General features: G+C 37.6%; 13 protein-coding genes and 2 long non-coding RNA genes across 20 annotated transcripts; 9 read left to right on the top strand and 6 right to left on the bottom strand.

The window, feature by feature from the left end:
- Positions 1-6979: 6979 nt before the first annotated feature.
- Positions 6980-11632, top strand: LOC139147400 (uncharacterized). Of its 2 annotated transcripts, none has more exons than XM_070718502.1 (6): positions 6980-7083; positions 9113-9748; positions 10010-10030; positions 10499-10528; positions 10793-10822; positions 11531-11632. In XM_070718502.1, exons 1-6 carry the CDS (start codon positions 7023-7025, stop codon positions 11596-11598), a joined length of 846 nt encoding a protein of 281 aa, XP_070574603.1. In that variant the 5' UTR covers positions 6980-7022; the 3' UTR covers positions 11599-11632. The 2 variants fall into 2 exon arrangements, with proteins under 2 accessions (XP_070574603.1, XP_070574596.1); XM_070718495.1 differs by having other exon boundaries at positions 10007-10030.
- A 2467-nt stretch (positions 11633-14099) lies between these two features.
- On the top strand, positions 14100-21283 carry LOC139116487 (uncharacterized). Its single transcript, XM_070679110.1, has 9 exons — positions 14100-14132; positions 15521-15594; positions 16518-16602; positions 16998-17317; positions 17581-17686; positions 19078-19202; positions 19968-20190; positions 20419-20516; positions 21016-21283. Exons 3-9 carry the CDS (start codon positions 16545-16547, stop codon positions 21067-21069), a joined length of 984 nt encoding a protein of 327 aa, XP_070535211.1. The 5' UTR covers positions 14100-14132; positions 15521-15594; positions 16518-16544; the 3' UTR covers positions 21070-21283.
- Positions 21266-44131, bottom strand: LOC139116474 (uncharacterized). Its single transcript, XM_070679101.1, has 10 exons — positions 43984-44131; positions 36352-36493; positions 35402-35555; positions 32114-32152; positions 28303-28350; positions 27634-27681; positions 27235-27408; positions 26481-26612; positions 24147-24317; positions 21266-23664 (listed from the first exon to the last, which is right to left on the bottom strand). Exons 2-10 carry the CDS (start codon positions 36487-36489, stop codon positions 23333-23335), a joined length of 1236 nt encoding a protein of 411 aa, XP_070535202.1. The 5' UTR covers positions 36490-36493; positions 43984-44131; the 3' UTR covers positions 21266-23332.
- A 17557-nt stretch (positions 44132-61688) lies between these two features.
- Positions 61689-62843, bottom strand: LOC139147394 (uncharacterized). Its single transcript, XR_011555715.1, has 3 exons — positions 62690-62843; positions 62388-62547; positions 61689-61742 (listed from the first exon to the last, which is right to left on the bottom strand). It is a non-coding gene; the product is annotated as an uncharacterized lncRNA (long non-coding RNA).
- Positions 62844-68638: 5795 nt separating this feature from the next.
- Positions 68639-79251, bottom strand: LOC139147389 (structural maintenance of chromosomes protein 2-like). The gene is made up of 11 exons (XM_070718475.1): positions 78188-79251; positions 75687-75848; positions 74706-74859; positions 74416-74463; positions 73860-73898; positions 73434-73469; positions 72552-72599; positions 72104-72343; positions 71253-71384; positions 70755-70925; positions 68639-70265 (listed from the first exon to the last, which is right to left on the bottom strand). Exons 2-11 carry the CDS (start codon positions 75822-75824, stop codon positions 69931-69933), a joined length of 1341 nt encoding a protein of 446 aa, XP_070574576.1. The 5' UTR covers positions 75825-75848; positions 78188-79251; the 3' UTR covers positions 68639-69930.
- Positions 79252-85905: 6654 nt separating this feature from the next.
- On the top strand, positions 85906-102050 carry LOC139116464 (uncharacterized). The gene is made up of 12 exons (XM_070679090.1): positions 85906-86122; positions 86894-87240; positions 90447-90614; positions 91895-92006; positions 92949-93484; positions 93962-94088; positions 95003-95541; positions 96976-97087; positions 97418-98324; positions 98925-99167; positions 100182-100475; positions 101253-102050. Exons 1-9 carry the CDS (start codon positions 86041-86043, stop codon positions 98149-98151), a joined length of 2757 nt encoding a protein of 918 aa, XP_070535191.1. The 5' UTR covers positions 85906-86040; the 3' UTR covers positions 98152-98324; positions 98925-99167; positions 100182-100475; positions 101253-102050.
- Positions 102051-105089: 3039 nt separating this feature from the next.
- On the top strand, positions 105090-111296 carry LOC139149300 (perlucin-like protein). Its single transcript, XM_070720984.1, has 5 exons — positions 105090-105152; positions 108332-108344; positions 109350-109725; positions 110202-110284; positions 111280-111296. Exons 1-5 carry the CDS (start codon positions 105099-105101, stop codon positions 111294-111296), a joined length of 543 nt encoding a protein of 180 aa, XP_070577085.1. The 5' UTR covers positions 105090-105098.
- A 3234-nt stretch (positions 111297-114530) lies between these two features.
- Positions 114531-116843, top strand: LOC139116425 (uncharacterized). Its single transcript, XM_070679067.1, has 2 exons — positions 114531-114625; positions 115222-116843. The coding sequence occupies exon 2, from the start codon at positions 115269-115271 to the stop codon at positions 116775-116777; it is 1509 nt and encodes a 502-aa protein (XP_070535168.1). The 5' UTR covers positions 114531-114625; positions 115222-115268; the 3' UTR covers positions 116778-116843.
- Positions 116844-118032: 1189 nt separating this feature from the next.
- Positions 118033-174654, bottom strand: LOC139116436 (proline-rich protein 5-like). Of its 3 annotated transcripts, none has more exons than XM_070679076.1 (8): positions 174424-174654; positions 173516-173572; positions 129029-129158; positions 127725-127779; positions 125341-125438; positions 121929-122004; positions 119445-119690; positions 118033-119149 (listed from the first exon to the last, which is right to left on the bottom strand). In XM_070679076.1, exons 1-8 carry the CDS (start codon positions 174444-174446, stop codon positions 118608-118610), a joined length of 1227 nt encoding a protein of 408 aa, XP_070535177.1. In that variant the 5' UTR covers positions 174447-174654; the 3' UTR covers positions 118033-118607. The 3 variants fall into 3 exon arrangements, with proteins under 3 accessions (XP_070535177.1, XP_070535183.1, XP_070535173.1); XM_070679082.1 differs by having other exon boundaries at positions 173516-173569; positions 174424-174548; XM_070679072.1 differs by lacking the exons at positions 173516-173572; positions 174424-174654 and adding an exon at positions 147224-147670.
- Positions 174655-176054: 1400 nt separating this feature from the next.
- Positions 176055-180103, top strand: LOC139149299 (PAX-interacting protein 1-like). The gene is made up of 3 exons (XM_070720968.1): positions 176055-176462; positions 177143-178572; positions 179518-180103. Exons 1-3 carry the CDS (start codon positions 176055-176057, stop codon positions 180101-180103), a joined length of 2424 nt encoding a protein of 807 aa, XP_070577069.1.
- A 2303-nt stretch (positions 180104-182406) lies between these two features.
- Positions 182407-206191, top strand: LOC139116403 (flavin reductase (NADPH)-like). 3 transcript variants are annotated; one of them, XM_070679049.1, is made up of 4 exons: positions 182407-182598; positions 203908-204133; positions 205067-205237; positions 205678-205960. In XM_070679049.1, exons 1-4 carry the CDS (start codon positions 182464-182466, stop codon positions 205821-205823), a joined length of 678 nt encoding a protein of 225 aa, XP_070535150.1. In that variant the 5' UTR covers positions 182407-182463; the 3' UTR covers positions 205824-205960. The 3 variants fall into 3 exon arrangements, with proteins under 3 accessions (XP_070535150.1, XP_070535158.1, XP_070535143.1); XM_070679057.1 differs by lacking the exons at positions 203908-204133; positions 205067-205237; positions 205678-205960 and adding exons at positions 185463-185688; positions 186102-186272; positions 186722-187342 and having other exon boundaries at positions 182417-182598; XM_070679042.1 differs by lacking the exon at positions 182407-182598 and adding an exon at positions 189587-189832 and having other exon boundaries at positions 205678-206191.
- Positions 206192-207072: 881 nt separating this feature from the next.
- On the top strand, positions 207073-211005 carry LOC139116393 (flavin reductase (NADPH)-like). The gene is made up of 4 exons (XM_070679032.1): positions 207073-207377; positions 208238-208463; positions 209512-209682; positions 210116-211005. The coding sequence occupies exons 1-4, from the start codon at positions 207243-207245 to the stop codon at positions 210259-210261; spliced, it is 678 nt and encodes a 225-aa protein (XP_070535133.1). The 5' UTR covers positions 207073-207242; the 3' UTR covers positions 210262-211005.
- A 25546-nt stretch (positions 211006-236551) lies between these two features.
- LOC139147383 (uncharacterized) lies at positions 236552-255311 on the top strand. Its single transcript, XR_011555714.1, has 2 exons — positions 236552-236738; positions 254186-255311. It is a non-coding gene; the product is annotated as an uncharacterized lncRNA (long non-coding RNA).
- Positions 255312-269832: 14521 nt separating this feature from the next.
- Positions 269833-277208, bottom strand: LOC139116382 (dicarboxylate carrier UCP2-like). Its single transcript, XM_070679022.1, has 7 exons — positions 277047-277208; positions 275471-275677; positions 275073-275230; positions 273045-273288; positions 272291-272494; positions 271462-271744; positions 269833-271136 (listed from the first exon to the last, which is right to left on the bottom strand). Exons 3-7 carry the CDS (start codon positions 275193-275195, stop codon positions 270998-271000), a joined length of 993 nt encoding a protein of 330 aa, XP_070535123.1. The 5' UTR covers positions 275196-275230; positions 275471-275677; positions 277047-277208; the 3' UTR covers positions 269833-270997.
- Positions 277209-281090: 3882 nt separating this feature from the next.
- On the bottom strand, positions 281091-288075 carry LOC139116291 (dicarboxylate carrier SLC25A8-like). Its single transcript, XM_070678912.1, has 7 exons — positions 287804-288075; positions 285662-285888; positions 284698-284834; positions 284026-284248; positions 283695-283898; positions 282817-283099; positions 281091-282569 (listed from the first exon to the last, which is right to left on the bottom strand). Exons 3-7 carry the CDS (start codon positions 284818-284820, stop codon positions 282443-282445), a joined length of 960 nt encoding a protein of 319 aa, XP_070535013.1. The 5' UTR covers positions 284821-284834; positions 285662-285888; positions 287804-288075; the 3' UTR covers positions 281091-282442.
- Between the last annotated feature and the right edge of the window lie 283 nt (positions 288076-288358).

Below are 288358 nucleotides of genomic sequence, written 5' to 3'. Positions count from 1 at the left end.
TCAAATTTTTAAACTAAATATATTTACATTCATTATTACGTTTTAAATATATCTTTTCCACCTTGTATTAAAGATGCCTCAGCTTTCAGTACTTGATATAAATTGATAAACTTGTAACTGACGGTGAATAAGGTACAGGGAGCATTTCTGACACAAAGTGTAACGGGTAATTTATGCTACCGGGGGTAAGATACATGTATCTGCATCATGCGATACCAACTGATTTGCCTGTACACAGTTAGAGTTCAGTAAACATCCGGAGGAATTCCACTGTAACTTTCATGATTTACAGGGCAATAAAGAATACTGAGAATTTAAGCATACTTTCTCGCACTTTTGACTAATCACACTTCAGCCCAGGATAATAAAGTGTTCTTGACATTCTTGAGTAAATTATCGTATCAAGTTGAATCTCCATGTTTGCGCTCTGATAAAGAGCAATAATTCCAGTTGTCTACGCACTGGCTATGAATAATGCTGTAATTGCAGTGGAGTTGAATGAATGCATAGCGTCAGCATCGTCAACTAGCGCCCTCTTAAAATGAAATAGCCATTTAATCCATAGCTACGAATACTACATATCAGTTAAAGGGGAAGTTCACCAAGGATGATTTTTATATATATTGTAGCTCTGTGGTCATTTATCCAGGAAAACTATTTTCACCATTTATAACTCGCAAGATTTTTTACAAAAACCGATAGAAATAGTACAGGAAGTTGCCCATGTAATTTGAATCATGGGAAAAAAGCTCCAAACTTGGAGCTTGCATAATGTGATATGGAAGGGACCATCTTTGGACGGGTATGGCCTCCACATTGTCCTCTCACAGTAACACAGTAGTAAACAGCAACACAAAATCTGACAGTGGACAGTTTATTATGAGTGAATCATCGTTTATGCAAGGATACTCAGTATAAACAAAAGTTACCTAAATACGCACAGCCTGGTTTAAGCATGGGTGAGTGGACAATGCCATACCCATGAGAAAATGGTCCCTTCCATATCACATTATGCAAGCTCCAAGCTTGGCGCTTTTTTCCCATGATTCAAATTACATGGACAACTTCCTGTACTATTTCTATCGGTTTTTGTAAAAATCTTGCGAGTTATAAATGGTGAAAATAGCTTTTCCGGGGTAAGTGACCACAAAGCTAGCACATATATAAAAATCATCCTTGGTGAACTTCCCCTTTAATTACACAAAAATAATTGATTTTAAATTGCTCTTCAGAAATTAAATCACCTTCGACAGAAAAATCAATCGGCGTTTCGTTCGAAATATTTTCAGGATCTATTAGGTGAACGCGATGAAAACTGATTAAACTCGGGCGAACTGACCTGCTTACGTATTTGTTGTCTTTGCACAGAAGTCGAGGAAGCACAAATTTTACGACCTTTCCTTTTCAACAAGTCATTGTTTATTAATAAAAAACATGTATGTCTTCAGATTTTGGTTAATATGCGCTAGCAAAAGATTTTTGCTATCTTTTTATGCGATACTTGTTGTCATAAAACCCTTCACTGAATATATATATATATATATATATATATATATATATATATATATATATATATATATATACGGCTACGGCTACTACGCCTTGGTTTTTGTAATTCACTTTCCATGGCTTGACTTAGGTGAATATCACAAGTCCGATGGAAATATCCGTTAACGAGAAATGTAGCGCGAAAACAAATCCTTTAAGACTCAAAATATTTTTTCTTCGACTACTGCGCAATTGTCATCTATGAATGATATTCCGTAATGCGTTCCTCCATAAATAAGACAAAGCAAATATCCGATCTAATCATCACGTGGTTTATTCGAATATAAGCAAGTCTTCCAGATAACATATAAGAACGTAATGGAACGATTAACTGAAATAAATCAGAAAATACAGAAAAAATAAGAACTAAGCTAAAATTCATACTCTGTAATGACCCAGGGGTCAAAGGTCAAATCAGTGGGTCAAGTCATAGGACCTGTCTCATTCAGCGCCCTCTAACGGTGACTGAACGCTTACCTTTGTTTTGCAAGATCTCATTTGCATAAGCAGCCTTGACTTACAGAGCATGAACAATTTAACGGCTTTGCAACAGTTATAACTAAATCAAAGTTGCATGAAAATACAATCACTAAAGCAACTAAACTAATAAGTCTTAGATCAAACATGAATCAACTCAATCAATGTCCGCATGAGTGTTCTTTGTCCTTGGTCATTGTCCGTATAGTTTTGCCTTGCAGGGGCGACGCCCTTGTATGCACAAGGCCAACAGAGTTCCTTGGAAAACTCATTCAGCTGTTAACTCAATATTCAATAAGATAGAAGCTTACCGGATATTTTGTGGGTTCATAGACAACAGTAGCACTGAACAGGCTGAAATCTGTTCCGCAAAAACGTCTTTACAAGCAATTCTGGCGAGGAAAAATGTGCTCTGATCTCCTTGACTTATAATTTTCAAGGAGGCGCTTCCCACACTAGTGGCTATTAGGCCACATAGTGTCTTTCTATGCATCGCGTTATGTAATAGAAAGGTAAACACTGATCGTATCAATGAACTCAGTCTTGAAAACGTGCTACGGGTCAACACACTCTATGCTAATATCAATTGGAATCTGTAATCTCTAACTCAAAATAGTGAACAGAGAATTTTGGCCGTAACATATATATTATATATAATCTGTATAAATGCTTTCTGGCCACTATGCACAAACGGTGACAGTAATGCTGAATACAGATCGCTAGTCAAATGCAAAAAGTACATGTAGAAAATATAATTTTTTTTTTGCAAATTTTTAATTTATAAAATACTGTTTATCAACTTACCATATATACGTATGAAAAAGAAAGAAATTACTTGAGCATCTACAAAACTTTAATAACGTATGTCGTCACTCGCACATATTTTTAATTTCTAGTCGGAGTTACTCACGCTTGTCCTAATAACCATACAAAACCATAATTAACAGGCAGCACTCGTTTACTTCTTTAGGTCTCTGTTATTGTCAGCCTTGGATTCAGCGTTGTAGCCCTTCTAACTGTTAATTAGAATGTCTGTCTTGCAACAGCAGTCTACGACATGCCCCGAAAAGTGACATGAAACGTGATCTTTTCCTTTAGCGGGAGTTCACCCCATTAACTTAGTTTCTCCTGAAATAAACCTCTATATTTAAGGTAGAACATACAGAAAAGTGATTTAACTCATTTGCTTTTTCAGCTCTAGACAGAAAACCCCTCGTGTGGCATTCTACCGACAATCTAATTTTTAAATGTGAAGTGTTGCTATAACCGTAGATGTAATCAAGGGGTTGCCTTAGACTCCCATCTTGCACATACTGTGGTGACGACCTGTTTTCTCACAGTGTAATCCCTCCGATAAAGGTTTAGAAACGCCTACTGTTTACGATCTGAAATACCCCTGCCGCAAAGGTTTGGTCATAAAGTTGTCACTTGTTTTTCATCATTGAGAAGTAGACAACTTGCTTCACTCGGAATTTAAGTAATTGCGTATTATGAAATTGCCAAGTTAAAAGTTCAGTCTTCAAAACGGGAAATAAACTTTGAACGCGGGGCTTTCATTATTTTATAGAGTAATTGCAATGTACAAGTTTAGTAACACCCATACAAGTTACATTTAAAGGAAATGTATGCAAAATTTGAAATGCTATACGTTAAAATCTGTTCAATATAACAAAGCCCCCAGTTTTGCCGTATTTTATACCTACAGCATACAATATGTGAAATGTCGGTAAAACTGACAGTAATATGTTAAATTCTTCAATGCATTTAAGGCCTTGCCACGTGAAAACAATTCGTTTTTCAAGGCTGGCGATAAAGACACTGCTCTATGCTGTAAAATTTACTTAAATGTCATTGACATTTACTTAAATGTCATTGACATAAATACAAGGGTTCGTTGATTGTTGTAATTGAAACATTATCAATAATGCACTGCTCTAACTAATTAAGGTTAAGAACATGTCATGACAAATTAAACTCATTCATTAAATTTTGACAAAGTGGTCGGGTAATTGAGAGAAGTGCGTCACTCTACTATTGAAAAGCTGCACGATAATTAGTATCTTCACAGTGAGCAACCTCTACGAGTATAAACAAAACACGACAAATACTAAAACTTACAATTAAAATTGGATGCATCTGCTCATCATGATAATTCAGCTTCCTCCTTGTGGTCAAATAAGTGCTGAAACTAGTTTTAATTTTCTGTTGCAAAAAGAAGCGCTCCTCCTGCTGTAGCAACCTTGCAATGCTAGCAATAGCGTAAGAGTACCCAGGGGTATGGGCAAAGACTGGGGAGTAAAGAGTCAGGTGCGCCGACCAGAAAATATGCGATCATTCATGCTAAATGTTATACTGTAGTATTATAATGTCGTTGTTCAACAACTATACAGACACGGAGACAGATCTACCTACCTCCGGAAGATTTTGGAGAGCAATGAATACAAGGCCGTTTGTGCCACATCATCACATTATAACAAGTTAAAAAATGGAAAATGAAGAACCTACATGATATAGAAGAGTTCACAAATATATTAAGTGAACCAGTAAATGCAGGAACTGAGTCTTAAATCACAGAATATACTATCTTCTGCACGTAGTTAACATAGCAAATGTAATGGATAAGAAAGATCTATAAATAATGAAGTGTTGAAAGTGAAAGGCAATTTGAAGAGTATAATATCGATATGTGATGAGCGATTAGATCCAAATATGACATGAAAATTAACATAGTAAATTCGACACAAAGTTTTGCGATTTCATATCTAGTGTTTGACTGCGGAAATGTAAATATAAAGTTTGCGTATGGGAAACGCATTGTGAACAGAAGAATTTTGTTTAATGTACGCTTTTGAAACTTGCTTGAATTCTAACAATTGTTTGCACATATAAGGTCAATAGAGATAGACTTTTGTTGATAGACTCAGCAACAGAAATGATATATATACATATGTGTAGAGAGAAAGAGAGAGAGAAAGAGAGAGAGAGATAGATAGATAGATAGATAGATAGATAGATAGATAGATAGATAGATAGATAGATAGATAGATACACAGACATAGACAAGGACAGATAGATAGACGAACAGAAAGACAGACAGACAGACAAAGACAGACACATACATACATACATACATATAAGTGTATATTTATATATATATATATATAATATATATATATATAATATATATATATATATATATATATAATATACACAGACACAGACAAGGACAGACAGATAGACAGACAGAAAGAGACAGGCAGACAGACAAAGACACAGATACATATATACATATACATATATATATATATATATATATATATGTATATATATATATATGTGTGTGTGTGTGTGTGTGTGTGTGTGTGTGTGAGTATATATATATTTGCTCGATACTGAGCAGATCTACATAAACTATTGGGGATAAACTAGTTTACATTTCGAGAACAAATGTATTTTGTGTAGTTAGCAAGGCTTGCTACACTTGTAGAGTGGTTGTGTTAGACTGATGAAATTCAAGGTGCGAGTTTGCATATGTTATCTCGGAAAATGAATCCATGACAATAGCCTTTAGTTTAACGCTTTTGATACTTGTTCGAATCGTGAAGGATGTTTGCGTATGTTATTCGGATAGTAATAATATACTATCAGTGTTTGTGCATAGCAATTTCCTTCTATGTCTCCTGGTGGAATATATTTTTTATTCAATTTATTGTCATCAACAGCGCAAGTTGGAAGCCACTTAAAATTTATGAAAATATGAAATATAGAATACAAATCTGATAAATGACAAAACTGAAAAATTAAGAAACTACACACAAGAAGGTTACAACAGATTAAACTCACTTAGACAAGTCCATAAAGGTATTTATCTTGTAAAATTACAGTGAATCATATGATATTCAATATTACTATTAAGTGAATTCAACGGAAATGCGACGAATGAAGCTGTCCTGTCTTTGTTACATCCACTCTATTATGAGGACAATACATTTGGCCCCCTCTCCACGCAATTATACGAGGGACGTTGAAACAAGAGAAAGTGACACAATCTGTACAACTAAAATGTGACAAAAGACATTCATGCAGGAACATACAGTCAAAAACTATCCCCTCGACGATGTAAATGTGAGATATAAATCATAGTCACATCTTATTCCTCTGTGCCGCTATGATGGAGAATTGAAAATAACAGTGTTATATTCAACGACTGGACGAAAAATTGTTACAAACAAACGACGAAGACCAGGAACATTAAAAATGAGATTACAATTGCAGTTAATAAACAAACAATGCAATTTGCTCACTAACAATGTGTTAAACATGATTGGTGAAGATCTTGGGCAAGGATGATACCAAGGGCTTTATGATGATTAAGCCTGGCAAGGGTTATGTTGCCGATGTCATAGCCGTACACATATTCGTTCTCGCAGTTAGGAGAACCTTTTTCTAGGAAGTGGATAGTAATGATCATAAGTTAGAACAGGTTTCCTCTGTGTGTTGTTGATTTCTATTTATTTTTCATTATAAGAGAAAAATGAGAGACATATACAAACTGTATCCTACTACATCTTTTCCTGAAGGAATCATGCAAAATTATTTATGATAATCTTACTAAAATGAAAATGTATATTTTATTCTGATACGAGGTATCATTTACAATATACAAATTATTGTTGACATCATGTACTTACAGGCCTTCTTGTCAACTTCAACTGGGTGTTTCCGAGGGAACAAGGGAGCAGCTGGAGTAACTGTTTATCATTAAATGATATCATGGAAACTATATCAAAAGGGTCAAGGTAACGCAAGAATGAACCCTTTACTCCACGTTCATCAATAGTCGATAACGTCTTGTTTATAATTTTCAGGCAACATTCATTTCAATTAAGATAAGGAGTCGGGCATTCTCTGGTCAGTCAACTGAAACATATTATAAATTTGAGGTTCACTGTTGAGTTAGAATTTCTACTTGGAGCGATTGGCATGTGAATTTCACCATGGCAGTGCTGGTTCTAAAGGTTTTTGTTATCTTACAGATGGTATACCCTTGTCTGACAGGTAGGGTTGCCGTACTATATATATTTATGTCTATAATCGTTGTCTAATATTATCGTTTATAATCGTACTCGTTACATTTTATAACGTTTGTTGTATCATTTCGTAACAACAGTACAGAGCTACCTTGGTGCTTTCATAATATAACTGTTCTGTGGTAACTTAAGCTCTTAAGGGGCTAAATAGTATATAATTTTGCTAAAACTATAAACCAAAACGTAGTATTTATTAATCAATCGACGTTTTTTCCCTGGAAGTTCGAAAATGTGCCTTTGACGGAATAAGTTATTTACTATCTACTCTTTGCTTTGGTAATCACGTCGTTGATTCAATTTCGCATCTTCAGTTTCAATCGCAACAACACAGGTAGTTGCCAAGCGACGTCTTCACTGTAGTCGAAATTTAAGGATACTGCTCATGTCTATGCGAAAACGGGAAATATAAACTGACGCAGAAAATGTTGAAGCCTGTACGGAGCCATCGGCCAGGGGAAGTACTGTGAAGATTGTTCCTAAAGATGTCGCTACAACCTATTCAAAATATTTAGTTTGCTGGCTTTACCTTCATTATTGATAATTCTGAAAAAAATCATGATGCAATGTTAGAGAGAATCCTCTCTTCACAGTTTTTCTTCGGGATTGGTTGATTTGTACGTGCAGAAATACTACAGTCATAATTATTAATGACCATGACTTTTAGACGTACAAGCTGCATTGATCCTGATCTTGAAGGATATCCAAAAGATTATCAAGGAAGATAAGACTTCGACTTTGTAATAGATGCTGGAAAAGTATATATAGCAGTTGCCAGCAATATTTGTTTCGAAAATAATGTTTCAGCCGTACTTTTCAGTGCAGAGAACAGCTGTTTGACCTCTGTCGTTTTCTTCTAGCTTCTAGCCATACTTGTTCCTCAAAACACACATCAAAGCTGGTATCCTTTTCAAAACTCCTAATGTATAACTTACGTGATCCGGAGCTGTCTCCTCGTGTCATTCAGACCGAGCAGTTTTCTCATGTACCCCCAGCCAGGGTAAGCCCAAGGTCCATAATGCCTTAATGAGTTGGGTAGAGTTGACAATATAGCAATTTTACACTTTGGCCTTCGAATAGGTGATTTATTAGACCAATAAACAATTTAAAAAATAGATACTTTCTGTACCTTGTCTCCAATGACTCAAATGTCCGGAAAAATTGACACACACAAGGTAGTTCTTTTCTCGGCTATAAAGTGTAACGTCTATCTCAAGAAATAAACGTCTGTCTTTTTATTTTTTTGAGGCTGCATGATGAGAGGAAAGTTTGCAGTATTGGTAGTTTCATTTCCATCGACAAAACACAATTTCACTCTGGGATGTTAATCAAAGGAAACTCATTTTGTTTTTATTCCGTTTTGCTTTTCTTTTTTGACGATAAAATGCCAATGAAAACGGCAAGATTAATTGAGCATCTTTCACCGGCATTCATATTTAAGATATTGCTTTCAACATGGCGCTATGTACAATGGATATCGTTTCCAGTGTGCGTCGGCCGTCTCAACCAACCTGAGCCGTGGCAACAACGTTGGTTGAGACGAACTGCATTCACATGTATGTATGACGCAAACGATAGCTGGCTCGAATAAACGTTCGGTGGAAAACACAATGAGTTACTTGCGTCGATCTGTTTACTATTTAGTTTACTCGTTGTTTTGTTACATTCAATATTAAGACGAAGGCACGCGATCCCCTCTTTTCAACTGTCCTTGATTATGGCGGCCATACATTTTGTGAGAATATCCGACCGAGAAACAGCATTTGAAAAACCCCAAAAATTCTCTGACGGGGAGCGTGCGTCCGTGACCTGAATCAGCTGGAACAGTACATTTTCATTCGCCACGCTTAGGCAATGAAGGTCTAAATTATATCGGGAATATAAATGAATAGTTCTTTTTGCGTTGTAAATGTATATTTTAGGACTCACGGAACTGAGATAGTCTTTTACGTTTCATCAAACACGATAGTGGGTCTCTTAATCTTATTATTTACCTACAGTTCTACCGGACCCAGTGGCTTTCTGGCCTCTTGACACCGAAGATCTTTTGATGGACACATCTGGAAACGAAAACCATGGCGTCGCCGGCGACGGCATGGTTTTTGAAGCAGTCGCGGAGGGCACATTATATGGAGCCATGCGATTCACAGGAGACACTGACTCTTTCATCGAATTCCCGAACAACGGTGCATACGACACTATTTACTCAATCACAATGTTGGCGTACATCTATCCACTTGGACGTGATGGCCCAATTTTTCATTACAACCTTGACAATTGGGGAGTCTACCTGAATGGCGGTTCTCAAGAATTATCGTTAATGATAACTAAGCGAGATAGTCTGGAGTTCACTGAAACTCTGTCGCAGGGTGATATCGAGCGGGACAAATGGCACTTCGTTGGCGCCACTTATAATCAAAACACAGGGACCGCTAAATTATGGGCTATGGATCAAGTCCTCCGGTCTTCATATATTGGCTCCGTGCAGCTAGCTACCAACTATGCAGCCAGGATGGGAGCAAGAACAGTCGATAGCAGCGAAACAAGAGCCCGTGTGTCGTGTATGCAGATATATGACAGAGAATTGTTGCCATCAGAGATACTAGAAGCTGAGAGTAAATGCAAAATTGTGAAAGGTAGGTCAAACGATTTTCAGTGCAATATGCGAATATACACGTTACACAGTGTGGTTTGTGGTAATGGTGTCACTCGCTCTTTATCGACACATAAAATGATTATGGTAGCTAAAAGAGAACAATACTATTGTCACTTTAGACAAGGTGATAGCTATTTTGTCCTTGATGTGAAAACATGATGCTTTGGAGCAAAGGCCATTAATAAACAGGATCAAGTAGCTTTTTAATTATTTTTGTTTTGTTTTTATTTTCATGAAGAAGCCACGACACACATAGTACCAGGTACTCATTTTACAAAACTATATGTTTTATTGTCTTGCATGTCATTGCTTCAGTCACTGTCTATTTCAATGTTATTAAGTAACCCACTGAAAGGTTCGTGTTTACAGATGGGCTAGTTATGTTCTCTACCATCGAAATATTCATTTACGTATAGGTATGAGGTTATTGAAAGTAAGTGTTATCTCCACTTTTGACGAACTTTCAATGTTTACATTGTGGTGTTGTATGTTTAGCTCTATATCCCTTTCATTGCCGATTACGGTTGTACAGACTTGTGACATGTTTACTATGTGCCACTGATTTTTTTTCTGTGTATATTTCAAGATAATTCTGCACCATCTTACTACTCCTTCCGCCTGCTTTAGATCTTGTTTTCACTTACCCTTGTGACCTACATTCGTGTCTAAGCCTATGTAGGTCTACGTTGTACAGTAATATCAAAATTTTTTACATTATCCAATCTTACAGACACTACACATCCGACAACTGTTGGACCAGGTGAGTTTGTGTTTCGTTTATTGAACTTCACAGCCTTACAGCAATTTCGTCGAGTGTGCCTGTCATTATGAAAATTCAGAAGAAAATGATGATACTTTAAACAATCACTTGTTTTGAGTTGTTGAGCTCACACTGTCAAGTATAAAAAGACGAAACAATCAATCTACAAAGGTATAATAGTTCTACGTTGTAAAGTAATTGCTCTTTGTTCTAAAGTAATATCAAAACCATGCATTGATACATGTACATGATACAATCCTACAGACACTACAAATCCGACAACTGCTGGACTAGGTGAGTTTATCTTTCATTTATCGACGTCACATTCTTATAGCAATGTGCTTTTCTTGTTTGCGTGTCATTTTGAACATTTCAAAGTTGCAAGGATACTTTGAAATTTTAATTTTTCATGTGTTGAGTACAATGCGTACACAGGGTCAGGTACGCAAGGATGTATAAATCCATCCACGAAGGTATAATCTTTTCAAATTTGCAAAAGTTGCAATTCTTCATGTGTAGTAGTTGTGCAAAAGTATGTTTTAGAATTTTCGAACAAAAGAGGTACTGAAGATATATATATTTTTAAAATATCAAACTCGTAACCCAATAGGGGCCGTCCCAGATTGTCGAATAAGTTCAAGAAACGAAATTCCTTCGCTGAGATCAAAACCCCTTCACAAAACGAAAGTTCAAACGTGCGGAATGTTGATGTCTGGCTGAGAGAACAATGTACTGAGAATTATGCGTCTTGAGAAGACTGCAGTATTCAGTGCTGATTCAAGAACACACTGAGAGTGAAATGACCAGCTGTGGTTAAAGCAGGTTGATATTTATGCCACAATTAAAAATTGATATTTACTCTTAATAGTTTGATCAATAAAAGATTTAGGATACATTTAGGAGCGTTTTCACTTAACCTTTTTGACCTGTATTCCTACGTGTGCCTATGTAGGTCTACGTTCTACAGTAATATCAACATTTTTACATGATCCCTTCTTTCAGACACTACGAATCCGACAACTGGACAAGGTGAGTTTGTATTTCGTTTATTGAACTTCACACGCTTCTAACGTGCCTTTAATTGCAAACGTTCCTAAGTAATAATGACACGTTAATTGATCACTTTTTGAGTTGTTGAGTACACAATGTCAGGTACAAAGACAAAACAATCAATCTACAAGGGTATAATAGTTCTACTTTGTAAAGTAAAATTGTTCTTTGTTCTAAAGTGATATCAAAACCCATACATTGATACATGTACATGATAAAATCTTACAGACACTACAAATCTGACAACTGCTGGACTAGATGAGGTTATGTTTCCTTTATCCAAGGTCATATTCTTAGAGCAATTTTCTTTTCTTGTGTACATGTCATTTTGAACATTTCAAAGTTATGAAAATACTTTAAAATATCTATTTTTGATTTGTTGAGTACAATTTAGAGACAGGTTCAGGTACACAAAGATGTATTAATCAAACCACGAAGGTATAATCTTTTCAAATTTGCAAAAAGTTGCAAATCCTCATATATAGTAGTAGTGCAAAAATATGTTTTAGAATTTTCGTACTTAAGAGCTAATGAATATTTAAAAGATCAAACCCGTAATCTAAAAGTAAATTAATGTATTCTCATAGTTCTCTTTTTGTGACGTTAACGTCCAGTTACGTCATCCCTCTGTCGAAATTATCTGAATGTGATTTATATATTATTAGGTTACGTTTTATAATCGTCGTTTCGTGTTTTTACAATCAACTAACTGAAAATATCGTGGTATTTCCAATAGTCAGGTTTCAAAAACTATTTCGTTCTGAAATTCAAATTAATTTATATGATCATGACAGGCTAAAGCTAAGAGCTGTGTAGAATTTCAAAAAATTCTATTCTGTAGATTTACTCCAATATATATAAGAAGTACTCAGGCAAATTTTATTCTTGGAGATATTTCTCGATTTAATAAGTAATGCGAATCTTGGTTTAAAAGGTCTTGGGCCCACACTTATAATGACAATAGTCATGCGTTTTCAATATGTATTACGTGACAAAGAATGGTTGTAGGATCTTTGTATACAATGTTGACCACATCAATGTAACACAACACTTATGTTTGAGTGTAGTTTAATTTGTCCTGCGTAAGTATTGTATTTTTTCATATTTTCTTTGTTTTGGATGAGAAGCCACTACGCATACAATGCAATGTAAGAATGGATCCCTTTCTCCAGTTATACAATGATGTGAATCCCTTCAGTGAAGTTTTCAAATTTTCAGTCTATTGCAACAATGCCAATTTCTAATTAAGGCGGAAACAAGTAAAGAAATCAATAAAAGGACTGTTTGCATTTGTTACATAATGTTTACCACATATACACCCGTGACAGAATATATTGAATTGCCAGGGTTTTATCTCAACTTGAAAAACCCTGACGATCTCTATTGGTGCACTTCTCTGTATAGATGACCTGTTATTGAATTTGTTTTTATGTTTCTCTGTCGATGTGGTTTAGGTTTTATCGCCGAAACACTTCGTTTTCTTTGCAATCTTGTTGAGATGGTAACCACAATTCAGACCTTTATTCAGACAAATACTGGTGAATACTGATGTTTCTTATTTTTTAGAATGGTCAAGCTCTAAGAAACCTCTGTTCAACGTTTTGTCGATTTTGCCTTTCAAGATTTAAAGTACTTCGATACGTTTATGTCAATGTTCATATTATTGTGCATATATGACACAAGCAACTAAGTACACCTATGCAACGAGAGGGACAATGTAAAAGATAATAACAACAGCACGTCATGCTTTACGAATGACGTAAAACTCGAAAAGTAAGGGGTTCTTTGGTGGTTTACCAGAATAAACAATTTGGGGATTTAAAATAAGTATAGTCAGATTCCCTTCCTTGCTCCCAGCGAATTGAAATAACGGAGCGTGGTGCATAGGATGACACGGGGTATGGTAAACTATGTATTCCAATATTTGGTTAAATGATAGTTAGTATGCACCTAGAAAGTGAAAAATTTTGTTTTTACCTAAATTAAACTTTCAACCTTTCTCATACTAAATTTAGAATAAATAAACAGAGATAAGAGTGCCCAGGTTGGTAGCAGAAAAACAAATTACTTAATATTACCGATATTGGCAAGTCAAACTGGCCGCCATAGCTGTGTTTACTCCGTAACAAAAATAAATAAATTTGGGATTTGATTTGTGTGCATGGTAGTTTATAAATATATTCATACATTGATGCATTCAAACAACGCACACAGAAAATTATGTAGAACATTTCGGCTGGACGTATAGAGCATTAAGGAATTCTCCTGTTTGTATTTCGACGAACATCACGCTAACGGCACGTCTAGTAAAACAATTTTAAAAGAGACTACAGCAAATATTCAACTTAACCGAACTACCTTTCTCGTGCGCTGTATATGCATTCATCTGTACATCTGTTGTCTCCGTCATTAAAACTCCCTGTAGCTTATTTCCTGTTCCCTGTCCCGCCTATATGCCTTATACTGTCCATGTGTTTTGGATGATGTCAAAAAGAATTTCCCTTTCTTACACTTACAGACGCGAGGACAATAACCACCATTCGGACGAATCATTGTAAGAGTGTTATGGCTTATTTATATCGGAATTTCCTTGCTCTAGGACACCTGTCATACACATTCTTTGTAGTCTTTTCCATGTTTCTACAACTATGCATCTGTGTGTATGTCACCGTGAATACTTGATTTATACTAACTAATCATAATAGAATTGTGTAAAATTTCGTTGACATGAAATCGTCTGTATTTAATCAATAAAATACGAAAAATTTCGACTGAGTCTTACAGACAATCATAAACACACAAGTTCATATATATATATATATATATATATATATATATATATATATATATATATATATATATATATATATATATATATATATATATATATATATGTATGTATGTATGTATGTATGTATGTATGTATGTATGTATGTATGTATGTATGTATGTATGTGTGTATGTATGTATGTATGTATGTATGTATGTATGTATGTATGTATGTATGTATGTATGTATGTATGTATGTATGTATGTATGTATGTATGTATGTGTGTGTGTGTGTGTGTGTATGTGTGTATGATAGTTGAGACTCTCACCTATGAAGATAAGAGTGTAGAGCAAGGAACTTGTTAGTTCTGTCTGAAGATTACAGGATGCATGAAAATTAAGTAACCGATCTTATTATACACCTACGTCTGTGACCTATGGAGTTTCGTCGTACAGTAAGTTTCGGCATCAGTGGACGCGAAGTCCAATAACTTTGACGCGGAGTACAATAACTTTAGGTTTTATTGGACGCTATTTGACCTTTGACCTCAAAACACCTTTACGTCAACGCGAGGAAAAAGAAGAGAATATTTAACATTTTTACTACAATATATACTTCTTAACATTCAGTACTTCACAAAGCAAATCATGATCAGTCCAAAACCGGTGTATTTGAGTGAAATTATGCTGCTGACGTAAAATTTCTACCAGGCGCACTGCGCAGCGCGGGTTGAAATTTCGTTCTGTGCACTTAGCGGACGCGTTAAAAGCGTTCCAAGTCTGCTCGCGATCGCTCAGTAGCAGTGCGCGAGAAGCATCCCAAAAACGCCTAAATTTCTACCTTTTTTCAAGTAAAGCTAGATTAAAAAGGTGTATAATAATAAGGTTATTCACAAAATACCGGGATTTATGCCCTCGTACATTGTACGCTACGGTATTGTCCGAGACGCGACAATACCTCCGCTGCACGATGTACTCGGACAAAAATCCCGGTATTTTGTGAATAACCTGATATTATTACTTTGTACTAGAAGTGTGTTAGAACGCTCTGCTTTTAGTATCGATCCCTGTGGAAAAAAATCTATGCACCCACTTCTAGGATGAGCCCTTTTTACATGACCAGTTATTTTCAGATTCATATTTTCATTATTTATTTAACTTTTGGAATTTCAGCATCCCTTGAAGAATTAGTTCAAGGTGTAGCTGACTTATCGAATGAGAATGCCAGCAGCATTACTACGACAATAGTAAGTGATTTATCAACAGATATGTATTTGATGACCTTATATGGATGCTGTTTGGTGAGGTTCAGTCGTGTTTGTAGCAAATAGGCTAAACGAAAATGGGATATTGTGCTTCAAATGTATTGGCGTAAGTTGATGTGAAATAACCTCCTTGTGCTGTTTCGCGTTTAATTTAAAGGTTTACCTCTTTTTGCAACCAGTTTGTTATTTTGTGAAATTAGATACAAACAATATCAAACATTTCACAGAGCTCTTTCTGTTCATCATTACTAATGTAAAATATTATAGATTAATATGCGTAGTTATATACGGGCACACGCTTTTAAAATTAACATCTAATGATAATGTTCCAATTAAGTAAGTGAACATTTTACTTCGAGCAGGATTGGAACTAATTTGGGATAATTGGATTTTTATATTTTTCGAATTTCTCAAACATGTTAGGTGCCCTATAGCTGAATGTTGCGATATTACAAATTACTCATAAATCAAGTGTGTAACTTAGAAAGAAAAGCAGATGAGCTTACATTTGCAGATCAAATAGGCATTACTTCACCATCCAATTATCAAATAGTAGTTCCAATCGTGTTTTCGGCAGTATAAATGTACACGATGATAGAAGCCTGACAAAAGCTGAAACTAACTTTCCGTTTTACTCGTCTTCATGGACAATAAAGTTAATTTTAACCTGCTTTGCTAAATTACTATGTGACTATGACACAACTTGCGTTATCATAATAAATTACAATGCTAACATTTGTCATAGATAGCTAGACAGTTTGTCATTTTTAGTGCCCAAAAGATGGTAATTGCATTAGAAAGACTTTGGGTTCCGTACCCTCTCAAAGCGTTCCTTCATATGAATACGTAGTTGTTGTGTCTCTCGTGGTATTAGATTTAAAATGACACTTCACTACTGTTTCCAGGTTATTGGAATAATTGATGACCTAGCAATGTATACATCAAATCTTGCAAATAACACACACAAGGAAAGCATCGAAAAGGGTACAGGTAAGATGTGCGGACAATGGATATTACTATTCGTATTTACGCGTTAACCTCCGTTATTCAGGTACTTTGCACAAAGGATAGTGCAGAGAAAATTGTATGGTTCGTCTGAATCGAACGATAGTCAAAAGTAACTGTCTGTCTGTCTGTCTGTCTGTCTGTCTGTCTGTCTGTCTGTCTGTCTGTCTGTCTGTCTCTCTGTCTCTCTCTCTCTCTCTCTCTCTCTCTTTACTCTCCCCTCTCTCTCTCCCTCTCTCTCCCCCCCCCCTCTCTCTCTCTCTCTCTCTCTCTCTCTCTCTCTCTCTCTCTCTCTCTCTCTCTCTCTCTCTCTCTCTCTGTGAAGCGGCATAGGGTTTAATACGACACTAAAGTGCGAATATTTGAATATTTTCCTGCAGTAATACTGAATGCGATGGATGACGTCATGAAAAATACCCAACGTGCAGAGGATATGAACCTTACTCTTGATGAGTTCATAACAATAACCAATGCCATCGTGGACATCGCTGACGATATTGGAATGGCCATATTAGAGTCAACAGAAGAAGGCACTGGTTCAATTACTCTGAACTCGACGTCGCTTGTGTTACATGTCGAGAAAGACATTGCAAGTGAGATTTGCAATTCATCAATCCAATTGAGTCCTCGCAGTGGTTTCGAAATCCCGGCAATCGACTCCTTTCTTAATATAGTACCAGAAACGACCCTGTACCTCACAGTAAGTGACATAGACTTGTGTAAGTTTTTTCCCCTATTGAAGGTTTCATAGACTGCATCTTTACGTAAATGTTCAACAATTATAAAACTTAAACATTTTAACGACAGCAAAACCTTAGCCTAACAACTAAATATCATACGAAAACCTTCCATATCTTAATCAGAGTTACTATCGACATCAACGTTTCGGAAACAATAAAATCTGTTTACCCTTACAATCATTGGAACAAAGAATAGAGACTCAGCTTTGGGTTCTGATTTCAGTCTTTCAGGTTCGGTAGTAATTTGTTCAGCAAAACTCAAGAGACCGGCTTTTTCCATGATATTTTAAGCTTATCCTTAAAGTTTCAGAATGGCAGCGATGTCGAAGGTAATTTTGTGTGAATCTTTATTGCTTTGAAAAAAGACAAGTAGTCATACATACATATTTTTACATGTGCACAAAGATATCTTATACTAATATATTGATATGAAGCTATTGACGATGTGATTCTAAGGTTTGCGGTTATTTGTTGACGATGTACTCTCTGTCAGAAACAGTTATCCTGACTTTCCGAAATGCAACTTTGAAAGTTTGCACAAGGAATATGACGCAACGCATGTCACTTTGTTTTAAATAGGGTCTTATAATATTGTGACTCTCAGACGACAAATTTCGACAAACCTTTTTTTCATGATCTTTAGTATCATATGATGTAACATAATTTCACTGCCTGTACAATAAATACTCCAAGGCGTAATTGTATTGTCGTTTACAGTTCATTGCATCTGCGCTACAGCATCAATAAAATGTGTTTAATCAAAATACACATCCTGCACTCTGCTCATATATCAATTCTATTAGCACCGTATCGACCATTTGCCGTTAATCGTTTGGCTTTATAGTAACTTTGATGTTGTTAGCACTGGGCGATTTAAAATTCCCGAGTCACTTTAAAGGTTTATATCAGAAGAATATTCATTAGTATAGAGTACATTAGCCACTAATTTCAATCCCATATATCTGAAATTCGCCCTCCGAATTGTTCTTACAAAAGCTTGAGAGAAATTGTGTACGTACTTCATTGATTGTTGCAGGGTAACCTTCAGCGAAATGTACATCGACATATGCCAATATATCTGCTCTGTCGTATACATACATGTTTGAGTCTTTGTGCATTTGAGTTCCAGAACTAATGTCAACGAAATTTCATTATGAATATCGTATCCGGGCATGTAATGGTTTCTAAATACAATTCCAACTTTCGAAACAAATTCACGTAATTCAATGCATTGACTTACGAACAAATTAAAAATATCTACAATTTATTTGTTACATATGCCTAAATTACTATACAAACACTCATGTTTATCGCGATACAAACTTGGATATTGTTGTTCCATATTTCAAACCTTTTCTATATAAAAATTTAGTTTTTCTGTTGTCGGTTCCCCTTTGTAAAGTGGATTAAGCAAACCTTTTGATTGGCAAAGCAAATTTTGAGAAGTATCACTTCTGATGGACATAAAGATAAATTCAAATAGGATAGCGACCATATTGAATATTATCTTATCATTCAGAGTGGTGTACGTAAAGTTGGTGGGCCGCTTGTCCAAAACATTTGACAATTTACCTCCATTAACATAGCGTGAGAAATGGCCCTTGCCATTTCATGTAAATTTATATATTTTGATATGTTTATATTTGCATATTCTTGAGAAAGAAATGACAAACAGCTATGAGTGATGGTGTTTCTCGTTTGTTTTGTCACGCCAAAGCAGCAAACTTAAAGGATGACCTGAGAGTTTGGTTGGGCAAACAATATACTCATCCCGAAAAGCAGGTCACCGTTGTGGGCTACTATGACCCAGACGAAGACATGACCTTCTACACTTGGCAAATTGAAGTAAGAGCGTTATGTTTTGTGATCTATGCAAATCGTTACTCTCTGTATCGTCTTTCCGGGCGATGGAAACCTCAGTGAATAGCTGTCTTGATTTTTTTTATTAATGGAACGGAAGCTGAATATATACTCCATAGTGCTGACATCTATGTCACTGTAGAAATTATTGCAGAGGAGAATTTTAAAACTACTTGTTATTACTGAAAGATTACTTCAAAGAGGGGAAAATATCAACGTTTTCCGACAGTTGACACATAAACAATACTTCTATAAAGCACGCCTTGTAGGTATTGCAAATCTATTACTCAATCTCTCATATCATAATGACGGTATCAGTACGCACAGTAACACAAAAGTCGCAAGTTTTATATTGCTCATGTAAGCTACACTGCGAAGTGTCTTTTCAAGGCAGCTGCCAATCTCGGTCAAACTAGACATCATTTACGATTGGAGAAAGAATGACTCGGCTACGATAATGCTCGCAGACGTGTGGGAAAAAGTAACAAAGATGATTGTCGAGAAGTCCTTAGTAATTAATAGTGTAACAATTTCAAGGCAAAGACAAATAAACAAACTGCTATATCAATGTATAAAAGGGAGGCGTAAATATTTTTAGTGCTATATCTTAGTTGTCAACATATTGTCATATGTAGCTACATTATTTTATTCCAATCAACTTGAAATCCATAGTGGGAAAGCGACTTCGTCTCCAGACACGGTTTTGCCAAGTGATGCTAATGCATTCTCTATTAATCTTTTTCCTTCCAGAGTCTGAGAGTGCAACACGCCGTTCAGATAAAATTAATTTCAAATTTACACCTCATAGAAAATTTGACGTTGTGTATGACCACTTCTAATGTGTCGGCCACCCAGAGGTACTGCGAATTCTCTGCTCTCTTTGAATTCGATGAACGTACTACTCATATCTTTATTCCTGAAAGCGAAATTACGCAGGAGGGGGACCACATCTTCAGCTTTAGCCTTGCGAACGGTAAGTCGATGCTCATGCATGTCCTGGAATTCTAGAGTGCATGAGATAAAACTGTACAGTATAACAAAACTTCTGAAATAACCGTAAGCAGACGTTTATTTCGTCAACAGGAGAATGCATTTTACGTGTGTACTACGACGGCTTTATAATCGTACTTCTTACGATCTTTGTAACGACACAAACAAATAATGGTTCGTATCATCACAATTATAATACGATTATTTTCAGATCTTTCGAGGACTTTGAATTTCACCATGGACGCTGAACAGCGTGGATGTCGTTCTATGAAGGACAGTGCGAGTGAATGGCATCAAGACGGATGCAAGGTAAAATAAAGAAACAGAATTGCCGTAATTCATTAGCCTGGTTCTCAATTTAGCACGCGACCTGAAGTTTGTTCTCCTCTCAGCACACTCATCCACAAAAAAGATACAGTGGGTTAAAATTCGGTGCCTAAACTGTGTGTGGGAGACAGGCACATTGTATGCACTATATTAACTACAAGCCTTGGTATCACCACACATTTCAAAGTCACTGACTTATTAATTATTTATAGTGAACCAGCAAGGGGCAACTCAGTCTCGACCGATAGCTCAACAGCTGATTACACTTTATCTACAATGTAGCTGTTTTAGTAACAATATACAGCTGAAAGGTGGAAATATTTACTGTAGAGTTGTGATACCGAATCGAAATCCGTTGTAGGATCATGATGATATTTAGTTTGTTTATAGCCTACATCTTAATTTTGCAACATTGAACATGATCCCTTAATTTCTATAAAAGGATGTATCAATGATGAATGTTACTTTTCCTGGTTTGCAGGTTTCACCGATGTCAAATATCAACTATACGCTCTGTCTTTGTAACCATTTGTAACTTGGTATGTATGTATGTATCTGAAGGCTAGGCATCAATCTAGAAGAACCAGGTTTGCACACGTTATATTCGAAGACTTTAAATTATAACTCTCTAGCACATTGGCCCAGACGTTTATTGACCGTATTGGCCTGGAGTATCATCAAACCATAGGAAAGAATGACAGTCACTGAAGTTATGAGAAATGCTCAGTCTTGGTGCTTGGTACCTAGCGGTTATTTATTTCGAAGGATAAGCGGATCACTGAACATCTTTCATTATAGATAAGAAACATTACAGAGTCCCATGACAATTGGTTCTATTCAGTTGAAGTACAAAACTGATTACACTGTAAATTCGTAGATTAATCTACGCAAATACAAGGCTGAATTCATCACACTCAGTTCCAATGATGACACATTTATAAATGAGTTGATAAATTGAATGAGTAGGAATATCATCCCAATAATTTAAGACTAACTAGAAAATTTTGGATCATCATTCATGGTGTTTATGCATAGTTGAAAAGTATATCCAACACTTCCATGCGTTAGAACTAAAGTGAATCAAGCGCATATTCTATTGTAGTCATGATTTCTACAGTATACTACGCCTACGATTGTCAAAAAAATGTTAAAAATATATAAAAGTATACAGCTATAGCTGGAAATTAAAAAGAAAAAAATATCATATGGTATGATTTACGACTTGATATGAATCACCAAATATATGGGGTTTTTTTGCATTAGTCCTAGCTTTCTTGCATGTACATCTTCAACTTGAGATTGGTTTCTGTTTTTTATATATTTACATGTATGTACACTATTTGCTTTAGTATTCTGATACCCAAGTTTCTAAATATTCAATAAATTGGCTGGTACTTGCAATGGCATATTTGAATTGAGCGTTTCATGGAAATGTAACATAAATTGCATGACACGTCGAGATTTTATGTACCACTTGTCAACAGTTTGTAGTCACGTCTTTGTTAATGTTTGGATTTCAATAGTATTTCAATATCATTTCTTTTAAATGAGATGAATTACTTCATTTTGTATATTAATCACTGTATAGCAATTCCGTTGCCACGTGGATGTGATTCAAGCGTTCATAATATTATTATTTTCTTATTTTCTTACTGTGCTCAAATCATCTTTTGTGAGAGCCGTTTATACTCCATTATTGCATAAAATTAATAAATGTAAACTCTCTGTTCCTGTTCATTTCTGATTTACTTTGAACTTATATTACTCCTAAAGTGTTTGTGTGTATATTGGAAGTTGCATTATACCTTTTGGACATCACTGCTTGAGTGAATTCTAAAACGACTGAGGGCGCTATGTTGTTATCTGTCAACATAACCATTAACACTATCATTCCTGATGCTACAATCAATCCCTTTCTCTGCAATATGTCACCATTTCCTCTCAAAGAAGTGTCTATGCAGCGTATATTTAGTATTATATATGGTATTCTCAACCAAATCTAGCAATTTTAGGTTCTTTTGGGAACAAGCACAACTGAAAGAGAAAATATTACATCGTGTTTTTCACGGCTCCAATGACTTTAGTCACAATTTTCAGAGCCCAGCCCTCTGGTCATAAGAACAATTGGGGTGCCACGCCCCTTCCACCATAGAAATGCGGCACTAACTTATCCAGTATATATATATATATATATGTGTGTGTGTGTGTGTGTGTGTGTGTGTGTGTGTGTGTGACACAAATTACTTCAAGTACAAAGTAATATTATCTGGTACTCAAATTTCATGCATTTGTGCTCAATTACTACTTTATATACTTGAAGTAACACATATTATTACATTGTACTTGAAGTAATTTGCGTTATTATTCTTAACGTTCTGCTTTCCGTGCTATTTCCAAGGAGGAGATCTGTATATTGTTTATTAGAAGAATTCAAACATTATGTTTGTCACTATCATCGGAAAGACTAAGGAAATGCATAATGATTATGGCATTCGCAAATATTGTAAACAGCCTAGTAAAGAGGAATTCATAAACAAAAGAATTAGGATGTTATTGTCAATTTACAATTTTAAGAAAAATTCTTCAAAGACCTATGATTATATTACTGATTCGTATCTAAACATATCGACGAAAAGGGCACCTGTTGTTGACCAAATGTCACACTGGCACTCTTTTCAATATATGTTTGGTGCTTAAGTATAATTTAGGAAGATAGTATGCCACAATATGTATGAAACAATCATTCTGATAGAATGACTTGTCTTTTGGATGGACATTTTTTTGCGGAATTATCTCCATCAGTGATTATCTTTATGAAGATAAACGATATCATCAGCGAGATCTTTGTCAATTTTCGATATCAGTGAATGTAGTTCTCCCCATGTACGATAACCACGACCAGTATCCTTGCTGTTATCTAGCCACTTCATCAGAACAGCCTCAGCTTTGCCTTCGTCATCCATCACACCCTCTCCACTCTTTGTCTTCGTGATGTCTACCCTCATATGCTTGGAGAGTGGTGACCAGATCAGTTTGACTTTCTTTGCAAGAGGGCGTATATCTCTTTCCTTGACCGTGTCATTGCGAGAACGCGGGGTAGATAGATATGTTGCCGTAGCACTCGGCGTGTCTATAAAGCAGGGTATCATAGATACAAATAAATGTTAAAATGAGACATATTAATTTTAAACATGAAGTACAGATGATTGCTAGTAATTAGCGCACTCCCGATAGGAAAGATTGACAATTCCAACATCGCTATGTCATATTATTTTGTTCTGTTCTCCACACTTTCAAATAAAGAAAGGGTATCCGTTGAATAAACCTTGAGTTCTTCATCAATCGGTGCTTTTCATAAATTTTTAAAAGCCGTTGCCCCATATTGCTGAATAACATGATAACACTATCATGAAAATATAAGGGTATGATATGTAATAGGGCTATCTGCTGTATGAAAATATTTAAGCTTCGTTTTATTTTAATTTATGTGAATCGATTTCTGAATCATATAACTCTGAAATTCAATATTTTTACATATCGGATGACAAAGACTGAATAAAGTTGATGCCGTTAATATGAACAAACAGAAAACAGATATCGATTGCACCTCACCTGATACACGAGGTGACCGAATTGAAACAGAAAGAGTTTCGTGAGACTCCTTTAATATCTCTACGTCTTGTCGTAGTTTCTCTATCTCTTGCCACATTTTGTCTTTGTCAGTAGGATCAAGACTGGACAGTTTCTCTAAGATTTTGTTCACGATTTCATAATGGCGACTTCCTAAAGTGATTGAAGCAAAACATTCATGTTTTAGCTCTGTGTAATTTTGGTTGGTATATTACCCACGAACAAGATTAATTAAACAGATAGTTAAGCAATAAACAACCCTTGGTGACAGCTATACTATGATATTTTGTCAAATTCAAGACACGTGCACTAGCGAAAGCGAGTGGACATATGTCTTAAACTGGTCTAACTCGAGTTGTATACCTGCTTCTGGGTTGGTTTACTGCTCTTACATCATATCGATGGCCATTCTAGTGTGAAATATATTAGTTTGAAGTTACAACCAATCACATCGCAGCGTTTTAGCCATAAACACACTAATATAATCTTTACTACTTTACAGCTGAAATTTTAGCAGTTGTAAAATTCACAGAAACGAATTCTAGATAACTAATGTAGGATATATTTCCGGAACCTAACGGTCAAGTATACCTTTTGTATCTCCTTAGTTATTGTAGACATACATAACTGCAAAAATAAGATGCAATACTACGCTCCTCATAAGAATAATTAATTTATTCATGCTTTACTACAAAAAACTTTAAACCATGATAATGCTATCATTAAAGGTAAGGGGTCGTCGTTGTAGTTTGTGGCATTGAATAAACAAATACGGTATTATTAGAGTAGATTCCAAATTTCACCCAAACAACGTGAATAAATAAACAATATACAATTGAGTATAATCATTTAAGAAGTAAAGCGGTAAAGAATTCTTGTCATTTATTTTCATTTTAACGAGTACGCTTACAAAATACCTTAGAAATCATGTCGTTTGAAACAGATGGACAGTTAGTATTATATGAAAGAGTAGCCTACGATTAAAACTATGCTCACTGATAAGCACATTTCCCTGAAACAAATATAGACATACTGATAGGGGACATGAGGAAATGAAAAGATCTATAAATTTGAAAAACATAACAACACCAGTTTGCACGCTGCACAAAATAAAAAAGGGAATGCGAAAACAAAATTAAAACTGGAAAACAATACAATTAAAAATGGTACTACCCAACCTCTAAAAATGTATTGATCTATAACTTAACAAATAATTAACAGATATCTTAAACTTGTCTTTAATTAAAATGGAGTTATAAGTTTCATTTCGGTATACAACAGCTCACTGTCTCTTAAAATGTATTCTATTACCATGCCCTGCCCGTCGCTTTTTGATTGGTCGAGGTGAACCACGTGACTGACCACAAATACACAGTAATGGTTTGTTAGTATGCCCGTGAATATGAATAATAAGATTAGCAACTCAAAGTACAAAGTAAGTAACTTTACACCTCAAACGTAAATTATAATCAATCACAAAATAAAATGGAGCACTTGTAGATCAAAATGAGATACTTTTTCTCAAAACATCTCCGGATTTGCCAATTTTTTACAGCGCGCGTGACAGTGCGTCGCGCATTGCTCAGTTTCTGGGGCCCAGTTGTCGTTCGCTCCTGAAATTTTCGGAAATTTTAACGGTTTTCTTGAGTTCGCTGATAATATAATGGAAATAAGAGACTCCACTCTGACCATTAAAGTTTATTTGTGGACGCGGGCTCGAGGAAAGCCAAATTAACGGGCTCGGCAAGCCTTGCCCGTTATTTTTTGGCTTTCCTCTCGCCCTTGCCCACTAATAAACGTTAATAGTCAGCGCGGCGCCCGTTATTTCTATAGTAGTTTGGCCAACAAACTAGATACCTAACTATCAAGTTGAAGGCACACATGAACAAGACGCAAACCCAATACCCCTGTAACTGTTTAAACGCCCTCAGGCGATACCAATTCGATTATTCCGTTGATCATGACATATTAATTTTCCACAACAAGTAAACACTTTACTCTACATAGTCGCTATGCAAAGTGATACTAAAATGTTAACGCCTGCAAAGAATTCAGGGGGGAATCGCACTAAGTCGAAAAAGACACAAGCTGTTCATGGCTGTTTATTACTACGACACGCGTCATGCAAAACATTCAATAACCGCCTGGATTAAAACTGTAATCGGGCACTTATCATTTGAGGGCATTTCCGAAAAACGGGATTCGATAACTAATCGCGTCTTCAATGTGTTCCTCGAAAGCAAAAGAATCACTTCCTGATGTCTACGCATAGCGACAAAATCAACGTCGAATAATGCGTCCTTATTCAATCCTTACCTCTTTCTTTTTCTTCCTTGGTCATCTTATCTTGGAAGGTCTCGAATTCCTTTTTGAATTTCACAACATCATCAATCAATATTTTAAGATCTTTCTTCAAATTGTCTTGTGTTTTCGCATTAGATAGAATTGCTAGAAGGGAAGTCGTTATAAAATCAAATGTGGCGTATGATTTGTAACACATTGAAGTCTAATTAATTTTGTAGTAACTTCACGTTAAGAGTGGCCAGTAGATTTTGATCAACCTGATAGAAAACAATTTTGAAGTGAAGTCAATGGCATATCATTCTGCAGACCTATTAACACCTTGATTTGGATTTTCTGTAACCAATTCCACGCACAATGAATACCTGGTATTGTGATGTCAACATCTTTTTAACTCCAGCGTAGACCGATGAAATATCCCGACAATGTTTTTTGATGTCACACCTCACCTCATGATCAATGGCCGTTTTGTTGAGTCAGTCATACAATCCTATTAGGTTGGCAACTTAACAGAAGGCAAGGAGTCGACACTACCCTTTGTGATAAAATAGCCATATTTTTTCAATCGAAGTTCCCTCTTTTCCTTACATCCTGTATTGAATGTCATTGTGATATTGTTACTCGAAAACGAACGTAAAAACTACAAACTTTTAGGCAGATTCTATTAGCGAATAGAGAATGGCAAGATTATATGCCACTGTTGAGGCTTAAAGACATTATAGCACCTTAACTTTGTAAGTAATAATGACTTTTACAGTACAAAACCTACCTTCCTCCAGTGATTGCAACTTTTTCTGTAAATCGCAGATTTCTCTTCTATGTTCTTCTGTAAAAGATCGAAACTGAGACTTCACTGCGCCCAATTCTGTCAGGATTTCATCTCGATTGTCGTCCATCTTAGACGACAAGCCTTGCAGATGACGCAACACAAGACCCATTTGTTCTGATGGGATAATCATAATAAGTTGTACAAATTACAATAATTTCAGGAGAATCGCAATTTCTCTCGTCAGTTTACCCAAACATTCAAATGCAACGATTATATAAATGTTAAAATACAAATCGATCTATATATTGAACAAATGACAGCGTTTCTTGATCAGTAGAATATTCATTCATCTGTGTATCATGACATAAAAACTGGGGTTTGAATAACTTAATAACTCACCACCTTGCTGATCAACGTTTTCGACATCTGCACTGCCACTTGCAGCATCTGTAAAAGTTAAAGGTTTCAGAGATTATTAATATCTACAAACATTTTATATTAGATCAGTCTATCCGTCGCTATGATTTGTCCGGTCCTTGCTATATTCTCCCAGAAACATGTTTGCGCTTAGAGTTTTACAAAATGCTGATATTTTAGCTACATCCACTTCTACGCCGATACTATAAATGGCTGTGTATTACGTTTCGTACAATTTTTTTGGTGTCTGTCCCCCGAACAGTGTTTAAATAGAAACCTCCCGCTACCGCTATCGAGACGCGGAAAGAGCCGTGGTATATTGCGATATACCATGGCTGCCCTTACGCGCGAGCTCTCAGCTTGAGCAAAAATCCGTTTATGACATTCTACGCCAAAATTTGAATATACTGTTATGACATAGCTCGATATAACTCAATTTTGACCAATTCACTTCATATATGCACTCGCTATCGCTCGTGCATATATGTCGTGAACTGGTCAAAATCTCGTGGTATACCATCGCTGCGTGTGCTTTATTGCTTAAATATACCAACGTACAAGCGAATTCATAGCGTTCAATGAGTAGTAGAATTTTTATTCATCTGTGTATCATGACATAAAAACTGGGATTCGAACTATTTAATAACTCACCACCTTGCTGATCAACGTTTTCGACATCTGCACTGCCACTTGCAGCATCTGTAAAGGGAAGCGTTTCAGAGATTATATATATCTACAAACATTTTATATTAGATCAGCCTACCCGTAGCTATGATTTGCCCGGTCCTTGCTATATTCTGTATGCTGATATTTTAGCTACATCCGTTTCTAAGTGTTCATTATGGAAAGCCATGAATGACTTAAGTAAACTAACATCAAGATGCCTTGAGTATTAACATTGTGTCTTGTGCACTCAGCATCTTGTCTTGGCATTGGACATACAGTGTATTGTCTTTCATATTTAAAATTTGTTCCTAGGCAAAGGTTTGTGCAATATTGTTCTAGGCATTCAATATGATGTCCTGAGTATTGACAACATTGTCTTAGGCATTCGGGAGCAGGCGCATATACTTATTTTGTCTCACAGATTCAATATATTGCCGCATTTACATTGTTATCCTACACATCCACAATGTTGTCTTAGTCATTCATCGTATCGTCTTGGGCATTTAACATGTTGTCCTTCACATTTACAATATTGCCTTACGCATTCAAGATGTTGTCCTAGGCATTAATTTGACATACTGTTCTACGCATTCATTATTTTGTCATGCGCATTTAATATGTTGTTCTACTAGGCATTAAACATGTTGTCCTTGGCATTCAGTATTTTGTCCCGGGTACTTACTTTTTATCATAGGGATATTAATGTTGTCTTTGCCATTGAAAAAAGGTTAAAACTTGAAGATAATATTCATATAAACACTAATGTCAACAGCAATCTGAGATTCACACAAAAGCGTATCAGCGCAAAAACTCACAAACACTGAAATCAGTGTGAATCTTTAACAATTCGCGGCCAATCTGTTTCTTACCTGAGATTTCAATAAAGATTTTTCTGGTAGCCTAAATTCGATGGCGTATTGAATTATACCAATATTGATATTTGAAAATATATTCTCATTCCTTTTTCCCATTTTCAATATAAGTGTATGATAGTAAAATAAGCATATGGTAGTAGTCTGTGACATTATTGGGCTAATAATTTTTTTCACACCGCAATCAAACAATGACAGTCGAAATATGGGAAAATGTAATTATTTCATCAGTTTGCATGACCATTTACATTAAAATTGGACCAAATTCGAATCCTTGTTGGGCTTTCTTAGCGCTGTATGTCTGAATTACGAATAATCCTTTCTGACCGACAAATTTATCGGCCAACCTTACTTCGTAAAATGGTAACACCAATTTGAAATAAGAAATCAGAAATTGGCTCCACGTGACTTCGATTCAGAGAGACTTCATTCAAGGGGCTCGAAATAGGGGAATGGGTCAAGTTTTATTACACGGTTTTAAAGGAGCTTGAATTTTGCACAAGACTATTTGAGGGGGCATATTTTACATGGTATTAATACATATTGAAGGAAAGATATATGAAACCAAAGAAATAGAACATAGTTTTATTTTACGTACAAGTCTACATACAGTTCACACAGAATTCTGTGTTTTATACATTTCTAGTTATGACGGTGTGCGTAAAATTAATTTTCTGATTCTGAGGGGTCACCTTTAGAGTCAAATTGGCATACCGTTAAGTTGACAAGTAACATATCCAGACATGTATATACCCTTTCCTGGTAATTATTGTGTCAATGTAGTTCTATTAAATGAAAATTTATTGAAATTTGTTTTTATTGCGATAGTTCCACAATGAGCTTATGTAAAATACGTCCGCAAAATCGTCTTTTGTATTGTCTGACCACCCCGCCGTGTTGTAAAACTAAACCCTCTGATTTCCACCGACACCGCTGTAAAAATAAAGGATTCACTTGTTGGTCACGTGATGCCAACTTCTAATCTCTAATTTGAATCTGCTGCTAACATTGCACAACTAAAGATTCCATCATTCACGTCGCTATTTGTATTTAGGAAAACTAACACCAACATAATATTTTACCCCATTCGTAATTCCTGTTTGTATTTATTGATTACAAATAAGGTTGGCTGATAAAGACACTTGGTGAACGTGTAATAGCGTTAAGAAAGAACAGACAAGATCAAATCTTGGACCAATTTTAATGTAAATGGTCAAGTGAACTGCTGAAATAATTATGTGACATAAAGAAAACGACCATGATGAGTTGCTTCTACAAAACGGACCATTGCGATACAAAAAGTCCTAAAACACCAACAACACTTAATAATGCCAGGATTTACAAAAACCTCTCCTTCTATGTCAAAAAAGACTTCACAAAAACCTCAAATACAATCGTACCTAAACATATACATTCTAGTAACCTTGCTTGAAGATCGACCTTCCGACAGCATTTGAACGCAAATAAAGATCAATCTTTGCATTTTATTAAGATGAACGAGGAATTGCTGGGGGCTGGTTTTGAACATAGCGCCAACGAGAAGTGTTGTCATACACATATTTGACGATGGGTGTGTACTTTATATGCCAAAACAGCTGAAAAGAATACACTATTGTAGTACACAGAAAGTGCGAGCAACGACAGTATGATTGGTGAGCAAATGATGTGTGTTAAAGTGCAGCTTCTATTGCGAACTCTGTAAATTGGTACATGATTGAATCAATTATGCTTACTTTGGACTTTGCTTAAAGGGACAAAGTCGGCCATTTTTCATGAATTTTGTTTGATACAAGATACTACTTATACAATTGTTTGACAATTTGAAAGATACTGAATGAATGGGTGACCACACATGCATATATTCGTCGCAAGTTTAGACAATCAATGAAACCATCGCGAAAATGAATTTATTGTCATGACCATTAATCCATTTTCGCGATGGTTTCGTTTAAAATGTCTAAAACAGGGATCGAATATATGTATGGTCACCCATTCATTTAGTATTTTTCAACATGTCAAACAATATAAGTAGTATCTCGCATCAAACAAAATTCATGGAAAATGGCCGACTTTGTCCCTTTAAATACATTGTAGAAATTAAAGTTATATTATAACTACACGATTAAGTTCGACCTATATTCTTTTAAGTAATTTACATTATGAAAACCTAGGATAACATTGTCAAATCTTACGTAATACCTTAAACGTCCGGGAAAAGATGTGAAATGCCTGGAACAACAAGTTAAATGTCAGTTATAATATTTTGAATGCCAAAACAACGCCATGACTGTGTAGGGCGACATTCAGAATGCCGATAACAATGTGTCAAATTCCTATAACAGTATTGTTAATGTCTAGGCCAAAGACAAAATACAGCCTGCATATAATTCATACTGGACAATATTGTGAATGTCTGGGGCAAAATTCTGAATGCACGACGAAATACTCAACGCCTGGAATGACATTCTAAATGCCTAGGGCATGATTCTGAGTACCTATGGCAACATATTGATTGTCGAGGACGATATACTGATTACTTAGGACAACATTGTAAGTGCCTAGCACGATGCCATGGTCAACATTTTAAGCACCTAAGACAATATGCTATATGTACAATCAAAATGATATCGATCTGTCTACATGCATGTATACAGATACATTGACTAGTTTATACATCAGTCCACACATACATTAAAATGCGTGCCTTCATACATACATACATACATACATACATACATACATACATACATACATACATACATACATAACATAAGTTGCACTCTTTTCACCTTACCTTCTGCAACTATCTATCAATGTTTGCACCTTTTAGCATGACACGTTATCAGATTCGCAACTACGTTTACCTACATAATGTTATTCCAGCCTTTTTCGCAGTAGTTAGCCCAATCCGAAGTATCACATACCTTTCTTGCTACATTCATCCATACTGCCTTGAGGGGTTCCTAATTTATAAAAAATCATATACATTCTGTAATGTTAACGACGAGCTCTGATAGAGACAGTATACTCATTTCGATATTCGAGTGTGTCTTTAGTAACCCTGCGTTTGTTTATCTACGCTATTTCTATATCTATCTACTAGTATATATCTATCTATCTATCTATCTATCTATCTATCTATCTATCTATCTCTTCCTTCCTATTTCCCGTTTCCTTTTATCGTTCTTTCTCATTGTTTTGTTCTTGTTAGCTCACGTGTTCACACACGTTAGCTAATGTCATGGCGATGCCTGTCTGCCTGTCTGCCCGTGTGTATGTGAGTGTGTGTGTGAGTGTTGGTACGTACAGATACAAGTCAGATTTAGAAGACAGGTACCATATGCCAATTGCAAGAACTAATTAGATTTTGGTTAAGTGTGGCTTGCATATTAATGAAGTTATGCAATATCATTTTTTACATAAAATGGAGACAGTAATGACAGTGTCGACATATATCAATAAATACTGCCCAAAATTTCATGAAACTTTTCACAGATGACAGTCTCAGAACGTTTTGATGATACTGTGGGTGTCACGTCAATTATCAGCTAATTTGCATATTTAATGAACTTTTATAATTAGTGACATAACTCTGAAATTCCTGTACCACATTTGATGATACATTCAACAAACATTCATCTCATTTACAACTTATTTTACTGATCCGACAGATATCTGACTGTATTGTAAAGCAGTTAGTAGTGTGAAGTTATAAAGGGTTCATTTAAATATTAGTGAGCTTTGTAATTAGGTATATAACTCTTAAATAACGGCACCAAATTCGATTGAAACCTGCTACAGATATCGATGTGATAAATATCTATTGTAATATAAAACATTGAGCAGTGTCAAGTTAATAAAGGGTTCATGTCAATATTTAATGAACTTTATTATTAGTGCTATAACTCCAAAATTACAGAATTAACTTGATGAAACGTGCTACATATGTTGATTTGATAGATATCTAATTATCCCCTGAAGGATTGAGCAGTGTCAAATTAATAAACAGCCAATTTGCATATTAAATAAGGTTTCGTAATTAGTGATTTAACTCCGGGAGTACTGTGCTAAAGTTGATGAAACCTGCTACTTACAATGATCTGACAGATATCTCATTGTTTTGTAAAGCGTAATACTATTACTGAACCTGTTGTAAAACACGGGAGCATATTTATTTCACATATTGTTTCATTCTTTCGCTACCGTATCTCTTTTCATCATTATGCATTGCCCGCGTACCTGTGCGCCTTGCAGTTATTCTTTCTGTATTGTTTTATTGTATTGTGTCTGCTTACAGCTAGTTATCATGTAGCAAATGCTTACTGTTTAAATTTAATGTTTACCTACAGTCGCTGTTTTTTTGGATATTTACGTAGTCTTCCCCGCTTCCTTATACGTTTATCAGTTTCATTTTATAAAAAGCAAATAATCACCAAGTGACGGGAATTGTTTCATCAAGTAAGGTACTACTTGTCAGTAAAGGGAATACCTCTAGGGCCTGATACAAGTTTTGGTTGGTATTATGTAAAAAAATAACATTCCATCTTACTTCGTGAGAAAATGCGGTGGTAGACTTTGTCAAATCAAGTAAGTGCTGGAGGTAAATTAACACAAGGAATTTGGATATTTGTGGTGTAAGAATTTTCTCATGGGGAAAGATAGCTGTTAATAGGTACGAATATTTGCATAATGGAATACAGATGATCCTGTCACTCTGCAGATTTTGTTTGTGAGGTAGGGCAGATTCTACTGGCCAAGTTTGCTATGGTTATGTTAATACCTTAAATTCGCAGGTACTTAGTCGCGTACAGTTTTGTCATCCATCCTTCGTTTTGTTCGATTATAACGGCTAAAGCCTCGATTTTATGAAAAGGTGAAGAATGCAGTAAAAATCCAAATTGATATCATCACTTCATTGATGTAACTTAAAAAGATATTTTAATGATTTTTTAATACATACGCGTAAAAATTGATACGAAAATGTGATCCAATTACAATTTTACATAATTTCACATCATCTGAAGGATTATATTGACTAAGCATACTAACGAAATCACACATTACATTAAAGTTCAAAGTGAGATTCGCTTGGCCAACATTGCGAGGGTTTTCACATAATATACTCATCACCTGAGAAATTCTGTGTGTGAAAAAAGATACAAATATATAATATAAATTATAAATATAATAAAAAATACATTAATAGTGAGTAACTATGTTTTCCAATGATATGGCTTTGGTGTGGCAAAAATTAAATAGGGCTATTGAATCTTTAGATATGGTCGACATTTAGTGCAGGCTATCAAATAGGATATGGTTCTGAATATCTCTGAGTTTTAATCACTCACGACGTTGCTAAGTTAAAGATATGGGTGGTAAAATTGAGTGAAATAAAAGCATTAACCTTAAGGAAGATATTAGAGAGATGCGATATTGGTTTTTCAATTCGCCATTCTTGTGTAATTTTACAATGTGTGATTGCAGCTGTTTATCTTGTTCACTTGGTAGACATACTAGATGTTCTGCCGTATTTGAGCCTGAAGTCAATGGTATGAATTTTGATGTTAGTGTAGCTCTGATTTTGTCTTTTTTTTTGTTCTAACGAGCCGTAATGACACTTTTTTTAGAAAACAACCAATTTTCACAACACAAATGAAATCAAACAGATACCAGAAAACGACGCAGTTGTAATGTCAACATATGTAAGGTGACTCCTGGCTATCATCCGATGCGATCTGTCGAACATATAAATTTGCAATAGCCAAAACATCTTTACAATGACTTTTTAATAGTTTCCAACTGTTACTCCATTCTGTTTTAAATAAACTTTAAATTTTGGAATGTTGTGAGGCTCAAATGTGCTAAAAGTTAGTAGGGCACGCATTCTGTATATTCTCCAAGTGTCGAGAAAATTAGCCTCATTGGCAATTGACGTAATAGCGTAAAATATATTGCTGTGGCGCCAATGTATGATCGTTTAACCTCAGAAGTCCAGCAAAACCAAGTGTATTCGGTTTTTATATAAACAATTAAAGTTATTAGATAACATTCTAAAGGAAAAGAGTACTTCTGATGGTATATGCAAGTTTGTACACTACCCTTTTCTTAAAATTGAAAGGCGTTCAATGTCTTCATTTAGTTACGTGCGTCCATTACTCCAACCCAACTAAAATAACTATGATAGAGATTCTAATCCAATTAACAGTACTCACGAACTGATTTCAGGCCGAGTCCAGGTCTTAATGTATTCAATATTTTGTCGTTATGATTTGTGTTCTGCAATGCGAGAAACAAAAGTCTGTATCCATCACTGCGCAGCTTAAGCTTTTCAAACACAACGTCTAGGCCTGCCTGCCTGGATTTGCTCTGTAAAACAATGATATTGAAAAAGTAAGTTTATGTCCAACTTTGTAGAATGTGCTTTCTGTAATTTTACGCATTTTCAAAGTGTTTTGTTTTCACTGTTGATTTGTTTTCAATTTCTTATTTCATTGAACGTTATAGCCAGATCTGTGAAAATGAAGGGCATTGTGGTCTGTTAAAATAATTGGCAGTGCTTTCGTTGACCACCAAATACATTGAAACTCGGTGAAGTATCGTAAAACGGGTAAAGGCATTGCTGCACAAGTAAGTATTAAAAGAGGAAACCAACCTGCTTTTTACGATTAACAGTCTTGTGGTAAAGCGGGATTAAACTGGAATTTGAGCAATAAAACCACAGACGTGTCGGGTACAAACCTTTGTCAAGAGAGACTCTCTGAAGAAGGGTCCTATCCGAAACACCTGTGTTCTATTACTTCTCCCTACAGAATTGTTAATTCTGTGGTTATGCCGATTGTCCGGTTTAAGACGTGAAAATTAAGTTCTTTTATCATTTATTTGTTCCCTTGTGAAATGAATAAATACTTTAGGCCTGCTTTACTATTTTTCTAGGTAACACTTTTAACGATTTGAAACTTCCAGAGTGTACCTGACTATTCAAAATTATTTTGCAAATATATCGATATGAACAAATGCTAATAGTTAGCTAAACGTTTGACGATAATACAGAGAACATGTTTGTGTGTGTGCTTTAATAGCACAGTGTAAAGTATGGATGAGCATGCTTAAAGTATTGTTAACAATTATAATAATTTCTACCCATTAAAAACATTATATTTACATTTATGTTTCTAATTTCTCCTTCCTGAAAGACATCGGGGTGCATTCTCTTGATATAACCCAAAACATCTTTTAGCTGTATACTGGTCGACAGCAGGCGGAAGTTTTTGTTCAAAATTTCTCGCTGTTTAGGGTTCATTTTCCTGAAACGAAAAAGGTACAATGTTTGAAAAGCTGATATTGAAATCACAATATCACATACATCTCAAAAATGAAACCTAAAGCATTTTCATCCTTTATTTCAGCAACATGACTTAATTATTGATAAACTAATGCGGAATAAATCTTAATTCAGTATGGATCAATATGTCAACCGAATATAAACATAGATACAAGATTGTAATGCTCAATCTTCTCAAACAGACGTGTACTGTAAGCTCGCAATTGTCAAAGTTACACTCATACACTCATTCTAACAACAACTTTTTTTGCATTGTGCTCAAGTACATAAACTTGTACTTAGAAACGGTTTCCTAGTTTTACAAGCTACCTTATTATTTCATCTTTCCCTAATGACAACCTTAGGTTTAGACAAATACATGTGCCTATTATAGTGCCTCTGTGTGTTTGTCATTGTTACAACTTCAAGGACATCATGGTTTTTGTTGACTAGAAAAATGTTTTTGTAGTTTTACCTTCGAATATGTATGTTAGAAATAGTACCTTACAATGTTGCTGACTATGTCATCTTGGAAAAATTGATGCAATATAATAAAGCAGCAGACCTCAGTTAAGAGTGTCGTGCTTACCGCCTTCTGTTCGCAATTGATCTCATAATTAGGATAAAGAATGCAAGTCTTCTTGACAGTTTATATGAATTCCATTTTGAACATCATCATCAACAACAAAAACAACAACAACAACAACAACAACAACAACACAAGCAAATAAGTGCCGAGTGTTAATTGGTGCCCAAACACATGTTTAGATCCTACAGTAACTCTTGTCAATATTTTGTGAATTTATACAAATTAATATTCAAAAAAGCCTCAGGACAAATCATTCAAATTTCTTCTGTGTAACACTCGCACCTTGACCAATAAAATGTGACGATTAATTGCAAGTGGTCCTGTGCCTTTGGCCGCTTAACAGTGTTTTCGGGAAAAAATGCCATTTAATCCTAAGCATCTTTTTCTCCGAACCTATAGATCATTTGACTTGAAATTTTGTTCAATTATTTAGAAGTTAAAGGGGCACTCACACTTGGTAACATTTTTAAAGCATATTTTTTTAATGCCAACGGTCGATATTTGACGAGGCGACTGCGTGCGGATCGCGAGATATCGATAAAACATGTCTTCAAAAAGTAAAAAGTTTGAATTCCGGTGGCCCATCTAAATTCAGCTTCCGAGCTTCGAACGTTCGGCACTGGGGCCATTGTCAACTAAGCTATGGAGTACTCAGTCTACGCTGCCACTGCTGTAAGCCACAGTCCCACTCGCGTGGATGATCGGTCATTCCCTGTGGGAGAAAGCCGAGTCTTACTGACTAGGCCTATAAACGAAAAACAATTTTTGCTGATTCCACCAGAATTGGCAAAGGTGACTAGCACAGTTACTTGCGGTTGATACAGGGCGGCCGCCGCGTGATATGCATAGCGCATGCCTCGCGCGCATACCACGCGCGCGGCGTAGTGTGTGGCAGACGACCAAAATGAAGTCATCGGAGGCGGCTAATATTTGACATGTAAAACTGATGTTTATGTGGTATTGGTTAAAAATATAATACATCCGATTTAGAATAATGAAAACGACAAAAACTAAGGAGAAGTTTTTAAAAGCTTACCTGAGGTAAAGGCATAATGCTGTATATAAAGTCTTTGCAGTGGGAAGTAAATTATGATTAATTGCGTCGTTCGAACTTATTGTAGACTCCCTAGAATATCGTCAATCAGCACAAAACAAATCTTCGGGGGATTTCGAATCAAATTAGAACGATCGTGAAACTTCGGGATGTGAAAAATACGCTCGGAAAATGACATGTTTTTATCGATATCTCGCGATCCGCGCGCAGTCGCCAAGTCAAATATCGACCGTTGGCATTAAAAAATGTGTTTTAAAAATGTTACAAAGTGGGAGTGCCTCTTTAATATTGGCAGGTTTGAAAATTGCTTTACATTGCTCATCCCTTGATTGGTTTGAGTACGAGCAATTACAAGTATGAAACGTTTTTTGATCAGACATACGGTATTTCTGTCAATTGCTATTGTAAAAGAAACCTAATAACCATAAAATAGTATTCAAACCACTATTCTGCAGAACCTACGCACCATTTGAGCTCCCATTTGCATATACAATCGTTAGTGTGAGTACTTGCAAGTTTGTGAATGAATTTCGATTGCGTCCATAATTGGTGATTGCACTGTCATTTGCGTAAAAAAATAAGCTACAATAAAGATGATCATCTCCTTAACTAAACCGCTAATGTTTTGTGGCATGGTCTGATTGTGTAATTGTTTAGTGAGTAGTATATTAATGCTGTACACTGTATTATGTGTCTTTTTTTGTGTGTTAGAATTTAAACATGGCGAAACGAAGCCGGGTCGGTTATATCTGAGAAACTGTCGTTTTGGAACCCTGAGTAGCTCCTTTAGGGACTGGTCAGTTTCTTCGGCCTGGGACGCCGGTGGATTATTTTTGCCGACGTCAAAAAGTGGCGACCGCCCCATTCCAATTTTCGAAAACAGGGTGACCCCCCGCCATTCCAACTTTTGAAAACAGAGTGACCCCTCTGCGCGAAACAAAGGTAAAACAAAAGGTGGAATATAAATTGAATAATTCAGTACGTACAAATATATATATATATATATATATATATATATATATATATATATATTATATATATATATATATATATATATATATATTTATTTATTTATATATAGGGTATATTTTAAACATTCAGTCATTCTGTGTTTTAATGAAATTTACTAAGATAGGAACGTTAAAGTGTCAATTCTGCAGTTTGAATACAGTATTTTGAATGAGCTATTTGTTTTCCAACTCTCTTTATGCATAACCAGATGTCCAGAACTGTGGCTGTCACAATACATTTTATGCAAGTATGAGCCCGTGTCGAAATTGAAAAACACACTGACCCCCCTATTCGGCATTTCAAAAATATGGTGATTCCCCATCACCAAAGTCAAAAACAGGCCTAGGGCTACTCTATAGCGTCAATCCACCGCACCCCCCCCCTTGCAGACCGATGAAACTGGCCAGTCCCTTATCAGTCGCTTGAATCGATGGATTTTGTTTTGTTCTTGTTTGATTGCTTTGCTCTACTAACAGTGTTGTTAGAATACATATGTTTTGAAAACGCTGTTACCACGTCCCTGCTGTTCGTTTGTTTATTTAATCATGCCTTCACCAATGTGTCTTTTATTTTTGTTTCCTATGTATGCGATTATGACTTGTTTCGGAAAGATAAGTTTTAGTATTTCATGGGATATCTTGGGCCCGATATCTTGACATGAGCTCCTCGCCAACGTGGTTTTATTAGGTGAGTGAGTGAGCTAGTGAGTTTGTAGCTGAGAATATGTTGTTTGAAGGAGATTATCGCACCTTGATCTTCAGAAAATAAAAACGTTTCCGTAAGAAAGTTCAGTTGGGCTACCCTTGATCTTTTCCAATAACCATGAGCTAATTGACCATAGGTACGATGCTGTGTGGACCTCTATGTACATGTTCCGTTCACTACGTTACCCTCCACCATGGAAGGAAACATAGGTCAATAAAACAAGGGCCTCGGTGGCTACTCTATAGCGTCTGTACGCACGCCTGTCCGCTCTGTGCGGCAGGGCTATCATATGGCTACGATGTAGTCATTACCGAGCACACTTGACTCATACCGGCCGTACGACTAGTAACTTACCATCATGCATCGGTTGATACCGTTACAGAAAATCGCTTTTTAGGTAAATACAAATAGTAACCTCTGTGGTTTTATTTTACTGCCACGCGTACGTTAGTCCGTGGAGTTCTCTTCTACCTCATCGTTGGTCGCTTGCTACGATCATGGAGTCAAGAGTGGAGCTAGTACATCCATGCAATACGGCTAGCATTGTGGAATACCTCAGTCATTACATGCTCACTGTGTTTCGAATGCTGTGAAAAACGGCTATGCTACGTCTGCATAGTTTTCCTTGGTTGATGAATATTAGTGTTGTACTGGTACTTGAAAGGAAATTTGAGAAAGCAACACATTTGTCTTGTTTTATTCGGAATCGTAACTGTCTTACAAAGAGTAATCTTAATTCACTGCCCACACTTTGGGTTGTCAACCTGATGTAATAGCAATTACCCGGATTTCCAATAGATATGAGTGTGTGCGTAAACAAGAAAGGTAAACTCATTGAATTTTAATAGTCGTGGTGGGTATGGCCGATTTTCCCCAAATAGGCCGTACCCACTACGGCTAAATTTGTGTGGCGAAAAGCTGTCATGGCTGTCCGGCAAACGTACACTGATTTTGATGTAACTAATTTCTCACTCAGTAAAACATATCTCCGGTCTAACATTGGTGAAATCATGTTTCTTTTTCTAAAAAAGGAAGTATACAAAATAATTTTTCATGTTTGATTGAAATTTTGAAAATTTGAAAAGTAAATCAGAAAACAACCATGAACGTTTTAATTTTAACATCGGTGTGCAAGAGGCGTTCTACTCCGAAACACTTGGTGTTTAAGTTTGGTTTCTTTTCTTATCCCATGATGCATCAAAACGAAATTAGAGACATTTTTCTTGTAAACGCACGCTGAAGTCGTGATCGTGCGGAAGCAGGGCCATGGTAGAAAGGGTAAGTTTTCTCTCAAATATAGTAAAAGGTATTATATTTTGAAGCATCTGTATTATTATCCTTTGAAATTAATTGTATAGTACTTTGGAATAGCTAAAATACGTGAAGCAACTTTTTTTCTTTTAGTGGCTGGTATACCAAACGCAAGATGTGAATACGCGCGCAGCTGTGCTTCGGGCCATGGCATATCGATCTCTCTCGGGTCAAGGGTCATCGCCACAGAAGTGAGATCGATACGCCACAGTATCGCTACGTAATCATAGCTAACACGTGTCTTTTAGTAGGCACAATCGCATGTTAAATATCAGTTAAACATCGCAGAGTATACACTGTATTGTTTCAGTATGTGAGACTTTGCTTCTTTTTTTACTTTTCATCAGTTGATGACAAGGAGAAGCCAATATTTTGTAACAGTATTAAGGTTCCAAGACAAAAAATTGGCCTTTTATAATCTAATAATTCTCTGGCGGTAAATAAGCTCAGAACCCCTGAAAATCATACATTCTCTGAAAGCCTAGATACAGGGGAACATTTTGGTAACAACAGTGTAACCATATTTACATAACTATCACGTGAAAGGTAATTTGCATTAAGCTTTAAAACTCAGTTTTCCCAATGTTATGTCTCAATACTTCAAAATATCTGACTCAAACTTGCTGGAATGCAAGCTGTCATAACGTTCTTCCAAAGTGTGTCTCCGATTTTTTTCATCTTGCTTAGTTTTTTTTTGAGCACAATTTTAAAGAAATTAAGTAGGGTTAAATTCACCGCTCTGGAAGTTTTTCTGGCATAAAAAATGTTTAAGAAGGTTTAAAAAAATTCTGAGACACACTTTTGAAGATCATTGGGACAGCTTGCATTCAGACAAATTTCAGCCACATATCTCAAAGCATTGAAACAAAACATAGGGAAAACCGATTTTTGAAAGCTTATGCAAATTACCTCTCACGTGATAGTTATGTAAACAATGGTGACACTGTGGTTACTAAAATGTTCCCCTATATCTCGGCTTTCCGAAAATATATAATTTACAGGGCTTATTAACCACTAGAGAATCGTTAGCTTAAAAATGTCAATTTCTCGTCCTGGAACCTTAAAAAGAGGCACTGATCAAAGTCTCCCCTTTTCCTTAACCTAATCAGGCCGCCTTGCCTCTCATTTAAAGTCTTATGTCGCCTTATCATCTATTGTCGTTTATTTTCAGGATGTGAAAAGTTGGATTTATCTGGAAATCGAAAAAAAAAGGTTTCTTCACGTATTTTAGCCTTTCTAAAGTACTATACTAAATTAAATTCAAAGGAAATGATACAGATGCCACAAAATTTAACACCTTTACTATTTTAGAAAGAAAACTTACCCTTTCTGGTCTTGCTTCCTTACGATCACGACTTCAGCGCGCGTTTACAAGAAGAATGTCGCAACTTCCGTTTTGATGCATCATGGGATAGGAAAAGGCACCAAAATTGAACACCAAGTGTATTCGGAGTAGAACACCTCTCGCACGCCGATGTTAACATTAAAACGTCTATGGTGGTTTTCTGATTTTTTTTTCAAAATTTCAAATTTTCTGATCATGCCGTTATAAAAGTGTAAAATTATTTTGTATACTTTCTTTTTTCAAAATCATGCTTCAGCAATTGTAAACGGGAGATATTTTTCACTCGGTGTGAAATTCGTTTCATCAAAATCTTTGTATGTTTGCCGGACAGCGAGGTAGTAGTAACTTTAATAAAGCCATAGTAAAGTATAAAACAATAAAAACTGTTAATTCTTTTAGAGTGTGTAAAATTTCTGTAATGCTGTGTTTTTGAACATTTAAAGGACACGGTTGTTAACAGTCCGTGTTCAGGTTTAGAACATCATTGTTAACAATATGAACACTAGCCGTTCAAATCTGAACACCGACAACTACATTTTGAACGCATAAAGCCGCGTCTAGCGTCTGCTATTTTTACAGTGTTGATCGTGTGTACTCTGCTTTATACTATACATATGTTACCCAGCCCTTTACGGAACAACATTGCAATATAATGTAAGGGCTTTATTTGCTTTTATTTCCAGTGACAAAGAGATTGGCATGAAACCAGGTATATCTGTAGTCTCCATTCTTCAAGGTATAGATCAAACGTCAGGAGGTCACAGAGGTCTTAGCGTCATAAAGAGAATCCTTGATCAATGGCTCTTAGAATCTACTGTGTGCGTGCATTCTGAAAACTGTGCAAACCTGAGCTCACCTCGTCATTGTGTGACCCATATAAAACCTAAACACCCCCTCTTGCAAAGCTGTAAGGTTTAGATGCTAACAGTTGTTTGTGAAGGATTTTCGGGTTTATACTTGCACAAGAGAAAACATTACAACCAGTGACAAGATTTGTCATTGTCTGACAAATGATAATTTGTAGTTCTGACTCTGCTACCGAAAGAACATTGAAATAAGATAGTTTCAGATCTTACATGACAGGTATGGCTGTGAAAATCTTTTATCTTGAATTTTAGTTAGGACTAAAGTTCTAACGCAAGAAAATCAATGTTATTATTGCTTAGTCTTACGTCTATTAAAAATATAAAAAACATATTTGAATTACGCAACGTTAGCTCTTTTTGAAAGTGGTATGCCATAACTCAATGTCAGCTTTCTTGTTTGACATGTTTATCAGACGTTTAACTGCTGGCAGATTAGCAAGTATATCACTCGTGAATTTCTAAAACTTGACGAGAAGCGTTTGACGAGCGCTAAATATGTTAGAGGTAACAATACACTTTAAGGCATCACACCATTTCTTCACAAAACAGATAGAGTGGCGATTAAGATATAAGAAATCAGTTCCGTACTTACCCTGTGTAGAGTTAGTCTTCTCTGATTGTAATCAACGCCAGGTAAAGAAAAGATAGTTTTCGGCTACCGGTTGATTAGAAGTCAAACAGTAACGTACTGACCATTCCCTTCCCACACTGTTGTCTGAAGTATTTACTGCGCAGTGTTTGAGTTCCTACGCACATAGCTATGTCAAGGGTCTCCTTGCCCGGGTCAATTGGCATTGCGTGCTTTACATAGCAAGTATACACACAAAGTGACAGAGTGACCCAGCATTTGCAATACGGCCAACAATGTGTGAAAAACTGACTACGTTGACCATATAACAGAAAAATACTAAAATTTTACAAAATAGTTGGTGACGTGACAGTTTCAATTATAATACACCATATGCTCATTCCGTATGTGTATTGCGATTCGCCAGAATACGTCACGTGACAGGAAAATAGATGCGTCTAAGTCTAGTTGATTACTCCGAGTACCAGTAAATTAGTATGAAACAACTAGCATGTTAATGACTATTCTCACAAGGGGTTAGGATAATTCACATTTCAACTATACCGCTTTATTTAATGTCATCATTTCGACAAACGTTTTTGTAGGTATCTTGTTTGCTACACAATCTACACAATAACATCATAGCGATAAGCCTTCTGCCAAGAAATAAACAGGGTTTTGGTTCTTATCTTTACTTGTTGAATTAGACCAGCTGCGTTGATATATTTTTCACGGTAGATTGCACTCCTCAAAGACCGACATCGGAATGTTGTGCGATACAGGTGCGGAACATGGCGCTATCCATGTTTACAACCACTGATTGCTCCGATCTTGGCATGCCGTTTGTTGTGCGATTGTTGCAACTGGCGGGTGATATAGAGCTCAATCCCGGGCCAGAAAAGGATATCATCCAAGCAATGGAGTCACTGAAAGAAGATATACTCAGAGAAATGAAGAAAACAGGAAGAGAACTAAGGCAAGAAATGCAGGACTTGAAAAATAACCAATCCGAACTGAAAACTTCGTGTTCTACTTTGAAAAACGAATTCAATGATGTAAAGATATCTATTCAATCAATCCAGTCAGAAATCAACGAACTAAAAGAAGATAACCGTGTTACTGGCTATGACCTTGCTGCAGTATCGCAAAAACTTGACGACATTTGCGAACGGTTAGATAGTCTCGAAGATGATCGATACTGACAGATTAGAGTCTTTTTCGAGAAGAGACAACGCCCGGTTATATGGTGTCAGCGAAGAAGAAGGAGAGACTTTTGAACAGTGCAAGAAGAAAGTTGTTACGATCTTGAATGAAAGGCAAACGATAAGATATGGGATGACAGGGATGTAGTTCGAGCGCATCGTGTATCGGTGAACTGGAAAGATCAACCTCGTCCAATCGTCGTAAAGTTCCATCATTTTGACGATAAATTAACCGCACTGAGAGCAAGGCAGAACACTGAGAGCAGGCAGAAATTGAGAGATATCGGAGTAGGCATTGGCAACGACTTAACGAAGCGACAACGAAAAACTTTGGCAGACCTTAGAAAGCAAGGCAAGTATGGATACTACAAGAACGGCAAATTGAAAATTTCTGACAAGAGGACAAGTGACAATGAAAGTTCGGTACAGAATGAAACGACTGTGAACAGTAATTTGCAACGTCCACAGACAAGACTACGGAGCCGAATGCAAGCTAGAACGGACTAGGGACTCGGCCGCGGCCCAAACTTAGACAAGGTAACATTCTTAACATGGAATGTACAAGGTCTCAAAAATAAATTGTGCTTTGATTTTGCCAACTATGTTCTGAACTTTGATGTTGTATCTTTCATTGAAACATGGTCAGAAAGTGTGTATCAGTTTGACACAAATTTTCCAGGTTTCATGTTTTTAACAAGATACGTAAGAGAACTACAAATATTGGTCGTTATCCGGGTGGTGTATGTACAATAATTAGAAACAATCTAGTTCCATACGTTAAACATATTGAATCAAAGCTTCATGACTGTGTTTTCTTATTGTTTAATGGCAATATTTTTGCCCTTGAAAAAGATGTATTGTTTTGTTGTGTGTATATCTCACCACGCTATTCAAAAGTTTATGACAACTTGTCTTCTACAGATGGCATCGAATTACTTGAAAATGAATTGTCTGATATTCTTACAAATCTTCCAGAAGTGTACATTATGTTACTGGTGATTTCAATGCCAGAACTGGTGAAGAACCTGATTATATTATGAATGACAATCCAGAGTATGTAATAGATTCCACATATGGTTATGACAATGACCCTTTCAATATGGTACGAGTGTCAAAAGACAAAGATGTAAATTTGTATGGACGTTCACTGTTGTCATTATGTTGTACCTACAATTTGCATATTTTGAATGGTAGAGTTGGTTTCGATGCAAACAAAGGAGAATTCACATGTGTTGCCAATGCTGGAACAAGTGTGGTTGATTACACATTGGCGTCTTCAGATCTTTTCACAAATGTCAAAAACTTTTCCATTGAACTACGTAGCGAATCAGACCATTTTCCTATGTCATTTTCTTTAGCAGCAACCTTTATGCCATTGAAACCAAATACAAGGAGTGTAGTACATATGGGTGACCATGTTTTACAAAAATGCACCTGGCGTCCTGAGAAAAGTTGGGAATTTTCAAGCCAATTACAAATATATATGAAAAATCATCATTTCGAAGATAAATTTTTAGATCTTTCTGTTGATGTAAACAATTTAATTGAAAATGTACATGATGCTCTTATGAGTGTAGCAGAACAATGCAATATGGTTAAGGAGGCTTCGTTGCCCATGTCAAATCAGAGGCAGCAACCTCCTTGGTTTGATAAAGAGTGTGCTTTTTTGAAGAAAAAGAAGTATGGTTTACTGAGAAAATTTAGAAACAAGAGTGATACAACGGAGTTGAATCTTTACAAAGACGCTAGGGATGAGTTCAGAAATACCTGCCGAAACAAAAGACGTAATTTCTTTAGTGAGCAGAAGGCAAAACTGGGTGTTCTTGCCTTCACAGATTCAAAACAATTCTGGATGACTGTGAGACGTGCTACGTCTATTCGTATTTTTCAAAAGACTTGTAATATTACACCAGAAGTATTTTATGATTATTTTAGAAACCTTTTTGTAGAAAATGTATCTGTTGAAGATGATTTTCCTCTGTCTGACGAATTTAGAAGTACCTTGAGTTCAGCAGATGAGCCTGTAAATGATATAGATTGGGATATTCTCAATGGACCGATTACTAATGATGAAATAGAAAAGGCAATCAGAAAACTGAAAAATGGTAAAGCAGCGGGTCCTGATTTGCTCTTAGGGGAGTTTTTTAAATCAACTAGTTCTTTTTTGATACCTTACTTAAATGTCCTGTTTAATAAATTTTTTGACGCAAGTATTTTTCCAAAAGATTGGTCGAAAGCAATTATTGTCCCTCTATATAAAAGCGGTTCAGCCGACTCTCCCGAAAACTACAGAGGTATATCCCTGTTAAGTGTTTTTAGTAAAATTTTCACTTCTATTTTGAATAGTCGTCTCACATTTTGGGCTGAAGCATTGGGAAAGATTGATGAAACTCAGGCAGGTTTTCGACACGGTTATTCTACGATAGATAACATCTTTATCTTACAGTCTGTTATTCAGAAATATCTATCAAGAAAACGTGGAAAATTTTATTGTGCCTTCGTTGATTTTTCTAAAGCCTTTGATACTGTTGAACGTCAAAGACTGTGGTTTATACTCTTACAGGGTGGTGTAAAGGGAAAAATGTTCAAAATGTTGAATGCGTCTATAAAGAAGTCAAATCTTGTGTACGTACAAATATGCAATATTCAGAGTACTTTAGTTGCCCTGTAGGTGTCAGACAAGGATGTTTGCTCAGTCCATTTTTGTTTTCCTTTTTCATTAACGAGTTGACACATGAGATACAAAACATGGACAACGTGGTATTCAACTCTCTCCTGATTTGACTGAAATATTGTGTTTACTTTTCGCTGATGATGTAGTTCTCTTTTCAGACACAATTATTGGTTTACAACGTCTTCTTAACTGTTTGAGTAGTTATTGTAGTAAATGGAAAATGACAGTCAATCTGAAAAAGACGAAAATTGTTGTTTTTAAAGCTGGAGGATATCTTTCAAAACACGAAAAGTGGTTTTTCAATGGTGATAGTGTTAATGTTGTATCCTATTACAAGTACCTGGGTGTTATGTTTTCTTGTAGACTTTCTTGGTCTGTGGCTACGAAAACACTAGCACAACAAGCTAAAAAAGTGCTTATGAGTATACATAGAGCGAGTAAAAAGACAGGCTCTTTCTCATGTGATGTATATTTTAAGATTTTTGATGCCATGGTCTTACCAATCCTTACATACGGTTCAGAAGTATGGGGATACACACAATACGATTACCTAGAAAGAATCCAGTATCTAGCATGTAAGCTATTCTTAGGAGTCTCATGTAACACACCAAATGTTGCCATTTTAGGTGAGTGTGGCAGATATCCTATTTATCTGCATATAGCGAAAAAATGTGTGAAATATTGGTGCAGGCTTTTAAGAATGCCAAACGATCGCTATCCAAAGAAATGTTACCAGATGCTTTATTATATTGACAAGTCTGGTACGAGGTTAAAACCCACATGGGTACATCATGTGAAAAATCTACTTTATCTGTGTAATCTACATGATGTATGGGATAACCAGGAAGTTCTTGATGAGAGCATTTTTATGAGTACTTTTATAGAGAATTTTAAAAGTTATTTGTATAATACCTGGTACAGTGAAATATGTACTCTCGACAAACTTTCATGTTATCGGGAATTTAAGAGCTCTCTTGTACCGGAAAAGTATCTTTCCACTGTGAAAATTAAGATACATATGGTTATGCTAGCCCGTTTAAGATGCTCTTCTCATCACTTACGAATTGAAACAGATAGAAACTAAAAATGATGTACATGAACGAATATGTTTGTTATGCGATAGGAACGAGGTTGAAAACGAGTACCACTTTGTTTTACTGTGTAACTTTTTCGATAGTTTAAGGGTGAAATATATTCCCCGTTATTATTTCAATCCTCCGACAGAGAGAAAATTCATATCTCTGATGCAATCACTTGATCCTAATATAATTCAGCGTCTAGCAGCATTTACATTCCATGCTATGAAATTAAGAAAAGAGACTACTGAACAGTACTAAGATTGTTGAGTACGTTTTTGTACTATGTACCTGTCAATTTATGTACTTTCCTTCATGTAATGTTAGAGTGTATTGGGCCGATGGCCTTAAATCACTGAATAAAAGACCTTCTTCGATAATGAGTATTTATACTGTGACGTGGCCGATTGGAGTGGTCATAACCTGCACGTAAATTGTTAGTGATGGTCGTTGCTAGGGTATCCTGGTCACTGGTGCAATGGTCACGTAATAACGCACATTCGCCCATGTCCATAAACATGTTGCATTCTATAAATATCTCATCCAGCTCTGTCATCAGGTTAAACAGATCCTCCGGTAATAGCTAATGCAGGCCGGTTACCAGTAATTCGTCAGGATCGCTACCTCTTTTCTCGTCCCGGCACATCTGCCTAGCACCAGCATATACTGGGTGATCCTGGTCACCCGCGTCATCAATATCATCATGTTTATTAAACACTTTAGCTACACATACAATAACATCACTGTCGTCGTCGAACAAATCAGTATCAAACCCGTGTCCTCTGCATTACAAATTAAATTCGAGGCAACGCCTCTTGTGGGCCAGCAGCAAGCAATTAGCCTCTGCCACTATTTATATTTGCCTGATCACCTGGATTTATGTGCCGGAGAGCAGTTGACACTTTCCCCGACGTCAGGAGGGCAAAATGTCTCCTGCTGGGAGGGCACATAAACCCATGTATTCAGGCAATAATATTTTTATTACATGCCTCTTCACAGTTAATGCTATATGACGTTTAGTAACATGCAGGGCATATTTAATCAATTTTCCCATTATCGACTGGCATCAAACAGATTTTAACGAAAGTCAAAGTAGAAGCGCGCGCATGAGTATTTTACATCTAGCGTTAAGCATCTACTTTGACGTTGACAACGTCGAAGGGTTCACTGAACCGGGTAACCAAGGAAACCGGTCAGTACATCGTTCATCGGCCCGCTAACTTCCAAGATGTTCCTATTCAAATCATGCCCTGATTCGCACTCACATTGAGGCATGTAATAAAACCTCGATCTTCATCTGCTAACATCTGGAAATAGTTTGTCGATGATTATCTCTGCGCACTGGAGTCATCAACAGGTTACTGCTGCTTTCGTCGTCTGCTGTTACACCAGCCACATTCCTCTTCGTCGTTGACAATGTAAATTGCACCAAAAAATCTCGTTAATGAAAAGTTGGTTTACAAGTTTATATCCCGCCTGGGGTTTATATTCACATGCTTCTTCGCAATATGACCAAATTTAAACTCTCTGATCGTATGTCTGCTGCCATGGAATCATAACAGTTGTAAATTCAATGTTCTCAATGGTCTTCATCAAAAGACTCAGTTCAAAATAAAAGTTCTACCTAATCTCTGTCTTAAGGATTGCACATCAGAAAAGGTATGGCAGCGAACGATATACATGCCAATGAAAAAGAATAAAGGCGAATTCAATTGGCTTGAGTCGATCCCATCACCAAGAATGTCACGTGGCCAAGTGGAGTGGTAATAATTGTCAAGTACGTATATTGTTCTTGTTAGTCGTTGCTATCTTGGTTACTCGTATAAGGGTCCGATAATAACGCACTTACACGCGACTCTGAGTGGTACGCCATGATTTAATCACGATGTTTCTACATGGTTACAATATCTAGAAAGGTCGGTTGTCTACATAGACAAGGTCCACCACAATCAAACACACTATGCTTATCATTAAAGTCAGCAGATTAAAGTCTAGGGCATCTACATCTCTGTGACTATGCGAAGCAGTGGAAGTGTCAAGTGTAAAATAAAAAAGTGCGAAGTGTTTACAGAGTGTATAACTTTATTCATTTCCACATCTGCACATTTTAATGACTTCAATATACATCGATGATGTAACCAAAGATGAGTCGGCAAAAACAAAGAGCACGAAGGTCGTTCACATCTAGTGTATTGTCAAACAACTTGAAGATGGAATATTCAGTCGACATTGAACGTAGTACAAGGCTATATTCAAAAGACTAAAATACACTGAACAATCGTTGGACAGTACTACAATAATATATATGGTCAAAAGCATACTGCACAGTAGCTGGGCCGTTGTAACTACAGCAGTTTACTTACTTGCCTTTTTAAAGTTTTGGATCATTTGTGCTGACATACAATTAGTCAACCACTTTTCATGTTATTACAGTATATATTGAAGAACCGAAAAACCCTAAAAAGTCTGGTGAATTGTATCAATCAACGAAATTTTGTGTTTTTTCGCCAAAAGGCAGCAAACTGTTTTAAAATATGTATGATTGTCTAAGTACATTAAATGTTTTTTGGTATTCTTGGTAGACTCCCTAACAAATTTTTCAAGCTTTTGCTGTTCTTGCTCTTCTGACAGCCACTCATAACTAATGTATAAGCTTATTTATGTTGAACTTCTTCGTGGTCCTACAAACATACAACACTGATATTAGTCTGTTACACTTCAAGCTACGGCCCAGCAACATCGCTAGCATATTAAACGCAAATAGAGTTGGTTGCACAATAAGGAAAACATAAATGCTTTTGTCCGAAAGTCCGCTTAGAATGGGGATAGATATTCTCACTCTAAAATGTTAACATTACTTACTTTTACGATCTACCGCTTGTTGGCGCTCGTTTTAAAGTTCTTAGATTAAGAAACGTTTTCACAGAGACCTCTTTGTTTTCAAAAAATTGCAACTTCTATTTTTCCTGATAGAGTTAACACAGGGATGGCAGCAATCAAAATATCAGTGAATGTAGGAAATGTGTGTCTGTAGTAAAAAATTTTGCACGATGACCTCCTACTTTTATTCTTGATTTTTAGAGGACGGTGAAAAGTTTCTCAGAGAAAATTGTCGGTAAAAGTTTACAGTGAATTACAAAATAGCGCGGAATTACAACGTACTGGGCTGATAAGAAAAACGCTTCTGGCGATAAAAAATGACGCCACCTGCGTTCATTAAAAACGTTCTACTTCGCTTAATGTTGCAACAATTTAACACAATACGACGTTCACCGTGTCACGGTCAATATAGTCAGTGTTGCCGTGCTCTAATGTAAAACTCACCTGTACACTGTTTGAGCATTCTTATATCACATTTCCTGTAGATGAAAGTGCACAAAACAGTAACGATCTAGGTTTTTTCTCGGTACAGTGTGTACGAGTCCGTACAACGATTGGTGTTTCCTACACTCAACGTGTTCAGTACGTGAGAACAGTTGACGTCGTATTGAGTTAATTTGTTGCAAAATCTACCAAAGGAGAACGTTTGCAATGGATGCAGTTGGCGTTATTTTCTATCGCCAGAAAGGTTTTTTCTAATCACCAAAGCACGTTGTGACTCCAGACTATTTTGAAATTCACTGCAAGTTCGAACGACGCAATTAATTTACCTCCAACTGTGAAGACTTTATATACAGCATTATGCATTTACCTCAGGTAAGTTTTTTTAAAAACTTCTCCTTAGTTTTTTTCGTTTTCATTATTCTAAATCAGTTGTATTATATTTTTAACCAATACCACATAGATATCAGTTTTTATGTGTAAAATTAGCCGCCTCTGATGACTACATTTTGTCGTCTGCCAGTGCTGAGACAGCCTGTCGGCCGAAACTAAGTTCTGTTTCGTAAAAATTGTTTTCAATTTGAATATGCAAGAAAATGTACAGTTCAGATTTATATCACTGATATCATCTCCTACCGCGTCAATGTAGTTTTTGCAATATTCAGTTTCAAAATGTTGAAATTCTGTCAATGTCCATTGCCACTTTATTGTATTGCATTGCCGACTTGAGTCGGCTATAGGTGCAGTGCGCTCTTAGCAAGGCAAATATGTGTTATACTTTGGTACGTTTCAAAAATAAATTTGAATACCATACTTACCACACGTTTCAATGCCTTTCCATATGAATATTCCGCGTTAAGCAGGAAATACTAGCTTTAATTGCCCGCATACGAAGTCCCGTACGTTAATAATAGTTTGCGTATATCTTTTTCCAATTGCTTTTTTTGACAAATAGGTTAATCACAGACAGGGGATTACTTATTTCATATCTTGATATCCATGCCTTTTGTTCCAAATAAAGAAAGAGACAGACCCCGGGAAAGCTTGTCGACAATTGCACTTACTATGTGCATATCCTCAGTAAACATTCAACAGCATCTTTTTATACCTACCTTATCTTCCAAACACAGGCCTACCTCATTTACGACCGAGAGCGTTCGCGTTCATAGGAGACACATTTGTCTAATGTTTGAAGGGAAAAAGCTGCCGTTCTCAATCCCAGGTTCGCGCATTAGTGGGTACTCCACCCTGTCAACATAGTATCGTTTTCATTGTTTTGCGTCAAACGCCGCTATATTGGTAGATTTACAAACATAAATTCACGTTGAACGTCGATGAGCATGTCGGAGTGCGTAGGCCTACATTTTGGCATGAGGTATTTTCACCATACTTGTGCGTTCGAGTTACAGATTTCACCGATTCCAGCAGTGTGTCGCTTGGCGCCGGATGCGGACAGTGTCATCGACCATCTTCCCCCTCTACTGTCTATGCCTCGATCCACAAAATTACAAGTCAATATACTGGTACGCAAAAAAGCACGATCTGCATCGTTCGAATCTCTCAAATTCTTAGAACTAATGTTTTATTAAATTTGGAAACATCGGTGTAGAAATAATATTAAATGAGTATTTTCTGAAGATTGAACCGTGATCCCGACATACTCAACCAGCCAACGTAAAACTTTTATGAGGCCAAGATGGCGGTCGGAAGTCAGAAAACAAGTCCAGATCATCGTGTATTACATTATTTGCCAATTTGTGTTGCGAGACTTCGTTTGCATTGGAACAAAAAAGTACAAAAATCAGATGCATTTCGAAAACTCGGACAGGAAATCTCGTAAATTTCTCAGACTGAATGAACTTTGATCGATATGCAGCGGAACTGCATCGCGTCGGTTATCGATAAGATGGCACTTGCTCACGTGGATACGTACGCTCGAAGTGACAGCGGAACGAAACAGAGGAAGTCAAATCATACTTTTTAGCTCCATAGTCAAATAAACATTTGGTTTATTAGTAGACTCATGGAGGTACAAACGACACTCCATGGGAAACTATACACGGATACCGTACCGCTTCACACCTCTGTGCCAGGGTATTGAACATTTCAGACATTTCTTGATTTGTCATTCTGAGTTTAGCATCATTAGTTTGGCAACGACAACGCGTCTATCTGACTCCGACTCTGTCGGAAGTATTGGGATATCCTTGACCGGACACATGCTTGGCGTGATGAGCGATTTTTGGCCCGAAAACAGCATCTGATGCAGGCCAATGACGTAACAATCAAAAGAAGAAAATTGATATGCCATTTTGCGTGACTTTTGTTGTCCGATCGTTGAATCCAAATTTGCCCGGCGTACCATACACATTTGCCATCCTTGGGTGTAAGGTAGAAGCCACAAAACCAAAAACCAAATGGCCCTTTTCAGGGCCATCAAACTTTCCAGTAAGATAGAACCCGATAATACATTTTCTTCTTCACGGAACGTTTTGTGGAGGGACCTTGTTCACGGTTACTAAGATGTAATCGACTTGAATGTAGTATGATCACGTTTTTTTATCGCCAGAAATGCGGCGGGTAGGTACAAAAGTTGGAGAACTGTGAAGAAACTATTACGCACATCTTTCGACACTGGAAATCTTGACACATATTTTATTTATTTTAGTCACCATTAGCAGATAAGACGAATGCTCTCATAAATCACATTTAAGGTTCCAAGACAAGAAATTGACCTTTTTAAATCTAACAATTTTCTGGTGGTTAATAAGCTCTGAACCCACCTAAATTATACATTTTCTGAAAGCCTAGATATAGGGAAACAATTTTGTAACCACAGTGTTTATATAACTATCACATAACAGGTAATTTGCATAACCTTTCAAAAATCGGTTTTCCCTATGTTTTGTCTCAATACTTCAAAATATCTGACTCAAACTTTCTGGAATACAAGCTGTCACAACGCTCTTCTAAAGTGTGTCTCAGATTTTTTATATCTTGCTTAGTTTTTTTTAGCACAATTTGAAAGAAATTAACTAGGGTTGCATTTGCTGCTCTTGAAGTTTTTCTGGCATAAAAATTGTTTAAGAAGGTTTTAAAAAATTCTGAGACACGCGTTTAAAGATCCCTGAGACAGCTTGCACTCACACAAATTTCAGCCATATATCTCAAAGCATTGGAACAAAACATATGGAAAACCGATTTTTGAAAGGTTATGCAAATTACCTATCACGTGATAGTTATGTAAACAATGGTGACACAATGGTAACAAAAATGTTCCCCTATATCTAGGCTTTAGGAAAATATACAATTTACTGGGGTTCTGAGCTTATTAACCGATAGAGAATCGTCAGTTTTGAAAGGTCGATTTCTTGTCTTGACACCTTAAACACCAACATTTAAAATCGATTTGACGTTCTGCTTTATTATTGATAACAAACATACATACATACAAATATATATATATTTAAATAATAAATATAAAGGCAAAGATGTGTTATACTAAGGTGTGCCGTCCGCGATTATGCAGGGTGTTTCCGTGATGAAATGTTTTTTTTTCAAGTTAATTCCTCTAGAAAGTGTTAATCTATGTGCGACTAGAATTGAGTCACAGACCATCGATGCATCGATTATCAGTGGGTACGAATGCTAAGGCGCTCCGGATAGTTTTCCCAGCGGCTACACTTATGCGAATTCTGGTGGAATCATGATCAGCAAACTTTCCTTTTTGTTTTTTTTTGCCGAGTCAGTAAGACTCGGCTTTCTCCCATATGGCATGACCGATCACCGACGCGAGTGGTACTATGGCGTACAGCAGCGCTAGCGTAGACTCGTCCTCCATAGCTTAGTTGACAATGGTCCCAGTGCCGTACTCGATGTTCGGAAGCTGAATTTAGGAGGGCCACCGGAATTCAAGCTTTTACTTCTTTGAGGACATGTTTTTATCGATATCTCGCGATCCGAGCTCAGTCGCCACGTCAAAGTATCGACCGTTGGCATTAAGAAAACGTGTTTTAAAAATGTTACCAAGTGGGAGTGCCACTTTAAATCATGCAATTTGTTACAATAATTTTGATCCATCCATGTCAAAGAAAAATAAGAAGACTGTTCGTGTGATAAATATGTAATCCCGTGGAATATTTCTCTGTTTGACGTTATCGTATACTCGTGTTTTTTTATTAAGTTGTGTTCAAACGACGCAAAACTTGATGCTGGAATTCGATAGTCAACAAACGAAGTAAATAGCATTTTGAAACTTTGAGGGCAGTATTCACACGCGTCTTCAAACAAATGACGTAAATAAGTCTGCACAATACGCTGCAAGTAGGAAATACATTACAAAAATACAACAGTTGTCACTATTATTGGAAAGACTAAGAAAATGCATGTTTATTGAATTCGCAAATATCAGCTTATGAAAGAGAAATTCACAAACAAAAGAATTAGAATGTACATAAAATCTACATGTGTTAATTAACAATGTTAACATAAGTTCTTCAAAGACTTGTGATTGTATTACTGATTCGTGTCTTCGAATTCTTAACATGTCAACGAACCGAAAAGGGCACCGGCTGTTGATCAAACGTCACACTGGCACTCAAAATGAAAGTTTTCAATATATGCTTGGTGCTAAGTATAATTTAGGACGGTAGTATTACATAGCAAACATGTGTAAAAATGATATTTGAAACAATAATGCTTATAGAATATACTTGTCTTTTGGAAGGACATTTTGTGGAATTATCCCATCAGTGATTATCTTGATGATGATAAACGATATCATCAGCGAGATCTTTGTCAATTTTCGATATCAATGCATGTAGCTCTCCCCATGTAGGACCACCATGACCAGTATCTTTGCTGTTCTCCAACCACTTCATTAGAACGGCCTCAGCTTTGCCTTCGTCATCCATCACGCCCTTGCCACTCGTTGTCTTCGTGATGTCTACTCCCATATGCTTAGAGAGTGGTGACCAGATGTCTTTGACTTTCTTTGCAAGGGGGCGTAAGTCTGTGTCAGTGATCGTGCCAATGCGAGAACATGGGGTAGATAAGTATGTGGCCGTTGCACCTTGCGTGTCTATACAGCAGGATATCATAGATATACATAAATAATTATAGAAACAAAACATATAATACTTTTGAACGTGAAGTATGGCATGATTGCTGGTATTTGGCGCCCTTCTTTTTTGGAAAGGTTGACAATGTTAATTTGTCCTACACTCTACACGAAGAAAGGGTAATGCTTTGAATGAACCTACACCTCTTCATCAACCAGTGCTTTTTATAACAAAACTTGGCCTATATAACTGAGTTATGATGACATATAAAGGTAAAGTATGTACTTGGGCTACATCTTGCATAAAGTATTTAAGTTAATTTCATTTGAATCGATGTTGAACGGTAAAACTCGGAAATTCATTTTTAATCCCTGTAATAGAAAGAATGAAAAACTATATGCCATTAATATGATTAAACAGAGAGATATTGATATAGATACAAATGAGCCTTACCCGGTACACAAGGTGGTTGAATTGGAGAACGAGTCTCGCGTGACTCCTTCAATACATCTACGTCTTCTCGTAGTTTCTTTATTTCTTGCCACATTTTGTCTTTGTCCGTAGGATCAAGACTCGATAGTTTCTCCAAGATTTTCTTCAAGATTTCATATTCACGAGTTCCTAACATTGTGAAAACAAAACATTTGTGTTTTAACTACATGTGTTTTTGTTTGATATCTTATCGACAAAAAAATTAATTAATGCATATGTTCCTTCCTTTTGACAGATACTTAATCCGTAAAAAATCCAGTGACAGATACAAAAAAAGTTTTCGTGTACCTGTTACTGGGTTGGCGTACCGATCTGAAACAGTACACGATCAGATGCCAGCGTTTTTGCCATCAATATATATAGAAATAAAATTAAAACTTTATAGCTTAAAACGTAACAGTGAATGACGAAACAACCCATTTAACAATATTATTTGTATAAACCATATGAAAATGAGTATATAAATTCAAGAAGTAAACGGGCATAAAATTTCTTGTGGGTTATTTTTTAGTTCTAACAAGTACAGATGGAAAATATCCGTCCATGGTGTCGTTTGAAACGGATGAACAATTAGTATAGGAAAGAGAAGTTTAATATTAAAATGACCTCACAGATGAGCACATTTTGCGAAAAAGATAAAGCCATGTTGATTAACGCTGCTCAAAATAGATAACTCGCTAAAATCATAACGTAAGAATTGTTACTAGTACCCAACTTCAAAAACTAAAATGGCCATTACCTGACTCAAAAATGCATGTGTCAGGTGTCTTAAGCCTGTCTGTGCTTGTGTAATATAATTTCATTTCTATGTACAGCTGCTTACTTGCGTATCACTGTCTTGTTTGGCCAAAAGACTTGATGTATGACTGGTATGATGACACATGAACGCGACGCAAATCCCATACCCATGTAGCTTTTCAGACGCACACTGCCGATATCAATTCGATCATTCCGCTGACAGGTTAATTTTCACAGCAAATATACACTACACCCTACACAATCACTATACCAAGAGATAACGTCCGCGTAGACACGTGATACTGTACTTCAGTTTCCCGTATAACCTAAATGATATGACTGTTCATGACAACGACGCCCACCATGTGAAAAATCCGATAAGTGCCTGGGTTAAAACAGAACTCGAGCAGTTATCACTTAACGGCATTTCAAACCAAATGGGATTCGCTAACTCGTCCCGTCGTCAATGTGTTCCACGATACCAGGAAAGAGTACACTTCCATAGGCTACAGAATCTACGTTGAATACTCTGTCCTTCTTTAATCCTTACCTCTTTCTTTCTCTTCCTTGGTCATCCTATCTCATAAGATCTCGAATTCCTTTTTGAATTTTGCAACATCATCAATCAATATTGCGATGTCTTTCTTCAAGTTATCTTGTGTTTTCGTATTAGAACGAATAGCTACAATAGAAATCGTTATAAAATAACATATGGTCTATGATTCATAACAAATTGACGACTTTTGTAACAACGTCATGTAAATCAATGCCAACAGGTGTTGATCTGCCCGATATTAAACATTTTTGAAGTGAAAGTTATTAGTGCAGACCCATTACTACCTCGATGTGGATATTGTCACAATACCTGCACAACCTATACATGGCATTGTGATATTAATTTCTTTTTCAATTCCGGCAAATGACTCCAATGGCCACTTTGTTTGAGATTTAATGCGGTAAGTGACGGCGTACGAAGTATCAAAATAGAATATGTAAGAAGGAAAAAATTACCTTCAATGATTGAACAAAATGACCGCCTAACACTTATGAATGTTCATGTGGTATCGATATTAATGAATTAACCTAATCACAACTAATTTCTTCGGAGAAGATGAACAACGTCCAATAGCGCTTAAATACACGCTTATGTCCACTGAATTACCACAGAGGGCTTAAAGAATATGGCTTTCTCATTTTTTTAGTCAATATCGACTCCTTGCCATCTAAGACACGGAGTCAACACTGTTTTGTGATAAAATTGCCAGTCTGTCTTTAACATACTTCCATACCACTGCATTGAGTGCTATTGTGTTTTTTAAACTACAGGTTTAGTACAGATTCTATTGGTAAATAGGCAATGGCCGGTTTATATGCCGCTGTGGAGGCATCAAGACACTAAGAACCTTTACTTTGTAAGTAATAATAACTTTTATTGTTCAAAACCTACCGTCCTCCAGTGATTGCAACTTTTTCTGTAAATCTTCGATTTCTTTTCTATGTTCGTCTTTAAAAGATTGTAACTGGGAATTCATTGCGCCCAATTCAGTCATGATTTCATCTCGATGGCTATCTATTTTAGAGGACAGATTGTTCGCTTTGACGTCCATGGTGTACATCTGAGATGACAAGCCTTGCAGATGGCGCAACACAAGGGTCATTTGATCTGATGGAACATTTAGAATGAGACGTACAAATTATAACATTTTCTGGAGAATACAAGTTTACCTAGTCTTTTTACCTAAACATGCAAATACAAACTTGATAAAATAAAAATGTTAACGCGTACAATATAGATTAGCGTTCAATAATCAGATCAGTAGTAATATAGTAGTAATATTTGTGCATGATGACATAAAAGGTGGCATTCGAAGAACTTAAAAACTCACCACCTTGCTGATCAATGTTCTCGCCATCTGCATTTGTGGATTGGCTGTGATTGCCACTTGTAGCATCTGTAAAAAGGAAAGGTGTTAGAGATTGTTCATCTACAAACATCGTTTTCATATTACATCAACATGTCACTCATTGTAATGGGTTTTGCTAATTTCGCTACAGTATGCTGGCATTTAGCTATGTCCACTTCTTAACAACGGATAAAAGTAATGGGGTGTCTTCGTCGCTGTCGATCTGTTTGCATGCATATAGACAGATCGACAGATCGACAGATCCATACGTCAATTCATTCACCCATCCATCCATCCATCCATCCACCCATGCACACGTACGCGCACACATACATACATACATACATACATACATACATACATACATACATACATACATACATACATACATACATACGGTGATCGTTAGTGCGTGAAATGTCAAACATATGCACTTACTTTCAGTATTTACGGCAATCTTTTCCCCACCATCTGCAAGAAATCTAACGTCATGTGATTGCTGATCTTATGACTTAACTGTTTAGTTAAAAATATTTATTGCGCAAAGATGTTTGTGCCCATGAGTGCAGCATATGAATACAGACAACTTTGTCCCGATAATATTTAATACTAGGTTATTGGTAATTTCTGTTGTTGTCTTGATCCCTCCAGGTTTAAATTAGTTCGCCCGCATTCATTCGATGCAAAGGGTACTATTGATTTTTTGACAAATACGCAGGCGTATATTTAGATAACACGCAACGTGCTCTTCGTTAGAAGTAATTTGCCATGACGGAGTCCAATCTGAGGTTGTTTAAACAATCATTACTCTAGTAGTTATCTGAATCTTAATTAGCACATACCTTTCGTCTTCTGACAACCCGTGGCCCCTCGAGGCGTTCCTATTTTATAAATTCGTATTGAAAATTCGATTAGGTATGAACATGATTTATGGAATCTACATTTCATTCTTATTATAGCCATGTGTCTCCTTATGTCTCCATCGATCTATACATCAATCGATTATATATATATATATATATATATATATATATATATATATATATATATATATATATATATAGATATTCAACTATACAGTTATACCTATATCTACACATTTATCCATCCATCCATCCGTCCGTCCATCCATCCATCCATCCATCCATCTATCTATCTATCTATCTATCTATCTATCTTTCTATCTATCTGTCTGTCTGTCTGTCTGTCTATCTATCTATCTATCTATTAGATATCTATTGTCTATCTATCTAAGAGGAATCACTTACTTGTCAGTGTTCTGTCCACTGTTTCTTGTCGGGGAGTAGCTGGAAAAGCTGAAACATTTATTTATTTATTTATTTATTTATTTATTTATTTATTTATTTATTTATTTATTTATTTATTTACTAATTATCGTATTATCAAAAGCTACACCTAATTTCCTTTTCTCCCTACGCTGTTAGAGCAGCTTTTCAGTACATGATAATGATTATTGCCAATGTCGTTTGTTTATTCGTTTGTGTGTTTGAAACATGTGTTTGAAAGATGAGGGGGAATGACTCTTTCTCACACATATAAATATGCTCGCCGAATTAACAAATTGTTCTTTTCCTACTGCATAGCTTGTGTTGCGTATAATCTGCCATTGGATCATACATAAACGTGATCTGCTCCTGACTACATGATGTTGGTCATCAAAGTAAGAGTTCACATGCACCATCAACATGTTGAGTAAAGAGGATTCATTTTCTTTTTCATTGCAAAGGCTACATAGACATTAGACATGCCTTTCTAGTTGGAAATTTGATCATTTCAAAGGCGTTGAAAGCCGTTGTAATTCGGACAATAGAAGAAGAAAGTGCATTTTGAAAACATATACAAACAAAATGAATATTTTTCAAACGTTACTTATAACGGACTATTTGTTATTGTATTTGTCTGCTGACAAAAAGTGTTGATGAGATGATCTGTGTACTCACAGACTGATTTCTGTCCAAGTTTCAGTCCAGGCTTTAATGCATCCAATACTGTGTCGTTATGATTTGTGTTCTGCAATGCCAGAAACAGAAGTCTGTATCCATCAGCACGTTGCTTAAACTTTTCCAACATACACTGCAGACGAGCCTGTCCATACGCCCTCTGTAAATACCAATAGTAGAGTCGTTTAAAATTAAGATTAATGTCCCAATGAATGCAGATTTTGATAGACATCCTGTAATATGTGATATTTTTGAAAAGTTCAGTCTCGCTTTCCACAGAGAGTGTCTAAAACTTCACTTACATTTATCTGCTGTATATCTCTATCGGTAAGAACGCCTGGATGCATCCGTTTGATAAATTGTATTACTGGATCAACTTGTACGTGGGACAACAGTGCATCAAAATGATTTTTCAAAATATCTTGCTGTCTTGGGTTCATTTTGAATGTGGTGACTCTGCAAAATTGAAAAGTGTAAAATTTAAAATTACACTTAAAGGTATACAGTCATCTGTAATCTAAATATGCCCATATATGATCAAAGGGGATTTCCTTGGCATTCAAAATGCCCATGTGAGGGCGCTGTTTTTAAAAAGCGGCCACCCGCTTAAAATCTATGATTGGTTAGATTTTCTCTTTCCATGGTAACTGTGGCAAAATTGGAACAGATGACAGTATACCTTTAAGAGATGACATTATACCTCATTCTAAGTTCACATGTCTCAATTGTAGAGTGATATTTTTTAAATAAAGTCACTCCTTAAAAAGATTCGATGATATATTAAACTAATCAGCAAGTCTTCCTCATTCCTACGTATGTATATGCACAACACTATACAGTGGGTTTCAATTCGGTGCCCCAACCCTGGATGTGAACCACATACATTGTATTATAACGATTGGCTAGGGTGTCAGAACACATTTCAAAGTCACTGGCTCATTGATTAGTTAAAGTAGAACCAGCATGAGGCAACATTGTCTGGACCGATAGATGAAGAGTTGATTGCACTTGATCTACAATGTGGCTGTTCTAGTAACAATTACAGCAGAAAGGTAGGAGATTTTCTTTGAATTCAGCTAAAACTGTCTTACACCCAGAGTTATGGCACTCAATTGAAACCCTCTGTAAGTTTGTGAACAAACTTATTGAAATTCAGCTTAAGGTGAAGGGCGACGAATTCGGACGCGCACACGCTTTAGAACGTTTCTGCGCAGATTTAACTCCAGCCTGCTGCAAATGGGTTATTTTGTAGCGCATGTATTTAACATCACCTGTCATTGTTGAAATTGCGCTTTTACCTAATTTTTTGACCCAGTGTCTTAGAAATACATGTGACCTATAACCTTGTCATATTTTGACCCCCTAGGAAGCTGGTTTTTATTCAATATGAGTGAAAAATTAACATTTCTCTCCCATTTATATGGCGCAAATTACCCATTCACCTGGAGATATTGTAAAAAGTAGCGTGGTGACACCCTTTTATTAAAAGTGTAAACTAAATGGTATTATGTCAGGAGTTTTTTCGCCAAGTTTGGTCAAAATGACACCATTCAAAGCGACAGGAAGAAAGTTCGAAAATTATGTAGTGATATAATTTTGATATCGTCATTTTGTAATCGATACTAATGTTAAAATTTCTTCACAAACATCATGAAAACTATACATTCGATAGATATGAATCTTAAGTCTTGGTATTTATTAAAATTAACTCATTTGCTAAGCGTTTTATAATTGCTTTCTTTAGTTTAAAAGAATTATATCATTTTTATTTATTTCTAACGACGCAATTTTAACGTCCGTTTCCATGGAAACGAGCGTGGTGACCCCCATTTTTTATTTCATTTTTGCACTTGCACAACTTCCAAGGATATTTGTGCAAAGTTTCAAGAAAATGACACCACAACTTAATTTTGACGTAATTCGTAGTACTTCACCTTAAGCTGAGATTGTGGACATACTCGGTCATCGAAATAAATTAACATTTGCATCGATCGACGAAGATAGCAACAACAAATAAACCTACAAGCCAGCTTATAACACTTGAACATTGGACCAGCATTGTATTCGAGAGAGATCCGTGTTTACCGGAACTCGAGTTGTCGTGTTCGACGAAATTTGTACATGTTCCGGCTACTGTCCTGTTATTTAAAGAAAATTGTAGCTTGACATCTGAAGTCACGATCGGCAACCCATGTCAGAATGACTCGAGTACATCTTATTCACTGACTTTCTTTATTTCCTTTAAGTTCGTATCTCTCCTCCAGCCTGTGTACACACCACTTTGCTCCACAAACATTGCCAACTTGCTAATCGGTATCAGCGGATTAATTGATTAAGCTAACACCATAGCCGTCACGCGCGTAGGGAATAAGTTTTATTTTATTAGGCGTTAGAAATATCACGGTCAAAATTAGTAAAATTACTTATTGTAATAAAGAAAGCAGTCAGACAGTTTGGAGTTGAAATCTTTATCTGAAATATCAAAATTAATAATTTAAAAATAAAAATAAAATAAAATAAACCATTGCACAAAGAACCCCACCCCAGGGGATTTACTGCTGTTCCTTGTGATCTATTAATGCATAACTTTTCCGTCTTGTCAAGTTATTATGCTGTGATTATAAAGTCATTTAAGTCTCAGTCGTTCATAAACTATATTTAAACAGTCTGTTGGCCGTCGGTCAAAACTAAGGCACACCGGGCAGGTGAAGAAATTCATCGGGGAGATTGTCGACTTGGACCTCCTCGTAAAACTGTCCCTCGCTAAACATTGTAACGCAATATAATACGAAATTCACAAGTTGTGATATTATTTTTACAATATTTTGAACGATATATGACACAAGGCCAACTAACTGAAAGAGTAGATGGCATGTTTCGCATATGTTCAAGCTTTTTATCGCATGCTTCTCATTACTGGACGATCACAGTATGAGCTATGATGACGCTTATAATGCACACTTTCTATCAAAAACTCATTTCACCTCAAATCTTTCAAGAAAATATTGAAGATTTAACTTACTGTGACGAAAGCCTTTTGACTCGCTCGCCGTGTTTGGTGCTTAGATATGAAGTGGCGTGAATAATAAAATATACAATTTTAACCAGTGTCACGAAACTTCTAGCTTATATACAATATGACCTAGTAAATCGTAAATAATTCTTACCCTAAACAAACTTAGGTCATGACGTCGCTATCGATCGATAGGCTCGAAGCCCTAGGCTTATAATTCATTGCACCACGTGGTGAAAAATCCCCGAAGTGTCAGTTTCTTACAATAGCCTTTCAGTAACAAATGTGTCTATGTGGGCAATCACTTATTACAGTCATTGTGTTCCTCTATTATGTCACAAGGGACAATATTTGAACAATTCCGTTCGATGTCTATCTAATACTTCAGGAAATTCCTCCACGCAGAGCTTGTCATATTCTTGAGTAGAAAACACATGCATCCAGTCACGCAAAGTCGCAAATTCTTCTGTTACTGTTTACAAAATAGCCTCATGATAGAGTATGTGTTGGCCTATCTTAAAATCGATTTACATGTTATTTGTATTACACGCCTTAAATAGTATATTAAGGAGTACATACATTGTATATTTACGGCATTTTTTGGAATGGGTTTTCTACGAAGTAAATTCATGGTTGGCGGCCGGCTTAATGGTGACTTCAACTTTTGTCGCTAGTCCGTTTTTTCAAATCCACATTTCATGTTCATAATCTACTGTTGCCTTATGGGGTGAAGGTCAATGTCCACACACAAGAAATATTCCTACGTCATTATGTGTAGACTTGTCATGAACGGGCAGAGCAGTGTCAAAACGAGATGCTTAATCGCACCTCATCTTTGGTAGAGTTATTGAGACCATTGACATTAGCAAATGAACACATACGACGTCTCCCGATGTTCAAACCACAGGTGTTTGTAGAGAAAAGATACTTGTTTTGACGCCTATATCCATGACATATAATTACTACAAACCTTGTGACCGGGAATATAAAAAAAAACATTGCAAATCGAGACGGGATACGATTTATCTGCTTCTGATACCTTACGGAACAAGCGGACAGAACTATCACAGTAGCAATTTTTCATACAATAGATTTAATCGAGAGAAAAAAATACCTTTATTTTTCGTACAAAGAGGTGCTTGGACCCCATACAATCCTGGATTCAGTCAGTTGTATTTGTTTAAATGTTTTGAGTTTCCTCCATTGACAGCAATAGTAAAAATAATAGTGGTCAATAAACTCAGGCATGATTTCATTCAGGCGTAGGACTCATCGGTATGATGACTGTGTAAAGTCTAAGTGGCCTGACACTCAACAAATCAGGTAATCGAGTCAAAGGTCGGACAAATATAGCGATGGTTATCAGAAACTATGAGGTGTTTTACATACCGCTATAAGCTGACCTCTCGCTCCAAGCATTGATGACGGGCTCACTTGACGCTCCCGATACTGGCCTTCTTCGCACAGCTTGGTGACGTTGGGCAGATGGGCGTCAAGTGCACATTTTTGATATTGACATTATTTGATTATGACATAATAAGTGGACATAAATCAACAACAAAAATTATCGTCCAATTACAGTCAACACTGAAATGTTTAACCAAATTATTTGCCAATCAGTGTATTGAAATATATACACTGATGGCCATTATCTATCCCAAAGTCCCAAGGTCTGTCAATAGCTAATTGCTTAAAGCCTCCATAAATGCCTGCTGAATGAACTTGAGACTCGAACCAAATGTGAGCGCCATGGTTTGACTCTTTTGGTGAATATCAACCTGACCATGAGTCGTTAACTTATTTTCTGAGTGAGCGTATAAGAGGTCATTCAAGAACGTTTCACCTCTGGAAAATATTTCACTTTTAGTTAATTGAAAACTTTCGTGACTCACCCACGCAAAATTGCTAAAGATGCTCGCAAACCTAGACGTATTGAAAGTAAAATGTCCGGGTAATTGATACACAAGAAAGGCACATTAAGAGATACATCTGCACTTTTTTACTGAGTTTAGCTAACTCAAGCCATTTTTTGCTTTGAATGCAACAACATACAATGAAAGAAGTTTATATCATGTTTTGAGAAAAATGTTAGACGAGACACGCAGTGAAATAATTGCAAAAAGGACCCCTTTTTTATTGTACATTTCTTCCTCGCGACAAAGAAATTCATCCTCCGCCACACCGTCATCGGGTTCAGCTGCACCCTGGTCAGTGTCGTCAGTCCAAACTTCCACTTCACACAGAGCTAGGCAGACTGATTTGAATCAAATCTGCGTGCTGATGTGTCTACCATACTATGGTCCATACTGACATTCAAGTGTCAACTTTCCATGGTCGGCGACTTCATTTCAAACCATCCCTCACCAGTTATTCTGCTTTAGATTGCACTTATTCCAGACGTACACTTCAGTCTTCTGTAATTTTCTGTATTAGATTTGGCCTGTCTGCCACTTTTTGCTTACCAACGGATACTATGTTCTCGTGGACATGGAATGTTACAAATCAAACATTCTCATCAAGGCATTTCTAAGGGTTATTACGCAATTTTTTTTTATGAAGCCAGTTAAGCATACCTTCAAATATTTTACTAATATCGTTAGCGGGAGGGGTATTTTCAATTGACACCCTGCATATTTATTAATTAATTTGCCCATGTCTTTCTATCAGTCCTTTGTTCATCAATAATATGTTTCATTCTAGACTCATTCAAGTCTTCAGACTTAATGGTCTTTAGTAAATTCATTATACTTGAATCATAACAATAAATGTTCAGTACAATTTTCGTTGTAATGACTTGTATGTGATGCATTTGATGCCCTGCAATGTATTTTCACAAACGATAGCTATTTGTAATGAACGTGCTTAGGGCAGTATTAAAGCTGATACTGCTTGTCCACAATACCAAATGGTGTAAATGCAGGTACAAATCACTGCAATAGATAAATATATATCCGGCTCTCAGTAAGACCATGTGGACTTTACAGACTTAACCTCTGAAACATCGTCAAATAATTACATATCTTAAAGAAAGGTCTTGCACTATGCAACCAACGACATAAGCTCTGAAATGTCAGTGGCTTCTGTGGAGGAACAGTTGCGATGACCGGACCGTCGTAACTTTATTGTTTGGTGTTTTAACATTTGACATATAATGATTTAGGTATACAGTTGACAATCGATTCTTGATTGCATTTTAACTAAGACATACACAAAAGCCATACAGGTCAGAGCAACCAGTATCATTAGTAGAGTTTAATGACCGTAAATCACGTGAACCGTTACATTAATCAAGACTTACTCCCATACAGCATGATTAAAATACAATCTTCAGATGCATCATTTAAAACAATTTTTCCAAAAGAAGTAGTAAAAATGGCATTGCAAAGAAGGTAATAGTAATACCGTACAACGGTGAAAGCCTACAAGGGGTTTTTATAAGCGATTTCTTGGTTTTAACTGGGTAACAAGTGAACATGCAATTTTTTCTTATTGGCGGCTAGTGCAACTTCGGGGCGAATTCCACAACTGTCACAAATCAACCAAATCAACTGGTCTTGTAACATTGGTAAAGCCCATTCTGACCTTGTCTAATACTTGTTTTAAAGGCACATAGCTCAAATACTGGTAAAAACTACAGGAAATCCTGGAGTATTTGAATGCAAAGACGATCTTAACAGCATTATATTAATTTCCACAAATTAAAGATACATAACATCGAATTCAGCTTGAACTGGATGATTTTGATGACTCATTTTTATCGGTATAAATGTATTCTAGATGTTTCGACAGTGGCAGTGAGATTACACACATTAATATGTTCTAATTAATTGTAGTGTATGTTTCAAGAATTATTCGTAAAGCAATACTGTTCAGCATGATCACTTCTTCATCACTTGAATTCGGGAAAATATCTAAAGAAAATAGTATGTAAGTATTAATATTTTCCGATTGCTAAATTTAACAATGAATTTCTAAACAATCCGGTAGTTTCGAGGTTAAATCATCATGAGTGAGTAGATGTATATTGTAACCAACATTAAAAGCGCTTTGCCTTAAGTAGCAAGTCCATCTTCCAACCTTTTAATCAAAAGCAGTATATTTGGGAAAAGACGACTGACAAGTGAAGGCGGTGTTTGTAGCTCCCCTTATACTATGAGTCACACATACACACCAACATTATGAATATGAAACATTACTCATATTAATCAAGCTCACGAAAAAAACTTTGTTTTCAATCTTACGCTCACGCTGTGCATCTTATTCTACATCTTATTTCTTCAGAAATCAAACACTGATCAAGCTTAAATTCCATGTGAGATATTTCACCAAACGTTGTCAAACAGGACGTAAATTTGTCACGCAGATTAAAAGGTCAGGGGTACAAGAAATACATAGATAGAAGACCTATCGAGCAAAATATGAATCATAGAAAACTTTCACTCCTTCATACTAATTATCATAATCGATAACCGTCAATTTAAGGAAGTGGTATTCTTAAGGTTGCAAATGATCAACATACAATTGGTCAAATCAGTCAATGTCTTTGCGAAGATTAACAATGTCGTCAGCAAGGGTCAGGTCAATCTGAGAAATCAATGCATGTAGCTCTCCCCACGTAGGACCACCATCATGGTTATCATTCTTTTTCGCCAACCACTTTGTTAGAACTGCCTCGGCTTTGCCTTCGTCATCCATCACGCCCCTTCCATTTGTCTTCGTGATGTCTACGTTCATTTTCTCGGATAGAGGCGACCAGATCACTTTGACTTTCTTTGCAAGTGGCCGTACATCCTCTGCCGTGATCAGGTCACTGGAAGAAGAAGAACTTTGGTAGGCTTGGCATGTTGCCACAGCAACAGGTTTATCTATAAAAATACATCATTATCGATAAACGTAAATATTTATAAAGTATCAAATATGTATGCTTTTAAAATAAGAAGTATGATCGGGAAATATTGAATAGTAACCTTTCATATACTTTGTGCTATCAAACAAGTCTGAGCTAATCTGTTGCAGAAACCAATTGTTCTTGACCAATTAGTGTTGCGTATTAAAGGTCCGTGGCCTAAATTCCTCAATAAATACTATATTCCCAGTCAGACTTTGCTCTATTACGAAATTAAAAAGTAAATTATTTGCTTGGCTTCCATACTCGATAACAAATATTTAATCTCGTTTTCAATCAGTTTTTATTTGTACCACGTGATGATACATTATATTTTCAGTGTCAAGACACTCTGAGGCATGTGACCGAGACGCAAACATTCTGTAATTCTTGATAACAGACCACAAGCATACTGGTCTGTTTGCCAAAGATCAGAAACAAACACACGATAGATATAATTGATCCTTACCGGGTAAACGCTGTGGCCGCATTGAAGAACGAAGAGTCTCGTGTGACTCTTTTAAGAAATCCAAATCTTGTCGAAGTTTATTTATTTCCTGCCACATTTTGTCTTTATCCGTAGTATCAAGACTCGTCAGTTTCTCGAGGACCTTTTTCACGATTTCGTACTCCCGGCTTCCTAGCGGAGAGGGAAAAGGTCGTGTTTAGTTGTGTGTGTATTAGTTGTTATCTCCCCGACGGAAAGATAATTTGCATTTTGCATGCTATATTTATTACTACTAAAGGAAAGAACGAAAGATATGTAGAAACCAGTTTCAATGTGTCACAATTATGGACTGGATTCTTGTTGACTATATACAAAGTATGCGTTGGGACTCAACAGTTAAGTGAGCGACACTTTTCTAATTTGTTTTATACTTTTAATTCTCAACAACTACATATAGCCAAACAGCTCTGCTAGTTGATTTATAAAGTCTTCAACATTAAGTCTTTGCTCTTTTCTCACCTCTTTCTCTCTCTTCTTGGGTCAGTGTTTCACGGATGCTCTCGTAATCCGTTTTGATTTTCTTAAGATCCTTGATCATTGTTTCGATATCTTTCTTCAAATGATCTTGTGTTTTCGTATTTGAAAGAATAGCTAGAATTGAAGACATAATAAAATAAAATTTGTTCATAACAAAAAACTTAACATTTGTAAGAAAGCTTTTGCAGCACAGTTACATGGACAATCTTGTTCTTCATTTCATAGAATATAATACAGAGTACAATACTATGCAATGTATTATGAAAACAAATTAAAGTCAGTGATTGACAAAAAATTGACGCAAAGCCCATATCAATAGTTTGTAGTATAAATATAAATAGCTCTGCCAATAATGACTAATATTTTGCAGACGTAAATTTACAACAGTAACTGCAAAACAACGCAAAATGATGAGTTATTAAATAATTTTTCTCTTTTCCTTAAAACGTTTCCCTTTTTAATACTCAGGTACTGCATATATTTTCTAAAAGTCTGTTTGATCATTTCATGTTTAATGTCATCTGGTTGCCTCTAATCTGTTTAATGATATGATTGTTTGTCATGTTTTTAAAAATATGAGATGTCTTTTCAAATTCTGCATTCAATACCAGCCTATTTAATAAACAAATTTATGAAATAATACTGCTTTCTGTAGATACTAAACCTTTTATCACAACTTTGTTGATGCATGACTTGGCAAGTATAATATCTAAAAAGGCAGATGTCTTAGCAAAGCTAAAACCTTCAAATCGGGACGAAAATCGCAAATGAGGCTTTAGGACCGTAGAAAGTAAGCGTTCTGGTGGATACTGACTTTTACTGTAAAACCTTACCCTCCTCGAGTGACTGCAACTTTTTTTGTAACTCTTCGATTTCTTTTCTATGATCTTCTTTAAAAGACTGAAATTGGGAATTCATTTCGTCCAATTCAGTCATGATTTCATCTCGATTATTGTCTATCTTGGAAGACAAGTCGTTCGCGTTAGTGTCCACCTTGGAGGACAAGTCTTTCATACCGGTGTCAACCTTGGAGGATAGGTCTTTCATATGAAGCAGCAAAAGCGTCATTGGATCTGATAAGATAATGAGAATAAGTGATTGAATCCATACGAATTTCACAATCATTCATGTTTTCTAGTCAGTGTACTTATACAGCTGAATATAACATACTATGTTATCAATTGTGAAGTATAAATGTAGAAAATACGACGATCGGCAGAGTATTTCAATAGACCTTTAGACTCAAAAAAGAACTTTAATTTGAATCACTTAACTACGTACCACCCTGCTGGGTAACTTTCTCTTCATCTGCTTTTGCACTCGGAGCATCTGTAAAAATGTAAAGTATCCGATTTTTTATTTCTACGGGTATTATTTCGGTATTTAATCAACATGTGACTACTTTTCTTCTTTTATGATAAATACCTCGCTTAATTAGCACACCCTTATAGAATTGATATAGACTATATCTCTGTTTTTTTTCAAAAGCATTAACATATTACATTAGCAGAGATATGGATACTTGTATAGATACACACGGATAGATACATAACATACATACATACATACATACATACATACATACATACATACATACATACATACATAAATACATACTATACACATACATACATACATACATACATACATACATACATACATACATACATACATACATACATACATACATACATACATACATACATACATACATACATACATACATACATACATACATACATACATACATACACACATACATACATACATACATACATACATACATACATACATACATACATACATACATACATACATACATACATACATACATACATACATACATACATACATACATACATACATACATACATACATACATGCAACATACATACATGCATGCATACATAAGACATACATACATACATACATACATACATACATACATACATACATACATACATACATACATACATACATACATACATACATACATACATACATACATACATACATACATGCATACATGCATGCATGCATGCATGCATGCATGCATGCATGCATGCATGCATACATACATACATACATACATACATACATACATACATACATACATACATACATACATACATATATTGTGTGCTCACGAGAGTCTGTACTTACTTTGAGTATTTTCTCCTACTTTTTCACCCCTGACATCTAAAAAATGTAGAATTTGTAAGATTGCATTTTAAATTTTAGTAGCATGCAAAAATCGGATTGAGTGTAGATTAAGTGTTTTTTTCTTTGTGCTTCAGGAAGATTTATCCTACTTAGTGTCAAATTAATGTAACTTATTTCTTTTTAATTTAAAGTGAGCACTTCCAGTGATATTTTGCTTTTGTTATAATTCATTAATGTAGCGCTCATGATTGGATAAAAGTTGTACTCTCAACAACTGCATCGGCCAATTAGATTACCCGTTTCTTTCAATGACTGTCAGTATTAGCAAGTGACAGCATAGTTTCTTTTCAAATTATTCGTATCACGTGACCTTAGCTTATTCTGAGCATTGTCCTTTGGTTGACCTGACTCTTAATTGTCTCATACCTTTGCCCTTGCGATTATCCACAGCTCCTCGAGTAGTTCCTATTTTACGAGAAAATATTAAATCCCTTGTGTTAGGCAAGAAATAAATTAAGACGAGATTTATTTATCGTAATGCGCTTTTATGAATGTTTCTGCATCCATTGTTAAAGCTACCTGCTAGGTTAAAGCTACCTGTGACCGAAATGGGTATTAAGCTAATCGTAAGCATGATTTGCGTTGTTCCACAAAATGCGCATTGAATAGTCTGATCTCCAAAGAGCAGATGCATCGGCGAACGAATTCAACATAAATCAGAATGAGCGAATAATGTGTCTCACGTTCATTTGAGTTAATAACAGATTTGATGAAAGTGTCAAAAATGCAGTAAAACGCCAAATTTAACACCGTCACTGCTTTATAATAATATAAAAGAAGATTTTTTTGACACTTAAATTCGAGGAACATTAATGAAGATATTTCCCACTTTACCTAATTTCAGATTCAATCTCAAGAACTCTAAAACAAAATGTTTTTTTTCCTGTCACAGTAAGTCAAATATGGATAATAAATCACATACTTTTTTGTTGACTAGCGTCTTTAACACGGCGAGGAGTACCTGTTGAAGCTAAAAACATACAGTCATTTAGTATTTTGTTAACTATTAAATTACCTGGGTAGTCGGTTTGTCAGTTACCTTTTAATATGATAAATTTTTCTATCTATAATTATGTTATGTAGTATGATGTATCTACCCGCCATACAAAATTAACAATAACTCAATGAGAGACCACTGGACATGGACATTCCAGTGCACATTTAAACGCTCCTTTCATGAAGAATTCATAAGGAATGTAAGTTTGTACTCACCGACGGTTTTTATGGAGAGGCCAGGCTTTAATGCATTTAATACTGTATCGTTATGATTTGTGTTCTGCATTGCTTCGAACAGAATGTTGTATCCATCATGACGTTGTTTAAACTTTTCAAGCACACATTCCATACGTGACTGCCCATACTTGCTCTGTAAAGCGAGAATATTTTGTCTTTTCAATTTTAAAAGGGACAGTGATGCTGACTTTTGATATTCTTTTTATTACATTAATTTTGTATTCCAATTTCAAGTTCTTACTCTACTTCTAAACAGAATGTTGAAACACCACTTCGATTGTCAACATTGTGTCTATGAAATATGCAATGTCATTGTTTACATTTGAATTCTAGTCCGGACCAGAATTTACTCGTCAACAATAACAATAGCGCATGTATATGCTAAGTTGACAAGCTTAATGCTTTGGGTGTAGAATAAGGCATGCTTTGGGTGTAGAATAAGACGTGTGGAATAACACACAATGGTTGAATTAAAAATAAACCAGTGAAAAATCATCGAAAGTTAGTATACATGAAATTGGTGTCTATAAACGCAGATGAATGCAGTGTCTGCTGTTTTCAATATTTTCTACGAGATTATTTTTCATCGTTGACAGTGACTGCATTTAATTTGTTGTAGCAAAATGTCAGAGTTGTAAGTATGGCATACAATGGACAATAACAACAAAGAAAATAAGCGAAAAAGATTGTTAAAGAGCTTTTCCAAGAGCTACTGAAATATGACTGTAATCTGAATAAATTATTTTACGATCTCAGAATTTCCAAGTTGTCCATGAATATCGCGAATTATATTGCCATTGGTGTCCAAATCCTGGTATTTTTTAAAACCTTTTCGACCATGACGAAATGTGTTGGTGGTGGTGGTGGTGATTTTTTCTGCTTATTGTTTTTCAACTAACTAGTTGTAAAACTAATAAATAAAATAATATCCATCTTCAATAAGATTTATAAAATACTAACATATATAGTTCTAATATCTTCCTGGCTAAAGACATCCGGGTGCATTCTTTTGATAAAATCCAGAATCTTGTTCACTTGTATACAAGCCGAAAGTACGCTGACATTTTTTTCCAAAATTACCAGCTGTTTAGGGTCCATGTTCCTGAAATCACTCCGTGAAATCTGAAAGAAAAATATTTTAATTCTATCATTTATGGTATCGAACAATTATAACTACACTAATATCAAAACCATTTGGCTCCCGAGTACAGTGTTCAAATGATACGTCATAAACGTAGTGGAAAAACCTTCATTCGTAACCCTGGGACTCAATTGACACGTTTACGTGTGCTCAGTCTGGCCATTTAGGGGCTGTGGATAATTTAAACACGCACACGGCAAAAGCAATTTACGCTTGTAGGGGGAAAGGGGGTTTGGCTTTGTTTTGATTACTGAGCTCAAAAATCGCACTACATGTTTTTATATCGCAACATCTGGCTAGACGGTTTAATATATCGTAATATATCGCTTTATTGTCCGGCGTGTACCAGTCCAGTGCGGCACCTGCAACACGATTCTTTCGAGTTCAGTGCACGTGTAAAATGACGTAACAATTATTTTGGACAAAGTGTTTAAATTCATTTCATTCTATTGGTTGCGTCATTGTCGAGTCGGCGCTGAACAAAGATTGATTTTAGAGGGGGTATGCCGGGGGTGGTTGGGCATATGCGTTATTTCCTAGCGATGTAATTACCGATTGTAGGTATGTTGATACAGAATTAGGCTTGGTTGGATTTTCGCACTTCCAGACTTTCGTTTAGGAGGGGAGGAGGGGTTGAGGCCAAGAGCAACTGGTTGCGCATGCTGAATTATCCACGACCCCTTAGTTCATCCAATGGTTTCAAAGTGAGCTTGGTGAAATGCCAGAGTCAATAAACCCTCTCGCAGACTGAACCAGTTCAAACGTAACTTTTGTTCCAAGGGATTACGATTGAAACCGTGGGCGTGACATTTATGCCCTTTTTTCAAAGGAACGTTTGAACACGTGCCGACATACATATTAAAGATATCGTAGATAACAGATATATGTATCGGCTATGCTGTTTCAACTGTTATCACGCCCACTCAATGATTGAAATGTGTACGTGTGAATATTATAGCATCAGGTATGTGTAGGCCACCCTACCTGTGTTTTGTTAGAATGCTAATGTTTAATTAATCTTCATTCGGCATCGATCGAATGAACGTATTAACCAATAAAGTAAACAGGCCTATCAGCCTCTAATGCTACTTGGGCTCGTACAAACTTGCAATAAATGCCTGTATTTTTTCGAAGTTGTTTCCGCGTGAACGAATACAATAGTACATGACCTTAGAATGAGAGTCGAATTTCCACAAACTGTAGTAGTCTACCATGTCGACGCTTTCTTATGAGAAATTTTTAGATAGAAATATAAATACTTGTTTTAGTTTTAGCGCTTCGAGGGATTTTTATTCTGTAAAGTACACAGAAACTTGTTAACATGGATATTTAGCTTTGTTTGCTCTGGAAATATAAATCTTGGCCTATTTATAATAATCGTGCAACAATTTTCTGCAATTTTTGAAAGCATTAAGTACTATAGAAGGAAATGGTATAACACAATTGCATTGTGCTGTTTTATGTTAACTTCCTTTCCCTCATCAGTATCAACCTTGGAAAAGTATGCCGAAGTCTTTGATAGTGCACAGATTATAATATAATTTTAAGGTAGAACGCGCCTTGGGGACAGATAGTGGGACTCAAACAAATCTTTTCTGATCTACCATTTAAAGGGGCTCATTTCAAAGCTCTTGGTGAAAGAAAAAACTTTCACCGCCTTACTTTTTCGAAAATCCGAAATTTCATGTTTCCCTTAGAGTTACACAGGGATGGCGGCCATTTTGAATTTCAAATTTCGCAAGATGTTGGGTAGTTTTTCCGCTAGTTCCAAACCTTGCGCGATGACCCCCGATTTTTTATTGTTGATTTGGTGAGAGAACGACAGAAAATTTCATTTTGGGAAAATCTGAGGAAATGTTTCAGTCCCTAACTTCCGAGGCGCATACTACCTCAAAGTAAAAACATCAGACGGAATAAAACGCAAAACATTACTGATTAAAAAACATGCGAGCAACCTGTACTCACCGTCGAAAGCCGCGTCATTCAAATTAAGGTATTTAAAAATGCTGCAAACAATTGACTCCCTCGCATCCCCTCCAAACTACACTTCGTATATTGTGAAATTTATATCAAGAAAGATCGACACATCTATTCATTTTCTTTGTTTCTCCCTAATTATGATGTAATAGGGAAAAGTCGAGATCTCAAAGTTGATCCCGGTTAACGCAGAATTATACTCTTTGCGTGCTATCAAATGCCAAAGCAACCAAGCAATCGCTAGATAAGATACCTTGTAGTAGATATAGATATGTATATCTCTAATGCTACTAGTAAGTTACAATGTCGTCTAAAACGTTCATGGGGAGTACATAAAACTTACCCTACAGTGGCGGTCCTTTAAGTTCCCGCGTGACTGTTGTGGAGATATCAAGTGGTGTAATGAGACTATGTACAGTATTCGTCTGTTGAGTTATTCATTAATAGAAGAGTGATTTTTGCTCTGCGCCCGCTCTAATTCCCCTTGCCACTTAAAGGGGGAGGTCAGAACTACACTCAAAGGTCATAAGGTATACAACCAAGGCAAACATTGTATCTGAGGTACGGTGGCGAGTGATGAAAGTTAAAACATGTTTGTCGCAATGTACATCATAGACATTAACTGTTGCTTCTATGTTGACGTTGTGCTGCCAGATACCATGCATGAAATACATTATTTGTCAATAGGGCAGACGCACAGGCAAAGTTCGGGTGACCTCTTCAGAGTCCATTCAAAGTTAGAGTAGGGGCGCCAACATCATAGTTGTATATGCAAAAACGTGCTCATGAGTCATTTCTTGGAAGGCATGTATAGCAATGTTCCTCGTCGACGAGGGAGTCATTCTCATCAGCAGGAATCGACTTTACAAGAGCAAGGAGAACTTGGATAAGGCGAACTGTCCTATGCTCTAGGGGGAAGGCATTCATGAACAGCTAATAATCAACTCTCCAAAATTTTGCTTTGTTCGTAGTGCATTAGAAAAACATGTAAATCGAAGAAAGAGCATGTGAAAATTTCTTACACTCGACTGTTTGGTTGCGCCAGTACTAAATTCGTAAATTCTCCAGTACTGAAAACACGTCAAAGTAGCTGTATGCTGGACTTTGTTAGCATTTGAAAATCGATTTTCTGTCTATTGCGTTTTAGATACAATGTACTGAATGGAAGAATTCAGCGTGTAAGCGGGTCACGACTTAATGGTGTATTGTACATACAGAGATAACCTTCGGTGGCGAGATAAGCGTGGAGGTAACGTCGACAGACTTCGCTAGTAAGCAAATTCTACTCAACATGAGGAACTGGAATAGTCACTTCTCAATTGCAAGTTGTCTGATAGACTTTACAGTATTGGTACAGGCTACATGAAAAAGCTTAAACTGAAATGGCAGAAGAGCCTCGGGTACCTTGAGTCAGCTTGTTGTCCTGCTTAAAGCCCCATTGCTGTAACTCTTCAAATTTGTAGGCATGATATCTTCATATTCTCTCCTGGTTTTCTCTGAATGCCACCTTCTGAAGGGATATGGGCTTTTACTGCATTAGGAAACATTGCTTACTGAACCATTTGACAATTAAATTCAAATTTTAACGGTCATTTTGATTTCCCGCTATTTTCAAGAAATGGTCATATTACAAAGGAAACAAAACATACGATGCCACAGTTGAAAACATTCAACTCCTATGCATTACACTGGACTACTCTGTGCAGTTTTGTGAAGATTTCAGTGCAGATATGCACAGTATCCACGGGGTTGGTTTTTTTTTGCACGGCTGTGCGATTTAATGTTTGGGTAAACCTTTAATCGCAGTGTAATCTTTATCTTGTTCAAAATTGCACTTTCATTTCCAACGGGCGGTCGATAATAAATGTATACAAACACCTAAACTTAGTACATTCTTACAAAATTTATTTTAACTTGAAAGTAAAATCATAAAAATAATGTTTCAAGATACAGCTAGTGAGGCTTTAATGTGTTTTATGGATTCCCGAGATCATCAAACATAACTGCGTAACGACGCGATGGTTAAACAGTTGATAAAAGTGTCATCAGAGAGAAAAATGGCTTTTGTTCAGTGCTAAGATGTTTCAAAATATACGTATGTTATCCAAAAAGACACCATGTATCTATTAGAGGTGAAGTTGATCAATTTCTTATTATACAAACGAAGGGAGTGAATTCACCATGATGAATTTCTAATTATTGATTGAGATTGCAAACAAGCCAATAATTAGTTGAGCAAAACGCCTTTTGGACTTTGCGCTGTTTTTGACCCGGTCGATTATATTTGCAAAATGTTTGTCTCATCCATAATGCCACGCGAAAACATTTCACTCGAATTAATGTGACCAATTAACCTTTAGTAAGCAGCATGTGTCGACAGGCAAGGCGGCAGTGTAAAGTCTACATGACCTATTGTCTTGGCAAAGTAGGTGGCAGTGCGGGGACTGCTTAGAATTACAGTTGGAAATGACTTCCAACGGCTTTATCAACCATTGCCAACTTAGCCATGATCAATTTTTTTCTACGGTAAATAGAGATGACAGAAACCTTTGACGGAAAGTAGCATTACATTAAAGCCATAATGTCTCCAACTGTTCGGGTGAACCGTTTAGAGACCCGAGGCTAAAGTCAAAAGATTATCCCAAACTGATGTATTCGTAATCCCCACCTCAAGCTTTCCTTAAGCAAACTTTCAACCATTCTCTTTCAAAATCTAGCATTAAAATCGGGGTATTTGCTACTAAAGAAACAGATTACCCAATATTTAACGATATTGAAATTTAATGGCCGCCAATTCTGTGTTACCTCTATGGGGAAAAATAAAATTCCAGATTTTCACAAATTTAAGTATGTCCAAACTTTATTTACTAAAAAAGCTTCAAAATGAGCCCCACTAGTGGAAGGCAAAAATAATGTTGTAACATTGTAGTATCTATACCCGATGCCTTAAATAATATCAAATGAAATCAAAGAATTTTGCTTTCTGTGATCCATATTGTCAAAAACATGATCGAGTCCAAATTTAGCTCACGTGATCACATACGTGAGCTAATGTCACAGCGATGTCTGTCTGTCTGTCCGTGTGAGTGTGAGTGAGTGTATCTGTCTGTCTGTCTGTTTGTCTGTCTGTTTGTTTACACGATATTTCAAGAACGCCTGAACGGATTCCATTGAGATTATTTGATAGATAGATACTGTATACTAATGGCAAGAATTAGTTAGATTTTGGTTGGTGTAGCTTGCATATTAATGAAGTTAAAAAACATCTTTTTTTCGTATAATGGTTTCCTATGGAGACAGTAATGACATATCAAGAAATACTGCGCAAAATTTCATGAAACTTTTCACTGATGATACGGTGAGTGTCATGCCAATTGTCTGCTCATTTGAATACTTGATGAACTTTGGAAATTCCTGCACCAAATTTGATGATACCTGCTACAAATATTCGTCTGATAGATATCTAATTGTACTGAGAAGCATTGAGCAGTGTCAAGTTATGAAATACCTTATTTGCATATTCAATGAAGTTTTGTATTTAGTCATATAACTCAGAAATAACTGCACAAACTTCGATGAAATCAGCAGGTACTGATCAGACAGATGTCTGATTGTATTGTAAAACATTAAGTAGTGTAGATTTAATTAAGGGTTCATTTGCAATTTAATGAACTTTGTAATTAGTGATAAAACTCAGAAAAAAGGCACCAAATTTGATGAAACCTGCTACAGATATTGATCTTATAACTATCTAATCGTCGTGCGAAGCACTGAGCAGTGTCAAGTTAAAACGTAGCTCCTTTGCATCTCTAATGAAGTTTTGTAATTAGTCATATAACTCCGAAATGACTGTACCAAATTTAATGAAATCTGCTTAAGATTTTGATCCTACAAGTATCTGACTGCGGTCTGAAGCATTTAGCAGTGAGAAGTTAATCAAGGGTTCATTTGCATATTTAATGAACTTTGTAAATAGTGCTTAAATTCTGAAATTATGACACCAAATTTGGTGACACCTGCTACAGATACTGATCTGATAAATATCTAATTGTCGTGTGAAGCACTGAGCAGTGTCATGTTATTGAACAGCTAATTTGCATATTTAATGACATTTGTAATTAGTGATATTACTCCGAAAGTACTGTGCTAAAGTTGATGAAACCTGCTACATATAATGATATAACAGATATCTGATTATTCTGTGAAGCGTACTACTATGTAATGAACCTGTTGTAAACCACGTGAGCACATTCAGTTCAGATCTTGTTCTACAACAAGTAAATCACTCTGACAAATGTAGGTTCTTACCATCGCACTGATAGCGATGATGAAATATTGGACAAGTTGGTTAAAAACCGTATACGGTAGACAGCCAACAGGGGGTATCTTTAGTTTCCGGTATACTTGAAGTACCAAACGCTAACTGTGGGTTTCTGTATTGTTAGTTTGGCTGCTATTGGATTGGTGTTCGGAGTTTGGATGTTGTATGTTTAAGTGTAGTGGGTGCAGGTGTAGTGGGTTTAGGTGTAGTTTGCCTTGGGTGTAGGAGGTCTGCGTGTAGTGGGCTAAGATGTAGTTTTGGAGCTGTTGGTTTATAGTGGTACTTTCGTTTGTGGGTTTTCGACATTTCGTCAAATCAACTTTTTAACGTTAAGTGTTTTTACACTGCATAGTATCCGCCGGATTTTACTGCATAGCCATGCCACGCATTGGGCATCGCATGGCACATCTTCATACTGCATTGCATTGCGTTGCGTTGCATTGCACTGCACTGCATTCTACTGCATTGCATTGCAGTGTATTGAACTGCATTGTACTGCGCTTCATTGTACTGCACTGCATTGCATTGCATTGCACTTCAATGCAGTGCATTGTATTGCACTGCACTGCACTGTATTGCACTGTACTGCACTGCACTGCACTGCATTGCATGGCGTTGTACTGCAGTGCATTGCTCTGCACTGCTCTTCTCTGTTCTGCTCTGCACTGCACTGCACATTTGCATTGCCAAACATTTAACTCTGTATCAAACTGCATTTTAATATCCAGCAAATTATTTTACATTCTATTCTGTCGGCGTGTACATTTCGTTGGGCTTATTAATGCTAAGATCCACCAATCTTTTTATCAAGAATGTCCACTTTCGTTTTATTATAAGAGATCCAGGCACCACCAGGCATGCTTTCTTTACCTGACCTGATTACAAGGGCAGTGGACAATACAACACTAATTACAGTCTGTGAGCAACGTTGTTGATGAAATATCTTTAGCTGACTGAGTTAAAATTAGAAACAAGCATTACTTCTCACAGCTGTTACATATCTGCAACATCCTATGGTATAAATTAAAATGCGCCAGAATGGCTCCGATTAGAACGACACCTAGAATTTCTGCGCAAGAGAAGACGACACTGGTTAATAATGACAATATCTCGAAAAGAAATGATTATAGCTTGATTGCAGAATGTGAGAAGGCGAGAACTTTAAGCATTTGGCTTTAATGAATCCCAAATAACTTCGCTTTGTCACAAATTGGAAACTCGTTATTCCAAAATTGTTACTGTATCCGGGCTACTGGAAATCCTTTCGTTATAAAGTTCGATATACCACAACGTCCTTAACATCTGATATATTTAATAAAATCAACAATTAAATAAATCCTTGCATCTCAATACGTTTTAAAGAAACGTTTATTCATTTGCAAATACTTTCCTTCATACATGTATGCCATTTTCCTTTTGGTACTTACCCGCATTTTTTCTTCAGGGACAGAGTCCCAGAAATAAAAAGAAGGAAATTTTCCTTAATAAGCACCGTCTTTGTTAAATCCTCCCTTCAGTGCGCTATGTTTCACGCCAATCACCAGAGAGCCACCGCCCAAAGTACCATATACGGTAGCTAAAATATGGGAAGGTTAGGTTTGAGCGCTCTAATTTTTGCCACGTGTAAATACAGAAATATTTGCGTAAACTAGCTTCTTAAAATAAAATCGTATGATGTTGCGATTGAACTAATACATGCGCGAAAACCCCTTCTTCAGCGTACACATACTATGTTTAAATAAATATGACGGAAATTATATCAACTTTCATAGGATCGACAGTTTATGGTCTATTCAAATATTGATTCGTCATATCTTTCCTGTACTGAAAAAAACTCCCGATTTTGATCTCTGTGTCATTGATGTGCGACAGAGTGATGACCAAGTTTTCTTTACACAGATGTCTCGATGTCAGCAGGTTATGCATCACAGCTGTCATTGCATGTGTCCGCTATCTTTGCATGTTGTACGAAGATATACCATCTGGACCTTTCAATTGTTTGCTGGATCCTGAACTAAAAATCACGAGGTAAAGCAATGTGTGAAGTTAGAAACCAAAAATATGAATTTTCCTGAAAGCGTTCAATTTATTTATTTTCTGACAACATTGTAGGTTAAATTACGAGTTGTAAGCTTAATTAAGCAGTAATGATGACGTTTTACGTAAACATTTTGAGGTTTCACTTAGAGTTTAATGTTTTTAACTTTCTTGTATTTTACGTTAAATGTAACAATGATGAATAAAGATGATCATCGTCATCAGTGCAGCATACTGAATCTAATTATGATATTTATTACTTATCACCATCTGCCTATACCCTTGTGGTGAAATAAACGTCATTTATTTATCCATTCATTCATTCGTCCATTATTCATTCATTGTTCATCATTCCTTCATTTGTCCATTTATATATCCATGCATCCATTCCCCCTTGCAAAAACCAAAACTCCTCAGTGACCCTTACCCAACATGAGAACGTCTTCAAATAACAAAAGTACCCCACTGCTCTTTAAGCTACATATGATTTTGTTCTTTTCAAAAGTGTGCTAGTACCTTTTAGGTTCTTAAACACTTCAATATTTAGATTATGCGCGCGCAGATTTGACCCCTGAGTTTACCACAGACCGTATCGTATGCCTTAGCTGGCAGCACGATGGCAGTACCATCGGCAGTGATATCCATTGTGATGTGACGAAATCATCAAAGAAATATTATGCTTGACTAGTAATTGGTGATGAAGATGAACTTTCTGGCACAGTTACCTGCAATCGATGATAAATTTGCTCGCTGTTCGTTTTTTTTGTTTGGTTTGGTTTGGTTTTGTTTTGTTTTTTTAAGTTGCCCCAGTGAAATTAAAACGACAATTTCCTCGCCAAATGACATGAAAGAGTTTCCCTCTTCCACGGTCACTGATGGAATAAATCATCTGGCCTCCCGTCACTGAATCAACGCAAACACCTTTAATTTTTTGACGGACAGCCTCATTAGCTGCCCCTGAACTGGTACCAACTTTTACGTGTAAAGTTTGACTGATTACTACATCCACTCTTAGAACAACCACTTCTTGCAGCTGTTACCGCAAAACCAAATATTTAATCTGTCCATTTCCATTTTTCACTTTCGTTGTGAGGTTGCACCGGCCTAGCCAGTCAAAGGGCTTTATGCAAATTACAAAGTAACGTATATTTAACAAAGGCATAACAGGGGAAATATTCGTATCAACTATGCAAAAGCTGCGGGTATGTGAAGACCCACAGTATGTTGTAAGGGCAGGATAGATGTTTCGCAGGCCACGTCTAAAAATGAAATAGGAATAGTGTTAGTGTCGAAACAATCATAGAAAACCAAAAGCAAAGATAGTTTTATAACCGCCACGTAGGGATGGTCAGGTTTGCTCAGACAGAGACAAAATTAGAAAATTAGTTTGCAGGCATTCATCATGATGTAGACATATGTATTTGAAACAGCATGCCTGGTGCATCTGTTATACAAATAACCTAACTAGGTTGCAAATTCGCAGTTGACGTTTACTTATCTTCTATCATTAAACAAACACGTTTTCTCTGCCACGAATCCGACATTGTCTATAAATAGGAAAAAACCAGGTGCCAAACTTTCTCTGTTACTGTTAAATTCTTAACCAATAGAAGGTGTTTTTTCTCAGATGTTAGCTAACAGTGGATCAGTTGTTGATATACGAGTGAAAGTATTTTAAGTATCTTTATAATCTCTCGGGGATGTCACAAATCAGGGATTGCCATTGTGCTAATAAAAAACCTCCCGATCTTCAGCGACAAACCACCACAGTGCAAACGTCTCACAACTGTGGGCGACAGTGAACAGTATGAATGGTTGGTTGAAGTTTTTGGTTGATAATGTTGAGGGTGGATGCAGTGCGAGTTGTTGCTATACTTTTGCTACAGTCAGGGCTAATAGCGACTGTTAGCGGAGCATTTGGTGAGTATCAAGACTCAGCGAACATCTCAGTAAAATTTTCTTTCCGGGAAATATCATAAAGCGACTCTTTATCAACGACTTAATCAATCAACTGTATGAAAAATTTAATAAATTAAATATAGCTGATATCACGAATACCCATGTTAGGAAGCGTGTTGTTAGAAGAGCACACGCCTCATCGGGTTGTTTTAAAACATGCACTACTAAACTTTCTGAGGTATTATCATTGGTCCTAGACGGGCGAAAGAGCTCGTTTTTACATTTGGATAAGGCAATCAAAAGTCTTACTCTACACATCTGAGACACGTTTATATCACATACTTGGCCACGCAAAGCGTTTTCGTCCCACGTCAGCCGGCTGCCGTCTTCTCGAAAAAGAGTATATCTTTGGACTACGAAACCTTGGATAATTGGACTGTTGTAACAGTTGTGACAAATGTACTGATATAATTTGCTTTTTATGAGAGCGGATCTTGATAGTGAAATAAAAATGTTCAATATCACTGCACGCCATTGGTAATCTATTAACATCATCTATAAACTAAAATAGCCATAACTTGCAAGCAACACTGTTTGCCTCGAGAGATTATCCCAAAATAGTTCCAATCAATTTGTCGCTAAAAATGGTCCAAAATTGCAAATTTCCTTTCAATTGCAAGTGCTTTTACCATCATCCATCCGTAAATGCCTTGTCGAAGTTATTGCTAAACATTATTGCATAAAATAGGATTGTTCACTAATGTACTTTGCGGTGTTCTTCTCTTTATATAGATTACTACGCCACGTACCCAGGATACGATGACTATTGCATTGGCGGTGAACTTGAAAATGAGACCTTCATTTTCGACGGCAAAGACAGTTACGTCAGTATTGGTCTCCCTGTCCCTGACCTCACGGAATTCACATTTTGTTGGTGGATGAGATCAATTGCAAACGACAGCGAGGCAACAATCGTCAGCTATTTTGCTCCGGGAAATGACAGCATACTTGTCAAGAATGTTTCAAATTTAGTACTGTCCATCGGCAGTGAAGATGGGCCACAAAGCGGCGTTGAAACGAACTATGGATTGTGGCATCATGTATGTGTTCTATGGACTTCAGAGGGGGGAGAATATAAGGTAAGCATTTTTCAATAACCCTGTTTTCATTGTTTAAAAAAGCAATTCCTGAACAAATTTACTCATTATTATCACATGTGGAAACCAACCCGACTTCTAAATGTTTGTATATAGATGTACAGCCGACGCCTTATTCTTTCTATAGCATAAAAACCTGACTACGTAAGAAATCAGACCCGTAGGACTTGTTGCGTCATCATTTCAAGAGGCTTTTTGATCAAACTGACATCATGGTGGTCAAACGTTTATTGATGATCGTATGTTTAGCGAACAAAAATTAACGGCTACTTTAGGTGATGAAAATAATGTAGAGCTGGTTCAAAATCATCAGAACCAGACTTTTATTGCCTGCTGAATGATGTCCTCCTACTTCAATGAAAATTCATTGAATAATTGTATTTGAAATGTATCGTTTTATTCAAAGGTGTAGGACTGACAAGCTCCAATTGCAAAAGTTAGAGAGCCTTCCCTAAAGGATTATATATTAGATCATTCGGTAGGATGTGGAACGTAGAAAAAACGTTCAGCTTAGTGTTGTTCCACAAGAACGAAACATTTTAGATGTAAAGCGAATAAATTGGACCTGCTGTTTTGAAAGGGAAGATGCTAAGCATATCGTTGTTGCATGTTATGTGTCGAATTTGAAATGAAAGCATTGTTAGACAAAAGACTAGCCTAACTTGCACGTGTGTAACTGAATTAAAAACAGTAATGAATACGTACGCTGAAAGAAACTAGGCGTGGCATGGTTTTAGCTATGTATGACTTTTAACCCAATTATGACGTCAAAATACTTAGGTTTTTTTTAAAAAAGCAAAATAACAGCAATGACATTCGTATGTCTTCATATTACTGCATTTCGAAAAAAACGGTTTCTAATCTTTGACCTATATGCACTTGCTGCTCTCCATATTGTCCTCCAGGTTGAATATCTTTGAGATATTTTTCCCTTGTGCCTTAAAATGTCAAATATTTACTTCTCTTGTTTTTTTCTACGGCATGGCTACCGGAAATACTATGACATAAGTGACAAATGTTACCGTTTTGAAACACTGTATCGACAGTTAGACAATGGAAATAGGAAACGTTTGAACAGTTTTTAAAAGGGCGTAGAAATTCTACTTTTATAACTACATCTGTTTGTACCGAGGATAGAATACACGATACAGAAATAAATAAAGGAAAACAGCTTGCAAAGACACATAGACATCTGTGTTTCATAGGAACGCTGTATGCTGGCTGTGTATTGCTGTGTGTGTATGTATGTATGTATGTATGTATGTATGTATGTATGTATGTATGTATGTATGTATGTATGTATGTACGTACCGACGTACCTACGTACCTATACGTATGTATGTCTGTGCGTGCGTGCATATACATACATACATACATACATACATACATACATACATACATACATACATACATACATACATACATACATACATACATACATACATACATACATACATACATACATACATAAATACACATACATACATACATACATACATACATACATACATACATACATACATACATACATACATACATACATACATACATACATACATACATACATACAATGCATATGTACGTATATGCGTTCGTACGTACGTACATTCAGTATCACATATTGTAACATATGTGATATACATTTTACAACTTGTTTTTGCAAGTCTTCGTGTAAATTAATCATTCAGTGACATGGAGTGAAGAGAAAATACACAAAAAAATAGCCTCATAGTTCCGACATCTGATACGATGTTGTGCGAGTGCTTTCCTTTCCCTGTGCAGCTGGTTAACTCATCAATGCAATATGTGTCTCTGATATCAGATACATTTGGAACATAGAAGTAAAGGTACATAAATTATGCCGACATTTGGCTCGATACGACCTAACAATAACAGATGTTCCTGCCATAAAATCGCAATATGTAACATCGTTCCGCTTACAAGCACACACAGTAAAACCTAAATATGCAACTGCGGTGAATTTTTTGCTGACATGTAATATTTTGCACAACGTGTAATGAGAAAAGTGGAATAGTGTATAGACTTCAAAAATCACTAATTCTGACATAGCAGTGATCATACATCATTTGCTATGAATAATTATGGCATAGTTGCAGATTATCGAAAATTATATCACACCAGTATATTGATGGCGCAAATACAGCGATCTGGTCGAGACGCGAAAAGAATCGCTCTATACTGGCGACATACCACGGCTGGCATACGCGCGAGCTCCCAGCTTGAGGAAATATCCGTTTCTGACGTTCCACGCCAGAATTTAAATATACTGTTATGACATAATAGCAATAAATCACACCCAGCGACGGTATACCACGATATTTTGACCAATTTACTTCGTGTATGCACTCGCTATCGCTCTTGCATATATAGTGAACTGGTCAAAATCTCGTGGTATACTGTCGCTGGGTGTGTTTTATTGCTTAAATATAACCCAAAGTAAGTTATTAATCCTACATAATGAATGCTTGCACATATGCGCATGTATCGGTCTGTCTCTATTACATAATTTTGCCTCAGTACCACATAACGAAAGAGGTAGATCTGTAAAGTTTGAAGAGTGGTGTGGCGATCTGAGATAGGATTACTTTGTTGCCACTCAAACGGGTGTCTTAGTGTTGGTAATCGATGCAACTCGTTTCGTATCAGATAACTAAATTATTACGGCTATTGTTATTTTATCTGATTGTTTGTAAGCCAATATTTTGAATATTTCTACCGGGACGTGCGTTGTTCTCGACGAGGTCTTCCAAGGCTGTCAATTTATTCCTCTACTGATTCCTTCAACTATACTACAGTCAGGATTGGCTAAGCAATATTTTGTTTCTGCTTCGAATACATTATCATGGAAATCAGTAATAATATGTCTTTTCATTTGCGATATTTGTGTTAATTATGTTATATGTTAACGTTATGTTAACCCTTTGAGCGCAAAAGTCAATTTTTGTCACCTTTTATAAAATATACCCCAGTCAATTTTTTTCAGATTTTGGAAATAATTTTGATAAAACCATTACCAAATGAAATGTGATATCCATGTGGTCCAAAATTATCGAAAGAATTACAGAAAAAAAAATTAAAAGATTGGTAAAATGTTGCACTAAACTTTCGGCGGGAAAATTACAGCACTCAAAGGGATAATGTTATATAAGTTAACTTCTTCCAAATAGATCTACAAAGACGGATGGGAGTTGTTCAAAGAGGAGGGTCTTGCCGTCAATAAAACGATATACGGCGGTGGTGACATCACTCTAGGTAATGATGGTGATTTATTTTACGAGGGCGAACTAACACAATTCAACATGTGGAACTACACTCTGACAGAAGATGAGATAAGGGTAAGATGTCACGTGAAAGTTACTATGGTGAAATTTATCAGTTTCTGTAAACATTGAAACTGGTTACTACAAACACCACAAAGTTGACCTTAAGGTAATATGCACCTCGAAAGTGAAAGACTTAAACTTTTGCTCTAACTTTCAACAAGGAATCTTTCAATCATTCTCTTTCAAAATCAAGAATAAAAATAGGAGGTCACCGTGCAAATTTTTGTACTAGAGAAACAAATTACCCAAGATTTACCGATATTAGAAATTCAAAATGGCCGCCATCCCTGTGTTCACTCTATGGAGAAAAATAAAAAAATTTGAATTTCGAAAAACTAAGCCGGTGAAAAGTCTTCTTTCACCAAGAGCTTTAAAATGAACCCCCACATGTGGTATATCAGAAGAGAATTGTAAAAGTTTTAGAGTCCCAATGTCTGTCCCCGAGGTGCGTTCTACCTTAACAGCTGAGATACTCAGTCTGACATCTTAAGGCTATTTAACAGTGGCGTTTTGCAATGCCTTTGAGTTATACAGGAAAGATATACTGTCTAATACGTACATTAGTTAACGTGGATATTCGTCATTCAGAAAATCCCTTGAAGGAAATTCAAACTCGTCACTTAAAACCAATATTTGCACAAGAATTGAATGTAAAAAACAATAGGGCGATGAGTATGTATGGTGAGAAAGTTTCGAAGCGCTTATACTGTCATTTAAACAGAATTAGGCATTTAAATTTAAGTATGGCGCTTTCTGTTCTAACGGTAATATGTTGAATGTAAGCCACAAATTTCTACATTAATACGTTTCGACATACACATCATTTGAATAGTTTGATATTGAATTGTTATATGCATATGCAGGAGCTAATAATTTTTAGGGCTGAGCTACAGAAAAAGAAATATATGGGAATGTTTAAATGTTGACTATTCACCCCGTTTCATGGTCATGATACCCGCCTCCGAAACAGAAGTTCAAAGTCTCATGAGCGTACTATTCGTATGTGATGTAGAGCTTTTAACGACGCGTTTTGAAGCATGCAGAAAAAGTAGAGTTTTTCCTTTGTGAAAAAAAAATGATGATATCACCTTTTCCCATAGAGTTAACATAAAGAATGGTAGCATTTGAAAAAGAAATCAATTGACACGGAGGCATACAACGGCTGCCACTCTTACCGAACAAATTGGGTAGTGAGCATTAATCTTGATTTTCTAAAGATCCCTTGAGCAAAATTGTCAAAATTTGATTCTGAAGTGCGTGTCAACTCGATGTGTCTACTCTTTATCAATCAGGCACTGTCTGAAGATAGTTTAAATCGAGGCTGTGGAAACGTTGTATTTTGGTCTGCCCTGACGTCATCAGACTTGTCATGCATCGAAACAAAAGAGACCGAACTACCGAAACGTAAGTGTTTCTCGGCGTTTTTTTTATTCGAATGTGAAGGATATGTCTATTGACATAGCAGGTATAATCTATGTACGAGTGGAAACAATATTAAAACATGATTAATAGGCAATTTTCATTTACATAGATATCAAAACAGAGGAATACTATAAATTGATCGCTGGAATCAAGTAAAACAATTATTATTTCTTTCTGTCCTCCCAATAGGTTCATTCAGATAAACGATTGATAGATAAGGAAAGTATTGTTGTCATAGCATCGGTTAGTGATCATATCGTTGACATAGAAGTAGCTGGGTTTTTTGCATTTTATTATCATTGTCGTCGTTACACTGTTATTATTACTATCTCACTGTGCGGTAATCGTCTTTCTCCTTCTTCCTCTTACTATTATTATGATTATTTTATTACCGTTGTTGTTGTTGTTGTTGTTGTTGTTGTTGTTAGTATTATTATAAATATTATTATTAGGGGAGACGTCAAAATTCCAATGTAGGATAAAAAAAACTTAATCCTTTTAGTTTAGGGGTTGACCCAAAGAAGTTTTTATCCGAAAAATCTATTGAAGGTAAAAATTGCCGGGGAATAAATATTTAAAATAAATACAGCAGAAATGCGCACCTTCGTGTTGAAGGCAAAGTTTTTTTCAACACTTGCACGACTGCCCCCGCCCTGGTTAGCGTAAACAATTTAAGCTCTTGGCCTCTGTTTTTCTCTCAATTTATAATTATATTTTGCTACATTTCTAGTGCACGTGTTGATATTTTATATGTGGATGTGACCTTGTTTCGGCAATAGGTTCAATGTAAGTCAACATTGAACTTTTGACGTCGACCCTTATCATCATCATCATCATAATCGCTGTCGTCGTCATCATCCAAGCAACGCAACCCCCCCCCCCCCCGATCTTCATCGTTTTTTGGTGTTTTTTTTTCGAAAATAGACCAAGATCATCGCTTCGCCTGTCTTGAAGATGAGATTTCACCTAGAGTGGTAGACTTCGATGGCGTGAGCAGTTATCTCACAGTAAGTGTCCCGATCCCCGAACTCTCACAATTTACTATTTGCTTCTGGATCAAGGCCAAGGTTACATACACGTCTGACTGGCAAACTATCTTCAGCTACTTTGTTGAAGGGGACACTGTGGGAAGCATCGCTTTGCAAAAGTTAGATGACCTTGAACTCGTGGTACGAAATGAAGAAGGCAAAAGTTCGGATGAAAGCGTCAGCGACGGCCAATGGCACCACGTGTGTGTGATGTGGAACTCTAAGAACGGCCATCACACGTATGTAGTCGATGGTGACAGCAAAGTGGGTCGAAAGCTGGCCAAGGGATTGCATGTTCATGGAGGTGGGACGCTTGTTCTCGGTCAAATGCAAACTGGCTTGAATGAAACTTTCGCTGAAGAACATGCACTATCTGCAGTTGTGTCGCATTTCAACGTGTGGACGATAAAGCTTTTGCAAAGTGAGATGAAGGTGAGTAAAAATAGCGTTGAATTGCCACTGCAATAAATATGTATGTATGTATGTATGTATGTATGTATGTATGTAGGTATGTAGGTATGTAGGTAGGTAGGTAGGTAGGTAGGTAGGTAGGTAGGTATTTGTTTTTACATACGTACCAGCGTTCTACTAATATCTGAGAGAGAGAAAAAAAAACAAATATGTCCTCGTACGAATGCAACTGTTTGAATCCACAACAGAATTTATAAACATTTACTTACATTTACTTCAAAAATACAAAGTATTAACATCTGTTATTCGACAAGTTTCAAGCATCTTGCATTCGTCAGACAGATTAGCTTAACTGTAGTAACCTCCTATGAATGACTTAACCGTTCCAATGCGGACTTTGGTAAATTAGATAGGTATTTGTGAGAATGTGTTAACATAGCATACGTATTCAGCGATTGTCTGCGTAAATCATTTCTTTCCCTGACTCTTTCGGAGCAGGCGATGTTCTTTTACCCGTGTAATCGTACTTGTGGAAACCTGGTCTGGTGGCCACACATCATAGCAATGGAAAGTACTACGGCATTAATCAGGGCTCCTGAAGGAGAATCCGATTTATTTTCCTGCGGTGAGTAGTAATCTTAATGTTTACACATTTATAAATCAAGAATAGTACGTCATTACAGTGATATTAAGGCACTTTCACACCAAGAAATATACTATTTGGACATTTCCCATTCAGGTAGGGCCAGGGTTACTGAAAGGATAAACATAAGGCCAAATGTTCGCTGAAAAGATATCCTTGTGTATCTTTCCTAGAATCTGTTAGTCTGCGAAGTTTTAAGGAAGCTACATTAGATAAAGTCATAATCCAATAATATGAATGGTAAATTTCAGTGTATCACACGTAATTTATCTTTTAGATCGTTCAAGCCTCAAAATTGATCGATTTCAATCCCCCCTCCCAACTTTCCTTAAATTCCTTAAGCTTAAACTCTAAATCATTCCGTTTTGAAACCAAGCACAATCATTTATTTATCGATTCTGAAATTCCAAAATGGCCACAATCCCGGTGTTAACTTTGTGGGGAAAATTGAAATTCACCACCGTCACAAAAACTCAGCAAGCAAACTTTTATTTACTTATTAAACTTCAAAATGGGACCCTACAATTGGGAGACCCAAAATGCATTGTAAAAGATTGGAAATCCGAATATTTGTCTCCAGGACACGTTCTACCTTAAGAAACAACTCCACAAGAATACGTCACTTTAAGTGGATTCAAAAGATTTGCATTTTTCTTATCTATTTCATAAATCCCTACAGTGCATGTTTTACTTTGGGCCTTTAAGTATATCTAGCCCAAATGTGTATTGTCAAAGCGTGCGACATATTTCATTATTATTCAAAAGGCGGGTAATACACTACCCTGTGTAGTCATACAATTGTCTCACACCTTGCCAGTCCGGCAGTGCCGTTGCATTGTTCGGCCTTCTGTCCCTGCTGCGTTCGCCCGATGATATCATAGTATGTTCTTCAGCAGATAGGACAGACCCGTGTGATCCCGGCGTGTTCGACGACAAGCTGTGGGAAATAGACAACACGGGGGACTGGAGTCTGGCGCCAATGCCCAAGAGAATTCCACACCTCAAAGCTTTCACCATATGCTTCTGGATGCGGCTGGACGACGACTTCGCCAACCAAACGAACACCGCCTTCAGCTACTTTGTCCCCGGCGACACAGAGGGCAGCATCGTGCTGGAAAACGTCAACAATCTTGTCGTGATCGTTAACAACGAGAGAAGTGAACCCACGGGCGTCAACCTGAACAACCAAACGTCACACTTCATATGCCTGATTTGGAAATCCAGGACAGGCACGTACACCATCTATGACAAGAGCACGGTGCTGTACGAGGGACACGGGCTGGCGGTTGACACAATGGTTCCCGGAGGTGGATCCCTAATTATCGGCCAGAGACAAAGCAACATTTCAACCGGTTTCAACAAAATGGACTCATACTACGGCAAACTGCGATACTTCAATTTCTTCAGCAAGGCGCTGAAAAAACGTGAAGTGAAGGTAATGTCAAAGAATTTAAATAAGATTAAACTCGACCATTGATCATCTTGTTTGTTGTCACTACGTCTTTTCCTCATAAACGTACAATTGTACATTTCGTGACAAGAAAGAATTATTTTTACATTATTATTAACATTTGTTTGAAATATATTACACACACGTCACAGCACATTGTACATAAGAGAATAAAAAATAATAAGTACAAGCACACAGGAAGGTAAAGAGATAGAGAGAAATGAACTGGATAAAAGAAATAAAAGTAACGAAAGAAAGCAGTAAAAACATTACAAATGAAACAAAATGGTAAATTTACTAATTGCGTTTAAAACTGCAAATAGGTCTAGGAAAACGGCAAAACATTCTAGAGAGCGCAGGCACACAGACAACCCTCTCAGCCTGTATATTTTATCAAAATCGTCATAAAATAGTGTTAATGGTCATTTCTCAATGGTCTGCAGGTCTGTCGCCAGCATATATTGTATAATAAAATTAAAAAGTGCGATCGTTCCATGAACAAGTTTGAAAGTAAATGCCCGTCACCTATTAGTGATGTAAAGGCGTCTACCATAGGGTAATGTAAATTATATGAGTGGGCCGTTAGAGCCTTGGAATTATCTGGTAGTAATGAAGGACGGAATCGTTTACGCGTTCTTAATATTTATAATTTTTTCAGGATTTGACAGAGCAAAAAGTCCGTCCCTTTCTGCCATAAGTCATTTGACCTTCCCACGTGTGAAAGCATCCAGGCTGCGAAACTATGTCCAGGCAATATGTCCTGGATATTTTTCTTTAATTTTTAACATGACAACAGGGTATCCTGGTCGATCCTTTAATGCATTTTGTACTTCGCCACACTGCTGTACAGAAATTTGTTGAAGAAGAAACAGAAAAACGTGACAACATATACGGAACTCGATTAATTACTTGGGAAGTGACTTGTTTGTCAGGCAAAGAGAAATCTGAAACACAATCAGAGAGACAGACATCGTATATACTCATCTGAATGTACCATATTATTCATATTTCACCGTCTTACTATTAATATATCCCCTCTTTAAAATGCGCCAATAGCAAAATATGTTCAAAATTCATTTATAAGTATGATGAAGGGCTCCCTCTTTTGATGTTTATTTTGTTTGGATGCCGAAAGATTTAACAAGATGTTGGGGAACGAATCGCTTTTTATCATTGCATTATGGAAATCGTTTATATCTGTGCGAATAGCCACGCTATGTCTCCATAGACCAAGATCATGAGCCTGTGTTTACTTTTGACTGTTGAATTTCATAACTACCCACGAGCACAACACTAGCATATTTCAACATTGTATGGTATAGTATGATAACATAAGAGTTGCGTTTATCTGTTTGACAGAACAAATAAAAAAATCAGTTTTCTTCTTTCTTGTTTGTTTGTTTGTTTTCTCCAATGTAGCTAGCAACAAAAGCCTGTGATCCTGCATGCGGTGACGTTATTTCTTGGCACGAGTTACGATATGTAGATTTAATAAACATCCGTGTTAGAAAGTTGACGTGTGGTGGCGGTGGTAAGTGTAACTTAATAACCGATTGATATGAATATATACACCTTTGTCTGTGAACTAAGAAGCCTCCTGACAATTAAAAACTTTTCGATCCATATCCGATGCGCCTTATGTCAATTACTGTTTTGGAGGATGAAATATTCCATATATTATATTTCATATATTACATACATACATACATACATACATACATACATACATACATACATACATACATACATACATACATACATACATACAATCTTCCATCAATCCAACCATCCATCGATAGACAGACAGATAGATAGATAGAAAGTGTTTTGTTGAAGTTTGTGCATTATTGTTACTGTGTAGGTCTCACCACGGTTGCGACAACCTTTCCGATGTCCACGATTGGTACTACTCAAACTGAAGTGTATACAGAACAACCAACAACTGAGTCCTTTGAAACATTTGCACCAGTGACGTCGGTGCCTCCAAAGACATGGTCTACACTCCCAGGACCACTCTCCACACTTCCTTCCACAATATCGACACCTCCCGAAGTTCCATCGACACTTCGTTCCACAGTGTCCACAACTCCCGAAGCTCCATCGACACTTCCTTCCACAATATCGACACCTCCCGAAGTTCCATCGACACTTCCTTCCACAATGTCCACAACTCCCCAAGCTCCATCGACTCTTCGTTCTACGGTATCGACACCTCCCGAAGTTCCATCGACACTTCTTTCCACAATATCGACACCTCCCGAAGTTCCATCGACACTTCCTTCCACAATGTCGACACCTCCCGAAGTTCCATCGACTGTTCGTTCTACAGTGTCGACACCTCCCGAAGTTCCATCAACACTTCCTTCAACAATGCCGACACCTCCCGAAGTTCCATCGACACTCCGAAGTTACATCAACACTTCCTTCCACAATGCCGACACCTTCCGAAGTTCCATCGACCCTTTCTTCCACAATTTCGACACCTCCCGAAGTGGCATCGACACTTTTTACAACTACGTCAACGCCCACCGAAAAACAGACGACACAATTTACACCAATGTCGACACTGCACGAAACACAGTCAACATCTCCTGAAATGCAATCAACACTGCCTGAAGAATTGACCACAACTCCAAAAACACAGACGACAGTTTTTGAAACGTTTTTGCCCACCACAACTCCTACTCCGCAACAACCAAAGTGTTTACCAGAGGAGCCAGGTACTGCAGCACCTTGCCCTGATATTTCTGGTTCAACAAACCGAACAGGTTAGTTGCAATAAAGTAGTATGTTCTACCGATGCTTTCGAAAACACATAAAAGACTTCCACAGTTCGTAGCACAATAACCTGTCCTGTGATGGCGCTACTTCTTTGTCGGTGTCAGAAAAAAATCCAGTGTTAAACATCTTTCAGATAAAAGTTTTATTGATAATTCTTGTTCGATATTGACACAGTTTGTCACGTCCTGGGTTTGCCTCTTCTTAACAGTACTACACAGAATACATTTCTAATGTATAGTTTGTCAAATAGAGTTACTAGTAATTTAAAACGTGCAATCAAATCGTGACAATTTTAGAACCATACGGAGTGTAACTTTGATCAATTAAATGTGAAGGACTCGTTTATTATGATTTTAAAAATATGTATCTTGCACTTGATAATATTTTGCCTTATTTGTACATGTAGAAAAAAATGGTACCCTTTGAAGGGCAAAATTTCAAAAGATGTACGATATTTTACGTAAATTTTTTTTTAATATTTTTTTTTACTTGAAGTGTCAGAATCTCAAGAAATTTACAGGAATATGCAACATTTATGTTTGTTTGTGTGTTTGTTTGTTTATTTGCCTTATCATTTTTTTTTACAGTTAGCTTAGATGAAATACCTCGCTGTTTCGCTAATGTAGCGTGTGGTAAGTACGCCGAACAGAGCTCTGGCTACTGGTACACAAACGCCAACAGCGCCGTCGACTGTGACACCGATTCGATCATATGCCTCGGGTCGTGTACTTTCACGCAGTTGGAGTATGAGCCGTGGGTCAGGATCGATCTCGTGAAATCTCGTCTCGTTCACTACGTCACCCTGACGAATGCTGACGACTGTTGTGACGGTAACTTTTTATCATCTTTCAACACCATTCTCATTTTGTTACGCTATGTTGTACGCAAATATAACTTATCTATAGTTATGATAGGAAAATTCTATCTAGCTTGCTGGTAATTTTTCCAGATGTGAAGCGAGTTAAAAACCAATGTTGTGGCTTTTTCACGACGACACTTTTAAATTGTTGGCGTCCTTAGCAGATTTTGCGCTAACATGATGAAGTAAAACACTGTTTAATGTTAAGTGGTTTGGCTAGTATTTTGATCTGGTGACCTCGTTTTGGGGGCGATCATGGTTTCGGGCTCAGTATAGGTAATATTTCAAACGTCACTTTGATGAGGCAAAAAAAAGAGTAAAGATTTCCTTAAAAAACAATCTGTTAGCTCTCATGTTCTGTTAGATCTCATTATCTGTTAGATCTCATGTGTGCACTGCTCAGATCTGAGTAATCAAAATTATCGTCTGCATCTTGCTGCATGCCTGCATCAACTGTGACATTACATGTGAACATTTCCTGCTTTTGGTAATTTCACGTCGCTGGTGTGTATGCAATCCCGTGATGCCTCTTGCTATTCAACATTGTATCCCGGATGTATATTTGGATTCATATGCGGTGTAAAATTAAGACATTAAACTATTCTAATCAAATATGTCGATAGCAAATCTAACATTTTGAACAATGTAACAATGGCCTTGATAACGGGCGTTCAGTCTCTTCAAACTGCACTTAGGCTGTTCAATATAGAGAAACTCACTTATAATAAAAAAACAGAAATTTAGTTAACATATATTGTTTTTTGTTTTATTTGTTGTTTTCAACAACTAAACGTGGCCACATACTGTTTGATTTACTCGCAAAGCGAACTGGTGAGCAATATGAGGCTCACAAACAGTCAATTTGAAATTCACCCCAGTACTAAGCATAGCCGTTTAAACGCCAATTGGCAATAAGTTGTATGAGTGTTGAAAAGACATTGCGCTGACAGCTGAACTGCATTAATCTTTTTTTCAATACGAACAGAGGGGAAGCTACTCGGCGCCCAGGTGCGTATCGGTAATTTCCGGGACTTTCGGAAGAACCACCTGTGTGGCACTGTCGCCGATGACCTGGCCAGTTCAACCCAGATAACCATGCAGTGTTCAAATGCACCAATAGTAGGAAGATATGTCACTCTTCAAATACTATGTAGAACAGCGACATTGTGTCTGTGTGAACTGCAAGTTTGGACTGACGATTTTGATCAGGCACTTGATTGGGACAATGAACTTCGCTCAGACTGTTTGCAGTCGGACATGCAATTTTCTCAAGATGAAGGTATCACTTATTTATTTATTTATTTATTTATTTATTTATTTATTTATTTATTTATTTATTTAGTTAGTTAGTTAGTTAGTTAGTTAGTAAGTTAGTTAGTTATTCATCTGTTTATTTATTTATTCATCTATTTATTTATCTATTTATTTTGTTTGTTTGTTCGTTTGATTTATTGATTTAATATTGTCTGTGTATCTATCTATCTATCTATCTATCTATCTATCTATCTATCTATCTATCTATCTATCTATCTATCTATGTATCTATCTCTCTATATTATTTTTTACTTGTATGTCAATACGTTATTATATTCTTTACATGTTAGAAAAGAGGTCAAATAAAATGTTAGAAATTTTAAAAAGGCAAGATGCCAATTCAATATAGATAAAACCTGCAAAGATCATATTAGTGATTAACTAAGAACGGCTATTAATATCTCCTTGTTTTATCAAAATAAAATCTGATACACGGGGGTTTGTCCGTTTATTGTTTTCGTCTGGAAATATTGAATGAGCGCCCTCTATAGGGCAGCAAGAATCCTCGAGATAAAAGAAAAAAATTGTACATCAGAGCTGTATAGCTTTCGGGTTCATTCGATTAACACTCAGCAGGAATCTGATCTAGTTGGACATTTGACGTCAGTCACGTGGTTTTGTAATTGACCCCATATCGTGAGATTGTACATTACAAATGGATGGTAATGTTATTCCATCACGACCATGATTCCATTCTCTTTTTTGTCACGAAAACGTTCAACGTTTTGTTCTTTCATTTCAGCCATGGACGGAGATCAGTCACCAGGTTACACCCTGGAGCATTACCCTGGAGTGTTAGCGCCGATCAGCCGATACCTGTACAAAATGTTCTGCTCACAAAATGTGACTGACGAAAACCAATAAAAAACTCGTTGCAGTGAATTGGTGCTTTACCCGCTTCAATAGACTGGTTTTATTCACGTTCATTTTGGACACGGCGATATTGAGGTAGAATGCGCCTCGGGGACAGATAGCTGGACTCTCTAACTTTTCCAATACATTTTTGGTCCACCACTTGTTAGGGTTTATTTTGAAGCTCCATAGAGTAAATACAGTTCTGACCGATTTAATTTTTATGAAAATCGAAATTTTTATTTTTCCTTATTGAGTTAGCACAGGAATGGCGGCCATTTTGAATTTCAAGTGTAGGTAAATATTGGGTAATTTGTTACTCTTGTACCAAGTTTTTCCCTGTGACCACTAATTTTTATTATTGATTTCATAAGGAAGGGGTTTAAAATTTTCTTTAACAAAGTCTGGGCAAAAGTTTAAGTAATTCGATTTTCAGGCGCGTACTACGTAAAGGCGTTTTCGTTTCATTTATACATTAATTCAACGCCCGATATATCTGTCGTGTTTGCATTTTAATTGTAACTATAATTATAATGAAATATGGTTTAATATGTCAATTTTATCATAACATGGACTGCGTGCTTGAATTGTATACATTATGCTTTTGAATGTTAGCCACGGATGAAGGTCGAGAGGCCTGACCTACGGCAACCTGTTCAATAAAAATCGTTACGTTTTGCATCGCAAACGCGCTCGCATTGCCTCAGTCTTGTTTATCCAAGGAACGCTAGACGTCACCTGTATCAGAACACGAAGACAAGGTGGCCATGAAAATGTGACAACGTTGAAGACCACAAACACTGAAGGGGAATGTCAAAAGTACAAAATATATGACACATGTTTGGTGTGATTCTTTATATTGATGATTGATCAAAAGTTCAGGTATTGCAAATCTATAAAATTATGAAAATAATTTGAGTCAAGCTGTTTTGTTTGTTTGTTTGGTGTTGTAGACTTTCACACGGTCGAAAACCATTGTCCATTTCCATTGTGCAATGGTTCTGTAGTCTGATTGTGTAAATTAATGTTTTGTTGAATTTTGGTAGTTAAATCTTTTGTAAAATATGACCCTTCTCAAACTATCAATTGTAAACACAATTGGAACTAATTTGGGGCAATTGTATCTTCGTATTTTTCAAATTTCTCAAACGTGTTCGGTGTCCTATAACTGAAAATTGTAATATTACACATTACTCATAAAAAAAAGCAGATGAGCTTATATTTGCAGATTAAATCGACATTATTTCATCATCCAATAATCCCAAATTAGTTCCAATCGTGTTTGTAAAAGTTTGACCCCTCCAAAGCCGTTTTGTAAAACTCAAACGCTCCTCTGATTGCCATAGTCCACCCCTCAGTTCTAAAAAGTACCGCTTTCCAAGTTAGACACTGTCAGATATTAGTACGTGAAACTTCAATAATGTGAAGATCTGAAACCAACTCACAACTGTGACAAAATTAATATTGATTTGATAAAATTGAGGGATGTTCAACCCAATCAATGAATTATGAAACCTCTTTTTCGAAGTAGAGTAGGACCAGGTGAATGAGGACAGTCAAAGGTGGCAATATGAAAGGACTGCATATCAGTGATCTGATCTATATAATAACGGTGATTGGATATTTCACTGTTGGCTGGCAAAATGCCCGGAAAAAAAGCAGACAATTGATGGGTGGCTGGATGGATTAAGAGATGTGTTTAACACGGAAATGAAAAATATGGTCTTTCTCCTGATGATAACTGATTTGCAAGAAGCGAGTATAAGATAAACGGTTGTTTTATCACCATGCATGCAATGGGACTCACCGATGATAAGAATAATCACGTCTCCGCAAACTTGTATTACATGGGTATGAAAATGTTGATAATCCAGAATCACAAATAGTCGAGTAACGGTCTTTATGACCGATGCTATTCAACAAACTCTGTACGAGGAGGCAATTTCGTATGTGTGTGTTCACTTGTTCATGTTGTAAGTTGTTGTTGTTGTTGTTGTTGTTGTTGTTGTTGTTGTTGTTGTTGTTGTTGTTGTTGTTGTTGTTGTTAAGACGTGGTCAAAAAGGGGTGTATCTCAGCAATGCAATCACTGTCCATCGTATCGCTGAATATATTAATAAGTAGCTTAGCACTCCAACCATGCAAGGTTTTATGGTTTAAAATGACTAGCAATGAGCAAACAAGAAAGAAATCGTCATTTAAACTAAATATCTCGGATTTTTTCAAAACCTCTAGTTTCAACTTTCACTGTGGCTCCAATAAGTGTGATCAGCAGCATGCATGGGTATCGAAAATTCAGTGTTTACATTGTCATCTTCTGTATATATTTTATTTTAGAAAATCGGAGTAAAATCGTATGTTCTTGACGTTTTTTGTTTGAAGTATTCACAGACAAGGAGAAACACCTGTACGTTTTGAAAATTCAAGATAACCATTCTCAGAATTTTCAGATAGGTATTCGAAATTGTGGGTGTAGTGAATTATCGATAATCAACATGTCAAATATGAAATGAGTGTTGATTGATCTTAATTATAAATTTAGGTCAGTATTTGTACCATTAAATAGTGAAAAGTTTTTTTCAAGTGCGTCATTGATCACATCAACTTTCTGGGTCAAGTGCTCAAGTGGTGTGTTTACAATCATGGCTTACATATTAAAGCGTGACTTTGAAGATGTATCACATACTGTGACTGTCAAGCTGATAGGTTAAGATTGGTTTATACACAATACTATATATTCGTTTTTACCAACGATTTATTGAGAAGCGATGTGAGAGAGAAATTGGTGTGCAGACAGCTTGGAAAGGAGTTACTAAACATTGTCACTCTCAATATCAGCGACATCTAACAGCCAAACCGTCCTCATGGTACGTCCAAAACGTTTATGGTCATAATTTTGATGACCACATTTAAGAGTTTACTTAGTTCTCGATAGACTGAGCAGGCATATACAGTCTGTTTGAGGGCAATGAAACGAGAGCAAATATATTTCTTTACGTGTTTTCATAAAGTGTCGTTCGTTGTGACGAATAAGTTGACATAAATCGAACTGCGCTTGAAGTGTGATTAACGATAAAATCACCGTCCAAATCACTGGGAAAATGGTATACGAATGTTTTCACATACAGACTGAAAATCTGCAGAGTTTCACAGGCTCACTTGACCCATATTGTACTGCTCCACTTAGCGATTTATTGTCTATACGCCAGATACACAATTTCAGAAATACCATACAAATTCATGTAGGCGTCCCATAGTTCGTTGGTGCTCTTATAACTTTGATCTGAGAAGAGAACATCATATTATCTAGCAACGAGACGGTAAACGTTATACGTCGATAAACGTCGGAAAAGGTGAGTAATATTTTCATCAAAATTTTGGCAAAAACGTTTTGTAAAATAAAAAGAGGCTTCACAGTGTTGGGCTATCGGTTGGGGATTTTATATCACGTGACCGAGTTTAAGGATGAAAATGTGTTAGAAATTATGCTACCTGCCGATTAGACGGTCTTTCGTGCGTCAACCCGCGGCGGCAAACTGCACAATTTTCTCTAGCTTTGCGCGGTCTCAAGATTATCCCTTTCTCATATATGATATTGGGACACACCGAAGTGCAAAATCAAAAATTGTGGCGATTGTATATTTTAGAAACTTCTAGAACATATATACTATCACTTGACTGCAAATATTGTCGATCAAACATATCTGTTTGATTACTTTACCTGGCAGAACCAAAGACATGATGCTTGTTTTACTCTCGGCGTTATTTATCTTCACTGTTTCCATGGCAACGGTAAGTATCCTAGATATTTACGTGTTTACATCTTTTGTTGATTACTTGACTTAGAAGTCATGACATACCTTTAAATATATTTCACAAATAGTGAATCAAAACGATCCACTTTGACCGTTGATGAAATGTATCAGTTTACTTGCATCATTGATTAAATGTATCCGTTTTCATTTACCTATAAAATATATCATACTTTGTTGACTTGAGTAAGTGTGTCAAAAGACCATTAAGAGTTTACCCTGTGACTGGGTACAGTTAAATTATTTCCACCAAAGTTGCGTGCCACAGATTCCCCTTTCGTTAATCATTAACATCTCCGCAAAGTTGCTATGTATGTTTTTTCTCAGTCATACAGCTTGAGCGGAACGTATAGAAATTTGCATAATTCAATAGGCTGCAGAGCCTCGTTCTGAATGTAAACAAGCAATATGTCGGAATACACGTCGTTCGAGCGACTTGGTCGTGAAAATGGGCTCGAAAGCTCACAAATATGATTATTTAATGCGAAATTGAACATGCTATGAGGTAATGTACACTTTTGAGAGTAATTTCATCGTATCTATGCATGATAGAAATAAATACTAATGATAATTGACAACTGAATTCGTACGTTGCAATGATGGTTTATACCTCTCAGCTGTGTGCTATTTTTAGACTGTGACCCGAAACACACTGATACAGGTCTTGAACAAAAATAATACTTGTTGTGTCAAACCACTTGCTATTGAACAACGCTTGTGACAAGTTTCGTGAATTTCTGACAGTGCGCATATATTTGCGGCATGATTTCATGATGCCATGTATGCGCTGTTAGTGTTACCGTACAAGGCCGATCGTACAGCCCAGTGTACGCGTGTACAGCGTACAACGCTATGGCACTGAAACTCGCCTTTATGCTATCGGACTTCAGTCAACATTGACGAGTTGAAACATGGTAACTGAACAGTGATATACTACCCGTTACCAGTGAAAAGGAAAACTGTGACAAATCACGGTCACTCAAATCCACTCTTACAACGATATTATTATCTTGAAAGGCTGAGGGGTCAGTAAAATCAGGCGTGGGAATGTCCGACCACCACATCCTGCATCGACTCCAAACAGACAGACACTGACAGTTGACAATGACGAATACAAGAGAAGTCGGCCAGTACAGTATGCACCCTATTAGAATATATGCTCCATATTAGTGTTTCTTTTTTTGAAGTCTCACTTAAGTTATATACGAAAGCGATCTAAATGTCATTCATAAGATGAGCGTAATGTTTGCAAACTTCACAGATCACAGTTCAACGCACGTATGGGTAAAATTAAAGATGGCGGTGTATCGCGATCGTGGTAGCGAGTTTTGCAGTCTTCGTCATAGTTACACTTGAAGTTCGTTAAAAAGTCATAGGAGATGGCGAAGCAACTTAGTTAAGAGTCATCAAGCCATGAATTTTACTGAAGAAATGGCATAATGTTTGCCTGAACTTTAATACGGTACGCGCGCGATCTGCAGAAACACGGAGGCAGACCGTACATGTTTTGCAGGGTGGACGTGGGAGCTCTTCGACTTTGAGTTGTTTTCTGAATGTTCGTAGTACCCGGTAGTATTAAACCGACAAAATAACAAAACTATGGTAGTAAAAAGTTAAAATTGTTTGGCATATTCAACTGTGAAGAGGATGCGTATGCAATCATATTGCTTTGTTGCGAGTGGCAGACTTCTCCTGGCCGAGTCCCACTGCACTGGCCGAGTTGGTCAGCACCATCGGCGCTGGCCGAGTTCGCAACTGCCCGACTTCTCCGGTTACCCAATGGAATATTGGTAGCCAATGCCTACGAGGACTACCGCGAAATTGTAACCCAAGCATCAAATATAAATATAACATAAGTTGGATGACAACAGTAAAATATGTGATATTGTGCAATCTTTGGGCCTAAACAATTTGTAAAGGTGAGCAAGGCGTCAGCGGAGTGCAACACGTTCCCACTATAAGCGGCCATCTTGTCTTCTGATGGCGGGACGGTGTACAACCTACACGAGGCCAAAGCAGTGATTTGCAGGGCATGAACAAGAATAAAACTAAGTTAGGGGGCTTAAATAATGATTAGACTGTCTAACTATGTAAAAATATTCACAAGAATCAGCTGTGCATGTAGTTGCGGCAGCTCAAAAGTAGGCCTATGTTTAGCGAGCCATAGATCGACAATACACACATAGCACCAAAAGTAAGCCGTAGAAGTTGATAAAAATTCATAGGCACAAACTTAACTGCTTTATATGACCATAGAAACGTCTCTGACATCGTTTGTTGGGAAAAAATGGGCTGAAATTGCCCCCCAAAAAACAGGAAAAATCACACTAACGGTCAAGTAGAACAGCGCCCTCATCACTTCCATTTGAACGAAATTCTAATATAAATATGCAAATAGGGGTATCTCCGCTCAAGCTGCATACACTTACAACAGGTCATAGGCTTGTGTATTCAAAACGATTGTCAATATGGGAGGAAAATCTTTGATATAGAAACAAAACTTACGTTTGCTCAGTTCAAAGTGGATGTGTTAATTTTTGGTCAAAAGTGACTTTTAAGTATTTTCAGTCATTGTGTTAACTTTCAGCTCTCGACAATGTAAAACAGCTATTATGCATAGAAACTTGGTATGCAAATGTCAGTATAAATTAGAAATTTTTCGTACGGGTAAAATCGATGTAGGCCTATTTCTAGAGTGTCGACAGTCCCCTGTGCCCTCTCTTTTCTGTTATTGGTATCGTCTTTCGCATATACGCGACGGGGGTCGTAAGCATAGTGCAGAAGACGCAAGTCGAGAATGCCTTGTCATGACAGTGAGTGCCGACATCGATCCTTGATTCGGCCGCGTCCAGTGTTGCCGCAGAGACGAAAATGGCGCAAACGACTGCCGACAGTCTAGTTTTTGCCTGACATATTGGATCTTTCCTGTTAGTACTTAGCCATCATTATGTGATTTAGGAAATTATACATAAGTCTCTAGTAAGTACTTTTTGACATTAAACGTTGAAAGGTAAACGTTTAAATATCTTCTTACTGTATAATTTATTATGGGACTCTTTGAAGGTCTATAAAGTTTGAGGTGATTGACTCTTTAAATGTGACACCTTATCAGATGTGACCTATAATTACTCGATGTTTACTTTCTTTTCAAACTTTCAGGACATGTCGCCTGGTAAGTCGTTTCCTTGCATTCTATATTTAATTGTCAATATTACTTTTCAAATAATTGTTGATGAATTTTAGAATATAGATAACACATATGAATTGACTGTATGGACAGTTATTAAAGGCTAAAAATGTTTCTGATCATTGGCAATCAGAAAAGTGATGCGATGACGCGATTTTCTTTCTTTCTTTTTTTTTTGTTTTTTCCTTTTTTTTTCTTTTTTTATTCCTAATAATGCTTGTGTGGCACTATTGATTCAACACTTATTGTCTTTTACCATTGGCTGCATAGTACTTCCGTTTTCTTTTTAGCATCTTTGGACATGCAAACAGGGATATCAAGGAGTATGTAACCGAAAAAAGGACATGGCGCGCAGGTTCTGAAATGACGCGCGCGATGACCAGAAAAAATATCTTTTGGTTTAACCTGTTTTTCACGTTTATGAGAAATTATTGTGCACTTCAAACTATTGCTCATTTTACCGAGCGAAATATTTTATTTGTACTCACCAGATTTTGATCAATATCTAATTTGAATATGAATGAACTATTCAAAGGTAGTCTGGAGTGACGTATGTCTGACGATAAGCTTAATGCGTCTCGTGGACTGATATTTGGACTTGAATTTTACAATTCAATTTTCATCTATCACTTAGAGACTCATTTTAAAACTCTCAAAGCGAAAATACTTTGAGCGTCTTAGTATTTTTGAGAATCCAAAATTGCATTTTCCCCTCTGGAGTTATCACAAGGCCGCTGGCAGCAATCTTACATTTCAAATATCGGTAAAAAGTAGGTAATTTGTCAGTACCAAACTTTACACCGTGATCCCTGAATATTTTGTCTTGATTTGATAAAAGAATGACTGAAAGTTAAGTTGGGAAAAGGTTGAGAACACGTTTAAGTATTACACTTTCGATGCGCATACTACGTATTACTATGAAAGGGAAAACGCTAAGCTGGTTTTACAATTCAGGTACAGATTCAAGGGTTGTCTGTCGTTATCTTTCAGCCGGAGTCACGTGTCCATCTTCCAAATACGAAGTATTCTGTCAGCAAGACCAACATGATCAGACCGGTAATTCATCTATGACGTATTATGAGGAAGCCGAGGCGGCATGCGAGGCTCGGAACGGCACCTTGGCGACCCTAAAGGACGCTGCCTCGTTTCAGGCAGTGCAAAATCTGATCTTAGCCAATATGCTGCACAGGGCACCCTGTATCAACACCCACGGCTTCTGGATCGGCCTGGATGACCGGGACGCTGAAAATAACTTCCGCTGGAGTGATAACACCACTCTCGGTAACTCCTTCGTCAACTGGGCTGGTGGTGAACCAAACAACAAAGTGAAACTCGACAGTGAGGGCCAAGACTGCGTTCAACTCTGGTGAGTCGAAATTGCGCATGCGTTCAAAACACTTTGCAGAGAAATTTCTCAAGGTCGTCTCCTCCTTAGGACACAGCTTGCAATACAAATTTGCCACACGGTGATGTATATGCCTATGATAGTTTTCCCCCTGAAGTTCAGTTTAAAATATGAAAGTCACGTAAACTATGTCAGTGTCTTTCGTTTTATGTGAAACATGTGGGATTATTCTTTTATCGATTAAGCCAGGTTTCCACTTAAAACAATGAATGGCATGTTGAACTCTTAATATACAAAAGATATTCTTGAACGAAACCATTGGAGACGTTTGAGGATTTTTTTACTTATTTTTAGATATTCCTGTGTTTTTTCATTTCCTTACATTTGTTACAAGAGTTCTGAGTTCCTGTTTCAAAGTCATGTCGTGTACACAGATATATGGTATCGTATATGTTAGATTAAAAGGGCACTTTTCATACATATGCTTAATATTTCAGGTTCAGAGGATCTCGCACTGGACAGTGGGATGACGAGTATTGTAACGTACGACCGAAGGGTTTTGTATGTGAGATGACAGCAGGTCAGTAAAGAATATGTTAAATTAATCAATAAATTCATTACTGTCCGTCCTTCTGAAAAGATGTACATAAATACACGATTGTTTCTGTATAGGGCTGGCTTGATGGCCATTGTTCTCTCAGTTTCTCTGTTCACTTGCAATCATCAGACCTTCTTTTTAATTCCACTTTACAAATTCATAACTCCATCAATACTTAAAAACTCACTTTCTCTCCCTCTCAATCTGCCAATGACTGTACCATTATTCTTTCGATTGATTGTGACTGTATTTCTCTATCGCTCTCTGTATGTATGTATGTATGTATGTATGTATGTATGTATGTATGTATGTATGTATGTATGTATGTATGTATGTATGTATGCATGCATGCATGCATGCATGCATGCATGTATGTATGTATGTATGTATGTATGTATGTATGTATGTATGTATGTATGTATGTATGTATGTATGAACACTGTATGTATTTATGTTTATATATGTATTTGAACGGATGTTCTTGAAAAACTTTCTCAATATATACTTGAAGTAATGTTGCGTTTGTGCATACATACATACATACATACATACATACATACATACATACATACATACATACATACATACATACATACATACATACACATACCTACACACATACATACATACATACATACATACATACATACATACATGAACACTGTCTGTATGTATTTATGTTTATATATGTATTTGAACGGATGTTCATGAAAAACTTTCTCAAATATATACTTGAAGTAATGTTGCATTTATACATGCATACATACACATACATACATACATACATACATACATACATACATACATACATACATACATACATACATACATACATACATACATACATACATACATACATACATACATACATACATACATACATACATACATACATACATACATACATACATAATGTACATACATACAATGTTAATGCCCATTTAAAAACATTGTTGTCTTTTTATTTATTTTTACAGAATTCGCCATGTGTTAGTAAATTCTCTTAATGATGGCGTTACTGATTTTGTCGAAAACTAGAACTTGCGACAGCAACGTCCAAGAATATCGCATATTCGAACATTAATATTTTAAGCATATTGCAAATGGCGCATTTATCTCCAAGGTTTTATAATTATTCAATTATTTGTCAATTTTTAAACGATACACTTCCTTGAGGAAAACAATACAAAAATATAAAATCACTTATTCATGTGATTTACCCACCTTCTTTGGTGTTTCCTGTCTCTTTTTTCTTTGCCTTTGTTCAGCCTAGTGCCATAAACTGTATTGAATGATGTGTCCATGGAGTCGTTATATTTATTGAAAGGCATGTAAACCTTTTCACGCACAATATATATTATGCAGTCACTGTTACAGAAATTCTTGAATTTGTGAAAAACTCGTAATCACCCAATATCGTCAAAGAAATTTCTAAAAAAGACCTGTAATTCTTCATTCTTCATGTACTATTAATCACTTACTGTTGTAGAATTAAACTAAGTTGTGTCGTTAAAATAGCGCCTATATCTCTCGTTTCATTGCGTAAAAACTCTACTAGACTCGGAGAACAGTACAACTGACGACAATGTAATCCCTATGGCCATGGACACTATAAGATACCAGCATATAATTATTAAATTCTTCGAATTTTGCGAGGTAAGCCGTAGCCCAATGTTCGGAAGGGGGAAAACGCTAGTCTGATTTTATGATAGCTTATCCTCATTTTCAAGAAACATCTGACACAGACTTTATTTCTTTTGACAAATGTTTGATTTTTTGCTGAAATTTATAAACCTGCGATCATTGAATCTCTGTATTGCAAGAAAAAAATTGCATCGCCGAAATGGAGCTGTATACTCGAGTTTGGTTATCTCTCTCTCTCTCTCTCTCTCTCTCTCTCTCCTCTCTCTCTCCTCTCTCTCTCTCTCTCTCTCTCTCTCTCTCTCTCTCTCTCTCTCTCTCTCTGCTCGTAAATTTGCATATCGTTCAATCACAGAAAGTACCTAGCAATTTTATCATTATCACGTGCCTCGAATTGAGTCTGTCGTTCAAAAACCTGGGGTGAGTGGATTTATCAGTGCTCCACTTCGCTCTCTGTAAATTCTCTCCAAATGTCCATGGGCATTTCATTGAGACACAATCAACAGTTCAGCACTGCTAATTATTTCAAGGGAAAACCTGCCACTACCGATGAATCAACGCCGCTCCATTTTAAGTCTGAGGCAGAGTCATGTGTTAGTTTGTATTGAATAATTATGTCAGCAGTCGATCTTATTCAACTCTTATATTCCAGCCTGCATCTGTTTGCATCTTCTAAATAAAAAATGAGTTACTGGCTTGACTAGGTTTTGCAGTAGTCACTTCTTTTAGTAACCAATGCATTGCATCATTTTTGCAAATTCTAGATGTAGATGGAGAACAGAGCTAGCTTTGTGTAAGTACCACAGAGGTGAATCGGATTGGAAAGCTGTTGATTGATTAAACAAACTGATTTGGTGTGTATGTTAATTCCGTTACCAGTTTTTAATCGGGGGACAGCGAAAGACATCGAAGATTTGTTGATACCTACAGCCATTCTTGACTGATAAGCTTTTTTTCGATGTTTTTTGTTATGGAGACAAAAGTTGACGGAGTCGTTGTCTCCGGAAGTCTAAATACCACGTTACTCATACAACGGTACGCAATTAGAAAATCTCTACGCTGGTGCGCATGCTCTACTGAAGATAACAAGAAATAATTGTCTTGTATTCATCGTAATGTCAATCTGGGGTCAACGGATATTTTAAGGAACGACGAACCGTACTGCCTATAGATATAAAATGAGTTTGAAATTCAAAATATGTTACAGTATCTGTTTAAAATCTATGAGAGATAAATAAATTACTACTTTTACAAAAACAAGACCATGGTAAGTGAATTTCAACACCTGGTTTAAAATTTAGTCCATCAAGCTGAAGACCAGGTGAAATTGTGAGATTTGAAATGTTAAAAATGTGTATCTGATGTGTATTTTGCCTTCAAAGCACCAGAGTAATCTCTGAAGAAAACGATAATCCGAGATGGAACAATCGTTATAGAGATTGTTTGCCTGTGTTATCAAAAATAAAGCAAGTCGCGAGAGGGGAATTCGACAGCTGTGTCAACGTATCGGTGTTCTCATTCCAAAACCGTCAATAAAAACCGATCATTAAGTCTGCTACCGTTTGTGGACTTTAACCAGGTTGAGTGACAACATTTTCTGATTACGCTTCGTTTTCGGTTCGGGAATTTATAAGATTCTGTTTACAGCTGATGAAGTTTTACAAGCATTGGGAGAGATTACAATGCAGAGATTTGCCATCAGATGGGAGGGTCACCATATTAGTCCCGGATTTTAGCGCTCAACCAAGCTACTTTTAAGTATTTGGCTAGAATACGCCTGTCGCTTGGCATTTCTTGGTAGCAGTTACTGACAATGGGCCAAAGCGTTCCCCCTACGATCTACGCAACAGCCTAACACTAACGCGGCAGTCTACTGAAGTTTATTCCTTCAATTTATTGTGTTTTGATATTTACACACATGCTAATAGACATGGAGCAAGGCTGGTATCAACCACGAGTTCAACTGATGAAGATAGCTTATATGATGAGTGTATTGTAAAAATTCTCAAAGCACTTTGTTCTTTCATAGTTGTACAGTCAAAAAGAAGCTTGTCGGTCATTCATCATGTGGTGCGAATCAATGCTTCGGATGCTAATGCTACACAATGCGTGTGGCCGGGGCCATGTGGAGTTGTTTTGTATTCGTGCACTTTGTACTTACAGATGCAGGCAAAACAACATAGCAACCTGCCTCAGGGCACGGTTCGAGTATTCTGTAATTGAACTACCCATTTACCAGTATTGTGACGATTTGCCTTGAGAATGTACCACATGATGGTAGGGCCATATAGAGATAAGTGGTTGTTTCGTAGTTAGGTCAGATTTAAAATTTTAAAATCACCTAGGGTCAGAGCCAAGTTCGTTTCTGACATTTCGTTCATACTTTCATCGCATCTGACATTTGTCATTCGGGGCTGAAACAAACCCCAAGGAGTTCCGGTTAGCAGCCTTATTAGCGAAAGGGTCTTCTAATTTAATGTTAGCAACGTCAACCCAAGTGTCGTCGCATAACACAAATTTATAACGACGTGTCTTTACTGACATCAAAACAACACGTAGGCGCCAATCGTCTTTGATTTTTCAACAACAAGGTTAGGTTGTTTGCGCTCGGCCAGGTTCTTGGCGTTCTGTCGGTGGTGAAACTTCAGCGCAGAGCCATTCCACTAACTCTTCTGGTTAAAGGTATGCCTTAATCGAAATATTATTTAGTATTACACATAAATGAGATACCTGTTTTACCAATTTATCACTAAGGAAGCATTTGTTTTTCTGTGTAGTTTAAATTGGTCAGGCGCTGCGCTCATATATGTTATATCAGGCACTCTGGACCCACAGATGTCATATCAGACACTGGCCCATAGATGACAGAGTGTACGTAGACTGTAAAAGACTGCAAAACTTTACATAATTGCCTCCAGACTACACTCTGATCTGTTAATTAACCTATGTAAATTTGTATATCACGCATTTATCAAAAGAAAAAACATATTTTGTAGACCAATATGTAGAACCATAGACCCTCGAGAAAAACTATGGTAGAACCATGTATGACATTAAGTATTTTCTATTGAGAATTTTCTTGTATATGGGCCTGGATGCCTTGTAATGCAATAAATAGCCAGTCATAGGCTGGTGATATCTTCTTCCAATACATGTAATATCATTATCAGGCACTGGACCCATAAATGTTATATCAGGCACTCAAGCCCCATATAAGATATATCATCGGTCATCATCTAATTGGCACTGCGTTTCTTTAATTCTCTTTCTTTTGTCAGTATTTGTACATTTCCACCAGAGGTATTATGCCACGAACAAAACAACGATGTTGCCGGCCTTGACACTTATGAGAGCTCTCAGAACGCGTTCAGGGGACTTGACTGTTTCTCGTTCGTCATTGAAGTTTAGGAGTGGGATTTTTTCGAGGTGTCGAGTTGCGTTTCTCACTTCTGACTGCACGCATTCACGGCTGATACGAAAACTTAACCTTCTGGAATCATACTTTGATTCAAGTCATGTCAAGCACGGCTTGTGGTGTCCAGTGCAGTTCGCGTTGTTGAACTGCAGGGCTGAAGTCACGCAGCGCCACCTACGACAAGCCTTGGATTTGCTGTCTGCGAGGCATCTGGCATTGAAAGCCAGGATTGTCACAGTTTATAACGAGGAGAATAACAAAACCGAGAAGTGGTTCGAAGAGATCGGAAGTGACGTCAAGCTGCCGGTAAGGTGTGTCGATGAGGGCACTGATGAATGGGAATCGGCGATGGAGCGTGAATTGTCTGACCCAGTTGACGGTCATCTTTGGAGGTGGGTCATTTTGAAGGGCAAATGGTCCAGAAGGGAAGGCGATAGGATGATGTACAAAACTGGCATAGGGGTATCGTCAAACCACGCTATAGCAGATGCCATCGGTATTACAAACATACTGGGCGAGCTACTTGAAATCCTTAATGAATTATTTGAAGACCCCAGAGTAGAAAATCGTCCAGGGAAAAACTTTTCGTTCCCGCCATCCCTGGAGAATTTGGTATCCATGCCGACCAAATCTACAAAGCAGACGACAGACCATGCAGGGGGAGATAGGTACTTGACCAAATTTCCCCCGCCAATTCTAACCAGTCTGCGCATGGTCACTAACACGGGCGTTCATTATATCGACGTTCCCGAAGATCTGACATCGCGAATAATTCAATCTGCAAAAAGAAATCACTGCACACTTAACTCGGTATTGACGTCGGCCGCCGCTATCGCCGCTGCCAAACTCATCCAAGGTGGCGACTTGAAAGAACGAGAGATTGTCAAAGCTTACACCAATTACAGTCTCAGAAAATATGTAGATGAAGACTATGTGCCAAATATGGGCTGTTACATATCTTCAATATTATACAAGTATTATATAGATGCCGAGGGATCCGAGTCTACCACATTCTGGAAGCTTGCAAAGCAAATAACAGAAGATATTAGCCGGGATATTATGAAACAGCGCCCTCTCGGAGAAGCCTCATCATGGTTTGAGAATATACCTGAACCTGACGATAGCAATGTCACAGCGTCCTCAATAGAGCACACTATAAACAATTTAGTAACCTTTGACATGTCAAACATGGGTCGGATGACGGCCTTTGAGAGTGACAGACAGCGTGTCGTTGAATGTTACGGTCTGCCAGGAGCTTTGGTTCTGTCTCCATTCATGGGTTCGGTATTTTTCCACGCCATCTACGGATTGAATGGCAGACTATCATGGACCATTAGTTATTCCAACGGCCTAGTTTTGCCAGAAAGAGTTACGGTCTATGCTTCAGAAATACTGAACACACTAAAAACCACTTGTTAACGTGAAACTTCTAGTTTTGATTACTCGCCGAAGCAATATTTCAACAACGTCACTGTAAACACAAAACTTTCATGTAAATACACAATTGGTTTGCCATACACACACGAACACATACATACATACATACATGCATTGAATTGTGTTGGATTGGTATAAACGCGTAAAAATTTAAACTTCGAACATATCGACTAACTAATGATTGACATGATAATCGTGACGTAATTATCACTGAAATTTTATTTTTCTGCCTAGTTAAAATATATAATGCGGTATGAGACAAATAACGTTTTTGTTTAGGATCGGGAACTTAATCTAAGTGACAGAGTGACTTTGTAGATAACTGCTTGTATTTCTTCTGTAATTGTATGGCGCCCTCGGCGACGAAAGCTTAGATTCAGCGCTAATGCTGATCTTGATATCGAAATGTTTGTTACGTACATGGTTGTGCGGTTTAGCTTTCTTTGCCTTAATTCAGCGTGTCAAGAAAAGCTCTACGCATTTGCTTTGAACAAAAAATAACAACAGAATCAGTCACATATTGAATCTAGAGGTGAATTATTATCGTTTATCGACGAAAAAACTAGATGGTACAACACGTCAAACCTTACTTTCCGTTATATTATTACTTCCAAATGCAAGTTTTAACAATCACATCGTATCGCTAAGCCACCCCTGTTATTAATAACAAGGTTATGTGGTGATGAAAAGATCTCGAGACAAATTTCTGATAGGTGTTTTTAACAAGTTTTGTTCTTTGTTGGGACTAAGATGGTAAAAATTCGTTGAATTTCCACAAGTATCAAAACTTGGGAAATTGCTAAATGTCAACGAAAAATTGGCGGGAAAGTATTTGAGGTTCCGCGACGGAGACACGACGACAATAATATGCATTTTACGCAAGATTTCTATGACGTAAAAGTCAGAAACGCTTTTTTTTATTAACTTCCCACCAAATCAACATTTCACGACAAAATGTCAACACCAATAACATTGCGAAAAGTCCTTTGGGGATTATGCTTATGGTTAGGAAAGTATCAACTTCATTTTAAGTGTTGGCGCACTATGAATGGCGGGAATGCAAATTCCATGAAGGTACCGCACTGCATTTCAAAAACTCTATTTTCAAAGGCTAAGGCTGCACAATTAACAGGCCGATATAATAATTCTTATAGAGGGGCCCCTTGTAAGTAAGAGCATCATCATCACGTGACTTTTGACCGTAAGATAAAAAGCAATAAAACACTGATATTACCCGTTTTGTTTTGCAGTCCAATCTTGTATTTCAAAGAATATTCGAATATACCTCAGAATACAATCTATCTATGCTGCATTGTATATTTAGAATCAACTGTAATCAAAATAAGTTTGAATTGGCAGTCAGTGTAATAAACTTTGATACATCAACATTAAAAATGTGAATCAACATTTCAGATATAACACATTAGGAATCGTAGCTGCTGGCTTAAATAGGATTGCCATCACATTCAAGTAAAAAGTATTTCAACCGAGTTCAGAGTAATCATCCAATATAACATCCGGGGCTTTACTTTGTCAAAAGTGGCAAAATCTGAAATTACCTCGCATTATAAAGGTTCTCCTTTTTGACAATGATAGAAATATCCAAAAATATAATAATTTGAGATATAATCTCAAACTACTTGTGTCTTTTTCATTCGAGCGCAAACAACAGCAATAACCTTTTTAAAAATTGATATCCGCCAACTGTTTGTATAGAAATTGAAAAGAGCCAGCTCATTGTCACACACTCAAGTTGAAAGTCAGTTCATTGTCATATAATAATATAAATTATTTCAACATATTAAGGTTACGTCATTTATTGAAAGTACTATCGTTTCTAGCATAATGCACAGACTTTGATTTCTTTTGGCTGAAAAACGATCTCAGTTTGCCTTTACGACCTTTCACCTCAATGGTCGTACTCGGCGATTTAAGTATAGAGCGACTGGTACCCAGTGGGAGGCTAGCTCGTCTGGCGTTCCTGACAAATTGCGGATCCGGGCAGTCGGAGGTACTCCGTTTTCTCTGGGGCAATGGAGACAGCGTCGACGGGCTGCTGGACTCTTCTGGATCCGATGAAATCGAGTCCTCTTCGCGGAGATCCTCTTCGGAGAGGTGGCTGGCCAGCAGCAACAATGGAACACTTCCCCGCCGAAGATTGCTTTGGCGACTTTTGGGCACGCTGACGTCATAGTCTGTGTGTCTGTCGTGATCTGACAGTTCACCGCAGGAGGAGCCCTCGCTTTCGTCAGTTATACTGAATATCACTCGATTGTTAAAATCTTTTCTGAGTTCGTTGTTGTTGTTGTACTCGTCATGTGATTTAGACCTTGGTATTGATCTTGTAAACATCCCTGGGAAGATTATACAAATATCATTTTGAAATATACCGTATATTCATACGTATAAACCGATATTGTGGATATATATTCTCATAGATTCTCAACCATCTTTCCATTTTTTGTGTGTGTGTAACATTTTTTTTTTAACAAACAATCGACGTTCAAAGACAGACAAAGTAATTGTACCACCTATTTTAATAACAGAGAGGAAATATTTATTGGCGCCACAAAATGCCTACGCTATTGAGCGGTAAAGGCGCTCGACATCAAATTTATCGCTCCGAAAATGAATAAATTTACTTCTTACCGTTTCGGGAGAAACGAGTCTCATCTGGTTCGCGTCTTGAGACAGTAGAAACTTTCCTCTGTGTTATAATTTTCCCGCCGATGTAAAGCCCGCGCGTTCCGATGTAAGGGCTGACCACCCTAGCAACCAGTTCTTCGAGCTGCAGATAGTTCCTTGAGGGCGGCTTGCACTCGTGGACATGTTGCAATACTAGCAACATTTGTGTGACTTCAGCCTCTAACTTGGCATTTGGTGCAATTATGGCGTCTGCGGATGAAGATTCGAGGGCGTTGTGAAAGGTATTCAAATGGAAAGTTGCACAGTGCTGACTGACAAATACAAGGTGCAGATTTATGACATGATGTGATTTCGTATAAGACATGTATTCGTAGCTGCAAACTATGTTTGCAATTTTTGTGCATGGTGTTATGGTTAGCTGTCGGTACACTTTGAAGCAAAATTAAGCTTAGTTACTTTTGTCAAGTTCTTCACATCCTAGATGACGCACTTTTGCCGGTTTTTTTTGACAGAAAGTGCTCTACAAAAACGGGAGCTGTCAGATCTACGCTAAATCTCGACGGTAATATCCCGCGTAGTGCGGTGAAAGGGTAATATGTTGGCGCCCGGTCGGCTGGTATATGAGTTTAGGTGTAGAACTATGTTTCGAAGAACGGTTTTACCAAAAATAATGAAGAGGTTTGGTCAAGGTCTGATGAACCGTATGTGTACACTCTCCCCTCCCCAACCATGACCCTCCGAACACCTTGTTTCATGAGTCAAAATGCCATCTAATTGAGAGACGGCAAGTTTACCGACGGTAACCTTGAATCAACATAGCGTTTTACAAGTTGAAGAAAAGATCTGTTGATTCAGAAATATGGACTTTGGCCGATGAGAAACATTTCGACAATGGACTCACTTATTAAGGTAGAATGCGCCTCGAGGACAGACATTCCGACTCTCACAGTTTTACACTTATTTTCTGACCTACCACTTGTTGGGGCTCATTTTGAAGTTCTTGGTATAAGAAAAAGTTTCACGGTCTTACTTTTCCGAAAATCGAAAATTCTATTTTCTCCATAGAGTTAACACGGGGATGGCGGCCATTTTGAATTTCAAATATCAGTAAATCTTGAGCAATTTGTTTCTCTAGTATGAAAATTTGTATTGTGACCCCCGATTTTTATTCTTGATTTTGAAAGAGTATTATTGAAAGATTCCTTGAGGAAAGTTTGAACGAAAGAGGTGCATACTACCTCGAACGATGTATTAACGAGCTTATTGCGTTGATCTCTCCTGATGATCAACTGATATGCTTACAAGAAAGTGGATAATTGGCTAATTATAGCCATGGTCATTTATCTGCCATATACCTTGTGTAACAACTACGTGTTTTAATTATTTTTTCCATAAATGTCCGAGACAGTTCAAGAAGGTGACAACGCGACCTTGTAACCAAAATATCAAATGGCATATTAGGCAGCATTTTGTTGTTTGCGACCGTGTTCGTGATCATTAAAAAATCGCTGCTAGAAAGTGTGGGATGCAGCAAGCAGCAGATAGATATTCCGACATATGTATTCGTGAACATTTTACACGAAAACGAACATCCGTAAAATGCGCCGAATTGTCATCTACACGTTGGAACTATGGGAAACTGCGCAATTTGAAACACAAACAGATGCCACGTTATTGTTGTGTTTGAGCATGCTCACTGTAAAGTCATTTGGAGATCACTTAGAGGCCTGCTAAAATAAGTGTCTACTACCGTGTAAAAGAAAGAGGATGGTAAGAATCTCAAATGTGTTTTATATAATTAGTAATAAGTCGATGGCCAATTACAAGAGTGACGTAATCTCAATTTTTCGTTAAAAGTGAGTATTTTCGTATTTTCAGTCTCTGTGTTTATGTTAGAGTTAATGTTAGTCTCTGTCAGCGAGAAAAACGACAACATAGCGGTCTTGTTCTGAATATTGTCCGATTTGACAGTCTTTCTAGAAAACACGCCAACCCAGGTTGTCACTGTGAAGCGTTGGTGGCACAGGGTGGCCATTACTTCAAGTTGGTCTGATTGGCGAAATGTCAGGCAATGTGTCAGAACACTCGGGAGAGTTGTACTATTTTAGGAGCCACTTCTGCGAAACATGGATACCCCACGCGTGGGCTATATGCATATATATATATATATATATATATATATATATATATATATATATATATATATATATATATATATATATATATATATATATATATATATTGTATATAATATATAAATTTGTATCTATATATATATATATATACACACACAAATTTGTATGTATGTATGTAGTATGTATGTATGTATTATGTATGTATGTATGTATGTATGTGTGTATGTCTTAAATATGTCCGTCTTAAATTTGTTTGTATGTGTTTGTGGCAGTTTGATGACTGCGTGTAGACGTGGGTAATTATTTGTGCAGCACATTTTAATGACCGTGATGGCCTTTTTAAAATACTCACCGATAATGTTAGCATCAAGGACAATGGTGTCACGAAAGCCAACCAACGTCATCTGGCGAATTGTAAGATCTGTCGTCTGTCGATTGAAGGAAGCACAGAATGTTAAAGTTGCGTTAGTCATCTATTAATCTATAATTACTTACGTATACAGGACTACAAATTACCAACATGTTTTCGATCCAATTTTAGAATTCTGATAATTGTTTTATTTTGCAGATTTTCACCATATTTCTACAGTAAAGTCGTCATCGCCTTAAGCAAACGTAATTTCCAATAAAGGCAAAACACAAAAAAACACGACAACCCGAGACATTGTTTTCGTATTTTCAAAAAAATAATGGTAATGATTCTCTAAATTTTAACCGTAATTTTTGGGGTCTCAGATAAAAAGAATAAAAAGAAAAAATACATTTCCCCTCACCTACCTACCTTTAAACAAAATTGGGCAGAATTTTAACTTTTTTCTTGTTGTTCCTGTTAAATGTGGCAGTTAAATGTATTTGTACTATTGAAAATTGATTTTGTGGTTTTGTATTTTAAATTTGTTGTAATTTCGAGGGCCCTGCGGGCGATAAATTCTCTCTCTGGAGTTAAGGCTACCCTCATTAACCCTTTGAGTGTTGTAATTTTTTTCCAACCAAAATTTTAGTGCAACATTTTACCAAATTTTATGAATTTTTCTGTGATTTTTTTGATAATTTTGGACCAAAGGGCCATCAAATTTCATTGGCTAGAGTGTTTTATCAAAATTTTGGCAAAAAATCTGAAAAAAATACTGAGATATATTCTATAAAGATGACATAAGTTGACATTTGCACTCAAAGGCCGAATAAAATTTTAAAAAATAAAAACTTAATTTTCGGACGCATGTTGACGGAAACATATATTTTTTATTTGGCCTGATATCAATAGATACTCAGGGTATCTCGGTACAGCAAATATTGTAATTGTTGAATAATAAACTACTCTAGACATCAGGCCCTTTATAGTGACCAAAACATCACCATAAGATTTTGTACAGACAACCCCTTTTTCGCGTTGACACTCAAAATATGCTATAGGAACGTCGAGAGCCTACATATTGGATTGAATCAAATTGACTTTATTTCATCGGTAACGTATAAGTCTTACGTAACAACAACCATGAACGTGAATGTCTTGTTCCGGTGAGGGTCATGAAAATAGTTTGAAACTGAATTTCTCAAGTCAATGACCCTGACAAAATAAACAATGTATATATAATTGCAACATTGTTAAAAATCTTCTGTAACTTTTCGGGCACAAAGACGATCTTCCAGACTTAAAACAGTGATGTCTGTTGATCCATAATAAGTTTTCTTACTGAAAGTCTAAATTTCTGTATAGCAGTGTGGAGACACGCTTTTCTAGTTTTCTAGATTCGACGTAAAATCCCCGAATCGTAACCATACATAAACTGAACACTTTATCGTTGTCTCTATGTCTCCATGGGAATTCATAGCGTCATTTGGCGTTGTCGTCTCAAGATAGTAAACAGACCGTAACGAGTTTTACGAGAAAACGCTGACATTTTTATTAACATGTAATAGTGTGGGAATATGCCTAATTTAGACAGGAACTATGCTTGAAACAAAACACACTCTCTCTCTCTCTCTCTCTCTCTCTCTCTCTCTCTCTCTCTCTCTCTCTCTCTCTCTCTCTCTCTCTCTCTCTCTCTCTCTCTCTCTCTCTCATAAAGAGAGAAACTAGCAGATAATTATAGAGACACACAGAACAAAACATTGTCAGATTGTATGGCAGAGGGCGTACTCGTCAGGCAACATGTTTTCAACTCCAACATGCATATTCCCCCGTAAGTGTATTTAATAGGAGCTCTGCCTGAAGACACCACTATGTAAGAGAGCCCTTGAAAATCCAAGGTCGGTTTATTTCATGACAATCTCGAATTAGCACGCCTCCGAGGAGAAGTCCCGCAAAAAAAATTATATCATCACGCTACACGCGGTGATGGGGCCCCTTCCGTACTCGTATGGCGCGCTAGTTTGTGTGACTGAAAGCCTACTTAAAATAGTCTTTTACGTTTACGTGTTTAACATCAGATCTCAGCTCATTTGGAATCATGCTAGTAGCTGTGAAGAGAACACCTCAAGTTGCCATGTTTATCACGGTACTCTTCTAATGTGACAAGCTTTCAGTTCAGTGGCTCTCCCCGTATTAAAGGTCATAATATCATAGCAGTATATTGATGGCGCAAATGCTGTGATCTGATTGGTCGAGACGTGAAGATAACCGTGCTATATTCAAAATATAACTTGGTTGGAATACATCACCTCGGTTTTGGCCACCTGTACCGGTCAAAGTTCGCGGTATACCCGCCGCTGGGTGTGGTTTACTACTTAACATCACCTCACCTCAACTTACCCCACAATACATCACATAACCAAATATCGTACCGTATCACATATCACATCACATCATATCATATCATATCACATATCGTATCATATCATAGTGTATGATAATAAAGACATGATGGATTATCTGCATACATTAAAGGAGGGTTCGTCCCGTCTGCGGCTGCGCAATTTTCTTGTTTATAAACATTGCCTGTTCCCAGAAATTGACGATGAATGTCGAACCATAGTACCTCCATCACTTGATGGAGGGACTGTGGTCGAGCAAATGAGAAGCAAATTTAGCATTTTGATGCAAGTCATAGTTCACCAGTTTCTAAACACTGCAAGACTTTGCCAAATAAAGTTTGGCCGCGTCCCTTTATTTGTATGAAGCTGCTTCCTCTTCCACGTCACCAGTTTCTGTACAGTGGCCATTTTTAAGTTTTGACATGCACAAGGATGTCGGGGTATCTTGCGCTTAGCAACAGACCCGTTGTGTTGGTCCCATATGCGCAGCCGCATACGGGAGACGCCCCCCCCCCCTTCTCTCTCTTTAAAATTTTCGCTCAAAGTTTTGAAATCAGCGAGAAAGAAAAAATCACTAGCCCTTCATTAACAATCTTCGTCGTTTGTAAATTGAGTTTCAATTTCGTTGCAGTTTATCAATGTTCGGATGTGCGACAACTGCTGACGCCTTCCGTGCAAAACGTTTACAATGTTGCCAAATTGCATGGCATGGGGAGAAATAGAAAACACTGTGTGTTTGCTTCAAACCGCCGGCGTTTGTCAGATAATACAACGTCACGCCTATATATCAGGTGCTATGATATCCGTGTATGTTCATTTTACATACTTTCTCGAACATGGATCATGTTTAAAAGCTTTCTAAATATCGCCTTTCACGACTACAGCGGATGGATTTAACAACTTCCTCTTGTCCAAGGCGGAGAGAGAGAACTTCCCTTCCGCCCTGCTAAGGGCTAATGGAACCGCTCTATTGTCCGAAAAGCGTGAAATTAGATTAAGAGAAAACACACCTGTACTGGATTGAATATCGCCTGTATTTGAGGGAGCATAGTTGAGAAGAATTTCACCCATAAGTCCGCCAATGCGTGCAGCAGGACATTGCCGTCTCCTGTAATTTGAGCAAAACAGAATCATGGGCGTCAGCGTACCGCTTTCACTGATAAGCCAAACACAAATACTTGATGTTAATACTTAACCCTGTGAGTGTTGTAATTTTTCCCGCCAAAATTTTAGTGCAACGTTTTACCAATTCTTATGAATTTTTCAGTAATTCTCTTGATCATTTTGGACCAAATGGATAACGATTCTCAATGGCTACAGTTTATGATCAAAATTTTAGGGAAAAATCTGGGAAAGCAATTGTCTGGATCTGAAACAAAAATGTCTGGGATTATATTTTATAAAGGTGACAAAATTTACTTTGGCGCCAAAAAGGTTAAACACTAGTGAAGATGGAAAGGTCGTGACACGCTATTCAGAAACACTTTACTGAAAGGATAATACATTAGACTGACGACATATGCCGTGGTGAGAAATTGGAAACCATTCATTCAGGCGGTTACACGCACTAAGCACAGTTAATAATTGTTTGAGTGGTTTTACACGGAAGGGCGGCGTATATATTTTATTTCGGTATCTTGGGCGAGGTGTCAGAATTTTGATACGCCAGTTTTTCCCCCCTCCTTAATTTTTTGAAGAGGAGCAAACGTTATTCAAGAATTCTTCATTTTATTAACTTTTAAACCTTGTGAAAAACTTCGAAAGCAGCGTGACTGATTTCATAGTACCAAACCAGCAAAGCTAAAAGTAAAAAAATCATATATATTTTAAAACCACGTCCAATTTCCTGAGTCACAGAAATAAGTTTCAAGAATGCAATACTTGCATGACAAAGCTGTATTGACCGATTCAAGCTCCATAAGCTGTACTTTTGGCTATTGTTTCAGCATTTTTGTTTTGTGGTTTCCCTACATTTTCTGCAATGAATTCTTAAACTGTAATTTAGCGCCAAGTATTTAGCATATCAACATAACCTATATGAGTATAATCGACATTGTTATTGTTGAAAATTGTATTCAAGTCCGGACTAGAATTCATTTGTAAACAATAAACAATGATCACTACACACATACAGGCTGTGTTGAAAAAAAGAAAACTCGAAATTTCAGCATGACAAACGGATTAGGGTCAGACAAGGTAGTTGATATACAGAAGCAGAATACTGAAAAACTTGCCACAAGTTAAAGCTTATGTCCCTTTAACCAGGCAATATCACTCATAAGTTCAGCATGAAGGGGAGAATGAACAGGACACAAGAGATGGACTGATAAAATTTATTATGCCAGATATGAGATGTACTGACATATGACTCAAATACACAATATCATTCCGTAGAATAGAACTACGTTTCTCTTCACCATTGATTTATGCCTTTGCTGCAATACGTTTTGCATTATTTATCGGATAGAATTCGCACTTATCCGGTACATTTTATCACTTCCCCGAAAGATAGTGAGAAAACAGGCTGGTGATGACGACAGACACAAAAGTGAATTTCCTGACAATGCCGGGGGATGTGATATATCACATAAACGTATTGATAGCACCGTACGTTGACACAAAGAATGGCATTTTGTAGTACAGACAGACTGGCAAATACGCGGATGAGCTGACAAGCGGACAGGCGAAGAGACTACGCTGTCAGACATATAAGCGGACATTACAGCAGGCCGCAGATGCGAGTGGACGCCATGTAGATTTGGAAGACTGGTACCAGATAGGGGCAGGGTAGTTGATATTAGACGGTCGAGGGACAAAAGCTTGCTAAAGGTCGAGGGACAAAAGCTTGCTAAAGGTCGAGGAACAAAAGCTGGCTAAATACAAACAAACGAAAGAGAGGAAGAAATGTCTGCCAAGACAGACAGACAGACAGATAGACAGACGGACGGACGGACGGACGAACGAACAGACAGACGGACAGACGGATGAGAATACAAGGAAAAAACAGCTGAAATTACAGTTGTGCAGAGCGGAAACAAGTAGTATGATGTGAAACAAAAAGTTGTAAAATATTGTATGTAGGCCGGAAGGAATGGATATTCAGGCAGGAAAGAATGGATATTGTTTACAAAGGACACTCATTTTGCATCTGACGCGTGTTGAATAGGATTTTGTTTCAATCAGGAAATTTGCAAAGTGTACAACTGAAAAATTAATGAGTTAGGATTGAATGAATATGGCAGCTGTTAATGCAATAATCCACAGCGACAATATCAGGAAGAGTATCCATTGTGTGGCATTCAAATGTCGAAAGAAACGGATACTTTTTACAACGAGTTCGTTGCATTTCAGTCCATGAGAGATTTTCCATCAAACCTTGCTACAAATTTCTCACCTTTGCTTAGAATCTCTTCAAGCAGGTATAGCATTCCTTTCTTCAACAGATGTGTCTGGAAGCAAAGTAAGTGTTCTTATTAAAGTTGCTCTTGAAAAGTGTGATTTAGGCTGTACTGTTTGCCCAAGGCATGAGCGATTTCTGACACTTTTTCATTCATTTGTTATCTGATTTCGATAAATGCGATTCTCAATAGATGTTTGGGGATCTCTTTGTGTTTGTGTGTGTGTGTGTGTGTGTGTGTGTGTGTGTGTGTGTGAATGTGTGTGTGTGTCTTTTTTAATCTAGGGACTGTGGGTGATTAAAATACGCGCATTGCTAATGAAACTCACTATGTTTGAACTTACGCCCCATCACCCAACCAGCCCATACATCTCGTCCTCATCGAAACTCTGGAAATGCGGCGATGAATATATATTATATATATATATATATATATATAATATATATATATATATATATATATATATATATATAATATATATATATATATATATATATATATATATATTTTACTTAAAGTACAAAATAATCATATCTGTTACTACGTTAAGTTTCATGCATCCTATCATATATATATATATATATATATATATATATATATATATATATATATATATATATATATATATATTATGTATATACACACTTGTACTTGAAGTACTGTCTGTTATTATTTACAACGCTTTGCTTTAAGCATCGAGCACTGTAAATTCCAAACATGGACATCTGCCTTATATATATTATATATATTATATATATTATATATATATATATATATATATATATATATATATATATATATATATATATATAATATATATATATATATATATATATATATATATATATATATATATATATATATATATATATATATTATTTCGAAATAAAACACAGCGAAACCTCCTGAAGGCCTAAACGCGATAAATTTCTTCGGTTAAGTGCGTGTTCCTAATCATTCCTGTAGCTTTACAACTCTCACTGGAGTGAGACTTACGACGTCATCATCCATGTCTAAGGTTTATTTGATAAAAATGGATTATTGGAGCGTCAGTACTTCACGTGACAGACAATTTGTTGAAATTCCATTAGCCGTAACTTTAAACATGATAAATGTTTTGCACTTGTAGGAAGAATTGCCAGGTGAGAGTGTCTGTTAGTGAATATGTGGCATTGTCAGAAATAAAAATCGATAACTATGATGGATCGCTTCAGTTCTCTATGCGCTTGTCGAAGGGCATTTAAGGAACCTCGTTGGTTCAGAACACTACAAAGGTAAGTCTTTTCAATTTTATACTAACCCTGTAATATTCGCCCAGAAACGTGCTGATTTCTGACTTTAGCACCGTCTGTATCTTCTTGTGGAGTTCATAAACTTCTGTAGGGTCGACCCTCTCATGCTGAAAGATCCCGCTGATTGAACTCTGCAGACTGAAAACAAGACGAATATAGAAAATGTAAATTACAATGAATTCATTTCACATGAATCGTAAAACTGACTCAATTTGTTATCATAATCTGCCTCGGGCATTCTAATTTTTCAGAAGGAAATTCATGTTTATATATAAAAATATATCATCTCTTTTCTGTGTGTAACACCTGATGTTTTAATGTCATGATTGCCGCCGTCATATTATCCTTCCCAGATCGTCACTTGTGGCGCTGTTCTGTCAGGGTTCTCCGCGAAAGTCTCGCACACTGCGAGATTGCTGTTCATTGACCCTTCTGTGCTAGCTCAATATACAGCGAGAGACGAGCTAGTTATCCCCTTTGAGCTCAGCCTGAATGATGTCTATGCATGTCTGCATCAAGTAATCAAGCGCCTAAGAGTGACAGAAGTCCGGTGTGTTATAAATGTGAATGATAAAATAATGTTAAAAATTGAGAGATAAAGAAGATAATTATAAATTTAAAATAAACGAGTCAATGATACGATGTGACAAAGATTAAAGAAATCTATCTATATACTAAATTTCAAAACCATTCAAATAGGCGGATTGTGAGAGGGGTCAGTTTTTACTGACGATTGACGGACGGACGGACGGACAGAGGGTACCACGGGCAATCAACCAACCTAATGAGCGCCGCGTCGCTAACAGCAGAGCTAAAATGATCAACAATTGCTTCTGTGTATTAAAGTGTTTTGACAGTTTGAAAAAAGGCAAAATAAAGGGGGTGTTGGTTTTTTTGTACAACAAAATTAGTCTAAATGCTAAGTTAGAATGGCCGTGTTGGGCAAGTGTCAGTGATGATTGGCATACATAAGAAGATTATTATTTCAAACTGTGATATGACGAAACTGCCCTCGTTTTATGTTAATATTTTTGAGATTTATGCTAAAATTACAAAAAAGTAATTAAAACTTACTGTGTATCAGCTTTCACTGGTGCCATTTAAAATAACATTATTTGCCAGCGAGCATCAAATGTGGTACCACCTGCTGTTGTTTGTACACACAGTAGTACCATACGGGTACAGAATCTCGAGGGGAAAACGTGACACGTGTGCACGAAAACAAACTGAAAAAGGTTTGTATCGGACAAAGAGATGTTTTATGTTTTGAAAAGGACATTTTCCCTGAAACATTTTTGCTCAAAAACGTTTGATGAACATCCTGAACAAAAGGTGAATTCATATTATAATCTATTCGTGTAACGATGGCGCTATTAGTCTTTTGCAATCAGCTTGTTATATTTGCTGGGGCAACGGATGTATTGAAAGTCATTTGCAATTAATTTGTTATGTCTGCAGCAGGGAAGGAAGGTTTTAAAAGCTAGTGATGTACAACCGAAGATAAAGCTATTCAACTATATGTCATGTATGAGTGCTTCCCTACACTGTCGTGCCAAGTGATTTACGTGAGAATTTTATACGTCTTTCCACGCGCACGGCGGAGTCGATGTCTATTCTCTTTTATCGTGCTGGTGGTGGTTGAGATGATGATCCTGATGATGACGATGATGATGATGACGACGACGATGATGATGACGATGATGATGATATTGGAATGACGATAAAGATGGCGGGCGATTATGCTGGTTATGATCACAATCGTGTTGGTGCTCGTACGCGTTCAAGTGGTTCCGACACAGTAATGATGAGACAGATCAAAACTATTGAGAAGTCTACGATACAGATTGCCGTGAGATTTCGTCATTCTCAAATAAAATACATACAGACATTCAACACACCTACATGAGAAACGCATGCGCATTGCTGTATAACAGCGAGAACAGCTGAAACATTGATAGCATGAGTCACTGTACATCGAATTGTGACCTTCCATTCGAGTTAAAAACAACGTTATCGCGTACTAATGGAGCTAAATTTACATTCTTGCGTAAATCTTTGATAACGTATCACATCTGCGCGGAATACGGTACGACAGTTCGGCACGAACTGCGCATTGATGAATTTTGATAAAATTTAGGTATGCCAGCCCGCCACAACGGTATCATGACCTAATTTGACCAAACATTTTATTGAAATTTCTAGCAACTACGTCAGTCAACTTGTTGTAAGGGATATCAATTAGACTGATAAAAATAACCGATATTTCTCATGATGGTGGTTTAAGGTGGAACGCACCTCGGGGACAGACATTCGGACTCTCAAACTTTTACAATTCTCTTCTGATATACCACATGTGGGGGTTCATTTTAAAGCTCTTGGTAAAAGAAAACTTTTCACTGGCTTAGTTTTTCGAAATTCGAAAATTTTTATTTTTCTCCATAGAGTTAACACAGGGATGGCGGCCATTTTGAATTTCTAATATCGGTAAATCTTGGGTAATTTGTTTCTCTAGTACCAAAATTTGCACGGTGACCCTCTATTTTTATTCTTGATTTTGAAAGAGAATGATTGAAAGATCCCTTGAGGAAAGTTAGAGCAAAAGTTTAAGTCTTTCACTTTCGAGGTGCATACTGCCTTAAGGTGCAAAGTGCGTCGGGGATAGATATTCAGATTATCAAACTTATAAACTATTGATTTGGCCAAGCACTTGTTTGTGCTCATTTTGAAGCTTATGGTGTAAATAAAGTTTTCACAAGCTTAGTTTTGTGAAAATCAAGAAATTTATTTTCTTCCATTGAGATAACATAGGGATGGCGGCCATTTTGAATTTCAAATATAAGTAAATATTGGTTAATTTATACCAAAATTTGCACGGGTGACTCTGATCTTTCTTCTTAATTTTGAAAGAGAAGGGTTTCCAGGTTATTGATAGACGTTTCGCTGTTTTTCGCAATGCATCAACCACGGATATATTGTCGGCCCTGTACAAGATGAAATACTCAGTATTTGACTTGTCAGTGCTGCGTGAGTGAATTTTACGGAGATTGTTTATTGGCATTGGAATTTAGGCTCGGAGCAGGATCCAGTCAAAGACATCAATGAGTGTTACAGGCGTAGTCTATGTCGAAAAGCCTAATACCGGATATTTCAAAATGCCACAAAAAGTCGACCGAGAAACTGTAGTTACTGTGTAGAACGAAAATACTTATAGTCAAAAGTTAGAGTTACTGGGCCTTTAATTAACTGTCACATACATCGACATGAGGTAACTGATATCGGTAATGACAGCAATACAGTGTGGGCAATGAAACATACGCTGTCTCAAAACGTTCTAAAAACTGAAATGTCAATATTGTACAATCGTTTTCGAGTCTGGAGTTGGTTGGGCTCCCTCTATGACATCGTGAGTTCATGCAGTATGAGAGATGCTTCTCTGAATTCTGACGTAAACTAGGACTGCCTGTATAACAAGGAATGTAATTAAGCAAATGTTTGGCTCTCTAGGGGCGCGACGATCTCCACTTTCATTGATCTGTTGAAAGGAATGATGCTCACGCATGTGGCTTGGCGTAGTTTACGTATTAATGTGCATTCAATCACAAGTACAATGGTCGCATAAAAAATATATAAAATATCGGGAGAAACAAGTGTAGGGGTATTTTTTTATAATCTCTTGTTGTTGCTGCTGCTGTTTTTGTTGTCGTTTCTTCTTTTTCTTTTTTAGAGCCCTGATAGTGAAATGTTTGCGCATCCGAGGGCGGTCAACGAACGAGAGCATTTTTAACAATAGGGATAGGGAGATTTCACTCTTTTACTCAGAGGGCGACATTTAAAAAGCCCAATGGGTGGACATGGGTGGGATTAGGTCGTTTTGGGGAATCACCTGCGAGAAGGGTAAAAATATACAGCAAGGATAGTTTAGTTTGGGATTTAGAAGTGAAGAGAAGCTTATTTCGAACTGTCTGTCTGGCCGCTCCTGAAATCTACATACGGGATATAAACACGAGCTAATGTTTGCCTTTGTTATTGTCAACAGTTCCGGCAACACACCAAACATATCCTTTCAACCAGCACCTAAGGCTCTCTGTTTCTTGAACGGATTCAGTTACTTTATAAACGACCACATAATACAACTATTGCTATAATTAGTTCGTTGACCTGTCCGTATAAAATTATTTTGGGAAGCGAGTCGTATTGTTTGGAGCAAGACGAGAGAGAGAGAGAAGAGAGAGAGAGAGAGAGAGAGAGAGAGAGAGAGAGAGAGAGAGAGAGATGGGTGGGTGAGTGGGTGGATGGGCATATCTGATGGTTATTGCCGTTAAAACCGTGAAATTCGCTCGGAAAGGTGAACTCCTAATTTCCGACGACAGAAATATGAGATTGACAGAAAGCAGCAAAATCGCGCCTACGCATTTTCAGTCACACAGAATACCGAATATTATCCCTAATAAGGCAGTTTCGAGATGAAGAATAAGTTATTATAACTGCACAGAAACCTTTTCCCTTTCTTAAAAAATTGAGAAATGATCTTCTACATATCAACATGATTGCCTTCTGAATATTTTGTGCATCATCTGCTCTTGACAGGCAACAGATGAAAAAAACGCGGGTGTCTGGTCTCGCCACGACACAAAAGTTTTAAGACGGTGATTGTATAAAAGCGATGACGAGCAAGAGCTGGTGAAGCTCTTTTCCTAGGATAACAAGTAACGACTTTTAACGACGCCATGCTTGCGGGGGAAAACTTGTTTTTCCCAATTCTCTGCGCGTCAGACTCGATTCTTCTCTCATCATGAAGGGGAACGCAACACCTCATCAGAGGATGCGGGGTACTGATGTTCACTGTAAGTGCTTTTGGCCTTCAGTTGGGTTCACAGGGTTATGCATCATTATAGAGAAAACGCCAGTTGTTTCATCCCGTTGCCATGACAACATTTGGCATTTTATCAAACGCGTACATGCAAATTGTGCCTAATAAGACTAGCTTCTGGGAAGATAGCCAACTTTCTTCATGACGAAATATTCAGTTTATGATCTATCTTTCGTTCACTTTGATGCATTGTTGTCCCGCTGTGTTAAAAATTTCCCTCAGTTTAAATCTTGCACGTTCTGTAATGTGGTACCAATATGTAATAATTTACGAAAACGCCACCTGTTAATGACCTTAGCAGAGTAGCTGCAGACAACCAGGAAGAAATACATCTACAAATCTATACATCAACATTACGTTAATACCTATCTACCTATCTACCAACCTACCTCCTCCCTCCCTACCTACACCTACCCGTACCCAGTAGTCCTACCTACATATACCTACCTATCTAGCCCTGCAAAGCCTTTGATAAGAGAGAGAGATTTGGTTTCTTCATTGTCCCCGTCAATGAAAAAAATCGAAAGAGACTCAATGGTGGACTGGCACATACTTGTTTTGTTCATTTTTGGGTTTTTTTTAATTTCTTGGCTTGCTCTTTTTTTTTCCTTTTTTTTTTAATTTTTGTTTGCCTGGAGAGTATTCCTGCGTTACCATCAGGAAGGCCGAAGGGCTAGCTTCAGGAACAGACCGACCGGGTTACTCCAGAGTATTTTCTCAAATTTAAAAGGTGTAGGTTGTCATTTTCTGCATCTCCCAAGCTGTCATCCGACCGTCCCTTCACAGTCTGGGGAAATCCCATTCAAAAATCTCCCAGCCGAAGGTGGTGGTGCGTTACGGACAAGAGCGGTGCATCCCGGGAGCAACTGATCTATGATGCATAGCTTCAAGGTTATGTAGAAGTGGCTTTCGAAGCCCCTCCTTAGTACAGTAATGACTGCGAACTATAACTTTTATTTTTCGGATCAGTTTATTGACAAGTACGATTCAACTGACCCAGGATGTAATAGTCCTCGTTCAAATTCATTACTTAGGTTGGACTTTGAGAGCCGCTTCAACATAATCTTGATCATATTGCTCTAACGATGCGTCGCTCTTGCCCGTAGAGCGCCAACCTGCTTGGAGATTTTTGAATAGGATTCCCCAGACTGTGTAGTAGGGGCGGCGGATGATGAGAGTCCCCAAAGTGCAGTATCGGTAACTGAGACTAGCTTTTCTGTCGCTCAGCGAACCTACAGGCGCAGGAATCACCTTTCGACACGTTTAAATAATTTAGACTTTTGTAAAATGAAATGCCGTTATAACGTCGCAGAGTGCAAACGACTGCGTGGGACTCACATTTCGCACGTGCTGAAATGACAACCTATACGCAATTTCAGAATCGACGCTTCAGCCTACATGTATAGGTGATAAGCCTGCCTGATCGCACTCCCTAACGTTAATGATGTCTCGAATCCGTCCGTGGGAAGAAGGGACGTTTAAGTTAACGACGTGAAATTTGCAGATTTTTTGACAATTAGATGCGACTTATATACGGAGACACAAGATGTGGCATTTCGATCTCGCTTTCCTCCCCCGAACGAGTCAGATCGATTTGAGATAATGATGGCGGCGGTTAGGGTTGCAATGCTGTTGTCCCATGATGATAATGGTGATGATGATGATGCAGGAGATTATACAGATGATGATGATGATGATGATGATGATGACGATGATGATGATGATTATTAATACTATTATTGTTTTTATTTTTGTTGTTGTTATTAGTATTGTTGTTTTCTGTTCGTGTTGTTGATTGTATTCTTATTAGATATGAAAATAAAAAAATATGATAACAGATAATAAACATAGGGCCAATGTCCCTGAAGCTACTATAGACATAGATACAAAATTAAGTATTTCCTGACTGTATGAAATTATCTCACTTAGGTCATCCTAGGGACTTGTAAACCAATGTCCGACCAGCAGTTTTGAAAGAACAAGCAACTCAACAGTTGACAGAGCTCTGCTGTGTTATGTTGAGAATAACCTTTTGTGACACATGTATTGATGAAGAAGGTGGATATCTTTGATTAACATTGTAAGTGAGTTCTGTTGAATAAGTTGAGACTGTACATACTCAGAGAAAGCACACTGAAGATACAAATGTTTGAAACTTAAGAAGTTCAAGGTCATCAAAAGCATTAAGGAATCTGTAACTTTCATTGCACTGTTTACACAGAATTGCATAATTGCTATAAATAGCACATGAGGAATCTTACAGCCAAGCTTTACCATAAAACCCCTATCACTTTGACCACTCTTTTAATTGACCACTCTATTTTTTCCTCAAAACGTAATTTATTTTATCCTTACCAAGTCAACCATAAATGGAAATTAGAACTTTCTCTATCTCTATCTCTATCTCTATTGACTATTTTGAGCAATTTCTTTTAGATAACATACAGGGCATAATAAATGACGGTTCAGAATATGTCAAAGTTGGGATTCAGGAAAGTTGCCTTTACATATTTTAATCCTCCAAGATGGTAAGCATTTCACTATGAACTGTCAGAAAAAGTTGAACTTTCTGATAATTCTACAATAAAATTATTTTGGCTTTGATGATTTCCCAATTAATTCAATTATTAAAAATCATATTAACTTATTTTTTTCTGGGTGAATTGATAGGGTTTATACAGTACAAGAATTACATACAATGTAAGTCAAATTTTGACCAAAAATGACAAAAAAATTCCTAATACACATTTGCATATTTCATCACAATTTGAACAAATCTAAGTTGGGTTACCCCTAGGGACCTGTATACCAAACAACAAAGCTGTCTGCCCAGCGGTTATGAAGAAGAAGATTTTTTACCAAAAACACCTTTTTTGGCATTAATTTGCCTATTTTCAACAATATCAAAAAATTAAAAAAATAGTTTCTCAAAATCATATTTTTCATCTACACAACAAATATCAAATCAGTAACTACTGCGGTTCTCAAGATATTTGAGTGGACGGACGCCTCACAAACGGACATACATACATACATACATACATACATACATACATACATACATACATACATACATACATACATACATACATACATACATAAATACATACATACATACATACATACATACATACATACATACATACATACATACATACATACATACATACATACATACATACATACATACATACATACATACATACATACATACATACATACATACAGACTGACGACGGACGCCGGACGGATACCCATCCCAATAGCTTCTATAGACTATAATCTATAGTAGCTAAAAACAGAGTAAAAGACTTTCCAAATGATAGTTTTGTGGAAATCAAGTGACGTACACAGCTGACGGCATTGGGTCATCGGCATCACCTCCTCAAGACGACCCTGTCTCTCGCCCTAGGATTTTTTCACATGTTTATATTAACGAATTTTTATCTTGTGACGAGCGTTCTTCGGGTGACTTCATGTGTTTTACGTTACTTCAGGTCGGTATGTGATGTGATCGTTGCAGTTTGTCTGAACTAACTGTAAGTCTGAATTGTTGACTGAATTATTGAATCAGCTAGGAACACATGCATTTCCTTGATCGGTTTCAATTGAGTTTCTACACCATACCCGTCAATCTCTATTCCTGGATTGCAGACAGTGACCGACTTTATAAGACCCGGTTTGGCCAAGGTAATTCTACACCTTGGACAGGCGCCATAGCTAGGCCATGAGTTCAACTTCACAATTGCAACATGACAATACAACTATAACATTTGGCACACGGTTCTTCTAATCTTTCCATGTTTCTAATCTTTCCATTTTATATTTTTACGCGTAAGATCATAGATTCTGGGGGTCTATGATTTGATGTATAGGATAAAGCCGAGTACGAGGGCTCTTCTGGTATATAAAGTCCAACCCAACGATAAAATGTCGAGGCCGCAGGCCGAGACATTTTATCATAGGGTTGGACTTTATATACCAGAAGAGCCCGAGTACGAGGGTTTTATCCGACTTAAAAACTATCGCCCCTGACTGATATATTTTCGTTTTCAATGTGTTTACGTCAACCGTCCCCTTGTCAATGTATCATGTTTGGGATATGAATTAAAACTTTATTTGTGAAATAGCCTTCCAATGTAATGGAACATCCTATAAATGCCCTTGGGCACATTATATAAATGCCCTAGGCACAGCAGATTTTGTGTTGCAGCTGGTTTCCGCTGTGTTACCAAATTTGAATATTAAAATGTACCAGATGTCTACAGAATATAACATGTTCAGTTTTGATTGGACAGTACTTTACTACGGCGCTGTCATTCGTTTCTGGAATTCGGTGACCAAGGCTTTATGAGTAAATAAAACACCTGAATTGAGCACTCTGATGGTCAATCAACAGCAGATAGTTTTTAAGAAATAAAAAGAGACTGCGAAAAAGTCGTTTGATTTCCATAAAGAAAAACATTAATATGGAAATGAGGAGGACCCTCACTATCGTTATTTCACAAGGTGTGTTAGTCACAGGTGGCCTTTTTAAGTAACTTCCTCTTTTGTACAGAGTTCCCCATACCAGACAGTTCGAGGAATCATGTAACAGCGGAAGGCCTTACAAAATTCATATGCAAATACCTTTCAAATGCTTCCCTTCTAATTGTGAACCTATCACGGAGCCGTTTAGGATTTCAAATACTTGTGACATTCAAACCGTGTGTTCAAGAAACACACGAAAATTATGCCATCCTTCCCATAAACTAAATTTCTACCCCGAGCATGATAAAAAATAAAAGTGGCGGATAGCCATGTGATGGAATTCCTACCAAGTTACGTGTGTATACGACATCACTACAGCCTTTTCAAGCTTTTGTAAAGCGGCAATGTTGAAAGAGGTTCAGGGGTCGCTCAATACTCATGACTGATTGCTGTTGACAGGACCAATTAAAGATGCTATTGGTTTCAACTATAATCACTGTACCCTTATACAATTGTACTCTTCCGCCAGACACCTTGAATGCATAAAGAAGCTTCATTCAGCGACGACGTCCTTGTGGGACTCGTTGAGCTTTCCTGTGTTCAACCTTCGACTAAATAATCTACATGACTGGACACCCCCCCCCCCCCCCCCCGCGGTGCTAACTGCTTAACATATTCCCTCGGGGAACTTGAAATTTTGTGTTTTTGTTGCACATGTTGCGAGACAGAGAGAGGCGCAATATGCGTTTAAAGAGAGGGGATGGTCAGAACTGCGCGTGTTCTACTTTCTTGTTTACAAACAATGTATTCCAAACATGATATCTAGATGCATCAAGTCAACATAGCTGCAACATTTAAATTTTACGATATATTCATTGTTAACAAACGTGTTTTAACTTTCATCTATTGCCAATGTACCCTATAGATACAGTGTTTACATCGGTCGTAGGGGTCCCTGGCAATCTTTGAGCAGAGTTCCGACACCACCCCCCCCCACCCCCCCACCCCCCCCCCGTTAACTGAACACGGTACACGAGTTTCAGCAAGAATGGTCACCTACACGAGCAGGGTCGAAAATCATGGTATTGCAAATGAGAAAAGGGCGCGCTGATGACCCTGCAAGTATGTTTTGCGAAGGAAATGTACAAAATAAATGTCCGCGACATTCCCGATACAAAAGTAGTTCGTGCCTCGAAAATGAAAGCCTTAAATTTTTGCTCAAACTTTCTTCCAGCATCTTTCAACTATATGCCACTTTAAGATCAAAAATAAAAATCGGGAGTCGCGGTCCAAATTTGTTGGTACTATACATAAACAAAATTACCCAATATTACCCATTTTTTGAAATTCAAAACGACTGCCATCCCATCTTTATGGGGAAAAAAAAATAATTCCCGATATTTGCAAAATTACGCCGCTGAAAACTTTATTTACTCCGTTAGCTTCAAAATGAGCGCCAAAAAGTGGTAGGCTAAAATAATATCGTGAAAGTTTGAGAGTCAGAATATCTATCCCAGAGGCGAGATCAACCTTTAATACAAACACACTTTGTAACGATACGGATTCAAAGTTTTGTAAAGTGCATGATCGTTCATCTGTCTCTGCAGGGGATAAAATTTGAGGGTTAAAAGGCGGTGGTCGTCGGAACGGCGCATGTGCAACTTTCTTGTTTACAAACATTGTATTTCATGCACTATATATAGATGCATCATGTCCAAATAGCTGCAACATTTAAATTTTACAATGTACATGATGACAAACATGTTTTAACTTTCATTAATCGCCAACGTAGCTTGGATACAATGTTTATATCTGTCGTAGGGGTCCCTAGCGACCTTTGAGCGCTGTTCCGACGACCACCGCCCTTTAATGAAGGCTCGGAATAAAATTCTTTACATGGTAGTCCAAGTGAACAACCATACACGAAACTTAGCAGTCCACGAAGACATCTTGTACAGACATTTTGAACTCATGATTGCTATTTCTAACAGTCGTACAACCAAATGATTAATATACTTCACAATATCTTGCATCTATACTTTTATTTCCAAGCAGTCGCACAGCAACGCAGTGACAGTGCATGAAGGAACTTTCAAGCACTTAAAAATACTCATTTTTATATAGGTTAATCATACAGCTAGCGTAAAACAAATAAACACAAGATAAAAAAAGGTGAACTCAACTCTATATCATCTCTTTTTTATCATACTGAATGGGCGAGAAAAATTTATCATAAATAAAACATGGCTGATAGTCAATTGACCATTAATGTTGAAATTTGACCAGATTTAGACAAGATCGCTAACTGTTTTTTTTTTTTTTTTTTTTTTGAAAAAGTCTGCAAGCCATTTGAGCCAACGCCCTCCATTCAGTTGTACACCGGGTTGTTTCAATCCACGACACACGTGAATAACTAGTAGTGTCACAGGGCAATCGTTTACAGAAAATCTTGGTTCCAAGGGAAGGTTTGATTGCCCTGAGATCAGGGAATACCGTTAATTTCGAGCCGTGTTCCACTGGAGGAGCGTTAAACACTGCTATAGTTTACAAACTACAAATTAGCCTAAGGGAATCTGGCATTATCTCTACCTTGTTACAATCAATTGCAGTTCCCGCCAGAACGATTGACCTACATCTCTCAATATACCGCGCGCAGTCGAACGACAGAAAAAATAGGACAGATATTTATTTTTGAATTAAACTACGCTATTTCGAATGTGAAACTTTCAAATATGCGCACTTTAAGCCCTGAGGAGCGTAGTATCTGTGTTTTTTTTAAATCGCGAAAAAAGAACGATAAACGCCAACATGCACCTTTTGCCTTGGAATGAGCAGCATCCGATGATGAAAAATGGCCACTTAAGGGTGAAGAAATAACCTTGATTGGCATAAAAATGAGACGTTGAAATCCTTGTATTTCTGTTAAGCCCGTCAAATGAGTCGTGTCAATATGTTTTATACAGCAAAGAATCGTAAGATTTTGAGACCCGTCCTTTTCTAAAAATCGGCCCCCAGGCGCCCTAACAAGATAAAAAGACTTTAACTGACTGCGAATACTGTATGCAATTGTACTCCACTGATCAGCGTACTAGCGAAAGAATAAACTTAGTATTTTCAATACGGTTTTACCTGAACGCAACTCCATTGTCATTGATGGAGTTGAGCAAATCGCATTAGTAACAGCTTAACTTACGCCAAAAACACCAAAGGCTTTTGTTTCTCATCTTCGCGCACGTCGATTCAGACAAGCCCCGTCAGCCTTTTTTTCCAGTTCTTTCAAAAACCATACAAGTACTATATTCATGTCGGTGAGCTTAGAAAAACAAAAACATGTCTATACAGCATTTTTGTGAGGGATGTACAAAAAAGGAGCCTATAATGTTTTATGCCTTAGTAAGCGAACTATCCCACAGCACTCCTTACTAGACGTGTTTTAAGGGGTGGAACAGTAGTTGGAGGGGTAGTGAAAAAAAATAGAAACTAAACTTGTTAATTTAAATTGACAAAGTCGGCCATTTTTCGTGAATTTTGTTTGATACGAGATACTACTTATATTGTTTGACATGTTGAAAGGTACTGAATGAATGGGTGTGCATTCATATATTCGACCCCGGTTTTAGACACAATACATGAAACCAACGCAAGAATGAATAAATGGTCATGACACATATATGCATGGTCACCTATTCATTCAGTACCTTTCAATATGTCAAACAATATAAGTTGTATCGCGTATCAAACAAAATTCACGAAAAATGGCCGACTTTGTCCCCTTAAACCTTGCTACATTCTCACAACCGAAATCCTTACACGATTGGGAAGTTGATAGAAACAGGCCGAGTTTGAAGTTCTTGGAACCCGTACAAATGCTCTCATAAGTCCAGAAATCATTCAAAATTTTTGAAGGAGAAAAACAATTGCATATCGCAAACATGACACGGCACCCCCCCCCCCCCGAAAGACCTGACGATTAATCCCTTTTTCACATCAGTGGAAGAATTACCAGGTATCGATTGTCAGAACACTGCACTCTAATCCCACCCTCCAGCCTGCAATGACAAACATTACCGTAATTTGGAGATGACGTCATCGAACCTACGCCTCAAGTACACAAAACCCAGAAGACGATAGATAACATCTTTTAAAGTATGTCTATTATTCACCACGAGGATGACTTCTTTTAGTCGAGTACTTTATGCCCGAAGCATCCTTCAACGTCTTAGCACACAAGTCACTAATTGAGCGAACTTGGTAATTTTTATGTACACATTGCCGTTTTGGATTGCAGCTCGGTGTAGTGTCCGCCTGTTTCACATCATCACAGGTGGATTGCCTGGGGGTGACGATGGTAGTCGGGTCGCATGTCACGTGACAATAACAAAGATGAACGACACTCGGCTAAAGCTTCCCGATGCATGACAGTCCCGTTCTATTTTCGCGGTAAAATCCCCGCAGAATAACTTTAATCATATTGGAAAACTGTGGCCTTCCTCAATGTTCGACAAGTGCTCCCCATGTTGAATTTAAATTAAAGTTCGAACGAAAGTTCGGACTGTCGAGAAACAAGCACTAGCAACTGATCGTATAGCGAGGATGCGCCGACTCATACTTACAAAACCTTCAGAATGTAGCAAGGATAACCTTATAGTCCTGCATTGATAACATTTAACTGAAATATTGCAATGTGAAATATAAATGGGTTTTTGGTGTGGTTTTGTCTGTTTTTATCTTTTTTACAAAATGACCAATGAATAAGATGTGCGATCACAATAAGTACGAGACACTATAATTAGGACATTTTTAGCCAGAAAATCGCTCTGTCTGGGAGATGCATGTTACGTAATACTTCAATTGATTTTTCTCTGACTACTTAAATAACCACAACTGAATGTTTTTATTCGAGAGATTATGTACCATTTTCCACAATAATAGTTTGTAACGACGCTGATCCACTGCTATGAAGCCAGCTGGTAACGCTTGTGTTTCTAGATCGATCCTACTGACGAGTCAAAACAAAACATCTTTCGCACTTTAAGAACTACACTTAATTGAAAATTCACCAAATTGTGCTATTATCTTGGTTTCATTTCGCGTAAAAACGAGGAATAAGTTCTTTCATATATATATATATATATATATTATATATATATATATATATATATATATATATATATATATATATATATATATATATATATAGTTAGTCAACTACATTAACCGTACTCTCTGTGCCCAAGTTCAGAGGTTGCCATAAAGCCATTATGGTGATAACCGGAGGCACATTGTATACATTTTGTGTGTATATATATATATATATAATATATATATATATATATATATATATTATATATATATATATATATATATTATATATATATATATATATATATATATATTAACTGATTAATTAATCGGTTGGTTGGTTGTATGGTCAATGGAATATAGAAAACTTCTCTAATTTAGTGGACAACCCCTCTTGCTGATAAAAATAAGTTTAAATAAGTTTGACGAAAAATAAGTTTCAAAACGGAAAAGAGATTGTTACAGTATAATTATACTTTGCATACTTTACATACAATTGTAATTCAAATGACATGCAACTTTAAGACAAAACCCTGGAAAAGATAGAAAATACTCTGCTGAAGGCGCTGTGATTGTGTTGCGTACGAAAGTGGATAACAGAATAACTATAATCACATTTGGACTCGCGCCAACTCGTTGAGCGAGAACAAATGATCGGTCGCCCGAGCTTCTGAATACGTTGCCCCGTTAGTCTCTTAGAAATAGGAATCAGCCAAGCGGTTACTGGGATATAGAAATTAAATTTCAGCGAATTCCGGGCGGTATTTTGCTCGGTTGCCAACGTGAGGTCCTACATTCGGAATCACTATAACCGCGTCGCGATATATACAATGAAAATGTTGCCATATAGCATTAAAAGGTCAGACTATGGGTCAAAAAACATAACAGTCTGAGTTTTTCACATTTTGGCTGACTCAAAAATAGATAACGGGGGAGGGGGGAAACGATTTTCAAATTCTCGGGAACAAATCCTTATAATAATCACGGTTAGTTTTACAGAAGGTATACGTAGTTGGATTTGAGGCAGGGCTTGAAAAAAATATGTATTTTTTTTGTAAGTTTGGTTTTGTTTTGTTATATTTGTCATATTACTGCATTTAGTATAGTTCGCATCAGATTTTACACCTCAGTTTTATACAGCAGTCTAAAAGCTGATTTGAATGTCATGCGACCCTGAACAGCAGTTCAAAATGCCAAGTCCGAATTCCCGTTGTCACGACCCGTCCACCAGAATAAACAAGTCAACTAAATTAAGAAAATAAGCTTATATATTTTCCGTTCAAACCAATCCGGTTACATTTTATCTTCAAACAAATACATTAAGAGAAAAGCTTCGAGTCTTCACTGTGCTGTCAAAGACATAATGTATGTTGTGGGCTTAATTCGGGAAAAAGTTGTCGTGCAGGCCAAGGTCATTATAGTTTAGAAAGGTATTTAAGTTGGTTCACAGTGGCAATGCCCGCCCTCTACATATCGTTACAGCCTTGAACAAGTGTGAACAAATAGTTCACAGCCTCAGGCTTGTTCACCTCTGTGTGATGTCAACCACGATATAGTCCATAACTCGAGGTTCTTAACTCACGAAATGTTATTTGTAACAAGTCAATGATATTTCCTGCGGCTTGTAACTCAATTTTCTATAAAACTAGGGTAGTTCTTGGAAGACAACTGGCATTACATGCATACGTGCTTGCACAAAGGTAGACATTGAGACGGAATGTAAAAATAGCTTTCTAAATTTTGTTATCGGGTCATGGCCCTGAACACGTCCTTTGACACAATACCTCCGACCCACCCCTCTATCAGGTTATCTTCCTTGAAGCCCCATTAGTTGAACCTTTTTTTCAATTTTTATATGATTTGAAATCGGAAGCAGTTTATGTAAAATTCTCACCGAAGTGTGATAACAGAACGTTTTCCAAGTATTGACAACGAACGCATAATTTAGATTTTAACAACGAAATTTTGCTTGCAATGTAAGTCATATATGGACGCCCTAAGTGTACACGTGTGGGCGCTTAATTTAATTGACCCGATCCATCACCAAGAATTAAAATAGTGACACGTTTAAAAACAATACGATATTGCGCAATAACGGGAATCGAAAAAAATTCTCCGAAGATCGATTGTATTTTTGGTGTATAACTGGCTAGCAGGGCTTTATATGGCAGTGTCCATTATAGTAAGGGGAAGTATTATTATTAGAGTTGTACAACTTGTAGGCATCATTCCATCAATACCTTCAAAGGAATGTTTGCTTGAATTCTTGTGGAAACGTTTGGTTGATGAGAGTTAAAAATAAAACGGAAATCAAGACCCAGTCGGAAATTCTCAGTTGACAGAAAACCGAAGTGTTATTGAATGAAACCCTGCCCAGCAAGACGACGAGCATGGCTGCAGCACTTCTCCCCTGAATATAAATAACTTGTTCTCTTTAATCTCTATTCTTGTCCAGCGTTGACGAGTGTCGTCTGTTTCTCAGTTTTGGCGGCAAAACATTTTAGACTTCTGACGAATGGATTTTACGGCCGCGGCTCGCGCTGCTCGACTACGTTGGGGCTATTTACAGCACTGTCGGCGTTTAAGGTCATTTAACTGGGGAGACTGCGGACTTCGAACACAAAAAAATGCATGTTTTCTTCTCATGCTACGACCTTTGTGTACACAGGGTGTAGGGTAAAGGCGACTCAGCGTGAAACCATATCTGTTGTCATAACACAACCTAAAAATTCCAAACCGGAAAATTCGTTGCCGGTCTCAAGTTATTGAAAATATTGATATCAATTTTGTTTGCGACACTGCGTGTGTGCTATTTTTCCATTCAGTGCCATCCAAACACAACATACGTCATTTCAGCACGTCTCCTATGAATGCGTGAAATGACACCGGCTAAATTAAAAAATCTTGACTGAAGGTAATTCTCAGCAGTAGTGCCTTATCATTGTCACCAGACAGAGCTGAGGCATTTAAAACCTCTCTCTCAACATGTTTTCTGTCAGGGAAGTTCCACTAGTCTCCATATTGCATATATAACGATATGCTTTATACTACTAGCATATTGCACATCGACACATCACAGACGCGGGAATACACTGTCGGCAGTGTTGCCTACACCTGATATGCTTTATGCCCATATCGCGCACATTCCACGCACAACAAAACAGCATGGTTTATCCACGAGTTTGTATGTGTATTCACTCGCTAAATATTCCCTTATAAATCGGAATCGAATTGCAACTGCAAACCGACGTTCCATATCGCAGTTCGAAGGTCGATTTGCCCTTTCGAGGTCATCGAGATGCTCATATGGTTCCAACTACATGGTTGCAAATTTAAATTGTACAAATTACAAGTGCAAGATAAATAACCTTCGAAACAGTACGCACAACTTGCGAAGAAGGTCTGGCATTCTATTACTGAAGCATGCAGAAAGTTTGACAGCCTGACTTGACCGGACTGACAAGCCACACGACACCCAAGTATTAATACCCGGCCCAGGGAGGCGTGTACCCAAACATGCAGTGCTGTGCAACATTCACCGTCTTCCGTTTGTTACGTTTTGTCTATTGTTTGATGATTATCTTATCACGTTTGTTGATACAGAGTCAATCGCTGCTGGATTTCTCAACGATGAGGTGTTGTGAAAGGTTTCCTTTCTTGTTTGAGACAGGGGATAAGCTAAACACAGCGCACGGTAGCACTAAATCATTTATCATAATTCTCTGATATGTCAGTCGCGACACCTATCGTTCACGCGAGCGAACCCTGCAGCGTCTCTCACCTTTGCCATTCTTCATCTGTCAGCCCGTGAATTCGCGCCGTCTTCTGGTGAGACGACAGAAAATACGACACTGAGCTCTCCAGCGACGGTATAAGGGACCTCCTTCTGCCGTGCTCAAAATGCGGTGACATGGTCGTAACTGCAGCACTCTGCCGTCTGGGACGTGACCGGGCGTCCATGGACTCCGGGTCGATGGCTGCCCCGCCGGACGCCGAGCCATGCCGATTGTGAAACATTCTGGGCGAAAATTTCCCAGTAGAGTTCAACAAGAAACTCCCTATCGAGATGCTGTTTCAAGCGACTGACCAGCAGACTACAGGCTCACAGAAGAATGTAAGAGTCTTTTTACAGGACATTTTATCAGGCACGTGAACTATAGTACTACTGTACTAGATAGTATCCACCGGTAAGTGTTACCTGGTACAGTGAACTCATTTGATGAATAACGTTTACCGCTATATGCGGCAGCAAAAATACAATGCAGACCCGACCATTTGAAAATGAGGGGGTGGTTGACAGTTCGAACGCGCTGATCGGGCTCTCACGCCGTGGCATTTGAAATTCAATATACTTCTTATTTCTGAGAACAAGGTTGTCAAAAGACAATGTTGAGTCTCGTGCCAGCCGAGGTTTTGAATTTCAATTTAGCAACTGTTCTTGCAACCAGTCCCTGGACTCGCAGACAGCATATTCACGAGCGAAGCTGCCAAATACTGTCACGTCGACGCGGCAGCCGAGCCAGAAATCTTGAGATGCGTACACCTTACACATTGCGTAACAACTAACTGTTCCCCACCCCAACAATAACGTCATTACTTCTGTATAGCTTCTTGGATCGATGCTAAAACCAACAAAATCTATACGCAAACGTTGCCGCGCGCACCTGTCTTCGTATCTGTCGGTCAGTATGTGTTTCTGTGATGAGTTGATACCTGCCTCCATCTTTGTTGAGCCCAAGGTTGAACACCGTGCAGTTTGAAACGTAGCAAATACCTCCGTTTCATATGATAATTGGGAGATGTTCTTAGCCGAAGGCTTATCTCAAGACTGAATAGTTCTTCGATTACCTCAATGAGCTTACCTTTCAAATATTCACTGACAGAAACAACTATATCAAGAAAGCAAGCAGTGCGGTTTTTTATCGTGTGCGTTTTCCCGCTCAAAACACGACGTTCCATACCATTGCCCGCTGCACATACATACAAAGTGCCTTTGTGCCACTGTATACTGCGCTCAATGTCTTCCTTCAGTCTCTTGTGATTTTTTAGCCGTCTTAACATATACAAGCTGACAAAGAATGCGATTTTGTAATCATTGTGGATTGACGTCGGTGTTTGACATGAGTAAATTGAATCGGAGCCATTTGGAACGTCCTTTATTTGCACTTCACTCGCTCTTGAGTGGTTGCGTTAACAAAACTCATGACTGCAAATTGCCTCCACTGACAAATACTCCATACATAATTAATACTGCCATTTGAACTATTACAAGTTTACGCTGTTATTGAGTACACCTGCGGCGGAGCGGGGTGCAAATACTAGGAGTACTGTAAAAAAAGTGTCATAGATCAGGGCATGCGGTCGGTGTGGGTCACTGGAGAGCTTGGCTATCATGGAGTATGGCTGCGGGCGCTTTTTGAGAGATTATCCACAAATCAGAGTGTCAAAACCCGCTAAGTAAATCGCCATTTTGCCCTTCCCGTGAGGTACTTGCCGTTAATTCTTCTCAGGTCAATACAACCAGACACTCCAAAGTGGATTTTGGTCACCTAACAATGAAGAGTTGTGAAAGGAGAGTAGGTCAACGCGACAATTTAGTGGCATGCAGTCGGTTGCCGAACTGAACATGATAAACTGGTTGCGATTATTTCAGCCGTACATGCGATGTATAAAAAGTGATATTCCTTTGTTTATTTATTTGTTTATTTACTCACATAGCAATATATCTGGCCGTCTGTATGTCAGTCTACCTGATATACTGAGTTTGTCTATCTTCATATATACCTTCCCTCTGTTTACCTATAACCTTTCTCTCTCTATCTATACATGTCTATCGGTCTATCGATCAACTAAAATCTGCCTATCTATTTTGATTTCATTTGAACGGTATCGAACTTCAAATCCTCCGTTGAGTCAAGGATGTACTAAAATTAGGAAATTAAAAGACATAAAATTTTGCTCAAATTTTCCTTAAGTGAACATTAAACCATTCTCTTTCAAACTCAAAAAATAAAAATCAGGGGTCACCATGCAAATTTTATACTCGAGAAAAAAGTACCCAATATTAAATATTTAAGGTATCAGAAATTCAAAAGTGGCTGCCATTCTCGTGTCAGCTCTATAGGGGGAATAAATTCCCGATTTTCATAAAACTAAGCCGGTTAATTTTATTTACCTCACTGCTTCAAAATGAGCCCCCACAATTGCATGTGGAAGGTTTTGGAGTCCGACTATCTGTCCCCAAGGCGCGTTCTACCGTAAAACCGGTTGTGCAAGTAAGGATTAGTGGATTCTATAGTTTTCTAAGCAATTAAAGTTCTCTTTTGATGCCGCATTAAGACAAAAATATCATGATCATCATGGATACAAGCCAGGCACCTAAACGTCATTATCGAATTCAGTCTGTTCACAATAGCCATCCTTGTCTTCATAGTAGTGGCAAGCACTGTCACCATCATCATCAACGTCATCATTCTATGCGTCACTGATTTTCACGATGAGGGAAAGATACCTCTCCTCGTCTCAGTATTGTCAACGATATATAGATACATACATAGACACATAGATACATACATAGATACATACATAACATACATAGATACATACATACATACATACATACATACATACATACATACATACCTACATACATACATACATACATACATACATACATACATACATACATACATACATACATACATACAGACATACATACATACATACATACATACATACATACATACATACATACACATACATACATACATACATACAGACACACAGACAGACATACATACATACATACATACATACATACATACATACATACATACATACATACATACATACATACATACATACATACATACATACATACATACATACATACATACATACATACATACACACATACATTTCCTCGCCAAAATACAGCTGAAAGCGCGTTAAATGAAAAACGTCATGTAGAGATTCAGACTAGAATAACTTGTTGATTTCAACGCAGAAACAACGTGATTTCTATTTGATTAATTCCTGTTGATGGCTTTCAACTTGTCATCATTGACGTCATTACTAACACAGCCTTTCAGTCAATTATAAGGAGACGAGATGGTAAGCAACTTTCGTAATCATAACCAAACAAGTATGCTTGAATACTAGTATATTGGCGTTAATTAATTACTTGCCTAAATAATTGACCTAGTTTATGCCGTTTTGTTGTTGTTTTCCTGTATTCGTTCAGTCTGTTTTGCCTCATTATATTTTACATTCGGTTTATACTATTCAATCTTTTCTTGTTGTACGTCTTCGTTCGTTTATACTGAACACGTCCATGGCTAATTATATAAATGTCATTCACCCTTAAGAAAACGAACGAATCGGCGTATACATTTCAACAATTTCGCCACTGAGGGCGCTACCCCATGTTCATCACTTCCACCCTGAAAAGCAAACGATAGATCGATATATTAAAATCTAAATGAAATAAATTTTCATCGAATTCTCAGAGATTGTTCATACTTTATAGATCAAAGTCATCTTCTATGGCATAAGGATAATATTTACGATATATACAACACCTATATACATACGTGTATCTTTTCATGCACGGTGTGGACGCGGATAATTCTGGATTCTATTCAGTCTGTAAAAGCCATGATGGCCTGACGTAGTTATTAAATTATATGTGGAGGACTTACAGCGATGTACGTCGATGACAGTATTGAATGGTGACAAAACAGAGGTTTTTTCGGAACAATTTAAGAAAGATATTTACAAATTACCTGGCCAGTCAATAGGTTGGCGCGACAGAAATATTTCCATCCAAATCGACGCAAAATCTTGGCGTCACGTTGATTCGGACGGTTTCATGACGATGTATATAAACAGTGTATGTAAATTGCTTTATTTTTGTTTTGCACAGAATATTGAAAATTCCTTTTCTGATGGACACTCGACAACTTATAGCACATAGCGTAGCGTCATAACCGGTCGCATTGTGACTAATAATTGGGGGGGGGGGCCCGCTGTATGCATTGTCTCACTACTCGGTGGTCCGTACGTACCACTGCAAGGCACTGCGTGTGGTCGTTGGAAGAGTATGCACATAATGTTCCTTGGTTTTGACATACGCGGTGACCCCCCAACCTTCCCCTTTTCTTCTGACATGATGAGAAACACTGGTTGAGATTCTGACTGCCATACTTGAAGATGTTGCAAATGAACGTCACATTGCGATATATTGGTGTTTTTCTTCATAGAATTAACTCAGGCATAGCGGTCATTTTGAATTTGAAATATCGGTAAATCTCGGATAATTTGTTTTTCTAGAACAAAAAATTCACAATGACACCCCCGAATTTTTATTCGTGATTTTGAAAGAGAATAGTTGAACTTCAAGGTTCCTTGAGGAAAGTTCGAGTAAAAGTTTAAGTCTTCATTTTCGAGGCACATACCACCTTGAGAGGTCTGCATAACGAAATATTAATGAAGCTTCACTAAAAAAAGGAATGATATATCTCAGAGCCCACCGGCCACGCTTAGCATGTGGGCAGCGCCATCTACGGTACGTTGGCAAAATTAACGCCATCCTTCAAACGACCTGGCTGCGCCTTCCATCCTGGCTTGCGTGATTTCAATTTCCGATGCTGAATGCGTAATATTAGGAAAGACAAGATAATTCGTTTACAAATAAATAAAAAAAAATCTTTAAATTTGTAGATGCACCTCCTCCAATAGAATATAGAAAACCACATCCCCAGTGTACATTTTCTTAGTGTAAAGTCATAGTCTTCTTCCATTTCATGAAGATCTTGTAGTAGAAGGGAAAAGTGCGATACACTTTTTCCACAATTTTTATCGATCTCATACTTCTAAATACGGCACCCGTAGTGGACAAAAACAGCTACTGAAATCAAATTTACATAGTAATATAAATCAAACAAACTCGGATTAAACTAGTTAAAATAAGCGAGTAAATGAAGACTGTTTAGCCTAATTGCCAAATATGAAAGAAAGATAAGTTGTTTGCAACCAATAGATCAATTAATAAATCAATGATTATGACATATATTACCATGCCCTGTCCGTTTATTTTAATTGGTCGACCTGAACCATGTGACCGACCACAAATATGCAATAAGGGTTCGTTTATGTGCCCTTGAATATGAATAATATTGTAAACATATCGTCACTTTTCAGCTAAAACGTAAATTGTAATTTGTACATACTTCGTGATCAAACACAAAATAAAATGGAACACTTGTGGTGGGCCAAGTTTAGACACTTTTTTGAAAAAATCTTCGGATTTGCAAAATTTTTTCAGCGCGGGCACTACTCACTGACAAGTTCTGCGGCCCTGTTGTCGTTCGCGTGGGAATTTTTCGTAAATTTTGACGTTTTTTGTGTTTCGTTGATAATATAATGGAATAACAGACTCCGCGCTGACCATTAACGTTTATTTATTGGCGCGGGCTCGAGGAAAGCCAAAATTAACGGGCTCGACAAGCCTCGCCCGTTAATTTATGGCTTTCCTCTCACCCTTGCCCATAAATAAAACGTTCATGGTCAGCGCGTCGCCCGTTATTTCTATATTTACAAGCATGATATCAACATGTACCTCGTGACGTGCCTAGATATCCCATTATCGTCACGGTTATGATAAGCTGTACCGACACGATAAACTGTCATGATAAACGTGACTTGAACGCAGTGATACTGTCGTGCCTCAGGAAGTACAAAAAAGTCTGAGATGGTCTCTCTGATATTAAATGGCCAGTAACGCTAACTTTTGGTGATTTTTTGACAATTTTTGTATGTCAATCGCAAGTCCTTGTTCTACTTCCATGTTGAAACGTCTTTTATTGAACTTGTCGACATAGCGTCAATATTTGTTAAATGCACTGTTGCTGTTCACTTCTGGATTCTAGTCCCGGACCAGAATTCCCTTGTCAACAATAACAATGCAGTTTACACATGTACAGGCTGCTTAATACTATGTATCTCAACGTGCTTTCATTAAAAATATTTTCTTTCAATGTAATCTCCAAGATGTGTGGGAACGACAAGAAATAGTTAATGAGAAATATTTTTTAAATTTATTTGTGGAAAATCTTAAATATTTTTTGTATTGTAATTGGTTAAGCCAAATTTGTACAATTGATAAACTTTCAGCTTACAGAGAATTTAAGACATTACTTGTTCCAGAAAAATACCTTTCAGCTGTTAAAGTTCATACGCATATGAAAATGTTGGCACGATTAAGGTGCTCTTCTCATTATTTAAAAATAGAAACAGACAGAAAACTAAATATTGATAGAACAGACAGAATTTGTGTACTATGTGAAAGAAATGAGATTGAAAATGAGTATCATTTTGTTTTGATTTGTCCATTTTTTGATACTTTAAGAAGTAAATATTTACCAGCTTTTTATTTCACATCACCATCAGAAAGGAAATTTGTAGATTTGATGTCTTCGAGTAATACTGATTTATTACAGAGATTAGCAGCCTTTACATTTCATGCTATGATATGCAGAAAAGATATCGAAATGTAAAATATATTTGTTTTCCGCAAGAATTGTTGTTTTTCTTCTTTTCCTGTCATTCAATAATGTTATCTGAGTTATGTTTGTATATTGGGCCGATGGCCTGGAAATACAGAATAAAGACCACCTACTACTCAACGTGCTTTGGTAGTAGAACAAGGAATGATGGTTGACATTTAAAACAAAAATAGTGAAAAAAAATCAGCAAAAGTTAGAGTTGCTGACCCTTTAAACTGTGAAAACAATTTTATCTCAAAAATTTTTTCAGAATATCTCAGAAGTAATTGTCACAGCTAAATTAATCACAGCACGTGTTGTCACATAGGATATGCTTATAAGGTAAAAATTATTTTTCATAATGATACAGCTACCATAGAGAACTAGAATTCGGCATGAGCTAAAAAGTCGTATACGGAACGCTCGTTTCGTAACATTATTCGCGGTTTCCAGGCGCCTAACCCTTGCGGCTGTGTCTGCGTGTTTACTGTTGAAAGGTTTCAAGGGGCCCGTTGCAGGGACGAGTGCCAGAATGTGTCTCGTGATTTTTATGGTGTCGTGCACAGGATATCCAAGAGCGAATTCAAGATAGCGTTCCACACTTGCGGTGTAATTCGGGAGAAAAATTGTAGAAATTGCACGAAATAGGTCAATACTAGGCCAATTTGATGCCCCAGTCACGAATGTAAGATACATATACTAAAAATATCACGAAAATACCGCAAAGGATATGCCCTCAGCTTGAAGTTCGCGGCATTGGGCGATACGGTGCGCCAATGTCCTCGTGCATCTCGTGTAGTATTTTCGTAATTATTATTATTATTACTATTCGATTTACATCGTTGAACAGATATTCAATACCGTTGTCTGCGAATACACGACATGGCATTAATTAAGTGAGTGTGAAATTTGAAATTTTGATCTCAAATACGAATCTGACTCAAGACGTCACATATCTTTTATAATTATCATGCAAAATAATTTTATCCGCAAATTTTGACAAAACTTGTTGAGTGATATGTTCTCTCCTCCAATTTTACAGTGAAAGCTCCTAGAATTACATATCAACGATTGCAACTGCGAACTTTAGCTACATCTAAAGTTTATAGGACTGTGCAATAGATAGTCACGTACGATGATGAACAGACGGAACATATGATGAAAACTATTCAAATAACAGGTCAAATATGTGGTAGATGTAAACACGACGCATTGTTTTTCGATAATTTGTGAACGTGACAATAGAGTAGATGAGGCTAAACGGGACGTGAATTGCACTATCAAACTTTTCTTTATGCAACGCTGTATATAAAAAAGTGAAAAAATCGAGCAGTTTTATTGAACTGAATTTTAAAACAACGCTCAACTTCCCTATGGGAGCGTCTGTGACAGGTTACAGCACCGGTCTGTGCTGAGTACAAGCCTACAGGTAGACCGCGACCTTGTGAAATATGTAAATCAATTTCAATGGTTGCCGGTGAATTAACTTATGTAAATAGTTCATGGTACGCTTTGTGTCCAAATATAGACAATATCAGCTTGTTGGCCGACACTACTGTAGAGCTAATATCTTTGAAAACGCGTGACGTACTGTCGAAATATGCACATGATAAAACTGATAACGCACACACTCGACCGATACTCGAAATCAATCTGTGTCATATAGTTTCCAATAAAGGTGGTGTCCTTGTTTAAAGTTGCCTTCTTATTTAAAACAGAGTCGTGAGAGCAAAGGATCAATGTATTAAAGCCTGTAACACGCAGTGAAGTTAGTCAAGACATTCCATCACTCCGACTTTCCGGGTAGATTACGCAAAACCTGTGAAGAAATTTAAAGATGTGCCTTCAAGGACGCGTTACCCTAATTAACGTATGGATTTGACATTTTATAGTGCAACGCATGGTTAAGTACAGAAATGCAATGATTTCCCTAGGTCCTGCAAAGATAATGTGTTTCGGACACGGGGTTTTGAAACAACAAACGCAAATTTGAGAAAAATCTGGTGTCGTGAACCAAATTACATTGTCTGCCTGTTAGTTCAACGTCACGGTAAGCCCACTTTCCCTTTTCAGGCACGTTGTGTACATGGTTTTCGTGCACACACATATCAACGACATTGTCAAAACTCAGAAGGTACTGAAACTTAACCGCTGTTTTCCTGACTCACGCGGGGGGTTTTTTTGGGTTTTTTTTTTTTTTGTTTAAGTAAACATATTTCCTATAATTCCAGTTTTATATGGCGGGTTCCAGTTCATAAAAGAACGGATTAGAGTTTGAGTGTGTCTCTGTTCCTTCATATTAAACTGCACAAAGTCCAAACTTCAAATCCCGAAATCGTGATGAAATACTAGGAAGTTGACCGGTTTATTTGAGGGACATATGCATAAATTGTTTGCTCTCAGTTTATGATATGGCGTTTTGATGAAACTTTGTTTATCGCTTATATTTTATTATTATTATAACTTGATCAACACGGGAACTTGTTAGCTGAAAATGATGAATATACATTCTATCATTATTTACAAGGGATTAAGATTTTTAAGTTACTCTGCACCTGCAATCGCTAGCTCGTTTGTGGCCTCGTTTTGGCAAAATAAAATCTATCCAGGGTTCCTGCACAACACGGCCTACATTCCACATTCCTCCGAGTCAGCAGGCTTGAACAAGCGTACCAATAACACGTCACCAGCATTTTCCCTATAATGTTGTTTATCTATAAAACTTCCCCTCTGTCGAGAGGCTGGGTCAAGTAATCGAGGTATGTTTAAGGTAGAACGGGCCTTGAAATTGAGAGGCTGAACCTTTAGCTCAAGCTCGAGCTTTCCAGTGGGAAACGTTAAATCGTTCGAAATCTAGTTTAGCAGTCAGGGGTCATCGTGGATCATCTTGGAACTAGAGAAACACATTACCCAATATTTATCGACTCTTAAAATTTAAAAAACCCGCAATTTCGATGATAACTCTGTTGGAAAGAATTACATTTTCAATTCTCACAACAAAATGCCGGTCAAAACTTTACTTAGACCATGGGCTTCACATGAGCCTTCACGAGTGGTATACCAAATTTACAGTATTACAAAACAAATTGAGAGTTCGAATATCTGTCCCCGAGGCTCCGACTACCTTAATCAGACTGATCCGCTAAACTTTGACATCACCTTGAAAATAAATCGAGATTTCTCCAGTGCGATATGCAAATATCGCTGCTTTTTGTGAATGTTGCCCGAAAATTTACCATTGTGAAAAACATGACACTTTAAGCTGACCAATGAATGTTTACCTGAGACGCATGCGCACAAGAACACCTGTCCGTGACTACTGCGTGACAGTTGTCATTTTCATGAAATCGTGCTTGTAGCTTTATCCACAGGTATAATTACAGTGTCAGTGGTTTAGTTTTACAGAAAATTCTTTAAACCTTGAAGCCAATTTTACATTTCTAACAATCTGCTAAAATCAAAGGACTTGTACTACATCAACGATATGAACTGCAGCATTTTTGTTACTTTAGTTTTTTTACAAACTTAAAAAGGGGTAATCAAAATACTAACTTGTGCAAAAATTACATAAGTATCAACTTTACCGATCGCACATCCTCACATCCTCAATGATGTTAAACCCTTTATATTCAATGGATATGTCCGTTTAGTTCATGTTATTGTTTATTTGATTCAACTCGTAAGGTTGTCATAATTACCTGAGGCAGGTGTCACAGATTTTCTCGCGCGATAAGTGGGTCACGAGTTCCCACTTCTTCTGTCGAGCCCGGCACTCTGCGCTTTCACATCAACAGAGAACATGATGTTTTATTTCTTTTATATTAACCCTTTGAGCGCCAAAGTCAATTTTTGTCACATTTAGAAAATATACTCAAGTCAACTTTTTTCAGATTTTTGTCAAAATTTTGATAACAAACTGTAGCCAATGAAATGTTATGTCCACTTGGTCCAAAATTATCAAAAAATTACAGAAACATTCATAAAAGTTGGTAAAAATGTTGCACTAAAATGTTGGTGGGAAATTATTACAGCACTCAAAGGGTTAACATGAGAAAGACTCATTTGAAACTAGGTTTGTGTCAAACGGTTCTTGCACGGTTTGCGGACAAATATTCCACATAGCCAGTGCCAGTACCTTTGCTTAACATGTTTACATTCTATACAACAGCGTTTGGTATACATTCAAGACGAATCGAGTATGTTAATGAGGTGTCTCTCTCCAAGTAAATCTGCAAGTATGTCAATTTAAATACTTAAGTACGTACACAACTCATATATGCGATTGTGTTTGTATAGGCATTCAAATCTATACAAATGGTTGTCTACAAGCCTAAAAACACAACATTACAACCAACATTTCATTCCCTGCGAACGCATGCCATCATGAATTTCACCAGTTGAAGATATAACGATACAGAGCTTTCAAAAATTACGTTATTTTTCCGTTGCTGGCTTGTTTCCCCATTTGCAGATTGAAACTTTTGCCAAAAATCTTTGTTTAAAATTTCCTCCTGAGAAACTTAAACCATTCTATTTCATAAATGCAGATGTTGACACTAGAACCCGAAATTTGATAATATTCGATATTTAAAATGGCCGCCATCTCTGTGTAAACTCTATATGAAAATTTATATGTACAATTTTCAGAAAGACAAGACAAGCGTTCATTTAATCCACAAGCTTCAAAATGAGTTCACATGAGTACCATACCAGAAAGTATTCTACAAATTTTGGAGAGCAGAATATCTGTCCTCGAGGCGCATTCTACTGTGAATACTTCGAAATTGTGACATTGTTAGAAATATTGTCCTTGCGACCAAAAATTACTGAAGCTGTATATTTATCTAGAGATAGATAGATAGATAGATAGATAGATAGATAGATAGATAGATAGATAGATAGATAGATAGATAGATAGATAGATAGATAGATAGATAGATAGATAGATAGATAGATAGATAGATAGATAGATAGACTTTAACTCACAAATTACTTAAAGTAATAATATATATTACTTAAGTTTCATGAATCCAGCAATCCTTAGGTCTTCAATGTGAGGATTGCAGGACGCATGAAACTTAAGTAACAAATAAAATTTTCCAGAATATATATATATATATATATATATATATATTATATATATATATATATATATATATATATATATATATATATATATATATATATATATATATATATATTTTCTAGAAAAATGTCATGTTACCTATTGCCACAAGTTATTGCTGACTATGTGATTACAGTAAGGCAAACCTAACACACTAGGTAATAAATCATTGTATTGTTATAAATTGTCGTTACATATCAACGACACTGAGTTACACGATAGTTATTCCAGTCTCCGATTCGAACAAGTATTCAGACTCATTCACAACATGAAAGAAATAAAAACATGAATAATTATTAGCAGTCATTGTCTCTATAATTCGCTTGGATTGGATTTGTCTGAATATTCTCGCTCGTTAGTATTGTTAGATAACTTCTTTTTGTGACAACTGTAGATCCTTTGGGAGTCTGTCGTATAGATTATCAACTTCCGTACTGAAAGCGTTATCCGCTGACATACTCAGATATTGTCCTTCTTCATGCGGGTCATGTGATCCCTGAGCAATGTTAGAGGGCGATGCAAAGGCAAACTTTTCGTAGTCTGTGTCTAATGTTTCATTTGTGAATGCGGCTGCTTTGGCAGCCTCGTTCCCGTGCATATCCAAGTAGAACCTGTCGTCGTCATTGTTGTTGTCTTGAGGATGGTAGGACATGTAACTGGTCGGAGAATCGCATTTCTCTCCGAAGTTGTCGCCATCGCCTCCGTGTATGGGTGCAAGAACTCCGCTCATGCGCGGGGACTTGTAAACATTATCGTCATCCAGACCGAGGTATGACGGCCTCTGTGCTAATTCGTACGGCTGGTCTGCTGGTAGTTCGGCGTACGTACTACTTTTTCGCGATGGCGCTTCGGAATCAGTGTCTACTGGCTTGATGCTCTCTATCGCGAGATCATTACTCAGTCCGTGGGTAGTTTTATCTGTGTATACATTTGATCGAACTTTTTCTTTTCTGGTGAGCTCCACTTCAGCATAGACATCGATACCCTTTCCATCGTCTTTTTTCCGTCCGCACGTGCATACCTTGCAACACGCGACCACGATGATTATTTGGACCACCAGGAAGACCACTATGGCGCTGCCTATAATCGCCCACTTGTATTTCTCGAAGATGCTTTCATCATCCGTTTCGATTTGAAAAATCAACTCATTTGCTCCAACACCAATGTCGTTGAGTACTTCGCATTTTATTCGTGCCCCGCTGTCATCGCTCTTTGTGTTGGAAATGTGAACTAATTCCACATCTTCGAAACGTTCGATCGTGTGCCTGTCTTTCAGAGCCTCGTCCAAGGTCGAGTTGTTGTACGACCAAGAGAAGTTCCGCGGTTGAGGATTGGCATCGGCTCTGCAGATGATAAGTTCGCCGCCTCCGTCAACGTCGCGGAGCTGTCGTATCGAGACGGCAGGTCGGTACTGCACGTTGAGCGGGCCGATGTCGCACTGGTATGTCTCTCTCGATGAGTGCGTCTCGCACAGGAATTCCCTCCCATCATCCTTTGCTTCGAGTTCAAGCGCAACATGTACATCATTCCAGTCTTCAACGCTCAATTCTGAGTCTTCTGTCGTCTCTTTCAAAACCAGTTTGACGTCCGTTGTTAATACGGAAATACACGATAGGGTGATGTTAGTCCCCGCTGCCAGCGTTTCGTTTAACATGACGTTGTCGTCGCTTGTTTGAAATATCCCGCAGTACGGATAACTATCTTTTTCGATAACAACAACTTCTGCTTTGGTGATATTGATATCAGTGGTCATATTGTCGAATACACAGCGATACTCACCAGCGTGGCGGAGACGAACCACTGCGATGTAAAGGTCGTATACTCCGTCTTCCCCGAAACCCGTCCTCTCGGCGACGTCGGAATCCCCGTACACTAAACCAATAGTGTTATCATGTACGCAGATGATGTCGCCGTCTTTATACCACACAATGGTGTAGTTACCCTCGGCTTCGACGCGGCACTCAATGGCAAGGCTTTCACCCTCGACTACTCTCTCATTTACGACGTGCACTGTCGAACAGGCAGGCAAAACCAAAAACAGAACGGGTAAACAGCGAAACATCATTCTCGAGGACACGGCAAACTTTGCGCCTGTTTGCATACCAGCTATCACTTCTGTATGACCGGCGTCTTCGTAGCTACCGGGACACGCTTACGAAAATGAATTCCACTCTTCCTAACGGTTACGATACAAACCGCTCTCATTCAAGTTAGTCACCTTCCTTGGACGGAATTTCCAAGTTCTTTCATCGTTTTAAAGCTGTTTGTCGTTCCACGAAAGTTGTCCTACCGTCCAGCGCAACTGGCAACCGGTGCGAATTTGTTGTGAACTTCCGCGTCCGACACAGTATATTGTAAACCCTGAGGCGACTCACTTTGCGGAGAGAAAGTCACGTGACCGGTTCGCCGGCTTCTCGTTTTTCAGAAAACTCTTTTGAAGTCGATCGGAAAGGTCAAATGAGCTAAGTATTCGACAGCGGTAACACCTTTTGTTCGCATGTTCCTTCAAAAGAATAACTGGCCACGACCATCGTGATTATCAATGTTATTCACGCAGGCAACGATGTGTGAAGAGGTCACGAGAGGTCGCAGGGGAATTGATGGAATTGTTTGAAATGACGTGATCAAGCTTCACAAAATACAGAAGTCGTGTTAGGAGGAAACCAAACCCTTAAAAATATAAATACAATGCTTACATCATTAAATAGTTGTGAACTTCCACATTACCGATCTATATAAACATGTTTCAGAAACATTCATCTGTGCATGCTATATGTACGACACAATACTTCTCGCACACATTCGGGGCAAACAGCTTGCTTGCAGATCATTACTTGACGGATGTAGGCTTAGAGCTGTCTGAGAAAGATCATATTGCTTCCTGTTTTAAGTGTAAGTTCGATTAACAAGGTTGGGGATTTTTCCACCTCGCCATCCATATACGGATGACTTCACAGTGACGTCATCAAATTTAAGTTACATTCAATCATGACCAAGCCGAGGACAAGAGAGGCGTACAACATGAAAGCATTATTTGACGTTTCCCTTGTGCGCGCAAAGGCCTTACACCTAGATGGTAAGCGAGATGGCTTTCTTGTCAATCAAGGCCTGGTTTATTGCTAGTTATTTACTGGGTACTGAATAAAATAAGCAAATAATGTCCAGGGAGTGACATTGCTTAGATGGGCAGGTGAATTTCTATAGTCAACATACCTCGGTTTCCACAGTAAACGAGTAATGTCCACTAGTTGGCGGTCTAATGAGCTAATATTTATACATTTTGTCACCAGGAAGGGGCCATAAGTTTTATCCCTAAGCAATAAAGCACACCCCGCGACGGTATACCACGAGATATTGGCCAGTTCCCGACATATATGCTCGAGCTATAGCGAGTGCATACTGGTATGATATAATAGTATATATTGTTCTGTTCGCTGCCTGGTTAAACGCACTGGTAAGAAAGTCTCTCAAGGCAATTAGATTTGACCGTCTCGATTGTGCATAAAAAGTTAGACGTTTTTTGATGACATTGATCATGAGTTTGTTACAGCTATTCCTATATTTTCTCTGCATATTTGTTTGTTTGTTTCTTGTTTATTTATTTGTTTGTCTGTTTTTATCGCTTGCTTGCTTGCGATTTCTATATGCATTGACATTGCTGAAAAATGTTAATCGCCAAAATCAATTTGTCTTTTGAGGACACAGAGACCACCACGTCTGTATGCCGTCATTGTTATATTGTGTTGGAAAATGTGTTCCTATAGTATAAAGAAATATAACGTAACTTCGTAAAACCACCGCGTTGTGTACAAAGTTTAGTGCGGTTTTATCGTTGACAAATGCATTCCAATGTGGACTACATTTAGTAGTAACATTGGGCTTACACTTATACAAGCTATATTGACAAGTTCAACGCCAGGCCAGGCATTTCTGCATGGTTTGATAGTTGAACATAAATTACTGTATTTTAAAAACAATACAAACATACTAAAATAATCACAAATAATTCAAATTACGTTAACAGGCGGTTCCGTAAAAATTACAATTTGCTCAAGCGATACTATAAATTTTATCCGTGCCTTTGAAACGCCAAAGGCTAAGATCATAAAAAACTTTGCGTCTCATGCATGCTCACTGTCCTGCATTTAAAAAGGGGAGTTTGACGTAAAATTGCAGGCCTCATTATACAGGGACGCATAATGGCTACTGCTGTCAGTGACAATGGTATTCAACGGACACGGAAGTGGCTGTCCGACGTTGAAGAACTGCGCCATCACAATGGCCAGGTCTCCAGGGAACACCATGAAACGATGGCAGTACCGTTAACGAAGGCACCGGAATACTTTATCATCGAGCGATAACGATACATGAACTCCACATTTAGCTGATGAGCCCACCACGAAACGGCGACGAGGAAGTTGATATACACGATGAAAGCTTCCATCTTCTATATTTAAACCCTTGTTTTTGAAACACAGTGTTGTGGTCAATATCGCTTACACTGTTCACCTTGATTTTTCTCTTCGAAACTTACAAAGCGGTTCCGCAAAAGATTCAAGATAAAACGATTGTAACTGGATAATGGACAGTAAGTGAGAAGTTAAATTCAATTTATTTACATTGTATGACCAAGCTTGTTTGTAAATATTATAGACAGCGAATGGACAAATGGTCACGAAGTAAAATTTAAACTCATCTCAAGTAACTACAAATTATCAGGGAAGGGCACCGTATGCTACCTAAAGTAAAACATCAAAGACTGTAATCTTTTATGTATTTATAGGTTTCTTCACTGGTACAATATAGATCCTGATAACTCTCTAAACACCATACCGTGTCTTCAGTGCTCAACTCGTCAGTGCACCGTCAGTCTGTATGTGAATACAAACTCCAGGGACCGTGGTGTGCATCAAACCATATTATTGACACACTACTTCAACCCTGGCTATAGAACTCGTTTATCGGTGTTATCATATAAAATTGCACACAATACCTGGCATAGACAAAGCCAATACTTTGTATTTTGATACGAAAATGTACTCATCTGAAGACAAAGATAATGAAAAGGTTATCAGAAATTAAACCCATACTGTTACAACTATTACATGCGGTTGGTGTGGTTTGTAAAAAATAAATACAATGGAATGTAAAAATGCTTATCGTGGTGGAGAGGTCAGACAGATAGATAGCCCTTTTTGGTCAGGCCAGGATTATATTAGTCTCAGTGTACAATGAATCCTCTGTTTGTGTCACGACTGATGTGAACTTCTCCATTAAACAATTGTGGAGGTCACTCGCTCGCTTCACAAGGAGAATTTTTTTCTTTGTCTGTGACTGCTTTAAAGGCTTTTGGCCAACGTGATTAATTTTTGTGTTATGAGTCCAATCAAACGTTTGAAAGGTAACTCACAGAGAGAAAGTTTTAACACACGCAAGTGTTTTGTTTATTTGATTGTTGCTGTGAAACATGACTGCCAATTCAAGACTCAAAGCGAATTATTCTTTTTCACCGCCATAATGTGCACAGTGACTCAGTGTGACATTCAGCAAACATGCAGGAATTTTGAGAACATATTACAATATTTGTAAACAAAGATGTTGTAGGCAGAACAGCTGCACAGTAAAGTCCTATTCAAACACATCGTATATCTGTTTTGTTTTGTTTGTTTGTTTTTTGTCTGTCTTTTCTGAAGAACGCCTAAAACCTACTCGCGCGGACGCGAACAAATAATTTTATCACTTCTGTCTGGTCACTTTTCCAGTGCCGTTCACGCATACAAAAGACTCCATTCCATACTAAAGACTCCAGGACAACAGCCTTATATACGTTGTATGTTTGTTCTGTTTGATATTTTTTGTTTTGTGTTTGTTTGTCTATTGTTTGTTTGTTGCTTATCTGTTTGTCTGTTTGTTTGTGTGTGTGTTTGTTTATTTCACAAAATTTTTCAGTCGGGACAAGATTGTCTATTAAACATAAACAAAAAATACAAGGGCATGGAGTAGTTATGCATTTTATGGTTTGATTTCTCAGTTCTACAAAGATATATCTTTCTGATACTGTTTTTTTATGGTTGATGTGTTCATTTGACAGTGGTTGCTGAGAGCAAATTGAGGAAGTGGTCAAACCTCTCCAACCAATCTCTCTGCTCATTAAGCTTAAGCTCCTTAATGTTGAAACCCCAGCAATCCCTCATTTGGAGCCATAAGGATCACTAGTACTGGTAAAGTTTAATGTACATGAACTTTTTGCAATGCGCCTGCGTATACGTTATAAAGTTTAATCTAGAAAAAAAGTAATTCAGCGATTTGAAGGCTTGTGACCATACCACCATTAATGTGTCGTCTGCCTGAACATGAACACTGCCCTCACACGGTAGCGTACGAATGATTAATTACGTATCTCTTACATGCCGACCAGAAAATACTTTGTGGTCACAGTAGTATTTCAATATGATCCACAATGTGACAGTTTCCTTGTAAGGGGTTCACCTTTTGACATTGTTATGAGCTGCAATGCAATGTTTTGATTGTATGGGCCACAAAGAAAAGTCGGGCTGGATTGGTCTTTGATAAAGAGATCACCCTTTAATACAATGCACTTTACTTCCGAGTACTACAAAATTTACGGCCAACTTTGGCCCCTCTAGAGTGTTACATATGTACTTGTTATGACGGAAACTATGCTAATAGTACATTGCATGATTTATCGCGAAACGACAATAAGACTAACCGTTGTCGTGCGAAAAAGGGTGTCAAAGAGCTGTGTAACTCTATAATAAATGTTTCTTATCTTAACAATGAGCAGGAATTCGCTATAAATTGCCGACTGCTAACAATTCTGGTTTGCTGCAACCAATCAAATGAACTTCCTGTCCGAGTTGATATCCTTTGAGGTCAAAGGTAATTGGCAAGAGCGAAGAATTATGGGCCAACATGATATAATTTTGCAGATTACCATGATCCTACGTGGTCAAGTTCCATCACAGAGCAAGGGAAAACTTTTATCTTCGTAATGGTGATTGGTCCTGCGTTCATCAGGTGCAAGAATAAGTCCGTGGGTTGAATCATTTTATAATATGTTGACATCAATAAGGTATCAAGACTAAAAGATCCGTCGATCGAGGACACTCTCCACGGCAAGTATATAGAGCGCCCTCGAGCGACAGATCTTTCAGTCTTCATGGTATCACGCATCAAATATCCTTTGACATCTTCTCATCTAACGGAAAGGCATTTAATGTATCACAACAACATTCTTTAGTTGGATAAATAAATTCAGATTTTCTCTTCATTTTGAATTTCCTCTCATTTAAAAACAAATTGGTCACATGACAAAGGAAAGAGAGAATGCAACATCAAAATGGAAGAAATTCAATTGCAATGCGTATATGCATTATGTACACAATTTTTGCATGATATATGCACGGAGGTGGCCATAGCCGTGTGGGGCACCTGTTTATTATTTATATCAAGACGGTTGAATATTCAACCTTAAATAAGCGTTCATACAAAACGGGTAATGTTTGTATACACGTTCTTTAATATTATTTAATTCAAGTTCAGAAGTAAAAATCATGAACATAACATACAAAGTTGCAGCTGGTGGGAATATAACGAGAAAATAATGGCAGGTCAAAAGTTGGTATCATGTTTGGAATAAAATGATATGTTCATACCGACATACAATATTTTTTCTCGATTCATGACTCAGGTCAAGTTAATGGTGTTGCGAAAGCACCAATGTTATTTTTTCTTCAACTGGAGAACTTGAACAGTATTTAATGCACACTTGCAAAATAATCCATTCACGGTCGAAAAAGATATGTAAGCTAACTTTTCAACATAATTCCAAATTTCAATCTCTCATTATTATGAGTCGCGATACGCGATAGAGATAAGTTATCTGACTTTGTCACATTATATGCTGTCATTCGAATCAAATAATGAACTCTCGTACAATTACGGTTTTCAAGTGTTACATGCAGAAATAGTTTCACCGTCGTTTCTTCATTTGTAACGTAATAAGATACCAGAAAGACAGTCAAACATGTTCGCAATATCGCATAAGCACTCCAAGTTATTCACTGAAGGTGATGTAATTCGGCGGCCGGACTTCATAAAGCGCCATGTCCGCATTTTACCAACTTTTATCATTTGACAGACACAGTAACATCGGAAAGAATTGAAAGAATGAGCGCACTGCTGTCTTTCATGATATTGATCTTTACGCTGGCTTTTTGAAACATTATGAGCAGACGTGGCTAAAAAAGGGGCAAAATATGACTTTTGCATCTTTACCCACGTGCGACACAGTGACAGTGACAGAGCGTCTCGTCATGTGTCAAGCTAAGTTGTCACAACTCGATCGGGCATTTCATGCGTTTTACTCTCGCCAAAAACTACGGTATCGTAACAGTTTTCGAAATTTTCTTCACCCTGGCCCTGCGGCAGTCCCTTCATACTGACGTACAGCTCATGGGCGTCGGTGTCGGGGCCTAGATTGCGTTTCATGCGCCGATGAACTGGGTTTGATGCGCTCGCAGTCGCCGCTGTCTTCAGATCCTTGGAACCCTCTGTATCAATGTTATTATTCGATGTGTATCTCCTTTCATAGTTGTTAGGAGCAAAGCCAGAGAATTGGTGCGCTTCACAAGTTAGGTCCATCGGGCAGTACGCCCCCTCCGGCGCCAGCGATTCACTTGTGAGATATATATGACTTCCTTCTTCGTCTCCAGCTAGTGAAACAGCGCCCTCATCGCCGATATCGACACTTCGATAAAACATGCTTCTACCTGATTTGCGCCCGACGCGGGCAATGTTAAGGTCATTTTGGAGTACACTGTCGTCGCCAGACATCAAAGCTGGCGGCACGCCTTTCAATGTTTCGTATATAGAAAAATCCTTGACATCATTTGCTGAATCGTTACCAACTTCTGACTTGTCCAAATTAGTTGTTGCGCTCGATTCCTCAGTATTGTCATCGATTTCATGGGAAAATGCCGTCGTGCTGTTTTTCGATGCTCTGCTTGCCCTATCGGTCTTTTTGTTCCATAGCAAAATTGCTGGCACGGCGATTGCAACCTCGATAAGGAGGATGACAGATAATGATGCTACAACAATGAGCGCGGCGGGTGTACAATTTTCTTCTTCACAGGCGCTCTGTGCAGAATGTAACGTCAGTTGTCCGGAGCTCGAACCGATTTCGTTCGTTGCCTGGCAGCCCACGACAGCGCCATTAGTAGCTATCGGCGATTCGATTGAAAGCATTGATATGACGCTCTGGTGATTAATCGTGTACCCTACTGCTTGACCGCTGTCGGATTCGTTTAATGAGCTTTCGTTGTAAAACCATTGAAAAGAGAAGACGGGTGGGTTGGACTCGGCTTGGCACAGAACCACGTCATCTCCCGGTCCATGCGACTCGCGAAATTGTCCGAGGGAAACAATTGGCGGAAATTTGACAGTCGCTCTGTTAAAATGACATTCGTGTGCTTTTGAAAAAGAGGAACTATTGACCGTGCAAACGTAAACGCCGTCTTCTGTCAACTTAGTCGTTACCCAAACTCTATTTGAGTTATTTTCCTCCACGAGTGCATGTCCATCCTTTTCTATTTTCAACGATAACATTGCATTGTCCGAACTTGAAAGATCGGAAAAGCACGTGAGATTTACAGGCACACCTGCGTCCAGCGCCGTCATATTTGCAGACGTTCCATTGCTGACAGAAATTTCGCATCTTGGGAAATTCTCTTTAGGTAACACCGAAAGTCTAGCGATGTTTGAGTCTTCTCGGCAGTTCGTGCTAGTTAAGGAACACCTGTATTCGCCGGCGTCCTGAGGGCGTACTCTTGAGATGTGAAGATCGTAAACAGCATCTTCTCCAACAATGGCAGCGTCAAATCCATTGTCGGTGATTTCGCGATCACTGCTGATTTGCCGACCGTCAATGAACCATGCCGGTTTGGCGTTAGTTTCATTCCGAGTGCGGCACCGTAGAACGGCTGACTCCCCCTCGGGGACGATGCTGCTTAGCGGCCCTTCCAGTATCAAGGATGGGAAACACTCAACCCAACACCAACCGAAGACGACAGAAACCAGGAAGAATTGACAAATAACGGACATGATCTGCCGCCACGTGACTCCAGAAAAAATAAACGTAAAAATCCAACCAGTATGATCAGTAATATTTCTCACAGGTTTTACGTCACCGTTCCATGTCGAAACTTCATCCTGAAGTGTACTAGGCCGTGACTGAAATCTTTGGATATACGATAGATGGTTCCATGTGCCGCTCTTGCGCTATTTACGGAACAAATAGTTTTGAGTTTGGAATCCCCTTCCTTTATATACAGTCACCGATTAAAGGGAAGTTGTTCTCTCATGTGGAACGGAGTTTCGACCGACGGCGTTGTGGCTCTTAAAAAGTGATGTTGACTTTTGATGATGAAATACCAGCTCTTCAAGGTAGCTATAATACTTAGGTGTCGGCCACGGTTTCCAGGACAAATTTGAACAGGCTTGACAAATATTGTGAAAACTTCAAACACGGTATCCCTCTGAGAGATGTATTGACCAGTGGTCACGAGCTCCTCTTTCCACTCCGTTCTGGCCTCTGACAGTGTTTCGTTATTTAATACGAAGAACGCCCTGTAAGCTTAGTTGTCAGCGTTGCTAACGAAAATGCGGACTAATTTCGAAGAGTGCGTTCGGTGATTTGTCTACCAATCATCGCAATACCACGAAAATGCAAACGTCAGTTCCCCATGGAATATTCAAATTGACTTCCCTCTGTGTTTCAAGGATGATGAACGGCGTTTTCCTTCCCTGGTACCTAATACCTTAAAAAGTTATCAATTTACAATGCTTTTTGATCGGATCTCGTTATTGGTTTCCTGATTTTGGAAGAGCATGTCACGCAGGATGTAACATCCAGCTTGCCCAAATACCACTTGTAAAGTTTAGCTCACAATGGCACAACAGATCTAATGCTGTTTTCCGATTTTTGTTTTGAAACAGCGTGTGAATTTGCGCAATTTTGTCGTTTTGTAGGGGGGATTACAGAACTGAAGCAAAACACATCATAAAATAAATTTCCTGCCAATCCATTCCTGTACCCGGAGGCATGACAACGATATGGTTTAGCCAAAATGTTGCTCTACTACTGCACATGCGCGAGACACATCCCGGGAACAAACAAACCAACTTGAACGCTCAGACAGAACAACGGTACATATTTTGCGACACTCTTTTAAGCGAGATGTAGTTCATGCACACCTTCAGAATCCATCTCAGTGAAACTTTCCTCATTTTCCAATTTTCCCGCGTTAATCCTATGGGGGAAATACAATTTTCAAAAACTAAGACAGCCAATTCTCTAAAATGGGACCCAACACGTGGTAGACCAGAACACAATGGCAAGAACTGAGAGTCCGAATATCTGTCCCCAAGATCAGTGTATTCTACCTTAAAGGTATACAGTCACCTGTAATCTAAATATGCCCATATATGGTCAGAGGGGCGTTCCTTGGTATTCGAAATGCCCATGTGAGGGCGCTGTTTTAAACAGCGGCCACCCGCTTAAAATCTCTGATTGGTTATATTTTCTATTTCCATGGTAACTGTGGTAAAATTGGAACAGGTGACAGTATATCTTTAAAGTCCTACATCCCTGGTTCTCGCATCATTTCTTGCTGATATCCCGTATATCCAAGCTGTGAGATCTTTGTTTTTCTTCAAAAAATGTATGAAGTTAAATCAGCTTAAAAGCTTGATTTAAAATAAAGCTGACAAACAACCTCCGTATTTGAGATGATCACGTTGATTCAAATTCTGAACTAATGTCTTTTCGGCAAGTAAAAGTCAAAACACCTATTATCGCAGCCTGTACGTAGATAAAAACATCAAACGTTGAAATTCTGCACTGTAGCAGACGGTTTTGTTTGAAACCATCCGTCATGATTTCGGGTGTCTTATCCGCCCTGGTCTGGCATATTTGTGCAATATTTATAAGCGGAACCATCGCGTGCTGTATTTTCCGTCATTTTCGTTTCGGTTGCCTTTCATTTTGACGGCAAACTTCCCTCCATATGACGACTGACCCATGAAATTTATGTTATGCACATGTAAACACTGTTTGGGCGTTCATCGATTGACATTATGTCACTTTAATTGCAGTAACGGAGTCATTCTACGAAGCGGGAACTATTCTGCGAACGGTAGCAGGCTGACTCGTATTACGGAAGCAGTAGTGTCGCGCATGCGTGCGAATTTCGCTTCTGCTGCTGTTTCAGTGGCACTGCCATCCTTGTTGACCTTAACAGGGTCAAAAGCTGGAACTTCAACGTTTAATGATATATATTTGTATAAATCCCTATTCGATATTACACAAGATTACACATTCTTGCTGTTCTCTCATATGTCATAAACTATTCTTATACTTCTTAGGGACCGTTCAGTTTTTACGGCCGGGGGGGGGCAAAATCCAGTGGGGGGGTCATCGTAATTTTGGAATCCGCAAAGGGGGGGTCATCGCTTTTTCACTGGTAGGAAAGGGGGGGTCACCACATTTTCAAAAACATAATACCAACAATAAAGTTCACTTTATGCCATGGCCATGATCGACCCTCTTTACCGGCGGGCCGCCTTCGGCGGCCCACTACAATAAATATACATTATGTATTACCCATGACCCTCTTAACGGGCTGACGCCTTTGGCGGCCCACTACAATAAATTGACTTTATGTAATCCCCACGGCAATCTTACTGTAAAATTCCCAATTGAAGCAGCGGCTTGTATTAGAAACATTTTTGAGGGACCCCTGGGATCACGCACTGAATAATGGTAATGGCCGCGCGCCTTCAGCAGCCCTGTCCAGTAAAGTCTACTTTATGCAATAGCCATGATCGACCCTCTTTACCGGCGCGGGCCACCTTTGGTGGCCCACTAGAATAAAGTTGACTTTACGTAATGGCCCATGACCCTCTTAACCGGAGGGCTGCCTTTGGCGAACCACTCCAATAAAGTTTACTTTATACAATGTCCATGGACATGAGTTGTCTATGGAAATGAAGTTAAAAATTGCCTTACAGTCGTCCTAATTAACAGACGTTTCAATGGATGTGGCTGAGAAGTTTGTGCACTGGCATCTCTGCTACACGAATAAAGTGCGCCGCGTACCGGAGTTCAAATCCAAACCATGCGGGTAAATTTGACATATGGGTTTTGGTTATTTTTCAGGGGGGGGGGGGTCATCAATTTTTTTCGTCTGACAAAGGGGGGGGTTCACCTTTTTTTCACAAAAAATGCAGGAGGGTCTATATTTTTTTGAACACCGGCGACAAGATCTTGCCGCCCCCCCCCCAGGCCGTAAAAACTGAACGCTCCCTTATTATTTCAATATACAACGTTCCGTTAAGGTAGTATGCGCCTCGAAAGTGAAAGACTTGCTTAAACTTTCCGCAAGGAATATTTCAGCCTTTCTCTTTCAAAATTAAGAATAAAAATCGGGCGTCATCTTGCTAAATTTTGATACCAGAGAATCAAATTACCCGAGATTTAGCGAAATTTAAAATTCAAAATGGCCGCCATTCCTGTGTTAACTGTATGGAGAATTTTTTTTTTTTTCAAAACAACTAATGACGATGAAAGTTTTTCTTACTCCAAGAACTTTAAAATGAGCCCTCACACTTTGGTTGATCAGAAGACTCGCCCTCAAAACGAATGAATTCTAGTCTGAACTTAAACTTGTCAATTGCAACATCGAAAACATTGTAATATCACATTCGTTGGAGGAAAGTCGAATATGGCAATGGCTTTAACGTCATATACCTAGAAAGTTGATTTTGTTCTCTACTTAAAATGTGACTGATAAAATGTGAGTTAGAGCTTCATTCTTTGGATTTTTAAGTGACCGGATCAATGTTTCCTCGAATATGCTCGGTGCTGACGAAGTTCTGTAGACTTTCATTTGGACTGCAAACAGCTCAAACTGCAATAAATTTAGGGTTGAACTCGGATACCATAGTTTTTGTTATGGAGTAACACTGTCAAGTCACACGATTTGAAAAAATCGTCTTGTAGTAGTAGCCATTCCTTAAAATGTGAACGAATGTGAATCAGATCAAATGTGTTCAGCAACTCCGTTATAGGTCAAAGTTGAACAGGAGGGCGTTGATTTCATTCTGGTCCGTTTACAGGGACAGAAAAAGTCATGACTCTAGCATTTGTCTATTTCACTATGACACATCTCAAAATAGACAGTAACCATCAACATAAATGGTCAAAACTGATAAGAATGTAAGGTTGACCTTGGTGTACTGTACGCTGATCCGGAGGTTACAGTTTATGTGTACGTGTACGTGTGCAGTTTAATCTTATTATAATAATACTTTCTGGAGTACATACCCGATTTTGGAAGCACTTTCTGTATCCTTCCAAGGTTCCGTTTTATTTGACCGCCTTCTGAAGTCACAAAAAATTGACAAAAATAATGATTAAACTGCAGAGGCGTCGCCGTTTATTTGCACTATTTTGAGGATTGAACAACCCGCAACAGTCTACAGAGCGGGATGTCACTGTCAATGCCGTGAACGGTTGCTGTAGTTGCATCTCGTTCCACAAATTGTGATCACTTAGCGAGGTATTTTCACTCAAAACAAATATTTTTGCCAAAATTACGAACTGATATAATCACAAAAGCTATAAATTACTTCAAAAAGGTCATCCATGGGGCATATATGTACATACGCTGGTTTTCCATTGTGTTACATGTGAAATATACAAACAAACAACTTGAATATATGTAAATATTGCAATACAGTAATGTGTGTTTAACTGATAAAATCACAGTTTTTTCAACCCTATACTAATATCAGCAGAACTACACAGCAAAATAGCGAAGTAAAACACAAATCCTAATCTAGAATTATGTAAATAGAATCTTTTAGGTCATGCGTTTTAGGGGAATTACCCGCGAAACCATGAATACTGTACGTCACAAGAGGAAGTGCTAAAACTAAGCTATTCACAATTGTCTGTCAGTTTGCTGGTATTCAGCCTTGCCTGGACTTGCTCGATAGTGTCTTGGCACTTTTCGTGAAACCAGTCGCTTATTCATAAGTCAGCGTTATCGCTGCGTAAGCTCAGATTTGAAAGCGTTTCGCTCAGGATGAATGCGGGATCATAGTTGCTCAAAATCACCACACGATCAACGTATTCACTCAATGAACCAAAGAAATCATCATCGTTCAATCGGGATATCAATTGTCCCTCATACACATGCGGGGGCGAGTCCGCGATTCCGTTATACTCACCTCTGGTGTCTGCCGTGAGGCATCGTGCCTGTAGGCTTGTCAAATACAGTAGATACAGCGCGTGGCGCAGTTTTTGGTGATTGCGGAAGGGGGTGGTGCGGCTGTATAGCTGTAACGCTGACAGACCGAAAGACAGACTGACGGGCACACAATTCACCGTGTGATTAACACACAGTCTTGTTGACAGGAAAACGAAAACTACAAACAGACGCATCCACTCTCGTGACGTCTGTAAATGCTTCGCTGAACCAAGAAGTCCGAACTGTAAATATTGTGTCACACATAGGCGTTTTGCGGCAGCATGCAGCAACAGATACACTATGCACGACATGGCGTGATCTATACTTTTGGATATTAATGAGAAAGTTTTCTCTAACAAAGATTATCAATTAAAATCATGTTTGAATGTAACTGCGCTGTCAAAATATAATTCTTGCGTTATCTACGAGGAAATGGGTGTACATTAATCTGAGTGAAGATACAGCGTGTAAAAATAGAGGCTATTTGGAAAATGATATAAACAGGTAGTGGGTAGATACTACATGTACCAAGATGTTACTGATAAATGTATGATACGTGTGCTTCAATTTTTCGATGTTTTCAATGTATGTATGTGAGTATGAATTATGTATGGTTTGTGTATTTTTCACGGCCTTACATTTAACCAGCTCGGTGAACGCATTATCCTAGTATGAAATGCGGGGCTTCGAATCTTTAAAGCAAGGAAATTATATTAATTAATTTGAGCTTCGAGGAAGCGGCAGTATAGCGACGCCGTGCGCAGTGGTGACAAACTGCGTGTGGAGTGCGTTCTCTAACGCGAAAAGAGTGCGGCGCGTAACAGCGTCGACAGCGTGGTTTTGCGCAACCATTGCAAGTTCTATGCGCTTCGAAACGGTCATGTGCTATTCATTTTGTTCCAATGGTCGGATTCGAACAACTATCTGACGTACTTCTGGAAAACGAACATCACTTGTAAATATATAAGAATGTTTTCTATAATTTACAAAATTATATACACCTATAAATCGACACGATGGGCTTGGTTGATTGGAGAGACAGTGATATAGAAGTGATGAAGCAAATTGACCGCAAGTTTAGAAATCTGATTGCGCGGGAAGAGCAGACGACACAAGAATGGTTGTACGCAACTCAGCGCGCCACAATTTTCGAAAACAACAACCGCGACGGGATGGATCTGGCAAATTTCTGCATCTTTGATGATTGGATGTGGATGAACCATCGCATGGACGGGACCAGCTGCCGTGATTGTCTGGCTAATATTGACATGACGTCACAAGTACCGACACTTGAAGAAGTCTTATTCAAACTTCCGATTATCATATCGTCAAGGTAGGTTTTATGACAAGTGCATCGGGAGCGGCAGTCAGATACATGTATCAACTTCATGTCGGAACGCGAATTCTGTAAAAATACTTACGTCACCACGCACAATAGTAATGATGGACATATAAAATAATCCTACGAGCAGCTACAGTATGCTTGTAGGCCTATGTTGTATTTTCACAGTATGAGTACAGGCGGTTATGTCATATGAACAATTCTAAATCTGCGTGAAAAACTAATAATAATGTAACACAAATAACGTGATGCTTTAAACGACACCAATGATGACGACGATGATTGATAATGGTGGTGGTGGTGGTGGTGGTGGCGGCGGGGAAAATGATGATGATGATGATGATGTGGTGGTGGTGGTGGTGGTGGTTGAGGTGATGGTAGGGAAAATGATGATGATGATGATGATGATGATGATGATGGTGGTGGTGGTGGTGGTGGTGGTGGTGGGGATGAAGATCGTCATTATCATAGTGATCGTGACAATGATTATGAAAAACGTCAGTTTGATAATGGTGATGGCACAATCGATTAAAACGCATTCAAACTCGATTCACATGGCATATTCACAAAATTGCTCTTACAGGGATGAAAGCAAACTATCCACATGGCTCAAATCTGACACAGAATACGACGATATCGAAGACGACTCATTATCTACAGAGAAAGAATTATCCGAAGTAAGGCCAAACTTAAACCGTGACATTCAATCCTGGATATAAATCATCACGTTTAGCCAGGGTACCGCCCGATAAAAACAAAATAAATCTCCCTGCGAACAACCAAATCTTCGTACGTACACGCTCACAACATACATGCACAAACACACATACATACACACACGTACATACATACATACATACATACATACATACATACATACATACATACATACATACATACATACATACATACATACATACATACATACATACACAGATATATATACATATACATACATACATTATATATATATATATACATATATATATAAATACATATATATATATACATTATTATTCACATCTATATCTACATCATTATTATTCATATCTATACAAATAACTTATATAAAGGCGCTTTGCTATCAATTTATCATTTTATCAAGTACGCTTTCTCATCCGGTTGGCAGCAAAGTGCTCTTTCGATTAAACCAATGGACTTTCACCATACCTTGGACATTCCGATCATCCATACTATGCGTGCAAAATGCGTGCGTGTCTGTTTGTCGACTGATTATCTCAATCCTTATTTTTACATTATTCAATTTATGAATCCACATCGCCAAAAGATCCAATTTGAATGTATGTTTTCTTTGGGTAGACTTTAACTTTTTTGTTTCACATTCTCAAAATTTCAGGCGAATGCGGCAATAAATGTTATTTTGCAAGAAATCTTGACGCACGCTGTAGACCAAGTCAGAGACCCGGACAGCATTGAGGACAAATATTCATCGTCGACTTTAGCTGAGTTGGTCGGAGAATCACTTTTATACGCGTTTGATGAAGGATTTGATTATGAACTTGAAGAAACAGAAGTGGAGAGTGAAGAGGAAGACGATGAGGATGAGGGTACAGAAGACGAGAAACCAGAGGAGGATGAGGAGGATTTCATCCTCATCGGGGACCAGCCTTCAATAGATTGGCCGACTCCAGCAGAAGCCTCTGGGGCTCAGGTAAGCGAAACACCGACTGTATACATCCCGCAAAAGTTGTCAGCATGGTTTCCAAAGCTAAGGCTTGGGCGAGACGAGGAGAAGGGTCAAATCAGTGGGGAACCGCCAGACGACCAGACACCAGAAGCAGATGACCGGAAACCGGAAGCGGAAACAGAAACGGATCACCTTGCCCCGGATGCAGCTACTGATTCAGAAGAGTCGGACACGAATTCTGAAATAAGTGGTGTTGAACCGTCCGGGGATGGTACGCAGTCTGTTACACAAGACACAGAAGATGAAGACGTCGAGCAGGATCAATCTCCTCGCTCTGAAATTAAATTTATCTCAGACGAGGATGGTACCGACGACCAAGAACGAGATGAAACCGATATCTCTATTGAGATCAAAGATGCAGATACTGACGACATCATCAAAGAAAGTCGTTTCCAGCCCACCGCAAAACCATTTGTTCCACAGAACAATTGTTCGAAATTCAGTGAAGGAATCGCTCCGACTACAGCTCCATTGTGCTCATCAGTCCCGCCGAAAGTGACGACGGCGTGGAAATCTGTTGAAGTTCCGATACCAGTGATGGCTCGTTGGTCAACTGCAAGCACGCCCTCTCAGGGTCAACATATGCGACAACAGCAGAACATGAATGTTGGGCCGAATTTTCCACAGCACCCTTACCAAAGTTCTCTTCCCGACAAAAACATGCTGAACTTCGACCCTCAGGCACAAGGACATTTTCATAACTGTCCCACTGGTTCATACGCGTACAGACAGCCAACACTCCCACTGAAGCCTCCTCAACAGCGCCCTCTTCAGCCAGCTGGTGTACACCTCTCACAGCCTGCGTTCGGGTGCAGTTTCTATCGGCAGCCAGCCCCAAGACAACAGCAATATGGGCAACACCAACACATCCAGAACCAAACTCAGCCTCATAAGCCACAACCAAATCTGCATATCTGTTATCAACGAGCCAATCAATTTCAACCTCAAAATCAGAACCAACATTTCTCACCGAATCAACAGGCTCCAATGCAGCCGTACTCAGAACAGACGAATCAAAATTCTTCATTGTTGGAAGACCCCAGTATTTTGTCATTCGTACCGAGGGAAAAAGCTAACGGGTAAGTAGATCTGTTACGCGTTTCTCTCTCTCTCTCTCTCTCTCTCTCTCTCTCTCTCTCTCTCTCTCTCTCTCTTGAGTTCACTGGTGTTCCATACAATACAAATACTGTAAACTAAGGATTGTAATTAAAAGTTAGAGCTCAGTGCAACGTATTTCTTTTATGTTTCCAACATTTATGGACTATGTGTTTACACGTACTTAGGAATAATTTGTAATGATTTGCGATAAAAAGTAACTCTAAAATTGTGAGTTTTTTTATTTAACTCGTATCTTCTTTGAAAATAAAGTAACTACATTATCATCGAGGTGGAAAACACCATGGTTGTTACGTACATGATGGATACTGCAGTTGTCTGGAGTTAAAAGTCTGGAGTTAAAAGCCCCACTAGTTGTAACTCTTGAAATTTGTTGACCTCAAAATATCTTCCTATTCTCCCCTGATTTTCTCTGAAATCTACCCTCTGAAGGTATATGGGCTTTTACTGCATTAGGAGACCATTCCTTAGTAAACCATTTGACAAGTCAATTCAAATTTTAAAGATCATTTTGATTTCCCGCGCGGCATTTTCAAAAATTGTGATAAAAGGAAACAGAACATACAATGTCAGTGTAAAACATTCACCCCTATGCAGTACATTGAACTACTCAGTGCAGTTTATGTGAAGATTTCAGTGCAGATATGCACAATATACACGGGTTTCGCTTTTGCATGGGGCTGAGATTTTAATGTTTGGGCAAACATTTTATTGCAGTGTAATCTTTATCTTGTTCAAAATTGCATGTACAGTCCCAGCGGGTAGTTAATAATAAGTGTATACACACACCTAAATTAATGCATTCTCACAAACTTATTTTAGCTAAAAAGTAAAATCATAAAAATAATGCTAAAAGATAGAGCTAGTGGGGGCTTTAACTGTCAAACATTCATTTGTTTTATTTACAGGACTTCAAGTGGTGTGTTTGATAGATTTGCAGCCGAAGTCATTCAAAATACTCGAAATCAAATGGCGGCGAATAATCTACCACAACACGGATTGACAAACAATCAGGCAAGACAAAATTTGCCAGCCAATTGCCCCTTTGAGGCCCGGCATATCACGCATGCGCCGCCGCCGTGTGCTCCCCAGGGATTTGCAAACCCACAACGCTGCATGCCTGGCCACAACCGCCTCCTTCATCCCCAGCAGCAGGCGCAGCAATACTCCACTCCCGACATGCAACACGATGTTACAAATTCCAGGCAAGGTTTTCCCGCTTTGCACCAGAACTTCCCGGTGATTCATCAAAACGCTCAACGGGACGTGCAGCGAAACTTCGCTGGGATGCCAAATCACGCCCCCTGTGGCCAACATCAGCAATCCAGTGCTTTTAACTTTTGTGCCCATCAAAACAACCCGAATAACAGACCAATCATGCCGCCACACGGTAACGCAAATTTTCCACCGGACACCGGCAACCTCGTGCGTAGTAATAGTAGTAATTTTTGGCATGTGAACAATTCTATAAGTTTTAAGAATCAATTCATATAACATAAGTATGTATTTTTATTAAATAACCGTCATTAAAGTGCGCAAAACTCTAAATACAAAGTTTCACAAGTCCTTTTAAATAAACATACGTTGATATACATTAGGCACAAGAAAAAGGTATAAGATTAACAGCATTCAAACGGAGAGATGTTGAAAGATCAAAAACAAAGAAAAACAATATTCATCATATAAACTTGCTGTCACAACGTTTCAAAGGTAGACTTTCAAATATTATATATATATATATAATATATATATATATATATATATATATATATATATATATAACACCTATTACCTGGTCATGAGGGTTATAGCGCCCGTCTATTACCGCGAGGGGCCGTGCGTTACCATGAACACATCGCTATTCCCCGAGGCCGTAGCCGAGGTGTATAGCGATGTGTTTCTTGTAACACACGGCCAGGAGGGATAATAAACGGACGCTATAGCCCGAATAAAGACCAGGTTATTGGTGTTTTATAACACAGCACACGCTCATGTTGTATTATGTTATAGTTTGTAACGTGCTTTGATATTGTGCACCTCAGCAATCCATCATAAGTTTACTTCGCGATATTTCCACAGCGGCTCAAGTTACAGAAGTACATAGTACCACTTTCTTCCAAAAAATATTCTAAGCATACCTAGCAACATCCTTGGTTGCACTTGAATCTTTTTCGTCTATGAGCTGTTCAAGTTCGTACGCTGTTGGAATGGAAAATCTATCTGTTTTAGAGAGAGACTCGTCGCTCTATCCCGGTCGCACATCACGTTCTTGTCACCCGCCATTGTTTGAAAGCTGCAGACGACATACGATCGTCGGTCAAGTTAGTTAGGAGGAGAGAAAAATTACAAATACCGAGTAATTATTGAGCGGGTAGGTTATATGAACACCGGACACGGTCCTTTTTGAAAAGTTATGTCAAATTTGTGTCTTTGAAAATTTCTGGCGAAGGCCGTATGCTGTGCGATATTTGCGTATTACACATCGCAGCCAATCACTCCAATGACCAAGCTACTCGAGTGGCAAAGGCTACGGATTCGCAGCGATAGCCGGGGATGACCCTACACTATTTATGACTCCAAGCATGCTGTAAAAAGTGACAGATATTTCTAACATTCGTTTCTTCAATTAATTCGATTTAATAAGCTAAGTTTTAGCAGAACTCGTTGCAAGTCTTCAAAGGACGTCAAGGTCAGCAATGTCCTGATTTTAAAAGAAACCCGTCAACAGAGCTGCTTGTGCAAAACGTTGCGTCAGTGAGAGATTTCTTTTCGGGGCGGGATTGCGGTATGACGTCATCGCGGCCGGGAAACGTCAGACTTCTCGGGTGAGCAATTTCAGCTACAACTTGAACAATAGCGCCATGGGCGGAAGGGTAATATGACTGCGTTTGTTTGTTTGTTTGTTTGTTGATTTTTTGAAATTTTGCCGATAGAAAAGGTAAATAAACGAGACACAGGGATGACAGTGGGCGTCTAACAGTTGTTGGACGACAGAGGGGATAATTTGAGGTGGGGAGGTAACGGGGATATTTCATGGTTGAGAATTCTGAGGGAGAAGGAAAACTTGTTGGAGGAAGGGGAAATTTATAAATCGTACTAGAAGGGCAGCTTCGGACACTTGACAGCTGTTGTTTTCGCCTTTAAAGGTATACAGTCACCTGTAGTCTAAATATGCCCATATATGGTCAAAGGGCGTTCGTTGGTAGTTAAAATGCCCATGTGAGGGAGCTGTTTTTAAAAAGTGGCCACCCGCTTAAAATCTGTGATTAGTTAGATTTTCTCTTTCCATGGTAACTGTGGCAAAATTGGAACAGGTGACAGTATACCTTAAATGTAGAATGATCCACAATATTTAGATTAGTATATTTACATGTTCAAACACAAACGGCTAAAATTTCTGAAATCAGAAGGCTGGTTGTTCCTGATTTCGTGACGTCGTCAAGCGTTGATAAATGTATGATTACGCTACCAACGGTATCTCTGGCAAAATCGTGGCATGTCGATCTTTGGACCGGCGGTGCTTACATACCAACTTGTGCCGCTGACAAACATAGTATACGTCAATATCTATATTAGGGGTGGATCAGAAGCCTTCAAAGGGTAAATCACAGAGTGGTCAGATGGACGGAATGGCCGGACTGCAAATTTCTGAGAAGGCGGAGACCGATGCCTAAGTGAAAGTAATGTTCTTTGATATGTATCAACATTGCAGGGCGAAAAAAATGAGAAAAATCTCTATCGTCAGCCCCCCCAAAGATCTACTGATTTGCCCCGTAGTTGACGTGCCCTATGACCTAGTTTAAAGTAGTGACGTATTGCTAATACGGTAAATTCATGAATATAACGGTATAAGTATGAAGCTCACGGTACTGGGCGCCACTGGCGGTACGGGGCGAGAACTTGTTCGGCAAGCCCTTGAGCGAGGCCATCATGTTCTAGCCGTGGTGAGAACCCCGAGCAAGTTGACCATCGAGCACGAAAATCTTAAGGTGAGATACAGATACATGCAAGTATATTTGCCTTGGCAAGGTAACAATGGCACAAGTGGTCCGACATAACGGTCCGTATCGGCGTATGTCGCAATCTCTTATTGAAATGGTGTCGTTTGATAGGAATTAATTGGGACTGAGTTTGCCGTCCATATTGTCAGTACATGTACTCTTTCCCCTAATACTATATTCCATATAGACTGAAACCATATCTATGGTATGCAGTTTCGTACGTTCGACTGTCAATGGCGCTGCCAAATGTTAGAAATGCAACGTCTGCTGGGTGAAAAATCGCAGATCTGAACTGATCTGATTTTTGATCCGAGCAGGAATCCAGAGCGACCAATGGCGACGACGATTTCATTGCGGTTTAGTCGGCATATATCGCATATTTGCAAGTACAAGAGATATACCGGGTAACTCTACTTGAAGAATCAAAGAACGTCAAACAGAGCGCAGAGTCCCCGGGTTGTGTCAGACAGTCCCCTCAATTCGACAAACTGATTACCATTATACCTCACCCTAGCTAATAAAATTCTATATGTTATATAACGAAACATAATATCACGGAGGAACTGTGACAATGTGCACTCACAAAATAAATACAGAAAGACAAGATATCAATGATGTGTGGAGTTGCTTTCCCTTTATTACATTACAAATGCCACAGGCATAAGAAATGCTAGTTTGGCCATGACTCAAGTTGAATGGTAATCCTTTAATGGTGAAACAACCGGTGCCCCTAATAAAACTATTTATCAAACAAGATTGGATCATTAAATAAGTAACACTGATTTTGGGTAAGTAATATACCAAGTCGTTTGTTCAAGAGCGGAGGGTGGAATAGGGTGCATGCGAATGAAATATGTTGAAGGTGATCACTGTGTTGCGTAACGCCACGCTACACACTGTGGCAGCAGAATGACCTTTTGCCTGTTCGAGCGCACACAAGAGTTAACAGTCTATTATTCATGAAGAGATCGACATTGGAAAATAAACGACAAAGTGTTACGTATACATTACCCGCCTTCCTTAATCAGCTTTACCTAACTGTTATTCAAATCACAGTCTCGTCTAGTCGTTCCGTCCTTGTAAACGCACGCATATATATATATATATATATATATATATATATATATATATATATATATATATATATATATAATATATATATATATATATATATATATATATATATATATATATATATATATACAATCTGATGACTTATACAACTGGGTAGTTCAAAGTCCGTCTTGCTTCCAATCCCGAGTAGCAATAAAATAGCGACGTTTCGGTACGACTAGCGTACCTTCATCAAGCTTTACAACAACACGAATACAAACGAAACTAGAGGTATATTCGTGCACACTCGTACACGGAGGGCGAGAACATTACAACTGAGGGGTGGGAACTGTACATATACACAAAAGGCGACAACATTACAACAGAGGGGTGAAAATTACATGCGGTAGGCAGAAAGTTGCTTAATCTGAAATTGCTGTGGGTTCATATTCATTGAGTCCCTTTGGATGGATTGTTCCTACTCTGTAGATCCAGAGACTCTCTAATGATTTTGTCATTTGAACATTAGTGCTTGGTATGTGACAAAGTACTGTGGCAATTAGAGCATTGTCTTTCAAAGTGTGGCCAGGCATTCTAAAGTGAGGAACAACGTAGGGAGATCTGTCTGATTTGTTTGTTTTAATATTTGAGCGATGTCCATTGAGGCGTTTATGAAATGGTTGTGTAGTTTTACCAATGTATTGAATACCATATATATATATATATATATATATAATATATATATATATATATATATATATATATATATATATATATATATATATATATATATATATATATATAATGTTAAGGATACTTCAGTTATTTTTGGTCAGAATGCATTTTCAAGACTCATCCGACAGCTTTAATTTTTTTTAAATTGGATACAATGGTCCCTAGGAATGACCTTGTTGAGCTGTAAGCAAATTGTGGCGAAATCTGCGGCGTGGTACTTTTATTGCTATTTTTGTGAGTTTTGGTAAAAAAAACATTCTTTATCCATAACTAAAAATCTGACAGATTTGAAAATTGGTACACTGGTTCTCCTAGGAATGACCTAGTTAAAATATGTAGAAATTATAGTGAAATCTGCAACGTTGTGTTTTCCAGGCTATTTTTGATTTTTGGGATAAAAACATGTACATGTACTTTAAAACTACTCATCCGATAGCTCTGAAAGGTGGTATTCTTGTTCCTTAAGATTTTCAAGTTGAAAAGTGTGCAAATGTGCTGAAATATGCAACAAGGCTGTATGTGTGCATATGTGTGTTGTTTTTATTTTGTTTTGTTTCGTCTTTTTTGTCAAAAACCTATATTCTCCATAACTACTCCTCCAATAGCTTCGAATATTGTATACTGGTTCCTAGGGATGACCTAGTTGAGATGCATGTAAATTGTGGTGAAATCCTTCATTTAATATTGTTAGGACTATTTTTGTGACTCTCAGTCAATTATCATTTTATTTCATCAAACTACTCCTCTGTCAGATTTGGAATTTTGTATGGGATAACGAAGGCAAAATTGTGTGGCCTGGAGGGGGCATGGAAATTCGGAATGACAAGTTTCAAATAATGTTGAAGGAACATTTCCGAGCGGCTGTCAATTCTCCTGTTTAGAAACATCCAATTTTGGACAAAATATCTTATCATAGAAATTCATGTCAACAACATCTCTAGTGACGGATTGGCCACCCTTGCATTATGTAAAGAGTTGTTGGTAAAGTGACTGAATTATATTGCTCAGGTTTCAAACGTTGTGAACATTACTGATCATATTCTGCGCCTTTTTTCAATTTGCAGGTTGTCCAAGGAGATGTCTTGTCTCCCAATACCGACTTGAAGGGGTCATTTGAAGGTCAGGATGCTGTGCTTTCATGTCTTGGTAATAGTAAAGATTCGGCGTCACTATCTTCTGTGATGTTCTCCAGAACAACCATTTACACAGACACCATTGGGATCATCGTGAAGGCTATGCGAGAGGCAAATGTCAAGAGGCTTATTTGCATGACGTCATGGTGTACTAAATGTAAGTATTGGAAAATTATGATCCATTTATTGATTGATGTCTTATTTAGAAATCTGGCCATTTTACATGATCGCTTTTACTAACGTACGACTGACTGGTAATGACAGAGCTTTGAGACGATGACGATTGTGATTGTGGTGGTTGTGAAGTTAGTGATAATGAAAGCGACAATGACATCAAAGATGATGATGATGATGATGATGATGATGATGATGATGATGATGATGATGATGATGATGATGATGATGATGATCTAATGATTGTGATGACACTTGCAGCGATGCATGATTGCTGTGATGACTATGATAAATTAATCAATGAGTTCGTCATACACAGCTGCAAGACTAATTGTGTTAGCAAGAGTGGGCCAGAAATTGTAAACATATTAACACCTAGTCCTTCTATTCCAACAGATAATTCAAAGGATCCCGGACCTTGGATAATCGAATGGATAATCAAACCACTTATTCTCGGAAGAGTTCTTGCCAACATGGGGGTTATGGAGGATTTTTTGATGGAAAAATGTTCTGACATCGACTACACTGTGGTCAGACCTCCTGGACTAACAGACAAACCTGCCAGTGGTATGTCATTTACGATTCAGTCTTGAAAAAGCAAATGGATGTAAAATGCTTTTGTATAATGTTACTGCAATACCATGTGGTGCGTTGTCCATATTAATAGGAGAACGAAAAAAATTATTTATTTATTTATTTATTTATTTATTTATTTATTTATTTATTTATTTTACAGTCCCTTACAGCATCAGCCGACATTTCTAGACCCCCCACTGTCGACAAGAAAACACTTCGACCCAAATTTGTGACATAATATATAAAACAGGATTATTGAACAAGAGTTTTCTGTCCAATTATGTGTTATATTTGTATCATTTGCATGGCGGAAAACAATTTGCCCCACCCCACTGTTCCTTGAAAATTTTAATTTACCCAATACGTAGGTCCATCTGATTTATTCTTATTTATTGGAGATGAAAGCTTAAGCGTACTTCTCACTTTTGTGTGGTTCACAGGAAAGGATTTTGCCGTAGAAGAGAGAATGTTCGTTGGTGGCGCTGCCAGTCAAATTGCACGAGCAGATGTTGCAAAATTTATGCTGGATACTTTGTCAACGGATGACTACAACAAGAAGGCTGTGGCAATTGCCGTTAAATAAAAACACAGATGAAAATCAGTTTGCCACCGTAGTGCGGTTATGCCATCGGATTTTATATCTCGAAAAATGAACAACTTTGTTGAATGGCCGAATACACCTGGGAGATATGTTTAGGTCACTCAAATATTAACGACACTACTCCGGCCTGCTTCTTCTCTTCATTCACTGTAAAATCTGCGGATGATATAGTTTTCTTACAGTCTTTTTACGACAGTCGAAAACTGAATTTCCCCATGGAGTAAACACGGTGTATAGTGGACTGAAAATTCACGGGAAATCTCAGGTAATTTGTTCTCTAATCCCAAGTTTTGCGTGCTGATCCGTGATTTATCTTCATTTTGAAAGAGAGACAGTTTAAGATTTTACATTTCGAGGCGACCTTAAAAAGTATTAATTTTAATGGTCTGCCGTTCAAATAAAACGATGCTTTTCATGTACTCATTTCCTTTAATGCAATAAATCATTTGTTTTACTCTCATTTTATAGTGTGCGCTTGACATGAAAACACTAATTGCAAATGAGGAAAATTATCTAAGTTATACGCACAATGTTTGCCCTAATTGTCGACAAACCCTTTGAGGGAAAATACAACTATACTAGTAAAAAGAATTATCAAAATGGTGTAAGAATTGTGGTATAACAAGTGCCAAGTTGAAAATCATAAATTTTACAATTCCATGGCGGGGCCATATTCCAGAAGCTGCTGCTAAAAAGGATATGTGAGCGAATTTGGTACAAAGATGTCGTCCACACTGGGCTTTACAGACTGATCCACGCTGTCATTGCCATAAACCGTATTTAGACTATTGAAAAAAAAACGCGGCATCGTAGAGTGTGCGTCCCATCAAGGAAAGGTAGGCCTATTTGATGATGAGGGTTTTTCTGTTTTCTGTTTTTATGTATATTTATTTTTACTGGTAGATCGCTTCCGTCGAAATGAAACAACCTAAGAAATAATGGAACCAAAAGTCCTTAATGTCCTTCATTGAGGTAGTATGCGCCTCGCGAGTGAAATACTTGAACTTTTGCTCAAACTTTCCTGAATGAAACTTTCAACCATTCTCTTACCAAATCAAGAATTAAAATTTTAGGTCACCATGCAAAGTTTGGAACTAACGAAACAAATTACCCAACATTTTGCGATATTGGAAATTAAAAATGGCCGCCATTCCTGTGTTAGCTCCATCGGGTAAATTAAATTTTGGATTTTCGGAAAACTAAGCCGGTAAATGGCAAATTTTCCCCTAACTTAACAACAATCTTTAATGATGAAATACTGAATCATAGGAAAACGTCCTGTAATGCATAGTTCAAATGATATCGAATAAAAAATGTTGTTTGGAGGATTGTTTTATTCTAATCTCATTCGTACCCTATGTACATTGAGGTAGGTACACGTACATTGTAATGTCAGAGTGAAGCGCCGCTAACGACAAATGCATGTTAACAAGTTGGTCAAAGCACGTCAAACACACCCTTTCTCTCATCAACTGTGAGTAGCATTTGGGTCATATAGAATCTCACACCCCAAGGACCTGGGATCAGATTCTCACACGAGTTGGGGATATTTTGTCTCACACGAGCCGCAGGCGAGTGTGAGACAAAATATCCCAACTCGTGTGAGAAATCTGATCCCAGGTCCTTGGTGTGTGAGATTCTTTTTCTCACATGACCACAAAATGCGTTAAATTCACATTGGGCACGTACAATATTATCAAAACTCGTGACAACTCTGTCGTCTGCCACTGTACTCTGACCTGCTTACTTTGTAGTATTGGCCCGTGTGTTACTCGTCGTGCCATTGGATAACATTTTGCGCGTGGAACGAAATCGACTCTTCATCATCCAATCAGAGCTCGTGTAGTATTTACTGCAGAGTGTGGGACGATTTCTGAGAGTGTGGGATCAATTTTTCCCCACCGTCGATCCCGCACTCCAAGCGGCCAGGAATGTGGGTCATATATGTCTTCTGCTTTTGATAATTTGTTTTCGGTAGATCACGCTGCTCAGTTTTTCACTAGTTTGCAAAGTGTAGCCCAGAATTCACAATTTACTCTTTGAGACTCATGATCGGCAGTTTTGTGTCCTTCAGCGGCTTCCGTTGACCTAGCCAGATTTTGATCAACTCAAGTCGGCTTAGATTGATAAATCCATGAGTCCACTGATACATTTAGAAATGAATCATTTTAATCAATTTAAGAACTTGCCCAAGGAATATGGCTCTACAAACTGCTGACAACATTTCTATAACCACTAAAGAATATTTATGTATGCGTCAAAAAAGGCAGGGTCGAACATCAGCGAGCAGAACTGTGCAATACGTATTTATTTTTTCTGCGCGTACACCTTAATAAATATATTCGGCTATATGAGAGTTTGGGAGAAGGATTGGAAACAATTTAATCATATAGATGGGGAGATTGAACATTTTAGAATATTGAGGGGGGAGTTATCTGAAAGGAAATAAGATTTCAATCGAGATTCATCCACCCCGACCCCCAGCCCCTCATTATATGCGAATGACACTTTGGGAAATTATTGATAATTAGACAAGGATAAAACAACGTACTACAGTGAACACACTATGCAGATGAAAAACATTGTTCAAAAGAAACTCAGACGAAAGGGAGATGCCTTGAGTTGCTGCGAGTTGATATGACTACAGTGCTCATCAGTATCAGATATCACTTTACGTAACACTGTATGAGATAGTGACACGTTTAGTCGTCAGTCAACGGTCAGTATTGAATTGTGTATACAGCTTTCGTAGAGCTAGTGATAAACGTGTTGTTGAAAACGACATATAGCCTCGTCCAATTTCATGACAATCGGTATGAAGCTAACTGTACTAGGCGCCACTGGCGGTACGGGGCGGGAACTTGTTCGGCAAGCCCTTGAGCGAGGCCATCATGTTCTAGCCGTGGTGAGAACACCGAGCAAGTTGACCATCGAGCACGAAAATCTTAAGGTGAGATACAGATACATGCAAGTATATTTACCGTAGCGGTGAACAATGGCAGCAATGGTCGATATAACAGCCCGTATGTCGCAATCTCTAATCATAGACTGTTTGAAAGGAGTTCATTTGGACAGAGTTTGCCCTTGACATTGTCAGTACGACTGCTCCGATCTCTCTTTCTTAATTTTTCTCAAAAACTATGTTCCAAATGGACTGAAATATGCCTGGCCACCCTCGCGTACACGTTCATACCTTCGACAGTCATGCGCGCCTCAATTGTTTAGAAAGGCAACGTTTGCTATGTGAAAAACCGTAGACCTGCACTGATCAGATTTGGAATGGTCGCCAGCCAGAATCCTCCAAAAGATTTAAAATGAGAGCTTAGGGAGCCTTCAGTAAATACAGGGGGGGTGGGCCGGGGAATTTCGCGAATACCTGTACCGTAAAATGTGACCCTCCCCCCAATCCTCCTGTCTAAAATGTGACCCTCCCCCTGTCCGACATTCTAAAACTTGACCCCCCCCCCCCAACAACCACTGCGGTATTCTCCCCGGGAATAACTAAAACAGTATCAGCTAATTTACATAACAATTGGTTCAATTGTTATGTAAGGGACAATTAGAGAGGGGAGGGCTGTCCGATCTCTCTTTCTTAATTTTCCTCAAAAACTATGTTCCAAATGGACTGAAATATGCCTGGTCACCCTCGCGTACACGTTCGTACCTTCGACTGTCATGCGCGCCTCCATTTTTTAGAAAGGCAGCGTTTACTATGTGAAAAACAGTAGACCTGCACTGATCAGATTTGGAGTTGTCGCCAGCCAGAATCCTCCAAAGATTTAAAATGAGAGCTTAGGGAGCCTTCAGTAATTACAGGGGGTGGGCCGGGGGAATTTCGCGAACACCTGTACCGTAAAATGTGACCCTCCCCCAATCCTCCTGTCTAAAATGTGACCCTCCCCCTCCTTGTCCGACATTCTAAAACTTGACCCCCCCCCCCAACAACCACTGCGGTATTCTCCCCGGGAATAACTAAAACAGTATCAGCTAATTTACATAACAATTGGTTCAATTGTTATGTAGGGACAAATTAGAGAGGGGAGGGCTGGTGTTTTTGGAGGGACAGTCGCAATTTAATTATCACGCAAGAATTTTTGAAGAGATATGGTATTTCATACAGTTTAGGGAGGGTCACCATATTTTGTGCAACTATAAGAAGGCAAGATGTAGTTGATTTAGTGCTTCATCCAAAAATATCAAATCATAATACATGGAGTCTATCAGGCAAATTTTTGACAATTTACCCCCACAAAAATGCTATATCTGTATTTTATATATGTTTGATAATGTATTTAAATGTACTTTGCTTGAATAGGGAAGTAAAATGAACATTTGTGTACAAGAAATTGATTTCTGAATTTCATCTAAAAAGTTGGTTCACTATCCATGGTGTCTATGATGAAATTATGAATAGTTTTTTCCAATACAAAAATAGGTAAATCTTTGCATTTGTGTACTCTTGATTATTGATATTAATTTTCTTGATTAGACTAGAGTGGTTACAAGTCTATGGTTGTGTAAGAAATTTGATTTTGGAATTTCACCAAATGTCATTCAATACACTATGCATTGGGGTCTATGATGAAACTATGAATAATTTTTTTTCAGTACAAAATTAGATAAATCTGTGCATTTATGCATGCTTGATTATTTAGATTATTGTTCTTGATTAGACTACAGTGGTTACAAGTCTATGGTTGTGCAAGAAATATGATTTCGGAATTTCACCAAAATGTCCATACACTATGCATTGGGGTCTATGATGAAACTATGAATAATTTTTTTTCAGTACAAAATTAGATAAATCTGTGCATTTATGTATGCCTGATTATTCACATTATTGTTCTTGATAAGACTAGAATGGTTACAAGTCCATGGTTGTGCAAGAAATTTGATTTTGGAATTTCACCAAAGTCGATTCACTATGCATTTGGTCTATGATGAAACTATGAATAATTTTTTTTCAGTACAAAATTAGATAAATCTGTGCATTTATGTATGCTTGATTATTCACATTATTGTTCTTGATAAGACTAGAATGGTTACAAGTCTATGGTTGTGCAAGAAATTTGATTTTGGAATTTCACCAAAATGTCGATTCCCTATGCATTGGGGTCTATGATGAAACTATGAATAATTTTTTTTCAGTACAAAATTAGATAAATCTGTGCATTTATGTGTGCTTGATTATTCACATTATTGTTCTTGATAAGACTAGAATGGTTACAAGTCCATGGTTGTGCAAGAAATTAATTTTGGAATACACCAAAATGTCGATTCACCATGCATTGGGGTCTATGATGAAACTACGAATAATTTTTTTCAGTACAAAATTAGATAAATCTGTGCATTTATGTATGCTTGATTATTAAGATTATTGTTCTTGATTAGACTAGAGTGGTTACAAGTCTATGGTTGTGTAAGAAATTTGATTTTTTAATCTCACCAAATGTCAATTCACTATGCTTGGCGGTCCATAAGTGTGTGCTTATTTTATTGGTGATTTCCTATTCAGGAAATATCACACGGACAATCAAAGTTTTGGCCATAATATCAGCTTCTGTCAAAAGTGACCCTCCCCCAAGATAGGTTTATAAAAAGTGACCCTCCCCCTTGAACTGTTTTTTAAAAGTGACCCTCCCCCAATTCCCCCGGCCCACCCCCCCTTGTAATTACTGAAGGCTCCCTTACATATGCTGCACAGCGAATGAAATGTGTTGCTGGTGACCACAGTGTTACGCAATACCCACTTCATGTTGTTGTTCTATTCTGGGAGAGACCTTGAAAGATAAACGTCAAAGTGTTACGTATACAGTGCAAGCAAAGTTTCCTCAATCGATTTTTTCGGACTGTTAATTTAATTTCACATTATAGTTTGATCGTTCCATCACACTAAAAGCATACAAACTACACTATGGACGATAATAGGACAAAATTTGGTTCTATTTTAAACGTTGTGTTGGATGTCTATGTGTACACTTCAACCATGCCTGCAGGCATGACATGGCAGAAAGACACGTTCAATAGCGTTGTCAGTGGCAGATGACGAAGCTGTTTTCTAAAAATGAGTGATGCAATTTGGTAGGGGTGGTTCAGTTTTGATATTATGCCAATGTCACACTGACTATCATGTCATGGTTTCATCATAGTAGTGATGGAGGGACTCTGGTTACGCCATGAAAACGGTGTATATGCATGATACACAATCACCGTCCTAATAAGGGGGCAAAAAGGGTTTTGGCCCCTATTGTATCTACTGGGGTTCAACCTTTTTCCTCCTCTTCTTCTTCTTCTTCCGTAACTTTTTTCCTTGGCAGGATCTCGAACTCAAAAACCATTGCGTGCAGCCTTTTCGAACTTGCAGGGCTTATTAGGCCATGGGTCGTATGACCTGACTGCCATCTTGGATTCAAATTTTGTATTCTACCTATTAAATTTCCATAAAACTTGACCAATCAAACAACTGTTAGCAACATTTGTAGGGCATAGTACTAAGATGCCGTATGCCAAATTTCAAGGTCATTGACCGTGTTGTTTATGAGTAGGTTTTTAAGTGGTGGAATTTATCATTTTCCATAACCGATTAATTATGCAAAACCAATGTATCTCAAGAACTATAGGGGCTACAGGTTTGGTTCCTTGTTTGTATGAGACAATATAGAACCATTTGTTTTGAGAATTTTGAATGACATTTTACCTACTTTTATGTATCATTGCTCCATGGGGTGCTGCACCAAATGTCCGTACCCTTGGGTAGGGGCGGGGTAGGGTTGTCTTGGGCTAAGCACAAGGTTCTTCTTGCTATGGTTTATCTTACTTTAATACGATTGACTATGATATGTATTGCCAACAAATAATACTGCCAACCTTTGGTGTCTTGGTCTTATGTTAGCACCGGTTTTGTAACAATTTCTTTTTCTAAACTATTATAAACTGTTCACAATACAGAATTGCAGGATCAGAAACATATCAGTGTTGTCACATATTTCTGGTTTTCATTTCAAGACTAAGAGGAATGACCATCCTCAATAATACGTTTTGATATGTAGGCATGTTGATTGCAGGAAGTAGATTAGAGCAAATGATTAAGTCTGCCTTTGAAGGAGAAAGCTATATGCTTTGTTGACAAAATTACATCCCACTGGCATTAGCGTTTCGCACCATGAAGGAAAGTTAACAACTGAAAGTGCTTCGATAAAGTCCCTAAGTTACAAATTGAAGTTTAGTATTCCTGATGTCCATATAGATGACACTATAGCAGAAGCGATAAGAGTTTTGCAACATGCTATGATAAAAGCTTCATATACGATGTCTGAGCGGATAATATACTTGGTTGTAAAAAACGGTTAAGCAACTATCTTCATAAGAGACCTGCCCCAACGTCAGAGGCATTTACAGAAGGCAGCCATGAGAGAAGCAACTATCTTCATAAGAGACCCTGCCCCCAACGTCAGAGGCATTTACAGAAGGCAGCCATGAGAGAAGATCCTCCTAGCATGGATCTGAGTGACTAAGATTGGCGAAAAGATGAATCTGACAGATGACTAAATTTGGCTGTGACAGTGCAAAGTCATGTTCATCCAACTCCCCTAGAAGTACTGCAATTCAATCACCATGGTTTCACAGATGATCCTCCATATTGTACAGACAGATACACGTGCTCTATTGCTCAACTGGATCGCACTATGTCTACGTGTGTAACAGGACCGGTAACTGTCAAAGCAAATTTACAAACTGTGCCGATCAATTCCACATATTTTGAGACAATTCTGGCTGTGAAGCAAATATTGTGCATTTTTTTTCTACGTATTTTAGAGAGGTCGGGGACAATGAACAATATCAAACACTTCATCACGTCCTCCTGTACAGTCTTTGACAGATAGTTTGCCTCAATTGAAGATATTCACAGTATACTCTTATACTTCTGATATCAAGAGATACAACTTCCTTCACAGTAAAACCCGACAAAAGACACCGAAATTGGTCTCAGAATGCCTGGTAGGTTAAGACACAGCTAGACACTGTTTATGGTAGACATCTTGGCAGCCATTGTATATTCTTGGCGTCCGTTTTTCATTTCGATGAATTATTTTACAGTTTACACAACAAAAGATTACCAACTCCTCGACCTCTGATACCTGACAAATATATATCCATGTAAATCAGTCCTTACTATGTAATTTAGTAAAGATGTGCCTTGATATTTGTTGGATGACCATTTTGATTGATTTTATGATTGATCCTTAAAATCTGTCCAATGAAACCAAAATCAGTTGCATAGCTGTCAGTTGGTTGATATATAACTCGTTATCCACTGAAACAGTCATTATGGTGGCCATCTTTGATTTCTGGCGTCAATTTTCATTTTCATATATGATTTTACAGTTCATACAACAAAAAATAAACCTTGATATCGGATACCAGATCAAAGACACCAAACCAGTCTTTGAGATGCAACATTAAGATATGCCTCGATATTTCTTGTGGCAACCATTTTTGTGGCCATTTGGGTGATTGGCATCCATTTTTGATTTTAATTATTGGTTTTAAAACTGATTAAAGATAAAACCTTGATCCCTAAAACCTGTCCAAAGACAATAAAATCAGTTGCACAGCCGCTCACTTGAGTGAGATGTGACTAGTAATACACTGACACAGCCATTTTGGCGGCCATCTTGGATTATTCATGAAAACTCAGGATTGCCAAAGTCGGTCAATACAAGTAATAACTTTCTTGACCCCAGAGGACACCAACATCAGACTGACAGCATCTCATGGAGCTAAGATATGACCGATATGACCTTTTACATGTCGTGATCGACGGCCATCTCGGCTGCAAACTTCAATATTTCAAAATGCCCAAGGCTGCCAGAGTGCCAGAGTGCAGATCCTATTCAGTAAGCTTAAAGAACATAAAAATTACAAAGAACCAGTGTTGGCTTAAGATGTTTAATGTGGCTATGCCATGCCCAAGACGACAACTTAAAAATCAATCTCTATGCCTTATGGAGATAAGTTTTACTATATCTGACATTGAGGGTTGCGCGCTGTAGATAATCATAAGCAAGTAAAAGTTGCAGGTAGGTGTGTCCCCAAAAGCCAATTCGGTCGACTGTTTTCGCTTTTCCGAAGTCCACACGAAGGTTTATCTAGGTATTTCACACCTCTAAAGTTTTCCTTGAAAATAACTGCCAATAGCGAGGGATTCTGTTTATACAATGACTATGCTACTGAACTAACTCACTCTGTACTATTTCTCCACTGTCGCAATAGAGTTTTCACCTCATAATAAAATTATTGTTCAACCAGTCCCATCCTGTTCAGATGAAACAACTCGTGACGCATCTGAAGATTTACAATTTTGTCAAATGAACGCGGGAAATGTGGATAGATCGTAGGGCGATTACATAGCGATGATTATGACCGGCTAAGCTTGCACGATCGCTAGTTTGTATCATTTGCTGAAACCAACTTCGACAGCTATCTAGTTAACTGTAACTTTTATTTCGTTTACCATAAATTATAAAATTAAATGCTCAAATCGAGCTTTTATTTATTTTCGTAGTATGTATGGTCAAAACATGGAAGTAGCAGGTCAGCATCGCAACCAATGTCACGTCGTCAGCGCAGGAAATTTCAGAACAGGTACTAAATCTATTACGATTAAGGTTGTGTTTTTGTTGATGAAAATGAATAAATTCTAAATTGATTTCATTTTTTTGTAAGTTAATAGTGTGTCTTTTTTTCTGTACAACTAATGTTTATTGCGTGCTGTACAATAAAAATACCCGCAACACAATAATCTTGGAACAACGTCCCGTCGAGACTGAAGATAATTGTCATAAACTACGCCCCTCTTTACGGCAACAGCTTGGCGCTACCCGTAAGATTTTGCGAAGGTCCACGGAGTGCAAAGCATACTCTAGCCTGCGAAAATGTTGAATATTTACTGTTGCTCACGTCGATGGCGATGACTGCTTATACTTTAGTATGATGCTGGTTGTTGGTACCATGGAACTACAACTATTTGGTGGCTCCATGCTGGTACTTGTTGCTTGTCTTGAGCGTCGCGTCCACCAGACTGTTTTGATTTCAACTTTATTTGTGAATCGGATTTCAAGAGTAATGCTATGTTGATTTACATATTATGCATATCAATAAGGACAATTAACGTAATTTGTACCTGGTCAACAGTATGCGAATACCTCAGCTGGCTTCAGAGGCTCAACCGGCCCAGCCTGGCCAGGTGCCAGCCGGCGTCCAAATTTCGCGTATTTTTCACATTTCACATTGATACAATGCATAATGTGACAAAACCCTGGCAGAAGGTTTTTAAAGTATGTTGTTCGGGGCATGTCATACACACTTTAAGTTTTGAGCTTGGGCACAAGGCTATCAAGAAAAAATCAGCTTAAGACAGAAGGAGGTTGGATTATGTAGGAAATTTTGGCAGGAAGTGATGTCATTGCTGTCCTTCAATTTTTATCACGTTTATGTCAAAACTGTACGAGATCATTCTCTTTCTTCTAGAATTATGTCTACCTTCAAAAGTATTGATGAACAGACGCTAGTAATTAGAATAAGTACTGATCAAATTAAGTATAAGGCATACATACATACATACATACATACATACATACATACATACATACATACATACATACATACATACATACATACATACATATGACACGTGCTGAGAAGACGCATTGTATGTGCATTAAGCTCTTTTATTACATTTACTATTATCGCAATTCTCTAGAAGGCTCAGTACTATTTCTTTAAGAGTGTTGTCGGACTCAGCCATTCTTTTTGGTAAAACTGTTCAAGCTTAATATCAAAGCACACATCGACGATTGCCAGGAAATTGATAGATTCACATCAACACCTAAGTTGAAGTTTGAAAATTTTCTTTGTTCCGTGAAATATGTGACATAATCTTATTCTTGTACTCCAAGCATGTTGACATAATAGGTGTTACAAAGACAACGCATTGAGTATAATATGCAATTTTACCGCGGTGAGAAATTCATTTTAGTAACTGTTGTGACTGAAATTAAGTTGTCCAAAGTAATATTGGGCAGAGCAAATAAGAAACTGTGCCCTACACATAAAAGAAAAACAACGTAACTGTACATAAGGTAGTATGTGCCTCGAAAACAAAAGACTTTTGCTCAAATTTTACTCAAGGCATCTGTCAACTATTCCCTTTCAAAGTCAAGAATAAAAATCGGGATCAGAGTGCAAATTTTGGTACTAGAGAAACGAATTTTCCAAGATTTACCGATATTTGAAATTCAGAATGGCCGCCATTCCTGTGTTAACTCTATCGAGAAAAATAACATTTTCGATTTTAAAAAAACTAAGCAGGTTAAAGTTTTTCTTCTTCAAAAAAATTCAAAATGAACCGCCAAACCCCACAAGTGGTAGATCAGAAAAGAGTTGAAAAAGTTGAGAGTCAAATATCTGTCCACGAGGCGCATTCTACCTTAAGAGTTACGACCTCTGAAGTTTAAGCGTTTTTCTAAAAATGCATTACATGAACGCTGTTTCATCTGTAGAAACATAGACAGTTGACCGTCTATGGTAGAAACAAGTCAAGAGAACAAACGAGCGGCAATCAGGCTGTGTCAGCCCTCATTGCTGTAAAAAAGATAGACATATCAACAAGATACAAGACTGGTCTATAATACTCACTCTGAAAAATCCGGTATTTCTTCTGATCCCGACGATGATTGCTATGAGATTGATCGATAACATGCACCTTTTATTGATAATATAGGGCTCAGCCCTTGGTGTCGCGCCAGGGGTTAAGATTGGCAATGTTATTTGTATTGATTCATGATAAACTGTAATTGTTACTTCATAAACGTTATATGACAACTATGCCCAGTTTCCCTCTGATGAAAGCAGTTCACGTACTTACACGACGTCAAACCCTGCAGCAGGGCAGGTATAAGATTTTCTGTAGCGTGTAAAAATTTTGGACAAAAATTGGCAATTTTTACAATGATAACAGCCTATGGCGTTAAACAAGGGACGTATTATGCAATAATTATCATTGCAATGGTAACCGCACTACCCACCTTCCACATGCAAGCTGAAAACTATAGCGTTCCGTCTAAAAACTTGCAATTTTTGAATCTAATTATTGACACAGGGGGCGCTCTTCTATAATTCAATCCCAGCATTCTTTGCGTATGCCCCCGTTCATATGCACGACAGTTTTCTCCGTTTATCTATATCAACGATACTTTGTATCAGCGACAAGGTGTATAATAACATTTACTGGCTAATTAAAGAGGTATATTTTATAAAAGGCATATTATATCATGGTAATTTGTTTCGTATTTGTTTATTTACGAGTACTCAAAAAAAAAAACATGGCGGCGCCCATCATGAGAAAGAAGGGTACACTTCCGGTTACTCGCATAGTATATTATGAATAAGCGCATGCGTAGTCAGTAAGCCGCTGGCGCGACTATAAACTTCACGGGGTGGGACATGTAATGCTTCAAAAGAGAGGCGTAAAGTTTAGCTACAGCTACCGTAAGGCAAGCGACCCTGGATGATAGGGGGAAACCCCCTGTAATTCTGGGATTAAAGGTGTGATCATTTGGTGTTTTGTATTCCAGCGTGCTTTATTTAGCACCTTATTATGTTTTTGGATTTGTATTTTGGAAGATTATTGTTAAATTAATAACTTTTCTTATCAATCTGCCACGCTAGACAAATCCTAGTTGTCCGAGGCTTCAGCAAATGATCCAGTCTACGTGTTAACGTTTGGAAAACGACATATAAACAATGACATGTGGTAGGACAATTTTCGTAAATTAAACCTACGTACAGCTAGTTTGTTTTACACGTTTTAATTTGTTATTTCTGTTTTTAAACTACGTTTTCGCAATCCATTCCAAAGTATCATTGTCAAATGTCTACCGTTCAACGTATGATTACAATCTGTATATGAATATACTATGGCTGGTCACTCAATTTAGAATCATAATATTTTTTGACTGCAAGTTTGGGTTCACGTCGACAACTGTGTACCATTTCGCCATTTCGCAAAGTTCACATACAGTGTATAACACGAAAAGTTTTGATCGAATTAATATCGGAGTGACACTCTCAACTTTTGCATCAATTTAGAAACGTTGTACTTTGGTTGGACATGTATTTCCATTTAAAGTAGCGTCTTGTTCCTTTGTTTTTGATATCAGTAGTTCAAATTACTGCGTTAATATATACTGTTTACTGAACAAAAGATATAATGCGATATATTAGGCATTACGTATGCAGAAAATTGTCTTCGGGCTTGTGTTTGTGTTTGAAGTACGATATTTTACCTTCTTGACAAATGTGCACTTTAGGTAACTTTTGTTGTGACCTGTTTGTACTAACTCTACGAACATACACCCATATCTCTGACAAGTATTGGTCGAACAGTAATGCCTTCCAATACTGTGATTTTAATACATATGCAAAATATCTTTGAGGGATATCGAGTTCATACATGTTTTCCTGTCCTCAAAATCACAGTGAAATATCTAATAACGGAATTAAAACTCTTGACACAAAAAGATGAACATGCGGTTCTAAGATTTAATATATGTTAACGTTGTAAATTGTTAACAGAAAATAAAGCCTGCCGTATGTCCCTGTGCGAATCTGAGGCGTTTGAAGGGATAGACCGAGACTTTTCAAATCCTGAGATGTTTAGGCCAGATGAAGGATTACTAACAAAAAATATCAGATGAAAACAGATGGTGTGTCGAGCGTCAATTGTGATTGAAGTCAAACGATCAATACGAAAGGAAATAATATGCATCAGAAAGATTATGGTTTTCTGGCTGTCAGTCATCTCACGGTTTTAATTTTAAAAAAAATATTAACGTTACTCGATAATATGGCAATACTCATATTACTTCGCTGTGTTAAAATAACAAGATATTCAATAGTGAAACAAATAGTTGAAACTTTAAAATGCAGTAAGGTAATTTGATCAATGCAATTGAATTTACTTCAGTTGACAAAACATTACTTCAGAGGGGTAGAATCTGTGGTCCATCGATTTGGGTGACTTTTGTATATATCACTTTCCATGTCAATGCACTTCTGTGTCGGCCATACGCTTCGCCGTTCAAACCAAACTCACTCAAGCAAAGAAAGAACCCTTAGCTTACTGATGATTAACAACGCGTCATAAGGTACAAACTCTCTCTCTTATCGTAACTCAGACAATCGCCATAAAACTTGATACTATGGCCCCATAATCCAAGCACTTTGCAAGGAACTACTGAAAGTACATGATTATAATATTTATAATCTATACACAGTAGGTATACGTACGGCATCATGTCAATTTCATCTCGTGTGCCAGCTTACACAAAATAAGGTCTCATAAGGGCGTCAAACTGACATAGTCCAAGTAACCAAATGTTTGAAACGGCCACAAAACATTACTTCATTTTATTAAAACACTCAAGTTTGGAACAGTATAGTTAAATTGATAATCACATATTTCAATGTGAGGAAGCACGAAATGTAAAAGGCGATCTGATTTTCTTCAAAATAATTCAAACATGTAACTGCTGATATTAACATCGTGGGCCGCAAGCCAGCGTTTGTACATTTTAAAGGATGTTGATTTGAAACAGGATTATAGAGATCGAATCTTAGTACAGACCTACTATACCACTTTCAAATCAACATCAAGATTACATATTTGATATCTTAGTTGAAATGTGATTTAGGTAATATGATTCAACTAAAAGATGTCTGTAACTCATGGAGCGGTATTTCGTGTAGTAAGTTTCTGCATACGTGGACACGGAATAAGGTAACTACTTCGGGTACGTGACCTTTGAGCTCTGAATTTGTACTAAATACTTGGACAACAAGCTGTGTTATCTACATTCTTTCACAAAAATACATATCTCACACTATAGAAATAAGGGACGACGCCCTGACTATAATTGTTTATTTATGGGCAAGGGCGAGAGGAAAGCCAAGGCTTGCCGAACCCGTTAATTTCGGCCTTCCTGTCGCCACCAAAATACGAAATCACAGATGTTTTGTTGAAATATTCTACACAAATGCGACATTATAAATCACAGACGAATTATATCCGTAGCAATACTTATAGATGTCAGCGATATATTCCAGTAAAGGGAGAAAGTAGGAATTAAGCCATGTCAGCTGTACGAGGACTAAGAATGCGTATATTAACGGTCACAACATCATATCAGACATTGTATTGCTAGAATTCGTTATGTCATTGTGGCAGATGTCAGTACGATTCCAATTGTTTTCTTTAGCAAGATTGAACAACTGTACCGAGCAATGAGGTGAAAAGAAATACATAAAATTCTTGCACATTGTCATTTTTATATTTAAAAAAACGTTCAGGGTTAAGGGCCGCCCGAGTTCTTTAGGCAAAGATAGAAAAGTCGTATGGTTCCTGTTACCCAAACTACCCTAATATTTACCGGCCAACCTAAACGTTCCCGTAAACGCAGAAGTGAAAAACTAAACACACACCCAAAAATACGTTGTTTAAAGTTTCCGCTCCAGTGCTGAAATACATGTTCATGACCATATTTTAAGGATGCTTGCTCATTACCTTTTGAAAAGAATAAAGACAAAGTTCGATGTTGCATTGATTTAAAATCTTTAACTATTTTCTCTAGTCTGGAAAGGAATTTACCAACTGTACTCGTCATTTAAAATATTCTCCTAGGCAGGCATAGCTCACCGTGCGTTCATGCTCATAGTACTACTACAATCTACTTTTACTTCTAATTCTCCTTCTAATTCTCCTTCTTCTTCTTCTTCTTCTTCCGCAACTTTTTTGCCAAAATAGATCTCCTAAACCGGTGCACGCAGCCCTTTCAAACTTAATCAATATATTTCGAGAACTAGATGGGCTATAGGTTTGGTTCCTGGTTCATATGAGTCAGTATAGGACCAAAATGTTTTTGAAAATTTTATGATGACCTTCAAAGATCTTTGACCTACTTTCGTGTATCATGATTCCCATTCAAAGAAAGTTGTACCAAATGACTGGCAATTTGGTACATGGATAGAACTCTAAGACTATATTTTTCCTTTTGTTACTATGCTAACAGGTCACATGACCCGACGGCCATCTTTGATTGACACTTTTAAATCAATCTCATTTGCATAAAAATTAATCAATTAATTGATGATTAGGGGCACCTAATGGCATAAGAGGTTTATTGATTCTCATTCTGGTACCTTTTGTCAGTGTTTGCAAGTGCTTGGGCCCCTTGAAGCTGCTTGCAGCTTTCATTGTGTTTTGAAATGTTCGATGTTCAAAATCGTTAACAGCATAAGCTTCGTACCCGTCCCCTCGCGGACCATGCTTCGAAAACCATACAGTTTCAGCAATTTATCTTCTTTGGGAAGGCGGGGGAGTTCAAGTCTAACTTCCGCAGTGAGAATTTTCTATTTTTCAACTTTGGTGTATGGGTCCGGAGGGAAGGGGTTGTCTAAGGTCAAAGTCATTGAGTTTTGTTTACCATTATCCACAGTCCATTAAGAGGCGGGAATACATTTCTCGCACATCAGCATTAGGGCGTGGAAAGAGCGGTCGAGGCATTTTTGAAACATCAGCAGGCGAAGAAGCCTTGCTGTTGTGCTTGGTTTGTCGTGGCGAACCGACGGTAAAATCTAGTCGCAGGAGGGGAGCATTGCAATTTAGAATGAGAATACGATGGTTTCAATCGGGTTCGAACCCACAACGTACGGTGCCCAATCACCTAGCGGAGAAGCCACAGACAAAACATGGCAAATCATTGCGAGGGAACATTTCCAAACTGCTGTCAGTTCCCCTCTAAATTTACGTTTAATTTCGCTGAAAATATCTTATCTTAGTAGTTATTGTTTAGAACACCTCTAGTGACTAGTTAGCAACTTTTGCGTCATGTAAAAAGTGGTAGGTTAAGTAATTCAACTATGCCTGGTGAACGTTGCTGATCGATTCTGCACCTTTTCAATCTGCAGGTTGTACAAGGAGATGTCTTGTCTCCCAACACCGACTTGAAGGGGTCATTTGAAGGTCAAGATGCTGTGCTTTCATGTCTTGGCAATAGTCCAGATTCGACGCCAGTAACTAAATTAATATTCTCCAGAACAACTATTTATACAGATACAATGGAGATCATAGTCAAGGCTATGCGAGAGGCGAACGTGAAGAGGCTGGTATGTATGACGTCATGGTGTACTAAAAGTAAGTATTGGATAACTATGATTCATTCATTTATTGATTGATTGATTGCGTTCTTAAATTATTGAAGCCCCACTAGCTGTAACTCTTGAAATTTGTTGACCTCAAAATATATCCCTAGTCTCTCCTGGTTTTATCTAAATTCTACTCTCTGAAGGGATACAGGGCTTATACTGCATTAGGAAACCATTCCTTTGTGAATACATTTGATAAGTAAATTCAAATTTTAACGGTTATTTTGATTTCCGGCCATTTTTTAAAAAAATGTTAATGTTACAAATGAAACAACATTCACTCCTATGAATTACACTGGACTACTCTGTGCAGTCTATGTGAAAATTTCAGAGCAGATATACACAGTATTCACAATTTTTGCCTTTCCTCATGGGGGTGCGATTTAATGTTTGGGCAAACATTTAATCGCAGTGTAATCTTCATCTTGTTCAAAATTGCATATACAGTCCCAGCGGGTAGCTAATAAGAAGTGTATACACACCTAAATTAGTACATTCTCACAAATGTATGTTAGCTTAAAAGTAAAATCATAAAGAATAATGCTAAAAGATACATCTAGTGGGGCTTTAATCTAACCATTTTACATGATCACTGGTTCTCTGATAACAAGGAAGATAGCCGACGAGTAATCATAACGACTTTGAGTTCAGAGACGATGACGATAATGATGATGAGGTTAGAGGTGATAGTGGAAGCGACAATGACATCGATGATGATGATGATGATGATGATGATGATGATGATGATGATGATGATGATGATGGCAAGCTACTAAAATGGTGACACTTGTGGTGGTGCATGATCGCCCGATTATTATTAATTAATCGATGAATACACCAATACACTACTGCAATCCTTGCGTAAACGAGAGTCTACGAGATTTTGAAAATACCTTTAAACCTAATCCTTCTATTCCTACAGACAACCCGAAGGATCCTGGACCTCGGATTATCGAATGGATACTTAAGCCACTTGTTTATGGAAGAGTTTTACGAAACATGGGGATTATGGAGGACTTTTTGATCGAAAAATGTTCTGACATCGACTATACCGTGGTCAGACCTCCTGGACTAACAGACAAACCTGCCAGTGGTATGTCATTTACGATTCAGTCTAAAAAAAACAAAACGGATGCAATGTTTTTGTATCATATTACTGCAGTATCTTGTCGTGCATTGTCCATAGTAATAAGAGAACGAGCAAAAATTAATGGCACGAATTATCGTTTTGCCAACTTCAACAATAGCTTGTGCAATTGTAGAGCTGCCTTCTGTGACAGTCAGAAAGAAAACAGTTGAGCCCCAAAATGCAATATTAATATAATTTGGCTTACTTTAGAAAACGGGATTATGAAATACATGTTTTCTGTTCATCCTTTGAGATATCCATATGCTTTACATGGAGTAAAACTTTGAGTTCGCCCTCTCTGTTCCTCTCAAGCCCTCCTCCCCAACAGGTAGTTTCATGTGACACACGCTTATGTATTGGAGATGAAAGCTTATGCGTACTTCTTACTTTTGTGTGGTTCACAGGAAAGGATTTGGCTATCGAAGAAAGAATGTTCGTTGGTGGCGCTCCCCAAAGCATTCCACGGACAGATGTAGCAAAATTTATGCTGGATACTTTATCAACGGACGAGTACAACAAGAAGGCTGTGGCCATTGCTGTTAGTAAATAGAGACGCAATTAAAAACAGAGTAGAGTTAATTTGACAATGGGAGTTGATGTAACTGGATTTTATCTCTCGCGAAATGAACAACTTTGTTGTTCTTGCATTGGTTTTGTAAAAATCAAAAACAGAGTATCGTGTAGCGGATAACAAAATGTTTGGATATTGTAGCTAATTTATACTCTAACTCTCATTTTTGCATCATGATAACCTTTTTTTTCATTCTTGACCGTGACAGAGAGACAGTTTAAGAATTTAAATTTCTAAGTGCGTAAAGGCATTAATTTTAAAATAACATTTTATAAAGTTTCCTTTTTATCTCCCCATTTCTTGTAGTATGAACACTTCATATGCAATAAAACGTTCTTTTTACTCTCATTTTTGATGCGGTAGGCGTTTCACATGGAAAACTGATCGCAGATGATGAAAGATATCTCAGTAATATGTAAAAGTGTTTGCCCCAATTGTCGCCAAACCCTTCGATGGAACGTACAGCTGCAACAATTGTTACAATGCTATATGATTTGTGATAGCCAGTGCTGAGATGAAAATCCTAAATTTTAAAATCCCAAGGCGGGGCCATATTCCATAAGCTGCTGCTAAAAAGGTTCAGAAGAAAAGTATGGACGACTTTGTTATAAACAGCAAGTGTTGCCCATGCTTTGTGATATATAGACTACGCTGTCATTGCAATAACCCCTATTTAAACCATTGGGAAAATATGTGGCATCAAACAATACACGCCCGACCGCAAAAACGTTGTTGATTGCGAGACTTTTTCTTTTTTTCTTTTTCTTTTTCTTTTTTTTTTTTTTACAATCTAAGAAATAATTTTGAAAGATAAAATCGTTAAGGCGTTTTTTATAACGTCAAGTTGGAAGGACTTATGGCAATGAATCTCCGTAGACGCTACACCTTTAGAAGTTCAGACTGTGTACTTTAACACTTGCACACACACTGGAACGCGATTCAATTTGTTTTGAAACACTCATTGTGGGAGATGCCAATGCTCTGTGCGGCATTCTAAAGTTTCTCTTTTTCAAGCGTAATTTAATCAATAAAAAACTTTAACCATGAAAATATTTCTCGTGAATAATAGTATAACGTCCTGCATTGCATTCTTTAAGTGACATGGAATAATAAAATTGACTATTTGGAGGATTGTTTTACACTTTTCACGTCGGAATATACCAAACTCAGATACGCGGAAGTAGGTACATGTGCTTCTTGGTGTCAGAGTGAAGCGCCATCAGCGACAAAAAAGCTTGCATGTTAGCAAGTTGTTCAAATAATGTCAAAAGCTGTACGCGTACTTGAGGACACACCGCCTTCTGTCATCAATCATAGCTCCTTGCATGAGTCAGTGCCTAGGCTGTCGTGGATTTCCGAACTGCGCTTCTAGCTTAAGGGATCCTTGTTACGCCTAGAATGAAACTGGTAGTGTTAGGTGCGACAGGCGGAACAGGTTTGCAGGTAGTCGAACAAGCTCTATGTCAAGGACACCATGTTGTGGCCGTTGTGAGAAATCGAAGTAACTTTTCTGTACGTCACGATAACCTCAAGGTGAGCTACGCCAGTGTTTCCTGTTAATACATGCTCACAGCCGACACGAATTATAAGCACAGCCTTTTGCACACTTCAAGGCTTAGATGTGAATTTCACTTTGTTTTTTTTCAAACTCACAGTGACTGCGGCCTTATTCATTACTTTGACCTCAACATTCTCAATTCTTTCAACCATTTTGTTAATTTACATGTCCCTGACCGACTCTGTGACCTCGCGGACCAAAGTTCACATAAATCTACAGAAGGTGCGTGACTGGTTAGAACGTCAACAACTTTCCGCCTTTTGCGAGATCTGGCAAGAAAGATAGGGCACGACCTTTGACCGATGAATAGTTTCCAATCATTATGATTCATTATTAACTAACTGATTTGCACTTTCAAATGATGCTCGTAAATAGGCTTTGAATGAATGAATGAATGAATGAATAAGTGAATAAAGTACATTTGTTTAAGCAATCGACAGTAAGATGTAGCGAAAAGTAATCTTTGATTTAGTCTGCCTGTCTGTCTGTATTATGTATGTATTATGTATGTATGAATGTATGTATATATATATATATATATATATATATATATATATATATATATATATATATATATATATATATATATATATATATATATAACAAATTTTAGTAGCTTAAGACAAGATTGACCGCACTGCAATTGTCTTTTTGTCCAAAGTCCAAAGAAAGACCATGCCTGATTTGGTTTCCTTGAACTGGTACTTTTCTAAAAGGTATTCCTTCAGTGAAGAAACAAATAAGCCAGCATTCACAGGGCAAGTCTAGCTATACACTAAACTAGTAACGAAGCTTATTGCCATTTGATTTTAACTTTGGGTCGTAAATCTTTCAGATTGTTGAGGGCGATATTCTGTCTCCGACACTAAACCTTACAAGGGTTCTTCAGGGTCAAGATGCCGTGATGTCATGCCTCGGAAAGAGAACAAGTTTCTGGAATTTCTACGATTCTTTTGTCAGAAGAGTTTCCCTATACACAGATTCTATGGAGGTCATCGTGAAAGCGATGCGAGAGGCAGGTGTAAAGAGATTAATATGTATGACGTCGTGGTTCGTAACATGTAAGTACCAGAAAACGCTGATTGTTGATCAGGGGATTAAAAGCCTGCAAACTGGCGGCCTGACTAATTTGCTTATTTTCTTCATGTCCCAGCCAATGATAGATGTAAGTTATCGCTGAAAGGTTAAAAGAACGAAACCTAACTTTCATAATTCGCGACAACGTTATTATTATGATCATATTGATGACAAAGGTAATATATGTTAATTACTTTAAAATATGTAAATACTTTTATTTTTGTAATCAAAGTGGCTGTGGCTGTAGCAGTAATGAGTTTGACGGCAGTCCTTCAAAAAATGAAACTGTTTTACATACCAAGCTAAGTTCTATGCAACTATAGTGAAGTTTAAGTACACAAGATTTGTTGTCTTTTTGTCTTTTTATTGGTAGATAGCTTTATGTAATTTCTTTACCTGTCAGATATACTCTGTTATTTGTTTGTTTGTTTATTTTTTGTTAACTATATATATAATCTCTTTGTTTTTCGAAAGAACGGAGCCATTATTTTTGGATATTCTATGTTCTTTTGTCAGTTTTATCTCCCGAGAAGTCAGTAACGTTGTTCCACAAATCTAAAGATAACAAAGAGAAGTTGATATACTTAAAACATACCTGCAATAACGCATGCGCATGGAAGAGACAATGGCGGAGAATTCTGGTGTCTTCCTGTATGCAAAATATCTTCCTCTACCCAGTCAAAATGCCATGCCTGGTTTCAATATAGCAGGCATACAATTGGCAATCGTGACAAAGAATATTAGAAATAGTGGTTCAGTTTATGCTCAGCCTGTTTAATGCACTTAATTTCTGTTTCCTTGATGTTAAAGGTATACTGTCACCTGTTCCAATTTTGCCACAGTTACCATGGAAAGAGAAAATCTAACCAATCACAGATTTTAAGGGGGTGGCCGCTTTATAAAAACAGCGCATGGGCATTTTGAATACCAAGGAACGCCCCTTTGACCATATATGGGCATATTTAGATTACAGGTGACTGTATACCTTTAACATGACGTCCACTTTTAACATTGTCGTTGGCCCTTTGATAGATGATCCCCGATGGCCCGGACCATGGATTGTGGAATGGATAGTCAAACCACTTCTCTTGGGACGAATTTTCACAAACATGGTGGCGATGGAGGACTATCTAGCCAAGCAATGTTCGGATATCAATTACACAATAGTAAGACCTCCAGAGCTGAACGACGAACCAGTGAGCGGTACGAGCAAGGGTTTCTATATCATAACACAGTCACCTGTGGTCTATTCCGCTCTGTGAATATATGCGCCCAATAGAAGTGTGTCGTAAGCCTGAGAAGAAGACTTCTTCCTAATCATAACTTCATAATCTTCTTCTCAGGCATATGTACACACGTCTATGGGGCGCATATATAGCCGCAGAGCTGAACAGACCACAGGTGACTGTGGGGGGGAGAGAGAGAGAGAGAGAGAGAGAGAGAGAGAGAGAGAGAGAGAAAACAAGTCAACGAGGTTACGATTCATCGAGCTTCTACGATACTTGTATGACGGACAGCAACTGCTTCAGTTTCAGTCGATAGTTTCGCTCCAGATTGTTTGATGAAGAAACGCATGAAACTTCAAGTGAAATCAAAAGATGCTGAAATTTGTTAATTTCTCTACTCTTCCCCACAGGAAAGGCAATTACAGTAGTTGAAGATCGTCCGTCCGTTGGTGACGCTGTCAACAATATGACCCGCGCAGACGTTGCAGAATTTATGCTTTCCGCCTTAAAAAGAGATGCGTACGACAAAAAGATTGTCGCCATTGGCTACAAATAGCAAGGGGACGTACGTTTAAACAGTTTAAATAAAATAATGTTTTCGCACAATTTCATCAAATTCATGACGAAAGCCTCTAACTTTTTACCTGCAAGTATATATTAATTATCCAGAAAAATAAAATATATATATGTGTGTGTGTGTCTGTGCGTCTATGTATGTGTCTGTGTCTGTTCTTTCGTACTGCACACTTCATACATTCTTATCACTTTATTAAATCATAAACATATGAGTATCCATGATACAAGTAACTTTCAAAAAGGAATGTAGCTGTATGTATCTATCTATGTACGTATATATCTGTCTATGTATCTACATTTATATGTATTCTTTTCTCTCTCCTGACACACACACACACTCACCCTTTGTCGTTTACAACTGTGCATACAAATGTCAAAATTTTCTATCGAAAGTAGTAATTTTCGATTCTCTCCTGAACTTTACGAGGACAGTGGTGAATGTCAGAAAAAAAACATCGTTTTCCCACCTAGCTGTTGATGATGTTACATTTATTTGACAAATAAATTGTACGCTACAAAATTACAAAGTATTTCACTTCTATTATTGATGTAATTTGGGTCTCCCTTGCATCGGAACATCACGATAAAACACACATACATGTATCTCATCAACTTTGATTGTCAACAGATCACTTTAATATGTAACAGAAAAGTTTGTCCGGACAATGACAAAGTATATGCAAAAAAGGGCAATAGAAAACAAATAAATATGTAATGAATTGCAGCAAGATATCTGATGCTTCTTCATTTATATACACAAGTTGTACTTCTTTCGCGAATATACAAATCATTTCAGTTTTTCTCGCCAAGAATTAAAATTTTCACTTGCTTGTCTTATCTTATTGTAACTGAAGATATTCCAATGCCTTCCCAGGGTTCCTTTCACATCTAATCTCAACAAATTGTTCACCAATCCGAATATAAACATACAATCAAAAATTATCCCTGAGGTGATAAATATGTTTGACGGGAAAGAAGATCTCAAAAGACATCGCAAAACGATTGCTTTCTGTCTGTTTGGTTGACAATGACATTTTAAAAGAAATGAAAGCATGTTACACCAGGGGGCGCTCTGATATTTCATGGAAATTGATAAAACAGCACATGGTGGTAATACGATATATACAATTTGATCAAAATGAAAAGAAACTAATAGCTTTTTTTAAAAACCGTCTCTCCATGCAACAAAATTAAGTAAAGTCGAAAAACAGGGACGTTTTGCAGTATAAAGTGGCTTTAATTATGGGCTCTCTTGATGAGTCTTTACAAATGATATCTGACTAGAAGAGTCGGCGAACCAAATGTTATGATACACAACTCTACAATCGTTCATTCACATTCTGTTGACTGCATGTATAATTACGGAGATGAATGCTACAGCTGACGATGAACATTTCAGCGCTTGTTTCCGAAAATGCAACAGAATGTTTGAGTCACAATCCATCGGCAAAAACATTGTTTGAACACAAATTAAAGTTATCATAGTTTGATGGATTTAGTAAAGACATGTCAAAGCTGAACAACCCGGAGATCCGTTATGATACGTTCAATTTTATAAAATTCACGGATTGGGAATCTCAGAGAAATGACCGTGAGCAGACCGTGACCAGCGACTCCGAGACTAATTTTCCGTCAACATCATCCCATGACTATTACACAAACTTCTGTAATTCTCGTTTTTGGTTAACTGCCGTCAAGAGATGGTCAATAAGAGAACATTTAGCGCGATTTCTTTCTATAAGTAGCTCCACTCTGGTAGATTTGTTTCACGGAATCATAGAGGCCGATACGTACAGAGGCGAGGTTTTGTAAACCAGCGTTCAGTCCATTATAGAGGGCGAATGGTCCTTCATGCGATGGTTCCAACCATACCAATGCAACGTACGGGTTTCCTGACCGCCCTTTTGGTAATGAAACCCCTCGGAGCCTTCGACAGATCAGCGCCTTCTCCTTGGATCTGTGAAAAAGAGTCGGGATTATATAAAAGGATAACTAATAAGCATCTCTAAAATAAAAATATGTGTTATCCTACATATTAACAAACATGTCTCACGTAAATTTCATCATCGTCCTTTCTATCAATCGCCATCGCCCATTAAATTACTTGGCAATTTCAAATTGTAATTTGTTTTTCCTAGTCGAATTGATAGGTTTTACATTCCACTGACAAATCACCGTCTTCTTTTCTTTCTGTAAATTGAAAGCGAGTAGCTGTGTAGACTCATCGGATGTGTATGGTTCGGAAATGCCCATTACCTTTCAAACTAACGTCGTTTTGAAACTCGGAAAAACACGATCAGCGTAAGCTGTGTAAGCACGTAGCAGGTACATGTACACACTTATTGTGGTCTCTGATAGCGTAAAACTGCCCTTCCAGAGTTAGACTGCCGAAATTCAAGGCTGCTTGCTTGTGCTAAAGGTTGTTCAAAGCAGCTATAGCCGATCTGAGCTTAATTGACTGCAAATAGATTACGCAAATAAATTATCAACGCTCAAGACCATTGCTTACACACTCATTATAGACAATCACACTCGATCGGGTCCCACCGCAGCGGGCTTTAAGCAAATATAGATCATAGCATGTAACGTTTTACTATATGGAACAATTCTTTATTTTGTATCGAACTATATCGAAGGCGCACTTGCAAAACACTATGACAACTGGATACTAAATTATACTGTGATTGACAATTTAATTGGGATTTCTGCTATTTTCTGTGTACCATACAAAAGACTAGCTTTCAATTTGTTGAAAGTAGGTTTCGCAGTGGATGGCTCTTGTACTCACGCAAGTTTTGACATCGGTAGTATCAATGACACTAAGGTTCTCAAACAATATACAACAGCTAAGTCTTCTACGTTACCATAGAAACTATTACAGCCAAGACGATGGATGGATGGGTGGGTGTATTTATGTATGTATGTATGTATGTATGTATGTATGTATGTATGTATGTATGTATGTATGTATGTATGTATGTATGTATGTATGTATGTATGTATGTATGTAAGCATGGATGGATGGATGTAATGTAGCAATAACTACATATATTAAGATATTTTGCACTGTTATAGTTTACTCTCTTTATGATATCGACTGACATAAGATTGCGAATGAGATTGTAACGTCAAGTTATGTTATTTTCTTTCCCTTTTCCCTATTCCTAACATAATATCAGTTCCACTGCATCGGTATGCGTTTATCAAAATGGTTTACAAACCCGTTGACGTTCAAACATCCATTGGTGTGAAGTTTCTCAGTGCTGGTACAGCGGCCTGTATGGCAGATATGATCACTTTCCCGTTGGACACTGCCAAAGTCCAGTACGGTTACAGGTGAGATTGAAGTTTTGCATTTTGAACCATAGTTAGGTATATGTTACGCCTGTAGTATACTGTGATTTAACATTATTGAAAGTCATTAAGCTTTTTTACTTCATCAAACTCTTAATTTGCATATTTAATGAACTTTTGAAATTAGGGATATTTATATGAATTGACCAAAATTGATGAAACTTGATATGTACATTAAAGATACTATGATATAACATTGTTGAAAGTAATTACGCATTTTCACTTCAGCCAATTCTTTATTTGCATATTTAATAAACTTTTCTAGTTATTTATACATATATATAATATATATATATATATATATATATATATATATATATATATATATATATATATATATATATATATATATCTGAATTAACTTGACCAAAGTTGATGAAACCTGCTATATACATTGAAGATACTATAAAACAACATTATTGAAAGTCATTTAACTTTTTTACTTCAGCCAATTCCTAATTTGCATATTTAAAGGGATATATATCTGAATTGACTCTACCAAAGTTGATGAATCTTGCTATGTACATTAAAGATACTATAAAACAACATTATTGAAAGTCATTTAACTTTTTTACTTCAGCCAATTCCTAATTTGCATATTTAATGAACTTTAGTAATTAGGGATATTTCTCTGTATTGACCAGACCAAATTTGATAAAACTTGCTATGTACATTAAAGATACTATGATACAACATTTAAAGCCAATTCCTTATTTGCAAATGTAATGAACTTTCCTACTTAAGGATATCTAAATTTATCTGTCTTGACCAGACCAAAGTTGACGAATTGCTTTGTACATTAAAGATACTCTGATACGACATTATCAAAGTCATTTATCATTTTTACTTTAGCCAATTCCTAATTTGCATATTTAATGAGAACATTTCGATCAATTCCTAATTTGCATATTTTAATGAACTTTCCTATTGGGGATAAATACTTGGATTTAGAATTAATCGGCAGTGAATATCATTCATTATGTTGATCATAACACTTTCAATGAAGTTGCAAACATGTGGCAAAGGTTCAAATTTACACATAACTAAAATCTCTCACAGCCCCTCGTCCGCTACGCAGCTCTATCCTCAACCATATGGAGATGCGCCCTCAACGGTCTTTCTAGCAAGCAAGGCTCACCGAGCCAGCCGGGCTATAGCTTCGCTGGCTCGCTGAGCCGCGCTTCGCTCGGCTCACCTTCTGAGGGCGGTATTATGGTCAGAGGTGAAGCAGGCGAGGGGCTGTGAGAGAGTCTAACACATAACTAAAATATATAATGAAACAGGTGAGTATTTTCAGCTAGTTCATATCTGGTTTACTTCCGTGTTTACGTGGCTCTAAAAAGATTAGGATCGGCAGGCAAAAAATAGGGTAGGTCGGGTTATCGGAACAGCACAATTTTGTTTCTTTGGCCTTATCAAAGCAGATACCGGCTTCAACATGATGTCAACATTGATTTGCCATCATTATTCATTGCCACTCCCGGACCCAGGGATCGCAAACAATGCGATTTAATGAACTTTTGAAATTAGGGATATGTTGTTGTGGAAAATCTTCTCGAACTCTTTAGCATCTTCAACAGCATCTAAGTTGATGTATGTTTCAATATCATCATCATTCATGATGTAGAAATTATGTAAAATGCAGGTACACTTGACCATTTTACACACACGGTTGAAATGTGAGGGCTTCTTATTTCCTGAAGTCTTCGAAAACGAACCTTTATACGACCTTTGGCCCTTTCGACAACTTGACGTGAAGACATGCAACTCTGTTACAGTGTTTTTGCGGTGGTATCAATGTCTTGTATCTCTGAATGGTGTCAACATCCATGGCTGCAATGGATACGCACTGTCCCTTATAATGTACATTCCTTCTGGTATAAGTTGGGCTGCTGAGGTATACGGTTCAGAGTTACGAAGTACACAGGCATCATGAGTTGATCCAGGCCAACCTACAAAAGCATCATTGATAATCATGTGATCATCAACAACTAATTGAAGTTGTACTAAAGGGTGGCTTTTAACACGATTTGAACTAATTTGGGATAATTGGATGATGAAGTAATGTCGATTTAATCTACAAATGTTATCTCATCTGCTTTTCTTTTTATATTATACACTTGCTTTTATGAGTAATTTGCGATATTGCAACATTCAGCTATATGGCACCAAACACTTTTGAAAAATTTGCAAAATATGAAAATCCAATTATCCCAAATTAGTTCCAATCGTGTTTTTTCCTATTGAGATAATCATCATCTTAGCCTAGTAAATTTGTGATTCTCATATAAGTACTATCAATTACCTCAACTACACCTAGTATCCTCTGCTGTTGTTGAATTGATTTGGCAATACCAATCATCCGCTCCTTATCAGGCCATTACAATGATCTTATTATAGAAAAACAAAACAGAAACAATATTAGAAAAGAAAATTGAAAAAATTGTCTTCAGTTTTGCTGCGTCTCCTTGTCAAATATATATATTTTTATCCCCTAAATTGCATTGCTACTTCTTATCTCTGTTGTTAATAGGTCTCGTCAGTCTGTTTTTGTCTGGCTTAATTTCATTTGAAATAAATATATTTCATCACAAATAAATATAATAACATTTCATTACAAATAAATATGAGGAACTAAGGCCAGGAAGAACTGAAAAAATTGGTTCTCAAATTTGCCACTTCTACTTTTAAAATTTCAATTTTTTCCGTTTGAAAATGCCCTACAGTTTATTGTAAATTTTTTTGTACGTGAGTTGCTACTCAGTCTGGTTCGTTCTCTGGTCTGTTTTAGGTACAGCTTGAATGAATAAATAAATAAAGCAAAATTTTGTTTTTGTGTCTGTGCTACAGTATGCATTTGCAATTGATAGGCTTTCAATTTCGTAAAATAGTCGTGAATTTAACCAGTAAGTAAACAAATGGCCTCACCAATGATGTTGTTAGGACCAAAAAATCCAAGGACAAATTGAATTTTTTCCTCTGGCCAGAATAGTTTGTTATTTTTCAATTACATAGTACACACTTTCATTACCAAGCATTCAGTTTCTTAACATAATTGTCCCGTTGAAGTGGTAATTTATTAAAAAACTTATTGTTTGCTGCTTCTGTCATTCACGTTATGAGTAATTTGCGATATTGCAACATTAAGCTATATGGCACCAAACACTTTTGAAAAATTTGCAAAATATGAAAATCCAATTATCCCAAATTAGTTCCAATTGTGTTTTTTCCTATTGAGATAATCATCATCTTAGCCTGGTAATTTTGTGATTCTCATATAAGTACCATCAATTACCTCAACTACACCTGGTATCCTCTGCTGTTGTTGAATTGATTTGGCAATACCAATCATCCGCTCCTTATCAGGCCATTCAATGATCTTATTATAGAAAAACAAAACAGAAACAATATTAAGAAAAGGAAAATTGAAAAAAATTGTCTTCAGTTTTGCTGCGTCTCCTTGTCAAATTATATCTATTTTTTATCCCCTAAATTGCATTGCTACTTCTTTTCTCTGTTGTTAATAGGTCTCGTCAGTCTGTTTTTGTCTGGCTTAATTTCATTTGAAATAAATGTATTTCATCACAAATAAATATAATAATATTTCATTACAAATAAATATGAGGAACTAAGGCCAGGAAGAACTGAAAAAATTGGTTCTCAAATTTGCCACTTCTACTTTTAAAATTTCATATTTTTTTCCGTTTGAAAATGCCCTACAGTTTATTGTAAATTTTTTTGTACGTGAGTTGCTTCTCAGTCTGGTTCGTTCTCTGGTCTGTTTTAGGTACAACTTGAATGAATAAATAAATAAAGCAAAATTTTGTTTTTGTGTCTGTACTACAGTATGCATTTGCAATTAATAGGCTTTCAATTTCGTAAAATAGTCGTGAATTTAACCAGTACGTAAACAAATGGCCTCACCAATGATGTTGTTAGGACCAAATAATCCAAGGACAAATTTATTTTTTTCCTCTGGCCAGAATAGTTTGTTATTTTTCAATTACATTGTACACACTTTCATTACCAAGCATTCACTTTCTTAACATAATTGTCCCGTTGAAGTGGTAATTTATTTAAAAAACTTATTGTTTGCTGCTTCTGTCATTCAAGTCCCCCAAATGGACCGTTTCCTATGATTAAGCTATTAACTTTAGGGTAGGTGGCTGGAAGACTTTGTTTTTTCCATTTTTGTTTTTGTTGGCTGTGACCTACAGAAACACTAAAATTCATAAATTGACACAAAAGTTTGAAAATGCAACAAATCTATTTGAATAGATTTTTCTAAATTACTGGAAACAGTTTATTATGCTTCTGCCAACCAATTCAAAGCACGAGCTTTTCGTATCAGCAATTACCCATGATTAAGCAATGACTCCGTCGCAGGAGGGTATACACTCGATATTGGTACAGTTCGCTCCATAAAGCACTCGCCTATCGGCTCGTGCGATATGTCGCGCACTGTACCAACATCTCGCGTATACCCTCCTGCGGCGGGGGTTATTGCTATTACTAGTATATTATATCAACTTGTGTGTTTTTGTTGTCTTGCTTTGGTATTTTCGTCACTTTAAGCCCCAAATGCAGAAAATGGATGTATGAGAGATCGAACGTCGGAAATTCAGCGTCCAAGACCGAGCATTTTTATAAGTTTGGATCGCGTTGACAACAGACGCACACAGTATCCTATAACATTCGCATTACGTTCATCAACATTGCATTTTATTCACATGCAACGCGAATACTAACCTCCGACCTGCTGCAGACACAGGTCATGAAGTATACAAATATGTAATTAGCTGAAATAAAAATATTATAGTTCTTTGACTGCTGTCATTGTATCACCACTTTATATAGCAAGTGTAATTACCTTTCGCCAAGTCCTTCAAGCCCCATATGCCGAACTGTGAAAGCTCATTAGATATGCAAATTATAAATTATCTGACATGAAAATGTGAAATGACTTTCGATATTGTTTTGACCTGATATAATCATCAATGTACATAGCATGTTTTGCCAACTTTGATCAAGTAAATCCCAGTATATATCCGTAATGAGAAAAGATCATTGAAAATGCAAATTACAAATTGGCTGAAGAAAAAGTGCTTAATGACTTTCAATAATGTTGTATCATAGTATCTTTAATGTATATAGCAAGTTTCATCAACTATGGTCCAGTCAATTCAGACATATATCCCTAATTAGCAAAGTTCATTAGGAATTGGCTGAAGAGAAAATGCTTAATGATTTTCAATAATGTTGTATTATTATAGTGTCTTTAATGTACATAGCAAGTTTCATCAATTTTGATCAAGTCAGTTGAGATATATATCCCTGTTTATGAAAATTCATTTAATATGCAAATTAGGAATTGGTTGAAGTAAAAATGTCTTTTGACTTTCAATAATGTTATATCACAGTATCTTTGATGTATATAGCAAGTTTTAACAACTACAATCAAGTTAATTCAGATATATATATCCATAATTAGCAAAGTCCATTGAATATGCAAATTAGGAATTAGGTGAAGTTAAAATGCTTAATGACTTTCAATAATGTTAAATCATAGTATCTTCAATATACATACCAAGTTTGGTCAATTTTGATCAAGTTAAATCAGATATATATCCCTTATTAGGAAAATTCATTAAATATGCAAATTAGCAACTTCCTTTCATGTCACCCCTTCCCACTACTGATATATCTTTGTATGATGAACATTTGTAGCAAATCTCATCAAATTGTCTGCAGTCGTTTTTAATGTATATCCGTTTTTTTCTAAAATCATTATTTATGCAATTGAGCAAAATGTATGCAAGCTACACCCACAAAAAACTAATCAGTTCTTGCCATTTGCAAACTAAATCTATGTTCCAGATTTCATTCTGATCTGATCAGCCGTTCTTGAGATATCGGGCCAACAGACAGACAGACAGACAGACAGACATCGCTGCGACATATACTCACGTGAGTGAACAAAAAAAGAAAGAAAAAACCCGTGGAGGCCACTTTTATGTTGTCAAACGTGTGTGAAGACCTCAAAGTGGTCCCTGACTTCAAAGTGGTCCCCATCCTAAATGTCCGGTAAGATAGGGGTTAAACTCAAGTCTGGCGACACCTACCGCATAATGGACGCTTTTGTTGTCACACGGACGTTTCCGATGTAATATCAGCTGCTATTTTAGTATTTAATACCTAGAGTTGGGAAAATGTACAAAATAAGGGCTGTGCACAGAATTAACAATGGGGAGGGCTAGTGTCTATATCAATCATGACTTATCTATAAAATGACTCATTTGAAGTCATATCGCTATTTGGAAGTCATTCTAATCGCTGCTCGTAAATACATAAACGGATATGAAATACAATTTGCAGCATTGCTGTGGCGTATCAATCGCACTTGCGGGTCAAAAATTCATCGCCACAAGCCAGCCCATAGACATTTTTGGTAGTGTACTTCGACCGGTACTATAACACTGGTCAGTTCACGACCCATTGTCTACTTCTGCTAGCTACCTCAATAATATAAACATGTATTTTCAACCGTTTTCCCGTGAGCCGACGTCCACGAATTCTGCAACGTTTGCCCTCTCGCGTAATTGAATACTTTGGGTCTTTCAAAAGTTCAGAACCGAGCAGAAACAGTCGACGGCTCTTAAAAAAAGCTGAAATTATAGATGTTGCCACATTCAACATAATTAATGGAAGTAGGCGATGAGTCATAGATAGTCAGAGATAAAGTAGGTACATGTTCATTTATTCAAAGACTAAGCTATTTCATTATTTTGCGAGGTAAATAAAAAAAAACGATTGGTGTCGTAGTAAACTACAGAAAAGGTCTATGGACAGATTAACAGTGGTTCTGAAGCGATATCCCTTGACACGAATGCAATCTATAGGCCTCAGCATTATGCTACGAATGCACAGATGTAAAATACACCAGAATAGGGCTCGAGGCCAATATTTTAGGGGGATATTTTTCTTAATTTTTTTTACAAAGATATCCAATACCTACCATAGAAAGTGACGCGATTGAAGTAATACATTACCTAAAAGAAGTTGAATACAGCAGGCGGAGCGTAAAATTATCCGAATTTTCACGGGACACCTTTGAAGTCAAGAGGACGCTTTTGAAGTCAAACTGATTTCTTTATTCTTTACTAAAAGTTTGAAAAAACAGGAAGTGTACTCTTGTCTTATTTATACCTGATACTTAACAGGTCGCATATTCAATTCTAAAATCAAAACATTCTTTCTTTAACATAAACGATATTGAATACAGCACAGAGAGCGTAAAATCATCGCAAGTCTTTGGGGACCACCTTGAGGTCCACCTTGAGATCAAAAGGACACTTTTGGAGTCAAACTGATTTTCTTTATTCAATACCAAAAGTTGGACAAAATCAAAGAAGTGTACTATAGTTTTATTAATACCTGATACTTCACAGGTCGCATGTTACATTTTTCAAGTCAACACATTCTTTCTTTAACGTAAACGATGTTGAATAAAGCAGACAGAGTGTAAAATCATTCGATTTTCCCGGGGACCACTTTGAAGTCAAAAGGACACTTTTCGAGTCAAAGTGATTTTCTTTAAGCAATACTAAAAGTTGACAAATATCCAAGGAAGTGTACTATAGTCCTATTAATAACTGATACTTCATAGGTCGCATGTTACATTTTTCAAGTTAGAACATTGCTTCAATTACGCAAAAGAAGTTGAATAAAGCAGACAGAGTGTACAATCATTCGATTTTCCCGGGGACCACTTTGAAGTCAAAAAGACACTTTTGGAGTCAAACTGATTTTCTTTATTCAATACCAAAAGCTGGACAAAATCAAGGAAGTGTACTAAAGTTTTATTAATACCTGATATTTCACAGGTCGCATGTTACATTTTTCAAGTCAACACATTCTTTTTTTAACATAAACGATGTTGAATACAGCAGAGAGACAGTAAAATCATCCCAAGTTTTCGGGGACCAGTTTGAAGTCAAAAGGACACTTTTGGAGTCAAATTGATTTTCTTTATTCAATACTAAAAGTTGACAAATATCCAAGGAAGTGTGCTATAGTCCTACTAATACCTGATACCTCACAAGTCGCATGTTACATTTTTCAAGTTAGAACATTGCTTCAATTACGCAAAACAGGTTGAATAAAGCAGACAGAGTGTACAATCATTCGATTTTCCCGGGGACCACTTTGAAGTCAAAAGGACACTTTTGGAGCCACAATGATTTTCTTTATTCAATACTAAAAGTTGACAAATATCCAAGGAAGTGTACTATAGTCCTATTAATAACTGATACTTCATAGGTCGCATGTTACATTTTTCAAGTTAGAACATTGCTTCAATTACGCAAAAGAAGTTGAATGAAGCAGACAGAGTGTACAATCATTCGATTTTCCCGGGACCACTTTGAAGTCAAAAGGACACTTTTGGAGTCAAACTGATTTTCTTTAAGCAATACTAAAAGTTGACAAATATCCAAGGAAGTGTACTATAGTCCTATTAATAACTGATACTTCATGGGTCGCATGTTACATTTTTCAAGTTAGAACATTGCTTCAATTACGCAAAAGAAGTTGAATAAAGCAGACAGAGTGTACAATCATTCGATTTTCCCGGGGACCACTTTGAAGTCAAAAGGACACTTTTGGAGCCAAACTGATTTTCCTTATGCAATGTTAAAAGTTGGACAAAAAAGGAAGTGTACTATAGTTTTATTAATACCTGATACCTCACAGGTCGCATGTTACATTTTTCAAGTCAACACATTCTTTCTTTAACATAAACGATGTTGAATACAGCAGAGAGACCGTAAAATCATCCCAAGTTTTCGGGGACCACTTTGAAGTCAAAAAGACACTTTTGGAGTCAAACTGATTTTCTTTATTCAATACTAAAAGTTGACAAAAATCCAAGGAAGTGTACTATAGGCCTATTATACCTGATACTTCACAGCTGGCATGTTACATTTTTCAAGTCAACAATTCTTTTTAATTTTCCTTAAAAGAAGCTGAACATAGCAGATGGAGCATGTAATCAAGTGGAATTTCCGTGGACACCTTTACGGACGTTTTGGTGCAATATGTATTTTTTCAATACAATACCAAATGTGTGATAATTCAGTAGAAATGTAGAATAATCCTACAAGTAACTCTGTCTTATAAACTCAATCGCATACACACATACAAATGGACGTTGAGCATTATTTAGCCAAAAAAATCTTTACTGAACTGTACATAAATTTTAACAGTAGAGTAAAGCACAAGAGCAGTTTTTCTCTATAAAGTAAAATAACTACTTTCAATAACCGGAAAAATGAGATAAAGGGCATCAATTTCACAAAAATAAAAGCAAATTACCTAAAGGCCAATACAGTCCTGTTGTGCTATGTAGAGAATAGCTTTTTGTGACACATATGTTTATGAAGATAGATACCTTTGATAGCACATTTCAAAAAATGTCAAAAAAGCTGCATTACCACTAATACAAAATTGAAAATATTATTATAATTTGAACATCACAGTAAGATTATCCCTGAGAACAAATCAGCCAGTGGTATGAGATGAGTAATGTTTAGAGAAAGAGATTTTTCGATCAATAATGGAAAACATAGCATCAATGACACTTGGTTCTCATTTGATTTGATGAGGCAGGCCACAGTGTGTATACTTAACTATGTTTACCCTTGGCAACATGCATACAGTTTCATAGCCATTGGAAGAGGGATTTCGGAAAAAATGATTTTTGACCAAATATGGGAAAAGTTGCGCAAAAATGCCTATATGAAAATATTCACCAAAAATTTGAAGACACTCAACCGAGGTTGACAGTGTGCTCACATTCGGTTTGAATTGGTAAATTCAAGAAATATTTAAACCAGAAAAACAAGAATGACAAAAGCAAAGGTCTGCAACTTAGGTACTGGAGGTCGCCTTTGGGAACATGCATATCATCTTATATAGCAACGGGACAAGCAGATCCTACATACAGAAAGCAACATCAACAAAAAAATTAGCCAGAGAAGCTTGACAAAAAGAAAAGGTGGGAGAGTGGGGAAAATAAAGAGTGGGAAAAAATGTACAAGGGATCTGGTAAAAAGTAATGCTACCTCATCAATCTTCTAGCCCCTACCCCCTCCTGAATATCAAATGTTCAACCCCTTACATAAAACCAGCTGACAGGAAATGTATTTACAACCTTGGGAATGTTTTAATTAATGCTATGAGTGCTATCATTCAAATGTAAACAACACTTAAAAAATCAGTTACAGATAGTGAAATGCCTTCCACTGTGGGGGGGGGGGGGGATTACAACATCTGGAATTATCCTGGATCCTAATTTCTCATCAGTTCTTATGTGTCTTAACATGCAAAAGTTGCAAAAATTGGTTCGCAATGAAAATATTTACTTCAACTTTGTTTTCTGGATCAAATTTTACTACAAATTGATATTAAATATGACAAAATTATGTTCACAGCCTTTGAAACTCTCTCACAACATATCCTGGGTTGGTGTAGGTCATTTAAGGTCACAAACTGAGAAAATTACCTAAAATATAAAAATTTGGGGGTTTCCCAACACTTTGAGCAGAAAATTTATCAAATAACATCCCTTGGGACTTTTGTACCAAATTACAAAGCTATCAGACAAGTAATTTTGAGAACAAGTTGGCTGTCCAGGAGCTTTAAAAAGAAAATATTTTTTAAGATTTTTTGACCAAAAATGACAAAAATTGCCCCAAAACAGTAATATTTCCAATTTTGTCGTAACTTCAACAATTAGAAGGGTAACACCCTTGTAAACATCCAATCCAAATTTGAGAGCAATTGGGCTAGCGGTTTCTGAAAAGAAGAAATTTTACTTAAAATGAGAAAAATAACCAAAAAATTCAGCAAAAATACAAAATTCCAGATATCTTCACAATATTCATAAAACTGATTTTCATCAACCTGAGGAACCTGTATACTAAATATCAAAGCTATCAGATTTGTTGTTTTTGAATAAAAAAATTTTTGACCAAAAATTCAGATTCCGAAAATTGCCCTAAAATTACAAATATGAAAATTTCAATTCAATTTGTATAAACTTGACTGAGGTCATCCTGAGGAACATGTATACAAACTTTCAAAATAATCAGATGAGTGGTTTCAGAAAAAATACCGCAATTATACGGTGTCGCTCAAATTTGATCAGAATTGGTATATACCAGTATGGGTTACCAATGATCAACAATAAATGTTGTTTCTATCTGTTCAGTGGAGGAAAATTCTACGTTGATGTTATGGCAATGATTTCTGCACAGTACAACCAGAAAAACAACAAGAAATATTTAAACCAGAAAAACAAGAATGACAAAAGTAATTAAGGTCTAACTTTTGGTACTGGAGGTCAACTTTAGCAACATGCATAGCAGAAACAAGCCCCTCTTAGTTTAGTATAAACGGTCTTCCCCAATCTACTGTCTATGGTTGCAGCTGGTCTGTTAATATGTAAGAGTTCATAAACAATGACAGGAAACGAGTCAAGATCAGTGGAGTTTGCCTGTTTCTCACTGGCATGCCTCCTGCACATTTGCTGGATTTCACTTTTTCTTACCTCATTTGCACATTTTTGACACTGATGTGTTCATTTGAACAAATTCACATCTGAACCCCTGCATCTACCTGTACACCAAATACTGAGATGGTAGCTTTGGCGGTATGGGAGCCGTTGTGTGTGACGGACATACATCTGCACATACCCACAAATAAAAAGACATACAGACATGCAAATCAGATGCAAATGAAATGATTCAGCTTAAAAGATAACCTCACATTGGTACACCAAATGTGAGCTAAAAAACATTTTTTTACTAAAAACTGAAAAAATAACCCCAAAAATAGAAACATGCAAATTTCATCCGAAATTTGAAAGAGCTAATTTAGAATACCTAAAGGAACCTGCACACCAAGTTTCAACCCAATCTAACCAACGTTTATAGAGTTTTAGCAATTTGCAGTGTTTTTTCTTTTTTCCCCTCATTTGCATATTTTTGACACTGACAAGTTCATTTGAACAAATTCACATCTCCATCCCTAGGTGCACCTGTATACTAAATACTAAGACAGTAGGTGCTGTGGTTTAGGTGTTTTTGATGTGGACGGACATACATACATACATACATACACACAGACATGCAAATCGGATGCAAATGAACTGATTCAGCTTATATGATAACCTCACATTGGTATACCAAATGTGAGCTAAAAATTAAAAAAAATATATTCTCAAATCATATTTTTCATCTACGCAACAAATAGCAAATCAGTAAGTACTGCGGTTATCAAGATATTTGAGTGACTGGACGCCTCACAAACGGACATACATACATACTGACAACGGATGCCGGACAGATACCCATCCCAATAGCTTCAAAAGACTATCGTATAGTAGCTAAAAATGAAAATTTCACCACAATACTAATGAAAATCACCATAAACATCCTACATACAGAGTTTCAACAAAATCTAGACTGCCGTTACAGAGTTTAAGCGTTTGCTGGATTTTCTCTGTTTTCTACCACATTTCTTTTTTTTACCTCATCATCATATTTTGAAGACTGACACTTTCAATTGAACAAATTCACATCTCCACCCCCAGGTGCACCAGTACACCAAATACTACAATGGTAGTGCTGCGGTTTTTGAGTTTTCGATGTGCACGAAGATAGCATGCACACATACTAACATACATAAATGTAGACACCGCTGACCTACCATAAAACTCTTTTTGGTATATACATATACCCAAAATGTGAGCTAAAAATTGTCCTGAAAATAGAAAATTGTGGATTTATCAAAATTTGAACATTTCACAATTTGATCATCCCTATGAACCTGTATAACAAATATCAGTGCTGTCAGACAAGGGGTTTTGGTGTAAAAAATTCTATTTTGTTTCAGCCAAACCTTAAAGCCCCATACAGCAGCAAATGTGTTGTAAACGAATCTCAAATTATCCTCAGTTTTCCAAGGGTTTTCTTCAAGTAAGACACATTAAAGAACAAAAAAGTGTACAACACTGTCGATAGCCTAAGAAGTAGCATTTAAATTCAAACTTTTAACATGATTTTAGATTTTCCAAGAATTTCAAAAAACAGGTCATTGACAATGACATAGTCCCCACTTGTAATAGGAGTATTACTCTTGATGGGGCAGGGAAATGTGGTCATTAAGAAGTATCACTTGAGTGTATATGTTCAGATCTATGGGCACATAGGTCTATGTCATTGTTCCCAATTTGAAACAAGAGGCATGTCTAAGTTATGGTTCTAAATCGGGAAAAAAGATCAGACCTCTAGCTGTATTCGCCAGCCAAGAAATACATATGCGCATAATAAATGAGGTACAAGATGTGACATCTTAAGGTCTATTAATCCTATCAAAATTGAAGCGTAAAGAACTTGTGGTTACTGAGTTGTGCATATATATGTATAATCAAGGTCAAAGGTCATCAAGGTCACGTGACATTTTGTCAAAAAAAATTGTATTGCTAAGTTATCCCTATATACCAAAAATCAGACCTCTAGCTCTATTGGCTCGCTCAAAATTAGATATGCACATAATTAATGAGGTACAATATGTGGCGTCATAAGGTGTCCCATCATACCAAATAAGAAGGGTGTAGCACTTGCGGTTACTGAGTTATGGACAAATATGTATATTTGAGGTCAAAGGTCACCAAGGTCACGTGACATTTTGTCAAAGTGTCTGAGATATCTGCGTGAACGGATGGGTGAACAGATGGACTCACGGACGGATATGTCCCAATCTATAAGCCCCCTGGACTTTATCTGTGGGGACTAAAAACTGTGTCACTGCATCCTTTTTGCAATATGAATACGATGAGAAACTAAATTTTTATTTTTCTTGGCCTTATACATGGGAGTCTATGGAGAGCTGCCTTATACATGGGAGTCTATGGAGGTGTAAACTAAAAAGTCCTCTAGAAGGCCAAATTTGATCACATTGTGAAACAAATTGTTGTGCATCTGTATGAGGTAGGGTACTATACTTGTACCAAGTTTGAGCAAAATCGATCCAGTCGTCTCTGAGATATCTGCGTGAATGGACGGATGGACACACGCATGGACGGACGCACGCACGGACATGACCAAACCTATAAGTCCCCCCGGACGGTGTCCTTTGGGACTAATAATCATATGACAGGAAAATACATTCGTGTGTTGTGCATTAAGTAAATGGCATCATACTTGTTTCTGGTATGATCATGGTGTGTATGTGCGGGGAAATACTGGGTTTTTTTTACTTTTCTGTTGGTCACCAATTTTTGAGTACGTCATCAGTTTATTATTCAGCCTGTTAAAACGTGTAGGCATGGTCCAAATCAGCAAGCAGTGATAACTCTGATCTTTCCACATCATTTCCAAGAACTCTGTTATCTGGAGAGATTAAAATTGAAAAATTTATTACCAGTAAGCAAATCAATCCAGTCATCATTATCAGAAGATAAAATGTATGCAAATTAAGAAAGAAACACAAATATAATCTCTTTTTGGTATTTATATACACACCAAATATGAGCTAAAAACCGACTCAAAGCAGGTCTGTTCATTAAAAGCAAATATGTAAAATTATGACTACGGTAAGTATTGAAATGGAGACATAACAAAATACATAAATGAGTACACTATAGGTGTAACCGTAAAGACTCAAATTGTGTGCTGAACACACATGAGGCTGAGATTGGGGATTTGGCTCAGCGGTTTTATCTATGGCTTCTGCGCTAGGTGACTGGTGCTATACGTTGTGAGTTCAAATCCGACTGAAACCACAATATATTACAAGAGTGTATGGACACAAATTCCATGAGCACAATCATATTGTATTAAGTTTAGATTGTCAGCTTGAATTTACAGCTAGACATCAGTTAAGACTGATGACACAGTCCTTGACGTAAAAGAACTTTAGTCATTCAAAGTCATTGAAATGTACGTTGTACCAATGATGTGAAATGACCTAAGTTACAATGAAAACAATGTCAAGGCATGTAGAGTACGAACTAAACACATGGAAACTAGACAATATGGCTGCCTCCAAGTGCTAAATTTGCTTTCCTGTGCGTGCATGATACAGCCTTGGGGCTTAGTGGGCCAGGGTCGGGTGTTGGAGTATATTTCTATTCTTTCAAGTATCATCATAAATCCCTGACAAACTGTGTTTAAAACCCTTTCCCCAAAATACCACGGACAGGTAAAAAAAATCTAAGTTGGCAAAGAGCAGTCGGGGGGGGGGTCCACTTCCATTACTTGCCAATATGCATATGTGCTGCCCAATGGGGGTGGGTATTTCAGCAACTTGGTCCAAAATGGGGGGGGTCAATTCCACTGTAAACCATGGTCTAGAATGGGGTTGAAGTTTGAGTGCCACACAAGAACAAATTTCAACAGTCTGTTCCCATCTCGCTAGCAGGGTCCTGAGCTGCACTCAATAAGCATGGATATCTTTTCTGTGGCAGGGGAACCATTACAGAGACCCCCTGGCTTAAAGTAAATATGGACTTTGTTTTAAAACATTGTCACTGATTTGTCAGAACTCTACATATGGCAAAATACCCAAACAAAGTGGCTCTACTGCTCCTAGTATTATTCAGGTCGACCATGGCCATATGAAGTAATATTGCTCAGGGCTCCCGATACCTATTCGCCAATTCGCCAAATTCGAAAGAAAGTTAAAAATGGCTACAAAAATTCCTGTTTGGCTAATGCAGTGGCTATTGAATTCTTCGACCTCTTCAACAGAAAACTACACCTAACAATAAAATGTTGTAAGATGTTGAAACAGTTTACCCTCCTTCTTACAAAGTTGCAATGTATTGAAACAGTTTACTCTCCTTTCTACAAAGTTACAAATTCCCTGGTACGTAAAACAAACACTGTTGCTGTTCAATACTACAATACATCATGGATGTAACGTCCGCGCGCGTCCATGAATACATTGAGGCCTGCTTTGCCTCTGTGAGTCCTGGGTCGTCCTTGAGTCTATAAAAAAGTTTTACCTACTTTGCTGTATCAAAATTTGGCCTGCAACTATTCAGTTTGATAGTAAAAACCATAATTTCAAAGGAAACTTTCACAAACAGAGTCATCATACAAAGGAAAAGGAGAAAAACTGAGGTTTTCTGAAAGGTCAAGTCTAGGTCATCTCATCATGTGATGTCATGCATGAAGACCCCCTAATTACACAATTATGGTTCACAAGAAACCACCTAGGGTGGTCCAATAGGTGAAAGGTAATTTTGCTGCCTTCCAATTTAAATGGCATTCACCTTGACTGACTCCCATTCGGCCTACTTTCAAACTGCTATAACTTATACAAGAAATTATGTGATTCTGAATGATTTTAATATTTCTGTAGATTCCACCAGTTTAATGATCTAGAAGTGAACATCACCAGACATTTCTTGATGATATCAAAATATCAAATGAAAATATATCTGGGCTAAAATGTTATCATAATCATTAAAACAATGAATGCCCTCAAACAGTGAGTAATTTAAATGAACATATATCGTTGTGTCTTGTTTTACAAGAGTTTTGTTTGGCCCAGCCCTTTTTGTCTCAAGAAAAGTACTTACACTCAAGATGCTATTTCAGCCTGCTTGATCACAACTATGACATACAAGTAAAACAATAATCGTATCTACACTGCCATTGTGCTATACCATAAATGCTGTCTTCTGCATGGAAAATTGTTTTACTTGTGTGGCTCAAACATTTAGGTTAATATGGAAGACTGCATAAATTTGCCACATGAGAAGCCTGTAACTTATGACAAGCTATCATACTGTGAATACTATAACTGAATGTGGCAGAAATATTCAATCTGTACCTCTTGTAATATACACTTAACATTGCTACCAGATTTTTAGAATTCAATTGCTACTTAATTTTATTTCTGGTGTTTAAGTTTACCACAAAAAATGAAAAAGGATTTCTATCCCTGCAATGTCATAAAAACACTGATTATAAATGCAAAAACTAAACACATATTTCTTTAATGTAAAAACCATCATTAACATCATACAAAACATCTTGATTTGTAAAATTAGGGACTCCTGAATGACGAGAAAGCTGTTGCCACACTTGAGATCATAAACTGGCTAAAAGTTACTCAAAATGGCTAAAAGATTTTTGATTTGGCTAAAGAGTTGGCTAATCATTTTGGCGACTTAGGGGGAGCCCTGTTGCTCTACAGACAAACAGCGAGGTTTGTTGTGAATTGTAATTTAAAAAAAAACACCAGTCAGACTGTAACTGCAGATAACTGATAATTTGCAGAAGCTGGACCAAAATTTGGTGAGAGTGAAAGGCATTTTCTTTCACAAAGTTTTTAGTATTTCCTCATGATTTTTCGGAATCATGGCTTGGCCAGCAACAAAATAGCTCTAAACGCAGTATAAGCTTACAGTGGTAGGCTTTGCCGGGGCAAATACTTGCTTTTTCCGTTTTAAAAATGTTGACGCTATGACTGTTGACCTGGGTCAAAGGTCATAAAGGTCTAAAATGGGGTCCTAAAACAACGAGATTTTAGGTCTAAAATGGGCCCTGGGTTTTATACCTGCGGCCGCACACCTCTACCACTTCTCTGAACAAGTACTCCCCCCGAGAGAGGTACAGCAGTTCTAGCTCTGCGTATGTATATAACGCCGGAAACACACAGCATCGTACGCAGGGCCATCATTCATTGTGCGATGTTTCTGTGTAAGTTCACAGTGTAATTTGATTTTGGACGAAGACAATCAGCACTCGCACACACGCGTTCTGTTTACTGGATAGTTTGTATAAGTGTAGTTTATGCTACGTTCCGATGTTCTGTTCCGTAAAAGTCTACGGAACAGAACGTCGGAACCATGGTCGGAACGTAGCATAAAACAAACTACCCAGTAAATAGCTCTGCATGGCCATGGCAGGGCTGTGTATTAACGGCGACGGCATTATACGACCTCCCAACACATGTGGTGGGAGGCCGTATAACGCCGGTAACACATAGCCCTGCGTACAGGTCTGGTGTTTCCCGGCGTGATACTGCCTCTACCACATGTGGTGGGAGGCCGTTATAACGCCGGTAACACATAGCCCTGCGTACAGGTCTGTGTGTTCCCGGCGTGATACTGCCTCCACCACATGTGTGGAGGCAGTATCACGCCGGGAACACACAGACCTGTACGCAGGGCTACGGTAACACACAGCCCTGCCATGCAGAGCTACCCAGTAAACAGAACGCCTGTATGCGAGTATGAAATATAACGTCGAGCAACAAGATTGAAATTAATGACTGTTTGAGCTGGTACTCACTCAGTAAACTGCTAGGCCATATGGACATCCGCGTATCTGTACAGTGATCGGTTGGTCGCTGGTCTCGCCCATGCCGTGTGCAGCGCAATCTCCCATGATGCTAATATGAGACACCCTAACCAGGTGAAAAAATCGGACGCGCAGTTTCGGCTGGCTTCGCATTGTAAAATGCATCGGAATTTTGAAAAAGTAATAAAAGTGAGCGCATATATCAAAAAGGACCAAAATAACAGATTAGTATTGGCAATGTTACAAAGTTTAACAACTTTATGCAAATATAGGAATGGAAAAATCCCTGGAATGCGTAAAATTTCAGTTCAATTACAACTACGGGGACCACTTTGAAGTCAGGGACCACTTAGAGGTTTTCACAAACGTGTCACTTGTTGGGGGAGGGGGGTCACACTCGATTTGAAGTTGCACAGCTTCTTAAAAGCTTACAGGGAACACTGATCGTATCCTACACTTTTTATGCTTGGTGATAATGAAGTGAGTTCTTCAAATTTCAAACAAACATTTTGTACAATATAATACTGCAGATTCTCAGTTTAGGCTAAAATAGGGTTTTAACAGGTCTACATGTTGTCTTTGACGGGAAATTTTGCTTGGAAAATAAGTGAGTCAGTATTATGTAGTACCACCTCGAGACAATAAAGAATCGAAAATAATTACTTTCCAAAACCCTTACCACGAAAGTGATTGGAAATCGAGCTTATATGTGTAGAACTCTGTGTATGGTTTTTATGTTTGATTTTCAACAGTCAGGTTAGTATGACTTGAAAGCAAATTGTATTAATATTGTCTTACTTCAGACCTCGTTTCAGGTGTGCGGTCTCTCAGTATTTCCAACTTCAACGTGGTTAGGGTTCAATGCTCTAGGCTAGGAGCACTTGCAGACGGCTGAATCTCTCAGTCTAGCTTTACTGCTTTTTTATGACTGTCTTCATCTAAATCAACAAAAATACACAATATCAAATCAATAATTGATTTGAGAATTTTTGCGGGTTTCTTTACATTGTGTCTGTAAAATTCTTCGTCCATATTCAGACGTAGCTGTACCATAGCTGTAGCTGCCCCTTTTGGCCTTTTCGTTTGGGTATCACTGACAGCTGACATAAGTAATATTTGTTCTTTGTGGATGTATCTTGACTTACATGAGCGCTCTCTCGGCTGTTATCTAAAATTCCAGCATTGATGCATTGAGTTCGTCGAAAGCAACACCCTACATGCAATTCCATCTATGGGCACGGTCCTCCTCTAGTAGTAGTAGTAGTAGTAGTAGTAGTAGTAGTAGTAGTAGTAGTAGTAGTAGTAGTAGTAGTAGTAGTTGTTGTTTACTTGTTTGTTTTTGTTTTCTTTTTGACCATTTTTAATTTTTTCCTGTTTTTCATCTACTTGTTTACTGGTATTCTGTCAGAGTTCCCTGTGGTTTTATTTTGACCTCTGACTCTTTGCTTTGGCCAATTATGTGGCATCGGTGTCTGCAATACACTTGACAAAATGCTTGATATACAACATTATATTACCATGCCCTGCCCAGTCGCATTTTGATTGGTCGAGCTGAACCACGTGACTGACCACAAATACACAGTAATGGTTTGCTTACATGCCCGTGAATATGAATAATAAGATTAACAACTCAAAGTATCGTAACTTTACACCTCAAACGTAAATCATAATCAATCACAAAATAAAATGGAGCACTTGTAGGTCAAGTTGAGATACTTTTTCCTGAAAACATCTCCGGATTTGCCAATTTTTTACAGCGCGCGTGATAGTGCGTCGCGTATTGCTCAGTTTCTGGGGCCCAGTTGTCGTTCGCTCCTGAAATTTTCGAAAATTTTGACGATTTTCTTGGGTTCGCTGATAATATAATGGAAATAACAGACTCCGCTCTGACCATTAACGTTTATTTGTGGGCGCGGGCTCGAGGAAAGCCAAATTAACGGGCTCGGCAAGCCTCGCCCGTTAATTTTTGGCTTTCCTCTCGCCCTTGCCCACAAATAAACGTTAATGGTCAGCGCGTCGCCCGTTATTTCTATAATATGCAAACATATACTGACTCTGTACATTTGTCAAATACGTTAAGTATACATGTACGTATACTTATAAAATGCACAAATACAGTATACCCTTGATGTGCAAAGATCTGCTTTACGTATACTCTTGTTCAGCATAGCTATATGCTATGTATATTGACGTATTGATATGTTTCATATACAAAGATATACGTTGCGAATACCACTAATTTTTTGTTCCATATACGTCAATATTATACGTGAATATACTGAATGTATATCAAGCATACACAATACGCGGAACTGTAGCGGCAACCATATAAATGTTCGTGAAATGCTTTCTTTACGTTGTGTTTCATTGCAAGTGAAAGGCATCAATGGTACGGATCGAACCACGACCTCAAGTTGTAAGGGAGCCGTTATTATTTACTGCCTGGGGGTCGGAGGAGTTTCACCGCAAGCTTCGAAATTTTGTGTAACCCATGCCAAAATTGCCAACCATGATGAATTTGCGTTACCCCCTCTCTTCACTTAACCCCCATCCCCCCCCCACTTAGAAAAGTTAAACACCAATACCTGTATTTATGAAATTTACTAAAATATAGCGATAAGAAAGAACACTCAAATCCTGATGTACCCTGCTAGATTATCATCGGTTATCTCCTTATGGTTGCAATAGGTGACACCAACAAAACGAAACACTGGTAACAAAACAGAGATATAAAAGCTCATGCTATAGCCAGTATCCAACATATAGCATTTTTAATTAGATGGGTATCGTGACAGGGTTTTCACGAGAATATCTGACTTTGCTGAAATTGAAAATACAGGGGGGAGAACACTTAAGAGGCTGGGAGAGTGCCAGAGGGATGACCCTTATCTCGAGTGGAAAAATTTGAGGAATTGATGTGTGCAATCGTGAAATCTGAGAGGTGTTTCAATTATTTTCACTCCAAAAATTTAACAACCCTGCCTACTTCTTCTACACATTTTGAGTAGCCCCCTTGAAGGTTTCAATTTTTTGAGTGACCCCCCTGACATTCCTCCAACCCCAAGGTCGTAAATAATGAAGGCTCCCTGAATACCTTCGCAGACACCCAAGCAATCTAATTGTCCCCAGGGATACCTAAAATAGCAATGATAGAATGTTTGAAAATTTACATTTCTGACCAAAGTAAGTAATTAGTATAGCACTCGGCCGCTATGACATGTACAGTGCGAAAGTACTTTATCATTGTACATACTGGCAAAGTACCTTTCACTTGTATAATGTGATGTATATATGTATCTCGAAGTATACAGATGTCCGAGTGGGAAATAACACTACTCGATGCTAAAAGCAGAGCGCCATAAATACAAACACAACTTTTGTACTTTGACGCAATTTGTATTATTATTTATATGACCGTTCCTTGCTTTGACTTACTTTAACTTACGTCATAAAACTTTGCTATTATCATTTTGTGACACAGTTCACTGATGAGAGCCACTTATAATACGACAGTAAACTATTGTATTATACGTTTTCTGAAACCGTACACAGGTGCTAGGTACCTATAGCATGTAGAACTTTGCCATTATCATTTTGTGAGACTGTTGGCTGAAAAGAGCTACTTATAATAAGACATTAAACTATCGTATAATACGCTTTCTGTAGCCGTACATCGGTGCGAGGTAGTTATATGACATTAAACCATCGTTTAATACGTTTCTAGATACCGCACACCGGAGCGAGGTACTTGTAGTACCTTATAAAATTTAGCTATTATCATTTTCTTGGACTGTGGGCTGATGAGATCCTCTTAATATGCGACATTAAACTATCCTAAAGTCTTATAATACGTTAAAAACCTTTCCTTTTATCGTTTCCTAGGAACGTTCCCTGTTTTGACTTAGATACGTTACGATATTCAATATTATCGTTTTCTGAAACCGTACGATGACGAGAGCCGTACATCCATGCGAGCGATCACTCGTGCGAGACATGCTGCAAGACATATCTGCAGAACCAGCGCTATAGGTGGACGTAAGAGAAACGTGTGTTTTTATATACACAAACAGAACGGCCCTTTTCAGGGCCACCATCGCGGCCACCACATTGTCCAAAAAGGGAACCACCTAAATTGATTGCAATTCTGTAATGTGTTTTTCACTTTGATTCCTTTTTTCCTTTTGATTGGACGTTTACAAACAACCGTTTGATTGGCAGTATGATGGAAAGTAGTTTGAATTCATTAAAACTGTCGATGTGCCATTCCTTTGTAGGCCGAAGCTACGTTTTTGATCAATTTCCTATTCTCACGCTCAAAATCTGACATTGTTTCCTTATCATAGCATTTGATAGATGTTCATGGGTCGGCGAAGCATGAAACTTTGCCGAGAAAATCCCTCCAGTTCAACAACACTGTGTTTGTACGAGCTGTCTTTCATGTTGTTTGACCTTTGCCATAACATATCCAACCCCGCGTACTATCCTTTTCTGTCCTCGGTCGACCTGTAACCCTTGTACCCAGAGCTTTGCATGCTTGAGAAATCGAGCTGAGGGTCGACATTTTGGAACTGGGCTATCAGGTTATGAGAAACATCTGCGACGTACTTTGTGTTTTGATAAGTTGCGGTTTGTTGTGCCAATTACAGTTTGCGTTTTTACAGTGGAACGGCGAAACAAAGGGCTGTATATATCTAAACCAGAAAAGCCGTTTTGACAAGGTCAGTAGGTATGTATACTCCTATTTCCATTGCCAGCAATTCGGTGTAGTTCCAAGGTTCAAGTCACCGTCTCAAAAACAATGTGTTTGACTATTTATGAAGCAGAATCTTTTGAGTTCAAGCGATGGAGACAGAGGCTGCGGCTCTATTTCTTCAAAATCTATTACTACAGCTACGTTCAACTACTGCTACAATAACATAATATATCAGTGGGTGGATGTAGGTCACGACTAGATCCAGTGATGATTCACGACGCGCTCTCACCTGTGTTTTGCCTATGGTAAGTCTGGCATGAAAACACACTAATACAGATAAATTCACACTAATGAGTTACCTGTATTATAGAATAATACACGTGGATTCACATGAATCCACATGAATACAGGCTTGCTGAATACAAGCAATGGATTATTGACTGTATTCATCTGTATATGCACTCTTCAGCTAAAATACAGGCAATAATCCATGTAAATACAGTATGTATTATTGGGTTATTAGGTTGAGTAAACAAACAACGAACCATTAAACTCCATTCCAATATGGCGTCTCCCCCTGCAGGCTACACAGTCATCGCTATGCTTGCACTTCTTTCCGATTTATTGTTCAAATGCATCGATAATTTGGATATAACCAGGATATATGTGCCAAGTTGACACATTTGCAGTGTATTATGGCTGAGAAATGAACTTTTGATGGATCATAATATTTTTTAAGCTGAGAATACTATGTTTTTTTTCAACATCGCGGACAACTAACCAGCTGATAATGAAGTATTTTTTACTGATGGTCTGTAAGTTTTCGTGAGATTTTGGGTATTAAATCAATTTTAAAATCGATCAAACAAATTTTGTTGCATTACTCATGATCTTATTGTATCAGATTTGTATATCACATGTCCTGACTTATTTTTCTGTTGCATGACGTTTTTTTCAAAGTCTGCCCGTGTTGCAGATTGCCGTGTTGGCATGTTTTACATGGTTACCGGTACTGTTTACACGCAAGACACGCTGTGCTACCACCAATTTTAAATGTAAAATCGTCTATTGTTTTTACAATCGAGGCAAGATTAATACAATGTTCAAAATGATCCGTGATTTTCTTATCAACGTGATGAAAAATCAATGCTTTGTACGTATTCACAGCATTATCACATTACTGTGAGAAGGATGTATCAGTGAACTAAACCGGTGTTTGGTGTAGAATTACTCGTGAAAACAACACTATTTCTGCCAGTATCTCTTACAACTGCCAATTGTGCTTTCACCAAAGACAGCAAAGAGCAGTAGCCCATGTAAACTTAAAAACTTTGACACATAATGGAACTGATGAGGCACAACTAACTGATTAGGAAAATATAGAACATTTGATGCAGGGGTCAAAATTAAGAATATCCATATATAAATGAAGGAAGGCCACAGAGTAGAGATAAACACAATAATAAACCCTTAAATGAAGAGTATGATTAGCAGTACATGTATGTGAAGTGATTCGCCAATGTTGATATCAAGAAGAAATGAGAAGGAAAGAGCTTTGAAATCTCTTGTTCTGTGTTATGTCCAATCGCCCAACATATAATAAACAAGCCATTCACATTCTGAGTTTGGGACCTAGATTATTTTATAACAATATGCAACTTGGTATTTATTCACAAGTCTAATAGGTATGCTCTGTCTGTTGTCCTGACTCAATTGATAGGCCTCCAATAATTTTTTAGTCTGTCAAACCCTGCTTGAGTTGTGAAAGGAGATGTGCTCCAATGTTTATAGACCCTGTGAGTGTGATGCAGTATGAATATCAGTTAGCATGAGTATCAACATCAAAGAAATGCATCTACCAGTCTATACTGCATCAGCTAGACCACAGACTTGCCTAATCTGACCCAATGGCCAATCCTTTCCTGTATTAAATAAAACCCATGTGATATGCCATAGGACAATGACTGGCGTTCTTGTTCAAGATTGAATTGCCCAATGAAAGCAGTTGTTTTTGAAAAACCTCAAAAACTGCAGAAATTAGTTCACTTATTTGAAGAGATGGCAACATCCCTGATTACAAACAACCTGAAGACAACAGAATTAAAGATAGAGGCTTTGCAGAGTTCAAAACTGCACTGATGGTAAGGTGAGCGTCAAATAAAACCTTAATTTTAATGTAGATTGATAAATAGATGTGTGTCTGTGTCTCTGTTTGTGTCTCTGTTTGTGTGTGTTTGTAGTTTCTAAATTGAACCATTATAAAATTATTGAACTCTTCATTTCTAAGATGCTAAATTAAAACACAAAAGTGAAATTTCACTGATGTATGATGCCACTCAAGATTTATAATTATTCAGATATACTTCCTACACACTGTGTGCCAGGTAATAACCGCTGAAACAAACAAAAGGAAGGTTTGTGTGTGGGGGTGGAATCAGCTTTTGAGATCATATGTGTCAATCACTTTATTCTGTAGACTACATGTACCAAGCTTCATAAATTGTTAATATATGACAATCATACCATGTACAGCTTCAGAAATACATGTACACCCAACACTTTATAAATGATGGCTGAGGAATTTTACTTGCCAATGCTATACATGCTGTCATTAAATAATTGTCTGCATTTTTTAAATTGTATTGCAGGTTGCCATTCATGAACTCAAAATATGTCTGGTGTTGTTTTACAAGTATTTTTCTCATTTATAGAGAACATTTATGCAATCTTAAAGCTATGGAGTTGCAGGGTGATGCAGATGAGCCTATCTCAAGCCTTATAAAATTGGCTGGTTTTGACAACTTAAATGAAATGCAGACTCTGAACCAAGGAGCAAGGGAACTCACAGAGACCATGAAGTATACATCCTTTGATGATGAAAGTAATAGTTGTGTTCATGGTAAATCTGTACTCTCATTGAGTGAATTGAAGAAAGGGGAAAAATAGTTTAAAGAAAAACAAGCTACTAAAGTAAGCATTGATTGACAATGGTGGTCTGATAGAAATAATTTTTACATGTAATGTGTAACATTAATTTGTGAAATACATTGCCAATAATAGCATGCTGGCATTCAAGTAATGGCAGACTATCAATTCATTTCAAATTATGTTGTCTTTAATTTGACATTAGTTCAGGACCATATAAATACAATGATTCTAGTTGTGTATTTAGCACAGCAGACATTGGACACCACTCACATGGTGCATTGAGACACATATCAGTGGGCAAGCATTCATTAGCAAACGTGTGATCAAATACTTAAAGTGTGCTATACACATTTAGTTTTGTTGAAGCTATGGTGATCAATCAAACTTATCACTAAGGGACTGGTCAGTTTCTTCAGCCTGGGGGGGGGGCGGTGGATTCATGGGGGGGTCACCCTGTTTTTGACTTTGGTGATAGGGGGGGTCACCATGTTTTTGAAATGCCCAAGAGGGGGGTCATTGTGTTTTTGAATTTTGACACAGGCTCATCATTGCCTAAAATGCTAGTGTCAGCCACAAATTTCATCATTCAGTTGTATTTTTCGGTGCGCCCTTCGGGCGCGTAACTTTAATAATATTTTTCAGCACGCCCAACTTTAACATATCAAACATACATATATCAGAGATATCTGTATGTTCAATATTTTTCAGCGTGCTCTTCAAGCTCATTACTTTAATATATCAGACATTTTTCAGCATGCCCTTCAGGTGCATGACTTTAATATACAAGGCATATATATCAGAGATATCAGGATGTTTCATATTTTTCGGCGCGCCCTTCGGGCGCCATACTTTAATAAATCAGAGATTTATGTCACAGATATCTTGATGTTTGCTAAGTGAAAGTGTACCATTATGAAATCTGCATTTCATACGAAAAGGATGACAAATTCCTGATACTTTTCTGTTCTCTCTATGAGAATTCAGTATGAGAAAGCAACATGCACAAATATTTCACAATATATATTTGATACAGTGACTTATTTTAGAGATAGAAAAATGACAAGATATCTTTCCTTCTCATTGATGGAATTATTTTCCTTGTGTCTCAGGTTTTCTGTAGAAAGATGCTTTTTTATGAACAAAATAACAGTTAAAAAGGCAGTTTTTGTCATTATTAGCTGTGCTTTTATGGTTTCAATGTTACAAGAAAGGTCCTCTCAGACACTGTACACATCAGATTTGGCTACAAAAGCTCTCTATGGCTCCTCAGGAGTTGGCAAGTCTTAACACCCATCAAAGTTTTTGATTCACTGCTTTTTCCCTCTTTGATATTAATGATTGACATCCATTTCTGTACAACAGTTCAGGACATCTGGTTAAGCATAGAAAGTGTGAAATACATTCACAGCTCATTCAAAATGTACTGTATTCAAACTTTAAGATTGACACTTTGAAATTCCTATCTTACAACTGACTTGTCAACAATTTCATTAAAACATAGAATGACTATTTAAAATATAAATATATATAAAATGTAAAATATAATATATATATACGTATATATATATATATATATATATATATATATATATATATATATATATATATATATATATATATATATATATATATATATATATATATATATATAAAATTTATGTTCACCTTTTGCTTTACTTATGTCGCGCGCGCGCGGGGGGGTCACCCTGTTCTCGAAATTGGGAATAGGGGGGGTCACCCTGTTTTCAAAATTGGGAATGGGGGGGTCAGCCACTTTTTGACGTCGGCAAAAAATAATCGACCGGCCCCCCCCCCCCCAGGCCAAAGAAACTTACCAGTCCCTAATAGAGAGAAAGAAAAGAATATACAATTTATTTGTGAGCTGTATGGCTGAAAGATGTGAACAGGCACAAAAGCAACACAGAGAGAGGGTATGTGAAAGACAATACAGGAGTAAATATACAATAATTAATACTTTGCAAGAGAATTATCAAATCTACAAAATTTATACATTAGTATTACCAAGTTGAAGGATTGTGCAGCAAAGGTTTACATTCATGGTACAATATTCCTGACACACACACACACACACACACAGACTCACTCACACACACATAAACGTGTATGTATGTATGTGTGCGTGTATATACATATACACACACACACACACACACACACACACATATATATATATATATATATATATATATATATATATGTAAGTGTATGTGATATTTAAAAACTATCTACTGTTGATTGACCAATCAGAGTGCTCCATTCAGGGTGTTTTATTTACTCGTAAAGCCTTGGTCACCAAATTCCAGAAACGAATGACAGTGCCGTAGTAAAGTACTGTCCAATCAAAAGTGAACATGTCATATTCTGTAGACATCTGGTACGTTTTTTCCCTAATATTCAAATTTGGTAACACAGAGGAAACCAGCTGCAACACAAAATCTGCTTTGGTAAAAACATAAACTAATGTGCCCTAGGGCATTTATAGGATGTTCCGTTACATTGGAAGGCTATTTCACAAATAAAAGTTTTAATTCATATCCTAAACATGTTACATTGACAAAGGGGACGGTTGACGTAAACACATTGAAAACGAAAATATATCAGTTAGGGGCGATGGTTTTTATGTCGGATAAAACCCTCGTACTCGGGCTTTTCTGGAATATAAAGTCCAACCCTACGATAAAATGTCTCGGCCTGCGGCCTCGACATTTTATCGTTGGGTTGGACTTTATATACCAGAAGAGCTCTCGTACTCATGCTTTATCCTATACATATATTTATATATATTTATTTATTTATTTATTTATATATACACACATGACATAGATAACATTCATTCAGAAACACACACACATACACTTGTTTGTATGTATGTATATATATATATATATATATAATATATATATATATATATATATATATATATATATATATATGTATGTATGTATGTATGTATGTATGTATGTATGTAAGTGTATGTGAGATATATATATATATATATATATATATATTATATATATATATATATATATATATATATATATATATATATATATATATATATTATATATACGAGGGTTTTATCCGACTTAAAAACTATCGCCCCTAACTGATATATTTTCGTTTTCAATGTGTTTACGTCAACCATCCCCTTTGTCAATGTAACATGTTTAGGATATGAATTAAAACTTTTATTTGTGAAATAGCCTTCCAATGTAACGGAACATCCTATAATACATATATATATAATACATATAATTCTGAATGAATGTTATCTATGTCATGTGTGTATATATAAATATGTATTATTTATATATATATATATATATATATATATATATATATATATATATATATATATATATATATATATATATATATATATATATATATATATATATATATCACCAAGTACCAGATTGTAATACTTGAGATTATCGCTAAACAATATATAAAGTTATGTAATTGTAACTTTTGACTAGTATTTCATTATAGTATATTTCATTTCAAGGGCAATATCTTTTGTACTCCCTAGGGTGTGTTGAAACAGTATTCAGCTTCCAAACTCATGATTTACATTTGTAACTGCATTATTTGTGTTTGTAAGAGAATTCCTGTCTGAACTGAATTCATATGTAAACAAGATAATTTCATTTATGCATGCAGACACTGAGTCGGCAAGTCATATAGTAGATGTTTTATTTTAAAGCTTGCTTTTTGGAGTAAAGCGTGACAATGTGTTTAACTTAAAAAAATGAACAAAGCATTTCGGTTACAATTACCGGCCTACAAATGTTTCATATCAATAGTTTAATTGCTTTGGAATTTGAGGATGGTAATAGAACAGCTACTAATTTAATGATCAATTACCTAACACAATACTCTGTTGCAATGAATTTCAATGTTGTATTTGTAAAACAAATATTTATTAAAACTTTGTATATCAGTCTACAGTTACTTTTTTCTTGGAAACTTTATATTTTGGAAGATTTGAAAATTTAACATATTAGATTCATATTTGCTTACAAAAAAATGCACATCCTGGGCTTTTTTGAAAATAAAGGATTGCACTCATGCTTGAGGCCAATATTGCTGTGTATTGTGTACAAACTTATTTCTCAAAATGACCGCACGAGGGCGCTAGTTAAGACGCCATATTGGATTTTGGCTACGATTTGTTTGTTATTTATTTACTCCTTAATTGCTGCAGCAGAACACAGGTGCTCTGAATAGAAGCACACACATACAATGTTCAAGTCGCAGTCCCACTACATTCTTTGATCATGTCCATACAGTGACCTAGCAAAGAGTGTTCATCTTTATTAATCTCTGTGAGTTTGTGTGATCCAGTATTTCGTGGCATACGTCTCTGACTACGTTGACCAGTGATCGTCGGAACTGCTCATGTGCAACTTCCTTGTTCACAATATATTTCATGCACTATTTCATGCATCATATCAAAATAGCTGCAACATTTAAATTTTACATTGTACATAAAGAAAAACATGTTTTAACTTTCATCAATCGCCAACGTAGCTTGGATACAGTGCTTATATCGGTCGTAGGGGTCCCTAACGACCTTTGAGCGCCGTTCGGATAACCACTTGAAACAGGTTAAAATTTTTTTCACATATGCCCTTTGACTCTCATGGCAGTTACTGTTCTCTTGTGTCAAACGGAACAGTGTTTGCTGTATGATATAGAGGAGGAGGCTTTTACTTCGCATTGGGAAACTTCCCAGACTGGAGATAAAGCGACAAGTTTCAGAAAACACTGTACGTCCGTTGGGACATATGATAAAACGTGCTACCGATGTTGATCTCATAGATATCCAATTTTCCCATGAAACATTAAGCAATGTCAAGTTAATTAACAGCTCATTTGCATATAGATCACTTATTATTTCATATCAATAAAATAAGATATACAAAAAACCAGGTCCTCTGCCTAATATGAGAAAGTCAAAATGCTCCTCGGACTGGCAAGAGGCAGTTCAAACAAAACAATGCAATAACAATGAATAACATGACATACACATCTGGGCAAAACATTCAACACGGAGACAAAATACAATGGCAAACAAAACACATATGCTAGAAATCACAATACATATCAAACAGAAAAGAAAAAAACCTGGGCAAAACAAAAGCAATTCTGTACAGTACAGATATTTATGTGTCTGGGTTGGTAAATCTACATTATACAATTTAACCAAGTAGTTGCACTTAACGTGTTATAAATTAAAATTTTTGGGGAAAGACAAAATTGAAGACTTACACCATGATGGTTCGTCTTTGGCATGAAATAGGCAATAGCTCGAGATAAGGTATAGTTTACTGACATCACGTATCACGGTTTTATGCTGTTTACTGAATTTCAGTGCGTTAAGATATTGTAGAAGTTTGAGTTTATTGTCTGTCGTTATTTGTCCTCTCGTCCCGACTTCAAAACAAATGAGTTCAATTGAATAACCTTGAGCTTGTAAGGAGTTCAAAAGATGTGAATATTTCATGCATTTCTCCCTGTGACGTCTCTCAATATTAAATTCAAACGGTACTGTCAGTTCTAAAATGATCATTCTTTTTCCATTACTGAACAGAATGACATGATCAGGACCGTCTGGTTTACATAAAACATTGCATGGGATGGTACCCTTTGTATGACCTGGTAAATCGGCATAAATAGATAATGTGTCCATAATTGATGACAAAGCACAAGTTTGAAAAATATAATTAAAATATTACTATGTCGCCAAGTGTATATATTCTATTCAAGCATGGTCTTGCAGCCATGAACCGTTCTGGTTTTTTTTGTCTAGCATCAGCATTAATTTCTGTTAAATATCGAGAATGTTCAATGCATCACTGATACCAGGGAGAAAAGCGTTTTGTGTTGTATTGTCAATGAGACTGTTCATTAAAAGGTAGATTAGAGATCTGTTCGTCAGTATCTGATTATACATTTTACCAATAAAAGATGTAAGAGCTATCATTCGAAAGTTAGACGGGTCATGAGAATCACCGCCTTTATAAAGCAATGAAATACGGCATTGAGACCGTGATTCTGGTGGATCACCATTATGGAGCTGTTTTGTGAACATAGTTGCTATAGGAATTGATGAGTAGTTGGTAACTTTTTGAGAAGCCTATAAAGAATTTAAATTTCTTTGATTTCAAAATATTCTTAATATCTTTTGGTCTGGCAGGACTTAGATCAAATGGCGTATGTTGTGTTGTTGGTATCAAAGGGAACCAAGATAGCTGTGTCAAATTAATGACAGCTTCATTAGCATATTCTGATGGATAAAATACATTAGCTTCCTGATTTGTAAATGTCGGTTTTTTGGTACTGTTGTCAAATCACCAGCAGTACATTTTTCCGCAAGGCGAAAAAATTGTTACTGTAGAGTTTTTCTTGGTGAATCGTAGACTTTTCAATAATATTTGCCCTGTTCTACTTCTTGAGATGACGTACGATCATGATCGCCTCGCGAACAGCTTTCCTGTCTTCTTCCGTGCCATCTGTACCATATGCCTTTCCCCGGAATGCATTTTTCTTTCTTTTGGCCACAATCAGAGTCTTTGTCAATGGCTTCGATTGTACGAGTTCTGTTCATTGTCCACCAGCTCGGGTTTGGAAGACGAGAACCCGTCAAGTAATGAAATTTCCCGCGATTCGCAGTAAAGCGGGAAATTATTGTCTTGTCGAACAGGTATTGTATTGTTGTTGTGGTGTATTTATAAAGTTTTGAGATCTATGTGATTTCAGTCTAGCAATGCTTCTCTCCGTGCATGTTTAGTTTTCTCCCGTTTTTTTTGCTCTCCATGCATTCAGATGGCTCGTCAGCAGTCAGGCTTTTCTATAGATATGCAATCATTGAAGAGTGTGGTGCTAGGGCAAGTATAGGAGGCAGTAGCTAAGAACAGTGATAAGCTTTTGGGGAATTTGGAGAATCTTGTGACAAGCAGAATGCAAGGGCTGAAGGACGATATCACAGCTAGCCAACGACAATTTTCACAGTCGCAAATTAACGCTATCAAGGAGATGAAGTACACAGAAACGCCAGTTTTTAAGAAGAAAGGGTGTGAGGCGCAGTTTAAGTTGAACCAGAAGGTGGCAGACCATATATCAGAAGCGCACACGCAGCTCCATTCAATTTCGCAACAAGTAAATCCCCAAGTTACAACTGCTAAAGAACACATGCATCGCAAAAGGTATGGAACTTTTAGCTCACAGACAGAAATTAGTACGAATGGCCGATAAATCTGATCTTGGGTGGTTATCAGTGGAAGAATACGAGACCGATGAACTAGCTGAAGGATCTGATGATGAAAAAAGAATTTATAAGGCCGAAACGAGAGCTAACGAAACACAAAAAGAGCAGTTGGCCAAGCGACGCGCCAAAGGGTACAGTTCTGGCAACTTTCGGTGGAATCCTTACCAAACCGAGAAAGAAAAGGGTAATTTCTCAGCAACTTGCAGCGGCAACCAGCAGAGAAAGTCAGGATCATGTTTTGCTTGTGGGAAGTTAGGTCATTGGACAAAACAGTGCCCCATCTTCAACAGTAACCGGAATTCTTCTTTGGGGAGCGCAGTTGAAAAGATAATTATTTACAGTGAATATTTGTCACATTGTAATACTCAGGTGTTAATTAACGATGAGATATTGGTGTTGAGTTGCAATGCGATACAGATTCCGTAGATGTTCCTAGTGACGGTTTTGGTTTTTGTTCAGATTTAAATTTCCATATTTTGAAACAGTCAACTTCAGATACTGCGGTGTCCGTTCCGGTGGTTAGTCCCGTAGGCAGATTAGCTAAGGCTTTGAATAAGTGGGTTGAAGCTGGAGCGAATTCCCATGTCTTGGATGTAGTTAAATCGGGCTATAAATTACCATTGAAAGTTACTCCGGAAAGAGTACAGTTGGTACATAATAGGTCAGCGTTGGATCGTTCTGTTGTTGTCGATGGGGAGGTCTAAAAACTCTTGGCTAAGGGTTGCATTTCTAAATTTGATTTCCGTCCTCATGTAGTTTATTCCTTAACTGTTGCCGTTGGAAGCGCTGGGAAGGAGAGATTGGTGCTTGACTGCAGGCATGTTAATCTGCGTTTATTCAAGTTGAAGTTTCGTTGCGTGGATGTTTCTTCTACAAGGCAGGATTTTGCACAAGGCGATTTTTTGTTTTCTTTCGATCTTAAGTCTGCATATCATCACATCGAAACTTTTGAAGAGCATAGGACGCTTTTATGGTTTGCTTGGCCTGTAAATGGAGTCCTGACATTTTTTGGTTTTAATGTTATGCCTTTTGGCTTATCAACAGGTCCGTACATTTTCACGAAAGTTGCGCGTCGAGCGGTTCTCTCTGTGGCCTCTCCGCTAGGCGACTGATGCCGTATGTTGTGGGTTCGAACCCGATTGAAAACTAGCCGTATTTGTTAGCTTTTGGCGTAGTCGGGGTTTCAAGGTGTTTATGTTTATTGATGACGGTTAAGGTAGCGCTGTGGGCAAAGAGGTTGCCCTTCAGGTAAGTCGTACAGTCAAAACGGGCATTGACCAGTTCGGGTTTTTACTAGCCGGTGAGAAACGCCACTTGCATCCACAACTTGTGTTAAATTGGCTTGGTCATCGCTTGGATATGAGTGAGGGTTTTGTTTACGTTAAAGATTGTGGAATTCAAAAATTGATGTCGTCATTGGAAAGTCTTATTCAGGCTATTGCTGCGGGTAAGCTTTGTTTCGAAGCTAGGAAACTTGCTTCCGTTATTGGACAAATTATTTCTATGCAGGGAGGCATTGGACCTTTGGTTGGACTTCAAACGCTATATCTTTATATATTCCTTGAAAAGAAGGCAAGTTGGGATTCTTGTGTTTTTATCAACGCCTTATCAGTGAGTGAATTGTTTTATTGGATGAACAATATGAAGGCTCTTAACGGAACACCGTTGTCACGTGTTGATAGCTATCAGGAAATAATGTATACTGATGCTTCGTCGAGAGGCTATGGCGGTTATCTCGTTAACCAGAGTGAGCAAGAGATCAGTGGTTTATGGTCTGCCACAGAAAGTATGAAGAGCTCCACGTGGAGAGAGTTGGAAGCAGTATATCGTGTTTTGGAATCTGTTAAAACGTGCTTGGAAGGGACAAGGGTCCAACTGAAAACCAATAACATGAATGTGGCGAGAATTTTGTTCGCAGGCAGCAAGGTGCCAGATTTACAGAATATTGCTGTTAAAATCGTTACATTTTAAGACCAAAATTTAACCAACATTTAAAGGCCAAAACTGGGCAGAACGCCAACAAGGAACTACTATTGTTCCCTCTTTATCAGGCGACAACTTTTTCAGAACTCGTGTAATCACACTTGATGGAGCTCTAACCAATTGTTATCACCTTTTCAAAAATCGTGAGAAAGCATTAATAGCTTCTGAACCGGGACACCAGAATTTTGCATTGAATCTGAAACACCTCGTGTTGTAATCCGTAGTAAAACGATCAATACCTTCTCTGAGATACCCCAGTCATCACTATCATCAATCCTACTGAGCAAATCTGCTCGCACATTATGCTCTCGACGCAACCACAATGGAGTTATATTTACTCCCCTGTCTTTACACAATGTAACGATTTTAACAGCAATATTCTGTAAATCTGGCACCTTGCAGCCTGCGAACAAAATTCTCGCCACGTTCATGTTATCAGATTTCAGTTGGACCCTTGTCCCTTCCAAGCACGTTTTAACAGATTCCAAAACACGATATACTGCTTCCAACTCTCTCCACGTGGAGCTCTTCATACTTTCTGTGGCAGACCATAAACCACTGATCTCTTGCCCACTCTGGTTAACGAGATAACCGCCATAGCCTCTCGACGAAGCATCAGTATACATTATTTCCTGATAGCTATCAACACGTGACAACGGTGTTCCGTTAAGAGCCTTCAGATCGCTCAGCCAATAAAACAATTCACTCACTGCTAAAGCGTCGATAAAACACAAGAATCCAAACTTGCCTTCTTTTCAAGGCATGTATAAAGATATAGCGTGTGAAGTCCAACCAAATGTCCAATGCCTCCCTGCATAGAAATAATTTGTCCAATAACGGAAGCAAGTTTCCTAGCTTCGAAACAAAGCTTACCCGCAGCAATAGCCTGAATAAGACTTTCCAATGACGACATCAATTTTTGAATTCCACAATCTTTAACGTAAACAAAACCCTCACTCATATCCAAGCGATGACCAAGCCAATTTAACACAAGTTGTGGATGCAAGTGGCGTTTCTCACCGGCTAGTAAAAACCCGAACTGGTCAATGCCCGTTTTGACTGTACGACTTACCTGAAGGGCAACCTCTTTGCCTGCAGTGCTACCTAAACCGTCATCAATAAACATAAACACCTTGAAACCCCGACTACGCCAAAAGCTAACAAACACACGCACAATTTTCGTGAAAAAGTACGGAGCTGTTAATAAGCCAAAAGGCATAACATTAAAACCAAACAATGTCAGGACTCCGTTTATAGGCCAAGCAAAACCCAAAAACGTCCTATGCTCTTCAAAAGTTTGGATGTGGTGATATCCAGACTTAAGATCAAAAGAAAACAAAAAATCGCCTTGTGCAAAATCCTGCCTTGTAGAAGAAACATCCACGCAACGAAACTTAAACTTGAATAAACACAGATTAACATGCCTGCAGTCAAGCACCAATCTCTCCTTCCCAGCGCTTCCAACGGCAACAGTTTAGGGATAAACTACATTAGGACGGAAATCTATATGCAACCCTTAGCCAAGAGTTTTTTGACCTTCCCATTGACAAAAACAGAATGATCAAACGCGGACCTATGATGTACCAACTGTACTCTTTCCGGAGTAACTTTCTTCGGTAATTTATAGCCTGGTTTAACTACATCCAAGACATGGAAATTCGCTCCAGCTTCAACCCACTTATTCAAAGCCTTAGCTAATCTGTCTACGGGACTAACCACTGGAAACAGACACCGCAGTATCTGAAGTTGACTGTTTCAAAATACGAAAATTTAAATCTGAACAAAAACCAAAATCGTCACTAGGAACATCTGCGGAATCTGTATCGCATTGCAACTCAACACCAATCTCATCGTTAATTAACACCTGACTATTAATATAAGACAAATATTCACTGTAAATAATTATCTTTTCAACTGCGCTCCCCAAAGAAGAATTCCGGTTGGTGTTGAAGATGGGGTACTCGTTTCTCCTATGGCCTAACTTCCCACAAGCAAAACATGATCCTGACTTTCTCTGCTGGTTGCCGCTGCAAGTTGCTGAGAAATTAACCTTTTCTTTCTTGGTTTGGTAAGGATTCCACCGAAAGTTGCCAGAACTGTACCCTTTGGCGCGTCGCTTGGCCAACTGCTCTTTTTTGTTTCGTTAGCTCTCGTTTCGGCCTTATAAATTCTTTTTTCATCATCAGATCCTTCAGCTAGTTCATCGGTCTCGTATTCTCCCACTGATAATCACCAAAGATCAGATTTATCGGCCATTCGTACTAATTTCTGTCTATGAGCAAAAAGTTCCATACCTTTTGCGATGTGTTCTTTAGCAGTTGTAACTTGGGGATTTACTTGTTGCGAAATTGAATGGAGCTGCGTGTGCGCTTCTGATATATGGTCTGCCACCTTCTGGTTCAACTTAAACTGCGCCTCACACCCTTTCTTCTTAAAAACTGGCGTTTCTGTGTACTTCATCTCCTTGATAGCGTTAATTTGCGACTGTGAAAATTGTCGTTGGCTAGCTGTGATATCGTCCTTCAGCCCTTGCATTCTGCTTGTCACAAGATTCTCCAAATTCCCCAAAAGCTTATCACTGTTCTTAGCTACTGCCTCCTATACTTGCCCTTGCACCACACTCTTCAATGATTGCATATCTATAGAAAAGCCTGACTGCTGACGAGCCATCTGAACGCATGGAGAGCGAAAAAGACGGGAGAAAACTAAACATGCACGGAGAGAAGCACTGCCAGACTGAAATCACATAGATCTCAAAACTTTATAAATACACCACAACAACAATACAACACCTATACTGAACCGCATTCCAATCACTTCATTGGCCCTGCACTGGCACGTGACATCTTCACAAGACAATAATTTCCCGCTTTACTGCAAATCGCGGGAAATTTCATTACTTGACGGGTTCTCGACTTCCAAACCCGAGCTGGTGGACAATGAACAGAACTCGTACGATCGAAGCCATTGACAAAGACTCTGATTGTGGCCAAAAGAAAGAAAAATGCATTCTGGGGAAAGGCATATGGTACAGATGGCACGGAAGAAGACAGGAAAGCTGTTCGCGAGGCGGTCAGGATCGTAAGTTACCTCAAGAAGCAGAACAGGGCAAATATTATTGAAAAGTCTACGATTAACCAGGAAAAACTCTACAGAAACAATTTTTTCGCCTTGCGGAAAAATGTACTGCTGGTGATTTGACAACTGTGCCAAAATATGCTAATGAAGCTGCCATTAAATTGACACAGCTATCTTGATTACCTTGGATACCAACAACACAACATACGCCATTTGATCTAAGTCCTGCCAGACCAAAAGATATTAAGAATATTTTGAAATCAAAGAAATTTAAATCGGCGCCAGTTGATGATGGAATTCTTTATAGGCTTCTCAAAAAGTTACCAACTACTCATCAATTCCGATAGCAACTGTGTTCACAAAACAGCTCCATAATGGTGATCCACCAGAATCATGGTCTCAATGCCGTATTTCATTGCTTTATAAAGGCGGCATGACCCGTCTAACTTTCGAATGATAGCTCTTACATCTTTTATTGGTAAAATGTGTAATCAGATACTGACGAACAGATCTCTAAACTACCTTTTAATGAACAGTCTCATTGACAATACAACACAAAAGGCTTTTCTCCTTGGTATAAGTGGATAAATTGAACATTCTCAATATTCAACAGAAATTAATGCTGATGCTAGACAAAAAAAACAGAACAGTTCATGGCTGCAAGACCATGCTTGAATAGAATAGATACACTTGGCGACATAATATTATTTTAATTATACTTTTCAAACTTGTGCTTTGTCATAAATTATGGATACATTTTCTATTTATGCCGATTTACCAGGTCATACAAAGGGTACCATCCCACGCAATGTTTTATGTAAACCAGACGGTCCTGATCATGTAATTCTGTTCAGTAACGTATAAAGAATGATCAGTTCAGAACTGACAGTACCGTTTGAATTTAATATTGAGAGACGTCACAGGGAGAAATGCATGAAATATTCACATCTTGTGAACTCCTTACAAGCTCAAGGTTATTCAATTGAACTCATTTGTTTTGAAGTCGGGTCGAGAGGACAAATAACGACAGACAATAAACTCAAACTTCTACAATATCTTAAAGCACTGAAATTAAGTAAACAGCATAAAACCGTGATACGTGATGTCAGTAAACTATACCTTATCTCGAGCTATTGCCTATTTCATGCCAAAGACGAACCATCATGGTGTGAGTCTTCAATTTTGTCTTACCCCAAAAATGTTAATTTATAACACGTTAAGTGCAACTACTTGGTTAAATTGTATAATGTAGATTTACCAACCAAAACACATAAACATCTGTACTGTACAGAATTGCTTTTGTTTTGCCCAGGTTTTTTCTCTTCTGTTTTATATGTATAGTGATTTCTAGCATATGTGTTTTGTTTGCCATTTTGTTTTGTCTCCTCGTTGAATGTTTTGCCCAGATGTCTATGTCATGTTATTCATTGTTATTGCATTGTTTTGTTTGAACTGCCTCTTGCCAGTCCGAGGAGCATTTTGACTTTCTCATATTAGGCAGAGGACCTGGTTTTTTGTGTATCTTCTTTTTATTGATTATGAAATAAAAAGTGATTTATATGCAAATGAGCTGTTTATTAACTTGACATTGCTCAATGTTTCATGGGAAAATTGGATATCTATGAGATGAACATCGGTATCACGTTTCATCATATGTAATGCTGTAATTTCAGAGGTACATCACCAATTGCAAAGTTCATTAAGTATACAAATGAACCCTTAGGCCCTAACTAACACAGTCAGATATCTGTCAGATCAGTATCTGCGGCAGATATCATCAAATTTGGTGCAATTATTTTGGTGGTCTATAACTGATCACAATACTTCATTAACTATGCAAATGGGGTGTTTTGTTACTGCACACTGTTCAGTGCTTCTCAGTACGATTAGATATCTATCAGATCAATATTTGTAGCTGGTATCATGGAATTTGGCGGAGGAATTTCGGAGTTATATCACTCTTTACAAAAGTTCATTAAATATACAAATGAGCAGATATTTGGCAAGACACAGACTTTGGAATGTCATATTGGCAAGACACAGACTTTGGAGATTAGTGACAAGGCTATTCTCCTTTGAGTGACGAGCATCTTCGAAAAGGACCCTTAAATGTAACTGTTCACAATGCATAGACACGTAAAGCCGGTTACATGTCAGCAATTGTATTTAATTATGTTAATTTTCTTACACTTTGCAGATTTAGAGTTCGATATTGGAGTATGGAGTTTATAGAATTACAAAGGTGCCACCATGCTCAAGTAGTGGATTTATTAGTAAATATGTTCATGAAGCAAGGACCACTGGTCAGTTGTCTGAAAGTACCGGTCGAGACAGTTACACACGCAAATAAAATAGCTGTCAATCGGGCAATAAATGACCACATCTCATTGGTAGCGAAAACTACAAAAGAAAACGAGGTTGTCGGCGCCATCGTCAGTGTTCTTGACAATGGTGTACAAGATGACGGCGACATTAATGACACGCCAATAATGCAACCAAGAGCAGCCATAGGCAGCATCCTTGATCAACTGCAAGCGAGATTCTACGAGCTCGAAGAAGTCAAAAGGCTTCAGCAAAACGGTCATGTGTTCATGGAAATAAGCAGGCTCGCTGTCAGAGATGGCTACCAGGGACAAGGTATTGCCAGGCGATTAATACAAGAAAGCTTGGTGTTGGGAATGGCTAGAGGCGCCAAAATGGCTTATTCTGAGGCAACAGGCCCAGTTTCTCAGCACATCATGCTGACAACACCGGGCTTTGTGCAAGTCGGCGAGATGATTGAATATACTACGTTTGAATACGCTGGTAAACGTCCGTTTTCCAATATGCCAGCTGCAAATAGAGGCGCCATGTTAGTTATGAAGAGGCTTAACTCTGATCTACAGTGAATGTTTGAGATGCTCGAAACGGAACTCTTAGCTTTGTTAAATTTTTCACAGTGGTGATGGGACTGTGTTTTATTTCATTGTTTGCCATGACAATCCCGTCATGCACTTGCGTTTGTAGGCCACTCTCGATTATCAAATTATTCTTGACCGACAGTGGCATTTAATATTACTCATAGGTTTCTTTACGAGCCGGCAACCGGCGAAATTGACCGGTGATTCTCGCGATTTTGCCGGCTACTTTCTTGGAATATTGGGACTCTTTCATCGCTAAAATATTTTTTACCTTCTGAAATGGTTCGGACAAGTATTATAGGCTGTGTTATCAAACTATTCAACGGGTTTTATGGGAAACAAAGTTTAGTAGACGAGCGACTGCGATCGCTTTGTAATACGTGTAGCGTGTATTGCCTGAATAAAAGTCGGAATTGTGATGGACGATTCTACTGGCTATACTGCAATTAATTTGCTGACCCTCCCCCCATGTGACGACCTTTATATCCATCAATGAAAACCTTCATACTATACCTGTCGACCCGAATAAGCTAAATTCAAAATGGCCGAAACAATGGAAGAAGCGATCGCAAGGTCAAGCTTTGCTCTACGATCTTGGGTTTTTAAAGCGCACCAAGGAACAAGAGAAGGATAATTACGTGGGTTTAAACTGTTTTCGAAGGCAATAGCCCGATTTTTTCTTATGAAAATACTTCTCGACTTAGGCTGCATTCACAAACACCTCTGGAGGGGTGCGGGAGATTTCGGGGGAGACTTTAAAAAAATTACAACATGCCAGGGGGATCTGAAAAAAATGGACATTGCAAAGGGGGAACTTGAAAATTTATTGAATATCAAATTCCTTTTCAAATACCTTCTTGTAGTTTCATTTCCTGCCATTTCCATTTCGGGCGCAAGTTTAGGGTATATTAAACAATTCATTGATCTAAGCAGCCACCTTAAGACAAAAGATTTAGGTTGTCCTGATTTCTACCTAACCCCCCTGTTTTGCAAAACTGGCCTCAACTTAAACTTTCAATAACTATTTGGGACATAACTTATTTGATAACATTCCCCCATTGACAATTCATGGGGTCTAGGTCAGTGTCAAACATTCATGTCGCCGTATGTACATTTTTATTTTTTGAGGACTTTGCCAGAATACAAACCATTTAGAATAGTGAATAGTGTCGTCAATAACACAGGGAAGCTTCAGGTCAAACAACCGTTGAATAACAATTTGGGAGATATAACCTATGTGTTATTCGTAGTTTCCACGGTCATAGCATACAGCGTATGGTGAATCAACACTTTCAGTGAAATTCCAAAATTAAATTTCTGGCACACACATGCACTTGTAACCTCTTTAGTCTAATCAAGTACACTAATATCAATAATCAAGCGTGTATAAACACATAGATTCACTGAGTTTTGTATTGTAAAAAAATTATTCATAGTTTCCTCATAGATTCCCATGTATAGTGGATCAATATTTCGGTGAAATTCCAAAATCAAATTTCTTGTACACATATGCATATGTAACCACCCATTACTTATCAAGTACAATTATGTCAATTATTCAGGGTCCATATATGCACAAATATTGCAAGTTTTACGTTGGGAAAACATTATTCACAGTTTTGTCTTAGACTCCCATGTCATATTGGATAATTGAACATTTTCGGTGAAATTCAAAATCAAATATTTGTACACATATGCATATGTAACCACTCCATACTAATCAAGTACAATTATGTCACTTATTCAGGGTTATTATATGCACAGATAATGCAAGTTTTACATTGGAAAAAAAATTGTTCACAGTTTTGTCATAGACACCAATGTATAGTGGATCATTGAACATTTTCGGCGAAATTCCAAAATCAAATTTCTTGTACAAACATGCATATGTTAACACCCCATGCTAAGCAATTACATGCATGTCAGTAATCAAACCAGTATAGATGAACAGATGTTGCTAGTTTTACATTAGAAAATACGCGTTTATAGTTTTCTTGTAGATTACAATGTATAGTGAATCAATATATTGATCAAATCCAAAAATCATTTTTTGTACATACATGCACGTTTTACCTGCCACTTCAAGCAAAGTACATTTACATGAATTACCGTACACATATAAATGTAGAGATATACCGGTAGCTTGTTTTTATCGGACAAATGTAGATATTTTGCCCAATAGACTCCATGTGAGTCGATAGTTTTGGACGAAGCACAATATCGGCCACATTTTGCCTTCCTTTTTGGGGGGACTTCAAAATTATAGCAAGTCAGAAGGGGGACTTGAAGACACTGCGAGTTTGTTAGGGGATATTCGAAAAAATCTGAGAACTTATTTTTGGAATCTCCCCCCTCCCCCCCCCCTAGGTGTTTGTGAATGCAGCCATATTACAGTTTGAATTTTAGTTGGCCGGCGTGCGTAGCACTGCCAATGGCCTCAATGTGTACGTACAGCTGGAGGTATGATATGTACTGCGTTTCTGTCCATCCACGCCAATAATAACTCGCTCTAAGTGGTTTAAAATACGAGAAGGCCTTCGAACTCACTTCGTCAGGTTAAATCCATTATGTGAGCTTCTGAATGTACAAATTTTCTTATCAAATTAACTGGCCCGTATCTCCACCCGTGTGACATACACCAGCACAGATAAGAAATCCCATAATACCCCTGTTGTACGTCATCAACCGGAACTTTTTTCCTGCATTGTACCGTTCATACCTGCACGTCGCGACGGACACAGACCGATTTTTCGTGATCGATGCCGTGCTCTCATGACAATTTTACAAAAAAGGTGACCCGACAAATCCACACGTGGAAACATAGAAGAAGGCATGTCCAACGAAATTTCGAGTCGCTAAAACTATAGCTTTTCCCGAGAATCGAATGGGGATACCGTCGATCGTTTTTAATGTCTCAGCAACGTCGCGGCTACGCTCCAGTCGAGTCGTAAAGGCAAGACTCAATGTGGACGTCGTACCTATAGTACCTGGCGATCCCGGTTGGCGATAAACCTGAAATCTACACCTCAACGTAAGTTCAACGGAATAAATGAGTACCGTATAATCTTCGGGAAAGCGACATAGGAGGCAAACGCTTAAAGTCATTCGACTAACAACGATTAATGTCCTTCATTACACAAAAAAATTCCGTAAAATTCTCGCTCGGAGTCGAACCTGTAGCGTAAGGCTGTAGCGAAGACATAAGCTGTCGAGCTGTAGTCTAAATCTGTAGTGCGGCGCTGTGGAATCCGATGTATTTCGAAAGGTGACTCAGACAACACTCACAACAGAACAGAGTTTCCGTCAGGTAATACAATTAGGATGTATCTACGGGCGAGATATGAGTCACTGCAAACATCAAAGTCCGTCAGACGAAATCATTGACGATCGAGATCGGGATCCGAGTTGACATCGGCGGAGATCGGTGACGGCAGCGTTGTGGCCACAAACAAACATGCAATGTGGCCTACTATGTGTGTCATTGAACTGTATTTTTCGCGCCCGGCAAGGTCTAAAACTTGTGTGATTTTTTCAAAAGCCATGGCATCTCTAAGAATGAGAACTACTGTTTCGATCGTTTCGTTGCATTTTACTTCATAAATCCATTCGTAAATATGCTAAATAACTATGGCTATCCGTCGCTTGCGCGGTGAAAGCTATGTCCGCCAATAGACGACTTGCCTGGCATCGACAGCGCGAGGCAATGATTGACACGTTCACGTGACCGAATCCGTATGTCTGATTGGTAGAGATACCGTTCGATGTATCAAAATTTAAACTTAATGGGATTTATAAATGAAAGTATCTCCTGGGTGACGGGCGGCTTTACCCGTTAAATGAAAGTAATCCACGTAAATAAAACACAAATTGTGACGAAATTCATACAATTTGTTACAATAATTTTGATCCATCTACGTCAAAAGAAAAATAAGAAGACTGTTCATGTGGTAAATATATAATCCAATGGTATTTTTCTCTGTTTGACGTCATCGTATACGAGTGTTTTTCGCGGAGCCGTACAACTTCGAGCCGAAGGCGAGAAATTGTGAGGCTCCGCGAAATAGTACATAGACCCAGTTATCCCTATAGTATGACGTCACACTATCCTCATGTGGTGGATATGGGACCGGACTGCTTTAAAAACGTAAACAAAAAGTCAGCTGTTCAGAACTTATTTTCAAATCCCTGAAATGCAAACATGGGAATTTAATGAAGCATAAGGAAATATGGAAAATACAAAATACCTTCGATACTAGAATTTTTATGAATTTGTGTTTCTTCATCGTTGATTTGCGATTGAATGTTTGATTTCTACACCACTGATATTTTAATACGCTATGTTACCGGCATTTTGTGTTGTCTACCTCGTCAAAAGAGCCCCCGTCGATGTTCATCAAACAACATAATAAGCATAGCCGATACCCAAGACACGTACAAATCATCCCTGCATCAGTAAGAATGTTTTCTGAAGCAACATCGACGGGTCTCAAGTTCAACATCACGATAAATGCTGCTGCGGCAGTCAACGAGTCGAGCCCCCTGGTCGAGCCGAGGAAGCGAAGAGCGTTCATCATTTCTGCATCAATGTCCGATACTCCGGACTTGAACCTCATCAGAAGAAACGGCTTTTTACTTTTCAAGAGCGACGAGTTCACAAGATTATCAGTGCATTCAAAGGTGCAAGCTAATGTTTTGTCCATACATATTGTGAATCACGTTTCCTGTATTGTACCTTGCTGTTGAACTTCCGTCGTCTCGCGTCGGAGCTAAGAAAGACAAGTTGCTTGTAGTCTTACCGTTTGAGTCAAAGCCGAACACTGTTCTTCATTATATTTAAACAAGCTCATTTTATTCATAGAATATTAAACATACAATTGATAATTTCGTAAAACATAATAATTGGTCATTTTGAAAATTTCATACAAACTTTGCATAGCAGAATTCTTTGAATGCTGTTCGAATATTGACAAAACCCGTTCTCGATAACCTCTGCTCAGTGTCGCGACGTCCCGCTAGCACGTCCAATAATTTTTGAATGAATTTTCACTCAAATTGATGTAATAGTAAGTACCAAATAAATACCTTGCATTAAAAATCCATAGTCTTTCCTATTTCCACTTGATTCGCACAGAAAAAGACCCACGAGAGACGCTAATTATCCATAGGAGCAGCTTCGGCGTGCTCGAAGTTAACCTCGACATGAAGAGCTGAGCGCAGTCAAGTGAGCTGTGACCCAGCCACGACCGCATAACACAAGCGTATGAATTCTTGAAAAATACTCCCTCTCGTTCTTTCCCAGTAATTATCATTCCTGAAAGGTTTATTCACGGAAAACTGGGTCTGTGCATATGATAAATATATAATCCCCCCGTATTCCTAACTCGTGTGTCTGCGTCGCGGACTCGTGATTCCCGGTGTAGCGGCCGTATCCTGCCTCGCCTACGGATCGGAGGGATACGGCCGCTATACGGGGAATTACTCGTCCGCGACGCAGCCACACTCGTCCGGAATACGTGGAATTGTATATAAATATCCCATATCAAGGTTCTTACTTTGTTTCTATTCGTGAAATATGTTCAACATAATCATTTTTAATCATTGTTGATAAATAAATCATCATTTTTACCTCCCATTTACCTATTTCCATACCCTACATCGTTCTTAATTTAAAGCACAACATAGTACAATATTGAAAAGTTTAATCGTCTTCTGTGTTTAAAACATCACAGTGTTTCATCAAGGATGGCATCAACAGGGGCGATTTCCCCCTTTACCAGAAAATTTAGGGGTATTTCACCAGTTCATGTGTTCTACTTGTATCTCTAAGATGTGACTGGTTCCATTTCATGGGGGCTGGTCACCCCTTGACAAATTACTTTGGGTGCCAACAATTCAACAGAGGGGGACTCCCCATCCCCCTGTCCAGATGAAACACTGTGTAATATCGTCTACAATATCAAATTTATATCATTAATAATAATAAATTATTATAGTTTACCTCCTAAAAGCAAATAGAGGTTCTGGACATAGCAAATTTCATACCATACATCAAGGTCCTTACTTTACTGAGCAATATTGTCAAATTATCTCCAGATTTTAATTTTCTTTGTTCACTATAAATTCAACATCACCCAATTTTTATCATTTTTAATTATGAATTACCATATTTATTCTCCCAGAAAAATGGTTTTTATGATATGAACAAAAATTATCCTAGGACACTGCTGACAATACTCCTGAAAATACAATAATTTCAAGTGACTGTGAGCTGTAAAAAGTGAATTTTTAGCTGATTTTCTTCCGGCGTTCGGCTGGGAGGGGGGAACACACCCCTCCCTCACCCTCCCGTTGACGACCACTTTGCTGTGCAGCTGCAAACCGCCTACGTTTTTTATTTTAGCCCCCTACCATACTTCAAGTTCAAAACTTAGTGAAACCCCTGTTACACTGTAAAAATAGCGGACGCTAGACGCGTCTTTACGCCTTCAAAAAGTAAATGTCGGTGTTCAAATTTGAACGGGCTAGTGTTCATATTGTTAACACTAGTGTTCATATCATTAACAATGATGTTCTAAACCTGAACACGGAGTGTTAACAACCATCTCCTTCAAGTGTTCAAAAACTCAGCAATACAGAAATTTTACAATACTGTAAAACAATTAACAACATTTATTGTTTTTACTTTACTATGGCTATATTAAATTTACTACTGCATCGCTGTCCGGCAAACGTACACGGATTTTGATGTAAAGAATTTCACACTAAGTGAAAAATATCTCCGGTCTACAATTGCTGACAGCATGTTTTTTCTTAAAAAGGAAGTATACAAAATAATTTTACACGTATATAATGGGTTGAAATTTTGAAATTTTGAAAAGAAAATCAGAAAACCACCATGAACGTTTTAATTTTAATACCGGCGTGCAAGAGGCGTTCTACTTTTAAACACTTGGTGTTCAAGTTTGGTGCCTTTTCTTATCCTGTCATGAATCAAAACGGAAGTTGCGACATTTTTCTTGTAAACGCATTCTGAAGTCTTGATCGTATGGAAGTAAGACCAGAAAGGGTAAGTTTTGTCTCCAAAATAGTAAAAGGTGTTAAATTTTGAAGCATCTGTATTATTACCCTTTGAAATTAATTGTATAGTACTTTGGAATAGCTAAAATACGTGAAGAAACCTTTTTTTTCGTTCAGTGGCTGGTATACCATACACTAACTGTCAATACTCAGAGGTTTTTTGGCCATGGCGTATCGATCGTATTCGGGTCAAAGGTCATCACCACAGAACTGTGGCGATGACTCTTGACCCGAGCGCGATCGATATGCCAAGTATCGATTCGTAATCACAGATAACACGTGTCTTTTAGTAGGCACAATCGCATATAAAACATTAGTTAAAGTAAACATCGCCGAGTATATACTCTATTGTTTCAGCATATGAGAGTTGGCTTTTTTTTTACTTTTTATCAGTTGATTACAAGAATAAGCCAATATTTTGTAACAGTATTGAAAAGAGGCACTGTATATCATTGTCTCCCCTTTTCCTTAACCTAATCCGGCCACCTTCTGCACCTTGTCTTTCATTTAAAGTCTCATGTCACAATATTACCTATTGTTGCATTATTTTCAGGATGTGAAAAGTTGGATTTAGCTGGAAATCGAAGAGTTGCTACAGAAGCTGGTAGTATAGAAATTAAAGAAGATGAGTGTACAGGGAGCTGTCTGGAAAAACAAGCTTGAGAACCTCAGTACATCTCTAATGTTGATTTAAACTTTCGAGGGTTAGTAACTGAATTTTGATACTTTTCTGCATTTTTGTTCTGAATTATTCTAAGCTTTGATAGCACGCTATAATCATGACAACTAAATGTTACTGGAGAATAAGCTTTAAAAGACGTGGAATCTCCCTTATCAGATGCAAGGGTAGAATGAAGAATGAAGAAAAATGTACATTCTGAATTTCCTGAAATTTTCATTCTGAATTTTCTGTCGCTTTGTGCTTCAATTCTTCATTCCACTCTTGCATCTGATGAAGGAGACTACACGTCTTTGAAAACTTATGCTCCAGTAACATTTAATTGATCATAACATGCTACCAAATCTTAGATTATTTGTATTGTAGATCAACACGTCTTTTGTTCTCGATTTGTAATTACTGTCTTTTAGCTCTGCTGCCGGCAACGCAGAGCTTATCTAATAGGTGAATGTGTGGCATCGTCCTCAAACTTTTACATCCCAAGCCTTTTCTTCAAAACGGCCAGTACGATTCCTTTAATATTAGGATTACAGGTTCCCAGGGATTATCCTAATCATATATGTTCAAATTATGATGAAATACGTAAATTTGTATTTTTGAGGCTAATTTTGTAGTAGTGAAGGGAGTGTTTATGCTGTGTCCTATTTTTATGAAGTTTTCAAGTTTATTGGCTCTGTCAAAACTGGTACTGAATTTTGATTGCTATTTCAGGACATTGTTGTTTAGTGTTTGCTGCACACAAAGATACGGTTGAATTTTTTTTTTTTTTTTTTTTTTTTTTTTTTTTTTTTTTTTTTTTTTTGCCAATTACTTTGGTTAGTCTTGCGGATTCATTCAGTATCTACTATACACAAACCTGAAGTTCAACCCCGCCCATTCATTTGTTTGTGTCGTTTTTGCCGGATAGATGGCATGTTACATATTGTATTGTTAAACGATAAAGTTTGTTGCTGTTAGACTAGGACTGTTTTGAGAAAGAAACGAACTGAAAATGCCTTATTGATTTGTTGTTTCATCATTATAGGCATATCTCTACTTGTTCACCCATTCTTGCCTTCATTGTGAATGAACCGGTAAGTTGGTCTGTATCTGTACACTTAAAAAGCAAAATATAACTTTCTGTCTTGATAACCATACTACAGTGTCAGTGGTATATAAAATTCATGAAAAGATGAGATGATCGCAACTTCCGGTTTAAGGGGTATATGCAATACAGATAGTCGCTTCCTGCTGGTAAAATCTCAAAAATAAGATTTTAAATAATTTTGCAGATTTTTTTTTCACACTTCTGCGTTCTGGTCTTATTTTTTTATTTTGCAAACCAGTCTGAAGACTTTTTTCTTTACTTTTTGCTTTGAATTTTTTTTTACTTTTTGACCACCCCTCCCTCCCAAGATCTAATGTCCGTCCCTAAGTTTCGGACACAAAATATAAGGTACTCCTAAGAATTTCAAACTTTGTATAGGTCGTTTAAACAAGTTAAACTACATGTAGGTAAGTCAATAACGGAAATACACGATCAGGCGACGTAAATACCCTTTAAATATTTCATTCGTACTGCAGCAAAATGTTCATCACAATGAAAGAGTTACGACGCTGTAGGTCGTAACTCACTTCAAGTTTTCCCTGATCCGCTCACAAATTCCTTTTCTAAGACGATAAATGTTCCATATGGAAAGTCTAAAGACATGTACAATTCTTCGAGGTGATGACTGGTACAACTACAATATCCACATTGCATCCGAAGATGCCGTAGAGCTGCTCTCTCCGTGCGCTGTATGGCCATGGCGAGCACTGTCTGTCGACTACTGCTCGCTCGCGCGAGTTCGATTTTGACACAAATTTTGGGTATTTAGAAGTATTCGACCTTCATGAAAAGAGGTGTTTCACCTATGGAGTTATCGAGTTTACATATAGATAAAAATATATATATATATATATATATATATATATATATATAACAGCTTCCAGATTCCGTTTGGAATTTCCATTTTTTTTGGGACTCACATCTGGTTTCGTAACTTTTAGTGTCAATTCTATCACTCCCTATATATATATATATATATATATATATATATATATATATATATATATATATATATATATATATATATATATATATATATATATATATATATATATTATATATATATATACCTACGTGTTTGAAAGGAGTGCACCACCGGGTGTTTACATGGCGGCGGCCATTTTGAATACTTTTACACGGATTGCGTGAAATTAAAGATATCATCTACCACAAATCCTACTCGACAAAGTGTTTTTCCGACAATAGAATCTCTCTGTTCCAAAGAAAGTCAGAAATTTAGCTTAAAATGACTATTTTCGATCACTTTTGAAAGCCCGGTTCGGTCATCATTGTACGCCGCCATTTTGAAACAAGCCAACTCTCGCGAGAACGAACGCTCAACTCACGCGAGAATTAAAAATCGTGTGCTTGAGAGCTACGGACGGGAATATCAAGTACTTGTTTTACATTAGACTGCCTCTGTTCCCGCCCCTGTTACAATAAACTGATCGGAATCATGTAATTTACCAGTTTTAAATAATTTTCGTTAATGAACTTGGCATTTCCGAGTTAAATTGCTATAATGATCTATAATTGTTATTCTAGAAAACGATTGACAGCATTTCAACCTCAATGGCAAAAACATGCATCACGCATCAAACACAGAAATTAGCATGCTATTGCCTGAAAACATCAATGACGATATACCCTATGCTGCGCTCGCTCTCAGGTCAAACCTATTACATATTATTTTGTATCAGTGACAAGTTGGATAATTACATTTATTGGCCAATTAAAGAGATATATTTATCAATGGCATGTTATAAAATAATACTTTGTACGTTTCGTATTTGTTTATTTGCAAGCACTCAAATAAAAAACATGGCGGCGCCCATGAAAATGGGTACACTTCCGGTTACTCGCATAGTATATTATGAATCTGCGCATGCGTAGTCAGTAAGCCGCTGGCGCGACTATTATTTTTACCAGTGTACGGAAAGTGCGGTCTCTAGCTAGACCACAGGCGACCCAATAAGTATTACTGAGTTTTTCACACTGTTTTCTCTATCATTTTCTCTTCTTTCTTCATGCTCTGAATGATCGGAATAAATAAAATAAATGGTTTACATAACCTAACCTAGCCTCTGTGACTCTTTATTTATTTTACACTCCATTACAAGGACGTATATCTCTCATACACACATGCTGTAATTAATTAGTCAACACAACTAATTATGCTAATCCGTGGACTTATTGGGGATTTTACGGGTTGGTCAACATCGCGAAAGATAGGAATGGTTACTCCTTTTTCATTAACATCACTATCTTTCCGATGTTGATCAACCTCTGATAAGTCCACGGATTAGCATAATTAGTTGTGTTGACTAATTAATTACAGCATGTGTGTATGAGAGATATACGTCCTTGTAATGGAGTGTAAAATAAATAAAGAGTCACAGAGGCTAGGTTAGGTTATGTAAACCATTTATTTTATTTATTCCGATCATTCAGAGAATGAAGAAAGAAGAGAAAATGATAGAGAAAACAGTGTGAAAAACTCATGATCAGTAATACTTATTGGGTCGCCTGTGGCTAGACAAGTCCTATCGAAATCTGAGATGTCTGCCACGTTTACTGAGTCAGTTTGGCGCGCGCAGGATTGAAAGCAGTCCCAGTTTGGAATATTTAAACTTGCCTGTAGCAGAGATTGGTGGGGGCGTGCGGTCAACGACTCGGAGACCCCGTAGCTTGGTTCGAATTATCCACGCCGCACTGCTGCCCCACCGCGCTTCAACGTCTGAGTGGAGATTGACAAGAGTGCTTACTCCTCACGGCAATGGCGGGGTATGGTTCTCTCTCGTTCTCACACCCACACATACACACCTACACACACATTTTGCCATTTACAACTGTGCACACAAATGTCAAAATTTTCTATCGAAAAAGTCATTTTCGATTATCTTATCCTAGGCTTTGCGGAGACAGTGGTGAATGTCAGCAAAACACCGTTTTTCAACCTAAGTGCTGAAGATATTTCATTTATTTAACAAACAAATTGTGTGCTACAATGTACAAAGTATTCCTATTCTACAATTCATCTCAAATCAGTGTGGGCCTCTCATGCACTAGAAGATCACGATAAAGCACGCACATTTCATCAACTTTGACTCAGTAACAAACAGATCCCTTTAACATGTAACCGAAAAGTTTGTCCGTACAAATTTGTGCAGAAAGTATTTGCAAAGAAGAGCATTGGCAAACAAGTACAAATGTAACGAACAGCAGTAAGTTATCTGAGGCTTCTTTATTTATATATATATATATATATATATATATATATATATATATATATATATATATATATATATATATATATATATATATACAAATTTGTATTTGTATTTGTATATTTTGTATTTCTTTCATGAATATACAAATAATTTCTACTTGTCTCATCAAGAATAATTAAAATATACACTTGCTTATCATATTTCTTATCTGATTGTAAATCAAGTCATCTCAAGACCTTCCCATGGTTCCTTTCGCATCTCTTCTGAACTCACTGTTCATCAGTCCGGATTCAAACAGTAAATCCAAAATTAACCCTGGTGTAAAAAATATGTTTGGCGAGAGAGCAAACCTCAACAGACACTGCCATATTATTGCCTTCTGTCTGTTTGGTTTGTTGGTTGACATTTTCAGAAGAGATGACAGCATAAAACACCAGGGGCGCTCTGATAGTTCATGGAAATTGATTAAACAGCACTGAGTAATAATATGACTCTGTGACTCTGTGCCTTAGGCCAAAGTAATTAAATTCTTTGTTTTGCGTCCCCACCCGCGTAGGTTTTTAAGGTTTTCATGAAAAACACACACAATGTATTTGAATAGGAAATTTTAGGACATGACCGCTTAGCTTTTCTGAACTAAAATTTTGTGACAATTTTTTATTTGCTGCAATCAAATTACATTGTGTTAATTTTCTTGTGTGTGTTTTTCAGCCGCTCAGACGCGTACGTTTTCCCATTTTGAGTGGACGCAAAACAAAGAATTTAATTACTTTGGCCTTATGCAGAAAGTTTTTAATGTGTAAACTTTGACCACGACGGATTTTGAAGATCCGTCTCTCCATGCAACAAAATGAAGTACAGTCGAAAACCGAGGTTTTTTTGCAATATAAAATAGTGAAAGTATGGCCCCCCTCTTGGCGAGTCCGTGCAAATGATATCGGATTAAGGTAGCATGCGCCTCGAAAGTGAAAGACTTAAACTTTTGCTTAAACTTTCCTTAAGGAATCTTTCAACCATTGTCTTTCAGAATCAAGAATAAAAATCGGGGGTCACCATGCAAAGTTTGGTACTAGAGAAACAGAGAAACAAATAACCCAAGATTTACCGATATTTAAAATTCAAAATGGCAACCATCCCTGTGTTAACTCTATGGAAAAAAAATTAGACTTTCGAATTTCGAAAAACTAAGCCGGTGAAAAGTTTTCTTACACCAAGAACTTTCAAATGAACCACACAAGTGTATATCAGAAAAGAACAGTTTGAAAGTCCGAATATCTGCGAGGCGCGTTCTACCTTAAATGACCAAATGATATCCGTTAAGGAACCAAACGTTGTGTTACACGACTCTACAATCGTTCATCCACATTCTGTTGGTTGTTATGCAGGGCTCGAAATTAACTTTATTCCCTGGTAGTCCCATTGGCGCTACCATTTTCTGAAGTTGGTAGCCCACTGACAAGGTCTGGTAGCCCATGCATGAATGAAGAGGTTTTTTTGTAAAGGATATGATATTTTTATTTATAATCTAGACAATGAGAGATTTATTTTGCATGATTCTATCCAGGAAGTGAATTTTCTAGCCGTTTGACATCAATGCCTGCAGATTATAGCCTTAGGAGAACGGTAGCATGTGTAGTAGACAACGGTGACGCCTCAAAGTTTGACGACCTATTCACACATACATAGAACTTATATACAAATTTTGATGTTCGCCTTGACAACTTTTCACTCAGCACGTGTAAACATATCATGGCTAAAAAATTCAGGATGACAACTTGATACAGTCATGTTCCTAATACTTTCGGGGCAATAGGCTATATTTCTCCACCATAGTACTTGTAACCTCCACAAATGTAATAATCTCCACAAATGTAATATCAACCACAATTGTAATAAAATGCACCCATAAATGTAATATCGCCCATAAATGTAACAAAAATCAACCATAAATGTAATAAAAACACCAACCACAAATGTAATAAATGTTAACCATAAATGTAATAAAAAAATCACCCATAAATGTAATACTTGTCAACCATAAATGTAATAAATCTATTTTGTCGATGCAATTGAGGAATTAGCCCTTAAACATTGATCGATGTAATAAGGAAAGCAACTCCACACATTATTCATTTCTTAATTGTTTGCGTTTAGCGTGTTTAGAAAGTGTATTTTACGTTTCCCTGTTTTGTGTACAGAACTGACTGGCCATGGCTCGGCACAGATGTAATCTGAGTGTCAGTGCAGTCTCTACTCCAGAGTGGGGAAGACTATATAACACTACGATCCTTTACGCTTTTTTTTTCGAAATTGCTGTACTTTCTTAATCAATCTCCTCAAAGTCGTCTTCACTGGATAAATTGTGTGGAATAATCGATAGATTGTCTGTATTCCTATGTTGTCCCACTTGAAGTTTATTCCTTCACTAGGGATGCCAGGATGTCTAATTTTGTTCTATTGTGTTCAAGGTAGTGTTCGTATTGTTTTTTACTACATGTTTTGTGTCGTAAGTTTCAGTTATAAGGTTTTATATTTCTCTGATATTTGTTCTGAGTCATCTGTCATAAACTTTGTGTGGTATCACTGGTTGACGTGTTATTTTGACGCTTCCTTATTATGTAATTATCAGTGTCTAGATCAGTACCTCGCCGTTTTCTGATAGCGTTCTCAAAGTATTCTATTCTGTGTTTCGGAAAGGAAACCAAGTTTCAGAAAAGTATGCAATAACATTACACTAGTCTTATTAAAGTTATTATTTACTCAGGGCATTGATAAACAAATGATCACATATCAAGTTCAAGTTCAAGTTTATTACATTTATGGTTGAGTTTTATTACATTTATGGTTAATTTGTTTATTACATTTGTGGTTGCGGGTTGTTACATTAATGGTTGACTATTTTATTACATTTGTGGTTGATTTTATTACAATTGTGGTTGATATTACATTTGTGGAGATTATTACATTTGTGGAGGTTACAGTACTCTATCATGGGATGATCTGGTACACTTCGGAAAGCGTAGTTTGTGGATGGCCCGGCAGTTTTTTCTCTCCAGTTTGAATAATTTTGTGTATAATAATTGTGATTGATACATTGTGATTAAATAACTATGAAAATGAATTTTCATCGGCCATCATTTCCCGAGCCTGTCATCCAAGTACATGTAAGTTCAGATAATGATATTTTATTGAAAGTTTGTCGCAACAAATTCGACTGCACTATCGCATTATAATTTGCATAACAAAGTCATAGTCTGGCCTTTCTGTGTCAAGCTGGGTTGACTGTCGGACCGAGCGTAGGTCATCTCAGAGCGATCGATATCATGTCGCCAACCAAGTAATTTCATGTCCCAGGCTTTGGTAGTCCGCGTGGGCTACCATTTCATGGACGTTGGTAGCCCCAGGGAAAAGTTGGTAGTCTGTGGACGCGGGACTACCGCTAATTTCGAGCCCTGCTATGGAGACGACTGCAGCGACCGGTGATGAACACTTCGGCGCTTGTTTCCGACAAAGCAAAAGACTCTTTGAATCACCATCCAGTGTAGAAAACACTCTTTGAACACACATTTAACTTATCACAGTTAGATTGATTCAGTAAAAACATGTCGAAGCTTAACAACCCGGAGATCCGTGATGATACGTTCAGTTTCATAAAATTCATGGATAGGAAATCTCAGAGAAATGACCGTGTGCAGACCATTCCAACCCGCGGCGACTCCGAGACTAATCTTCCCTCAACATTTCATCCCACGACTATTACACAAACTTCTTTAGTTCATGTTTTTGGGTTAACTACCGTCCAGAGATGGTCAATAAGAGAACATTTAGTGTGATTTCTTTATTCAAGTAGCGGACACTGTCGTCGAAAGCTGAACTTTCCACCCTTTCTTGGTTCTCGGGTACATGAGTCGACCTGACTCGTTCGGCGAAAGCGTATGGTCCACCTTACCGCCGCATTAAACAGCGCCACCATATGGGCAGAGTCTTCTCAGCAACTGGTAATATTTGCAATTAGGAATATTCCATAGTGTGCTCCTCACATGACTTGCGTTTGTGAGTTCTGTCTCTCTTGGATGATTTGATTCTGCCTTTCAGTGATGGCCCTCTTCAGTTGCTCGTAGAAGATGAACATGCAGACATTCCACGAGCCAAGACGCATAAACGAAGGCATGAACCTGACAGAAAAGTAGCAGAGAAAAAAAGAACGATGTAAAAAAGGGCTGCAATCAAAACTGATTGAGGTATAATTCCTCGATTATTTTACAAAAAATATTATTAGTTCCCGTCAGGCTACAGACCTGATTGCCGTCTCCCAAAGCAAATAATCGTTTCATTCGTTCCTTCATCCATTGATTGATTGTTTGATCGATCGATCAATCGATTGATTGATTGATTGATTGATTGATTGATTGATTGATTGATAATAAAAACGGAAGGAAAAGCACATTAGAGAGAGAGAGAGAGAGAGAGAGAGAGAGAGAGAGAGAGAGAGAGACTCACCCTTTGTAGAAAGCCTTAGCTCCGCCTTCCCTAGCCATCTTAACTGCGCAGTCGATTGCACCTTTGTACTGCCCCGGACTGGAGTTCATAAACCTGGTCTTCACCACGTCGATAGGGGACGCTATACAAGTGGCTACAAAGCCAGCACAGAATGCAGAGGCGAAGTGACAAGGAAGGCTATCTGACATCAACTTCATGGAGAGGATTTTCTCCTTGGTGACGTCATAGACAACCAATTCAGCAGAATTGATGACGGCGTTGCGAGTCACGTTGGGTAATGTACCTATCAGAAGAAAGAGGAAAATTGAAAATTTAAATTTTGATAAACAATACAGGTAAATTTAATATTGTACTGTAACACTATTTATTTTACGTATCATTCTATTCTAATCTCTAGCATTTCATACTATGAAAGTTGCACCATAGACCTCGAGGGTCTATGGTTGCACAAACAAAGTGATTCTATGCAATGGTGAGCGAGGCTCTTTATTTTGTGTTCCATCTTCCTTCTTAGAATCTCTCCCTCCAGGGGTCATTTACTCCCTAAGTAGGAATTAGGGTTTGTATGAGCTTTCCTGATATTGATATTGTACAAACTATCTGACGCTATTGAGTTATGCTACAGCATAGCAGTATTCTAGGGTCTCACAATTTTTGTTACCATTTTATCAATGTGACTTACTGTCTGTCTCTTCATCTCTCTGTCTGTCTCCTATCCCTCTATCAAGATGCCAATCTGACTTTTGCTTCGGTCTGTCATACTTAAGCGTTTTGTTATCTTTCCGACTGTATCTGTGGAGTTAAGCATATCCCGCTCTCAATAACTCACCTCTCCAAAGTCCCTTAATGCCTTCATTTTTAGCGATTGTCTTGTAGGCGTGGATTGCACCATGGTAGCGCTTTGGTCCACCATTATTGGTCTGAGCTTGGAGGCGCACTTTCACCACATCCGTTGGCTGGGCAACGAGGATCGCCATGGCACCAGTTGTCATGCCAGCAAGGATGCGGGTGATAACCGTGCTACCTGGAATGCCTGAAAGTCGAAAAAAATGTTACAATTATAACATAATCCCACTAAAATTTCCGATGTTAGGATGTAAACTGCGTCAACGAGATACGATGACAGCTTGGTGTGTGCAGATTTATTTTGCTGTCATTGCTTTCTTCAATCAAACGATGCGCCAGTGATCCTAGCGATAGAGTTAAGTTATGTCAACAGCAGTAACTTTCTCCAAGAAAACTTGGAACATTCTTTTCTCATGATCAAGAATAAAAAACTAGGTGTCATCATGAAACGTTTGGGACTAGAGAAGCAAATTACTTAAAATTTACCGATATTTGAAAGTAACGTGTCAACTTTTTCAGGAGAAAATAAACTGTCAGTCTTCAAAAAACCAAGATGGGGAAACTTCATTTACTCCTTAAGCTTCAAAATACGACCACTTAAGAAGCAGAACAGAAACGCACCGTCAAAGTCTGAGTGGCTCAGAAAGCTGTGTGTCCCCTAAGCGCATTGGATCTTAAACTGAGCAGAAGCAGGAATTGCAGTCAACATATAGTGCAGCTAAGTATACTGTACTCACTTTGCGAGATTCCATTCTGGTAGATTTGTTTCACCGAATCATAGAGGCCGATACGGACAGATGCGAAGCTCATCTGGCGTTGTAAACCAGCGTTCAGTCCATTATAGAGGGCGAGTGGTCCTTCACGTTTGGCGATGGTGGAGATAGTGCCCACCATGCCGTTGTAACGTACGGGTTTCCTGACCGCACTTTTTGTGATGGAACCTCTCGGAGCTTTCGAAAGACCAGCGCCCTCACCTTGGATCTGTGAAAAAGGGTTGAGGTTATAGAAACGGATACTGAATAAGCATCTCTAAAAATATGTGTTGTAGGCAAATCTTAAAACTGTTCAGTTAAGTTTTTTCCGGAGAAAAACATTAATTACTAATGGTCAACATCAAAATCACTGCTCCCGGGTTTATGTACATTTAGAAGACCTTTCCCAAGGAGGCTGCATGAAAAAGACAACGGTGCATATTAATGGATGCAAATAGCATTTAGTGACTGGTCAGTTTCTTCGGCCTGGGGGGTGGTGGATTCATGGGGGGGGGAGGTTTCACCCTGTTTTTGACTTTGGTGATAGGGGGTCGCCATGTTTTTGAAATGCCCAATAGGGGGGGTCAGTGTGTTTTTGAATTTCGACACAGGCTAATCATTGCCTAAAATGCATCGTGTCAGCCACAAATTTCATCATTCAATTGCATTTTTCGGCGCTCTTCGGGCGCGTAACTTTAATAATCAGACATATTTTTCAGCACGCCCAACTTTAACATATCAGGCATACATATATCAGAGATATCTGTATGTTCAATATTTTTCAGCGTGCTCTTCAAGCTCATTACTTTAATATATCAGACATTTTTCAGCACACCCTTCCTATGCATGACTTAAATATACATCAGAGGTATCAGGATGTTTCATATTTTTCTCCGCGCCCTTCGGGCGCCATACTTTAATAAATCAGAGATATATGCCAGAGATATCTTGATGTTTGCTAAGTGAAAGTGTACCGTTATGAAATCTGCATTTCATATGAAAAGCATGACAAATTCCTGATACTTTTCTGTTCTCGCTGAGTGTATGAGAATTCAGTATGACAAAGCAACATGCACAAATATTTCACAATATATATTTGATAAAGTTACTTATTTTAGAGATAGAAAAATGGCAAGATATCTTTCATTGTCATTGATGCAACTATTTTCCTTTGTGTCCCAGGTTTTCTGTAGAATGATGCTTTTTTATGAACAAAATAACAGTTAAAAAGGCAGTTTTTGTCATCATTAGCTGTGCTTTTATGGTTTCAATGTTACAAGAAAAGGTCATCTCAGACACTGCACACATCAGATTCAGCTAAAATGCCTCTCTAAGGCTCCCCAGGAGATTTAATTGGATGGCTGGCAAGTCTTAACACCCATCAAAATTTTTGATTTACTGCTTTTTCCTCTTTGATATTAATGATTGACATCCATTTCTGTTCAGGACATCTGGTTAAGCATAGAAAATGTGAAATATATTCACAACTCATTCAAAATGTACTGTATTCAAACTTCAAGATTGACACTTTGAAATTCCTATCTTACAACTGACATGTCAACAATTTCATTAAAACACAGAATGACTGTTAAATATAAATTTAATGTAAAATATATATATAATAATTATATAATATATTGTATATTATAGTTACACGGATTTTCTAAATATTTGAATAGGGTGTAAGCCACTTTTTGACGTCGGCAAAACTTTGAAATAATCCACCCCCCCCCCCGGCCGAAGAAACTGACCAGTCCCTTAGTACTAATCACTAGTCGCCTAGAGAGTCATCTAAGACTGGGGTCAATTGTACACAGATAGAGCCCAATAGGAACGCTATTTTAGTACACATCTTATTGGTTTAGTCCAGTCATTTCTATAGTGACTTCGAACTGGTTGCTAATGGAATCGCTTTGGGGAAAGGTAGATAAACCAGGTCAGGTGCCATGCACAGTATATTACAGGCGTGGCATAACACTAACTATGGCACAAGATGCGAAACTTCCACCTTACCTGTAATCGTACTTTGGCAGTGTCCAACGGGAAGGTGATCATATCTGCCATACAGGCCGCTGTACCAGCGCTGAGAAACTTCACACCGATGGATGGTTGAACGTCAATGGGTTTGTACACCATTTTGAAGAACGAATACCGATGGATATAGAATGAAGCTGATATTATATCCGGAATAGGGAAAAGGGAGAGAAAATAATGTAAGCTGACGTTACAGTGTCATTCTACTTCTCAATCTGAAGGCAATCTTTATCGATACAGAAAGCACTTATTACATGCAAAATAACTTTATACATATGTATTACCATTTACATACATACATACATACATACATACATACATACATACATACATACATACATACATACATACATACAATGCATGTTAAGTCGACTCACCTTTAATTAAAATGTCTACTATGAAAAGACTCTGTCGTTAGAGTTCAAGGTATATAGTAATACCGCAGTTTTCCCTGAAGTCGTCTTCGCTGTAATAGTTTCTACGGTAACGTAGAAGACTAAGTTGTTGTATATTGTTTGAGAACCTCAGTGTCATGGATACTAGCGATGTCAAAACTTGGGTGTGCACTGTAGCCATATATTTATCTGAAAGAGAACGGCAAACGACCAGAGTGTAATCTTCAAGAGTGAATAATATATCCCACCTGCGAAACCCAGTTTCAACCGACAAAAGTGAAAGCTATCCTTTTCTACGCAGAAAATAGCAAAAATGTCAATTAAAATTGCTAATCACAACATAATTTACTATCAAGTTGTCACAGTGTTTTGCAAGTACGCCTTCGATATGGTTCGATAAAAAACAAAGAATTCAGTTCCATATAGTAAAATATTACTTGCTATGATCTACCGCTTAACATTCAAAGGTGATATTAATTGAACATCGTCAGAAACCATGGCCTCTTTGTGGCAAAAGCTTCGAGAGGCCTGTTCGTTTGTGTTTGCTAAGCATGGTAGAGAGGATTAAAACATAGTAGCATTGCGTCTCCTAAAAAGCGAATTTGAAAAGTCATCTCAAAAGCGAATTTGAAAAGTCATCTCAAAATATCACGCTGAAGTACCAATGTTTTAAATCGTATACTTTGCGGTTAGATTATTTCAAAGATACTGGCACACGAACTTGACGGTGGTGACTGGCACTAGCTGACAACAAACGGCTATCGGCTCTCTGCTCAGGGATGAAGTCTAGTGAGTTTACATAGAGTTTTGTTAACCTGCGTAAACACGCTTGAATGCACGTAAACCGGGTCACCCGTGAAAGTATCTTCCAGTGCATTCATGGTATCAGTGACATTCTTCCCCCGCTGTGCAAACTATCTCATTCTACAGCAGTTGCGCAAATGGGCATAATCGAGGCGATACCCTGACGTCATAGCCTGATAGCCAATGAACGTGCAAAAATATCACCACACCTCCACATTTGCCCACAATGATGTCAACTGACACTGAGCTGCGGTACTTTCAATCAGCTCGCGTGAAATTAATGGTTCATTCATGCATATCTGCTGGCAGGACTAAACTTTTCCAAGTCTCCGATTATCGGGATCAACAACATGGTACGATGTACACATTGTATCCTGGTGCACGGAAAGTGTTATCCATGTTGATATCATTTAGGATCATTGAAGTTGACATCAGACGTTGTTCACTTTATTTCAGCTGCATTAACTGCCAAAACCGATTTCTCATGAAGAAAATATTGATGGCTTGTAAGTTCTTTCTAGATAAGCACGACTGGTGGTAAGACCGATCAAACATAGGTACCGGTCTAGTTCTAGTGAACGACTGAAATCGTCAAAGATGCAGACAGTTTAACTACAATATTTGGTGCACGCACTGGCCGTTTCTGCATCATGAAGGTACAGTGATCTTGGGTGAAGCGAAGAATAACACCACAAACTATGGTAAGTTAACAAAATTTGTAAGGTTTGATGCAAAAGGATGGAAAATTAATTACCTTTGTTCTCTGTCTGAAGGGGATGAGTCAGGGTCTCGTGGTATTCATGAGAGATCAGTCTGCCGGTGTTGTCCTGGTCATGAGTGGTGTGTCTAGCTGTCTGCTTTATAAACTTTTAAGACGACGACGGGGACACAAACAAGCCTATCACACACCCACGGATTCGACCAATGGGAGGACGAATTCCACATGACGTTTAATGGTAAATATGCAAATATATGACGTTGACCAATGCCAGGAGGAATGTCACATGACGTTTTCTAGTCACGAGGCAAATGAATATTAAAAGTTCTGACGTCGGCCAATAACAACACCGTCACGAACGCTGTTGGTCGTCGGCGTACAACTCAGACAAACAAATTCTTTCTCCGTGTCCAAATAACGGCATCTCTTCAAAATAGTCCGATTTTTTACGAAAATAGCCAACAGAAGATTTCTCATGCCGGCCCCAACCGGCCGATTATTACCGGTTTGTGGCAGATCAAACCGAATACATTCAGTCAGACTGTTCAGATCACGACGAAGCTCATTATCAACTCAGTCCCTGCCTTACTATCTCCGTCAAAACCTTTTGAAGACATACCATAGTGTATATGGATTTGTAATCATTGATGTCTAAGGAAATCTTAGGATTTAGGGAATCAGTAAAATAATCATACCGAGACAATTCTGTCTAACGCATTAGGTCGATTTGTTTCCCATCCGCGCGCGCGTCGAGTGAGACCAGCCGCCTTCTGCCCATTCATTTCCACTTCAAAATCGTATTGTAAAAAAGGCTGTGTGTTACGCACGGCAGAAAATTTAAACCTTTATTATCGTCTGTAAGATCTCATGCACTCAATATAGAGTTCTAAACAGTAAAATTATCACCACCACCATGCAGGATTCAGACTTAAAACTGTGTGTAAACATTCCAGATTTGGATTTTTTTCTCATATGGCAGTTGGATCTTCTTAGCCCCCAAAATATCGAAAATAAAAACAGCGTCGCCATACCACTTTTGTAAGAGACCTAAGACGAGAAAGAAAACATAATTTTTGCCTTACTTTCATTTTAGCGCGTAGAAGTATGCACAAATCGTTAGCGTTGTGTGAGTTACGTTTTCGGATATCAAGTATTACTACTAATTTGTCTTCCTGGTAAGTATACAATAAGTAGCCCTGGCTCTCTGTAATACTTGGAAGGGAATAATGCATTATGTTGGTTTTGTTATGATTGTTTGTTGATCCTTTTCATAATGTCTCAGAGCTAGAGAACTTACTATTTAATATTTGTCTCGCTACGATTACAAATTAAGGTTTTTCACAGCATCTGATGAAAAGTGTTTGGATCTGGATTCTAGTACCTTATGAATGCATTTGGCCATTCATTCATTCATTCATTCATTCATTCATTCATTCATTCATTCATTCATTCATTCATTCATTCATTCACCGTTAAAGTATTTTCCTTTCTTGCTCATAATTTTTGACACTGATTTTTACCTTCTTATAGTGACATGAAATCTAAAATTATCGCAAAAGGTTCATAATGGTCGAAGAATAACGACTCGCCATGGTTATTTAGTTATCTATTTCTGCATTTCGTATTCAGTGAGTGCGTCCAAATAAAAATGGCGCGCACATAAAGTAAATCATTCGTTCATTATACAGTATGTAGAAGTGACACTACTCAGAAGTAGCAAGGTTGTCTGAGCCGGTGATATGCGATATGCGTTTTGATAGTATTATAACGTCTGCCCCGGTCATCCTATGCAGTCACGTAGCCACTCAATGACATTGTGTCACATGACCAATTACGTCATTGTCAGAAATTTCTTGTAGGGTGACTGGCATGCAGTAGGACTCCTCTATCGGTCAGGCTGACCTTCCCGTCATGGAAGCTGATACGTGTATGTTTATCTCTGTATGACTGTCTGTCAAGATTGTGCCACTGTGTAAGCTAACTTTTGAGACTGTTTGTCCAGCTACAACCAGAATCTTTACTGAAAATTAGTGCCTCGGGGAGCTTTTTTGAAGATACGGACACCAAAACAAGGACGATCTATTTCCAGTAATGGTATATTCTTAAAAGTATTAGTCACAAGCAGTACTTGTCCCAGCTCAGTTGATATGATTAGTTCAAAAGTGTCTGAATGCATATGGCTGAAAGTTCAAAGTGTTCTGCACGGAAAAATATCCGAGAAGTTATACCAGTTTGCTTGTCACGTAATTTTAGCGAGCAAAATACAAGGCTAATTAACGTTTCCGCACTGGAAAAGAAGAAATTAAATCCTCAGTCACATTGTTAGATATAAAATTTACTATAAAACAAAGAACATGACCGTTGTGTGGTGGGAGTGCAACAATTGACGCTGAAATGCATGCCTGCTGTGGTAAAATTTAATCTGGCTTTATTCACTTGAGACACATCCACGTGGGACTGTTTTCTCTATCACCGGTACATAATATCGATGATATATATTTAATTCTTATATTTATCAAAGATTGCCTTCGTCCGTTTATACTTAATTTTGTTTCTTTTTTGTTGTTTCTTTGGTTTTATTGTTTTTGTTTGTTTTTGGGTGTTTGTATTTAGCTCGTATACTACTACTTTTTGTTACAATAGAAATTTCAATTAACGTGTAAAGGTCTGTTCAGAAGCACTTTCAACAAACTTGAGCTTCTGAAGATTCTTATAATCAGTGGATTAACTAAAGGGTTTATGTTTTATGTGAGGCGATAAATCGTATACATCTTTACTTTGAAAAAATCTATATATTTGCCATTGAACTGAATGCTTTACATTAAAGGGCGGGTGGTCCCGTCTGCGGCTGTGTATATGGGACCAATACAACGGGTATGTTGCTAAGCACAAGATATCCCAACATCCCTTGTGCATATCAAAAATTTTAAAATTGCGGCTATATCGAAACTGATGTACACGGCTGAAGCAGCTTCATACAAACGAAGGGGCATAACCAAAATTGATTTGGCAAAGTCTCGCAGTGATTGGAAAGCTACAAAACTTTGAACTACGAATATGCATCAAATGCTGAATTTGCTTCACATTTTCTCGACATTCATCGAAAATTCATGTGAAGAGGCGATGTGTATCAATAAAAGAGTCGCGCAGCCGCAGACGGGACGACTACCTCCCTCCCGTTGCTCATGGGGAATATCTCTTCAACCATTCAATGAATGCAAATATAAAATGGGCAATATGCACCACTTGCTCAATCTTGTGACACAGGCGGGGCATGATGGGATAAAGTTAAGTTCTAGTGCAGGCAAAATGTAATTTTAAAACATTCTGGTCTACCTAATTCACTAGCGACAAATTTTTGAAATGGTGTTGAGGTCTGAAACTGAAATTTTCAAACTTATGCAAAAAACTTCCTCCGGGAAACAAATATTAAAGCCCCAATAGCTGCGAATGTGTAATGAATCGATATCAAAATATCCCCGTCTTTCAATTAAAGACTGAAAAGTGTATAACACTGTCATAAGTGTCGAAAGTAGCATGTAAATTCAAACGTTTTAACATCATTTTGGATTTCCCGACATTTTCAAAATTAATTATATGACAGAGAAAACAAAGATTACAACAAGAAACTGTTGGCCATCGTATGCTGTTCATTCAAGTAAATGGCATCATGCTTGTTCCTTTTATTATCACGATTTGTATGTGCAGTAAATACTGCATTTTTTTGTACTTTTCCGTAGGGGAGCCATTTTGTTAGTACGGCACCTTTTTATCATTTAACCTGTTAAAACATGTAGGCATGTTCCAAATCAGCGAGCAGTGATACTTCTATAATATACTTTCATTTGGCACATTTACACGAATCAAATTTGGTTTGAAAATAAAATCATGAAATAATGCATAATGCTATTGGAGCTTTAAAAATTTTCCGTCATAATATTTGGTTTTAGCGACACAAATAACCGAAAATTTACAGACAGTTGCAAATATTCAAAATGGGAGTGTCCAAATGAGTGTCACTGAGGCGTACTCCACTCCAAGCTTTATTCTAGGGGTAGGGCATAAGATATGCATGACACCTTTCTGTATATTATCAATAATAAATGAAACTTTATTTACAAAACACATTTAAGTTAACATCCATTGCTCATGCGCACACTGTTTTGTAAATGTGAACTTAAATGTAAATGATGCGTTTTCCATCATGACCTGACATTCTGGAAGGAACCATTCACACTGACGTCTTCAAAATGTGTCCTGCTTGCTAAGACATACAGTACACACTTTTCCAGATTCTCAGAGAGATGAAAGACGACAAATGAAAGCTCGGGTGGTGAGAAAATGTACGAGTACTACAAAATATGAGAACTCAACTGAGTCTGCGCACTCAACTCTAAACACTTGTCTATATCAATTATTGCATAATAGAATTTAATTTTGGTATCTTTATTTGCGCTAGAGGGCGTAATAGAATTTATTTCATAAATGACTCTCGTCTTTTTCATATCAAGTTTTCTGTCTCCGTCGCTTCGCCGCTATTAATCTCTATCAAGTGTTGTCTACCACCACTGATTCTCTCTCTCTCTCTCTCTCTCTCTCTCTCTCTCTCTCTCTCTCTCTCTCTCTCTCTCTCTCTCTCTCTCTCAATCGAAAAGGTGAAAATCAAAGCAATCCTCCAAATTAAATATTCACAACTAATCAGCTGCTTCAAATGCCCGTACGTACAATATTATGAAGAACCATTGAGGAGAGCTTTATAATCGAAAGCTACCTCACACGTGATTGACATCACATTTAGTGTCCCTCGATCAGAAGACATCGACCACACGCGTTGTACAAGTCTATGATAACAAAATACAGTTCACTTGATGTAGACGATGGTGAATTGATGAAAAAAAACACCAATCAGCCTACAGAAGCTATATACTGTTACGTAAAATGTATCTGTACAGTGCTGTTTCAGCCTTAACAATACAATTACAATAAGATTGCAGTTCTGTAAAAATATATGCTCTGGAATTTCTAACTTACTCAAGAAAAGCATACAGCTTTTGAAAACAGCGTGACCTAAAGAAATACAAATTAAATATTTATAACATTTGAGTACATCTTATGGCGACCGGCAATGCAATTATTTCGAGTCAGTAGAGCATCGAGTCATCATCTGACATTGATCTTCACAAAATACCGCATCTACGCTGTTGTCAGGCGCTTTATCCTCATTGGAGGAAAATAACGCCCGAAAGTCACGTGGTTAATTCTACTTTGTTCATGAGCAGAATCTTTATAATCAGCAGCAATAAGGCAGAGCCTTTGGTTTCGCGTTGCATGGCAACAGGCAGTGTCCCAATGAGAAGGTATCGTTGCATCATCTAGTCTGAGTTTTCAGAATTGCCATTTTAATTTTCACAAATGGCTTGAGCTTGCAAATTCTATCGCTGTTGCAAAATTTGGTCACGTGAGTTCTTCTGCCTTTCAGTGATCGCCCTCTTGAGTTGTTCGTAGAAGATGAACATGCAGACATTCCACGAGCCAAGACGCATAAACGAAGGCATGAACCTGGAAATGTCAGAAAGGACAAAAAAGAGCGCCATCAATGGTCAACGAAGATATTTGTGATTGTTTTCTTTTTTCATTGTACACGCAGCTGATGTACTACTTTTAAGTATCCAAAGTTTAAATTTCTTTGTATTCCGCCTTTTATTGTTTGTCAGAGCGATTGAACGTAACAACAAATAGAACAAAAACCTGTCTTTGTACATGAGGCATGGCGTCCAAGATCTGAGAGAAAAGTTTGTTAACTTACCCTTTGTAGAAAGCCTTGGCCCCGCCTTCCCTAGCCATCTTAACTGCGCAGTCGATGGCCCCTTTGTACTGCCCGGGACTGGAGTTCATAAACCTGGTCTTCACCACGTCGATAGGGGACGCTATACAAGTCGCTACAAAGCCAGCACAGAATGCAGAGGCGAAGTGACAAGGAAGGCTATCTGACAGCAACTTCATGGAGAGGATCTTCTCTTTGGTGACGTCATAGACAACCAATTCAGCTGAATTGATGACGGCGTTGCGAGTCACGTTGGGTAGTGTGCCTGCAAGGTTAAATGTGACACAGATTCACTCCCAATGCTTCATCGATTATGAGACTCCTGGGCGCGGCTCCCAATCACATGAGTTCACGCCGCTCATAGTGAGTTGAAATCCCAAAGAAATATTACAGCATTTCAAGGTACAATGTGACCATTCGTATACAGTTTTGTTGACCAGCAGCATTTCATTTTACAAATATTCATATGAGATAGAATGTTTGACAAACGATGTTTTCCTGGAAGAACCAAGAGCAAACCGATTATTCAAAACAGGTTATTCAATCTGATCTGACTACCGCAAGTCTCTTTGGATAAAAATAATAACGAAATCCTTTCAACTGTAATACACAGGGTCACGTCGATTCAGCTGAGTTCCTTCAAATGCGCCACCACTCTGTCTCGGAGTGGGGACCACTGACACAAAGACTGGTATATGTAAACCTGATGACCCCCATTTAAATTATATGCGTCTTGAAAATGAAATGGTAAACTTCTAAAATATCAAACATTGCCTGAAGTGACCTCAGATTATTCTCCTTCGGACAAAAATGACGTAGAGGAGATTGTAGTTTGGCGTTTGCTGATTGGTGTAACGTACCTCTCCAAAGCCCTTTAATGCCTTCAGTTTTTGCGATGGTCTTGTAAGCGTGGATGGCACCATTGTAACGCTTTGGTCCTCTGTTATTGGTCTGAGCTTGGAGGCGCACCTTCACTACATCGGTTGGCTGGGCAACGAGGATCGCCATGGCGCCGGTTGTCATGCCAGCAAGGATGCGAGTGATGACGTTGCTACCTGGAATTCCTGTCGTATGGAGAGTGACAATTGACCGTCAGATTTTTCCATTTTGTTTTGGTTTGCGTGTCGTTCTCGCTAGTTCTTACATAAGCAAAATTGGTATGTTTGCGAAGAAATCAAAATCTTTACTAACCCTGTGAGATTCCACTTTGGTAGAGTTGTTTCACAGAATCATAGAGGCCGATACGGATAGATGCAAAGCTCATCTGGCGTTGTAAACCAGCGTACAGTCCATTATAGAGGGCGCGTGGTCCTTCATTCTTGGCGATGGTGGAGATAGTTCCAACCATACCATTGTAACGAACGAGTTTCTTCGCTTTTGAGGCTTTGGAAGGACTAGCGCCCTCACCCTGAATCTGTATAGTCAGATCAGATAAGAACCACGGTTTTAGAATTTTTGATAGAGCGCCTCACTTGATGACGCTTCATAATTCACCACAAAATGACATCATTTGTCAAAAGATTGCAAAGTCATGATGAAATGAAACCTTTGGAAGAAATACCCTGATCAGATTTCGAATGGTAATTTTTGGTAGACATGACTTTCAGAATTGACACATTTGAACGAAATACGTGTACTTTACCTAAGTTTTAGGCACAAATTTACAAAATCCTAAAGGATCAACCAATCACAGACAATCAAAAGATTCGAGACCACTTAAGTCACCCATATTATTCTCCTTTATCCTAGTAATACTATTGTACTCAACATATTAGAATATGTAAATGATATACAAAAAATATACTGATTAAAGAATGCCATGAGCGTGTATCTACCAATAAGGTGGCGTCGTTTCATCCTCACCTGTAACCGTACTTTGGCAGTGTCCAACGGGAAGGTGATCATATCTGCCATACAGGCCGCTGTACCAGCGCTGAGAAACTTCACACCGATGGATGGTTGAACGTCAACGGGTTTGTACACCATCGTGGAAAGTTGATCTTTTAAAGACAAATCGTTGATATGACAATAATAACAAAACCATCTGTAATCGATATTTTACATACACACTGGTGAGATCAAAAACATCTGGTATGAGAATAAATATCACGTATTCGAAGTCGAAGTCGACCGAACACAGCCACACTTAATAAAGCGAGATTGTGGCATATGCGTGAGGCGGTAGTGAAGCGGACACAGTAATATATAAGATAGACTGCACTCGGGGACTGAAATTAGGACGCTATATAATTTTTTGCAATACTTTCAAAGTCTTCGACTTGTATTCATCGGCTTAGTTTTGTAAAAAATCGAAAATTGAATATTTCTCCATGGAGTTAACATAGGAACGGCGGCCATTTTGAAGTTCCTGTGTCGGGAAATTTCGGGTAATTTGTTTCCATAAAACTAAATTTTCCAAAGTGACCCCTTATGTTCATTCTTGATTTCGACAGAGAACGGTTTGGAAGATTCCTTGAGGAAAGTTTGAACAAAAGTTAATTCTCTCTAAATGTCGAGTTGCGCACTACGCTAGGGACGCACGGTTCCGCGAGAAAAATCGACCCTGTCGTGAAGTGAGATAGAACTAGTACTATGTGTCGATCGGGTACGGTGGCAGGTCGAAACGTGAAAATTTCGTACGCTACGTTAAACACATAGAGTTTCGTTCAGAAAGTTAGCATAGTGGAAGGTTCCATCGAACACAAACAAAAACTGAGCAAACCCAATAGGAACCAAATGTGTTTCATAAAAAAGGTATTAAATAATGTTTTTCTACACGGTATATACGGAACGCATATCTTTGAACACAAAAATATAACAAACCTACCGTTGGCAATACTGTCGTCTGTCCAAATGGCGCCAATAAAAGGGAAAGAGGCTGTCGTTAGAGTTCGAGGGATATCGTAATACCACAGTTTTCCCTAAAGTCGTCTTCCATGTAATAATTTCTATGGTAACGCAAAAGGCTTAGCTGTTGTATATTGTTGGAAAACCTTAATCTCATGGGTACAAGCGATGTCAAAACTTGTGTGTGGATTGTAGCCATTAATTTATCTGAAAGAATAAAAAAAGATAGAGAAAATATATTTTAGTCTACTGGAGAAGTACTAGTTTGGTTTCTGTTAAAACCAACAGAGTACAACAATCGCTGGTGTGCGAATTTATCGACCTAACATCACGATCTTTGTAGTCCTGAAGCTTTTTTTGTGACGCTTGCGCATCAATAAAAAAAAATTAAAGTTGCAGTATGCGAAAGTCGCAAACTGAAGTCTAATTATATGCATTTCACCCTCACAGATATCGCAAGATGTTAAACTGTTCTGATCAGTGCTTACGATTTGTAAAAAGTTAGGTACACGGGTCTGTAAATTACATTGCAACTTCTAAAGTCTTATATCAGTCCGTCGTACAGAGAATTATGATATGAATATGGCGCATAAAGCGTTTTTTTTTCCTGAAAACCTGCAACGTCAGCAAATTTAATGGTGGTTGCGAGATTACCAATATGAATATATGATTGACCTAGTAGTGTTAATTATTGATATTGTTAAACTTTAACAAAGAAGAAGCGATCGCGAGATCTACTGCGTATGATTTTAAGAAGTCGCGATGGTCGAGCGTTGAATAGCGCCTTATACACTGTTATTCACCGAGATGTCCAGGGTGACAGACAGTTTACTACTGCAAGGTTTAACGCACGTAAAAGCGCGTAGTGCCTTTTTTGAAGCGCACTTATGTACATATCACTGTTTACGTCCATTAAGCTTTGGAACTGCTGCCGTCATGGTTCATTTGGCAATAGACAGAAGCGGGGGCCCTCTACTGTCTATGATTTGGCACAGTTCCCAAACCCGTGGCTATGACGTCAAGTATGGCAGCCAATCAGCGGTCGCAAATACTGCCACACCTCCACGTTCGCCCCTCTGTAGAAATTTGATATCAACAGTGACTGCATGTAAACATTGCTGCGTTGATGAGTTCTGAGTTGGCGATATCCGATATCCATGTTGTAAACCAAATCAGTTAGCAACCATATTATTTCAACTACAAATATCGCGTTAAGTCAATCCAAACGAGAACCTTAATCCAGTCACACAATACGAGTTCCGTTAATCGCAGCGGCCAGTCGTCGACTCCACAGCCGAGATCGACACTCTAGTCCCCGCGACAGCAATCCGCTTAACGGACGAGCAGATATCTCGTTATCGATGCTCGTGTGATATAAACAACCTCTTGCGTTGTTTTGACAGCGTGTATGTCAAAAATGGACACATTTTAGTCTTTCCAAATTCACAGGGCACTATCACAGTGCCTGTTCGCCCGATTCAAGAGGCGTGATTTCGAGTTGATCCGGAACGACACGCTTGTGAACCTTACACATAATAAATTTGAGAATATTTCCCCTTGGTCATAAATGGTCTTTAAAAGGCCGAGACGCCAGCCATCGTGTGATATAAATAACTGGTCACGCGATAACATCTATGATAACAGGCTTTCATTAAATATCAAATTTTGACCAAAATAAAAATGTATCATATGTGGTATATGGCAGTATTCCCTTACTGTGAACGTGAAATGCCGTAATCGTCACCGGGACTGGTGCGAGAGTTTCAGAATTCGTCAACAAAGACGGTGACATCAATTCGTGTTTTGGTTTATCCTCAAACTCGCCATGCGAGAAGATCTAGTCAAGCAAGATTCCGTGAAATAAGGGCATCAAAATAAAACGTGATTACATTAATTGGATTGCCTGAAATTCAAAGATATTCTGACGTAAAATGATTTCCACTCGCTTGCCAAGGTAGATTAAGCCTATCGAATGTACTATTGCGTGTTGTGATTCTGTGAAATGACCGGACTGTGAAAGAGCGATGATTGAGCTCAAGTTCACGGCCGAAGTAGAAAAAAGTATACTGACTTGCAATTTGTAAGTTACAAGAATATTTGAAAAATAATGTAAATTAGTTACCTGTGTTTTCTTGTTGATGACGATGTTTCACGGTTGCGAAGTTCTCATGTCAGATGTGCCTGTCGCCGATGTCTTTTTCACACTGGCTTGTTTACGTGGACCGATGCAGACCACAACTCCGACGAGCCTCCGACACACCTCCACAATTGACCAATGAAAGAGCGAATTCGCGAGGCACGCTGCGAAAATGGCCAATCAGGAGCTCTGACGTCATTCAACAACAAACTGTTTGGTGTCGGCACACATGGCATGTGCTATGGTGCGATTGCTCTGAAAAAAAACGACGTATTACGAAAATAGCTGAGCAAAGAGGAGTCACGCGACCATCTTATGTTTATCTCTGAAAGTGTCAGTCAGCTGAGTGAGTGGGAACAGTGATTATGAAGAGTCGATAAAAACTGTTGCCATCTATTTTACACATATGAATTTACCAGAAATTTGTGTGATATCTCTTAATCTTTGTCTATGCAAATTCAAGTAGAGGAATTCAACTCTTAGGCCCTGTTTTGATGTGGCAGCAGTAAATTTGTGTCGATTTGCCCAACTACAGTGGGT

This window comes from Ptychodera flava, chromosome 2 (genome assembly GCF_041260155.1).
Source record: "Ptychodera flava strain L36383 chromosome 2, AS_Pfla_20210202, whole genome shotgun sequence".
NCBI classification, from domain to species: domain Eukaryota; kingdom Metazoa; phylum Hemichordata; class Enteropneusta; family Ptychoderidae; genus Ptychodera; species Ptychodera flava.
The sequence above is the reverse complement of the archived record's forward strand: the minus strand, read 5'-3'. Positions and strand labels throughout refer to the sequence as shown.

Excerpts from the sequence above, each read along its gene's own strand:
- LOC139116436 (XM_070679072.1), bottom strand. The coding sequence starts at position 147,459 with ATGTTTCACAATCGGCATGGCTCGGCGTCCGGCGGGGCAGCCATCGAC. Across the intron at positions 129,159-147,223 it reads ACAGATGAAGAATGGCAAAG|TCTGCAGAGTTCAATCAGCG; the intron begins GTGAGAGACGCT and ends TCTTGTTTTCAG. Across the intron at positions 122,005-125,340 it reads CGATATTCAATCCAGTACAG|ACGACAGATCTTACAATTCG; the intron begins GTGTGTTTTCTC and ends TTCAATCGACAG.
- LOC139116487 (XM_070679110.1), top strand. The coding sequence starts at position 16,545 with ATGTATACATCAAATCTTGCAAATAACACACACAAGGAAAGCATCGAA. Across the intron at positions 20,191-20,418 it reads CAGCTTTAGCCTTGCGAACG|ATCTTTCGAGGACTTTGAAT; the intron begins GTAAGTCGATGC and ends GATTATTTTCAG. Across the intron at positions 20,517-21,015 it reads GGCATCAAGACGGATGCAAG|GTTTCACCGATGTCAAATAT; the intron begins GTAAAATAAAGA and ends CCTGGTTTGCAG.
- LOC139116403 (XM_070679042.1), top strand. The coding sequence starts at position 189,686 with ATGACAATCGGTATGAAGCTAACTGTACTAGGCGCCACTGGCGGTACG. Across the intron at positions 189,833-203,907 it reads TCGAGCACGAAAATCTTAAG|GTTGTACAAGGAGATGTCTT; the intron begins GTGAGATACAGA and ends TTCAATCTGCAG. Across the intron at positions 204,134-205,066 it reads GACGTCATGGTGTACTAAAA|ACAACCCGAAGGATCCTGGA; the intron begins GTAAGTATTGGA and ends CTATTCCTACAG.
- LOC139116425 (XM_070679067.1), top strand. The coding sequence starts at position 115,269 with ATGTTGCCGGCCTTGACACTTATGAGAGCTCTCAGAACGCGTTCAGGG.
- LOC139116382 (XM_070679022.1), bottom strand. The coding sequence starts at position 275,195 with ATGGTGTACAAACCCATTGACGTTCAACCATCCATCGGTGTGAAGTTT. Across the intron at positions 272,495-273,044 it reads CCAGAATGGAATCTCGCAAA|GCATTCCAGGTAGCACGGTT; the intron begins GTGAGTACAGTA and ends TTCGACTTTCAG. Across the intron at positions 271,745-272,290 it reads CATTAAGGGACTTTGGAGAG|GTACATTACCCAACGTGACT; the intron begins GTGAGTTATTGA and ends TTCTTCTGATAG.
- LOC139149299 (XM_070720968.1), top strand. The coding sequence starts at position 176,055 with ATGACGACGATGATTGATAATGGTGGTGGTGGTGGTGGTGGTGGCGGC. Across the intron at positions 176,463-177,142 it reads CAGAGAAAGAATTATCCGAA|GCGAATGCGGCAATAAATGT; the intron begins GTAAGGCCAAAC and ends TCAAAATTTCAG. Across the intron at positions 178,573-179,517 it reads CCGAGGGAAAAAGCTAACGG|GACTTCAAGTGGTGTGTTTG; the intron begins GTAAGTAGATCT and ends TTTTATTTACAG.
- LOC139147400 (XM_070718495.1), top strand. The coding sequence starts at position 7,023 with ATGGCAGTGCTGGTTCTAAAGGTTTTTGTTATCTTACAGATGGTATAC. Across the intron at positions 10,529-10,792 it reads TCCGACAACTGTTGGACCAG|ACACTACAAATCCGACAACT; the intron begins GTGAGTTTGTGT and ends ACAATCCTACAG. Across the intron at positions 10,823-11,530 it reads TCCGACAACTGCTGGACTAG|ACACTACGAATCCGACAACT; the intron begins GTGAGTTTATCT and ends CCCTTCTTTCAG.
- LOC139149300 (XM_070720984.1), top strand. The coding sequence starts at position 105,099 with ATGATGCTTGTTTTACTCTCGGCGTTATTTATCTTCACTGTTTCCATG. Across the intron at positions 109,726-110,201 it reads CAAGACTGCGTTCAACTCTG|GTTCAGAGGATCTCGCACTG; the intron begins GTGAGTCGAAAT and ends TTAATATTTCAG.
- LOC139116291 (XM_070678912.1), bottom strand. The coding sequence starts at position 284,820 with ATGGTGTACAAACCCGTTGACGTTCAACCATCCATCGGTGTGAAGTTT. Across the intron at positions 283,899-284,025 it reads CCAAAGTGGAATCTCACAGG|GAATTCCAGGTAGCAACGTC; the intron begins GTTAGTAAAGAT and ends TCCATACGACAG. Across the intron at positions 282,570-282,816 it reads GCCAAGGCTTTCTACAAAGG|GTTCATGCCTTCGTTTATGC; the intron begins GTAAGTTAACAA and ends TGACATTTCCAG.
- LOC139116393 (XM_070679032.1), top strand. The coding sequence starts at position 207,243 with ATGAAACTGGTAGTGTTAGGTGCGACAGGCGGAACAGGTTTGCAGGTA. Across the intron at positions 207,378-208,237 it reads TACGTCACGATAACCTCAAG|ATTGTTGAGGGCGATATTCT; the intron begins GTGAGCTACGCC and ends TAAATCTTTCAG. Across the intron at positions 208,464-209,511 it reads GACGTCGTGGTTCGTAACAT|ATGATCCCCGATGGCCCGGA; the intron begins GTAAGTACCAGA and ends GCCCTTTGATAG.
- LOC139116464 (XM_070679090.1), top strand. The coding sequence starts at position 86,041 with ATGTTGAGGGTGGATGCAGTGCGAGTTGTTGCTATACTTTTGCTACAG. Across the intron at positions 94,089-95,002 it reads ATCCGATTTATTTTCCTGCG|ATAGGACAGACCCGTGTGAT; the intron begins GTGAGTAGTAAT and ends GTTCTTCAGCAG. Across the intron at positions 97,088-97,417 it reads GTTGACGTGTGGTGGCGGTG|GTCTCACCACGGTTGCGACA; the intron begins GTAAGTGTAACT and ends GTTACTGTGTAG.
- LOC139147389 (XM_070718475.1), bottom strand. The coding sequence starts at position 75,824 with ATGGACCCTAAACAGCTGGTAATTTTGGAAAAAAATGTCAGCGTACTT. Across the intron at positions 74,464-74,705 it reads CCTCTCCATAAAAACCGTCG|CTTCAACAGGTACTCCTCGC; the intron begins GTGAGTACAAAC and ends GTATGTTTTTAG. Across the intron at positions 73,470-73,859 it reads GGATAATCGCAAGGGCAAAG|ATGTCAGGGGTGAAAAAGTA; the intron begins GTATGAGACAAT and ends TACATTTTTTAG.
- LOC139116474 (XM_070679101.1), bottom strand. The coding sequence starts at position 36,489 with ATGAACCCTAAACAGCGAGAAATTTTGAACAAAAACTTCCGCCTGCTG. Across the intron at positions 27,682-28,302 it reads AAACGTTGATCAGCAAGGTG|ATGCTGCAAGTGGCAGTGCA; the intron begins GTGAGTTATTAA and ends TAACTTTTACAG. Across the intron at positions 26,613-27,234 it reads GTTGCAATCACTGGAGGAAG|CAATTCTATCTAATGCGAAA; the intron begins GTAGGTTTTGTA and ends CTTCCCTTCTAG.